This window comes from Oryctolagus cuniculus, chromosome 7 (genome assembly GCF_051225735.1).
Source record: "Oryctolagus cuniculus isolate XC-2025 breed Fujian yellow rabbit chromosome 7, ASM5122573v1, whole genome shotgun sequence".
NCBI lineage: Eukaryota > Metazoa > Chordata > Mammalia > Lagomorpha > Leporidae > Oryctolagus > Oryctolagus cuniculus.
The window spans coordinates 1,536,285-1,824,642 of record NC_142873.1 but is presented as its reverse complement, the minus strand read 5'-3'; the positions used below and the strand labels follow the sequence as shown (position 1 = coordinate 1,824,642).

General features: G+C 42.1%; 1 protein-coding gene, 2 long non-coding RNA genes and 2 pseudogenes across 16 annotated transcripts; 3 read left to right on the top strand and 2 right to left on the bottom strand.

The window, feature by feature from the left end:
* The first annotated feature begins 78,109 nt into the window (after positions 1-78,109).
* Positions 78,110-235,478, top strand: LOC138850456 (uncharacterized). Of its 7 annotated transcripts, XM_089336791.1 has the most exons (6): positions 192,018-192,788; positions 193,479-193,555; positions 195,136-195,203; positions 224,748-224,874; positions 225,119-225,211; positions 228,665-235,478. In XM_089336791.1, exons 4-6 carry the CDS (start codon positions 224,751-224,753, stop codon positions 231,094-231,096), a joined length of 2,649 nt encoding a protein of 882 aa, XP_089192917.1. In that variant the 5' UTR covers positions 192,018-192,788; positions 193,479-193,555; positions 195,136-195,203; positions 224,748-224,750; the 3' UTR covers positions 231,097-235,478. The 7 variants fall into 7 exon arrangements, with proteins under 7 accessions (XP_089192914.1, XP_089192912.1, XP_089192913.1 ...); XM_089336788.1 differs by lacking the exons at positions 192,018-192,788; positions 193,479-193,555; positions 195,136-195,203 and adding exons at positions 78,110-78,395; positions 173,197-173,356; XM_089336786.1 differs by lacking the exons at positions 192,018-192,788; positions 193,479-193,555; positions 195,136-195,203 and adding exons at positions 78,110-78,437; positions 173,197-173,356.
* LOC149125254 (uncharacterized) lies at positions 93,538-98,547 on the top strand. Its single transcript, XR_016236845.1, has 2 exons — positions 93,538-93,680; positions 96,967-98,547. It is a non-coding gene; the product is annotated as an uncharacterized LOC149125254 (long non-coding RNA).
* Positions 114,129-116,722, top strand: LOC149125253 (palmitoyltransferase ZDHHC5 pseudogene; annotated as a pseudogene).
* A 5,062-nt stretch (positions 235,479-240,540) lies between the features above and the next one.
* LOC100345825 (uncharacterized) lies at positions 240,541-273,109 on the bottom strand. 8 transcript variants are annotated; one of them, XR_016236837.1, is made up of 4 exons: positions 272,580-272,846; positions 272,171-272,398; positions 266,876-266,987; positions 259,833-261,343 (listed from the first exon to the last, which is right to left on the bottom strand). It is a non-coding gene; the product is annotated as an uncharacterized LOC100345825 (long non-coding RNA). The 8 variants fall into 8 exon arrangements; XR_016236839.1 differs by lacking the exons at positions 259,833-261,343; positions 266,876-266,987 and adding an exon at positions 240,541-240,631 and having other exon boundaries at positions 272,580-272,821; XR_016236840.1 differs by lacking the exons at positions 259,833-261,343; positions 266,876-266,987 and adding an exon at positions 241,380-241,457 and having other exon boundaries at positions 272,580-272,822.
* Positions 273,110-277,918: 4,809 nt separating this feature from the next.
* LOC103346915 (la-related protein 4B pseudogene) lies at positions 277,919-279,842 on the bottom strand (annotated as a pseudogene).
* Positions 279,843-288,358: the final 8,516 nt, after the last annotated feature.

Here is a 288,358-nt window from a genome sequence, read left to right as displayed (position 1 = left end):
TAGATAAAGCCCCGAAAACACAAACAAACACAGAGGCTGTAGCAAGATCTGGGATTGAGTTAGCCACAACACACCGGATATTTCTGGTTTCCTCCAGGCATATCCCGACAAACTGTTGTGGAATACGGAGAAAACTGAACCAACAAATCACCGTCAAAGTGGTTTTGGAGAAAAGCACAATCTTTCAGTTTGGCAAGTGGATCCAATGCCATCTTTACAAACAGATATAGCATGTTTTCTCGGGATTCTGAATTGTTCTGCCGAAAAAACTCGAATGTGTGGAGGATTTGACTCCATGTGGAACCAATTAGTGTTTCCCTGCAAAAAACAAAAAGGTACATGCTAAATGCATTCAAAACCATCAAGTCCGTAGATAAATGCGAGAAAACACAAACGCAGAGGCTGTAGCAAGATCTGGGATTGAGACAGCCACAACACACCGGATATTTCTGCTTTCCTCCAGGCATATCCGGACAATGTTTTGTGGAATTTGGGTGAAATTTAACCAGAAAGTCACCGTCAAATGGGTTTTGGAGAAAAGCACAATCTTTCTGTTCGGCAAGAGGATCCACTGTCATGTTTATAAACAGAAATAGCATGTTTTCTCCGGATTCGGAATTGTTCTGCTGAGAAAACTCGAATGTGTGGAGGAATTGACTCCATGTGGAACCAATTAGCGTTTGCCAGCAGAAAACAAAATGTTATATGCTAAAATGCATTCAAAACCATCAAGTACGTAGGTAAAGCCCAGAAAAAAAAAAAAAAAACACAGAGGCTGTATCAAGATCTGGGATTGAGATAGCCACAACTCACCGGATATTTCTGCTTTCTTCCATTCATGTCCGGACAAAGTGTTGTGGAATTTGGGTGAAATTGAACCAAAAAATCACCGTCAAAGTGGTTTTGGAGAAAACCACAATCTTTCTGTTTGGCAAGTGGATCCTATGCCTCTTTACAAACAGAAATAGCATGTTATCTCAGGATTCTGAATTGTTCTGCCAAGAAGACTCGAATGTGTGGAGGAATTGACTCCATGTGGAACCAATTAGCATTAGCCGGCAGAAAACTAAATGTTCCATGCTAAAATACATTCAAAACCGTCAAGTCCGTAGATAAATGCCAGAAAACACAAACACAGAGGCTGTAGCAAGATCTGGGATTGAGATAGCCACAACACACTGGATATTTCTGCTTTCCTCCAGGCATATCCGGACAAAGTGTTGTGGAATACGGTTGAAATTTCACCAAAAAATCACCGTCAAAGTGGTTTTGGAGAAACGCACAATCTTTCTGATCGTCAAATGGATCCAATGTCATGTTTATAAACAGAAATAGCATGTTTTCTTGGGATTCTGAATTGTTCTGCTGAGAAAACTCAAATGTGTGGAGTTATTGAATCCATGTGGAACCAATTAGCATTTGCCAGCTGAAAACAAAATGTTACATTTTAAAATGCATTCAAAACCGTCAAGTCCGTAGATAAAGCCCAAAAAAACCCAAACAATCATAGAGGCTGTAGCAAGATCAGGGATTGAGATAGCCAAAACACACCGGATATTTCTGCTTTCCTCGAGGCATATCCGGAAACAGTGCTGTGGAATTCGGGTGAAATTGAACCAAAAAATCACGGTCAAAGTGGTTTTGGAGAAAAGCACAATCTTTCTGTTCGGAAAGTGGATCCAATGTTATCTTTACAAACAGAAATTGCATGTTTTCTCCGGATTCTGAGTTGTTCTGCAGAGAAAACACAAATGTGTGCACGAATAGACTCCATGTGGAACCAATTAGCATTTGCTTGCAGAAAACAAAATGTTACATGCTAAAATGCATTCGAGTCCGTAGATAAAGCCCAGAAAAAACAAACAAACATAGAGGCTGTAGCAAGATCTGGGATTCAGATAGCCACAACACACCGGATATTTCTGCTTTCCTCCAGGCATATCCCGACAAAGTGTTGTGGAATTTGGGTGAAATTGAACCAACAAATCACCGTCAAAGTGGTTTTGGAGAAAAGCACAATCTTTCAGTTTGGCAAGTGGATCCAATGTCATATTTATAAACAGAAATAGCATGTTTTCTCCGGATTCTGAATTTTTCTGCTGACAATACTCGAATGTGTTCAGGAATTGACTCCATGTGGAACCAATTAGCGTTTGCCGGCAGAAAACAAAATGTTACATTTTAAAATGCATTCAAAAGTATCAACTCCATATATAAAGGACAGAAAACACAAACACAGAGACTGTAGCAAAATATGGGATTGAGATAGCCACAACACACCGGATATTTCTGCATTTGTATTTGCATATCCGGACAAAGTGTTATGGAATTCGGGTGAAATTTAACAAAAAATCACCGTCAAAGTGGTTTTGGAGAAAAGCACAATCTTTCTGTTTGGCAAGTAGATCTAATGCCATGTTTACAAACACAAATAACATGTTTTCTCGGGATTAAGAATTGTTCTGCCGATAAGACTGGAATGTGTGGAGGGTTTGACTCCATGTGGAAGCAATTAGCATTTGCCGGCAGAAAACAAAGTGTTACATGCTAAAATGCATTCAAAACCATCAACTCCGTATATAAAGGCCAGAAAACACAGACACAGAGGGTGTAGCAAGATCTGGAATTGAGATAGCCACAACACACCGGATATTTCTGCTTTCATTCAATCATATCCGGACAAAGTGTTGTGGAATTCGGATAAAATTGAACCAAAAGATCACCGTCAAAGTGGTTTTGGAGAAAAGTACAATCTTTCTGTTGGGCAAGTGGATCCAATGTCATGTTTATAAACAGAAATAGCATGTTTTCTCTGGATTCTAAATTGTTTTGCTGAGAAAACTCGAATGAGTGGAGGAATTGACTCCATGTGGAACCAATTCGTGTTTGCCAGCAGAAAACAAAAAGTTACATGCTAAAATGCCTTCAAAACTGTCAAGTCCGTAGATAAAGACCCAAAAACAGAAACAAACACAGAGGCTGTAGCAAGATCTGTGATTGAGATAGCCTCAACACACCAGATATTTCTGCTTTCCTCCAGGCATATCCGGACAAAGTCTTGTGGAATTCGGGTGAAATTGAACCAATAAATCACCGTCAAAATGGTTTTGGAGAAAAGCACAATCTTTCTGTTAGGAAAGTGGATGCAATATCATGTTTACAAACAGAAATAGCATGTTTTCTCAGGATTCTAGATTGTTCTGCTGAGAAAACTCAAATGTGTCTAGGAATTGACTCCCTGTAGAACCATTAAGCATTTCCCGGCAGAAAACAAAATGTTACATGCTAAAATGCATTCATCACCCTCAAGTCCGTAGATAAAGCCAAGAAAACACAAACACACACAGAGGCTGTAGCAAGATCTGGGATTGAGATAGCCACAACCACTGGATATTTCTGCTTTCCTCCAGGCATATCCGGACAAAGTGTTGTGGAATTCGGGTGAAATTGAACCAAAAAATCACCGTCAAAGTGGTTGTGGAGAAAAGCACAATCTTTCTGTTCGGGAAGTGCATCCAGTCCCATGGTAACAAATAGAAATAGCATGTTTTCAAAGGATTCTAATTGTTCTGCTGAGAAAACTCGAATTAGTGGACGAATTGACTCCATGTGGAAGCAGTTAGTGTTTGCCGGCAGAAAACAAAATGTTACATGCTAAAATGCATTCAAAACCAACAAGTCCATAGATAAAGCCCCGAAAACACAAACAAACACAGAGCTGTAGCAAGATCTGGGATTGAGATACCCACAACACACCGGATATTTCTGCTTTTGTATTTGCATATCCGGACAAAGTGTTGTGCAGTTCGGGTGAAATTGAACCAAAAAATCACCATCAAAGTGGTTTTGGAGAAAAAAAACACAATCTTTCTGTTCAGTAAGTTTATCCAATGGCATGTTTACAAAGAGTAATAGCATGTTTTCTCGGGTTTCTGAAGCTCTCTGCTAGAAAACTTGAATGTGTGGAGGAATTGAGTCCATGTGGAACCAATTAGCGTTTGCCGGCAGAAAACAAAAAGTTACATGCTAAAATGCATTCAAAACCGTCAAGTCCGTAGATAAAGACCCAAAAACAGAAACAAACACAGAGGCTGTAGCAAGATCTGGGATTGAGATAGCCAAAACACACCGGATATTTCTGCTTTCCTCCAGGCATATCCAGACAATGTTTTGTGGAATTCAGGTGAAATTTAACCAAAAAATCACCATCAAAGTGGTTTTGGAGAAAAAAAACTCAATCTTTCTGTTTGGCAAGTGGATCCAATATCATGTTTACAAACAGAAATAGCATGTTTTCTTGGGTTTCTGAATTTTTCTGTAGAAAAAACTGAATGTGTGGAGGATTTGACTCCATGTGGAACCAATTAGCGTTTACCAGCAGAAAACAAAATGTTGCATGCTAAAATGCATCAAAACCCTTAAGTCTGTAGATAAAGCCCAGACAACACAAACACAGAGGCTGTAGCAAGATCTGGGATTGAGATAGCAACAACCACCGATATTTCTGCTTTCCTCCAGACATATCCAGACATAGTGTTGTGGAATTCAGGTGAAATTTAACCAAAAAATCACCATCAACGTGGTTGTGGAGAAAAGCACAATCTTTCTGTTCGGGAAGTGGATCCAATGTCATGTTTATAAACATAAATAGCATGTTTTCTCCGGATTCTGAATTGTTCTGCTGAGAAAACTTGAATGTGTGGAGGAATTGACTCCATGTGGAACCAGTTTGTGTTTGCAACAGAAAACAAAAAGATACATGCTAAAATGCATTCAAAACCGTCAATCCGTAGATAAAGCCCAGAAAACACAAACAAACACAGAGGCTGTAGCAAGATCTGGGATTGAGATAGCCACAACACACCAGATATTTCTGCTTTCCTACAGGCATATCCGGACAAAGTGTTGTGGAATTCGGGTGAAATTGAACCAAAAAATCACCGTCAAAGTGGTTTTGGAGAAACGCACAATCTTTCTGTTCATGGAGTTGGGTCCTTGCCACCAACATGGGAGTTCTTGATTGAATTTCCTGCTCCTGATTTTGGTCTAGCCCAGCCTTAGATATTTGGGCATTGGATTTGTACTAGCAGTCGGAGAATTTCACCATCTCTTTCATTTTGGGGTGACTATTTTAAGCCTACTGTTTTATTTCCTTATTTAAAATTTTCTTGTTCATTTCATATAATACATGTATTCTTTTATCACATATGTATTTAGTGAATATCGTCTCCAAGTTTTGGACATCCTTTTCCCTTTACATTCTCTGTCAAAAGAGCTATTTTTCACTTTAAATGAAGTCCAGTTAACAATCATTTATTTCAGATCATGCCTTCAGTGGTGTATCAAAAGCTCAGCAGCATATATTCTCTTATACTATTCTCTGGTAGGTTAATAATTCTGCCTATTTAAGTTAATTTTTATGAAATATGTGATTTGTGTTACATCATGTTAGATGTCCAGTTGTTGTAGCACTATTTGTTGAAAGACCATCTTTGCTCCATTATAATGTCTATATTCTTTTGTCAATGATCTGCTATCCATACTCGGACTATTTCTGATTCTGTTGTGCATTTATCTGCCTACTTATTTCACCAATATGGCACTTTCTTGGGTAACTTTTTAGCATTTACTGAAGTTGTACATTTATGATCCTCCTAGTGGGTTCTACTCTTTCACTGTTCTGATGGCTGTTCTGGGACTTTAGATTTTCCACATTAAATTTAGAGTCAGATTTTGATTCAACTCACAAAATAAGTTGAATTATTTTGATTGGGATTGAGTTGAAAGTAAATGTCTAGTGAGGAAAGACTGATAATGTTACTGGGTCTTCTTACCCATTACCATGGACTGCATCTCCAACTACTTAATTCTTCTCTGGTACTTTTCTATAAAGGTTTATAATGTTCCTTGTACAAATGTTTTACATATTGTGTTATACTCTACTGACTTTTATATAACTTATAGAATTATACCAGTATATATTTTAGGGGCATATATGAAAGATAGCATGCTTTTATTTAAAATTGAGCCATTTATTGCTAGCATGTAGGAAAGTAATTGATCACAAGCGTGTGCAATCATGGTATGATTGACCATTGGTTCAAAGAGTAATTTTGTTACTCCTTCTGCATTTGCCAATATAAGTAATTATGCCCTTTCTGCATTAATACCATGTTCTTCCTCAGGGTATGTGCCTTTTATTTCAATTTATTATCTATGGCATTAGCTCAGACTTCTAGTAGGATGTTGAAAAGTGAGAAAGGACACGCTTGCCTGCTCCTGTACTCAGTGGTAAAATTGAAAGCTTCCTCCCATTATCTGATGTCAGATGAAATGTTGATGTGAATTCTTTTTATTGAGAAAGAAATCACTCCTCCATTCTAGTTGTTGACAGTTTTCATTTATTTATTCATCTATTTCATAATTAATGTGTTCCATTTTTTCAAGTATTTTTTTTTCTGTTGATATATTGGATTTATTTACTGATCTATTGAATTGACCAAATTATGTTTCTCTTTTGGTCTATTGATGTAATTGATGAATCAAATTACAAACTTCATTTTTTTGACATCTTGAATTTCATACCTTTTGGATTGAATTGAGAATATTATGTTAAGTATATCTGCATATATGTTCTTGAGAGACATTGATCTGTAATTCCTTTTGCTGTATTTTGGTGTATAGTTTCATGATAGTGGAATGCTAGCCTCAGACCATGTATTCTGACTCTTTTCTTGAAAAATATTTAAAAAGTTGGTACAGATTTTTCCTAACTATTTTATAGAATTTTGCTGCAACCCATCAGGAGCCTGATGCTTTCTATTTGGGAAGATTGTGTAATATTGGTCCAATTATTTTCTTAAAAATTATTTATTTGAAAGACAAAAATTGCATCTTATTATTCCCCAAATTATGACAGTAGCTGCAACTAGGCCAGGATAAGGCCATTCATCATAAACACACAATCAAACTATCCTTTGTGGGTGGCAGAGACCCAGTGATTTAAGCCATTGATTGCTGCCATTTTCAGGAAGCCAGAACTTGGAGTGGAACCAAAAACTGAAACTGAAACCCTCCAATATGGGATGCAAGCATCATAACCAGCATCCTAATCAATTCAGAAAATAACACCACTTGATTCAATTCCCTCTGTAGATACAGACCTATGGAGAATGTTTATTTCTTCTGGTGTGAATTGAGTCATACTGTGTCTAGGAATTTGTCCATCCCTTCTTGCAGGTTACAAATCCACTATTTTTAAAGGGCCATTTAAAAACCATTAATTCAGCATTTTATATGATTTCATAGGGAGACTGTTTGGTGCTAGTCTATTGTTACCAAAGGATGCAGGCAGTTTTCTTTGACTCCTGTGTGTATATTTGTTGAAATAGATAATCCCGATCTTGGGTTGTCACCTTGAACTTATTCAGTCTATAAATGTCTAATTATCAAACAGCATAGGTAACCATGAAGACTTCAAACCTCCAAATATTTTTTCTCACACATCTTACCAGGAATTAAAAAAAATTGTAGGAAGATTGAAGCTAAGCCTTACTGAAGTGCAGATTTCTTACTGCTAATATACAATCCTCTGATATCTTATTTAGGTAACTTTGATTTTAATGATATGCTAACAGTGTCTTTGTTGGATTAGCACTTGGATTATCTGCAAACTAAATAGCCTGTGATATATGCTTTCCACTCCATCCCGATAGCATATTCTCCCCACTTCACCTCACGTAGTTTCATGCTGGCCATCCCTTGCTCATGCAATTGTGGAGACTGTCCAGCTCTCAAGCTAATATCTTTTAAGTTTCCTAATCTTTATTTCCCTCTGTGGACAGGTTAGACCTAAATTAGCTGCACCCAAATGTGATTGCTTTTGCTGTTGATAAGCATAGGCCCTCCTTAAATCCAATCCATTGTGCAATAGGAAGCTAATTTTCCCAAGAAAAAAACAAAAACTTTAGTGCTAGCTTGTGAAATTTTCTTTACTCAGTTACCTGAATATTGCATTCCTTGCTGTCTTATTATTATGCCAGGAGATTTCAACTAAGTATTGAAAGGAAAATTATCTGATTTAATTTCTACACTGATTTTTTTTTATTTTTACATTTTATTTATTTATTTATTTTTAACTGTTATTTAATGAATATAGATTTCCAAAATACAGCTTATGGATTACATTGGCTTCCCCCCCTCCCCAATGACTTCCCTCCCACCTGCAACCCCCCCCTTTCCCGCTCTCTCTCCCCTTCCATTCACATGAAGATTCATTTTCAATTTTCTTTATATACAGAAGATCAGTTTAGTATACATTAAGTAAAGATTTCAACAGTTTGCACCCACATAGAAACACAAAGTGAAAAATACTGTTTGAGTACTTGTTATAGCATTAAATCTCAATGTATAGCACATTAAGGACAGAGATCCCACATGAGGAGTAAGTGCACAGTGACTCCTGTTGTTGACTTTACAAATTGGCACTCCTGTTTATGGCATCAGTAATCTCCCTATGCTCCAGTCATGAGTTTCCAAGGCTATGGAAGCCTTTTGAGTTCACTGACTCTTATCTTATTTAGACAAGGTCATAGTCAAAGTGGAAGTTCTCTCCTCCTGATATTTTTGAACCATTGAGAATATATCCTGTTGTAAATATGAGAAAACTTGCATTTAGCGACTATATTTTGATATAATCATAATGTTCTTAAATCTTCATAAGTCACTGGCACTGATAGTTATACATTCTCCTATGTGATTATTTGTCTGGTGTCTGTCTCTCTAGCAAGCCACTGACTCAACCCCAGGCCCAGGTTATAGCATGCTGCATGTGGATGTGCTTGGTTAGGGCAGCTGGAATGAACATAAATGACCATGAGTGGTGTACCCCTGATGCCGTGCCAGCCCAGGAAATTGCAGCACTGGATGGGCCACAGTGGCTCTCTGGGGGAGATCAGTGTTGAAGATGACAATGGATCAAGGCTTCAGGGGCCAGTTCTATGGTGCAGTGGGTTAAACCTCACCTGCAGTGTTGACATCCCAAATCAGAGTGCCAATTGGAGGCCCAGCTGCTTTGCTTCCAATCCAACATTATGCTAATAAGCTTTGACAGAAAAAGTTGAGAAAGATGACCAAATCATTTTGTCCCTGCTCCTATGTGTGAGACGTGGATGGAGTTTCAGACTCCTGGCTTTACTGGCCAGGCCTTGGCTGTTGCAAACACTTGGGAATAAATCAGTAGATAGAAGTCTCTCTCTCTCTCTCTCATCCTCTTTTTGCTCCCATCACTCTGTATTTCAAATAAATAGAATCTTAAAAGAAGCATTTAAAATAAGTAGAATCTTTAAAAAGAACAGCAGAGATGGAGAAGGGTAATGTAATCTCTACCAAAAGCCTTCACATGAGGGTGACTCTGGAGACTGTGGCAGCTAACACCATAGTCCAGGATGTCATTTTGGGTGCATTTGATGAGCAGAGTTCTTTGATGAAAATATAAGATATATTTCAAGAGTTAGGCCAGGAATGTTTTGGAATGGATGCAAAGAGACTGAATTTGGCTTGTGGGGCCTAGACTGGCCAGAGCTTTTCAGGCTTTCCAGATCATGGTCCTGAATAGCAAACTTTGTGAGCCTTAATGCATGAATATGGATATGTACATCTGCTATTTACTAATTCCATCTGCATATATTAAAATTAAGTTATTTCTTTTGTAAAATAAAAAAATTCATCTCAAATGGCAGCCTTTTGTACCCTCTGGGAGACCACTCATCTTGGCCACCTTGGGCTGAGGAGAAGAGGATCATGAAATCTACTTTAAAGAAAATGCCTACTTATGGTCTCTGAAGGCTAATAAGGGATAGAAAATGGGGGAGTGATTCAGGGGCTGCTGGCTGAGAAAGATGGACAGTAGGAATGAATGGTTCCACCTTACAGAGGGATCAAAACTGAGGTCCATGAGGACTACAGGGTCATACTTAAATCCACAAAGTACCACGCACTGGTTTGATGTGGCCCAAGCGTGTGTTCTCATCTGCTGCACAATGCAGAGGAAGTGGCCTTGTGAGAGCTCTTTGGTTGCAAAAGGCCTAACCCTGTGCAGAGACAGGACTTTCCCTGTGCAGCTGCCCCCATTCCAGGATCCTCTGAGGGGTCACAGAGGACTCACATGAACTTACAAGGACCAGCTGCAGTTGTTCAATCTGGAGAAGAATACCAGAACTGTGTTTTCAACGTGAAGCTCCTCGATGACTACTCTAGGAAGCCATCTTATGTATTTCCAAAGGCAGATCTATAATGCACAGGTCACAAGAGATAGTTTGAAAGAAGGGTTTCTAAGAGGATACAGAATCCATCATCAGAGGTGTATGCAGAGAGCCCATGTCTCTTTGGCATCCAAAATGATTTCCCCAAAGCATCCTGAGCCCACAGTGGATACTTGGATACCCTTGCCTACACTGAATGGGTCTGCCAGCATAGAGATTGCATTGGGGGGACCTAGACACTTCCTTTGTTCATGAGCTCATCAGCCCTACAGGCCTTATCTCTACCCTTACCCCCTCTTCTTCACAAAAGTCCTTAATTTGGAGGAACAGGCAGAGCCAGTGAGACAGGCTGGAGACCCTACAGGAAAAGAAAGTGGTACTTTCAGAGATGTTAGCAGATCATTAACACTAATAGTGGGCCAGTGTGCAGGGAAAGGGGGAGATCAGAGGCAGGGGGTGAGGCATTCTTGTCTCTGGCATTCCCAGCACTCAAACTAGTAGTCCCTAAGTGCCAGACACAAAAGAAAGAGGGCCCAGCAGATAAGCTGTTCCACCTGGGACTCTGTTTCCAAGTCAGCACGGGGTCACAGGTCCTTGGGAACCAGTGGATGTGTCACAGACAAGGTCCCATTGCTGGAAGAGGCAACCTCCATAGGCTTTTTGTTCCAAACAGACCAGCTGAATGGCCACAGAGGCAGGGAAGAAAAGCCAGGCATTTTAAAAATATAAGAAAGTACTAAAGTCCAGGACTCAGTATCACCTCATGGAATTCTATCCCCAAGAAGTAGACAACACAACCATATGAAGGAGGTGGAATGACAGGAATCTGTGTGGTTGGGGTGAATGCAGCTGATAGAAGAAGAAGCAGCTCTGAAAGGTTTAGGCAAACCACTTGGCTTAGTATTTCTGGAAAATGTTGGCTCTTGTGTAATTAAAATATTTTGGAAGGGCCAGGGAATCAGCCAAATATAGGGACTTGTGGAGAAGAAAAGTTAAGCCCCACACCTCTAGGATTCATCCTTTGAAATCAAAAAAGCTCCATCACTGGGCCTACACAAACATTGGGCAATAGAGAAATTGGGACAGCTAAAGTGAAGCATCAACAGTGACTGACACCCTAGAAGGAACAAGGCATGGCCCAGCATATTCTGCACTCAAAATCAAAAGGCAGAGAGCATTTCCATTTTAGGAAAGGCAAACTGAGGCATAGGGGAGGGAAACACAGCTTGTGGCCTATATTTTCTGAGCAGAACTCACAGAGAAGTCTCTCACCCTTTTCCCCTTTCTACAGAGCCATAGGAGAGGCAACTGCCAGCATGTAGGGGGAGGACTGACCCACACCACACATCCCCAGGCCAGGGCTTACTCCAGGACAGGGATATCTCTTTCCCATGTGCACCCATGTCTCCAGTGAAAGACACTGGTTTCCCAGATCCTCATTTAATTGACAGACCCCAGGGATACCCTAGAGATATGTTCCTATGCCCACAACACACCCAGCTCTGGGAATTGAGCCAAGCTCATTTTACACCAGATTACCTGACAGTTGTTGTCAATACTGAATGAACTAAATAGGTGAACACATATGACTTGGGATCCATGAGGCAGGACCACTATCATAAATGCACCAAGGCCACGCCAGGGAGGAGCCTGCACTCTTGTCCACACTATGCCATTGACTGCCAAGCACACACAGTGTCCTCTGGGTTGCGCACTGATCCTTAACCATTAGTTTTTGGTGCTTTACTGAATTCCACTTCCAATCCACCTGCATGGATTTAGAGGCTACAGAACAGAATGCAGTGACAGCTAGTGTGGGGGTGGTGTTGGAGTGATGTGACTAGACCACTTTTGCTTGCCTCTTCCTCTCTTCCACCACTCCTGTCTTTAAAATAAATGTTTTTTAAAAGATTTATTTATATTTTTGAAAGTCAGAGTTACACAGAGAGAGGAGAAGCAAAAAGAGAGAGAGAAAGAAAGAGAGAGAGAGAGGTCTTCCGTCTGATGGTTCACTCCCCAATTGGTTGCAAAGGCCGCAGTTGCACCAATCCGAAGCCAGGAGCCAGGAGCCAGGAGCCAGGAGCTTCTTCCAGGTCTCCCATGTGGCTGCAGGGGCCCAAGCACTTGGACCATATTCTGCTGCTTTCCCAGGCCATAGCAGAGAGCTGGACTGGAAGTGGAGCAGCCGGGTTTCGAACTGGCGCCCAAATGGGATGCCAGCGCTTCAGGCCAGGGTGTTAATCTGTGGTGCCATAGCGCCAGCTCCGAAAATAACTGGGTTTTTTTTTTTCAAGTTTTTAAAGATGTATTTGAGAGACAGAATTATAGATAGGAGAGACAGAGAGAGTGGTCTTCCATTCACTGATTCACACCTCAGCTGGGCTGATCAAAGCCAGGAGCCAGCAGTTGCTTTCATATCTATGTGGGTTCAGGGACCCAAGTTTGGGCCATCTTCCACTGCTTCCCCAGGTATGTTAGGATTGGATGTGGGGTACCAGGACAGAAAACAGTACCCACAGCACAGAGAGCTGGACCAGAAGAGGGGCAGCTGAAATTTGTAGCAGAACCCATATGAGATACTGGTATTTCAGGCACTCTAACCTACTACAGCTCCATCAAATTTTTTATTCTAAAGAAAGAGTGAAAATCCCTCATCCCCACACTCCAACTCTTCTTGTCAACTTTATTATGTGTGAGGGAATTAGGGCCACTGCTCCATGAAGCCCGGCCATTTAGGGCCTTCCCCCTTGATTTCCTTCTACACCTGAGCAATCCTGGGTGCCCCCACACTTACTGTCTATACCCGTGCACATGTACAAATTCCTTCTATATCCAGTCCTCCCCTATGCATCCCTTCTAGGCCCAGGAACCCAGACACATCCCTTCTACACCCAGATCAACTCCAATAACCCTCTACACCCAGATGCCCCTATGCATTCTATCAACACTGGGGTATTCCCACACATCTTTTCCATACCCAAGCACCCCAATGTACCCCTTCTATCCCCCAGGCACTCCAAGACTTCTTTTCTAAACCTGAATGCCCCCATTTAACAGTTCTACACCCAGGCCTCCACCACATATCCATTCTACTTCTGGGCTGCATGCATCCCTTCTTCTCCTCCATGCAGCCCATCTACACCTAGATCTTCCCCATGATAGGTGAGATCACTGCCACTGTGTGTCTGTCATCTCCAAGTTCCTCAGCACTTACAGCTCAGCAGCAAGGGACACCTGTAGACCTGCAATCAGAGCTTGTAGGAGCTGTTTCCCAGAAAAACAAACCAAATGATAGGTTATGGTCATGTTCTCATCAAGCATGAACTGGACCATCTGATTATGCTGAGTGATCAGCAGCTGTTCAGGCTCCCCCCAAATGAACTCATACCCTGGGTTGACCCCAGCAGAGTACTCCCACAGAATTGGAGAGAATGGCTCCACTTGTGTTCTGTAGGAAGCCTCTCCTGCTGGATATAGCATTGAAGACAGAATCAATGTGCACATGGGAAACAATATCTACTGTAGGGAGGAATTCTTGCTGGCAGAACAAGCCCTTCCAAAAATTGTGTGATGAATGTATCATGATAAGATATAGTCTATGGATGGATCATATTATAATGGATGGATTAATTGTAATTTTGCTTTGAGTGGGCTTCTCTTGGGGATGGATTATGGAATTTAAACAATGTCACAACTGTGAAGATCTAGCACAAGAATGTGGTAAAATTTTTTGATCCCAGGGTTTTAACAGTACCTTTCAATGATTTCATAGCTTGTGAGTCCTGGTAAATGATCACTTTATTTGCTAGGGAATGAAAATGATGGTTTCAGTTCCTCCCACACATTATACCTAAATTTTACATCATTGTCTTTAATGAAACTATATATTTCAAAGAATCTTTATCTGAAATAGAGAAATTAGCTCTACAAACACTTGAAAATTGTGATCATTAATATTTATGGCAGCTCAATAGGAAAGATTACTGTTTTAAAAATGCTTTACACAAAATTTTACTACATGACTTCTACCTTGCACTTAAATATGTATAATGTACATAAAGACAAACTTATAAACATGACCTGGGTAATAGCTCTTGTATGGTGATTTTTTGGCCTTAAACATAGCAGGTGACCAAAATCTGCCATGGAAACAAGCTTTTATGAAAACACCCTTGAAGAGACATTGTCTCAATTATGGTGGAGAACAAGACAGCCACAGTATTGACCAGTAGGAGGCTCTGTGTCTGCACTTATCCAACCGACCCTTAAAGGAGTGAAGAGGCTACTGAACACAGTGAACTTTGTCCTAGATTCACAGAATGCTGCATGGAACAATAGGGAAGTTGGCTATATGAGAAACCCACAGCATCCTTCTTTCTCAATATTGTGGATGATCTCATGTCTGCATTTGTTTCCTCTCCCACACCCTAAGTTCTTACTAATCTATGTTGCAGTTTTGTGGAAAACAAAGCCTCCTTGTAAAGCCTCATTACCAGGTTCTTCTATATAACTTGCTTGAAAAATAAAGTGTTTGATCTCAAGAAGACAGTCCCAGAGTTATCACTCTGCACCTTCCATCATTTCACTACACTCTCTGAGACGTGTTGGGGTCCTGCTTGAGAAAACACAGATCACTAGCCAGCTCTCTGTACATTTGCCATCTGGTAGTTCACTAAAATGGATAAGGCTGAGGTATGATATGTAACTTTCCTTGTACTTAATTGGGTAAAAGTGTTTTCCATAAGCAGTCTTGTATTTTGTGAACTTATTTGTTAAACTGTAAACTACTATAAATTTATGCAATTCTTTTATATTTATTGTGATAAAACTATGCAGATATCTTTACTCTGGATGAAATTTTTCCCTATATAATACATTATTGTATTGGCAATTAAAACTAAATTAATAACTAAGTATTTTTAAAAGTTCCAGGAAATATTACTCTGTGTAAGTGTTTTGGAGATTTCTTTCATTTTCTAAAGTAAAGTGGTACTTAATAAATATTCTTGGATATGTTAAAGATAAATATTGTAAGATTAGATTTGTCGCTCCCCCTCTTCGTGGAGGAGCGACACAGGACCCTGCGCTGTTCTTTCGTCTGCTCGGCCTTCCCCGGGTTTGCTGCTGGTTCTTCCCGGGTTGGCTACTATCCCTTCCACCTCCGTGGAAGGGCAGTTCCCCCTGGCCACATTCCCCACTTCCGCAGGGGAGCGGCACACCGCCGGCCGGCTTTCTCGGGGGCTGCACGGGTTCCCTTAGATGTTCCCCATAGATGTTCCCCGGTGCATGCCGTCTCTCTCCTCCTTTATAGTCCTCCTCCGCCAATCCCAACTCGGCTGCCCACACGCCGAGTACGCTGCTCTCCAATCAGGAGCAAGTCCTACAGTTAATTGGTTGAACTGGAGGCAGCTGTGCGGAAGCTGTTTACTTCTCTCCCAGCGCCATATTGTGGGAGAGCAGATGCATAGAATAAGTCTTAATTCCAGTAACTCAGTCCAGTCCGGATTGCTCCCCACAAGATTCTGCTTATTTTCTATTTGAGCTCTTACTAGAGTCTGTCATCTGAAAAACTGAATTATGAAAGTAAGCTGTCAATAGTCAGAGAATATATTATCCATATAACTAATTATTTATAGGAATGTGCATTAGATGATATGTTTACTTGATTTTCATAACACATGTACTTGCATGTATGTGTGTGTGCATGATTTCAAAGGTTGATAAGATTATCTTTTATCTTTATCCTATATGGCACATATGTGTTTAATATCAAATAATATGTAAACCATGCAGTATTTATATGTACATGTACATATTATAAATATGTTAATTTGTAATGCCATCTCTTTCATTGAAAATGAACCCTAACTGGAGAACTTGATGATAATGCACTAGGTTGGGAGTGATACTTTAAATTAATAACTTTAAATTAGGAATACTTGTGCAAATGTATGGGGTACAGTATATTACTTCACTACATGTATACAATGTGTACTGGTAAATCCAGAGTAATCAAAACTGCCCCTTTGCTGACATTTTTAAGATTCGAGTCTTTGAGCTACTTTCTTGTATTTACCCATAAAATATCTACTAGGCTATCATTACCCTGCTGTGCTATGTGATACTGGGAACTCAGACCTGATTTTTATCTGGCTCCCATTTTCCAACCTCCCACTACCTTTCCCTCCACCTCTCAACCTACAGTCTCCAGGGCTCATCAATCTGTGGTTTATATTAGCTTGCACATGTGAGAGAGAACATGTGTTGTTTGTCTTTCTGTGGCTGACATGTTTGATTTAACATCAAGTCCTCCAATTCCAACTTTTAGCTGTAAATAAAAGGGTTGCATTCTTATAACTGACCAATCTTCTATTGTATGTCCACATTTTCCTTATCCATTTATTTGATGAGGGACACCTTGGTTAATTACCCACCATGTTCTTGATGACAGATTCATTGCTGTTGAATTATTTTCCTCATACCTGTCATAAGCAATCAAATATTATCAGTAAAATGGATCCTGGAGTTGCTGGAGAGATTAAATAAGATAACCCATGTAAAACTTTTAGTTCATTGTTTGGTATGGAACACTAAATGCATGCATAATAAATTTTAGTCTCTCATAGAATGGCAGATGCCCTAAATAGCACTCTGGCCTCAGAATTAGCCCTGAAGGCATTCATATCTGGCTGAAGAGCCCATGAAGTATTTCAGACATGGAAAGTCAAGAGACTCCGGCAAAAAGAAAAAAAAAAAACACTAAATGAAAGCTCTCTGCGAGTGAGATCCCAGTAGAAAGAACAGGCCATCAAAGAAGGAGGTACCTTTCTCTGAAAGAAGGAGAGAACTTCCACTTTGACTATGACCTCATTTAAATAAGATCAGAGTTGGCAAACTCAAAATACTTCCATAGCCTTGGCAACTCATAACAAGAGCCTAGGGTGATTACTGATGCCATAAACAATAGTGTCAATTTGTTAAGTCAACAGGAGTCACTGTGCACTTACTCCTCATGTAGGATCTCTGTCTTTAATGTGGTATTCAATGTGAATTAATGCAATAACTAGTACTCAAACAGTATTTTTCACTTTGTGTTTCAGTGTGGGTGCAAACTGTTGAAATATTTACTTAATTTATACTAAATTGATCTTTTGTATATAAAAATAATTGAAAATGAATCTTGATGTGAATGGAATGGGAGAGGGAGTGAGAGATGGGAGGGTTGAGGGTGGGAGGGAAGTTATGGAGGGGAAAAAGCCATTGTAATCCATAAACTGTACTTTGGAAATTTATATTTATTAAATAAAAGTTAAAAAAAGAAAATCAAACAGTTGCCACTGAAAAAAATAAATAAATTTTAGTCTCTATAATTATTTGTCACGTTAAAATAAAAATCACTTGTCCTACCCAGGAACATGGGGCCTTGTTAAATTACTGTTTTCCAAAAGTTAAAGAAAAATTAAGATGAAATCTAGGGGCTGGCACCATGGCACAGTAGGTTAATCCTTGTCCTGTGATGCCAGCATCCCATATGGGTGCCAATTCAAGTCCCGGCTGCTCCTCTTCCAATCCAGCTCTCTGCTACAGCCTGGGAAAGCAGTATAGGATGACTCAAGTACTTATGCCCCTGCACCCACATTGGAGACCTGAAAGAAGATCCTGGCTCCTGGCTTTAGATTGCTGCAGCTCCAGCTGTTGTGGCCATTTGGGGAGTGAGCCAACTGAAAGAAGATCTTTCTCTCTGTCTCTTCCTCTCACTGTCTATAACTCTACCTCTCCAATAAATGAATAAATTCTTTAGAAAAAGAAGAAATCTATTTATAATCTTATATATTTCTCTCAAAGCAATCCTCTTTATAAAATAAATTCCTAATGTTGGCTTTTTAAAATATTCTATTTATTTGTTTGAAAGTCAGAGTTACACAGAGAGAGGAGAGGGAGAGAGAGAGGTCTTTCATCCACTGGTTCTCTCCCCACCTGGCCACAATGGCCTGCTTTTCCAGGCCACAACAGAGATCTGGATTGGAAGTGGAACAGCTGGGACTCGAACTGGCACCCACATGGGATGCTGGCACTGCAGGAAGCAGCTTAACCCACTATGCCACAGCACCAATCCCTGCTTATGTTTTTAATTTGAAATAATTAAACATGAATGTGGGGAGCAACTCGGACTAGACTAAGTTACTGGAATTAAGACTTATTCTATGCATCTGCTCTCCCACAATATGGTGCTGGGAGAGGAGTAAACAACTTCTACACAGCTGCCTCTCGCCAATTTGACTGAGCTGCAGGAGCTGATCTTGCTCCTGATTGGAGGAGAGCAGCATGCTCGGTGTGTGGGTAGCAGAGTTGGGATTGGTGGAAGAGGACTATAAAGGAGGAGAGAGACAACATGCACCAGGAACATTCGGATAACATCTGAGCAGCCCCCGAGAGAGCCGGCTGGCGGTGTGCCGCTCCCCCATGGAAGTGGGGAAAGTGGCAGGGGGAGCCGCCCCTCCATGGAGGTGGAGGGGTCAGCAGCCAACCCAGAAAGGACCAGCAGCAAACCCAGGAAGGGCCGAGCAGATAAAAGAAAAGCGCAGGGTCTAGTGTCGTTCCTCCATGAAGAGGGGGAGCGACCAATGAAGAGCCAATTTTCCATCACTCTGAAGGAGTGATGGGAGTGTGATGCAGGAATGTTACTCTTCAAGGTCTAGCTGAGGAATGGGTAGAGCTTCAGAGACTATCCATGAGAAGATTGCCAGGAAGATGGTCACAATCCTTCAGCCTGAAGGAGTCTTCAGATTTCACAGTATGATTGTAATAGATGCCCACATAGCACATGATTTAATGGGAGGATTGGGCACTTCTGATCTTGGATTACACCATCACTGAAGAGGCAAATTGTAGTCTGGGGTATGGGATTGGATTTCTGAACAAGAGAATAGGGAACACCTATATCAGATGGTAGCTGGTAGAGCTGTATCCTGCAAAATAAGATATATGAGGACTGGAAAAATTGGGAGTACATTTGATTTGGAGACAGGAACAGAATGAAACCCCAAAGATGTTTGTGGAATGTGCTATGGGAGAAAAGTATGAAGTTTTAATTTGAAATTTAAAACTGATGACAAGAATATGGGGTAGAAAATTGTCAGGGGTGGAGGGGGGGTCATAATGAAATACCAGATCTCCCGTAGTTGAAGAAAAAGTAATGTGGATTTGTTAAAAGAGATCCTTAAACATGCTATAGACTCATATAGCATAGGACAGGAAACATGACTGGGCTGCCCTTCTTGAGAGCCTCAGCTCAGAACTTCACTACTATCTCAGTTCAACTAAAGAGCAGGGAAGGCCGGCGCCGCAGCTCACTAGGCTAATCCTCCACCTTGTGGCGCCAGCACACTTGGTTCTAGTCCCGGTAGGGGTGCCGGATTCTGTCCCGGTTGCCCCTCTTCCAGGCCAGCTCTCTGCTATGGCCCGGGAAATGCAGGGGAGGATGGCCCAAGTGCTTGGGCCCTGCACCCCATGGAAGACCAGGAGAAGCACCTGGCTCCTGCCTTCGGATCAGCATGATGCACCGGCCACAGCACGCCAGCCGCAGCGGCCATTGGAGGGTGAACCAACGGCAAAAGGAAGACCTTTCTCTCTGTTTCTCTCTCTCACTGTCCACCACTCTGCCTGTCAAAAAAAAAAATGGCAAGGAAGAGGATCACAGAGGAGGGTGTGTGGTCTAAATGCCAAATGGCCATGGCACAACTGTGAGAGCGGAAAGAGAATTCAGTTACTACCTTTTAATATCTAAACCATATTCTTAATGTAAGGATCCTGTTAAATAAAGCAGACAAGCCACGCTTCCTGTCTTGTTAAAACACACTAGCATTTCTCTCAAGTAAATGGGCAATTTGGAGGATGGAAGTGAATCTCTGTTTTAAATGCTATAATCATGAGCTACTCTAGAGTTAAGGCAACATATCGTCCTGCTTCTCACCATGAATTTATTAGGTGCTCTTATATAAGTTTCTTGTTGCCTTTTAAAAGAAACTTCTGGTTTTGGTACTTACATACTTTATGTTGTCAGCTGTTGGAACAGACACTGATACATGTCTCTCCTCCAGTGCAAATTATTTAGCCATTAGATAATTACTTTCCTCGGGAGTGCAGTTGGAGGAGCCAGCCAGTGCTCTGTAGCTCTTTAATAAGTGGAGCAGACTTTTTAAAAGTGCTTATTTCTAATTATGAAATGTTTTAAATAGCAATAAAATGTTTTAGATTACAGAAATAATATACCATTGCCCCTCGATATACATGGAGTTGGTTCCAGGATCCTCCTAGATAATGCAGATTTACTGATGTGCAAGTTCTTTGTATAAAAAGGCATATCATTTGAATTTGGCCTGCATACATCTTGTGTATTCTATAATTCACCTCTAGATTACTTTTAACACTGACTACAATGCAAATACTATGGAAGTAGTTGTTCTACTTTGCTGTTTAGGGGTTAATGACAAGAAAAAGGCTTGTACATATCAGTACAAGCACAATTCTTTTTTCATATTTTATATCCTCAGTTGGTTGAATACACAGATGTGGATCCGTAGACATAAGGTGTTGACAATACAAACCACGCACAAACATATGGGATGCCCAGATATGAAAAATGCAAACATGTTTTCTTTTTCCTTTAGATTATTTCTTTATTTAAAAAGCAGAGTTAAAGAGAGAGATCTTCCATCTACTGGTCCAATCCCAAATGGCCAGAGCCTTGCCAATCCAAAGCCAAGAGCTAGGAGGTATTCCAAGTCTCCCATGTGAGTGCAGGTGCCCAGGTACTTGGGCCACCTTCCACTGCTTTCCCACACCCATTAGCAGTGAGCTGGATCAGAAGTGGAGCAGCTAGAACTTGAACTGGAGCCCATACATGATTCCAGTGCCACAGGTGGCAGCCTAACTCACTTTGCCACAGTGTTGGCTCCAACACACACACACACACACACACACACACATATATATATTCTATAAAACAATGTCTCAGGGGCCAATATTGTATAGCAGATAAATGCTTCCACCTGCTATTCTGGCATCCCATATGGATGCTGTTTTGAGTTTCAACTGCTCCACTTTCAATTCATCTCCCTGCTAATGGCCTGGGAAAAACAGAGAAAGATGGCCCAAATATTTGGGCACTTATCACCCATGCGAGAAAACTGCATGAAGTTTCTAGCTCATGCTTTCAGCCTGGCTCAGCCATGGCTATGGCAGTCATCTGGAAAGTGAAACAGCAGATAGAAAATTTCTCTCTCTCTCTCCCTCCCTCTCTCTCTCTCTCTCTCTCTCTCATGTGCGTGTGTGTTGTGTGAGTATAACTCTATCTGTAAGTTATTTAAAGGTTATTTATTCAAGGGGCAGAGATACAGAGAAAGGGAGAGACACGGTGGGGGGGAGAGGGAGAGAGATCTTCCATTCATTCACTAGCTCACTACTCAAATGGCTGCAACAGCTGGAGCTAGGCCTATCTGAAACCAGAATCCAGGAGCTCCTTCAGGTCTCCCTCTGGGTGCAGGGACCCAAACAGTTGGGCCATCTACTGCCTTCCCAGGCTACTGTTCAGAGAGCTTGATCAGAAGAGGGGCAGCTAGGATTTGAACTAGTGCCCATGCTGGTGCTGCAGCCAAAGGCTTAATCTACTACACCACAGCATAGGCCTCTCTCTGTATCTCTTTCTCATAAGTAAATTGATCTTTACAAAAAAAGAAAAATGAAACTTTCTCATGAAAATAAAAAACAACTAATGCCTTACCCTGGGCTGGCATTGTGGCACAGCATGTTAAACTTCTGCTTTCAATACAGCATCCTTATCAGAGTGCCAATTCAAATCCCAGATGCTCTGCTTTTGTTCCAGTTTCCTGTTGATGTATTTTGGAAAGTAGCAGAATATGGCTTTTATATTATAGTAATTGCCACCTATGTGGAAGACTTTGTTGAAATTCTGCTCCTGTCTTTAGGCTAGCCCAGCCCTAGCTATCTGTACTTTGGGGGATGAATCACTGTGGAAGCACTCTCTCTCTCTCTCTCTCTCTCTCTCTCTCTCTGAGTGTGTGTGTTTCTCCCTTTCAAATAAGTATTATTTGTAAAAAGCAAAAGACCACCCATCTGCTTCCCCAGAGTTACACTTCATCCTGAAATAGACATATGTCCTCATAATTACTGTGCATGTTTAATTTTACTGAATAGGTATAACTAACTTGTATTAGTTATTTATTGCTGTGTAACAGTCTTCCCCAAAACATAGCAGCTGTTTGCCACCCTGCACTGTTCCTGAGAGTCAGGGATGGATGAGTGGCTGGGATGGTTGAATGGATGACTCTAGCCCTGGGTCTACAGAGATCACTTCTATTTCCTAACTTATTGGCTGGAAGAAATGCTCCATTCCTCATCATGTGATCATCAGCACAACTGCCTGGAAATCTCCAAAACAGAGCACTTGATCATCCCTTAGCAAGTCATCTCAGAGACAGTGCAACTGAGCATCAAAGACAGAAACTATCATTTTACTATAATCAAATATTGGAAGTGACAGCCACCATATTTGCCATATTCTGCTGGCTGCACTGGGCAAACATTTTGCATGTGGGAAGGAACTAGAAAACCTAAACACCAGCAAGGAGGGTTCTTTGGGAGTCACTGTGTAGCTGTTGATTTTGTTATTAAAATTAGATTTTCTTAACATATGTTGCTATGAATCAAGATCATTTGTTTTCACTGCTGTGTCGTATCCCATTGTATGAATAGAACTAGATTAGGTATTCAGTCTGTATTGACTGATTCAAGGGTGGTTTCTATTATTTGCAGTTCTAAATAGTGTTGCAATGAACAGATTTGTGTTGTGAAAGGAATTTTCTTTTTTTTTAAGATTTTTATTCATTTATTTGACAGGTAGAGTTACAGGCAGTGAGAGAGAGAAAAGTCTTCCTTCCATTGGTTCACCCCACAACTGGCCACCATGGCTGGCTCTGTGCTGATCCAAAGCCAGGAGCCAGGTGCTTCCTCCTGGTCTTCCATGCGGGTGCAGGGACCCAAGCACTTGGGTCATTCTCCACTGCCCTCCCGGGCCACAACAGAGATCTGGACTGGAAGAAGAGTAACCAGGACTAGAACCCGGTGCCCATATGGGATGCAGGGACCACAGGTGGCGCCAAGTGAGCCATGGCGCCAGGCCCGAAAAGAATCTTCAGGAATTGAAAACTTTAAGTGATTTAGTATGTCAGTTTTCAGCATTACATATGTCAAATTTTACTTCAGAATAACTACATCACCAGAATTATATAGGAATTTCAGTTCCTTCAAACTATTACCATATTTGCTTTTTTTGCTATGCTTTGCCAATCTATGTGATAGAGTGTCCTGTTTCAGGTGGTATTTTCAAGATCACATATCTTGGGATATGTTTATGGGATGCTAAGATTATTCTCTGAAGATGAGGGTTTTTGTTAGTCTTATGTATGGTTTTCTACTTTTTTACTGGTATGTATGGGTTTCTTGAGATATTAATCTTTCCAGGTTGTATATTTTAATTACTCTGAGTTTTCTGTTTATCTGTTTTTGGTGTTTTTACTTGCATCTTTTTAAATTTAGTATACTCAACCCCATCTTTCTCTCATGACTTGTACTGTTTGCCTTAAGAAATTGTCTGAATCTGAGAAAATATATATATATTTTCTTTTAAAGATACAATATATTTTTCTTATTTTCTCCTAAAATGTGAAGTTTCTAAGAACACTTGATTCTCTCAGAAATATTTGTTGAGTTTATAATGTTCTCCCTTATTTTTCCAATATTTTATTATGAAGATTTAATATATAGAAACCAAATATCATACAGTGACATTCTGCATATCAGCCATAGATTTAGTAATTTCTAACATTTTGCTGTGCATCAGTTGGTGTGTGGGCACATTTTTTGGCTGAACTATTTGCAAATAAATTGGAGGCATCCTGACATGTATATCAGTATATCAGTATCCATATTAAAATATGGACAGTCTCTTAAATAAGCACAATATTATTTTTTGGACATAAAAGCATAACTTTATTTTTTTATGCTTTTCAAAAACTTTAATAAACACTGAAAATATTTTACATATTAATGAGGGAATACTACATGATGTTTCAACACATGTCTATACCATATAAAGTTCAAACAGGGTAACTTGCTTTTCTCCTTACAGAATACTACTTTTTCACTACTATACTTCAAATTCCCATCCCACTTTTTTTGTAGAGCTTTCATTATTTCACCCTTTGAATTTTTTAACTTTTATTTAATGAATATAAATTTCCAAAGTACAGCTTATGGATTACAATGGCTTCCCCCCCCATAACTTCCCTCCCACCCAAACCCTCCCCTTTCCCTCTCCCTCCCCCCTTCCATTCACATCAAGATTCATTTTCAATTTTCTCTTTTAATTTCTTCTATGACCCATTGTTCATTCAGGAGCATGTTGTTCAGTCTCCATGCGCTTGTGTATGCTCTAGGGATTCCTGAGTTGCTGATTTCCAACTTCATTCCTTTATGGTCTGAGAAGCTGCATGGTATGATTCTAATTCTTTTGAATTTGCTGAGACTTGCTTTATGGCCTAGTATGTGGTCAATCCTAGAGAAGGGTCCATGTACTGCTCAGAAGAATGTAAAATCTTTAGCTGTAGGATTGAAAGTTCTGTAGATATCTGTTAGATCCATTTGGGCTATAGTGTCATTTAAATCTACTGTCTCCTTGCTGATCTTCTGTCCTGTTGATCTGTCTATTTCTGAGAGTGGAGTATTGAAGTCCCCCAGTACTATTGTATTGGGGTCTAAGTCTCCCTTTAAGTCCCTTAACAAATCTTTTAAATAAATCGGTGCCCTGTAATTAGGTGCATATACATTGATAATCGTTATATGTTCCTGTCGAATTGATCCCTTAATCATTATATAGTGCCCCTCTTTGTCTTTCCTAACTGTTTTTGTGGTAAAGTTTATGTTGTCCGATATTAAGATGGCTACGCCCGCTCTTTTTTCATTTCTGTTGGCATGGTATATTTTTTCCAGCCTTTCACTTTCAGTCTGTATGCATCTTTGTTGGACAGATGTGTTTCTTGTAAGCATCAAATAGATGGGTTTTGTTCCTTAAGCCAATCAGCCAATCTGTGTCTTTTAACTGGACAGTTCAGGCCATTAATGTTCAATGTGATTATTGATTAGTAGTAGCTTTGCCCTGCCATTTGCCAAAGATGTTTTCTGATATATGTTTTGAACTTCCTGTGATCTTTTGGTGTGAGATTTCCTTCATTTACCTTCTTTCATATTAATGACCGTGTTTCTGTGTTTCTGTGTGTAACACATCTTTAAGCATCTTTTGCAGGGCTGGACGAGTGGCGACAAATTCTTTCAATTTCTGTTTGTTGTGAAAGGTCTTTATTTCACCTTCATTCACAAATGATAGCTTTGCAGGATATAATATTCTGGGCTGGCAGTTTTTCTCTCTTAGTACCTGGGCTATATCTCGCCATTCCCTCCTAGCCTGTAGGGTTTCTGATGAGAAGTCAGCTGTGAGTCTGATTGGAGATCCTCTGAGAGTAATCTGACATTTCTCTCTTGCACATTTTAGGATCTTTTCTTTATGTTTCACTGTGGGGAGTTTAATTACAACGTGTCATGGTGAGGATCTCTTTTGGTCATGTTTATTAGGGGTTCTATGAGCTTCCTGTACTAGGATGTCTCTGTCCTTCTCCAAACCTGGGAAATTTTCTGCTAATATCTCACTAAAAAGGCCTTCTAATCCTTTCTCCCTCTCCATGCCTTCAGGAACTCCTAGAACCCGAATGTTGGGTTTTTTAATAGTATCCTGAAGATTCCTGACAATATTTTTTAGATTTCTAATTTCCTCTTCTTTTCTTTGGTTTGATTGTATATTTTCCTGTGCTCTGTCTTCTAAGTCTGATATACTCTCTTCTGCTTCACCCATTCTGTTTTTAAGGCTCTCTAATGTGTTTGTCATTTAATCTATTGAATTCTTCACTTCATTATGATTTCTCATCACTATCAGAGTTTCATGTTCTACTAGTTGTTTCATTTCATTTTGATTCCTCCTTAATATTTCATTTTCATGAGAAAGATTTTCTATCTTGTTCATTAAGGATTTCTGTAGTTCGAGAATTTGTTTTTGAGACTTCTTAATGTTCTTATCAATTTTTTGAGATCTGCTTCTTGCATTTCTTCTATCTCATCATCTTCATAATCTTGATTGGGGTGTCTTTTTCATTTGGGGGCATCATAGTGTCTTCCTTGTTCTTGTTACCTTGGCTTTTGCATTTGTTTGTCGTATTGGAGATATTCTTTGGTTTTTTCTTGTTATACTGTGACTCTCGATTGAGGACTGTCTGCTTTTGATGGATCCTTAGAGGCCGTGATGGGTGTGGCCAGAGAGTTCTGGTTCTACTTAAGGGTGTGCCAAAGGTGATTCACCCTGATTGTTCTCTTGCTCACTTTTGTTCGCTCTCTCTCTCTCTCTTTTTTTTTTTTTTTGACTCAGTTGGGAAGTAATTCCACACAGCTGAGTGGAATTGAGAGTAGTTGATGTATGAAATCTGGCCCCTGTGGGTATTCGCTTGCTTACCAGAGTCAGGTTTTTCTGCTTGGCTAATGAGAGACACCCGCTTTACATATGCAAAATGGTGCGCACCACTTTACTTACATAAAATGGCACCTGCCCTGTGTCTTGCTTGGCTTTGTAAGGTGAATGGAGAGAGGGGCTAAATGTCCGTGCAGGTTCCCCTTATTTATTCGATTTTTTCTCTCCTCCAGCCAGCCTGGTGAACTTTCCCCAATGGGGTTTCAGGCCTCATTCCCTGCAGGCTTTTTCTGCCTTTCTGTGCCAATGTCTCAGGTTACCGACAGGTTTTTAGCTCACCTCCCCTTCCAGCGCTGGCGTGCAGACTCTGTAGCTCTTGTGGTTAAGCACAATATTATTAATACACCTGAAAAACTAGCAGTAATTTCTAAATAGATTTTCCCCATTGTCACAGAAATGCTGTTTAAGCTGTTTTGTAAGGGCCAAAATTGATACCTTTGTAGAATATATTGTATTCTGTTTTGTCTGAGTATTTCCTAATGGTATCAATTAACAATATGTTAACCTCATATTTCCTAAAAATTTGAAGTTATATCTAGAGGCTTAGTTTCAAGTAAAACATATTTTGGTGCAGTCCCCACTGAAATTTTAATAACCCTGTATGTACCTGGGCTCTTTCTGAGCATCCTATTCTGTTTCAGGAAAGAGTTCTATAACCCTGTAATACACCACATAGCCCTAATTTCTTCTTTTAAGATTTTTTATTTGAAAGTCAAAGTTACACACACACACACACACACACAGAGAGAGAGAGAGAGAGAGAGAGAGAGAAAGATGTCATCCATCTGATGGCTCACTCTCCAATTGGCCACAATGGCCGGAGTTTCACTGGTCCAAAGGCAAGATCCAGGAGCTTCTTCCAGGTCTCCCACGTGAGAACAAGGACTTGGGCCATCTTCTACTGCTTTCCCAGGCCATAGCAGAGAGCAGGATTGGAAGTGGTGCAGCCAGGACTCAAACCAGCACCCATATGGGATGCCAGTGCTTTATGCCAGGGCATTAACTTGCTGCACCACAGTGCCAAATCTGGCCCTAATTTCTGTAGTGTTACTAGAACAGGGTCTGTAAGATCTTGATATTTCTCATTATACTTATTGTCCTGCTTAGTTTTGCAGTTTTAATGAGCTTATCAACATGTTTCAGAAATCCTTGTGAGATTCTAATTAGAATTATATTAAATTTATTGAGTATAAATTAATTGCTGTATTATGTCTTTTACCCATAAATGTCCTAATTTTTTTATTTGTTTCTTTTTTTATGTCCTACTGAAATTATTTGTAATGATATTTTCCAAAAAAAATTTTCTCATCAATTCTTATGAGATACCTCATAGTTCTTATTGTTACTGCAAGTGGGTTTATATTAAATTTTATTTTCTAAAAAAAACCTAAATGAAAGATCTCCATGAGTGAGATCCCAGTGGAAAGAATGGGTCATCAAAGAAGGAGGTACCTTTCTCTGAAGGGAGGAGAGAACTTCCACTTTGACTACGAGCTTGTCTAAATAGGATCAGAGTTGGTGAACTCAAAAGGCTTCCATAGCCTTGGCAGCTCATGACAAGAGCCTAGGGTGATTACTGATACCATAAACAAGAGTGTCAATTTGTTAAGTCAACAACAGGAGTCACTGTGCACTTACTCCTCATGTAGGACCTCTGTCCTTAATGTGCTATACATTGTGATTTAATGCTCTAACTAGTACTCAAACAGTATTTTTCACTTTTTGTTTCTGTGTGGAAGCAAACTGTTGAAGTCTTGATGTATGCTAAACTGATCTTCTGTATATAAAGAGAATCAAAAATGAATCTTGATGTGAATGGAAGGGGAGAGGGAGTGGGAAAGGGGAGGGTTGCGGGTGGGAGGGACATTATGGGGGGGAAGCCATTGTAATCCATAAGCTGTACTTTGGAAATTTATATTCATTAAATAAAAGTTTTAAAAAATTTATTTTCTAGCTGATTGTTGTATAGGCATATAACTGTTTTGTATATTAACCTTATTTGTATATTGATCTATAAATAATATACTTTTTATAATTTATAATCTTTGTGTCATGTATTATTCTTTTTCTGAAGCATCTTGAGGCAATATTATATAGAAATTATGATAATGGTCACTTTTTTCTGTGTCTTTCCTATAAAGGGAAATGGGAGGCTTTCAAAAAGTTCACATAAAGTGCATGCTATGAAGATATTATGCATGGGTTTTAAGAAATGTTAGCACCAGATCAACTGATCTTTTAATTCTTTTTTCCCATAAAGTGCTTTGAAGTGCCTCATATTTCTCAGGCTTCATTACTGAGCATGGTCCCTAGGGTAGGTTGTTGTATTTCCCTTCTTAATCCTGAATGTAGAGATCCCCAGCTATTCTTAGTCTATTAGCATGAACAGAAAAACTCTTTGGCAGTTTCTAGTAACATTAAACATAGGCTTACTTCATGAGACTCTTAGGTGTATGCAGAGAAGTAGAGGTCTGAGTCTACTTAAAGACCTACCTGGAAGGTTCATAGCTTATTCATAATTGTAGAACTACTTAAAACTACCATTTTTTCAAAATAGATACAACCCAAAAGATCACCGAGGGAGAATAAACAAAGTATTAAGTCATTGGAACATGGCACAGCAATTTTCTTTGTCCTGAACAATGCAATTCAATGTTTATTTTGTATAAGTGTATGAAAGATAAATTTCATCTATAGAATCCTAATTTTCATGTGTGTAATTCTGGAATGTCCCGTACCCTTAACATGTGAACATGCCAGCTCATGGTCCTCTGGCTATAGTCCTTGATGTGGAAAGACCCCAAGTGGTGTCAGCTGATGTATATAAGGGTGATTTCCATCCTGTCTTTATTTACTGTTGACACCTCTTATATTTTAAGTTTTTGGTGTTCTGAGGTTTCACGACAATGTGCCTAGGTGTAGATTATCTTTGCATTGTACTTGAGCTAATTTGTGCTCTCTGAATGTGATAATCCTACATCCATCATCAATTCTAGATCATTCTCAACTGTCACCTCAGCCACTGATGCCTAGTATCTCCTTATGCATCTCCAATAAGATTAACTTTAGATTTCTTGTTATTTACTTCAGATCTCTGAACAATTTGTTTATATTTACTTCTCTTTATCTTTGGTGTATTCTATTATAATATCTTCAGATGCATCTTGTACTGGCCCAATTCTCTGTTCAGCTCTGTGCACTGCCCTATTTAATATATTCAGTAATTTTCTACTTAACTGACTATATGGAATCTCTAGAAATTTTGTTCCATTTCTTTCAAGTGTACAAGCTTGCTTTTCTATAGTATCATGTAATAATTTTATTATGGCTTGTACTTCCTTTATTTATGTAATTAAAATGCAATAAAATTTCTAAAAGTTATAATAAATGGTGCTCATGCCCTCAGAGTATCATTGCCTGAAGTGCTTCCTCATTTTTTTGAAACTCATGGTCTATTATTCAGATGTTTGTTTTTAACTAGCTGCTTAATCCAATTTTTATTTTTATAACAATACATGCTGTAATAGATACCATTGATGTATGCCCATTCACAGAGGTGAATTAAACCACCAGATTAAATTACTAGAACTAAAATTGCTGAGTTAAAGAGCATAGGCATTCATAATTCTGATGCATATTGTCATACATATGATGTATATCCATATTTTTGTCCATTTTTTCTGTTTGATTTTTAGATTTTTATATTGATTTGTGGCAGCTTCTTATGTAATGGAGTAATTCACCCATTATATAGAGGATTCATATCTTATAAATATTTAAGACATTCCTTATGGTTCATTTTGTGTTAAAATGTTTACTTTTGTGAATTTAAATAATTCAGTCTTTAACTCTGAGTCTGTTGGATTTACTATCAGATTTGAAGTGGCTTTACCTCACTGAAGCGTAGTATTTTGTGATTTATTCAAGCTGTGTATTATTTTACCCTGCCTCAAATGTGTGTTTTAAACACCTCCTCCCTCCAGGTGACTAGCACAGTTCCTTTAACATTTATTGCAGGCCATCTTAATTAATCTGAAATCCCACAATTATTGTACACCAAATTCTAGTAAGCATTTGGGAGATTTTTATTTATGTATGTATTTTTCTATTCTAATTCAGTGATACCTCTTATAGCATTATTTCCCATTTTTTCCCAAGAATCACTGCTGTGTACTCTTAATTGTCATTTTTTTTTATTTTTTTATTTTTTTTTTTATTTTTTGACAGGCAGAGTGGACAGTGAGAGAGAGAGACAGAGAGAAAGGTCTTCCTTTTGCCGTTGGTTCACCCTCCAATGGCCGCCGCGGCCGGCGCGCTGCGGCCGGCGCACCGCGCTGATCTGATGGCAGGAGCCAGGAGCCAGGTGCTTTTCCTGGTCTCCCATGGGGTGCAGGGCCCAAGCACCTGGGCCATCTTCCACTGCACTCCTGGGCCACAGCAGAGAGCTGGCCTGGAAGAGGGGCAACCGGGACAGAATCCGGCACCCCAACCGGGACTAGAACCCGGTGTGCCGGCGCCGCTAGGCGGAGGATTAGCCTAGTGAGCCGCGGCGCCGGCCTTAATTGTCATTTATTAACACTTACTTCAGCTTGTTTAGTTCCTTAAAATCTTATCATTATGTTAATAAGTGTGTAATAAGTCCATTCACTGCCATGGTGCGATCATTTGAAAAAATTTTATTAAAATAAAGAGAACAGACTTCATGTTTTTCAGGTACCAGACTGTTTTGATTGTAACTGTCCTGTAGAATGTCTTAAAATCTGGTATTGTGATGCTTCCAGCTTTGTTTTTGCTGTTTAAGATTGTGTTTGCTATTTGGTGCCTCTTTGCTTACATCTGAATTTTAGCATTACTTCTTTAGATATGAGAAAATGTCCGTGGTATTTTTATTGGAATCTCATTGAATCTGTAAACTTCTTTTTGTAGTATGGACATCTTGGTGACACTAATTCCAATTTTTTCTTCTTCTATTTCTTTCTTTAAAGTTTTTATAAATTTCGCATCCTTGGTTAAATTTATTTAAAGCTTTATAGATTTGAATTAACTACTCTGAATAGTAGTGATATATATGTTCTTTCTCAGCTGTGGCATTGTGTTTTCAAAGGCAATTGATTTTTTTTTTAATTTTTATTTATTTATTTATTTTGACAGGCAGAATGGACAGTGAGAGAGTGAGACAGAGAGAAAGGTCTTCCTTTCCGTTGGTTCATCCCCCATAATGGCCGCTATGACTGGTGCACTGTGGCTAGCACACTGCGCCAATCTGAAGCCAGGAGCCAGGTGCTTTCTCTTGGTCTCCCATGTGGGTGCAGGGCCCAAGCACTTGGGCCATCCTCCACTGCCTTCCCAGGCCACAGCAGAGAGTTGGACTGGAAGAGGAGCAACTGGGACAGAACCAGTGCCCCAGCTGGGACTGGAACCTGGGGTGCCAGCACCACAGGCAGAGGATTAGCCAAGTGAGCCACGATGCTGGCCGGCAATTGATTTTTGAGTGCTGATTTTATATCTTGCAACTTTACCTAGCTCTCTTATGAGTTCCAATAGTCTCTTAGTGTAATTTTTTTTGTTCCTCTCTATATAGAATCATGTTTCCTGTAATGAGGGAGAGTTTGACCTCTCCTTTCCAACTTGTGTCCCTATGATTTTTATTTCATGCCTAATGGCTCTGGCTAAAATCTCCAGAATTATATTAAATAGCAATTGTGAAAGTAGGCATCATTATCTGGTTTCAGATTTTAGTGGAAATGATTCAATATTTCTCAAAATCAATATAATATTGACTGTGGGTTTGTCATAGGTGGCCTTGATCCTCATGAGGTATGTTCCTTCTGTACCCAGTTTTCTTAAGGCTTTTATCATGAAAGGATGTTATATTTTATCAAATACTCACTTTGTATGTATTGAGATAATCATGTGATTTTTGTTCTCAACTTGTTAATGTGATGTATCCTATTCATTGACTTGCATATGTTTAATCATCCCATATGTTCCATATAAATGATGTGATTTATTGTTGGATTAGATTAGCTTGTATTATATTGAGAATTTTTACATATATTTTCATCAGGAACATGGAAGTATACTTCTCTTTCTCATAGTTTTTCCTTGTTTGGGAATTAAGGTGATGCTTCCTTTTTTCTTTTCACATCCCTGAACCAGTTTAAGTTAGTGTGGCTATACCTTTTTCAGCCATGTTGAATCCAATCAGGAGTATGGAATTCTTAAGTAGAAATTTGAACAAACAATATTTTTACAAATAAAATCCTTATGTTTTCTTTTCATGAAGCATCTTCATGTAAAAGCTCAGTTCCTCCTTGATATTTATCTATCTCCAAGAGTGTGACAGGCTATCACTGAACTAATTAAAAGCATAGTTTATAACTTTTACTGTAGAAGAAATATGGCGGCTAATCCTCCACCTTGCGGCGCCGGCACACTGGGTTCTAGTCCCAGTTGGGGTGCTGGATTCTGTCCCAGTTGCCCCTCTTCCAGGTCAGCTCTCTGCTTTGGCCTGGGAAGTGCAGTGGAGGATGGCCCAAGTGCTTGGGCCCTGCACCCCAAGCTTTTAATAGTGGCTGCTCACATTAGCTAGTGAAACAGCTACCTAGTGTTACCTTGTCTAGGGAGGGAAGATGTCCTAAGTTTTGCTTTTGTAAACTCCATTCACAAATCTGTCCTAATGAATCTGCCCCTGGTAACTCTTTTACAAACATACAAGACCCACCAACCATTGAAACTGTGGTCCTAAGTCAGGTACGCTGCAATTTAACCCTACCAATGTTGTAACAGGTAAAGCATGATGCTTATGAACCTATAAATATTGTAATAAACTTGGGATTGTTGCTCATTTTTCAGGAAATTATTCCAGCTGAGCCTACTGGCATTATAAACTGCTTGGATTCTCTACTGTCTCTGATGCTTGTTTGAATGAGGGATTTTCCCACCCCAGGTTTCTGTAACAGTACATATTACAATTTATAAGAGCTAGGCTTAGTAACCAGAATCATAAATCATCTCCTTCTGAAGATCCATATTTCTCTTGAAAAGAGGAAATGAAGTGGGTTGCCACTTTCTTTGAAAATGAAAAATAGTGACCAAAAAGAAATAGCATGAAGTCCTTAAATGATTTCCTGATAGAGTCAGTAAGACATATTTCTTCACTGAAAACAACTTTCAGAGGGTTTCTGATCAGAAGGAAATCCCAGGCTGCTGACTGCAGCAGGCTCAGACAGCAGCAGCTGCACTGACCCTCTGGTAGCACTGAGTGTCAGGCATCTGATTCGAATCACCTGATTCTGGCTTCCATATGAACAGTTCACTAACAGCTAAACACTCTCTGGAGAGGAATAAGTAATAACATGTGAAGTGACAAAAAGCACCTACTGGGTGAAATAGAACAAAATAACAAATCTGAGTCTTATGCTAGAAAGATTTTTGTATGTCATGGTTCTAAAATGAGAAAAAGTTAATAAAGTTATAGAAATCATAAATTATGTATTAATGGTAACAATGATTATAACAACTGATATTCTGAATATCAGAATAAATATAGTAGAAGGATTAATTTACATGAAGGTGAATTGAGTGATCTGATGAGATGTCAGTTTAAAAGAGTAAATTTAAAAAAAAATCCTCCAAAACTTAAACTTGCATCAAGAAAAAAAGTGAATGACTAGATGATGTTTCTAGAGCAAGGATCAAGGAACTCTGAAAATTCTGTGGCATAAAATGATTTGTTTCTATGTTGAAGGCATTCACATGATATCCTCAGTGTCTGGATAATTTGGGATGAATTAATTTTGCCCTTTACACACCCATCTGCTACCCAGTCTGGAACTTGGATTTGAACTGGAGCAGATGCAGCAAGGTCAGTTTTTTAATCCTCTGCTCACTACTTATCCTGAGTCCAGAGAGTTTTTGATGCTTGCTTACTGCTGCAGAAATGTTTCTACACACTCCCCCCATTCCTTTACTGTATCTGTGCTCAAGTGAGCAGTGATCTACCCCTCAGTATTACCTTAGCTTGTGGTCTTTTCTCATTATATGTATGCACCTGTATTTATCCCTTCCATTCATCTTCCATATTTATTTCATCGCCTTTCTGGAAAAAGAAAAACACCAAACAGTGATGCAATAAACTATTAGGACTTGATAGTGCCTGATCATGACACAAGACAATCTACTGTTACAAACTGAAGGCAATAAATAGAACTGTATGATTTATATGTCCAACAATTCAGAATATGTAAAATGCATAATTTTGGAAAATAAAAACTTTGGGAAAATTTTATCAACTATATCTGGAAATGAACCATGACATAAATATTACAGTTGTATAACTCTGATGATTCTGTTCCCAAATTTACCATGGGGATAATGAAAATTACACAGAAATAAAGAAATATAAAACACTGTAGTATACTGTCATAGTACACAGTATATTCCTAGGAAATACACTAAACTATATGAATTTACTGTTTGGTGGAGATCCTCAGTTTGATTATGGAGACAGAGGAGAGAGAGAGAGAGAGAGAGAGAGAGAGAGAGAGAGAATCTTGCATGTATAGATTCATTCCCCAGATGGCGGCAATGATTGGAGCTGGGCTAATCTGAAGCCAGGAGCCAGGAGCTTCTTCTGGGTCTTCCACATGGATGGTAGGGGGCTCAAGGACTTGGACCATCTTTTGCTGCTTTCCAAGGCACATTAGCAGGCAGTTGGACCAGAAATGGAGCACTCAGACTCAAAACAGCATCCACATGTGGTGCCCAAGTAACAAAGAGCAGCCTTATGCACTATACCACAACGCTGGCCCTAAGATCCTCATTTTTAACTTTTCTACAAAGCAAATTAACTTCAACAATTACTTGAGTGTTTAAATTAAAAAAATACACTTAAAAATGTAGCTTAATTTCTCTTAGACTTTTTAACAAGAATATCAATGAAAGTTTGAAGTTATTGATAACAGTTTAATGAAAACACCCTAACTTTTTTTAAAAAATCTGAATTGTAATGCATAAAATCTGCCCATGAATAATTTTATAGTTGTCCACTTACCATTTCATCTTATTTCTAAAAATATTATAAATATGTAAGTGCTTTGACGAACTTAAAGTTACCATGATAAAATTAAATGAGCATAAAATACAAGTCTGTACTTAAATTTTATAACATTTCTTAACATTAGTGCATCCTATAGTACAAGATTCATTGACATTTTATATTCATAAATGGGAATTGGCTCTCAGAATAAGTTTTGGCTTTTTAATGAATATAAATTTGTAGAGGGGCCGGCGCTGTGATGCAGCGGGTTAACGCCCTGGCCTGAAGCTTCAGAATCCCATATAGGTGCTGGTTCTAGTCCCGGCTGCTCCTCTTCCTGTCCAGCTCTCTGCTATGGCCTGGGAAAGCATAGAAGATGGCCCAAGTCCTTGGGCCCCTGCACCCATGTGAGAGACCCAGATGAAGCTCCTGGCTCCTGGCTTCAGATTGGCGCAGCTCTGGCTGTTGTGGCCATCTGGGAAGTGAACCATCAGATGGAAGACCTCTCTCTCTCTGCCTCTCCTCTTTTTGTGTAACCTGACTTTCAAATAAATCTTGAAGAAATAAATTTGTAGACTGGAAAGCACCATTTCAGGCTCCAGTGTTCAGAAGGCCTGGAAATTCTAAGCATGCTTACAGGGTCTGGTTTTCTAATTCTCTGTTATTAAGTTGATAATTATGCCATGTCAAAAATTGTCAATTGGTGACACTTTGTTGTTTTGACAAGGCTCAAAATTCTAGGAGTTTAGTAACTTCATGAAAATTATTTTTCCTCTAGATATATTGGAAATATGTAATCCTATGCATGTATTATCTGTTTGAAATGAGTCTCTGTCTCTCTGTCTCTCTCTCTCTCTCTTTTTAGTTTCCAAGATAACAGGGCAATGCATTGATTACTTTTGCTATTCTCTATTATCTGCACATTAAAGAAAGAGTGAAGAATGTCAGTATTACCATTATGACACTGTTTTATGCAATTTATTTGTCATCAGAGAAGTTAAAAAACCACTCTGGAGGTTTCCCACTATTTCAGATATGCAAAACACTTTATTAACTATTATATTTATGTTTTCTTTATCTAGCTTTTAGCTGATTTTAACTCAAGTGTGTGTCATTATACTTCTGATTTAAAGGAGAAACACTTCCTCTAATTGCTCTACTTTGGATAGTCTATAAAAGGGATACAAAAGTTTTACAGGATTATTTCAGAAGCAAGTGATAAATGAATATGTAAGGGAATGGTATGAAATTTTATCTTTTGTAAAACTGCTTGCTCTCCATCAGCTGACCTATCTTAGTTCCAGCAAAAGGGCAGTGGTCAGAGGCCAGGTTCTACTGCAGTGTGACACAGCTGTTAGCATGATTCCAACCTGTGTTGTTTCTGGAGTGTGAGACCCTCTCTCTGTTTATAAGAACATATGTCTTCTTCTGAGGATAACATAGCCAGCATATAGAAAAATGGGCTTTTTGCCTCATGTGCAAGCTCTCTGTATAAGAAATGCATTTGTAGTATCATTCTCCAGAGCATCTGGACAGGTAAAGATTTCACAGACGTGTCTTACACTTACACAATTGTTGAGTATAGGAGTTTAAAAATTAATGTACACTTTGAAATATATGGATGATTTAAAAACATGATATTTGTGCAGTATTAGATATACTTTTCACAAATTAGTTAATAATAATTAAATTTCAAAAAGCAGTTTAGTTTGAAAGAATATGAAAAGAATGGTGATATCTCAGAAGTTGAGAGAATTTGAGAGGTGAAAGTATTGCTGTTTTTGAGTAGAATGATATAGGTTTTATTCATGAAGTGAAACTTGATTGAGGACTGTGAAATCAGATTTATGGTCCCTAAACCAGTGACTTCTTAAAGTGATACTATCTTCAGTTGTACAAAAGAATGACAGGGAATATTATACTAAATGCAGATTTCTAGGCTCTGAGTCAGTCCCACTGAACCTAACATTCTATACAGGGAGATGTAAATTCTTAACTTTAAGGAATGTGCATTGTATAATTTTCTTTATATTGATTTGTTTGAGAGAGACAAAGATGGGAATATATCTCCCATCCACTAGTTCACTGTCCAAAATGGCTTCATCAGCAATCACTAGGCCAAGCTGAGGCCAGGAGGTGGAAACTCACTGTAGATCCCCATCGGGGTAGCAGGCACCTCAAGAAATTTATCTTTTTATTCAATTTCCATAAACTTTATGAAGTGCTCTAATATATTAACACACATTGGGAAATTTATCTTTACAAATATTTGCTGAAGAGGCTTTAGATAATTTTGATAAAATTTATGTTTAGATGTATGAATACCATTCAAAATGAGAAGTAAAATCTTCATCTTACTGCAAGACTTTACCTTGGATATACATTGCATTTTAGTTTTAAGACCCCAAGTCATGGGGCCATCACTATGGCACAGCAGGTTAAACCATCACCTGCAACTCCAGAATCCCATATGGGTGCCAGTTTGCCAGATTGGGTCTTGGCTGCTCCATTTCTAATCCAGATTGATGTTATAATATACTAAACCCTTGGTATTCATCACTCAAAGCACACAGAATAGTCTCTTTTACTCATTGTTTGCAATTTCAATTATGAATTTTCTCCTGAATAACCTCAAAAGTTAGTGCAATACAATTTTTTAAAGAATTTTGAGCAGGTGATTGACACAGCAGTTAAGATTCCACTTTGGATATGTGTGAGACATATTGGTGTACATGGTTTGAGTCCCAGCTCCATTGCTTTCTATCTCACTCCATGCTAATGTACACCCTTGGAAGCAGCAGGTGATGACTCAGGAGCCTGGATCTTTTTTAACCACATGGAAGACCAAATAGTTCTAAGTTCCTCACTTCAGTATCACTAATTCCTGGCTACTAAAGATATTTGTGGGAGTGAAACAGCTGATAGGAGATCTTGGTCTCTCTTCTCTCTCTGCCTTTCAGATAAAGTTAAAATAAACAAAAAATTAAGAATAAAATAAAAATTCCGCATGCTTTAATAAAATCTAAAGTATTTAAAAAAACAAGGGCCATAAATGATGAGGAAAAAAGTAAATGTGGAACTTGTAGTGATGTGTCCAACTAACATGGATGAAAAGGCAATAACAACTACTCAAAGGAGATCTGAAAATTCTGAATGTGGTGAGAACCCTAAGCAATAAATTAATGCAGCATCACACATGTAATATAATGAATGAATCTGCATAAAATGCTTTCTCTTAAAATAAGATACAAAGCATAGACAATTACATATAAAAAACCATTGTAGATTTTAGGTCTTGGTTTTCCCAAAGAAATCTTTTATTCAAGGAATACGAGTTTCATGCATTTTGTAAATATCACTTTAGGAATATAGTGATTCTTCCCACCATACCTGCCCTCCCACCCACACTCCCAACCCTCCTCCTCTGCACTTTTCCATTCCCAGTCCCATTCTCCACTAAGATTCATTTTCAATTTAATGTTTTTTTAGAGCTTTGTCCTCATGTATGCCTATTTTTGAGTGCGAATCACATACAGGACTAATCTAAAACTACTTTAAGCATACTGCCTGTTGCCTCACCCCATGTTTTATTTCCTTTTTAAAACTTATTAATATATCTAATGAAAATCTTGTGCATCACTTGATTTATATCCTGATTTATGGATTTTGACAATAAATTTTGATGTAATTTTGTTTTAGACCCAGAATGGAGAGTTTAGAACAATGTGAGAAGTTCAGAGTACTCTTCTGCTTTTCAGTTTTATCTTATTTGACTAAAAAAATAAAATACAAGCAAACATTTCTTCTAAAGTGTTTTTTAATGAGTATTAGAAATCATGATTCAAACTATTTGCTACTTAAATAATTTCATTTGCCCACCTTACAGAAATGAATGTGTATGTAATACTTCCATACAGGGTTGGTTAATAGACTTTGTAATGGCATTTAAAAAGCTTAATGACACCATTTGCCCTCATTTAAAAAATAAAATGTATAAAAACTAAAGATAATTGTGTAAGTGTGTGGATTATCCATGAAAACATCTGGAAAGTTTATTATCTGAAATCCAAATGAATGAGTTTTTCTCATTTGGAGTGCTTTGACATGTCTTTTTTCCCACTTACTATGACAAACCAGTGTATATCTTGTAGATTCCCGTCTTATGTTGTTAAATGAGGTTTGGGTTAGAATAGTACTTTTCTACATAGGATTCCAGATTCTAAGTGTATATGAGAGTGCTTATGAGGATTCATGTGCTTGGGTCAGAGTATGAAAGAACTTACTTAGAATAGGGCATGCAACTAAAATATTAACATCATTGACATTAGCAGTACTGGTAAATATATTTGAGTCTTTTTGTTTGGTGGAGGTTTATATATTGTTTATTTTACAATGAATTTCATATATGTGCACAGTGCTGGTATTTTTTTTCTTTTTCTTTTTCTTTTTTCTTTTTGACAGGCAGAGTGGACAGTGAGAGAGACAGAGAGAAAGGTCTTCCTTTTTCCGTTGGTTCACCCTCCAATGGCCGCCATGGCTGGCACACTGTGGCCAGCGCACCGCGCTGATCCGATGGCAGTAGCCAGGTACTTATCCTGGTCTCCCGCAGGTGCAGGGCCCAAGCACTTGGGCCATCCTCCACTGCATTCCTGGGCCACAGCAGAGAGCTGGCCTGGAAGAGGGGCAACTGGGACTGAATCCGGTGCCCCGACCGAGACTAGAACCCGGTGCGCACCTGCGGCACTGGTATTTCTTTTGCTTTATTTTTAAGTACAATCAAATTTCACAAGGAGGAAACATCTGTCAATGGATGCATCTCAGCATAGACAGCAATCCAAATAGTAAAGTTGGGAACTCTGGGTTTATGTGTAAACAGTGCCAGATATCTATGAGAGAATGATGATAAAAATCTTTTTTAAAAGATTTTGTTGATTTTATTTGAGAATTAGAGTTACAGACAGTGGGAAGGAGAGACAGAGAGAAAGGTCTCCCTTCCATTGGTTCACTCCACAAATGGCTGCAATGGCCAGAGCTGTGCATATCAGAAGCCAGGAGCCAGGCACTTCTGCCTGGTTTCCCATGTGGGTGCAGGGGACCAAGGACTTGGGCCATCTTCTACTGTTTCTCCAGGCTGTTGCAGAGAGTTGGACTGGAAGTGGGGCTGTCGGGACTAGAACCAGCACCTATATGGGATGCCACACCACAGGCGGAAGATTAACCTACTGCACCACGGCGCCGGCCCTGGACTGATCAAAACCTTTAATGTCCACTCAATTAAATTTCTGATTTCAATATTCCAAATTTTGGGTCGGCAATGTGGCATGATGGTAAATCTGCAACCTGTGGTACCAACATCCTATAGGTATACTAGTTTGAATCCCAACTGCTCCACTTTTGATACAGCTCTCTGCTAATTCACTGGGGAAAGCAGTGGAAGCTGGTCCAAATACTTGGACACCTGCATTCACATGGGAGACCCAAAAGAAGTTGTTGGATTCTGGTATCAGATTGGCCAGTCTCAGGCCATTATGGGGAATAAACCAGGGGATGGAAAATATTCTTTCTCTCTTTCTCTCTTCTCTCTCTCTCTCTCTCTCTCTCTCTCTCCATCTCTTAACTCTGCCTTTCAGATAAATAAATCTTTAAAAACAAAAATGTACACAATTTAACAACTGCAGGTGTGATGGTTTAATTCTTTTTAGTAATAATGTACAAGCTTAGAAAAAGTAAGTTAAGAATCACTTTGAATACTAGGTGATAAAAAGGCATCAGAAGATTGCATAACTTATATGCACAAGGGCACATTGAGACTATCCATATGGGATGCTAGTACTGCAGGTGCCCCACAAAGCATTATTATTATTAAATTGATCACATATGAAAATGCAATAGATTAATTACAAGCAAGATAAATAATTTTTAAAAATCAAGTTAAGTTTCCCAAACAATTAAGTGAAAAGGACAAAAAAACCCACATAATTTATGTGTTAAAAAGAACTTAATAAAACTCAGTATTTATTAATTATAACTATTATTTAATAAATATAAATTTCCAAAGTACAACTTAGGATTATAGCGGCATTTCTCCCCATTACCTCCCTCCCATCTGTAACTACCCCATATCCCACTCCCTCTCCCATCCCATTCTTTATAAAGATTAATTTTCAATTATCTTTATATACAGAAGATCAACTTAGTATATACTAAGTAAAGATTCAACAGACTGCACCCACACAGACACCAAAGTATAGAGTACTGTTTGAGTAGTAGTTTTACCATGAATTTGCATAGTACAACACATTAAGAAGAGAGAGTCTACATGGGGAGTAGGTGCACAGTGACTCCTGTTGTTGATTTAACAATTGACACTCTTATTTATGGTGTCAGTAATCATCCTAGGCTCTTGTCATGAGCTGCCAAGGCTATGGAAGCCTCTTGAGTTTACAAACTGCAATGTTATTTAGGCAAGGCCATAGTCAAAGTGGAAGTTCTCTCCTCCCTTCAGAGAAAGGTACCTCCTTCTTTGATAGCCCATTCTTTCCTCTGGGATCTCACTAACAAAGTTCTTATTTTAGATCATTTTTTGGGGGGGCACAGTGTCTTGGCTTTCCATGCCTGAAATACTCTCATGAGCTTTTCAGCCAGATCAAAATGCCTTAAGGGCTGATTCTAAGGCCAGAGTGCTGTTTAGGACATCTGCCATTCTATGAGTCTGCTGTGTATACTGCTTCCCATGTTGGATCGCTCTCTCCTTTTTAATTCTATCAGGTATTAATAGCTGGCACTAGTCTTGTTTATGTGACCCCTTTGATTCTTAATCCTATCATTATGATCAATTATGAAACGAAACATAACTTTGACTAGTGAGATGGCATTGGTACATGCCACCTTGATGGGATTGAATTAGAATCCCCAGGCACGTTTCTAAATCTACCATTAGGGGTAAGTCTGGGTGAGTATGTGCTGAACTGTATATCTCCTCCCTCTCTTATTCCCACTCTTATATTAAAAAGGGATGACTTCCTTTCAGTTAATTCTAAACACCTAAGAATAATTGTGTGTTAATTAGAGTTCAACCAATGGTATTAAGTAGAACAAAAAATTATTTAAAGGAATAAAATAGTAAGTTGTTCCTCGACAGTCAGTACAAGGGTTGATCAAGTCATTGTGTCTCATAGTGAACATTTCACTTCAAAAGGTTTCCTTTTATGTGCTCAGTTAGTTGTCACAAATCAGGGAGAACATATGATATTTGTGCCTTTGGGATGGGCTTATTTCACTCAGTATGATGTTTTCCAGAATCCTCCATTTTGTTGCAAAAAATGGATTTCATTTTTTACTGCTGTATAGTATTCTATAGAGTACATGTCCCATAATTTCTTTTTCCAGTCTTCTGTTGATTGGCATTTAGATTGATTCCAAGCCTTAGCTATTGTGAATTGAGCTGCAATAAACATTAATGTGCAGACAGCTTTTTATTTGCCTATTTAATTTCCTTTGGGTAAATTCCAAGGAGTGGAATGGCTGGGTTGAATGGTAGGGTTATATGCAGGTTTCTGAGGAATCTCCAAACTGTCATCCATAGTGGCTTTACCAGTTTGCATTCTCACCAACAGTGGATTAGTGAGCCTTTTTCCCCACATCCTCGCCAGCATCTGTTGTTAGTTGATTTCTGTATGTAAGCCAGTCTGACTGGGATGAGATGAAACCTCATTGTGATTTTGATTTGCATTTTCCTGATGGCTAGTGATCCTGACCATTTTTTCATGTGTCTGTTGGCTGTTTGGATTTCTTCTTTTGAAAAATGTCTATTTAGGTCCTTGGCCCATCTCTTAAATGGGTTGTTTGTTCTGTTGGGAATTTTCTTGATCTCTTTGTAGATTCTGGTTATTAATACTTTATCAATTGCATAATTTGCAAATATTTTCCCATTCTGTTGGTTGCCTCTTCACTTTCCTGTTTCCTTTGCAGTACAGAAAAATCTCAATTTGATGTGATCCTAATTGTTAATTTTAGCTCTGACTGCCTGTGCCTCTGGGGTCTTTTCCAAGGAGTCTTTGCTTGTGCCTATATCTTGCATGGTTTCTCCAATGTTCTCTAATAATTTGATGGTGTTGGATCATAGATTTAGATCTTTAATCCATGTTGAGGGGATTTTTGTGTGAGATGTACGGTAGAGGTCTTGCTTAATGCTTCTGCATGTGGTAATCCAGTTTTACCAACACCATTTGTTGAATAGACTGTCCTTGCTCCAGGAATTGGTTCAAGATCTTTGATCAAATATAAGTTGGCTATGGATGTATGGATTGATTTTGGGTGTTTCTATTCTGTTCCATTGGTCTATCCATCTGTTTCTGTACCAGCACCATGCTGTTTTGTTCATAACTGCCCTGTAATATGTCTTGAAATATTGTATTGCGTTGCCTCCAGCTTTCTTTTCATTGTACAAGATTGCTTTAGTATTCAAGTTCTCTTGTGCCTCCATATGAATTTCAGCATCATTTTTCCCATATCTTAGTAGAATGTCTTTGGTATTTTAATTGATATCTCATTGAATCTATAAATTTTTTGGGAGAATAGACATTTTGATGATATTGATTCTTCCAATCCATAAGCATAGAAGATTTTTCCATTTTTTGGTATCCTCTTCTACTTCTTTATTTAAGATTTTGTAATTTTCATTGTAGAAACCTTGGACATCCTTGGTTAAGTATTCCAAGGTATTTGATTATTTTTGTCACTACTGTGAATGGGCTTGAACTTAGGAGTTCTTTCTCAGCCATGGCATTGTGTGTGTATAAAAAAGCTATAGATTTTTATGCATTGATTTTATATCCTGCTACTTTGCCAAAATATTCTATGAGTTCCAATAGTCTCTTTGTGGAATTCTGTGGATCCCCTAAATAAAGAATCATATCTTCTGCAGAGAGGGGTAGTTTGACTTCTTCCTTCCAATTTGTATTCCTTTAATTTTTTTTGCTTGCCTGATAGCTCTGGCTACAACTTCCAGAACTATATTGAATAGCAATGGTGAGAGTGGGCATCCCTTTCTAGTACCAGATCTCAGTGGAAATGCTTCTGACTTTTCCCCATTCAATAGGATGCTGGCCATTGGTTTTAGATAAATTGCCTTAATTTTATTGAGGAATATTCCTTCTATACCCAATTTTCTTAGAGTTTTCATCATGAAAGGGTGTTGTATTTTATCAAATGCTTCCTCTGCATCTGTCCCGGTCACTCCTCTTCCAGGCCAGCTCTCTGCTGTGGCCCAGAAGTGCAGTGGAGGATGGCCCAAGTCCTTGGGCCCTGTACCCCATGGGAGACCAGGAGAAGCACCTGGCTCCTGCCTTCCAATTTTAGTATATGTGCTGCCGAAGTGAGCACAAGGCTCCTGCCTTCCAATCAGCGCAGTGCTCCAGCTGCAGTGTGCCAGCTGCAGTGGCCATTGGAGGGTGAACCAATGGCAAAGGAAGACCTTTCTCTCTGTCTCTCTCACTGTCCACTCTGCCTGTCAAAAAAATTAAAAAAAGAAAGGTAGAGTTACAGAGAGCCAGAGGCAGAAAGATAGAGGTCTTGCATCCACTGATTCACTCCCCAGATGGTCACAGTGGCCAGAACAGCACTGAACCAAAGCCAGGAACCAGGAGCTTCTTCTGAATCTCCCACATGCATGTAGGGACCCAAGGAGTTGGGCTATCTTGTACTGATTTCCCAGGCCATAGCAGAGAGTTGGGTCAGAAGTGGAGCAGCAAAGACTTGAACCAGTGTCCATATGGGTTGCCAGCACTGCAGGTAGTAGCTCTACCTGCTATGCCACAGGGCCAGCCCCTATTTCTTTTCAGCTTCCTACTGGAGGGGTAGGCAGGGAATTAAAACATCAAAAAAGAACTATAAGGTGTAATTTTCAGTACATATGATAGAATATACTGAGATAATACATAAAATCTACAAATAAATACAACTTTAAAAATATCATGCTGCAGTGGCCTGGGGTTTGCATGTCAGCCAGGCAGGGTTAGCTGCAGTATGTGAGGCCTCTGCAAAAGAGCTAGTGGCAGGCCAGGGTGACCAAGATGTGGAGGCTTTCTGGGCTGTGTTATGTCTTGGATATTCTCTACAAGAGTAAGGGAAAGTCACTAAAACTTTTGAACATCAATGGCAAATGTGCAGTCACCCCCCAACCAGTGAGTGTCAGTCTAGTGGTGCCCCCATTCCTCCAGATATCAGAGAGAGCTCCTTGGATATTGAGAAAAACCCACACCCCTGCCCAGGTGTTCAGTGTAGGGGTACAGCTAGCATGGGCAGCCTCACTTGCTCTGCCTTCCTGGGGCAGGGCCTAGAATTCACAGGGAATGTGTGTGTGCACCCAGTCAGCTATACCACCCCAGTGACTTCTGGCTCTGGGGTGTTTGGAGGAGGATAAGAATGGTGAAAGAAGCTGTAGGGCTGGGCAAGTACAGGAGCAAACTGGAGAGGAGAGTCTTCCTCAACAAGATAGATCTCAAAGTGAGGCAAAGTGTCCATTGTAATTCTTAACTGGCTAGTGTTGCACAGTATTGAAATGGTCCCCAGTGTCCTTACTCACAGGGTCCACAGTCAGGAATTCTTGGCCATCTGCCTGGTGCCCAGGTTCCCATGAGTATGGAGATCAGGGAGAGCCAGGGAGTCCAGAGGTTCAGTTGGACAAGCCAACAACATAATGAGCCTAAATTTCCTCACCTGTGAAGTGGGTCAGGTTAGCCAACAAAGTCCCTGTGAAATCAGTTTGCTTCTGATTCACCTGCCTACCCATCTCCCCTCTCCATCCCCTTCCAAGTGGGCACTGACCCTTCAAGCCCACAACTCACTTTCCAGCTCACTAATAGTTCAGACCCATTGGGGCCCAGCCACTCTCAAAGTTAGAAATTATTGAATGCAAGATCATAATTATTTTAAACACAAACACCAACCACAAACATAAGGCACCAGCAATACATATATATTTTACCCCACCTCCTAGGTCCTAAACATCTTCCTTACTGTTTCTAAAAGGCTCAGTTAAGATTCATGAGGAATTGAGAACCTGGTGTCCAGGCCTTCGTTCTCTGCTGTCTGCCATAATCTGGCCTAGTACAGCTTGGGAAACAGAAACACAGTGTCCTCTCTAACCATCTGTTTATAAGCCACTTACATCAGTCAGGGAGCAGTGTGTGTGTAACATTGCAACCCAGGTAGTACGTATATCACATTGTTCCATAGTGACATAGCTGGAAACAGACCTCACAGCACACTCATTTGTGCCATCATCTTGGATCTTTTCCCAGTTTCTCTTTGTTTTTAAATTTGAGAAATTCTATCACAATAAGTAAAAAATTCAGGTCCTGGAAAATAATGTTTTCCTTCATTTCAAAGCATTCTTTATTAGTAATAGATTTGAAAAAAGTGGCTTAATATTTTGAGTGACTGAAATAAGAAAATGCTTGCTTCAGTCTCTTTTTATGAAAAAAAGAATTAAAATTATTTTTGTGATATAAGCAGCAAAAGTAGGTTTCTTATTATGAAATTTGTTTTACTGTAAAGTGGTTCATCTGTTGAAAAAAAGAAAATTTTTTGAGATATAAGCAACAAAAAAAAGTTAGATTTATTATGCAGTTTCTTTTACTATAAAGTGGTTGGTCTGTTTTTTAATTTGAACAAATAAAAGAAGTTTGCCTACTTGCTGGATATGCTTCAGTATAACCAGCCATGAGTATTGGCTGCAAGGTTTTGGAAACCTGGATCTCAGAGTCACTTGGGGATTCTAAAGTGTTCCAAAATCCACTGCTTTCCAGGTACATTAGCAGAGGGCTGTATCATATAAGTGGATCAGCCAGTACTCAGACTGGCACTCCTATAACAGATGCCTGAGTCCCAAGTACTGTATCACAATGCCTACAATTTTATAAAAGAAACATGTAATAGGAATTCTAAAGTAATAATGAGTATTGCAGCCAAAATACCACTTCTTTTATTATTTGGAATTGCATTAAATCTTTGGTGGATTTTTCTAAGAGCCAAAGAAAATGTCATTGATTTTTTTAAATATTAGTCTTGGGATTAGTTTGTATGAGACACCTCACTGAAACAGTACATGGTGGCCATATCTGCTCTGAGGCAAGTACATCAACATTTCATAATCCTTCAAAGTAGAAAGATCCTGGCTCCTGATGGATTTGTAGGAAAATTCTATAAAATAGGGAAATGTGTACCAACTTTTTAATATTTTTCCAGAAAATTGTCAGAATACATGGTCTGAGGCTAGCCTTCCAGTACCATGAAACAATACAGCAAGAATACAGCAAAAGAAATTACAGACCAATATCTCCTTTGAGCATACAGGCAGATATACTTAACATAATATTCTTAATTGAATCCAAAATGAATGAAAATTGTGATACTTCATATACATCTGTATTGCAGATATTCAAGATGTGAAAAAATAAAAATTTTTAATTTGATCCATCAATTACATCGACAGACCAAAAGAGAAACATAATTTGGTCAATTTAATAGATCGGTAAATAAATCCATAGATCAACAGAAAAAAAGACTTCAAAAAATGTAACACACCACTGATCTTGAAGTAAATGAAAAAATATATGAAAATCGTCAGCAGCTAGAATAGGGGAGTAATTTTTCCCTCGATTGATAAAAATTTCTAAAATCAAAGGCTAATTTATATTCTATAAATTATATTAAAATGTAGATATGATGGCATTTGGTGAAAACATTAATTGCAACTAAATTGAAGTGAATGTAAAACTATAAAAAACAATGATGTATAAAAAGCAGCAATATATCTACTGGAATAGTTTTATGATAAAGTGTGAAGAATAGTACTGAAAATTTTTATTGATAACTTTGGAGTCATAAAAATCAAAGAAGGCAAAAGTTACCTTAGACAGACAGAAATTTACAAAAATTTGAATGGGCTGATGACATCACAATGAAAATGGAAACCAAGACTGCCACAGATTCACAATATCACTACTGTTTTACTAAGATGTTACTGATACACACAGGTTACAGGAGTAGACTGAAAAACAAAACAATAATAAAAAGGGATGCACATGTTATGGAATGGGAAACACTATGAATACTGTGAGAACCAAAAAGTGTTTTTTGAAAGGAACAATGGTGGTATTAAAAGCAGATATAGGGAACTTTGTTAGTAGTTACATTAATATTGGAAAATACAAAAACATCTCAGAAACTTAAACAAAACAAAACCATGCCAGATTTTACAACATATAAAGAATAAATTCAAATGTCTAGAGTTATACTATCGAAGCTTTAAAATCAAAGGCAAACTTACAGTTCCATAAATATCCAGAGTTACCTGAATATAGTGAACGAACACAGCAGACTAACATCTCCATGAAGCTCTGCAAATGGCAGTTTCTAGGAAACCTACAGGATTCTTAGTTGCTGACTTGACAATCAAAATGCTAGCAAAGCAATCCACAGTTTCATGGCTCTGGGTTGGCTTAGATTAAGATATTGCATATATGTGCTAGTTAAAGATATAATATCAACAAAATAAGGACATGCAGTTGTGAAAAACTATTGTTATTACTGAGAAAAAGTTAATAATTGGGAGGGGAGATAATGAAAAGAGTAGATATAGGCAAATTGGCTGAAAACCACACAATTACAATTACATTACAAATGAATATAACAGAAAAAAAATTCTAGAGTTTTAGTAATCAAAGATTATGCCATCTATTACAAAGTTGAAGATGCAAAATGGAAAGTTGATATAGTCACTGTCTGAGATTCCCTTTTCCCATATTGGAGCACCTGGCTTTAGTACCATCTGTTCAGAAATAATGATCCACCTTACTGCTAATATACCTTGGAGGCACTAAGTACTTAATTTCCTGCCTTCCATATGAGAGACCCATGTGGAGTTCTGTTTACTGGCTTTGGACTGTCTCAATACCAGTAGTTATGGAATTTAGGTGGGCATCAAGTGGATGGAATACATCTCTCTCTGTGTTCTAATCTCTCATTTGTACACTCTGCCCTTAAAATTCTTTTTCATATTTCATTATTTATAACAGCTCAGGGAAACCATTTTGAATTTGTCTTTTTTTTTTTGTATTTTCTTATTTCAATATTATAAGGGTTTCCACAGTTGCATCCATTTTTTTGCAAAAGAAAAGATGCCATTATTTTTATGGCTGAGCAATATTCCAACACACAAATATTAAGAGTGTACAAAATATAATGTATATGAGTAAAATTGATATTTTGAGAATTTATTCTTTTTTACAGCCTTTGTCTCTACTGTTGTGGAACAGGTTTTTTGTGTATTTTTTTTTTTTTGGTCTTACTATCTGTTGAATTCTTTACTTAATGGAGGGTTAATGTAACTAGTATAATATAAACTAAAAATATGTCATTGTAAAATTGAAGAATAAGAAATGAAGGAGGAAGGAGGGTGAGAATGTGAGCAGGAGGTAGGGTTAAGGTGGGAAGTATCACTATGCTCTTAAATAAAGACATTTGTCCACCTTATATAAATAAATAAAATAATAAGCTAAAATAAGATCCATAACATAGATATTAAAACAACTCATTTCCATTATCCAGAACTATCACACACTTTCAAAATTAAATGGTAAACAAGTCTTATAAAAATCAACAACAAAATCTGTAAAATATGTTATCTGGAAAGAGTGAATGATCAGGTATTACCTAAATTTTATCTGAACAATTGCATTTATAAAAGTTGCAAACATAGGGTTACATAATTGCAGGGAGGTTACAATATATTATAATAAAGCCAACATAGATGTTCTGCAGCCTCACAGTACCAGGATTAGCTTGAACTAGATATTATGATACACAAAAGTGGTTATCATTTCAATGGCAGAAACAAAATGGTAAGTGGATGAAAATGCTGATATACATATTGTGATGACTGTGAAAAAATAAGTGGTTTGTTAGAAGCAACAGTCGACTGACAAGCCAGTTTCAGATAAAGTGCTGAAAAATAGTCATTTATAACTATAATAGTGCTGGTCACAGTCTCTCTCAAGCGCTCACCATACACTGCTATACACTGCTTCAGAAGCAGGAGGCATGAAGCTGTAACAGTTTGAATATACACAGCATACTGAAATCTCTCAAGCATAAAAACTGCACCTAATTTGCCATAAAAGTTTCTTTCTTCAAGTATTTGGATCTGAACTCAAGCAAAGAAAATAATGAACACCAATGATTTTTAACAGTTGTAAAAATCTTGAAAAATATGGAGTTTATAAGAATGAGAAATGCATTTCATAAGAAAAGGCCATAGTGGATCTATTTCATTGGGGCTGTATTTGTTTTTTTAATTTAAGATCTCTGTCTCTTTTTCTTCCCCCTCCCTCTTTGTAACTCTGCCTTTCAATTAAGTAAGTAAACAAATCTTTAAAAAAGATGAACAGATGTGGCTGCACATACCCAAAGGAATAGATACACAAAGGGAGAATGTTGGATACATGTAGTCTCCAAGTGCAGGATTTGACTGGTACCGAACAATCAGTGGTAGGATGACAGCTGCACTGCAGTTATTTTCAGATCAGTGGCAACCCTCAATTCCACAATCCAACTTGAAAAAGTTAGAATTTAGAATTCTCTTTTCCCACTCAAGCATTACCTGAGCCACACATACTGAAACGGAACTAAGAGGGAGGGTCTCAAGCACATGTAGTCATCATTCAGTTTCAAACAAAGTCAGAGCTTTAAATGCTAGGGTTAGTCTGAAAGATATCAGGCCCTTTTAGCTTCTTAGGGAACACACACTATATCTTTATTTTTTGAGAAAGCTTTTATTTAATAAATGTAAATTTCATAGGTACAACTTTTAGAATATAGCAATTCTTCCCCCCGTACCCACCCTTCCAACCCCAGGTCATCCCACCTCCTACTGCCTCTCCCATCCCATTCATCAATAAGATTAATTTTGGCCGGCGCCACGGCTCACTAGGCTAATCCTCCGCCTAGCGGCGCCGGCACACTGGGTTCTAGTCCCGGTCGGGGCGCCGGATTCTGTCCCGGTTGCCCCTCTTCCAGGCCAGCTCTCTGCTGTGGCCAGGGAGTGCAGTGGAGGATGGCCCAGGTGCTTGGGTCCTGCACCCCATGGGAGACCAGGAAAAGCACCTGGCTCCTGGCTCCTGCCATCAGATCAGCGCAATGCGCCGGCCGCAGCGCGCCGGCCGTGGCGGCCATTGGAGGGTGAACCAACAGCAAAGGAAGACCTTTCTCTCTGTCTCTCTCTCTCACTGTCCACTCTGCCTGTCAAAAAATTAAAAAAAAGATTAATTTTTAATTATCTTTATATACAGAAGATCAACTTCATACTAAGTAAAGATTTTAACAGTTTGCACCCACACAGACACACAAAGTACAAAGTAATGTTTGAAGACAAGTTTTACCTTTAATTCTCATAGTAAAATTCATTAAGGACAGAAGTCCTATATGTAGAGCAAATGCACAGTGACCCCTATTGTTGATTGAACAATTGGCACTTTTATTTATGATGTCAGTGATCACCCGAGACTCTTGTCATGGGAAAGCAGTAGAAGATGGCCCCCGCACCCATTGGCAGACCAGAGGAAGCTCCTGGCTCCTGGCTTCAGATTGGCACAGCTCCAGCTGCAGTGGCCATCTAGGGAGTGAACCAGTGGACGGAAGACCTTTCTCTCTGTTTCTCCTTCTCACTGTCTGTAACTCTAACTCTCAAATAGATAAAATCTTTAAAAAAGAATTATAATTCTCTATACTCAGCTGCAAGTAAAGCCAGAACAAGCCTATGACAACATCTGAGAAAATTTGTACTATGAGGTTCCTGAGTTAAAGGGATTTAAGTAAATAGATGTGGTTGATTTCCAATGAATCTTTATTTACAAAAAGAGGTGAATCTTTTTTTTTTCAGAATATTTGCATGCATGTTATTACCCATTTTACAGATACCAATGTGTACCACACCACAAATTTTCAAGTGGAACTTCAAATAAAACTTTCAAATGTTTAATTACAAAATAAGATTTCTTTCTGCTTTTTTCTTTTATTTTTTGAGTAATTCAAAATTTAAATATGATTAAGAAATTTTATACTTGACTAGGGTAGAATTACCAAGTCTTTAATATTTTCAAACATTTTATGGTATCTACAAATCTAAGCAAGATGATAAATAGTGACCAGCATTATTCAGATTCAACAGTCGAAATACAAAACCTGGGGTTCAGCAGGTGCAGCTCTTTCACCTCTATCTCTGTCGTGCTCACTGTCACAAATAAGAAGCAGTTCCAGACAGGCTTGGATTCCTGAATTGCTGCAATATGATGGTCTTAGCCTGATTTCTTCTGTGGTGAGGACTCCCTTCTCTCCTCTTTGGAGTTTCCAATCATCAGTTATCATTTTCCTTGTATCTGTTACTATTATTATTTACTTATTTGAGAGGCAGAGTTTTAGACAGAGAGAAGAGAGAGGCAGCTCTTCCATAATCTGGTCCATTTCCCAAATGGCCACAATGGCCAGAGCTGGGCCAATCCCAAGCCAGGAGCCAGGATCTCCTCTGGGTCTCCCATGAGTGCAGGGGCCCATGCACCTGAGCCATCTCCACTGCTTTTATAGGCCATTATCAGGGAGCTTGATTAGAAGTGGAGAAACCAGGAGACCAACCAGTGCCCATATGAGTACCACAGGAGGAGGATTAGCTTCCTATACCATAGTGCCAGTCCCATCTCCTTGTCTCTTAATCCAGTCTATCTGCTAAATGGGAAACAGAATATTTCCAATTTAATGTCATCTCAACAGTCATTCAAAAAATTGTCATGTAACATTATTTTTTTATTGTTACATGCCTTTTAAATCTATAGCCAGGGGGCCAGCATTGTGGCATAGTGGGTAAAGAAACTGCCTGTGACACCAGCATCCCTTATGGGTGCTGGTTCAAGACCTAGCTGCTCCAATTCCAATTCATCTCCCTGCTAATATGCCCAGAAATGCAGTGGAGGATGGTCCATGTGCTTGGGCCCCTGTACCATGTGAGGGATCTGAAACTCCTGACTCCTGGTTCCAGCCAGAGCATTGTGGTCATTTGAGGCATGAAACAGTGGAAAGAAGATCTCTTGCTCTTTCTCTCTCTTTCTCTGTGTAACTCTGACTTTCAAATAAATAAATAATTCTTTTAAAAAATCTTAAATCCACAGATAAAAGTAAATAAAATACTCTTCATATATTATATGTATTTTAAAAATATGGATAAGAGGAGCTAGCAGGTCTAGTAGTTACATGCCTAAATCCTATATTACAGTGCATAAGTTTGATATCTTCATCCAGAACCATACTCCAGTTTCCTGTTACTGCAGGCCCTGGAAACCAATGGTGATGGTTCAACTAACTGGGTTCCTGTGACCCATTTGGGAAACCTATATAAAGTCCTTACCCCACCTTAAGTATTGGTACAATATTGACCATTGCAGATATTTGGGGAGTGGACCCGTGACAGGGAGCTTTAAGCCTAATAGTTGATTTTATTCTGCAGCCAATCTTTTCCAACTACCTTGATACACAGAAATCTTTTCAAAACCAGACCATCCCTGAAATCTTTAGTTTGCATGCTCACACGCTGATGCTTAGGTGTTCAAATATCTAATTTGGTCACAGTAGTCTGGATAACCAAGGTTACATGCTGGGGTGTGCAAATGAAAGGAACAACAGGACATGGGGTCTCTTCCTCCAGAAGGTGTGCACAGACTAACCAGGTGTGGTTTCTTTACTGATAAGGATTACAACAGCCTACTGTAGAGAATGTGCATGTGTTCATAGAACTAAGATTTCTGTGAAACACGTTTAGCAAGATATAGTAGATAAACATTGTGAGAGTCCTGAATCCACACTGGCCTGAGGTGTTTCCCCCACTCTTTCTTGGCATCAGGAAAGCAAAAACACAGAGGTGTTGTGCTTATGGAGAGCCTAATCATTGCCACAAATCAGGCCTGAGAGACTTTCTGTGCCTCACTATTCCCACAACTGCCCCCAGTTATAAATCAGGCAGACACCCTGTGCCTCCTGGTATCAGGTATCTTCTCCAGCTGCTCCAGCCCACATCCCACATCCTTTTGTTTGGCTGCTCCAATCCATCTCCCACCTCCCTTGGGAAAAGTTCCCTATAAAACCCCAACCCTACACCTGAGCCCAGAGTGCCTCTCCCTCTGAGGATACTCCTGGCAGTTCTTGGCCCTAATAAAACTTTTTCTTTGCTCAGCATGGTCTTGGTTGTAGTTCCCAGTCATGGTTGCAAACCCTAACAAGCATGTCTGAAAAAGCAGTTGCATGTTCTTGTGAAGCCTACGTTCTCACAAGGGTTCAATGCTCTTCTTGTTAGTAGGTCATAAGCTATCCTAATCAGTACCTGAGGTCACACTCTGTGTACTAGGAAGAAAATGTCTTCACTAAGAGTGCTCTGGCAGAAATCTTATTCTCCACAGTCACACTTTATCATCTTTACAAACCTGACTGGAAACAACCAGGTTGACCAGATCTGAGTCCACTGTGTGTGTGAATGAACGTGACTGTTTGCTTCATATCTAATGTTGTTCCTTTATTTTGGATTGCATATATGTTTGTGTGCTTATGCTTTGATTCATAGTAATTCCTCATGTTATGGGATTTATTTGCATTGAATACAAACTGCAAATAAAATAAATGAAATGTTGAAAAAGAAAGAATTTATCCAAATATTCCTATACATCCAATAATTTTTTTAAGTTTAAATTGGTGAACACAAATGAATAACTCCATCTTGCTCTTGTATCCAACCCTCTCATTTCTCCCTCACTCAATGTTGCTCAACCTCTCCCAGTACCTCTAACACTGATTGTGCTCCCTGCAGGAGTGTCTGTCTCCCCACTGCATTGTGAACTTCTGCCTTCACTCAGCTCTATCTCCTGTGGTCACCACTGACTTAAATTCACTTTGATCACTCCAATGGTTAATGAGGGAATTATTTCCTTAGCAATCCCATGACATAGAAGAGAAAAATCACAGTCTTTCATGTTTTTTTCTCTGTAGGAAAATTCTTCATGGAGAAAGAAATGTTAATGTAAATATTGGAAAGATATTATTGATCATCCTCTGGCCTGATACACTTGGACAAAGGTCCTACAAAAATGAAACTAGAACTATGTTTATTGGATGCATTTCCAAGTCTCAGGCCAAGATGAGAGGCTGCCCATGTTCTTACAAAGGAGGATCCAATCACAGACTGAACTGCATTTGCATCATCATAAACTCAGCAGAGACTGGTGTATCTTCCTGTATTCTCACCCAAAGAGAGTGTGATAACTAAGGAGACCAAACTGGAGAGAAAGGAGACATCATTGCAGTCTTCCCAACATTCCTAGATAACACCAGTCATGAATCTCTACTCTTTTGGGAATAGCCTGCCACCAGCCCTACTCACAAGCACCTGAAGAGTGACCAAAGACCAAGAGAGGGAGCCCTTTTCTTATCCAGGGTCAGGTAGAAGAGGGCTTGAGTACTGTATCTCACAAGGGCAGGTGTCATTCTAAGGTAAGTGACATATACATGTGTCTACACACACACACCAGATCTCTAGGATTTTTTTTTTTATCTAAAAATTCCATTTCTACTGAATAGCATATCCTTCTACCATCCATAACCACTCTTCTACTTTCTGTTTCTAGTATTCTGGCTATTTTATTTATTTTAAAGATTTATTTTATTTATTTGAAAGACAGAGTTAGAGAGTGGTAGAGCCAGAGACAGAGGTCTTTCATCCACTGGTTCACTCCCCAAAATGCTGAGATAACCAAAGCTGAGCCAATCTGAAGCCAGGAGCCAGGAGTTTCTTCCAGGCTTCCCACTTGGGTGCAGGGGCCCAAGGTCTTGGACCATCTTCTCCTGTTTTCCCAGGCCATAGCAGAGTTCTGGATCAGAAGTGGAGCAGCCAGGACTAGAACCAGCAACAATATGGGATGCTGGCACTGTAGGCAAGAGCTTAAACCCACTGCCCCACAGTGCAGGCCCCTCTGACTACTTTATTTATTTCACATGATTAGAATCTTGCAGTATTTTTCCTTTGGGGATGATATTTGTGGCTAATTTCATTTAGTAAAATATATTCAAGGTTCATCCATGTCACAGGATTTCCTTTTCTTCTGTGCCTGCATAACTTTTCACTGAGTACAGGACACACTAGAAATCTTGGCTACAGTGAATTATGCTGTGGTGAATAATATTTATACTTTGCTTATATTGAATTTTCAATACTTTTATATGTATACTCAGAAGTGAGAGTATCAGATCACATAAAATTTCCATTTTTAATTTAATTAAGAGACACTATTTTCTGTGGTGATTGTGTCATTTTACATTACCACAAACAATGCACATGTGGCTGAAAATCTTTGTATCTTCACCAACACAATTGAGTATTTCTTTTTTTTTTTTTTTTTTAAGAACAGGAGCAGGAGATCTTATTGGCCATTTCCAGGCCATGGTTATGAAGATCTCTTTGCATGTGCACTCAAAGTGATTCAGCATTGGGCTTCATTGTCAATGTGGTGCAATTGCTCCTCACCCAGGGAGAAGTATACGACTCTGTTAAGTACATTTTCAACTTTGTGCAATGATTCTGTTATTTAAAAAAAAGGTTTATTTATTTCTTTATTTGAAAGTCAATTACACAAAGAAAGGAGAAGCAGAGAGGGAGAGAGAGGTCTTCCATCTGATGGTTCACTCCCCAATTGGCCCCAATGGCTGGAGCTGCACTGATCCAAAGCCATGAGCCAGGAGCTTCTTCCAGGTCTCCCATGTGGGTGCAGGGGCCCAAGGACTTTGGCCATCTTCTACTGCTTTCCCAGGCCATAGCAGAGAGCTGGATGGGAAGTGGAGCAGCCAGGACTTAAGCCAGCATCCATATGGGATGCCAGCACCTGAGGCCAGGGCGTTAACCCACTGTGCCACAGCACTGGCCCCTGTGCAATGGTTCTAAAAGTAGGTCTGGTGGTATCATAACCCCATCTGGCTATCAATACTGTTTCTGTTCCAGGTAACTTTGTGTTAGCAAGGCCAAATAGATTTCTGCCTGAACATTTCTCTAGCTTAGGATTCACATAAAAGATGAGCACCATCATATCATTCTTCCCATTCTGTCTGCCATGACCTAGAGTGTAGACCTATCAGGCTGACCCATATTTTAACTCTTCCAATAAATCGTTCCTATATGGGACAGAACACCCTACATGAGGCTCCCAAAAAACAGACACAAAAGGGGAAGTAGTGTTGCAATGCCCAAGTGGGATCAGAGTGGTGACCTTGCCTAGAGTTTCCTTCTTTGGGACAACCCATGTCACCATGGGGTCCTTCCTGCCCAAATGTCCGAGGTATCAATAGTGAGAGCTGAGCCAATATCTGCAGGATTTCTTGAGTCTGGGCACCTGGAGAGTCAGGACAGAAGAGCAGAACAGATGGCTTTCTCCAGTGGGTCTTCAGCAAAGAAAGCTTGACAACCTGAGTTCCAGGTCCAATTATAGACTTCCATCAAAAAATTGATTTCAGTTTTTGAGATCCACTTTCATGGGATTCCTCAGCAGAAAAGACCTCTCCAAAGTCTCATCCTCCTTCTGCCTCATGCCATGTCCATAATCACACACATGTGTGCCACGTAGCCTAATCCAAAAACCTCAGGGAGTACCTGGGTACAATCAAGACCCAGCTTTGCAGAGACAGAACTGAGTTCCAACATGGTTCCCTCTATCCTCTCAGTTATATGACCCTGAAAAATCACTGTACCTCCTAAAGACTCTGTAGCCTGAGCAATGGCAAGTAGAGTGGCAGTTACTTGGAGTTAGGGATGGTGGAATTATAAGAAAATTTTAAGCCATGGCTCAATAGGATAATCCTCCGCCTTGCGGCACCAGCACACCAGGTTCTAATCCCAGTCGGGGCACTGGATTCTGTCCCGGTTGCTCCTCTTCCAGGCCAGCTCTCTGCTGTGGCCAGGGAGTGCAATGGAGGATGGCCCAAGTGCTTGGGCTCTGCACCCACATGGGAGACCAGGAGAAGCACCTGGCTCCTGCCATTGGATCAGCGCGGTGCGCCAGCCGCACCGGCCATTAGAGGGTGAACCAATGGCAAAGGAAGACCTTTCTCTCTGTCTCTCTCTCACTGTCCACTCTGCCTGTCAAAAAAAAATTTTATTCATTGGGTAGAGAATTTCAGTCTCATAAGGAAAAACAGTTCTGAATATTAGTCACACAGCAATGTGCTTATACTCAACACTACTCAACATACACTTAGAAATGCTTAAATGATAAAATTCATCAGCTGTATTTTGTTTTGTCAGTACCACACTAACAGTACATTTAAAAAGTGATCAAATAGGGGCTGGAGCTATGGCACAGCTCCAGCCTGTGATGCCTACATCTTATATGGCTGCTGGTTTGAGTCTTGGGTGCTCCACTTTCCATCCAACTCTTCACTAATGTGCCTGGGAAGACAGTGGAAAGTGTCTCAAGTGCTTTGGCCCAGCACCCACATGGGGTACCTGGAAGAAACTCCTGGCTCTTGGCTTCAGATTGGCCCAGCTCAGGGCATTGTGGCCATTTGGGGAGTAACCAGTGGATGGAAGATCTCTCTGTCTCTACCTCTCTACCTCTGTTTGAAATAAATAAGACAAATCTTTAAAACAAAAAAGAACTCTTGATGTGAAAAAAGTCAAATAGACATCTCATAAAAGTTAACATGTTATGCTTTCTCAGAAGTGCAGTTAATAGTGATTATTTTTGTACCATGTCTTATATTTGCCCATTTTCACAATAACATTTCTGATTCCATTTTGCTGAGCTGCTATGTTGATTTTTTTTAAATAGGAATCAGCAGATGCCTTCTTCTCTCACTAAAGACACTGATGACAGAGTGCAGAAGCCATGCTCAATGTGAGTGAGGCCTGGGTTCCCTCCCTTCTGGCTGTGTTTGAGGGAAACATAATTTGTTCACCGCTGGGCATCTTACACTTAGGCGGAAGCAGGTGTGCCTTGTTATGAAGATAGGGACCATTTGTTCACAGCCAGGGCTAAGTCATGGAACCTGTGCATTTCCTCAAAAGATGTGCACACTTGAGCCCCAATTCCTCATGTACCAAAAATTCCACAGCAGGAAGAACAAGCATGACCCTTGCCCCTGCAGCAGGAGCTAGTTCTATCCTCACTTCACACTTGCACTGATGGGATGGATCACTCCCTGAAGAAGTCCTGGGACAATGTTCTCAGTAGAAGACATGGTTTTATGCCAGGAAAATGCATCAGAGCTTGAGGATCATACAAGCCCAACCCCATTTCTGCATAACAAAATAATTCTTCTGTTGTATTTCCTTGGAGTAGAAGTTTTTATTTTTTTTTCTTTTTATTCACCATTTTCTACATCTTGAAAATTGATTGATTCTTCTTCATGGTTCTATGTATATTTTAAATTCCTCATTTTGTTCCCATATTATTCTTGATATTCTTGAGTTGTTCACCTGAACAAGATGTATATTCAACCTCAGAACACTACAATATATAAAGCAAATGTTGACAGCTCTGAAGGGATAAACAGCAATGGAACAAACAAAAGAGGTCAATACTGCACTTTCAAAACAAAGGAGAATATCTAGGTAGGAAATCAATAGAGAGTGGTAGATTTATTTGAACAACACTGTAAATCAACTTTTCCTAACAGTTACACAGAGAGCATTCTACCCAACAGCAGCAGAACATGTGTTCTTCTCAATAGCTGTCAAAAATTCTCCAGGTGGGATCATCTGTTAATTCAGAAAATATGGGTCATCAATTTTCAGAAAATTGAAGTCTTACCATTGTCTTTCATATCTCCATTAGAATAAAAATAAAAATCTATTCTAGAAAACTGGAAAAGTCACACATACGTGGATCTCAATCCATACTGTCAAATAGCCATTGGCTTGAAGAAGAAATGAAAAAGAAAATCAAAAATATTTCAGTGGGTTCATTTTGAAGTTTTTTTCAAAGATTTATTTATTTATTTGAAAGGCAGAGTTACACAGAGAAAGAAGGAGAGGCAGAGAGGCAGGTCTTCCATCTGCTGGATCATTTCCCAGATGGCCACAATGGCCGGAGCTGAGCCAATCCGGAACCAGGAGCCAGGAGCTTCTTCTGGATTTCCCACATGGGTACAGGGGCCCGAGAACCTGTGCCATCTTTTGCTGCTTTCTCAGGCCACAGTAGAGAGCTAGATCAGAAGTGGAGCAGCCGGGACTCGAACTGGTACCCATATGGGAAGCCAGCAGTATAGTTGGTGGCTTTACCCACTACACCACAGTGCCAGCCCCCATTTTGAGTTTTGAGCTGGGATCTATATCAACAAACACAATCCTTAAGTCAAGACTTAGATACAGAGAAACCAGGTGGACATGGAAGGTTACCAGTAGAAAAGATCTTTGAATACGGAGAACCATGGGGACCTTTAAGCAGAGCAGACAGAAATCTTCTTACTGCCCACAACAAATTTAGGAGACCAGGATGCTGATGCTTATGACCAAGTTCAAAGGCAGACTGCAAAGTCATATATATTTTATATAAAATATAAACGTTCCATAGTCTGCTGAGCTTTATTTTATAAATGGATTGATTATACGTGAGCTCCCTCATAACATTTAGTAAATAACTCAGTTTGCTCATTCAGCAAATGTTCTTTACATGTCAGGCACTAGACACTATTCTAAGTATATGGGATGGAGCAGAAAAAAGACACACAATCAGGAAGGCTGCTTTTTAATAGGTCACAGAGCAGATACAAGAAAATGAATGAAAACACACTGATGGCATAATAAGTGCTATAAAAACGTAAGTGTGGGATATAAAAAAGCTGCTTTGAGCACTCTGAACAAATCAATCCATTTCCTGCTAAAGTGTCATATCCCCAAATGCTTGATCATGATGGGAGATTTTATTTTGCTGAAAGAGTGACAGGGAAGGAGATTCACATACATGAAGGAGGAGCAAAGAGAGAGAGAGAGAGAGATTTCCATTCACTGGTTCCCTCCCCTAAATGGCTGCAACAGTTGGGCCTGGGCCAGACTGAAGCTAGCAGTCAGGAACCCCATCTGAGTATTTCATGTGGGTGGCAAGGAGTCAAGTAATCAGGCCATTATCTGCTAATTCCTAGGCACAGGTTTAGAGGATTGGATCAGAAAGAACACAGCTAGGATTCAAGTTGGCACTCTGATAGGGAGTGCAAGCATCATAAGTGATAGTTTAATGTGCTGTACCACAATGCCAGTCACAGCAACTGAGTTTTATGTTTATATTCTTGATGATTATTTCTTATTCCATTTTTGCATTGGAACCTGTGAACTAAACTGCAGTAGAAGGCAGAGAAAAGTTTATGTTCCTGAGAACAAATGTAGGTTTCACTCAGACTTGTTCCTGGAGGCCATTTAACACATCTCAGGTTGTTTCTTTGGTTGACTTTTCTTCTAGATGTTCCAGTGTCTCAGGGTCTTTCACATATTAGTCTCCTTGTGCTCCATCGTGACCAATAGAAATCAGTGAAAATCATGGCCAGCACTATGGTGCAAATATTAGGCCTCAACCTGCAATGCCAGCATCTTGTATGAGCATTATTTGAGTCCTTACTGCTCCTCTTCCAATCCAACACCCTATAAATACATGTTGGAAAGCAGTGGAGTCATCACCCAAGTACTTGGGCCCCTACACCCACATGGGAGACCTGAATGGAGTTCCAGGCTCCTGGATTTGTTCTGGTTCAGCCTCAGCTATTGTGACCATTTGGAGAGTAGACTAATAGATGGAAGATCTCTCTGTCTCTCTTTCAACTATCTATCTTTCTCCTTCTCTGTCACTCAGCCTTCTATATTTTAAAGATTCATTTGTTTCTTTTGAAAGTCAGAGTTGTACAGAGAGAGGAAGAGACAGAGACAGAGGGAGAAATCTTCCATCTGCTTGTTCACTCCCTCCAGAGGGCTACAATGGCTGGTGTTAGTTCAGGCTAAAGCCATGAGTCAGGAGATTCTTCCAGTCTCCATGCAAGTGGCTGGAGCTCAAACACTTGTGCCATCCTCTGTTGCTTTTCCCAGGCCATTAGCAGGGAGCTGGACTGGAAATGGAGCAGCCAGAACATAAACATATAAGATGGCAGCATCACAGGTGCTAACTTTACCCATTACCCCTCAAAGCCAGCCCTTCTGCCTTTCAAATAAATAAATAAATCTAGTTTTAAAAAATAAATCTTTGAGTATCTTCCTGGTTGTGTCTGAAATCATCTAGCCAATGAATGCAATGGTGTGATAACATCACTACAATGAACAGGGACCCAGACACTGGGAATTGATCCTGTGCCCAGCATGTAGAATGTTTGGTAGGTTGTTTTCTAAGTCTTTTTAAAAATCTATTTATTTGAAATAGAGCTACAGAGAGAAGACACACACACACACACACACACAGAGAGAGAGAGAGAGAGAGAGAGAGACCTTCCTCCCACTGGTTCATTCCACAAATGCCTGCAATATCCAGAGATGGGCTGAGCTGAAGCCAGAAGCCAGGAGCTTCATCCATGCCTCCTACATGGCAGGCAGGGGCCCAAGTCCTTGGGCCAGCTTCTTTTTTTAAGATTTATTTTGCTTATTTGGAAGTCAGGGTTACACAGAGAGAAAAGGAGAGGCAGAGAGAGAGAGAGAAAGGTCTTCCATCCACTGGTTCACTCCCCAGTTGGCCACAATGGCTGGAGCTGCACCCATCTGAAGCCAGGAGCCAGGAGCTTCCTGCAGGTCTTCCCATGTGGGTGCAGGAGCCCAAGGACTTGGGTCATTTTCCACTGCTTTTCCAGGCCATAGCAGAGAGCTGGATCAGAAGTGGAGCTTCTAGGACTCAAACTGGTGCCTATATGGGATGCCAGCACTGCAGGCTGTGGCTTCACCTGCTATGCCACAGCACTGGCCCCTGGGCCATCTTCTGATGCTTTCCAAGGTACACTAGTATTGAACTGGATCAGAAATGGAGCAGTCAAGTCTCAAACTGGTACCCACATGGGATGCTAGAATCACTGGAAGTGGCTTAAGCCACTATGCCACAACAGTGCCCCCCCCCCAACGTTTTGAGAGTGCTCCTGGGATGGCAAGTATTTGTCAAGGGGTTTGTATGTGTCAGACTCTACAGTACCTCAACATGTTATGAGTGTCCCTCATATTCAGAAACCGAGTCACCACTCCTCCAAACCTGTTTCCTCTGAGACTAAGTTTCTGAACAGGACACTGCTGCCACAAGAGTCCATCCATCCTCCAGGTCACAAGGGATGCTGAGATGACAGCAGCTGTCAGCTAGCAAGGGGTCATAGAACACTTCAGCACTGGCTGGGGGTGCAAAAGAACATTTCAATTTTGCAGGGACCTGAAATCTGGGGCCTGACCCTGGAGGAGAGAAGCAGCCTCTGTGCTACTGGGAGGAAACATCACAAGATTTCCCTGCTGGGACCCCAAGTTACAGAAAGATGCTGCTGCTCCCTTTTCTGAACCTCCAAATGACAGTTTGTCAGCTGCAGTCTTTGAAGCCTTCCTGTGGCTCCCTTAACCCACATGAGTAGGCACAAGACCCAACAGACAGGTGCCAACCAATCACTGGATTTGGAGTTCTACTGCACGTCACTATTGCTCCCTAGAGAGTCCAGTTGACACATTTCAGTAATTTCTCACTGTGGAACACTCGAAGCAAGTTTACTCATCAGTGCAGTGTATAAGCCCTCTGAGAGTGGTTCTGAATTGGAGTGCTGAGGAGCCATTGATGTTTAGCTCTACCCAAAAGGTAAGGATGAACCCTGGGATGTATGTCATTTACCTGTGTGTTTACCTATTCAAATATCCCCAAGATATCAAGCATTACAGTTATTAAAAATATATCTTGGGTCCACTGTCTGCAATGATGACACCCTATATAGGCACTGCTTCATGTACTAACTGCTACACTTCTTTCCTTTTTTTAAATATTTATTTACTTATTCGAAAGGCAGAGCTACAGAGAGGCAGAAACAGAGAAAAAGAGGTCTTCCATCCAGTGATTCACTCTCCAGATGGCTGTAATGGATGGAGCTGAGCTGATCCAAAGCCAGGAGCTAGGAACTCTCTCTCTGGATCTCCCACTCAAGGGTAGCTGCTTGATGACTTGGGCCATCTTCTACTGTTTTTCCAGTCAGAGAGCAGGATCAGAAGTGGAGCACCCAGGACTCAAACTGGCATCCACATGGGATGCTGGCACTGTAGGTGGTGGCTTTACCTGCTACACCACAGTGCCAGCCCCTTCTGCACTTCTGATCTAGTTCCCTGCTAATAGGCCTGAGAATGCAGTGAAAGATGACCCAAGGCTTTAGGCCTCTGCACCCTTGTGGAAGACCCAGATGGAGTTCAAGCCTCCTGCTTCAATCTGTCACAGACCTAGCCATCACTGATAGATTCTGTGTGTGTGTGTGTGTATGTTTGTAACTCTGCCTTTCAAATATATATAGGTATCTATGTATGTATATATATAGAGTACACCAAGCTACTGCCTAAAAAAAAAAAAAAAAAAACACTCAAAATCAATGGCTACCCTTGTGGCACAGTGGGTTAACCCACCAGCTGTGATGCTGGAGTCCCATATCAGAGTGCTAGATTAAATTCTGAATGATTGACATTTTGCCCAGTTCCCTGCTGTTCCACCTGGGAAAGCAGCAGAAAATGGCCCAAATACTTGAGTCTCTGACACTCATGTGTGAGATCCAGTTAGTATTCCTGTCTGATGGCTTCAGCTAAGTCCATCTTGGTTGTTGTCATCATGTGAGATGTGAACCAATGGATGAAAGTTCTCTATCAATATGCCTTTCAAATAAATCATTAAAAATAAAAGGATAAAATGCATAAATATTTAAGCTTAATGCTAGAAAGCATTTGATTAAATTCAGCATCTAAGCTTTAAAGAAACTGTTAGAAGAGAAGTAAAATACCAGAATTTTTTATTATAATTAAAATTTTATTATAATTAAAATTGTCTCTGAGGAGCCTATAACAACCAGTATCATTAAGATAAGACAATGAAAGCTCTTTTACTGGGAGTTTACCCTGACAAAGCTACCTCCTCCCATTCTATTTCTGGAACATTGTACTAGAAGTATAGTAAGGAAAATGAAACAACAAAATAGAAGCATCAGATAAATGGATCAAATTTTAAGCAACAAAATTTTATTTTGTTTTTAGAAAACTTTTATTTAATAAATACAAATTTTGAAAATACAACTTTTGGATTATAGCAGTTTTTCTCCCCAAAATCACCCTCCCACCTGCAAAACATCCCATCTCCTACTCCTTCTTCCATCCCATTCTTCATTAAGATTCATTTTTAATTATCTTTATATACAGTATATACTTAGTATATACTAAGGAAAGATTTCAACAGAGTGCACCTGCACAGACACACAAACTGTAAAGTATTGTTTGAATACTAGTTTTACCATTAATTCACATAGTACAAAACATTAAGGACACAGATCTTACATGGGAAGTAAGTGCAGGGTGACTCCTGTTGTTGATTTAACAATTGGCACTCTTATTTATGATGTCAGTTATCACCCGAGCATTTGTTTAATTCAGCATCTAAGCTGTCATGAGCTGCCAAGGCTATGGAAATCTCTTGAGTTCACAAACTCTGACCTTATTTAGACAAGGCCATAATCAAAGTGGAAGTTTCCTCCTCCCTTCAGAGAATGGTACCTCCTTTTTTGATGGTCTCTTCTTTCCACAGGAATCTCACTCACAAAGATTGTTCATTTAGGTCATTTTTTTGCCACAGTGTCTTGGCTTTCCATGCCTGAGAAACTCTCATGGGCTTTTTAGCCAGATCTGAATGCCTTAAGGGCTGATTCTGAGGCCAGAGTGCTGTTTAGGGCATTTGTGATTCTGAGTCTGCTGTGTATCCTGCTTCCCATGTTAGATCATTCTCTCCTTTTTAATTTTTTCAATTATTTTTAGCAGGCACTTATCTCATTTATGTGATCCCTTTGACAATTAATCCCATCTTTATGATCAATTATGAACTTAAACTGATCACTTTGACTAGTAAGATGGCATTGGTACATGCCAACTTAATGGGATTTGGAGCCCCATGGCATGTTTCTAGCTCTATCATTAGGGGTAAGTCCAAGTGAGCGTCTGCCAAAATGTACCTTTCTTATTCCCACTCTTATTTTTGACAAGGATCAATTTTCAGTTGAATTTAAACACCTAAGAATAATTGTATGTTAATTAAAGTGTTCAATCAATGGCATTAAGTAGAAAAAGGAAATACTAAAAAGAATAAAATAGTATGCTACTCCTCAACAGTCAGGACAAGGGCTGATCAAGTCATTGTTTCTCTTCATGACAGTTTCACTTCTACAGGCTTCCTTTTAGGTGCTCAGTTAGTTGTCACAGATCAGGGAGAACATATGATATTTGTCCCTTTGGGACTGGCTTATTTTACTCAGCATGATGTTTTCCAGATTCCTCCATTTTGTTGCAAATGACCGGATTTTTAAAAAATTGCTGTGCAGTATTCTATAGAGTGCATATCCCATAATTTATTTATCCAGTCTTCTGCTGATGGGCATTTAGGTTGATTCCATGTCTTAGCTATTGTGAATTGAGCTGCAATAAACACTGAGGTACAGATAGCTCTTTTATTTACCAATTTAATTTCCCTTAGGTAAATTCCAAGGAGTGGGATGGCTGGGTCGTGTGGTAGGGCTATATTCAGATTTCTGAGGAATCTCCAAACTGTCTTACGTAATGGCTTTACCAGTTCACCTTCCCACCAACCATAGATTAGTGTGCTTTTTTTCCCACATCCTCACCAGCATCTGTTGTTCGTTGATGTCTGTATGAAAGCCTTTCTGACTGGGGCAAGGTGAAACCTCATTGTGGTTTTGATTTGCATTTCCCTGATGGCTAGTGATCCTGAACATTTTTTCATGTGTTTGTTGGCCATTTGGATTTCCTCTTTTGAAAAATGTCTGCTTAGGTCCTTGGCCCATCTCTTAAGTGGGTTGTTTGTTTTGTTTTTGTGGAGTTTTTTGATCTCTTTATAGATTCTGGTTATTAATCCTTTATCAGTTGCATAATTTGCAAACATTTTTTCCCATTCTGTTGGTTGCCTCTTTAATTTTCTGACTGTTTCTTTTGCAGTACAGAAACTTCTCAATTTGCTGTAATCCCAATTGTTAATTTTAGCATTGATTGCCTGTGCCTCTAGGGTTTTCCCAAGAAGTCTGCCTGTGCCTATATCTTGCAGGGTTTCTCCCATGTTCTCTAATAATTTGATGGTGTCGGGTAGTAAGCTTACATCTTTAATCTAAGTTGAGTGGATTTTTGTGTAAGGTGTAAGGTGTGGTTTTGCTTCATACTTCTGCATGTGGAAATCCAGTTTTCCTAGCACAATTTGTTGAACAAACTGTCCTTGCTCCAGGAGTTGGTTTTAGCTCCTTGATCAAATATAAGTTGGCTATACATGTTTGGATTGATTTCTGGTGTTTCTATTCTGTTCCACTGGTCTATCCATGTGTTTCTGTACCAGTACCATGCTGTTTTGATTACAACTGCCCTGTAGTATGTCATGAAATCTGGTATTGTGATGCCTCCAGCTCTGTTTTTGTGTACAAGATTGCTTTGGATATTTTAGGTCTCCTGTGCCTCCATATGAATTTCAGCATCATTTTTTTCCAGATCTGAGAACAATGTCTTTGGTATTTTGATTGGCATCATATTGAATGCATAAATCGCTTTTGGGAGAATGGACATTTTGAAGATATTGATTCTTCTAATCCATGAACATGGAAGATTTTTTTCATCTTTTGGTATCCTCTTCTATTTCTTTCTTTAAAGTTTTGTAATTCTCATCATAGAGATCTTTGACATCCATGGTTAAGTTTATTTCAAGGTATTTGATTGTTTTTGTGGCTATTGTGAGTAGTATTGATCTTAGAAGTTCTTTCACAGCCATGGCATTGCCTGTGTATACAAAGGCTGTTGATTTTTGTGCACTGATTTTATATCCTGCTACTTTGCCAAACTCTTCTATGAGTTCCAAATAGTCTCTTAGTGGAGTTCTTTGAATCCCCTAAATAAAGAATCATATTGTCTGCAAAGAGGGATAGTTTGAGTTCTTCCTTCCCAATTTGTATCCCTGTAATTTCTTTTTCTTGCCAAATGGCTCTGGCAAAAACTTCCAGTACTATATTGAATAGCAGTGATGAGAGTGGGCATTGCTGTCTGGTATCAGATCTCAGTGTGTTGTGTTCCAGATTGCCCAGATAGAAAGAACCAGTCAGACTCACCATAATGCAAAGAATGAAGGGACTTTATTTGTAGATCCAGCATGCTGGGGCCCCAGCCGCCCATGCAATGCAGTGCTGGGAGACCAAGACCCCCTCCTCTTTGTTCTCAGGGTTTTTATAGTTCCCAGGCAAACAAGTATTACATCTGCATTCCTTCCTTCCCCTGGGCCTGCAGGAGCAAGGACGGCCCACCTTATTGGTTGCCTCCACCTGGTCCTGAGGACAGGACCAAGGACTGCCCAGTGTCAGGTTTCATCTTCTCATACCAGGGGCATCCTGGGCCTAGTCAGTTTTTTTGTCTTGTGAGAAGCCTGTCATGGCATGGCTCTGGCCTCTCACAAGTGGAAATGCTTCCAACCTTTCCCCATTCGCTATGATGCTGCCTGTGGGTTTTTCATCAATTGCCTTGATTGTATTGAGGAATGTCCCTTCTACACCCAATTAAACAACAAAATTTTCAATATATGTGGTTGACTTTACAATCTACAGAGGTAATCCAAAACAAAGTATAAACTGACAAGAGAATTAAGTGATATTAGTGAGTATAAGATCAATATATATCAAGTGGCTTTCCATGTAGCAGCAGGAAAAAATAGAAAGCCATTTTAAAGGACAAAATACAGGCTAGAAAACTTCTATAGAGTATCTTTAAATATTTTTCAAATCATTAAAAAAGCAAAATGACCTAAAACAAAAATAAGTCAAAAAAATGAAGAAAATGAAAAGCTCAGAATTCATTAAATTTTGAGTAAATTTCATCTCTTGTAAAGGAGTTTATTGGAAGCTCCAGGTCATAAGATCCCAGCAGAATCACAGATATTGGAGGGTGGGAAAGATCCCCACTCTCATGTGGTTCAGTCATCAGGAAGGTGACAGCAGCCCCTGCTCTTAGGAGAGTGAGGCCCCAGGAGGGTGAGCACCTCCAGACCTGAGCCCAAGACTCAACCCTCACTACCCCTACCAGCCACAACCTGGATGAATGGCACCCCTTCTCCCCAACTGTCACAGAAGTCTAGTAGGTGTGACTCTGATTGATTGCATCTTCTCTGACATGATGCCTGCACACTGGCTCGACAAACTGTTCAATTAAACACACTGGATCAACAATGAAGAGCAACATGAGGTCTTTTTCTTTATGCTGCTAAATACAGCTTCTCCAGTCTGCTGCTTATAGGGGTTCCATGAGGCTCATTCTTTGTCATCTGTGAAGTTCTCTCACTACAAGAACCATCAGAAGGATGACTGGAATCTGGAATCTGGTGAGTTTGTGGGGTTAGTTGCCTCCTGCTTGCAGGATGGTATCTGGCATGGGACACTGGCTATCTTCTCATTCCTGAATGTGGTGACTGGCTCAGCCCTGGAGCTCTGTATTTTTCCAAATTGTGTGGTTAGGATGCATAGGTTCTCAGGGAGAATCCAGATTTCATGCATGAAATTTGGGGGAGAACCCATGATTTGTGGGTTCTGGCCCTTGTTTTTCCTCCTGGATAGGAGGAAACAGTTTCCTCAGTTAGGAAACAGGTCACTAAATCCACAACCCAATCCTCTTGGCACAGCTCTTCCTAGGGGAGTGAGGCTCTCATATTGTGGTTGCTGGATATGAGCTGACCCTGGGGCAGAGAGCTGGATTAGAAGTGGAGCAGCCAGGTCTCAAACCGGTGCTCATATGGGATGCCGGCATTTCAGGCCAGGGCATTAACCTGCTGTGCCACAGCACCGGCCCCTGTACTGTTTGCTTTTTAAAAATTGTAAAAGACAATGGACTTTTTTGTTTACATAAATCATTGATATAAGACAAACCATTTTAGACTACTTTAGAATAATTTGAAATTCTACATGTTCTTTTATTAAAATACTTTGCTCTTAGTTTAGAGGATTTTTAGGATTATTTCAAAATGCAAATTAAGGAACAAATAGATAGGGAAGAGAAAAATGAGGATGAGAATGTGTCTTGGCACCCAAGATGTGTTCCAAATAACAAAGTGGTAGCTTTGGGATCCACAAGAGAGAAGTCCCACACTTCCAGGAACAAAAAGTCCTTGCCAAGGTCCCACGTGCACCTAAAGGTCAACCAATGAGGATCAGAGGCACCTCAACCTTTAACCCCCATGCCCTGTATCTATAAAAGGAGCCCTCCCAACCTCTGAAGCCTGACTTGCCTGGCCCCCACTCTGTTGGAACTGGTGAACCTTGCCCAGGAGGGGAATCCCAATAAATACCTGTAAACTGATTCATTTGGCTGGGAAGATTTGTTACACACTGGACACCTTGCACAAAAAATGCAAGTGATCTTTGTCCTAACATGACATAAAACTGGTGTTTGGCAAGGAGAGAGAGGAACAAAGCAGAACAAATAACTTAAGGAATATAACGGAATATAAGAATATTACAGATTTGTAGCAGATAACTTTGTGTGAGGTTGCTTTGGCTGAGATTAGAAGGAAATTATTCCTATGAGTTTCTCATGTTATATAAGTGCCAAGACAGAACTATGGATTTGGGCAACATGCTAAAGCAATAAAGTTATTTAGTTACAGGTATATATATGTGTGTGTATATATATATATCTGTAATAAGATACATATATGTGTATATGTATGTATATATCTGTAATAAGTCATATATTTACTTTATATACATATATGTATATATATATACATATAAGTCTTAATGTTTCATTTTGAAATCTATTTTTAATGCAGTTTCCCTTTTAGTAATTTCTACTTAATTGATGATTTTCTTTGTCAAATTTCTAGGCATCTCCTGTAAGTTATTTCTTCCTCCTTGGTTCTGACTGTTGTGACCTGACATTAAAACTGTTTTATTTAGAAACCTAAGGTTATGCCTACTTCACTAGGATAACTTGATTCTTCTGTCTTTTTGTTAGGTAAGAAGTCAGAAATTAACCTATGTGTGTGACAAGGGCCTAAGGAAAGGGACATCTACAGCAGTCCAGCATTCGCATTTCAAAGTCACCCAATAACATTGCAGGTGCTGTCCAGTATCTGCACTTCAAAGTCCTGCCCTCAGACCCTGATAACTTTCCAGGGGGCCCTGCCTCTTCTACCTGGCCTGATAAGCATCCTTCCTCTAAGGCAGGCACCCTAGAGAGAAACCCCTTAGCTAAGCTAGCCAGGCTTTCCCTGTCTGACTTCAGTGGGAAACTCAGACAGGAATTTTTTGTATTTACACCCAAGAAGTCCTTTGTTCTGGAGAAGAAGGAGACAGCAAAAAGGTGGAAAGGTAAGACCCAGCCCCTTAAAAGCCCCAGCCTAAATGTGAACTAGGCACTCTCTCTGGTTTGTCTGGAGAGGTGCCCATCTGTTCTTACGGACATCCCAACCCTAATAAACTTGCTACTTTGCTTTCCACTGTTCTCTGTCTCACACCTGAGTTCTTTCTTGCACAAATACAAGGACCTTAGCTTCTTCTTCAGTGGCATTTCCTTTATGTGTTTAATTTTTCCCATGTAATCAGACAATTCCTTCAGCTTTTGTTTCTAAGGGTATTCTTCTATCGAAGGCTTTCATGTTCTTCAATAATGTTTTTAGATAGGAAGATAGAAGTTAGCCTATGTGTGTGAAAGCAGCCATGGGAAACAAAACACGTGCCCCGCAGAAGTTATGCAGTAGTCTTAGAAGCATGTGCAGGCCAGCAGCACCAGTCAAACAGAACCTGAAGGGGGCAGTGGGAATGAAAAGAGGGACAAGGGTCAGAGAATGGAGCCAAGACAAGGCTCATTTATTCCAGTGTCTCAGCGATATTTATACATAACCAACTATAGCTCAAGGCAACACAGAGGATAACACCATACACAAGCAACTTATCGGGCTTTCTGCAACACAGTCATAACAGTTAATTTTAGCAGAATGTTCTTCTTTAATCATTCCCCTTCAACATGGGAGTATGTGACTTTTTTATCTCAGGAATTCCACAAGCTGAGATGGACCTTGACTTGTCTATGACTTCTTTATGGGCTGTCTACAGACGCAGGCCTTGGGAAACAGCCCAGTATTTTATGCTACAAAGTCCTGCCTTATCCCAATAACTTCATAGGTGGTTCTAGTGTTCCCCTCCAATAAACACACACCCAGAAAACACTGTTTGCTTGGTGCAAAGAAGGCTACTGAGTCTGATAACATTACCTAATTTTGTACCTGGGAAATCTTTTGTCCAGGAGAGGAGTGTGTGTGTGTGTGTGTGTGTGTAGAAACAGTGAGAAGTAGACACCCAGCTCTTAGAAATCCCATTATTGACCAGTGCCGTGGCTCACTAGGCTAATCCTCTGCCTGCAGCACCAGCACCCCGGGTTCTAGTCCCAGTCGGGGCACTGGATTCTGTCCCAGTTGCTCCTCTTCCAGTCCAGCTCTCTGCTGTGGCCTGGGAAGGCAGTGGAGAATGGCCCAAGTGTTTGGGTCCTGCACCCACATGGGAGACTGTTAGGTAGAAAGTCAGTTATGAGCTTATGTGTGTGTGACATAAAGGCCTAAAGAGAAAACATCTATGTCCAGCATATGCATCTGCATCTCAGTCATCCTGACAATGTTTCACTGGCAGCCTGGCCTTTGCATCCTGCCCTGCCCCCTTCTACCTGATAACCTGCCAGGTGGGGGTCCCCGCCCCTTCTGCCTGACAAATCTTCCACAATCTCCCAGATGCAGCCCAGTATCTGCATTTCAAACACCCTGCTCCCGGATCCCCATTCTCTTTGGGGTCTTGCTCACCCTCCCTCTAAACTCAAGTTGGGGCCAGCTAGGCTTCCTCCTGTTCGATACCTTCAGGGGAAAACTCAGATAGAAGTTTTTCCATTTACATCCAAAAAGCCCTTTGTTCCAAGAGGAGTAGAGGTGGGGAAGCAAGACCTATCTCCTTAAAAACCCCCAGCCTCAACCGGACTGCGTGCTCAGCCTTCTGCCTCTCTGCTGAGCCGCCCGCCTAGTCTGGCCAGTTGTAATCTCTCCTCTCAACACATAACCTCGCTCCCTCCCACCCCAGTCCGAGTGACTGGGCACTCTCTCAGGTCCTGTCCGGAGAGGTGCCCATCCGTCCTTACAGATGTCCCCCCTTCCCTAATAAACCTTGCTATTTTACCTCCCACTACTCTGTCTCACGCCTGAATTCTTTTCTTGCGCAAAGACAAGAACCCTGCAATTTCTCTGGTAACATTTTTGGCAACCATGAAGGGATTTTGAGAAGACATCGGAGGTCAGTATTCCTTCCCTCAAGCGGTACCAGATCTGTGGAAGTGACCGTTGAGTGTCTGGCACCCCAAAGCTCTCCAAGAACACGGAGTCCCTCCGGCCACTGCCTAGCTACGGCCAAAACTCCAGAGGGATTGTAAGGAATGAGAGGGAAATTAGGAAGGGCAGTTGGCTGAGAGCCTGGAGACCCCCTGAGCTCACTTTGGCTTCCCGGTGGCTGGACTGTGACCAGAGGATCAGGTCTATCTCTTGGAGGGATGCCTGGTCACACTGCCTACTGCTACGCAAGCAGGGCTTAGCTTCGGTCGAGGCTAATATTGGCCCTCCAGGTAAACTCAGACAACTAGGTAGTGGGCAGTCTTGAGCGATAGGAGATTTCGAACCCCACTCAGCCCCAGACATGAGGGCCTTTCCCTATGCTGTCCTCCAGCTGAGATTCGTAGGGAAAGGTGAGGGCAGTCGCTCACATCTTGTCCTCTGTGGCTTTCTGCCTTCCTCCTCCTCCCGGGGGTCCCTCCCCGACTCTTTTGCTCTCCTCATCTCCATTCCTATGCCACTGGCCAGGAGAAAGGGAGAGGGAAATTCCACAGGCCTCTCCACCTAGGGAAAAGCTGTTACCTGTTACCTGTTAACCCTTTCCAACTTGGTAGAAAGTTTTCCATCTTTGCAGCTTATGGTAGCTCTGGTGCATCTTAAAGTTTTTTGTGAACTATTACTGTTGCTAAGCTTTGATTGCCTGAGAACTAAATCTGGAAAGGAGCTAAAGTTAACTATCTGTTGTAATTGACTGAGTGTTTGCATCTGGCTTTGGTTGAATTATAGGAGGTTCCCAGCACTCTTGGTGAAACGGCGCACCTACCCAACCCCACAGCTAGTCCTGCCAGGCCCTGGTGTCTGTGAAGTCTTCCCTGTAAATGGGGGACCACAGCCTTTCTCTGCACTCTATTCCAGTCCTTGTGACCTGCCATACCCAGGCAGGCATAGCCAGCTATCTCTAGGGAGAGCGCCCCCACCCCAGGGCTGCTTTTTTTTCCTCTCCAGGAGGAATCTCCAATTCAATACTACTGCTGGCCTTACCTAAGGGAGCCAGAACCTTAAGCCATTAACCCTTAACAACCTGATGGGTTTTTCTCTTTGCAGTTAATGGAAACCTAAGCAATGGGTTCGTATGCTGATAATCAGCTCTTTTCTGTGCTGCTGTTCCTGACTTATCTGAGAGCGTTCACCTGTCTTGAAGGTTTCGCCTTTTTCTATTGCCATTAGAGTTTTGATTGGGAAAATTGCAATGCGAAGTTGTTTACGTTGTTTATCTGTTTTTAATGTTTGAGTGATTACCCAACTGATCAGAAACGTACTAATTTTGGGTAAATGGTTTGACTCTGACAGCTTAAATTCTAAACTGAGTCTTCCAACTTTAGGCTTCCAGTCAGATCCCTGGAATTCTCAAAGGGACTCTAAAATTTGTTAAAGCAACAGCTGTTTGAGTCAATTCAGATTATGTGACCTATGCTGCATTCATGTTTTTGCTTTCCAGCTAGAATGGTCTTATGAAAATGAGAGTAAATTCTCTGCATACAAGCCTTTATGTTGTTAACTAAAGTAAGCCAATACAGTGTGGTTCAGAGAATTGAGTTAATGCAAATGCCCTTAGGTTTGCTCAGTGGCTCACTTGCTCAGTTTTACATGTCTTTGATATGCTTTAAACTTGTTTCTCTTAACGATGAAGATCTTTTCAAAGTTGTAAACATGAACTAGTGTTTGCTGTCCAGGAGGTGCTATCCTTATGTTACTTAAAAGCATGGGAATGTAATTTTGACTTCTAATTCAGATAATGGTGTGGTATTCATTAATAACTCAGTGTCTTAAGTTATCTAGGCATCAGTGCTAAGTAAAACTTGGGGAAAATGTATTATGTGTACTTTTCACATCTTAAATTCGATAAGAGAGACTGTTTGAGTTCGTTAGCATGTATTCTCGTAGGTTGTCCATACATGACAATTCAAGACTATGTAAAAGTAACTATGGGTGTAAAGTTTCAGAAGGTGTGAGCAAGTCATGAAAAGTTTTAAAAGGTTTACAATTTTGAAATTGTTTACAGAGTTTTAAGTTGAGTGCTAATGTCAAAATTACACTGACCTAAAGTTGAAGTACAACAATGGGGATCCGGGAGCAGGGTGTTTGAAATGCAGATACTGGGCTGCATCTGGGAGATTGTGGAAGATTTGTCAGGCAGAAGGGGCGGGGACCCCCACCTGGCAGGTTACCAGGTAGAAGGGGGCAGGGCAAGATGCAAAGGCCAGGCTGCCAGTGAAACATTGTCAGGATGACTGAAATGCAGATGCATATGCTGGACATAGATGTTTTCTCTTTAAGCCTTTATGTCACACACACATAAGCTCATAATTGACTTTCTACCCAACAAGACCAGGAGGAAACATCTGGCTCCTGGCTTAGGAATGGCACAGTGCACTGGCCACAACATGCTAGCCGGAGCGGCCACTTGGGGGGTGAACCAACAGAAAAGGGAAGACTTTTCCCTCAGTCTCTCTAACTAACTCTGCCTGTCAAAAAAAAAAAAAAAAAAAAAAAGAAGAAGAAATCCTATTGTTAACTTTTGCTCCTCACAACCAACTTCATAGGGGCATCTGTGGAAATTTACAGTAGGTTTTTAAGAGAGCAGGGGAGCCCCAGGTCTCTGTTCTACCATTAGGCTGAGGCAGAGTTGAAGGTCTCAGGTGCTGACCACCAGGAGGAATCAGAGAACTTAAGCCTTGTCCTCGACCTAGCGACAGGCCATGACATCTGAAACCAGAGACTGTCAACTCTTTCATGACTTCACACACCAAAGTAATGGGGGAAAGTGGTGATGAAGGAAGGTGCCTGGGGTGTGTGTCTCACAAGGAATTTCCCTGTGGACACGCAGTGAGCAAAGCAAGATTTATTTACATGAGAAACCTCTTGCCACAGCAGCCACTAGGGGGTCTCCAAGAGAGGGAGACCTGAAAAATGGAGTGGAGTCTTTTAACTGCAATTTGGATGAGCAGAATAATCACAGCTAACAATTAGTCAGAGGCTGGGGACAAAACCCATCAATAATCCTGTCTAGCTAGCTCTTGTTAAAACAAAAATCCAGCTGAATAGTAGGATAGGCAAATTCTTTCTATTCTCCTAATAAAACTAGAAGCTCAGAAGGGTGGATCATTGCTTCCTTGCTATTCTCATGATAAAGCTAGAAACTGGGGGAGTGGGATCACCACTTCTGTCTCGCTAATAGACAGGTTCTGGGGAGAAGCAAGCCTGTTGTCCACTCTTACAAGGACTCCCCATTAGGTCATCTAGTCCTCACACCAGCACCCCCTGCATTACAACCTCTTTATAAACCCTGATCACCCTCCTCCAACAGCATGGTAGTCCTAATGAAGGCATCCTACCTTCCCCTAATCTTGTGAGTAATATTTGCAGAAGAGTTTTGGAAGCCTACTGAAAAAAAGGAGATGATTTGGAAGGGCAGGCTTTTGACCCAGCTGACAGAGAACCCTCCCCCAACTGAGGTAGAAAGCACCTCCCACCTGACACCCCGGACTCCCCTGACTGGTGGGACTTCCCTCAGAACAAAGCCTGAAAATCTGCATAATTATCAATTGAATAGACTCATTGTTTTATTTCAAGCCTGGTGCTCCAATTACCCCTGTCCCTCTAAACATCCTCTGTGCTGCGCGGTTGGGTAGAAAAAGGCTTCTTTGGATTGGGAGGACTTTCTTTTCCCAAGACTGCAGCTGCCTTCTGGAAATACACCCTTTCCTCTGGCCAGCACTCAGCTGTGGCGAATTGAAGCGGTGAGCATCCAGAGCCGGATTATGTGTCTGGAAACAACACTGGTGAGCTAGCCCAGAAGTCTGCGATGTATTTTTGTTGTTGTTGTTATTTAAAGATTTTATTTATTTATTGGAAAGTCAGAGTTACACAGAGAGGAGAGGCAGAGAGAGAGAGGGAGAGGCCTTCCATCCGATGATTCACTCCTCAATTGGCCATAATAGCTGGAGCTGCACCGATCTGAAGCCAGGAGCCAGGAGCTTCTTCTGGGTTCTCCCACACAGGTTAGGGGCCCAAGGACTTGGGCCATCTTCTGCTTTCCCAGGCCATTGCACAGAGCTGGATGGGAAGAGGAGCAGCCGGGACGAGAACTGGTGGCCATATGGGATGCTGGCACTTCAGGCCAGGGCATTAACCCACTGAGCCACAGCGCTGGCCCCTGGAATGTATTTTTCAAGTGGCTTAACCCTTTCACATTAGTAAGGACAGCAATGGTCACTTGTACCTCCACTCCAGAGCTGCTTTTGAGCTAACATTTTGGCTGGGACTCTGGGGACATCCCCGCAGCTTCTGAGAGCACTTTCTCTCCGGGACTTTCCTTTCTGTTCCCGCTGTGACATCAGCTACCTTGCGGGGAGTCAATGGCTCCCCTTTGTGTCCGGAGTCAACAGCTCTGAGACTGGGTAAGTTGAACCAGGGGCATACCTGCAATTTCTATCTCTGCTCTTTGGGCTCATGGCATTTGGACCTGGTTTGGGTCATTTTTTGTGGTACTGGTGTGTAGGAGATGGATTCTAAGATTTTTACTTCAGCCTCCCTGTGAGGAAACTTGGATATTTTTTGGAAGAGTACTCATTTGGTTGTTTGTATGAGGACTTCTTCCTCTTGGCTGAAATATGAGTGGTTCAATTTAATTTCCATCCAAAATCACCTTGAGTTGCATCATGGCTGATTGGGCAGGATATAGTTACGATCTTATGACTAAGAAAAACATGGTGTTCTATTGTAATATTGCATGGCCTGCATATGTGTTAAATTTAAGAGAAGGTGGTTGTTGAGTGGGATTTTTAAATGTTTATTTTATTTGAAAAACAGAGTTAGAGAGGCAGAGGCGGGGGGGGGTGTCCTGTTAGGAAAAGAGGCACAGAATAGAGAGGAGGTAGTGTATGAATTTATAGCCGGACCAAATTTATTCAGGGAAAATAAATCCGTAGAGATGGGTAACCAACTGCAACTGTCCACGTACCCATGATGGAACACCTGACAGAAGGCCCTGACCCCCAGGGAAGGCTGGGGATGGGGGTGAGGTGGGGGCAGCAGGCAGAGGGGAATTCCTGGAACTGGTCTTTCAGGTGGCTGTAAGGGGTGGAGTATGAAGACAACAGAGTGTGAGACCCAATTGAGGTGTTTTTTTTTTTTTTTAAGATTAATCAGAGAGAGGAGAGGCAGAGAGGGAGAGAGAAGGCTTCCATCCTCTGGTTCACTCCCCAGATGGTCACAATGGCCAGAGAAGGTACATCGATCTGAAGCCAGGAGCCAGGAGCTTCTTCTGGGTCTCTCCCATGGGTGCAGGGCCCCAAGGACTTGGGCTGTCTTCCACTGCTTTCCCAGGCATAGCAGAGAGCTGGATTAGAAATGGAGCCGTCAGGACTCAAACCGGCACCCATGAGAGATTCCTGCACTGCAGACAGCAGCTTTACCTGCTAAGCCACAGCGCAGGCCCTCCAATTGTGTTTCTAGGTCAAAGAGTACATTCCAATGTTTATCTCTTTTGTTCAATGCAGGAGAATGGCTGAGGCTTATGTCCTTCTTCCTTGTTCCATCAGGTCCTTCATCTACTGGTTTACTTCTCAGATGGCTGCAATGGCCAGAGCTGGGCTGATTTGAATCCAGGAGCCAGGAGCTTTCTCTGGGATCCCACCTACACCCAGTGCAAGGACCCAAGGGCCTGAGCCATCCTCCACTGCTCCCCCAGGCCACAGCAGAGACCTGGATCACAATTGGAGCACCCAGGACCAGCCCCTATGGGTACCCACATGGGATGCTGGCACTCACTGCAGGTGGCTGCTTTACCCAATATGCCACAGCATCAGTGGATTTCTAACAGTAGAGGTTTTGTGAGAGTTCTGGTAAATGGGACTGAGTAAGCATTTAAATCCCTTAAACCTTCCAGCAACTGTGTCTGTGGCTGTTGATGTCCAAGGAGACAGGTTAGGAGTCCTTGTCAATTTAGAAAATGCAGGAGCTTCAGCTCTGCCTCAGCCCAGTGGTAGAGCAGAGACCCTGGGGCTCCCTGGTCTCTTAAAAAATCTATCATAGGGGCCAGTGCCATGGCTCACTTGGTTAATCCTCCACCTGCAGCACTGGCATCCCATATGGGTGCGAGTTCTAGTCCCAGTTGCTCCTCTTCCAGTACAACTCTGCTGTGGCCCAGGAAGGCAGTGGAGGATGGCCCAAGTGCTTGGGCCCTGCACCCACATGGGAGACAAGAAGCACCTGGTTCCTGGCTTCAGATTGGCACAGTGCTTGCTGTAGTGGCCATTTTGGGGGTGAACCAATGGAAGGAAGACCTTTCTTTCTGTCTCTCTCACTGACTAGCTGTCAAATAAATTAAAAAAAAATTTTTAAAATCTATTGTAAATTTCCACAAAGGCCTCTGATAAAATTGACTGTGAGGAACAAGAGTTAAAGCAATAAAAGATGTTTTTCCAACAGAGTGCCTACTGAATCTGAAATGAGGATATAATTATCTTTATGTATGTTGGTGTCCAGTACCATCACTGGGACTGAAGTTGCTTTCTGAGTTAAATGCTCAAGTAAATTTTTCAGGTTTCCCCTGAGGAACAATAGGGTTAACTGAGGTTACTAACAGCAGGAAGTAATTATATTCAGTTGATTGGAGCTTTTAAAAAGGAGTTGTAACCATACTAAAGCCATCCTCCTTCCCTTTTCCTTTTCACATTTTATATAGCAAAAACCAATTACTGATATTGTATATTGCCTGAATTACTCTGGTGAATAGTAGCATTTGTATAATGGTGGACTTTTGCCCCAGCTGACAAAGAAGCCTCCACCCAACTGATGCTGAGCCCCCTGGTTAAGAGGCCTCATCAGAAAAAAGCTTGGGCATTTACATATTGTCAATTAAGGTGACTCATTGTTTTATTTACCTCCCCCTGAAGCTAACCTTGCCCTTGTCCTTTTTTTTTTTTTTTTTTGACAGGCAGAGTGGACAGTGACAGAGAGAAAGGTCTTCCTTTTGCCATTGGTTCACCATCCAATGGCCGCCGCGGCCAGCGCACTGCGCTGATCTGATGGCAGGAGCCAGGTACTTATCCTGGTCTCACATGGGGTGCAGGGCCCAAGCACTTGGGCCATCCTCCACTGCACTCCCTGGCCACAGCAGAGAGCTGGCCTGGAAAAGGGGCAACTGGGACAGAATCCAGCACCCTGACCAGGACTAGAACCCGGTGTGCAGGTGCCGCAAGGTGGAGGATTAGTCTAGTGAGCCGCTGCACCGGCTGCTACCCTTGTCCTTTAAGAAACCCTTTTAGCAGTTATGGTCTGGGATAGCAGTAGAAGATGACCCAAGTCCTTGGGCTCCTGCACCCAAGTGGGAGACCCAGAATGATCTCAGGCTCCTGGCCTCGGATTGACACAGCCCTGGCCGTCACAGCCAATTGGGGAATGAACCTTTGGATGAAAGACCTCTCTCTCTCTCTCTCTACCTCTCTCTCTCTCTACCTCTCTCTCTCTCTACCTCTCCTCCTCTCTCTATGTAACTCTGACTTCCAAATAAATAAATAAATCTTTTAAATAATTAACCCTTTAACAGAGATAGAACATTTTATATCAAGAGCTCTCTTTTGGGGCTGTGCTGTGGCATATAGAGCTGGACCTCCACCTGTAGTGCCGACATCCCATGTGGTCACTGTTTCATGTCCCTGTTGATCCTCTCCTGATCTGGCTCTCTGCTTTGTGGCCTGGGAATGCGCTGGGAGATGCCCGGGGGGCTTGGGACCCAGTACCCATGTGGGAGATATGGGGAAGGCCCTGGCTCCTGGCTTTGGATCAGCCCAGCCTCAGCCATTGTGGCCATTTTGGGGGTGGTCCAGCTGGTGGAGGACCTTTCTTTCTGGCTCTCCCACTCTCTGTTGCTCTGTCTCTCAAATGAATAAATAAAATCTTAAAAAAAGAGAGAAATTTCTTTCCCCAAGATGCCAGCTTCTAGAAATAAGCTCTTTCTTCTTACCAACATTCATCCCTGTGCAATTGGCTACCCACATGGTGAGCCATAGGGCCTGATTAAAAGATTTAAAAAGAGTTGCAGAGATTTCTATATTTTTCTGTGTCATAATGTATGCTATGCATTATATGTGTGTACTGTTATATGTGTAAAAGTTGGTTGTGCTTATTTGTGTTATTTAAAATCCAAATGTAATTTTCACCTAAACACAAACAATAGATGAAAAGATGATGCAGTGTTCATTGCTTCCTATGAAGTCCAATTTAAAGTTGTTCTGTGGCAAGATCATGACTTAAGAGAATAACCATACTTATCTAATATGGTAGTTTCTCAGGCAATGTAAGTGTAATTGCTGAAAAATGAATTGGTGGTCTTTGCTGTGGCACCTTGTGCATCATCAGGTCCCTGCAACCTAAGGGATGTCTCCCTCTCCTCACCTTCCTGAGAAATAGACTCAAGTATGCACTGACTGGAGAGGGGGTAGAGAAGATAATGTAGCAGTGCTGGGTCAGAATCCACAGCAAGGTTCAAGCTGATGCTGCAAGCCTTGCTGGATTTGTGGATATGTGTGAGATGGAGCAAACATCAGCATCAAGCCAACAGGTGAGTATTTCTGCCTGATCTTTGACACCACAGGGCCATCTTGCTGTTCACTACATCACAGCAGAAGCCACATGGTGGCAGACATGAGCTGGAGGTGGTATACAAACTGAACACACACTGAAGAGAATGCCCAGTACAAGCTGTGCAAGGTGAGGAGGATGACTGGGTAGAAAGGGAATCCCACCCCTGATGGCTCATGATGCTTGTGCCATGCGCAACCCAGATCCTCTCCTCAAGGTGATCACAGATGGATTACTGATTTGGGGACCCTATGCAATTAGACCTCAGGTTTTCCTGCCCAGGGATAAGAGCATCTCTGACTTACAGTGGCTGCAGAGAGATAAAACAGTGTAGTAGCTAGAGAGACTAAGGACTACTCTGCAGTAGGATGAATTTTTTGAATTGCTAAATGTAAAAGATAGATTTTTCTAAATACATGTACTCTTGGCTTCTTAAAATATATAGAAAGCATTGGGCCTTTTGGTAAATGCTTTCATAAGTTGTTAACATAAAACCATTCAAAATTACCTGCTAAGTTTTCACTAAACAGTAAGTTACCAAGGATAAGAAATAATTTTTTAAGATTTATTTACTTAAATATTTGCAAAGCAGAATAACAGAGAGAGGGAGAGGAAGAAGGAGAGAGAGAGAGAGGTCCTCTGTCGCTCCCCCTCTTCGTGGAGGAACGACACAGGACCCTGCGCTGTTCTTTCGTCTGCTCGGCCCTCCCCGGGTTTGCTGCTGGTTCTTCCCGGGTTGGCTACTATCCCTTCCACCTCCGTGGAAGGGCGGTTCCCCCTGGCCGCATTCCCCACTTCCGCAGGGGAGCGGCACACCGCCGGCCGGTTCTCTCGGGGGCTGCACGGGTTCCCTTTAGATGTTCCCCATAGATGTTCCCCATAGATGTTCCTGGTGCATGCCGTCTCTCTCCTCCTTTATAGTCCTCCTCCGCCAATCCCAACTCGGCTGAGTACGCTGCTCTCCAATCAGGAGCAAGTCCTACAGTTAATTGGTTGAACTGGAGGCAGCTGTGCGGAAGCTGTTTACTTCTCTCCCAGCGCCATATTGTGGGAGAGCAGATGCATAGAATAAGTCCTAATTCGAGTAACTTAGTCTAGTCCGGATTGCTCCCCACAGATCCCCCTTTCTTTTTATTTTTTAGCGTTGATACGCGCCTGTCTTCGGTGTCCCGCGGAACACACTCTGCTCTACTTGCTAGAGTTGCCACAGGCTCTTACAAGTCCTATCAATCAGGAAAACCGAATCCGGGTCCTCTCTTCGCCATTGTGAGGAGGTTTTTAGGCGCTGATGCATGCCTGTGTTCGGTGCCCTGCAGCGCATGCTCTGCTCTGCCCGCAGGGGCTTACAAAACCTATCAGGCAAACCGAATCCAAGCCTTCTCATTGCCTTATTGTGGGGGAGACTTATTAGTGTTGGTTCGTGCCTATCTTCGGTGACCTGCAGCTCATACTCTGGTCGAGCTTTGCTGGCGCTTACCGCCTTAAATCAGGCAGACCGAATCCAAGCCTTCTAATTGGCATGTTGAGGGGAGGCCTTATTTTTCTCTATTTCTCTATCTCCGGGCATTCCTACCTCTCCCATTTCACTTCTATCTTCCAGCATTCCCATTTCTCTTTTACTTCACTTCCAAACTTCTGTTTCTCTTATCCCTGCGGCTTTCCGGCACCTCGCCCCGCCGGCGGGTTCCCGGCTCTGCGCCGCTTCAGCCCGCGCGCCTCTCTGCGCGGCTTCCCGGCTTTGCGCGGTCCGCGGTCTCCACGCTTAACCCTTTCGCGTCTGAACCACGGCCTACGCCAGCGTTCCCTATCTATTCACGCCCCGTGCTCTCTCTGCACGCGGCGGCTTCCGCGAGTAACACAGCGTAGCTTGCGTCTCCGCCACTAGGATTCAATCTAAGTTCCCCGGGCTAGCCTGGCGAATTCAACCCAGCGTACGTCTCCGCCCCACGATCTGGCTTCCCGTCCTTTGCTCCCCGGGCTAATCAGACGGATCCCAATCTGGCTTACGTCTCAGCTTCTGGTTTCAACTTTTCGCCCCCCATTCCCGGGCTAACTTGAGAATCCCAAAGTGGCTTTCGTTTCCGCCTTGGCCTGCCCCCCGCGGCTTCAATTTCCCTAACATTTTTCTCTACCCGGTATGTTTCCCCAAGCTTTCCTCCAACGATATTCCTCCCTCATTTCTCCTGGCCTCTCCCCACAGTCCGCGTCCGAGTCTGTTTGTTCTAGCTTTCACTTTCGCTTTCGACCTTAGAGATTTCTCCCAGCTTCCCCCCGTAGTCCGTATCCGAGTCTATGCCTAGGCTTTCAACAGCTTCCTCCGGCACCTCTTTCGTCCGGCTTTTCCCTAGGCTATTTGCTAGTCTCTCTCTCCGGTATTTTCCCAGTTCTTCCCGTTTCTTCCCTCCTAAGTTTTTTATCCGTCCTAGGTTTCCTATCCGAGTCACGTTTCTTCCCTCCTAAGTTTTCTATCCGTCCTAGGTTTCCTATCCGAGCTAGGTTTCCTATCCGAGTCACGGCACCATTCTGTCGCTCCCCCTCTTCGTGGAGGAACGACACAGGACCCTGCGCTGTTCTTTCGTCTGCTCGGCCCTCCCCGGGTTTGCTGCTGGTTCTTCCCGGGTTGGCTACTATCCCTTCCACCTCCGTGGAAGGGCGGTTCCCCCTGGCCGCATTCCCCACTTCCGCAGGGGAGCGGCACACCGCCGGCCGGTTCTCTCGGGGGCTGCACGGGTTCCCTTTAGATGTTCCCCATAGATGTTCCCCATAGATGTTCCTGGTGCATGCCGTCTCTCTCCTCCTTTATAGTCCTCCTCCGCCAATCCCAACTCGGCTGAGTACGCTGCTCTCCAATCAGGAGCAAGTCCTACAGTTAATTGGTTGAACTGGAGGCAGCTGTGCGGAAGCTGTTTACTTCTCTCCCAGCGCCATATTGTGGGAGAGCAGATGCATAGAATAAGTCCTAATTCGAGTAACTTAGTCTAGTCCGGATTGCTCCCCACAGTCCTCCATCCACTGGTTCACTCCCCAGAGGACTGCAATGGCTGGATCTTGCAGATATCAAGGCAGAAGCCAGGAGCCTCCTCCCACTCTCCCACATGGGTGCAGGGGCTAAAGGACTTTGGGCCACCTTCCACTGCTTTCCTAGGTCATTAGCAGGGAGCTGGATTGGAGTGGAGTAACCAGGACTTGAACCAGTGTCCTTATGGGATGCCAGCACTCCAGCACTGTGGGTGGAGGCTTAACCTACTATGCCACAGCACCAGCCCCAATAAGAAATAATTCTAAGTCAATATCCCAAAGTTTAGAATTTTTGAAAGATTTATTTATGTATTTGAAATGCTGAGTGAGAGAGACAGAGACAGACTTCTTCCATTTATTGGTTCATCCCCAGATGTCTGTAATAATCAAGCACTGGGCCAGACTGAAGGCAGGAGCCTGGAGCTCCCTTCAGGTCTCCTACATCAATAGCAGGGGCCTAAACAGTTGTGCCATTTTCCTCTGATTTTCCAGGCCATTAGCAGGGAGCTTGATCTGAGGTAGAGCAGCTGTGATATGAACCAGTGCCCATATGGGATGCCAGCATCACAGGTGGTGGCCTTACCCATACATCACAACACTGGCCCTGACATTAAAAATTTTCAAAGTGGGAGCAGCATAATAGGTAAAGTGCAGTCTATCATACCTACATCCCATAAGAGTGCTTCTTTGAGTCCAAGCTGCTCCACTTCTAATCCAGCACCCTGCGAATGTGCCTGGGATAGCAGAAGATGGCCCAAGTGCTGTGACCCCTGCCACACATGTGGGAGAACCACATGGATTTTCCTGGCTCCCGGCTTCAATCTGTCCCAGCTCTGGCTGTTGTAGATGGATGGGGAGTGAACCAGATAGACAATCTCTTTCTCATTGGCTTTATTTTTCTGTAACTCTGTCTTTCAAATAAATAAAACTAGGATTTAGTCCCCTATGTTAAATCAGTAAAGTTTTTTTATGAAATATAAATATTAATGATAAATATTTGCTAGAGGTTTTTAATATTTTATTTTAAAGTCTGCTAACTTTCTAAAAAAGATTTATTTATCTGAAAGGCAGAGATACAAAGTGAGAAAGAGAAAAAGAAAGAGCTCTTCCATCCAATGACTCACTACCCAAATGGCCTCAATGGGTGGGGGTTGGGTCAGGCAGGAGCCAGTAAGCAGGAGCTAGGAGCACCTGCTGAGTCTCCCACACAGGTGCAGGGACTCAAGTACTTAGGCCACCTTCCTCTGCTTTTCCCAGGTGCATTAGCAGAGAGCTGGATCAGAAGTAGAGCAGCTGGGACTCAACTGAGCCAGAGTCCACATGAGATGCTGGCACTGAGGAGGAGGCTTAACCTTCTATACCACAGTGCCTAAAATTTTGAGAGAGAGAGAGAGAGGGAGAGGCAGAGTGAAAGGTCTTCCATCCATGGGTTCACTCCCCAAATGGCTGCAATGGCTGGAGCTGAGCCAATCCAAGAGGAGCCAGGGGCTTCTTGTGGGTCCCCCATTCTCAAGCACATCTTGCACTGCTTTCCTAGGATTAGCCTACTATGCTCCAGTGCCTGGCCCCTCTAATAACATTTTCAACCATCTTCTCAACTGCAGCTTCTTACAGTTTCCATTTGGTTGACTCCTTTCCAACAACTAGCCATCTCTTATAAGCTATTTTCTCCTCCTTTATTGTTTAGTTATGGCCTGTCATGAGAAATGCTTGTCTTTACAGCTGATATTGTGGCACAGCGGGTTAAGACACTGCCTGTGATGGCAGCAACCCATATGGGCACTGGTTTGATTCCTCGTGGCCCACTTCTGATTCATCTCCTAGCTAATGCACCTGGGAAAGCAGGAGAGGATGGCCCAAGTCCTTGGGACCCTGCACCCATGTGGGAAACCTGGATGAGTCTCCTGGCAGTGGCTTCTACCTGGCTCAGTTCTAGTTGTAGTGGCCATTTGGCTAATGAGCTAGCCAATGGAAGATCTCTCTCTCTCTCTCTGTAACTCTGCCTTGGAAATAAATTAATCTTGAAAGAGTAATATTTATCTTAGGAGACTAGGGATAATAAGAGTACTTGATCTTTACACCTAATTTTTTAAAAAGCTTTATTTATTTGAAAGTCAGAGTTACACAGAGAGAGAAGAGGCAGAGAGAGAGAGAGACAGGTCTTCCATCTGCTGGTTAACTCCCCAGATGGCTGCAACAGCCAGAGCTGTGCTGATGTGAAGCCAGGAGCCAGGAGCTTCTTCCAGGTCTCCCAAGTGCATGCAGTGTCACAGGTGGTGGCTTTTACACTCCACGCCACAACACTGGCCCCTACACCTGACTTTTCTAGATGTATTTAAATTGGTCTATGGGATTTTTTTTCTGCCTTTGTTTTCTAAGGTGTATTATTTTCTTTAATTTTGATGTATTTATTTGAAATGCAGAGTTACAGAGAGACAGAGAGAGAGAGAGGTCTTCCATCTGATAATTCACTCCCCAGATGACCACAATGGCTAAAGCTGCACTGAGCTACAGCCAGGAGCTTCTTTTGGGTCTCCCACAGGGATACAGGGGCCTAAGGACTTGGGCCATCTTCTGCTGCTTTCCCAGGCCATAGCAGAGAGCTGGTTCAGAAGTGGAGCAGCCAGGACGTGAACTGATACCCATATGGGATCACAGCATTGCAGGCGGTGGCTTTACATGCTAAGCCACAGTACTGGCAACAGGTGTAATCTTTTCTAAGCTTTTTCTTTCTTTTATAATGTTGAATGCTCACAGCCTCCAGTGTCTAAGGTTGGGTACCTTTCCATTGGGTTTAACTTCTAAGTAATCTGGAGGAGCTTCCCATTAGAAGAAACAGCACAAAAGAATTTTCTTTACCTTTTGGTTATTACAGAAGGGAAAGAAATTTTGTGTTTTGTCAAGATTATCTCATGTATTCTCTGACTTTGGGTTTAGAAAACTGAGTTTTAAGAGTTGAGATTTTTAATATATTTTAAATGTCTATGTCTATTAATTAAATATTCAATATACTTAATATATTTATACGTAATTTGACTTAATATTATGTAAGTGATTATTATAATGATCAGGGATCCTACGTGGTATCCCATCCACTGGTTCACTCCCCAAATGACTGCAATGGCCAGATCTGAGCTGATCAGGAGCCAGGGGCCTCTTCTGGGTCTCCCACATGGGTTCAGGGGCCCAAGGACTTGGGCCATCTTCTACTGCTTTCCCAGGCCACAGAAGAGAGCTGGGTCAGTAAAGGAGCATCTCATATGGGATGCTGGTGCCACAGGCTGTGTCTTTACCCTGCTGTGCCACAGCACCAGCCCAGAATAGCAGACTTTGACCCAGCTAAGAAAGGAGCTTCAGCCCCATCAAAACATCTTCACCTGGTTGATGCCTTGGATATCCCCAGATGAGCACTTATTAGCGCAAAGCCTGAACAGCTGCCAAATTGTCAACTAAATAGAATCCCTTTGATTTCTAACCTCCATCTGAAGCTACCCATTTTTTTAAAAAAGATTTATTTATTTTATTCGAAAGGAAGAGATAGAGAGAGAGAGAGGAAGAGATGGAGATTTTCCATCAGCTAGTTCATTCCCCACATGGCTGCAATCACCTGAGCTGGGCCAGACCAAATCCAGGAGTCAGAAGCATCTCCCAGGTCTCCCAAAGGGGTGGCAGGGGCCCAAGCAAATGGGTGAACCTTCCACTGATTTCCCAGCTGCATTCACAGTGAGTTGGATCAGAAGCAGAGCAGCTGGTGCCCATATGTGACAGTGGTACTGCTGGCTATGCATTTACCCCATATACCACAGTGTTTGCCCCTCGAATATGTTCTTAGAAACAGCTCTTGCTGGCTTGTTGGGTGGAAAGAGCACATTTTAGATGAAGAGATCTCTTTCTCCCCAAGATGCCGGCTTCTTGAAATAAATGCTTTCCTCTCTGGTGAATCCAGTTGTCAAGAAGCAAGGGCCTCGTTATTGTTTAGTAGCACTTATTTTCTGCTGACTTTACATAAAAATATAAACACCCACAGAATGCTTACCCAAGTGAATGAATGGGCATTTGTCAGTTCAGGTGTCTTCCTGATTTCTTCACCCGCTGTCCTTAGAAGTGACCAGGTCTAATTCTTTGTGGTTCTTTTGTAGTTTACGATCTGCTTCTTCCAAAGAAGAATTTTGCTTGTGTTTGTCTCTTGGCTTCTCAACTTTTCAGAATGCTGATACTGACTATTGATATTTTACACTAAAAAGATGTCTTCCTTTTTTGCCTTGAGTGTTTTTTCCCCAGATGTTTCTTTTTTTTCTTTTTTTTTTTTATTTTTTGACAGGCACAGTGGATAGTGAGAGAGAGAGACAGAGAGAAAAGTCTTCTTTTGCCATTGGTTCACCCTCCAATGGCCGCCGCGGCTGGCGCACTGCAGCCGGCGCACCACACTGATCCGAAGGCAGGAGCAGGTGCTTCTTCTGGTCTCCCATGTGGGTGCAGGGCCAAAGGACTTGGGCCATCCTCCACTGCACTCCCGGGCCACAGCAGAGAGCTGGCCTGGAAGTGGGGCAACTGAGACAGAATCTGGTGCCCCGACTGGGACTAAAACCTGGTGTGCCAGCACCACAAGGTGGAGGATTAGCCTATTGAGCCATGGCACTGGCCTCCCCAGATGTTTCTATTCTAGGTTGTCGTTCAGGCAGTTCACATCAATGGTTCCAGGAGTTATGGAATGTTGCTTTCTTCTAGATTATTATTCGATGTCTGTGACTGTTACTTTTTTTAATTCCCCACCAGTGCTAATGCATGGCAAATATTTAAATAACTGAGAAAAATATTGTTAGGCTGCAGGTTGTGGATAAATTCATATTTAATATGAAGTATTCATAGAGTGGAGGGATTAACTAAATTTTCATTGATGTGTATTTTGTGACTTGTCAACACTGGGATGACCTTATTTCCTTATTCCATCTAGTGGTAACTGGCATCTCTGATTATTCATTACTAAATACCAGTTTCCAGTGACTTGGTATTTCCACTTTTATATTTATTTGTACTGATTACCACTGATGTATCTGTAATGCCCATTCAGTTGTATGGATTTTACATTGCACAGATTGATGCTAAGGAAACAGTGTACTATCCTTTTGGAAAACTGCCTTCAGTTTCATTGTGTAACACTTAAAATTTTTCTGACCTAAATCCTAATCAGAACTGAAGCTATCTTTGTGTTTATCCTACTCTTAATGTACTTATACATTTTCACTTGAAAAAAATGGAATAATTTAACACATTAGTGGTGATAAATATGTGTGTAGAAGTGAAATAAACCTCACCACCATATGCATTCTATCATGTAGTTGTTTTTGATGATGGTGGAGTCACCATGTTGTAATGCAGATCTTTCACATTTCATATGCAAGTGAAATTTATTCTTAAATATTTATTTATTTGAATGGGAGAGTAACAGAGAAAGAGATCTTCCATCTTCTGGTTCACTCTCCAAATGGCTGCAATGGGTTGGATTGGGCTGGGCTGGGCCTAAGCCAGGATCCTAACTCTTCATTTAGAGGATACCTGAGCTACATTTGGGTTTCCCACATGGGTGGCAGGAGCCAGGTACTAGGACAATCATCACTGCTTTCTTAGACATTAGAAGGGAGCTCAATTGAAAATCGAGCAGCTGATATTTGATACTCTGCTGGATGCCAGCATCATAAGTAGGAAGTTAATCTTGATACAGCACTATAATGTTGGCATCCAATTTTTTCTTTAATTAACCCAGAATCAGATCATCTTTTTGTTTCTTGATATATATAAACATATATATATATATGTTTTCTTACATATCACACATAGGTTGGTCTTGGTTTTATTTTGGCTGTTTCAATCTCTTTTAATTGGTATATTTAGATGATCCACATTGAACACGATAATTTATATAGTAGAATTCATTAAAATAGGATATTTTAAGCCGGTGCCTGGCTCACTAGGCTAATCCTCCGCCTTGCGGCACCAGCACACTGGGTTCTAGTCCTGGTCAGGGCACCAGATTCTGTCCCGGTCATCCCTCTTCCAGGCCAGCTCTCTGCTGTGGCCAGGGCGTGCAGTGGAGGATGGATGGCCCAAGTCCTTGGGCCCTGCACCCCATGGGAGACCAGGATAAATACATGGCTCCTGCCATCGGATCAGCACGGTGCACCGGCCACAGCGTGCTGGCCACAGTGGCCATTGGAGGGTGAACCAATGGCAAAAAGGAAGATCTTTCTCTCTCTCTCTCTCACTGTCCACTCTGCCTGTCAAAAAAAAAAAAGGATATTTTAATTGTTCTCTTTTGCTGTCATTTTTCTTAAATGTCTTATTTATTTTCATTTATTTGAAAGGCAGAGACAGAAAGACCTTCTCATCTGCTGGCTCACTGCCCAGGGGCCTGCAGCAGCTGTGGCTAGGACAGGCTAAATCCAGCATCCAAAAACTGCATTTGCAGCTACCATGTTTCTGGGGGGGGACTCAAGTACTTGAATCATCATCTCAGGATGAACATTAGCAGGAAGATGGATCAGGTAGGACAAGCAGGCTCCAGCAAGGCACTCCAGTATGCAATGACGTTATCACAAGTGGCATTTCTTACCCTCAAACCTCCATGCAATGTCCACAGTAAGCAAATCTATTTTAATGGAGCACATTTGCAGTTGCTTGTGTTGCAAAGTTTAGAAATAGGGAAAAGAGCAGAAGGCAGCCAATTTTTTTTTTTTACATTTTTAAGCTTTTATTTAGTGAAAGAAATGCATAGGAGAGTGAGAACCCTATCTACAGGAGAGAAGCAAATCTGAATTCATGCTGAGTACTAGGAACCAGCCACATGGAGGAACATCTAGGCCAGGAAGCATGGGGTGGGTGGCCCAAAGGCCATGAGCCCTGGAGGTGCAGGGCTGCAGCAAGCCCCATACTGGCAAAAGGCCAAGGAAAGGGGAGAGAAGGACACCATGTTCCACACTTTTAATCCATTTCCAAAAGGGAGAGGTTAATTAACCTGATTGGCCGGTGGGTACACAGGTGTGGCCAGGTAGGGGTATGAGGTCATGCAGGGGAATGGTGAAAGTGTGGTCTTTTAGCTCACACACCTAATCAATTTTATTCTATATGCCTGCCTACAACATTCTCCCCTCAGAGACACCATTCTCTTAATCCTAAAGGACGTTGAGGAGCATAGAGTCAACATCTCTTCTGTAGCTGCATCCTGCTTATAAGGGGCATAGTATATTTCTTTAATTTATCCTTTTATTTCTTTTAGGCAGAGACACAGATACAGTGCTTTTATGTGCTGATTCCTCCAAAGCTCACAACTGAGTCTGGGCTAAATCAAAACCAGGAGCTGTGGGGCAGGGATTGTGCTGCATCAGTTTAAGCTGCTGATTGGGAGGCTCACATCAAATACCAGGGTGTGTGTCTTGTCTACTATGATTTTTTTTTAAATTATTGTTTTCCAATTAATGTGAAATGTAGTTTGTCATATTTGATATCTAGAGCTATGGTGAAGTGCATTGACAAATATCAAATGATTTGTAGATGTCACAAACTCTGGTTTATTTATTTTTGAGTAGGGTTATTTAATTTACCACATTTATTTTAAAAGTTGTATTTTGAGACCCATTTCAGAAACCACAGTTGATTTGGAACACACACTGTTTTGGAAGACTTTTCCTTGTTTATGGTTACACTTTTTCCCTAATAATCTCTATGGATTGTGTATCCAAATGTGGGCATTATACAAGTTTTTCACACTTAGTATCAGCTACTTATATGCTACAAAATTTAGTGTGAATCTATTTTCCATTACTTAACATGTGAATAATTCATGCTTTTACTGCTTGCTGGTTTGTAAAATACAAATAAATCACAGTACAGTGCTCAAATAGATGTATAAGATTAAAACAGTTTTGCAGCCTGTGTTGAGGCATAGCAGGTGAAGCCACTGCCTGTGACCCTGGCATCCTATATGGCACCAGTTAATGTCCTGGCTGCCCAAATTTTGATCCATTCCCCTGCTAATATTCTGAGAAAAAACAGGAAGATGGTCCAAGATTCTGGGCTCTTGCACTCAAAATGGAGAAAAATTGTGCAGGTATAAAATTCAACCATTTCATTTGTAATTCTTTTTTTTTTTTTTTTTTTTATTTTTTGACAGGCAGAGTGGACAGTGAGAGAGAGAGAGACAGAGAGAAAGGTCTTCCTTTGCCGTTGGTTCACCCTCCAATGGCCGCCGCGGCCAGCGCGATGTGGCCGGCGCACCGCGCTGATCCGATGGCAGGAGCCAGGAGCCAGGTGCTTTTCCTGGTCTCCCATGGGGTGCAGGGCCCAAGCACCTGGGCCATCCTCCACTGCACTCCCGGGCCACAGCAGAGGGCTGGCCTGGAAGAGGGGCAACCGGGACAGAATCCGGCGCCCCGACCGGGACTAGAACCCGGTGTGCCGGCGCCGCTAGGCGGAGGATTAGCCTAGTGAGCCGCGGCGCCGGCCATTTGTAATTCTTAGTAAGCATTTTGGGGTGGCCTCTGCTAGGCCATCCATATGCTGCTGGCACCTGGAATCACAAATCACCTGTTTTAGCTGTCTACTGCTTTAATTGAGGCTGCTGCCTTCAAGATTGCTTAACTCACACCAATATATGTTTTAAAATTTTTTTATTTATTTGTTCATTTGAAAGGCAGATTCATAGAGAGACAGGGAGAGACAGATCTATCTTTCTATCTAATACCTTCTGCTGGTTCACTCTTCAAGTGGCTTCAGTGGCTAGGACTGGACCAGGCCAAAGCCAGAAAACAGGAACTCTATCCAGGTTTCCCAGGTGGATAGAAATGGTCCAAGTAGTTGGACTGTCTTCAGGTATTTTCCCAGATGCATTAGTAGGGAACTGGATTGGAAGTGGAGCAACTCTGGCTTTAACCAGTGGTGGTAGAGACCCATTGTTCCATATCACATACCGATAATTTTTTACAGATTTGTTTATTTGAAAGGCAAAGAAAAAGTCCTCCATCTGCTGGATCACTCTACAAAAGCCCACAATAGCGAGCGTTATATCTATGAAAGCCAGGAGGTAGGAACTCTATGTGGGTTTCCCATTCAGATGGCAGGAAACCAAGTTTTTGAGCCATGATCTGTTGCCTCAAGAGAACACTTTTGAGCTGGTGCTGTGCTGTAATAGGAAAGTCATGACCTGCAGTGCCAGCATCCCATGGGCACTGGTTCCAGTCCTGGCTGCCTACTTCCAATCCAGCTCTCTGCTATGGCCTGAGAAAGCAGTAGAAGATAGCTCAAGTCCTTGGGCCCCTGCACCCTCATGGGAGACCTGGAAGAAGCTCCTGGCTCCTGATTTTGGATCTGTTTAGCTCTGGCCATTATGGCCATTTGGGGAGTGAACCAGCAGGTGGAAGGCCTCTCGTTCTCTGCCTCTGCCTCTCTGTAGCTCTGCCTTTCAAACAAACAAATAAATATTTTTTAAAACAAACAAACAAACAAACAAAAAACACTTGCAGGAAGCTGAGTTGGAGGTGTGGAATAGTGAGGACACAAACCAGGCACTCTGTGATGTGGTATGTCCAGAGAAGTAGGTAAAACCTACTGCATCATAATGCCTACCCTTCCAATGCCTGACTTGCACAGCCTTGACCTAGGCCCCAGGTGTCCATCAGGTAAGTCTCAGGATTCTCCACATGAATACTGTACAAGAAGGCACACTCCCAACTGTAAAATACTTTACAAACTATGTTGTTATCATATTTGTGGTCATCTCATGGGCTAGAACAAGTGAACAGGAAAATGTCAGGGGTCTGTGTGGTGGAGAATTATGTTAAGATTTGGGTACAGGGAGGAGTGTCACATGGAAGTTACAGAAAGCTGTGCTAGTAGATTCTGTCAATTTTTCCTATACATATAGTTGTGGCCAAAAACTAATTTTCAAGCTGGATACTTTTAAGGAATTTGAGATACATAAAAAAAGCAAGAGATGTTTTAAGGACTGCCTGAGTAATTTTCTGTGTATATCGATTCTAGTGAAATCATAATTTTTCTGGTGTACTGCTACTTATTTGAGCAATTGTGATGAGCATTATACATTATTTCTATACGATTTATTTATTTGAAAGGCTGAGTTACAGAGACAGGAAGAGAGAGAGGCCTTCCAGCTGCTGGTTCACTCCCACATGTCCTCAATGGCTGGACTGGGCTGATCTGAAGCCAGTAGCCTGGAGCTTCTTAGAGGTCTGCCATGTGAGTGCACGGGGCCCAAGGACTTAGGTGTTCATCCACTGCTTTCCCAGTCCATAGCAGAGAGCTAGACCAGAAGTAGAGTAGCTGGGACTCAAATTGGTGCCCACATGGATGCCCACACTGTAGGAGATGGCTTTACCCACCATTCCACAGTGAGAGCCCTGACAATGATTTTTTTTTACAGAATTGGTAATAAATTAATATTTTGGTTATCTAACAATAGTTTATGTTTAATCAAAGTGATTGGTAGACTTGTGTGTGCTCTTTTGGCATCTTTTCTGTTTTTCCCATGTGTAAAGATTATATTCCCCCACAGGGAGGCTACTTCATTTTTGTCACTGAGCCAATATGCCCATTTTTCTATATACATTTCCTTCATGCTCTTGATTAGCACAGTAGAATCTAGGAAGAATCTAGACTTTTTGTCTGACCCCTCCTTCTAAGCAATTTCTCTTGCAGGTAAGATTCTAGAGACATCTACATGTGGCCAAGACCGACAAAAATAAATATATTGCTGGTAGGTTATTTACTCCTCAGCTTCTTTCACATTGTATGTTAAGAGTTTTATGAGATTTTTTAAATAAATTGGGAAAGCATAAAGAAATATAATTCAGAATCTGGATTCATATAAGATAAAGTAAGAATGGTTTCAAGATTTAAAGCCATCTGAGCTGAATTCACATTGGTCTCAATTTTTTTTTTAATTGCCATAGCCACAAGACTTTTTACATGGTTTAAATTCAAACTTTGGCAAGAATTTGCTACATCAGAAAAAATTAAAAAGATAATATTTTGAATTATTAAAGTAGAGTGTCTTTAAAAGCTTTTTCAGGCTGAACTTGCTTCATGGATTAGATCAGAAAATGTGTAGAGGATAGAATCTATTGCAGGTCCTTAAATAACTCTCCGTAGTTTTATCACAGTGAGTCTACAAATGCAGGATTACTTCACTCCACAAAGTTATGTTTCAGGCAAATTATTCCATTTATCAATGGCATAAACTATAGTCAGAGCCCAAGACAATTCTCTAGTCTTTGACTTGAATCTTTTGCCATCTTTTTTTTTTCTTTGACAGGCAGAGTGGGCAGTGAGAGAGAGACAGAGAGAAAGGTCTTCCTTTACCATTGGTTCACCCTCCAATGGCCACTGCGGCTGGCATGCTACAGCCGGCACACCGTGCTGATCTGAAGGCAGGAGCAGGTGCTTCTCCTGGTCTCCCATGCAGGTGCAGGGCCCAAGGACTTGGGCCATCCTCCACTGCACTCCCAGGCCACAGCAGAGAGCTGGACTGGAAGAGGAGCAACTGGGACAGAATCTGGTGCTCTGACCAGGACTAGAACCCGGTGTGCCAGTGCTGCAGGCAGAGGATTAGCCTAGTGAGCCATGGTGCCGGCCAATCTTTTGCCATCTTAAAGTATTTATATACTTGAGAGAGAATGAGAAGTAGATGGAAATATATAGAGACTTTTTTAAAAAAAAGATTTTATTTATTTATTTGGTGGGCATAGTTACAGGGAGAGGAGAGACATACAAATTTTTTATCCACTGGTTCAGTCTCCAAATGGTGAAAATAGTTGGAGATGGGCTGATCCAAAGCTAAGAGCCAGGAGCTTCCTCTGGGTCTCTCAGGTGGGTTTAGGGGCCCAAGGACTTGGGCTATCTTCCACTGCTTTCCCAGGACAAAATCAGAGAGCTGGATCCAAAGAAGAGCATCTGGGGCCCTTGCTGTGGCATAGTTGGTTAAGCCTCTGCCTGTGGTGTTGGCATCCCATATAGGCACTGATTTGAGTCCCAGTTGGTCCACTTCCAATCCAGCCCTTTGCTATGGCTTGGGAAAGTAGTTGAGGATGGCCCAACTCCTTGGGCCCCTGCACCCAAGTGGGAGACCTGGAGGATGCTCCTGGCTTCTGGCTTTGTATCTGCCCAGCTCCAGCTATTGCAGCCATTTTGGGAGTGAACCAACAGATGGAAGACCTTTCTCTCTGTCTCTGGCTCTCTCTCTGCAACTCTACTTTCAAATAAATATTTAAAAAAGAAGAAGAGCATCTGGAACACAAATTGGTGCCCATATGGGATGCTGGCACCATGGGTGGAGGCTTAGCCTACTCTGTGTTATGGAATGAGAGAGAAAGGGAGAGAGAGAGAGACAGAGACAGACACCTTCAATCCATTGATTCACACCCACAACAACCAGGACTGAGACAGGATCATAACAGAGAGCCAGGAATATAGTCCTAGTCTCTCACTTAAGTTGCAGAAGCTTAATTTCTTGAGTTGTCAACATTCATTTCTAGTGTCTAAATTTACAAAAATTGTGACATTGCAGTATATTGGGTTAAACAGCTGCCTGGGATTCGAGTATCCCTATGGGTTCTGGTTTGTTTCTTGGTTGCTCCACTTCCAATCCAGCTCCCTGCTTAGGGCACCTGTGAAAGCAGCAGAAGGTGGTCCAAGTGCTTGGGCACCTGCCACCCATGTGTGAGACCCAGATGAAGCTTCTGGCTCCTGGTTTCAGTCTGGCCCAGCTCTGGCTGTTACAGCCACTTGGGGAGTAGAGCAACAGATGGAAGATCTTCCACTGCCTTCTGCTCTCTCTCCAAAACTATGTCTTTTAAAACAAAAAAGTAAACAAAAATAAATAAGATGAAAAACACATCATTCATTCTGTGCTTTTAAATATTGCTACCAAGTAGCCTTGATGAAATCATCAAAATGAAATTTTTTCTGGAATATTCCTTTCATATCTTTTTTTCCTTAGAAACCTTTTACTTAAGGAAGACAAACTTCATGCATTTCATAATTACAACTTTAAGAACATAGTGAGTCTTCCCACCATAGCCACCCTCCCACCTACACTCTTCTTCCTCTCCTATTCTCATTCCTATTTTTTACTAAGATCTATTTTCAATTAACTTTATACACATATGAGTAACTCTATACTAAGTAAAGAGTTCAACAGATAATGTGAAAAAATTGTTCCTCAATAGTCAAGACAAGGGCTGTTCAAAGTCATTGCTTCTGAAAGTGTCAATTTCATTTCTATAGGTTACCTTTAGGTGTGCTATTAGTTATCACAGATCAGGGAGAATATATGGTTTTTGTCCTTTTTAGACTGGCTTATTCACTAAGTACGATGTTTTGAGGTATCTTCATACTGTCTTCCACGGTGTCTTTACCAGTTTACATTCCCACAAACTGTGGATCAGGGTTAAGTTTTCCACACATCTTTGCCAGCATTTGTTTGCCATTCTAATGGGGGTGAGGTAAAACTACCTTGTGGTTTTGATTTACATTTCTCTGTTGAATGGTGATCCTGAGCATTTTCTCATGTATCTGCTGGCTATTTGGATTTCTTTTTAAAAATACCTATTTAACTCCTTTGCCCATTTCTGCACTGGGTTTTTCGTTCTGCTGTTGTGGAATTTCTTGAGCCTTTATATATTCTGGTTATTAATTCTTTATCAGTTGCATAGTTTGCAAATCATTTCTCCCAGTTTGTCAGTTGGCTCTTCATTTTGCTAACTTTTTTTTTTTTTTTTGCAGTACAGAAGCTTCTCAATTTGATGTGATCCCATTTGTCAATTTTGGCTTCGATTGCTTGTGCCTCTGCAGTCTTTTCCAAGTAGTCTTTTTCTATGCCAATGTCTTGCAGGGTTACCCCAACTTTCTCTAATAATTTGGTATCAGGTTGTTATTTGAATCTTTAGTCCATTTTAATCCATTTTGAGTGTATTTTTGTAAGGTGTAAAGTAGGAGTATTGCTTCATACTTCTGCATGAGGAAATCCAGTTTTCCCAGCACTATGTGTTTAAGAGACTATCCTTCTCCAGGATTGATTTCTGCATTTATATTCTGTTCCATTGGTCTATCCATCTGTTTTTGTACAAGTACTAGGCTCTTCTGATTACTGCACTATAGTATATCTTGAAACCTGGGAGTGGTGCTGTGATACAGTGGGTGATTCTCCACCTGCATTGCTGGAATCCCATGTGGGCACCAGTTGAAGTCCTGGCTGCTCCTCTTCCAATGCAGCTCTCTGCTATAGCCTGGGAGTGCAGTAGAGGATGGCCCAAGTGCTTGAGCTCCTTCCTGTGTTCACATAGGAGACTTAGAAGAACCTCCAGGCTCCTGACTTTGGATTGGCCCAGCTCAGGCCATTGTGAACAATTGGGTAGTGAAGCAGTGGATGGAAGACCTCTCTCCCTCCCTCTCACTATCTGCAACTCTACCTCTCAAATAAGCCTCCAGCTTTGTTTTTGTTGTATAAGATTGCTTTAGCTATTCAGGGACTCTTGTGTTTCCATATGAATTTCAGCATCCTTTTCTATATCTGAGAAGAATGTCCTTGGTATATTGAATCAGTATATTGAATCTTGGTGTATTGAATCTTTAAATTGTTTTCAGTAGTTTGGAGTTTGATATTGATTCTAACTCCATGAACATGAACAATTTTTCATTTTTTGTCTCATTTCTTTCTTTAATATTTTGTATTTCTCATCACAGAGATCTTTGACATTGCTTAAATTTACTCCAAGGTAGTTGATTGTTCTTGTATCTATTGTGAATGGGGTTGATGTTAGAAGTTCTATGTCAGCTGTGGTATTGTCTGTGTATACAGAGGCTATTGATGTCTGAGTGTTATCTTATATCCTGACCTAATCCAATCTGATATATAAAAGATTATTTATTTATTTATTTGAGAGGTAGAGTTATAGACAGTGAGAGGGAGAGACAGAGAAAGATCTTCCTTCCATTGGTTCACTTCCCAAATGGCCACAATGGCTGAAGCTGTGCCGATCTGAAGCCAGGAACCAGGAGCTTTTTCCCAGCCTCCCATGTGGGTTCAGGAGCCCAAGCATTTTGGCCATCTTCTACTGCTTTCCCAGGCCATAGCAGAGAGCTGGATTGGAAGAGGAGCACCTGGGACTCGAACCGGCATCCATATGGGATGCCAGCACCGCAGGCATGGAGGATTAACCTACTGTGCCATGGCGCTGGCCCCTCCAATCTGATTTTGAAAGAGAGTCCCTAGAGATGGGAGAAGAAACAGACTAGATCCCAAAGTTTATGTTGGAAATTTGATGATCTTGAAACAAGAGAATGTCCTCAGAAGAAATCAAAACTTCAGGCAGCATAGTGTCAAACTATGAGAAACTAAATTTCTGTTATTTTATTCATCTAGTGTTTAGTACAATGTTATGGAATTTTCTCACTCAAAATTATAAATCATATACCTCATGTACTTGTCAAGTTTTTGTACATTTGATGTGATATTTGGATTCCATTTTAGCTTTTTTCTGTATTTTTTAAGATTTATTTATTTCTGTGTCTTGATCCAAAACTTTATTATTTATTTATTTTACTTATTTGAAAGACAGTTACAGACAGAAGAGAGGCAGAGAGAGGTCTTCCATCCGATGGTTCACTCCCCAGATGGCTGCAATGGCTAGAGCTGTACCATTCCGAAGCTGGGAGCCAGGAGCTTCTTCTGGGTATCCCACGTGGCTGCAGGGGCCCAAGGACTCGGGCCATCCTCTACTGCTTTCCCAGGCCATAGCAGAGAGCTGGATCAGAAGAGGAGAATTCAGGATTAGAAACTGCACCCATATGGGATGCTGGCACTTCAGGCCAAGGCATTAACCTGCTGTGCCACACGCCAGTCCCTTTTCTCTGTATTTGTGTTAAGCACTATTTATTAAAAATTCCAGAGATATAACCCATGGACTTGCAGTGCCATCTATTTATGAGTGCCATCTACTACAGCTAATGGCCTTTTAATGGCTTTCTCAGGTAACCAATGACTCAGTTAATTCAAGTCTTCCACATTTAAGCTGTGCATCAGCTGTCATTTTGACCTCAGGCTGATAGAATGGTGTCTACTGATGGTCATTGTGGCTGGATGATAAAGAACAGTGATTTTCTGTGATTTTCTCAAATGTGACAAAATTTTCTTCCACTGTATCTGGAAAGAGTCATGTGGCCTTGTCTGCATTTTTAAGTATGGGAATGGGGGTGTAAAATCCTCTCACCGGAAACAACACTGAAGATGAGTGGTCCCTGGTCATCACATGCTGGAATGTCTCTTCTCCCACAGGTATCTTTTTTTTATAAAATTTATTTGACAGAGTTATATACAGTGAGAGGGAGAGTCACAGAGAAAGGTCTTCCTTCTGTTGGTTCACCTCCCAAAATGCTGGCATGGCCGCAGTACGCTGATCTGAAGCCACGGGCCAGGTGCTTCTTCCTGGTCTCCCATGCAGGTGCAGGTGCCCAAGCACTTGCGCCATCCTCCACTGCCTTCCCAGGCCACAGCAGAGAGCTGGACTGGAAGAGGAGCAACCAGGAGTAGAACCCGGTGCCCATATGGGATGCCAGCACTGCAGGCAGAGGATTAACCAAGTGAGCCGCAACGCAGGCCATCCCACAGGTATCAACTTTTTCTCAACCAGAGACCACAATATCCCATGTTTCCATCATTTTACCTAAAATCCAGAATCTAGAATAATGCCAGGCACCCGTGTTATCTCCAGATGTAGCCTCCCTTGATACATAGACCTGTTAACAGAGGAAACAAGTTATGTGCCTTCTGTGTACCCCATGTAGAGGGTGAAAGCATGAGTAAGATAACCAGAGTAACTCTTCAGGTTTTCAGATTCCTTTATGATCTGAAAAAAGCAGGAAGTCACAAAGGGGGGGGGGTCATCATAGCAATTTGTCTATCATGGAGGCAGAAATAGGGAGTGACCTAAGTGCACATGGCACACACTCTACTGAGGCCTTGATTATGCATCCTCACTGCACATGTCCCTGCCCTCTGCAGTATCCTTCCTCTGCAATCCACATTGTAGCTTTTGGCAAAGACTCTCGGGGCTAGATTGTTTAGGTGTTGTATTTCCTACCACCCATGGCCTCTATGGGTTAAACCCTCAGTACTTTTTCTCAGTTGGATTGCTTCTGACAATAAAAAGTGGACTTAGATATGTTTTCATAGTTTTAGATGGAGTCAACCTTTTTTTTTTTTTGACAGGCAGACTGGACAGTGAGAGGGAAAGACAGGGAGAAAGGTCTCCCTTTTTCTGTTGATTCACCCTCCAATAGCCACTGCGGCCAGTGTGCTGTGGCTGGTGCATCACACTGATCTGAAGCCAGGAACCAGGAGCCAGGTGCTTCTCTTGGTCTCCCATGCGGGTGCAGGGCCCAAGGACTTGGGCCATCCTCCACTGCACTCCCAGACCACAGCAGAGAGCTGGACTGGAAGAGGAGCAACCGGGACAGAATCCAGCGCTCTGACCGGGACTAGAGCCCCGTGTGCCGGCGCCACAGGCGGAGGATTAGCCTAGTGAGCCATGGCGCCAGCCTGGAGTCAACTTTTTGAGATGACGTTTTAATCTTTCATTTTATGATTTTTTAAACATGTTTTATATATGCTTCATTCTCCTTTCCTTTGGCAAATTTTGAGCATTTGAAAACATTTGAGGTCTATTTAACTGTTCACCTATTTAACAGTGTTGTCATGGCCATAACCTTCAGGTATCAGTTACTTTGGAGATGACAGATTGCTATCATTTCCCAAGGGATTGCTTGTACTTTTTAGAAGAACTGGAGGAGGCAACGTTAAACAATAATATATAAAATAAGAATACTCTCTGACTCCCACTATTGTCCAGCAGTGGTCATGTTTCATCTTTTTTTTTTTTAATGCTTTATTTATTAATGTGAAAGGAAGAGTTACAGAGGAGAGAGAGAGAGGTTCTGTCTGCTGATTCGTTACACAAATGGCTGCATTGACTGCTGCTATGACAGTCTGAAGCCAGGATCCTGGAGCTTCTTCCATATCCTACGTGGGTGGAAGAGACCACACCCTTGGGTTATCTTCTGCTTTCTGATACCTTAGCAGTGAGCTGGGTGGGAAGTGGTACAGAGAGGTTTTGTATTGGTACCTATATGGGATTCCAATGTTGCCAGCAGGGAATTAACCTGCTACACCACAATGTTGGCTCCAGTATTCTTTTTTTATTGAACCAACCAAATAGGTGTTCTCAGGAGATTCTTTGAGTCTTGCAGGTATAAATTGTGTGCAAATAATCTTTTTTTCAAGACTTAAAAGTTAAGCTATAGCCTGTAGTGCCAGCATCCCATATGGGTACAAGTCTCACTTCTTTGCATCATATTCTTGTTGATTTTTTTCCCAATTTCAACTTCCTGTGCCAGTGTCCACACAGTCTTTCATGTACACATCATGGAATTGAACTCCACTTTCAACCCTCTGCGTAACCAATTAGTACCGAATTGTGTTCATGCTTCCTGTCTTTTTCTTCAGTATTCTGACTACTCTATGTCTAATGGTTGGTCATCATGCCTTCTCCAATTCTTCCTCTCTATTTCTTCATTCTCCTTCCAGACGTTGACTCTCAAATTCAAATCTTCTGGGGGCCGGTGATGTTGCACCAGCATCCAATATGGGTACCCATTTGTGTCCCGACTGCTCATCTTCTGATCCAGCTCTCTGCTTGTGGCCTGGGAACATAGTGTAAGATGGCCCAAGTGCTTGGACTCTGGCACCCATGTGGGAGACTTTGAAGGAGATCCTGGCTCCTGGCTTCTGAGTGACTCAACTCTGGCCATTGAGGCCATTTGGGGAGTGAACCAGCAGATGGAAGAAATATTTTCTATCCCTCCCTCTCTGTGTCTGTAGTTGTACCTCTCAAATAAATCAATAAAATCTTGTCCCTTTGATCTGTTATTTTTAAATATTTATTTTTATTTATTTGAAAGATAGAGTTACAGATAGAGGTAGAGCTAGAGAGAGAGAAGTCTTCCTTCCACTGGTTCACTCCCCAAATGTCTGCAACAGCCAGAGGTGAGCTGAACCAAAGCCAGGAGTCAAGAGTTTCTTTTGGGTCTTCCACATGGGTACAGGGGCCCGTGTACTTGGGCCATCTTCCACTGTTTTCCTAGGCCACAGCAGAAGCTGGGTTGGCAATAAAGCAGCCAGGACTCGAACTGTTGCCTGTATGGGATGATGTCGCTGCAGGCTGGGGCTTTAACCCACTGTACCACAGTGCCAGCTCCAATAAAATCTTTAAAAAAATGCAAATCTTCTAAGATAACTTTCCAAGTTTATGTGCCCTGTTTGAGGACATACGCAATATCTTTCATGTAAACAATAGCAATTACATTGATTTTTGGAAGAAATGTGAAAAAGCTTATAAGTATACTTTTGTTTATAAATAATTTTCAAAAACAGTGATTCATTCAGTTAACACTTCTTTGAACATGTTTACTGTTTTTTTCTCCTCACAGTCCAGGACCACTCACCTAGATATGGTGCATTTGTAGTTCCCATCACTTGGTCTAGTTTTTTCTCTGCCTTTTGCCAGTGTGTTTTGCAATTTTATATTCATGAGGACACATTGATGAAGAGATATGTCTTTTCTGTGAAGTGTAACCTGATGATCCAAAAAAGTTTTATTTACTACTTATTTATATATTTGAAAGAGAGTTACAGAGAGAAAGAGATAGATCTCCCATCTGCTGGTTGTCCCAAAATTGCTACAATGGTTGGGGTTGGGCCAATACCTGCCCAGAACTTCTTCCAAGTTTCCCAGGTGGATGGCAGAAGTCTAAGTACTTCAGCCATCTTCCACTGGTTTTCCACATTTATTCACAGGGAGTGGATAAGAAATGGAGTAGGTGTGGCTCATATTGGTGCTCATGTGGGATGCTGTGGGTTCAGATGGTAGCTTAATCTGCTGTGGCACTATACCATCCCCTAAAATTTATTGTTTAATAGATTTATTTAGAAAGAGAGAGAGACCTTCCATCATTAGTTCACTCCCCAGATGGTGGCAACAGCTGGAACTGGAACAGATGGGAGCCAGGAACTTCTCTCAGGTCTCCCAGGTGGCTGCAGGGGCCCAAGGACATGGGCCATCTTATGCTTTCCCAGGTGCGTTAGCAGAATGCTGGAAAGGAAGTTAGCAACTGGGTCTTAAACAGGTTCCCTGTGGTTTTACACACTGTGCCACAAGGCCATTCTTCCAAAGTTTTTTAAAACATTGTTAGCCTGATCTACTTTGAATGGACGTCTCACTTGATCTAACACTCTTCAGTTATACATTACACTTATGTCTACAGATTACACTGTGATCTTTTACTGAATAAGGGAAACTCTATCATAGTAAATTTCATAATTGAAAGTTAATATGAAATTGATATGTTTTGATTATCATTTTCCTTTCTGTTGGCCTATAACATACAAAAATTAGCTTCATCTTATATAAGAGGCAAGATAGACATAAAGAGAAGAATGAACTCCCTGTCACCCTTCTTTGTGATCCAGAGCTGATACCATTCGGAGAAATGCACTGTTACAGGTGTGGACTGTGGACTTCACCCTGGAGGAGCAGCAGGACCTGGACACTTTAAAAATTTTAATATTATCTGTACCGCTTGTGTAGCCCCTGCATTTCCAGGCAAAAGAAGGAAATCATTTTGCTGATGGAGCAACTGTGTTCAGCATTAAGCAGCACAATCCTTTGTCTCTGACCCAGGTGAAAATACAAAATCCCCAGGATATTCAAACATGCCGCCTTCTTACAATTGGTATGTAGTAAACCCTGCAGGGTTTTCACCCTGCCAGCCAACAGACAAGAGCATGTGGGTGGTAAATCTGAACTGGCTCTTCCTGGGCTTGGCTTACATGCACAGCAGGGGTTGTATGACTGTCCCAGAGGCATCAGCAGAGTCCAAAGAGGATCCATATGTGAGTATGGTGGTTGAGAGCAAGGTTCAGAGATTGTAGGGTCTTGGTGGGGAGGCATCCGTGCCACATGCTAGCATCACAGCACTGCTTCTTTCCTACATGAAGATGGGGAGAATTACCCCTTCCTGTCTCTACCTTCTCCATTTTACTGTTTATTTCTTCTGCTTTCTTGTTTTGGCTTGAGTTTTCTCTGAAAAAATTTTTTAGCTTCAAATGTTAGAATTATAGCTATGCCAAAGTGCTGGCCCCTCAAGTTTTATCCTGCTATGGAATGCATGAAACATTTCTCTGTATTAATACAAAATAAGTTTTAAAAAAAGTTTTAATCCTATACAGATTATATTGTTCCTTATTCTTTTTTTAGTGTAACCTGATACTATTTGCCTTTATAAATATTCAACTGAAAAATAGTTGTAGATACTTTAGGGTATGATGTGATCATTTGATGAATGTTAATTCTGGGATTTTCAAATGAGAATTATTCACAGTCTCTCTCTCTCTCTCTTTTTTTTTTTTTTTTGACAGGCAGAGTGGACAGTGAGAGAGAGACAGAGAGAAAGGTCTTCTTTTGCTGTTGGTTCACCCTCCAATGGTCGCCGCAGGCAGCAAGCTGCAGCTGGTGCACCATGCTGATCCGAAGGCAGGAGCCAGGTACTTATCCTGGTCTCCCATGGGGTGCAGGGCCCAAGCACCTGGACCATCCTCCACTGCACTCCCGGGCCACAGCAGAGAGCTGGCCTGGAAGAGGGGCAACTGGGACAGAATCCAGAGCCCTGACTGGGACTAGAACCTGCTGTGCCAGTGCCGCAAGATGGAGGATTAGCCTATTGAGCCACGGCACTGGCCCAGAATTATTCACATTCTTCACCTCATATATTATGGTGAGAACATTTAAAAACCTCTACAAGAAATTTGAAATATGAAATGCAACATTATAATTTCATTCACGGTGTCTAGGGGAAACTTTGTGCATATTTACCAATGTGTCCCCTTTATCCCTACTCCACCATTCTTCTCTCTAACATGCATTCCAGATTTTTAGTGAGATAATATTTGTCCTTTTGTGTCCTTCTGGGTTTGTCACTTCACATGATAATCTCTATATTCACATAAATTGTCAAAAGTGACAGAATTTCACTATGGAAGGCTCAGTGGAACCCCATTGTGTTTATGTGGCACATTTCAAGTCTATTCATGTGTAGGCAGATATGTCCACTGTTTTTACATCTAACATTCTGAGTAATGTGTAATACACATGAGAATATAGGCAGCTCTTCATTATACTGGTTCTATGTCTTTCATTTATATACCTTAGTAGAGGATTGTTAAAACTAATGGTATTTCTGTTTAAGTTTATGCTATTTGCCAAGCTGTCTGTTTTAATACACAATTGCATATGGTACAATGAGTCTCTTAGTGGTGAAACATAATTTAGTAGGCTATTTGTAAGCTGAGGAGGGACTAACAATGACCTAATTTCATTCAAAATATCACCTCATGTCAGCTTCAGCAATTCACTCCCCAAATGTCTGAAACAGCTGTGTAGGGCCAGGCCAAAGCCAGGAGACTGGGACTCCATCCACGTCTCTACTTGGGTGGCAGAGATCCAAGAACTTGGGCCATCTTCCACTGCTTTTTTAGGAGCAGTGGCAGGGAGTAGCACCAGAAGTGGAGTAGCCAGGACCTTACCATATGGGATGCTGGGATCACCGAAGCATCACTGCAATTTTACTCTATCTTGCCTCCAGCTGGGGAATGTTTCCCTCACCACAACCTTGATGGTCAACTGGTCAATGCCTGTATTGGGCTACTATAGACCCACAAGGGGATAATTGAGATGTGACAGAGCTTAGCACAAGACATTGCCTTGCATCACACAAAGAAATAGATGTGGTGTAATAAACAGACTGGGTATAGAAAACTACACATCAGCATGATCCAGGCCATAGCTAGATCACTGCTCACGGTATTCAGTTGTCTCCTCTAATATCAAGGAGATAAGGATCCCTGCCCTCATCATTTCTTTTGCTTGTAGCAGTGGAACTTCAGACTAGAGCTATTAGGCAAGAAAGAGAGGAAACTGATAAAAATAAGAACGTAGTGGAATTAGTTGTCTGTTACATGGCATGTGTATCATTAACAGAGACAGCAGGGGGTTGATGCTTCAAGTCGTCCCTTTCCCTCTCATGAGAAACTTAGATTGCTTTGACTTAACTCATCCCCAGCTACTGTGATCATTCGGGGCATGAACCAACATGTGGCTGCTCTCTGTCCATCCATCCCTCCCCTCTTTTGGAATTTCAAATGTCAAAAAACCCTAATGAGTCCATTACAAATGTTAGAACTCAGAAAAATTACAGAAGATAAAATCAAACCAATGCACTTGCAATGAAAATTTCAATGTTATTCTTCAGGGAGGGATGTTTTTAAGATTTATTTGAAAGCAGAGTCACAGAGAGACAAAAAGGGAGAAGTAGAGTTGCCAGCTAGTATTAGGGCACATATATTTGCCATTTTCAGTAATGGAAAGAAGTTTGCAAAGTAGCTTGCAATATATTGGAAAGGATATAGGAAATATGAACATCATGAAAAAACTTGACAGTATAGTTGGACAAGAGAATACACTTGCTGTTCAAGTGCACATGTAATACCCTGCAGAAGAACTTTTGCTAGGTCACAAAAGAGCCTAAATAAACTGAAAAGATACAAATAAAACAATGAATGTTCTATGACCACAGGGATTTATCTTGAGTGTCAATAACAGAAGGACCTTTGAGAAGTGCACATATATATGGAAAATAGCAACATATTCCTAAATAGAGAGCTATAGAAAATAGATAACAAGTGAAAGTAAAAAATACAAGATGATAGGAAATGAAAATGAAACATAAAAATAGGATGCAGTTAAAACAGGTTACGAATATGATCCCTCTCAATTTCTATAGCTTTTTAAGTGCTAAAATGGAAAACTGGGATCACTTCAACTCTGCTATTCTTCATTGTGTAGGGTGGTCTGTAAGCAGTTTGTCAGTGTCTAACAAAAAATGTATTAGTTGCATCAGAAGTCCAGCAGAGGGCAGCAAGAAGCCGCTGAACAATGAGTTTGATCCTGAACTCACCCAAGAGACCTCATATGGTGCGCATTCTTAATCCACCAGGTGGTGTAGGTGCTGTGCCTACAGCAAATACAAGAACATTTTTCCTTCAAGACTGTGCTAAGGAAGCACCACTGCAGCTTCTGGAAGACTTGGGGCCATTTCCACATGGAGGAAATGATCCTGCACATGAGCCTTGTTGCAGTCTAGGATGTTTCTCATTTTTAAAAAATTTTTATTTGAAAAGCAAAGAGAGACAGACACATACACATAAACAAAGAGAGAAAGAGGGAGAGATAGTGATTTTGCATGGGCTGGAACTGGCCAGGCCAAAGTCAGAAGCTGGTCACTCATCTGATCTCCCATATTGGTGGCAGAGAGACAACTATTGAGCTTGCTGCTTCCGTGGTTGTGCATGTGCAGGGAGCTGGAACAGAATCAGTACTGGGACTTGAGACAGACAGCACAGTATGGAATGTGGGTCTTCAACTACCAGGCCAAGTGCTTATTCCCTGGGAGTTTCTCTTAACTAGCAACAGAGAAGCAATCATTTTCTAAGATGTTCCTGGGTGGCATATTTATTTTTTTCATATAAAGTCAATTATCCATCACTGAGTGTTTTAATCAGATGAAGCTACGCTGGGCTATGTTGTTTTTATATGTATCCCGGAGTGTTTGGGAGAAGGAATCCCAACACAGATTCAGAGATTGGCAGATAATGAAAGTGTGATAACAAATTTATCAGGATTTTGCAGTACAGACTTGGGGTCCACTCACTGCTGGTTTAGTCTGAGGCAAGAGGAAAAGATGTGAGCTCCTATACTAATGCCTTCATTAATTCTCTATCACTGACTTTTTAAATCTGGGGAGGGAGTATTGAGTAGTGGCCCCCAAAGCCACACTGTATTTTTTTTCTATTTATTTTATTGGAAATAGGTACAGAAAGAGGTAGGGAGAGTGATAGCTAGAAAGATAGCTGTGTCTTTTATGCACTGGCTCACTCACAAAATGACAATTGCCAGAGTTGAGCTAATCCAAAGTCAAGAGTTTGTCCTGGATCTCCTACATCAGTGTGGAGGCACAAGGACTTGGCCGTCCCCTGCTACTTTCCAAGGTGCATTGCCAGGGAGCTGGATTGGAAGTGGAGCAGCCAGGATCCCATATGGGATGCAGATGCTACAGGCTGGTGCACCACAGCACAAGCCCAAATCAGCAATTTGCAGCTTCAAATTATTTCTAAATATTTTCAAAAGCAGAGGTGTGCAATATAAGCATGGCTGATGCTGTGGTATAGTGGGTAAGCCACAACCTGGAGCACTGGTGTCCCATATAGGAGCTGTTCCACTTTCAATTCTGCTCCCTGTTAATGCACCTGGAAAAGCAACAGAAGATGGCCCAACTGCCATCCATGAGAGACACCTAGAATGAGTTCTTGGCACCTCACTTTGGCCTCTAAGCCCCAACTATTGTGGACATTTAGGGACTGAACCAGCAGATGGGTGATCTCTGCTGTGTCCTTCAGTCTATCTGGAATTCAAAGAAAAAATTAGTTTAAAAATGTAAGGGAATGGGATTTGGCATAATGATTGGAGCACTCCTTGAGAAGCCTATCTTTTATGTCAGCATGCCTGGGTTCAAGTCCCATCTCTGCCCCTATTGAAGGGTATACCTCCAATCTGGTTGGTGGTGTTGCTGTAGAACCCCTAACCTGTATATACTTGCCCAAGACACAGTAAGCCAATCACTGGCTTTGGTATGGTGGAGTAAAGAAGCATTTATATTAAAGACCGGATCAAGGAACTTAACTCCAGGGCTCCCCAGGAAGTTAGAGGCAAAGATTCTTATAGATTGAAATTAGAGGTGACAGATGCATGTTCAGCTTGTGTCCAGGTTCCTGATCGGTTCATGATGCTTTTGACCTTCATCTTCCTAGTTGAAGATGCTATATTCTTTAGGGAAGTGTAATGGTGTTCAAGTGCGCGTCAGTGAATCTGGGAGTTTACATACAATTGGTAGTTATTTGCTGCCCCAGACTGGGATGTTTCCTTACCTAGATGTGGAACTCCCCTAAATAAACCCATCCAGACAATATTGGCCAGCAGGCTTCTATCTGTTGCAGAAAAGTGACTTCTTGTGTGCAGGCCAGCTGTATCACTCCCTCAATTCAGTGAATTATTTTTGGTACAATATGGATAAGGACGCCTTGGTCTAAGGGAGACAGAGGAGATGCTTGGTCCTGCTTTTGTTTTATAGGGGTTTCATTTTAGATGTTTTTATTTTTTGTTACTTCTCCATCCTTAGGAAAAGGGACAGTGATTGGTTAGACTGCTTCATGAAATTTATGGGGTAATGTGGGGGTATTTTTAGGATGAAAGGAGAAGAGGTTGGAGGCATTTCTTTTACTTACTCATTTGCTTACTTAATAGTTAACACAGAGAGAGAGAGAGATATCTTCCATCTGCTGGTTCACTTCCCCAGGTGGCTGCATCAGCCAGGGGCACAAGTACTGAGTCATCTTCTGCCTTTACAAGACCATTAGCAAGGTGTTGGATTGGAAGTGGAGCAGCCAAGACTGAAAGCAGTACTCATATGGGATGCTGGGGTCATAGTTGGCAATTTTACTTGGTACACCACAACATCAGCCACCTTAGGCATTTCTTTAAGAAAAAAACTTGCTAGTTCTGGGTTTTGCTGTAGCAATCTTATATATAAATAGAAGGGTTACACAGCCAGTTTCTGCATAGCTTTACCTTGCAGGTATATAACCATTCTACAGCAGTAATAAAAGCAACATGCTAGTATTTCTGTACCTCAAATGAAACCAGAGAAATTAGTGATTTTTCTGCCAGAAAACTTCCAGTTTAAAACCAGGGATAGTCACTGATTAAGATTTGTGTGCATGTGGCTGGCACTTTGGTGTAGAGGGTAAAGCCACTGCTTGCCTTGCCAGTATCCTATATGGGCATGGGTTTGAGTCCCAGCTGCTCCACTTCTGATCCTTCTTGCTGCTAATGCACCCAGGAAATGAGCAGAGGATGGCCCAAGTACTGGGACTCTGGAACCACTTGGGGGACCTGGAAGAAGCTCCTGGCTTTTGACATTGGATGGGTCCAGCTCTGGCTGTTGCAGCCATTTGAGGACTGAACCAGCCACTGGAAGATCTCTCTGTCTCTTTCTCTCTTTGTAACTCTGTCTTTCAAATAAATGAATATTTAAAAAACAATAAAAAAGAGACTTAGAGTAAGACTAGACATTGCATTTTAAGACATGTTGAGTTGGAAAGCAGTTCATACAGCAGACTCATGGAATGACAATCATTTTATATAGCATAGTGACCTCAGAATGAGCCCTTAAAGCATTCTTGTATGATTGAAAAGCCCATGAAAACATTTCAGACATTGAATTCTAAGACACTGTGGCAAAAGTAAAAAAAAGTCCTACATGAAGGATTGCCATGAATGATACCCCAGCGGAAAGAAGGAGCCATCCAAGAAGAATGTAGTTTTCTTTGAAGGGAGGACAGAACTTCCATTTTGCCTTTGGCTTTGCCTAAATACTGACAAAGACTGTGGTCTCAAAAGGCTTCCTTAGCCTGGGCAACTCATGGCAAGAGTCTTGGGTGATCACTGACATCATACATAAGAGATTCAATTGTTAAATTAGAGCAGGAGTTGTTGTACACTTACTCTGCATGCAAGACCTCGGTCCTAAATGAGTCATTGTATATTTATTTGAAAGTTACACAGAGGAGAGGCAGAGAGAGAGAGAGAAGTCTTCCATCTGCTGGTTCACTCCCCAATTGGCTGCAATGGCTGGAGCTGTGCCAATCCGAAGCCAGGAGCCAGGAGCTTCTTCCAGGTCTCCCATGTGGGTGCAGGGTCCCAAGGACTTGGGCCATCTTCTACTGCTTTCCCAGGCCATAGCAGAGAGTTGGATCAGAAGTGGAGCAGCCAGGGCTCGAGCTGGTGTCCATATAGGAGGCCGGCACTGCAAGCAGCGGCTTTACTTGCTACACCACGGCTCCAGCCCCCAAGCTGTGTTTCTTAACCTCCTCTTCTACTTTGTTCTGGGGAAGTGGTTATTTATCACTTGCAATCACCTTTCCCCCTCCCATATGCTTTCCTTCGTTTGAGATATTTTGACCTTCAGTTTTGTTTGTGGATGTGGAAGGATGATAATTCTAAATTTTTGGTTTCCCTGAAATTTTTTTGTTTGTTTTTTTGTTTGTTTGTTTGTTTGTTTTTCTGTACTCTTCTCTGTTGGTTCCCTTATCCCATTGTCTTATCCATTCTGCCTCTGTGTGGGCCTGGGCTATGCAGTAGGTTAGATGTCCCTTCAGAGCTCCAACATGCCCGCAGAGTCTGGATAGACATTCAGACCCAGAAACACATCCTGACCTCAGCAGCGGCTATCTTCTTAGTGGGAGCTACAACACTCTTCTTTGCTTGTACGTGTCCAGAACTAAGCCTGAATATGTCGCCTGCAGTGCCCATCTACAATGCATTTATGTTTCTCTTTGTTCTGGCCAATTTCAGTAGGGCCACCTTCATGGACCCAGGCATTTTCCCTCGAGCTGAGGAAGATGAGGACAAGGAAGATTTTCGAGCTCCCTTGACAAAACAGTGGAGATCAATAGCATCCAGGTGTGCATGAAAGGATGTGCCACCCGCCGCTGCTACTGTCCTCCTCGGCGTTCCCACACAGTGTCTGTGATAATTGTGTGGAGGAATTTGATCATCCCTGCCCCTGGGTGAACACCTGTATTGGCCGCCAGAACGAGCATTGTTTCTTCCTCTTCCTCCTTTCCTTGACAGCCCACTCTGGGTATATTTGGCTTTGGCCTCCTTTATGTCCTCTGCCACATAGAGGAGCTCTCAGGGGTCTGCACACTGTCACAATGGCAGTGAAGTGTGTTGCTGGCTTATTCTTCATTCCTGTAGCTGGCCTCACAGGGTTTCATGTGGTGCTGGTGGCCTGGGGACGCACAGCCAATGAACAGGTTATGGGTAAATTCCGGGGAGGCATGAGCCCCTTCACCAATGGCTGCTGTAACAATGCACTTTGCAATTCCCCAGCACCCAGATATTTGGGAAGACCAAAGAAAGAGAAGACAATTGTAATCAGACCTCCCTTCCTTCAGCCAGAAGTGTCAGATTACTGTGAAGATCATGGATAATGGCATCCAGGGAGAGCTTAGGGGAACTAAGTCTAAGGGAAGCTTGGAAACAACAGAGAGCCAGTCCGCAAATGCCAAACCCCGGCCTCCTCCTATGCCAGACCTGAGCAGCTGCATGGGACTGCAAACACACCTTTGCCTGGCTACTAATGGAGATAGCGGCTTTTGGGGCAAGGACAGCCCCCCACACCAACCATGTACAAGTGTTGGCCGGGTTATAGTAGCAGCAGTGCATCAGCTGCCCTGCCTCATTCCTCCAGCACCAAGTTAGTCATGGGGACAGTTTGAGGAAGCCAACCTCAACTGCAGAGAGCAGCCGTCATCCCAGTTACCACTCAGAGCCCAGCTTGGAACCCGAGAGCTTCTGTTCTCCCACCTTTGGCAAAAGCTTTCATTTTGACCCACTTTCCAGTGGCTCTCGTTCCTCCAGCCTCAAGTCGGCGCAGAGAACAGGTTTTGTACTGGACGAGTTGCAGTCCATGCGTTCAGAAGGCACCACTTCCACCTCCTGTAAGAGCCTGGCCAATCAGACATGCAATGGAAGCCTGAACAAGACCCAGCTTTCAGCTACACCTCTCCCTTCCTGTCAGTATTCCTGGCCCAGCAACAGGAAGCCGAGAGGCATACACATTTGGTGCCAACAGGTCCAACACGAGAGCCCTCACCAATGCGTTATGACAATCTGTGGCCTCCCTCCAGGGATGAGAGAAGCTGCTGCACCAGTCTCCCAGCTCCTAGTCCATGAGGAGGAGCCAGGCTTGGGAGACTCAGGCATTCAGTCAACACCTGGCTCAGGCATGCCCTCATAGGGCTTCCTCCTTAGCTGATCTGAAGAGATCACCACCGAGCAAGACTCCACTTGGACGCCCAGCTGTCCCCCGTTTGGGGAAGGCAGAAAGCCTAAGGGGCCAGGGACTAGGGTCCCCTGAACCAGGTCCAACCACCCCATATCTGGGCCGTTAAACATCTTACAGCAGCCAAAAATCCCCACCTGGTGTCTCTGAGATAGAGGAAGTGGCCTTGCAGCCACTGCTGATGCCTGAAGATGAAGTACAGCTCAATACTGCCCACAGCAAATCCAACAGCAACCCGAGCATCAGCTCAGCCTCCCCTGGCCGCACAAGGGGAGGAGTCAAGAAACTGTCATGAGTGGGTGGTACCACCTGAGATATGGTGTGAGCCATCAGCACCTCCCCTTCCCCACACCACTGTGTCTAGACCAAAGGGCCCCAGGTGACCACCTTCCTTCCCTCAAGGGGCTCCCTTCCCCTGCATGGACATGTTTTAAAACCCCGATTCCCAGAGGATGAGTGTTTTATAAAATGCAACCGAGTTGGGGAGTTGGAGAGTTGGGGCCCTGAGGCTGGGGTAGTAGCTCCCCCCTTTTACCTTTTAAGACCTTCCTTCCCTAATCCCTGGACCAGACTCAGTGGACATTTGTGCAATTGCTTGCCCTGGAGGGAACCAGATCATTTTTAAACCAGAAATAATTTTTTATTATTGTTACAGATCCTATTTTTTAATCTTCTGTGTTACCAGGTGTGTGTATAAATATCAAAGAAATTATATATCTATCTTGGGATGGGAAAATGAGGGCGGGATATGTAGAAGAAGGAGGATCTTACTGTTCCTGGTCCTCAGTGCAGCAGGAAAAGAGGGGAGACACCAGAGTCTTCCTTTCCCCCCATGGTCCCTCTCTTGTCTGTTACCAACTAAGGAAGTAGTAGAACCCCCTGTTGGTGCTAAGTGATCATGAAAGAAACCTGGAGAGAGAGGATTCTGAGCTCTTGGTTAGAAGAGGAAAGGACTTGTGGAAAGTTAGTTTTCTAGGCTTATTGGCATTTAGTTTCCCAGGAAAGGGGTCAGAGCTCCATGACATTGGTGGTGGTGGTAGGAGGGGGATCAGGAAAAGCATCTGGCCTAATTCAAAACACTATTAGAAAATCCCCCCTTTCTTGGGAGAGAGAGGTTGGGTGGCTTTCTTAAGTGAGCCCCTCAGAGCTTCCCCTAGGCTACAGTTAAGGTGATTTTAAAGTGCAAGGACAGAAGAGAAAAATCCAAAATGCAATATTTTTCATCACATGCCAAAAACAGGACAGAGGAAAGGAGTGGCAGGCCTAGGCCCCTCCAGATGTCCCCTGGGGGTTACCCCTCAGCCCACCTTAGAATGGTGCTGGGTAGAGGAGATACCTGGGTTCTAATCTCTAAATGGGGGAGACTCCAGCCTCTTCACAGAGTCCTTTTCATTTTTTATTCTGATTAGCCATTTTCAACTGACAAATGAGAGAAATCCTGATCTATCAGCAAACAAAAAAAGTACTTCAGTTTATATTTAGAAACATTTATGTCATTTGCTTTACCCAGTTTATGCTTAACAGCAATACCTAGATGTCTTAAGGAACTGAGATAGTATATAACTAAAGTTATAATTGCTTTTCACTACCCCGGAGCCAGTGGATGACTTGCTATGTCTCAGGCAAACAAACCCATTTGAAGTTGCTGTAGCAGTTCCTCCAGGCAGTTCGGGGAATGTTCAGCAGCAACATTTTTTTAAAAGATTTATTTATTTTTTTGAAAGGAAGAGTTATAAAGAGGCAGAGGCAAAGAGAGAGAGAGGTCTTCAATTGGCTGGTTCACCTCCCCGAAATGGTCGCAACTGCTGGAACAGGGCCAATCCAAAGCCAGGAGACAGGAGCTTCTTCGGGGTCTCCACATGGGTGCAGGGGCCCAAGGACTTGGGCCCCCTTCTACTAACTTCCCAGGCCACAGCAGACAGCTGGGTTAGAAGTGCAGCAGTCACTCAAACCAGTGCCCATATGAGATAATGGCACAGCAGGCAGTGGTTTTACCAGCTATGACTCAGTGCCAGCTCCTTAAAGCTACGATTTTGAAAATTTTTCCTATGAAAGAATACTCAAAAGGCTGATTCTGATTCATTGTACTTAATACACAGAACATACTTTTAACCTTAGTTAAAATTTTCATATTTTGGCTGACACTCACTGGCTGCTGGTGTTTTGAATGACCTATGAATAATGGTGTTTGCATGGGAGTTTCAGGAGCCCACTGAAAGGCAATGACAGAAGGCAGACCTCACTGACAGCTCATGAGGAAACATGTATCCATTGACTGTGAACAACTGACTTCTATTTCCAAGAAGCCTCCACCCAGACCATCTGTAGAGTTATAGAGGAAAGGAGAGACAGAGAGAAAGGTCTTCCATGTGGTTCACTCCTCAAATGACCACAATGGCCATTGCTGGGCCAATCCTAAGTCAGGAACAAGAGTTCCTTCTGGGTATCCCACATGGGTGCAGAGGCCCAAGCACTTGGCAAATCTCTACTGCTTTTCCAGGTCGCAGCATAGAGCTGGATGAGAAGAGGAGCAGCCAGGACTAGAAATCATGCCCAGATGGGATGCAGGCACCTGCGGTGGTAGCTTAGCCCACTACGTCACAGCCCCAGCCCCATTCAGAGATCTTTTAAGTGGCCATTTCTTATTCAGTCTTAAGGAGGTCAAGCAGCATTATAGTAAAACAGCTTTTTCTTTTGTAGTTTCCAAATACAATTTATTTATTTTAGAAAATAAGTGCTAAGGGGCAATAAGAATAGAGGTCTGGTCACAATTGCTGTTTAGTCCAGACCTGTAAAAGAACCAAGTTAGAAAACAATTTCTTAGGCTGGCACTGTGGCACAGTGGGTTAACACCCTCTCCTGAATTGCTGGCATTCCATATGGGTGCTGGTTCTAGTCCTGGCTGCTCCTCTTCCAATCCAGCTCTCTGCTATGGCCTGGGATAACAATAGAAAATTGCCCAAGTCCATGGGCCCCTGAACCCATGTGGGAGACCCAGAAGAATCTTGTGGCTCCTGACTTTGGATTGGAGCAGCTCTGGCTGTTGCGGCCATCTGGAGAGTGAACCAGCAGGTGGAAGACTTCTCTCTCTGTCTCTAGCTCTCTGTGTAACTCTATCTTTCAATTAAATAAAATAAATCTTTAAAAAAAATAAGAAAGCAATTTCTTAGGGAAGAGATATCTGACTACAAAAGGGAGAGCTCTCTTTCTTTCTATTTTATTTAATATTTTGCACATCAGAGTTACACACAGAGAGAAGGAGAGGCAGAGGGAGAGAGACAGGTCTTCCATCCACTGGTGCACTCCCCAATTGGCCATAACAGCCAGAGCTGTGGTGATCTGAAGCCAGGATCCAGGAGCCTCTTCCAGGTCTTCCACACAGGTGCAGGGGCCCAAGGACTTGGCTGATCTTCTACTGGCTTTCCTAGGCCAGAGCAGAGACATGGATTGGAAGTAGAGCAGCCAGGACTCAAACTGGCACCACACCACAGCACTGGCCCCAGGGAGAGCTCTCTTAAATGCAATGTTCAGGGGTCAGCATTGTAGCATAATGGGTAAAGTCACCTCCTATGTTGTCAGCTACTCCACTTCCAATCCAGCTCCATGCTATTGTGCTTGGGAAAGCAGCAGAAAATGATCCAGGAATTTGGGCCCCTGAACTCATGTGGGAGACTTGGAAAAAGAAGCTCCTGATACCTGGTTTTGGACCAACCCAATCCTGGTCATTATGGCCAATTGGGGAGTGACCCATGGATGGAAATTCTTTCTGTCTCCCTCTCTCTCTGTACCTCTGTCATTCAAATCAATTCAATCTTTTGAAAACAAAACAAAACAAAAAAAAAACAATGTCCACTAACAGCTGAACAAAACATTAAAAGAGATATTACCTGGTAGCACCATGTACAAGTTTGATACTTACCAAATACATTTCCCTAGATTTCAGTTGGAATTTTAATCTGGTTTGTGCCAGTCTGAAACTCCTTAGGCCAATGACACCAGGTCAACAACTAGTTGCTCAGGTTATTTCTGGTTCAAAGAAATATTCAGGAAGCAGCAAGACAGCTCACAGGGGTGATTTGTACCAGGGGCTGCTTTGCCTACTCTGGACTGTGCTCCCTTCATGATTGCTGTATCTGTCTTTCAAAATGAAATAAAATAAAATAAATCTTTAAGATAAATTGAAAAAGCCAGAATCATGGAGTAAATGAACCTTAAGCACCAGAACAGTGGTGCTTTTAATACAAAAGTATTAGAGGTTAAAGCATGAAATCTGGATATGCCATGTAAGGTAATTATAAAAGAGATGTATGTACTTGCTGACCATTCCAATAAGAGAAGAAACTCTAAAATAAAGGTACTACAGATAAATGACATTTTAGAGTAATAAAAGGGTCAATCAACCTGGATAAGATTAATTCTAGATATGCATGTATCTAACAAATAAGCCCAACATTAAATGAAAGAAAATGACAAAAATCGTAGAGAAAAGACTGGTCAAGACTAGTATTAGGAAGGGGCACTGTGGCATAGGGAGTAAAGCCACCAATTGTGGCACTCATTCGAGTTCTGGCAGTTCTAGTGATCCAGCTCCTGGCTAGCTCACCTTTTCAAAAGATTTATTTATGTGAAAGAGTTACAGAGAGTCAAACAGAGAGAGAGAGGTCATCCATCCACTGGTTCACTCCCCAGATTGCCGAAATGGCTGGAGTTGGGTGCAGGGGCCCAAGGACTTGGGCCATCTTCCACTGTTTTCCCAAGCCATAGCAGAGAACTGGATCAGAATTGAAACAGCCAGGACTCAAACAAGGACCCATATGGGATGCTGGCACTGCAGGCAGTGGTTTTGCCTACTGCGCCACAACACTGGCCATCTTTGTAGCAATTTTGAAAGAAAATCAGCAGAGGAATGCCTCTCTCTCTCTCTCTCTCTAGTCCAGCATTAGATATAATAATTCTTAAAAAATTAATGTTAGGAGACAGAAATATGTCACTTAATAATGGACAGAACAGGTTTGCAATATATTGGAAATGATAAAGCAACTTGACCATGTACTTGAACAAAAGAATACACATTCTGTTCAAGTACTCACAGAACATGGTCTGCAGAAGACCTTTTGCTAGGTCACAAAAGAACCTAAATAAAATTAAAAGAATAAAAATAAAAAAGGACATCCTATGACCACAATAGCTTCACCTGGAATATCAGTAACAGAAGAACATTTGAGAAGTGCACAATATGTGGAAAATAAGAACACACTCCTAGGAGCTACAGAAACAAATCACAAAGGACAATAGCAAACATTGTGAAATGATTGGAAATGAAATGCATATAAAAAAGGTAATGGGATACAGTTGGAGCTGAGATTAGAGGAGGCTCAGTCTCTCCATTCCTATAGCTTTATAAAATGGGAAGTTGTGACCATTTTAACTTTGCAATTCATCATTATGTAGGGTCTTGAAAGTTTGTAAACAATTTGTCAGTATCTGCCAAACACTTTATTAGTTCCACCAGAGGGCCAGCAGGGGGCAGCAAGCCACCGCTAAACAGTGAGCTTTGCACCAAAACTCACCCTGGAGGAGTCAAGCACAGGCTTGCTACTACCAGTGATGTACACACAGCACCTACAGGAAAGCAAGAGCATTTTTCCCTCAAGACTGAGCTAAGATATGATTGCAGCTTCTGGAAGACTTGGGCAGTTTCCACATGTAGGTAAAGATGCTGAACATGACCCTGATGGCTTAAGAAAAAATATTTTTCTTGTCCACGATGTTTCTCATTTTTAGAAAACATTTCATGGGGCAGCACTGTGGCATAGTGTTACCGGTAAAGCCACCACTTGCAGTGCCGGCATCCAGTATAGGCATCGGTTTGTGTTCTGGCTGCTCAAGTTTTGATTCAGCTTTCTGCTATGGCCTGGGAAGGCAGTAGAACATGGCCCAAGTCCTTAGGTACCTGCAACTGTGTGGGAGACCTGGAATAGGTTCTGGCTTCTGGCTTCAGATTGGTGTGGCTCCAGCTGTTGCAGTCATCTGGGAAGCGAACCAGTGGATGGAAGACCTCTCTCTCTCAAACTCTCTCTGCCTCCTCTCTGTAACTCTCGCTTTCAAATAAACAAATCTTTAAAAAAATTTGATTTGAAAACAGATACTGATTAAGAGACAGAGGGACACACACACTCACACAGAGAGAGAGAGAGAGACAGAGGGAGAGAGATTGTCTTTGCACCTGCTGGGACCGGCCAGGGTAGTCAGAAGCCAGAATCTTATTCTGAATCCACCACACTGGCAACAGAGAGATAACGATTGAGCTTGCTGCTCACCTGCTTGTGTATGAACAGGAAGCTGGATCAGAATCAGTACTGGGACTTGAACCCAGGTACCATAACATGGAATGTGGGTCTTTTCACTACCATGCCAAATGCTTTTTCCCTGAATGTTTATCTCATTTTCTGAAATGCTTCCAGTTATTCTGTGTTTCTTCATATAAAGTTTAAGGAAGAGTCATGTATCCATTATTGAGTGTTTTAATGGGATGGAGCTATATCATGCTGTGATATTTCTACAGATTCAAGAAGGCTTGGGGAAGAAATCCCAACATAGATTCAGAGAGTGGCAGACAAAAACAGTGTGAAAATATACATAGTGTATCCGAACATTGCAATACGGACTTGGTGGTCCTGCATTGAAGCCTGAGGGGAAAAGAAGAATCTGACCTCCTGCATTCCTGCTTTCATTAATTCTATATCATTCTCTTCTACACAACTTCAATGTAGTTGTAAATGTCTCTAAAGCAGAGGTGTTAAAACTCATGTTATGCTCAGTTTAGATATATTATTTGTACCCAAACCACAATCTATTAATTTCTTACTTTCCTGAATTTATTAAAAGCAAACTTTCAAATAATATATTTAATATAATTCTGAGTGTATCTCATTTGCGTTTGTGAGAATCTCCCTCTTTAATTGACAATTTTTTCAAAGAAAAATCAGTTTTCCCTCTTCTAAGTAGAGAAAGAGACTTGTGAGGGAAAATACCTCAACAAAGTTAGCTGGGCTGGAATTTGGCACAACAATTAAGCTGTCACTTGGGACACCCACATTTCACTACAAGAATGCCTAGGACAGAGTCCTGGCTCTTCTAATCCCATCATCTTGCTAATGTTTGCCCTTGGAGGCTAAGCCACTCAGATCCATGCCAGCCATGAGGGAGACCTGGAATGAGTTCTTGGATCCTGGCTTTGGCCTCACTCAGCCCCAGACATTCTGGGCATTTGGGGAGTGAAACATCAGATGGATCATCTCCTCTGTCTTCTCAGTCTCTCTGGCATTCAAGTAGAAAGTTAATTTAACAAACTAAGGGAATGGGATTTAGCATAGTGATTGGAGCACTGCTTGAGATGCCTACATTCTATGTCAGCATGCCTGGGTTTCAAGCACCATCTCTGCTCCTATGCAGAATAATCCCCCCAAACTCATTGGCATTGTTGTTATAGAACCCCCTAACCAGGACCTGCCCCATGGCATAGCGGATAAAAATCACTGCCTGCAGTGCTGGCATACTATATGGGCACCACTTTGAGTCCCAGCTACTCCACTTCTGATCCAGCTCTTTGCTTTGGCCTGGGAAAGCAGTGGAAAATGCCCTAGGTCTTTGGGCCCCTGCACCCACATGGGAGACCCAGAAGAAGCTCCTGGTTTCAGATCAGTGCAGCTTCAGCCATTGCAGCCAATTAGAGAGTGAACCAGCAGATGGAAGACCTCTCTTTCTCTCTCTTACTCTCTCCCTCTCTGCCTCTCCTTCTCTCTCTGTGTAATTCTGAGTCTCAAATAAATAAATAAATCTTTAAAACAGAAACAAAAAATAAAACAAAAAGAACTCCCTAACCTATATGTGCTTGCACAACACACAGTAAGCCAATCACTGACACTGAGTGATGGTAGTTTGAGGTGTTTATGGCAAAGTCCAAAGTAAGGAGATGAGAACTTTTCACTTAATTTCAGGGCTCCCCAAGAAGTTAGAGGTAAATGTTTTTATAGATTAAAATGGGGGCTGACAGGTGCATGTTGAGCTTTGTCCAAGTTCCCGATTGTTCAGTGGTGCTTGTAATCTTCCTTTTATTGGTGGCGATGATATGTTCTTTAGGGAATTTTTATGATGTACAGGTGAGCTTAATTTGTCTGGGGTTTATGTGTAAATGGTAGTTATTTACTTCCCAGACTTGGATTTTTCTTACCTGATCTGAAACTCCCCTAAATAAACCTTTCCAGACAATTTTGGCTGGCAGGGTTTTATCTATTGCAGAAACAAATGACTTCTTTTGTCCAGTGATTACTAGCTTGTCAGGCCAGCTGTATCACTCCCTTTTTTTAAAAAAAGATTTATTTATTTACTTCAGAGGCAGAGTTTACAGACAGGGAGGGAGAGAGATAGAGATAGAGATAGAGAGAGAGAGAGAGAGAGAGAGTCTTCCATCAGTTGGTTCATTCCCCAAATGGCCACAATGGACAGAGCTGAGCTGATCTGAAGCCAGGTGCCAGGAAATTCTTTCCACATGGATGTAGAAGCCTAAAGACATGGGCCATCTTCTGCTGCTTTCCAAAGCCATTAGCAGGGAGCTGGATCAAAAGTGGAGCAGCTGGGACTAGAACCATCCATATGCAATGCTGGCACTGCAGGTAGAGGCTTAGCCTACCATTCCACAACATTGGTCCCAAATTTTTTCGATACCATACAGGCAAGAAAGCTTTGGGCTAAGAGACACAGACAAGAGGCTGAGCCTTGATTTTGTATTATGGAAGTTTTGGTTTAATTGCCCCAATTTCTTGTTATTCCTCAAACCTCAGAGAAAAGGAACAATGACTGTCTGACTGGGGTATTGTAAGAATGAAAGGAGACAAAGTTTTAGGTATTTCTTTTATTAGTTATTTATTTACATAATAGTGAAGTTAACAGAGAAAGAAAGAGAGACAGAGTTTTTTCATTGCAGGTTCACTTCTCAGATGGTTGCATAATCCAGGGATTGATCATGACGAAGCTAGGAGCTTCTTCAGTGTGTTCCACATGAGTGGTAGGGGAACAAGTACTTGAGTCACCTTCTGCTGCTTTTGCAAGGCCATTAGCAGGGAGCTGGATCAGAAGTGGAGCAGCTGTGACTCTAACCAGCATCCATATGGGATACTGAGTAGAAGTTGGCAGTTTTACCTGGTACACTACAACACCAGCCCCTGTAGGCATTGCTTCAGATAAAGTTTCTAGTCTCGGGTTTAGCTCTAGAGAGCCTCTGCATTATGAGAAGGATTGCACAGCCAGTTTCTGTGCAGCTTTTTTTTTTTTAGATTTATTTATTTATTTGAAAGGCAGAGTTACAGAGAGGCAGAGGCAGAGAGAAGTCTTCCATCTGCTGGTTATCTGCCCAGATGGCTTCAATGGCAGAAGCTGAGCTGGTTCAAAGCCAGGAGCCTTGGAGCTTCTTCCAGGTCTCTCACACAGGTGTATGAGCCCATGTACTTGGGCCATCTTCCACTCTCCTCGCAGGCCATAGCAGAGAGTGGATTAGAAGTGGAGCAGCTAGGACTTGAACCAGTGCCCATATGGGATGCTGGCACTGTGGCATAGCAGGTAAAGCCATTGTCTACAGTGCCAGCATCCCATATGGGCACTGGTTCAAGCTCCAACTGCTCCACTTCCAATTCAGCTCTCTACTATGGCCTGGGAAAGAAGTGGAAGATGGCCCAAGTCCTGGGGCCCTGTACCTGCTCAGGATACCCAGAAGAAGTTCTTGGCTCCTGATTCGGATTGGCCCAGCTCCAGCCATTGTGGCCATTAGGGGAGTGAAACAATGGATGGAAGATCTCTCTCTCTCTCTCCCTCTCTCTCTCTCTCCTTTTCAAATAAATAAGTAAATAAATAAATCTTTTTTAAAAAAGATTTAGCCTGCTACAGGTTTATTGAATTTCAAGTCCCATTTGCAGTTGCCTTAGCAAGGTCAGACCCATGGGCTTTCTATGACATGGAATGGGTGTTCCCCCCCTCTGCTAAAGGGACATTGGTCAGATCTAGCTGTTCAATATCATATAATTATTCACATATATATGTCCCAGAGCGGTCTCGTGGCAAGGTGACTGGATTAAACATTATAGCTTCAAAATAACATTTTGGTTATCAAATACTATGGCTTAATATCTCCCAGAGAGCCCAAAATGAGTCAGTAACCTTTGCTCCAGGAGTGGAAGCACACACAGTGAGTTGTATGTATTGTGCTGGGTTGGCCAAAAGTGAGCTACTCTGCGTCGTGCAGTACACAAGTGACTGTTATTCTGAGACATATCAGCCAGCCTCACGTGGCAATGCCCAGATCAATCTTACAGCATCGGTAATTTTATTTTTCCAAAGTTTATTTTTCCAAAGTGCTCTGCATCCTAATCCCAGCTTCTCAGGAACAACAATGTCAAAGAACTTCCTCAGAAGTTCACTGTGGGTGCTGTACAAAATTTCTAGCATTAGGTATGAGAACGCTAAGTATCACATCAAGGTAGCATCTCCCCTTCAAAATGGAAGCCCTCTCCAGAGGATATAGTTCTGACAGAATGTTCTGTTATAGTTACTATCAAACAATAATTCATTAAAAATCCCTTCCTTTATAACCATCCTGGTTCATCGAACCTGATTTAGGATTGACACTAATGACTCATTGCATCTTGATTTTTGTTTCCTCTTTGTGACCAAAATCCATTTCTGAAAATGCAGCTGATCATGTTCCAATTTTTCCAGGTTTTATTTGACCTGGTTTTTGATCCAGACCCATGTCAAGAGAGAAACATTTGATGAGAAGGGGTCAGTGTGAGCACATTTTTAGCCAACTTTGAGCAACAATGAGGGTTTAGAAGGAGTGGTCTTCAGGCTAGTTTTACTTGCAGTCCATTAATAAACTTAGCTATATTTGTTATGTAGCCAGAATTCACTATCTCAAAGTGCCAGGCCAGGAGTATTATGCTGGGAATTATACTTCTGAAAAATTCTGCCAGGCAAGAGGTATAAAGCTCAAAAGAGAAATATATAACAATGCTGGCCCTGTGGAGTAGTGGGTAAAGGTGCTGCCTGCAATGCTGGTATCTCATAGACACTGGTTCATGTCCTGGCTGCTTCACTTCTGATCCAGTTCTTTGCTATGGCCTGGGAAGATGCAGAAGATGGCCCACGTCCTTGGGACCCTGCACCCACGTGGGAGACCTGGAAGAATCTCCTGGTTCCTGGCTTTGGATTGGCACAGCTCCAGCCATTACAGCCAACTGGGGAGTGAACCAGTGGATGGAAGACCTTGCTCGCTCTCTCTGCCTCTCCTTCTCTCTCTATGTAACTCAGACATACCAAGAAATAAATATTTTAAAAAAGAAAAACATGTAACAAAACCAAAGAAGATAACAAATTGTGTTGTCATCCTAAACAATGAACAGAGTTAAAAGTTAATAGCAGAATATTATACTATAATTGACATTATATAAGGAAACTAGAAATGTTGATTAATCATACATTAATAAGCCCCATAAAACATTTTTTAAAAAAGGATTTATTTATTTATTTATTTGAAAAGCAGAGTGACATAGAGGCAAAGGCAGAGAGAAAGTCTTCCATCCACTAGTTCATTCCCCAAATAATCGTAACAGCCAGAGATGGGCCAATCCAAAGCCAGGACCTTGGAGCTTCTTCCAGTTCTCCCCTGTGGGTGCAGGGACCCAAGCACAGGGGCCATCTTCCACTGCTTTCCCAGGCCATAGCAGAGCTGGATCAAAAGTAGAGCTGCTGAGACTTGAACCAGTGCCTGAATGGGATGCTAGCACTGTAGGCAATGGGCTTGGAGATGTGAGCTAATGCTGGGCTGATGAGAAAGAGGGAGAGTTTGGGCTAGATTTCAGGGTCCTTTGAGATAACAGTGTGAGCTGGGAGAGGTTCAGGCTGAGACTGGACTCTGAGGCTGAGCAGCTGAGATATGGGGAGATAGCTTGAGAGGAGGAGTGAGAGAGATCTCGGGCTGACAGCAGGAGTCTTCTGATAGTAATGTGTCCAAAAGTCAAGGCAGGACAGGCCTGGTTAAAGTAGGGTGGCGCTGTATTGGCAAGGCCAAAAAACAGGGGCCTGCTTGTTGCTATGTAAGAGGTCATCATGGATCCAAGGCTTTTGTCCTTGCTCCATCACTGTGTATGATAAAGTCAGAACAAAGCATGCTTTGATGAAGGTGATTTCTGGTAGAAATTCTACAATAAAAATCTATCCAATCACAATCTGCTGCAGTTCAGACAGATTTCGCTCTTTAGCTAAAGGCATTCATGTTTGGTGCCTTTCAGCTGGGAATGTGAAGAAATGTCCAACCAGGGTAAATGCCATAAGAGTGGCCGTGGACTCTAGTAGAGACAACAGTGTGCACCACCAGTGACAAAATCCAGCTCTAATTACAGAACTCCAAATCCCCAGTGAGGGGCCACACAGTCAGCATCTTTCAAGTTCACAAGGTGTACTTATATTTTGCAAGAACTCTCAGTCAGGCCTCAAGCTATGTGTATGTTTTAAGTAGATATCACTTGCTGTACCTTTTACAGGAAAGACACTTCAACCCTAATTGTGACAGTCTCCAAATAGATTTCTATTTCCTTGTCTCCTCTACTAGGCAGTTCTTGGGGGTCACAACTCTTATTTGCTTGTTTCCATATCCTCATTTATTCACTGAACTAAGAGACTTAGTCTGTCCAGATGCTGAGTTAATTTCAAGGCAAACATGTTTCTTGTCCCCATGACATTTTCAATTTGGCAAGAAAGAGCAGTCTACCCAAAGAATATTGCCTGACAGTAAATAGTGCGAAAGCAATGGATAAGTATTTAAGCATTCCTAATCCAGCAACAACTCTAATCCCATGAACTAGAATTGACAGAAGCAATCATAAACATAGACCTCCATGTCATCAAGTTATCCATTTGCATTTCTACTTAAACATTTTAAAAATCATGTGTATACCTAAGATTGCATAATATATATGCTATCTTGATATTAAACATAAGAAAAAATGAAAATGACAATGGAATAATAGCAATTTTGAATTGTCTTCCTTTTTAGACAAGTTAGAATCCTATGTTCTCTACAGTGTAGATTATTGTTGTAGGTACTCTTGCTCTCTCTCACTTTTTTTTTTTTTAAAAGATTTATTTATTTATTTGAAAGTCAGAGCTACACAGAGAGAAGGAGAGAGAGAGAGATCTTTTATCTGCTGGTTCACTCCCCAACTGGCTGTAATGACTGGAGCTGTGCCCATCTGAAGTCAGGAGCCAGGAGTTTCTTCCAGGTCTCCCACATGGGTGCAGGGAGCCAAGGACTTGGGCCATCTTCTACTGCTTTCTCATATCATAGCAGAGAGCTGGGTCCAAAATGGAGCAGCTGGGACTTTTGTCCCACATGGGATGCCAGCACTGTAGGAGGCAGCTTTGCTTGCTTCACCACGGTACCAGCCTCCCTCTCTCTCACTTTTTTCCCCAGATGACAAATCTGGGGTTTTAGAAACTGAGCCCCAAGACAAAAGAATTTCTTAAACCAGTATTATATTTTAGCTAGTCTTTAACCTAGACATTTTAATGATATTCCCATGGGCATGTTCTAAACTCTTTGCACCTCAGTTTCCCCTTTGTGAACTCCTGATTATACTGTCTCCAGAATTAATCCAAGGTATAAATGCTATGAGGTAAGGCATGCAGTCCCTTAATCTTGCTCCTAGAAGATACGTAGCAATGTTAGTTCATTATCCAGTTCCCTTCTTTGTTTCTATGCTTGAGGAATTAAAAGATGGTGTAAAATGATTTGAGAAGAACTATAAACATCAATAAGACACAAATAAAATTGTATTATCAAATCTGCATGTTAAACTCTACCCTCTACACCTCTGCTAAAAGGTATATTGCTTTCATAATCATTTATTATGTGAGAGAAGTTTCCAGGAACAATGCAACCCATAAGATATTTCTGGAAGAAGACAGAGGTTATGAAGGAGCCAGGATTTGGGATCAGTTACAAAAGAGAGTGCCATGCTTTAAGATTTGATTCAGGAAAGAACACCAACTCCAACTGATCCTTGAGATTTTGGGGTGGGAAGGAAAAGAGGGGATGTGAACAGAGCGGGTGCCCCCTTCTGGCAGTATTTCTCCATCCACTGCACACTGAAGCCCTTGGGGATCGCCCGCTGGTCTCTAGAAATGCTTGGCCTGGACTCCATTTCCCAGAGTCACCAGGTGCCCTGACGTATTCTGTGTTCCGAATGCCTGTGCGTGTGGACGTGGGAGTACCTGCGCCTGCGTACGTGCATGTCGGTGCCTGCTCTCTGGCGCAGAGTTGAGAACAGAGCAAGTTCATTCATGGGGAGTCAGCCTGAGAGGCCACGCTGCTCCTTCTCCCACATTCACTGTGGCTCTTGCCCTGCACGTACAATCCCAGGAAGTCTGCGGAGACACCCTGAGCCGCCACCCGCTGCTTCTGTGCCTCTTCAGCTGCCGCCTGTGGGTCCCACATGCCAGGGACTTTTTCTGTCCCACACTCTCTGCTTTGCTCCCTGAGTGTCCTGAAGCAGGGGGATGGGCTCCCGGGACTTTCAGGCAAGTATGGAGAACAGAAGGGGACACAGATGTGTGTGTGGGAGAGGGATGGGTGAGAGGGCGGGTGGTGGCTCCGCCACGTGGCTCACTTCTCAGTGATTCTGGTGGGTTCCCGGGGCAGGGTCAGGGCTGGGACCTTGGCTCTCCTGTCTCCCACCGCCACTGCGCAGCCTTCCAGTGCCCGGCCGGCCCGCGTGTTACCTTGCTCAAATTTTCCTCAATGTGCTTTATGTGGTGGTTACGAAACAGAGAACACCGGTCAGGACAACTGCACAAGCAGGGCAGGTGAAAGGGTGGGGAAGGAAGGCCGTGAGGCTGCCAGTTTGCTCTATTTAAATAAGCCCGGCTCCCACTTCGGGTGGGTCACAGAATGCCTTCTGGCTGCTGCTTCTGCAGGGTGGGGCTCAGTGGCCTTCAGAGGAGTGCGGGAGGCTGCAGGGGTGGGAAGGAGGGTCAGAATAGGAGCTGCTCCATGGCCCCCATTCTGCACCTCATCGGGCGTTGGATTCCCCATGGACACACCTGGCAGCGGTGGCCCTGCTGCTGAGCTTTTCGCCAGAGGGAGCAGCGTGAAGGGTGAGCAGTAACTTTGCGGGTTGATCCTTCTTCCGTGTTTAGTTAACAGACTTTTCAACCTGGAGTTTGAGGCCACAGAATCTTAGCTGATGACTTAATTGCTGCTTTTCAATTTCTGTCATCAGCCCTTCTTCCTTTTCCTGTTAGGAAAGATGTCAACTACTATTGCCTGCCGCTGACTCCTTTTCAAAGTGAGAGCGAACTGTGCAGTCAACAGCTGGAGCTATTTTAGTCTGGATTTGCATGAAGTGGAGAACTATAAACACAAATACAGAAAAGTAGCACTTTCTCTGCCCAGTTCTGCAGTCACCCAGTGCTCCACCAGGCTGATTATCTTACAGTCCATACTTTTTTTAAAAAAGATTTATTTATTTATCTGAAAGTCAGAGATACAGAGGGGCAGAGGCAGAGAGAGAGGGAGAGGTCTTCCATCTGCTGGTTCATTCCCCAAATGCCTGCAATGGTCAGAGCTGGGTTGACCTGAAGCCAGGAGCCAGGAGCCAGGAGCTTCTTCTGGGTCTCCCACTGGGTCCAGGGCCCAAGGACCTAGGCCATCATCTACTGCTTTCCCAGGCCATAGCAGAGAGCTAGATTGAAGTGGAGTAGCTGGGACTTAGAAAAAATTCCCCCCTCCCTTTGAGAACAATCCACCTGGCATGGCCCATATGGGATGCGGGCACTGAAGGGGGCAGCTTTACTCACTCTGCCACAGCCCTGGACCCCACACTGCATTAACTAAGAAGTCCAGATACTTGTCTTATTTTGGGTTCTGTGTTTAACCCATGACATTTTTTGGCATAGGACGATATTAGTTCTACATTTTCATAAAGACTGTGGTCTGTGGAAGCATCTGTAGAAGTTGTTAATGGGAGGAGGGGTCAAAAAGAAGAGGGGAAAGAAAAAAGTTCACCTCTCCCCCCACAGAGATGTAGAGTAGATGTGACCTTGAAAACTATTGCTGAGTGAGTTTCAGTGTAATGCAGTTTTCACATGAAGAACTGAGTGATTCCAGTGTCCTGACAGAATGTCATTGTCACCAGATTACCAGTTTATGAAACTCATTAGCATAATGAGGCCATCTAGGAAGTGAACACAGAAAGTGATTTCTGGATAGAGGGTGTTAGGGTGATAGCATTTCTCCTCTCAGCCCCAGTGTGTTGTTTTTGACCTTTTCTCCAGTGCCCTCCCTATCACAGTGCTTGTGAATGGACCAGCATTTTTGTGCTTCCGGTGGGAAGCAGTTTTTTTTTTTTTTTCCATTTGATATTTGTTTATTGAAATAGCATTGTCACATTTTATAGGATGCACTACAGAGACTTTCATAGGTAAAAGGTTTCCCACAAAGATCACAAAACTGCAGGCAAGGGAAATCTTGACCCAATTTTACTGAGAACTTTCCCTGAACCTTTCTGGAAAAAAAAGAGACCATTTTATTTTTGACTTGTATCAAAATAAAGCTACTTCCCAATGACAAAATATCCTTGGATCAGAAAAATCAACTTCATTTGCCAACAGTTCTGATAAACACAAAACATAATTACAAAATGACAACATCTACTCTTTGGGCCCCACTGACTGAACTATGTGACTCCTAGTGTGGCTTCCACTGATGTGAGAGGCCACTCCCATGCCCCCTTATTTCACAATTCTCTTGTCATAAACTCACAGTGGTATTTAGACAAAAAAAGGATTTCTGTGCACTAAGGTATGAAATTGAAGGTAACTATGTATTACTAAAAGTTGCAGATTTAGTTGACACATTCAAAGGAAATGCTGTGCCTATTATTGATGGAAGTTGTTATGCAATATCATAACTTTGCCCCATATAAAAAGTTTCAATATAAATTTTTGCTGTTAAAGACTAGTTTGAGGTTATTTTCATACATGCTATTGTGAAACGATAATATGTGCAAATCCACTGCTGTGACACCACTGATAAGCAGGTTACTTCCTATGAATTGTCAGCAGCACATGTACACACAGGGATGCATTCAATTAAGTATGTATTGAGGTTATGTCCTAAGAAAATTGCTAATGGATCTCAACTGGTTGAAGTTGAAGTTTAAGAAATGAAATTATATCATCCACATGCAGACTAATAAAGAAATAGATGTAGTGAAGTTGCAAAAATTTACCTACAGTGATACACTTGCAGATAGCCTCACTTCCCAGTGATAATATCTCAATTAAGTTTAGGATATGTTCTATTTGGTACTTTGTGGATGAACTAGAAAAGAAGATGCAGATGAGGCTGACAAACCTAAGAGGAGGGAAAAGATTCACCAACAGCCTTGGAGCCATTAAAGGGGGCATCATGATGTTTAATGAGATCCTACAATAGGCAGGAATTACTCTCTCATTGTAGCTGGCAAATCTGCAATATATGAACCAGTTGGGCTAACTTGGATGTCATGAATCAGTGAATTCAATGATCATACCAAACCTAAAGGCAGAGCTGATTTAAAACCCAATTTGAATACTGTATGAAAGGTAATAAAAATGTTGATATTTATAAGTAAAACATAAGAGTATAGAAATAATGTTAGATGACCAGTTTTGTGAGTGAAAATGTCATTTCAAACCGATTTATTTTCTTGCTTGATGAGAAAGAGCATTCTAAAAGCAGTGCGGCCAGCATACAATCACAATGCTAAAGAACAATGAACTAGCAGAAGCACAGGGACGGTGAACTGCAGAAACTAGGAAATAGAGTCCAACAAGGGAGGAATAGAGTGGAGTTCCCATAGTGGGGATGTCAGCTGAGGCAGTCCATTCATGATGTTAATTACAACAATGGAATGGAAATGTTTTAGTTGAGACTTAGTATTTTCAGCTTCTCACTGTACCAAGCTTCACAAGTCCCAGTAGTCCCATAAACCAACATTGGTGTTTAACCATTAGATTGTTAAGAAACTGATTTAAACTTGGAAGCAAAATGATTTGCATGACTGCAGATATAGCATCATGGATTGTTTTGAAGGTCATTTGTTATGTCTTTGAAAAATATTTGCAAAAGTATCCTTTAGGATGTTAATTCTTTAAGCTTACTACATCATAGGTAGGGATTCAAATTCAATGAAGTGTAGACTGGAAGAATGGATGACGGATAAAATGTCCTAAGACGTTATCCATTAAATCTGGTGAGGAAATAATTTCTAGTGGGAACTAAGGCCTAAAGTCTAACATACAGTATCACAAGGGTGTATTCCAGATAGCCTAAAACTAGGAAATATCTTATTGGAGCAGCGGAAGCAATAAACAATCACTTATTTTATATACTTATATGTATAAGAAACCTTAGGCTCAAAAAAGAAAATACATGTTTTAAAACGGAAATCTAAGGCACACAAAGTACTAAAACAAGTCAATGAATTACCCTATTTTACATATTCAAGAAGCAGATATCTACTTGTACAAGATGATGGTCTATCAATGGACAAGTTGTTATTTACAATCCCTTCGTATTCCTTTACTTGAATTAGTCAAAAGCTTTAAACTGATACTTTGCACCATATATTATTTTAATAAGTTAGAATGAGTTTTGGGAAGCAGCTCTTATAACAACTGCAAGACCACTTTCTGAGCAACTGTGTTGTTTACCTGTTAATACGACTTGGAAAAAGCTGAGAACAGGATGCTTAGACTCATCAGGATAACTGGCTGTCCTTGGCACATCCTTCCCCTCATGGCTATAGCTTTCTGGCAAGTTTTATAAAATGTGTAAGAGAGAAATATTTTTTTTTTGACAGGCAGAGTGCACAGTGAGAGAGAGAGACAGAGAGAAATGTCTTCCTTTGCCGTTGGTTCACCCTCCAATGGCTGCCGTGGCCAGTGTGCTGCAGCCAGCACACTGCGCTGATCCGATGGAAGGAGCCCGGTACTTATCCTGGTCTCCCATGGGGTGCAGGGCCCAAGCACTTGGGCCATCCTCCACTGCACTCCCTGGCCTCAGCAGAGAGCTGGCCTGGAAGAGGGGCAACCGGGACAGAATCCGGCGCCCTGACCGGGACTAGAACCCGGTGTGCCGGCGCCGCAAGGCAGAGGATTAGCCTGTTGAGCCGCAGCGCCAGCCTAAGAGAGAAATATTTTGTATGAGATACATAAGCTGGTAACGAAGTAACACCTGGACAGTAGGGACTCCATTTTGGAGTACCTGAGACTCCCATCTTGAGAAAGCACCCATTCCCCAACCATGAGATTCTGGTCTGAAACTATGATCTAAAGCACCATGCATTTGTGTCCCTTCCTCTTTCTTTCCTTCAATGCTGGAGCAGCCTTAACAGAGTTAAACTGGGTAGCACTGGTCATTTTGGCTTTGGGTGCTTGGAAAGCAAGAGGAATTGTTTTTTCTGCAGAAAGGGATTGAGGAGGCACTAGACAAAGTCAGCAGTAGCTTTCTTGGCTCCATCGTATGTCAAATTGAGTCAGAATATTTGTGGTCAGTTTTCTCTAAACAGAAAGGCAGAATGAGAGAGGGGCTTTTTTTTTATTTGTTCTCCTTAATTTTAATCTATTTTCTATTTTTTAAAAAAAGTTTTTTTGTTTATTTGAGAGGTAGAGTTATCAGCAGAGAGAGAGAGATAGAGAGAAAGGTCTTCCATCTGCTGGTTCACTCCCCAGTTGGCTGCAATGTTCGGAGCTTTGCTGATCTGAAGCCAGGGGCCAGGAGCTTCTCCTGGATCTCCCACATGGGTGCATGGGCCCAAGGACTTGGGCTATCTTCTACTACTTTCCCAGGCCACAGCTGAGAGCTGGATTGGAAGAGGAGCAACTGGGACTAGAACCAGCACCCATATGTGATGCCAGCGCAGAAGGTGGAGGATTAACCTACTGCGCCACAGTGCTGACCCCTCTTTTTTTTATTCTAAGAGAGAGATCTTCATCTTCTGGTTCACTCCCCAAATAGCCACAACAGCCTCTGCTGTGCTAGACTGAGGCCAGGAGCCAGGAGTCAGATCTCCAACTTGGGTATAGGGGCCCAAGTACTTGATCCCAGACCATTGGCAGGGAGCTGGATGTGAAATGGAGCCACCAGGACTGGTACCTATATGGGATGCCAGTATTACAAGGGATGTTTTCAACTAGCTGCACCATAGTGTGGACCCTTTTCTAAAACTTTTTAAAAGAAATTTATTTATTTGTGGCTGGCGCCGTGGCTCAACAGGCTAATCCTCCACCTAGCGGAGCCAGCACACTGGGTTCTAGTCCTGGTTGGGGTGCCGGATTCTGTCCCTGTTGCCCCTCTTCCAGGCCAGCTCTCTGCTGTGGCCAGGGAGTGCAGTGGAGGATGGTCCAGGTGCTTGGGCCCTGCACCTCATGGGAGACCAGGAGAAGCACCTGGCTTCTGCCTTCGGATCAGTGTGGTGCACCGACAGCAGCACGCTGGCCACAGCAGCCATTGGAGGGTGAACCAATGGCAAAAGGAAGACCCTTCTCTCTGTCTCTCTCTCTCTCTCACTGTCCACTCTGTCAAAAAAAAAAAAAAAGAAATTTATTTATTTGATAGGCAGAGTTAGAGGAAAAGATAAACACACACACACACACACACACACACATACAGATATCAATCTTCCATCTACTGGTTCACATCCTCAGTGGCTACAACAGCCAGCGTTGGACTGGATCAAAGCAGGAGCCAGGAGATTCATCCACGTCTCCCATGAAGAAGCAGTGACGCAAGCACTTGGGCTATCCTCTGATACTTTCTCAGGTACCTTACCAGGGAGCTGGATGAGAAGTAGAGTAGCTGCGACATGAACCACAGCCCATGTGTCAGTGTCACAGGCAGTGGCTTTACATATTATGCCTCAATACTGGCCCCATGTATGCTGGAAACATATTTAAGGGTTATTAGAAGGCCAGTTGATTGCCATCAGATGCCATTCAGGCCTGTCCTACAGAACCATTTTGAAATAAGTAACATTTCTCACATGATTGAATGTCAGTCTACAAGACTGCTTCCAAAGGGAGAGAGCTTCAGGGGCAAAGGGGGCAGTGGTATAGAAAGGGAGTAGGAGTGAAGGAGGAGGGAGGAGGTGGAGGTCAGTAGAGAGGTTGGGAAGTACTCAAAAGCAAAAAGTAATAGGACACAGGTCATTAGTGCAGATTGCCAAAATTAACCATGTATATTATAGCTTTTTAAAATTCAGAGTTAATTTCTGACATAATTTCTGATATAGTTAACTCTCATTTCTGTTTTTTCATACGATAATGTTTATAAGCAGTAGAGAATGGGCGTAATGAAATGCAAAACCTTACTCCTGTATAAGAAATTTGTATTAGATGCCAGCACCACAGGCAGTGTTATTTCCTATGAAATTATTCCCATGTTTCCTGATTAACATTCTCTGTTGGTTGAAGAGGATGGCAGGGTGGGAGACCAGGGAAAGAGCGAGCACCTGTTTTCTGTTCAGTTGTGCCGAGCAGCAGGGAAACTATCAGGGAAGTTTGTGAGCAGGAAAAGTGAGGTTGGAGGGTGAGAGAAGGCAGTGTAGAAGGTAAGTAGAGAGGAAATAATTGCAGAACATATTCACAGATTAGATTGGCAAAAGCCAAGTGTGATCAGAGACCTAAAAAGAGGGAAAGAAAAGTTGAAGACAGAGAGCAGAAGAAATGGGAAATTGGAAGCATCGGAAGGGATTTGGACTCTGATCACACACACTTTTGGAAGGTGTGGGGAAACAGGCCCTTGCACTCATATTGGCAGGAGAATAACACAGTACTCTCTTTGGAGGATAATTTAGCAGATCAAAGTTCTTTAAATGTAAATGTCCTTTGCTAGGATTCAACTGCAAATTTATCTAACATATATTTGGTCAAATACATAAAGACCAAGTCAGGTCTTTGTAGTATTGTTGAAGATGGGAATAAATCAGAAGCAACCTAAATGTATATTGACAGAGAAGTGGTAAAATGCATTATGCTATATCTGTACAGTCAAATACTAAATATGTAATAGGTCTGAAAAATGATGTAGGAACAGAGTACTTATGTAAAACAAGGTACAGAAAAAATGCCCCTTTGTAAAAAAAAGGACACATGCATATGTATCTCTTTATAAAGTGCTATTTACTCATTGTCATTTCATTCAGAAGGCAGAGAGACAGGCAAGGAGAGCTGTTCCATCTCTCCCTGTGAATCTGCTGATTAGCTCCCCAAGTGGCTGCAATGGCTGGGGCTGAGCCAGGCCAAATCCAAGAGCCAGGAGCCAGGGGCCAGGGGCCAGGAGCCAAGAGCCAAGAGCTTCCACCAGGTCATCTTTCACTGTTTTCCCAGGCACATAAACAGGGATTTGGATCAGAAGTGGAGCAGCTGGGACACAAACTAGTGCCCATAAGTGATGCCAGCATTAAAGGTGGTGGTTTAACCCATTTATGCCACAATGCCAGCCCTCTGCACAAATATCTTTATGAAGGCACTTCAAAAAGTTCATGAGAAATAGAATTAAAGATGACATTATTTTGGTGCAAAACTTGTAATTCATTCACCTCTTTTCATAATACACACTACACAAATGGTTTTGAAACCTTCTTGTATGCATGGACTTTGGAATTAGTTACAAGGGCCGACATTGTGGTGCAGCAGGTAAAGCTGTCACCTGCTGTGCCCATTGGGCACTTGTTTAAGTCCCAGCTGCTCCACTTCTGATCCAGCTCTCTGCTATGACCCAGGAAAGCAGTGGAAGACAGCCCAAGTCCTTGGACCCCTGTGCCCATATGGGAGACCTGAAGAAGCTCCTGACTTTGGATCTGCTCAGCTCCAGCCATTGTGGCCATCTGGGGAGTGAACCAACAGATGGAAGACCTCGCTTTCACTCTCACTCTCTCTGTCTCTGCCTCTCTGTAACTCTGCTTTTCAAATAAATAAAAATAAAAATTTAAAAAGAAATTAATTACAGCAAATTAGACTTAATCATTTGATTACATTTTCATGATACTTTAAAGTACTCTTGTATATATGCATATAGAAATCTCAGAAGATAATGTAGGAAATAGTTAAGAGTAGTTTGTTCTGGGAAATATGACTAGTATAGAATGCAGGGAGTCATGCTTTCATTTTATACTCTTCTGCAGTCTTTAATAGCTAATATGTGTGTTGTTATGAAGATGTACTTTTAAAGGTAGAGAGAGAGAGGGAGAAGTTGAGGGAGTGAAGGAGAGAGAGAGCTTCCATCTACTGTTTTCTTCCAGAAATGGCTTCAATACCTAGGCTGGGCTAGGATAAAGCCAGAGACCAGGAATCCCATGTGGGTCTGCCACATAGGTGATAGGGATCAATGTGGTGGAACGAGAAAATGAGAAGGTCATGCCAAGATGGTCACTGGCAACAGAAACTGCCTGGCAACAGGCCATGATTGGATGGCTTCAGAAACCACATGACAACAGAGCCTGGCTGGCAACAGGCTGTGATTGGATGGTTTCAGAAACTGCCTGGCAACAGAGCCTGGCTGGCAACAGGCTGTGATAGGATGGCTTCGGAAACCACATGACAACAGAGCCTGGCTGGCAACAGGCTGTGATAGGATGGCTTTGGAAACTGCCTGGCAACAGGCTGTGATTGGTTAGGGCATAGACCGCCCCTTGACTGGATTGGCTGCCTTACTATATAAGCAGCTGTAGCAACTGCTTGCCTCAGGCCTGCTTTCACTGACTCCCAGGGTCTGTGTGGTGACTCTGCACCTCTTTCCCCCACCACGCTCTTCCTCTCAGAAACGAATCCACAGCAACAGGGATCTAGGCACTTGGGTCACTGTCTGTCCTTCCAGGTGCATTACCAGGAAACTGGATTATCAGGGAGCTGGAACAGAAGAGCAGGCAGGACTCATATCAGGCTTTCTGTTATGGGATACTGGTATTCTAAGCAACAGCTCAACCTGCAGAATCACAATGCAACCCCATGTATTATTTTTATAATTAAAATGTCTAGACTTTGATTTTAAAATGATAATTTGTGGTTACTAAGACAGAAAAAGTATATTATGCAATAACTGAGGAATTGAAAATGAAAAAGACTTTAGTTAATGATATGTCAATATCAGGGCCAGTGTTGTGGCACTATGGGTTAACCACCTCTACATGCAAGCAATCCCACCTGCATGTTGGTTGCAGTCTCAGCTGCTCCACTTCCAATCCAGCTCCCTGCTCATGAAGTGGAAAAACTAAGGTAGATAGATAGTTCATGAGCTGAAAGCCATACCTCCTCCACCCCCAGGTAATCCTATCACCCACATGTCAAGCAGACTATGTAACCACTGCCCTTTTGGAAGCTCATAAGAAGCTTGGTGAAGGGTAATGCATGCTTGCTCTCTCTCCCCTCGTGGACACAGAAGAGGCTGGTATGGAAGTCTCTCTTTCCCCTTCCTGCCATACTCTGCTTTAATAAAGACTATTTATTCCTATGTATTCTCACTATAAATAAGCCTCATTGTGCTGCATGTTGTATTTGTGCCTGAACTTAGAATTCTTCTTTAAGTAAAAGGCAAGAGCATGAAATTGACGTTTGAGCCTAAGCTAACCCACAACACTAATGCACCTGGGAAAGCAGCCCAAGTGCTTGTGTCTCTGCCATCCGTGTGGGAACTCAGATGGAGTTCCAGGCTCTTGGCTTTGGCTTATGATGGGACAAGAACATAAGCGTCAGTCATTTTAGCTTCTTGTTACCAACGCCTTCTTTCAAGAGACCAGTTCAGTCTCACATCCTATATTGTTCCCACCTCACCCCATACATTCTTCTCCAGGTTTGGAAGCCCTTGAAAAACTTGGAAAACCTATATGGAGAAGCTCATCTCCACCTACTATTCCCCACCTCTACCCTAACCCACCTAAGATATAATAAGGCCCAGGTTGCTGGTGTCTGGGGCTTCAGCCACATGTTTGGTCTTTGTGCACACTGGCAGCTGGTCAACTTCTGCAAGTTCGTTTTCTTTGAATAAATTCAGTCTGGCTGTGAGTTCGTATCATCTCCTTACGTGTGGTGTGCCATGTGAGGGGGGAGTGAGGGAATGGCAACTGGCCTCAATCAGCCACTCCCGTATCTGTTGGTAAGAGCTGTGCATGTTAACTTTTCTCCAGACTTTCTTCTCCTTTCTGAACTCTTTTCCCTTTTTACTGTCTCTGCCCCCCCACCTTCTCTTTCCCACCATGTCCTTTTCCCTTCTGACTCAGATGGCCCTGAGAGATGCTCTCCAGATCACTTTCTCATCTGCTTGCACTTTCTCATTTCTCAATGCATTCACAGAGCTTTTGCCAGATCTCATCACTGCAGGCCACAGCGAACCTAATTCTCAACCCACTGGCTTGGTAAGAGAGGTCTCTGCCACCTCAAGCATATTGGGATGATGCTCATGAGGCTTCTTCCTCCCTTTAGGGCCTGGGTATTTGGTTGGGCCAGTTCATGCCCCTCTTAGGGCCTGGCATGTTTAGTCAGTTTCCTGCTCTTGGGGGAAATGCTTATCTGTAACAGCTTCAAACGGACACCGGTCCGAGCTTGGAGATTCTCGTGGTCTCCTCTTAGAGAACTCAGAACTTAGGTTCTCAATTGGGGTGACTCTTTCCTGTGAAAGGACCTTCTTCCCTCAGGCCATATTTTGCTTAATTCATGGGTTCTAAATCTCAATTCCCCTCTAGCCTGCCTCTTTTTTTTTTCAAGATTTTATTTATTGGCCAGTGCCATGGCTCACTTGGCTAATCCTCTGCCTACAGCGCTGGCACCTCGGGTTTCTAGTCCCTGATGGGGCATCCATTCTGTCCCAGTTGCTCTTCTTCCAGTCCAGCTCTCTGCTGTGGCCCAGGAAGGCAGTGGAGGATGGCCCAAGTGCTTGGGCCCTGCAACTGCATGGGAGTCCAGGAGGAAGCACCTGGCTCCTGGCTTCAGATCAGCAGAGTGCACCAGCTGTAGTGGCCATTTAGGGGGGTGAACCAACGGAAGGAAGACCTTTCTCTGTCTCTCTCTCTCTCTCTCACTAACTCTGCCTCTCAAAAAAGAAAAAAAAAGATTTTACTTATTTTATTTGAGAGTATTGGGCATTGCCTAAAATCTCCATCCCAATATGGTGCCTGGTGGATGTTTGATGGGTGTGTCTGTGGCTGCTGCCATTAAGCTACGTATGATCATCAGACCACCGGCAGGGATAGGTCTGCTTTAGTTCCAGACACATGGACAGTTCATGATCTCTATACTTTGCTTAAGGTGCCCCTGTGTGTGGTCCACCTATGCCTGCATGACCTTTTCACTGATTGGCTCCCCTACTGTGCATGTCTTTCATAAGCTTTATACCTGCACACTTCCTCAATAAAGTGGTTCCTGCTTCGACAGAACTCATGGGTGCTTGTGGTGTGTTCACCTGTCAACCTTACCCTTCCCGTTCACCTTTTTGGGGAGGGCTTGTGCTGCCCCTGCTGGTCAGGGGCTAGCATCGGGCTTGAGACCCCAACATGAGAGTTATAATTACAGAGAGAGGGAGAGACAGAGAAAGGTCTTCCTTCCATTGGTTCACTCCCCAAATGGCCGCAATGGCCGGAGCTCTGCTGATCAGAAGCCAGAAGCCAGGAACCTCTTCCTGGTCTCCCACATGGATTCAGGGACCCAAGGACTTGGGCCATCTTCTGCTCCTTTCCCAGGCCATAGCAGACAGCTGGATTGGAAGTGGAGCAGCCAGGACACGAACCAGTACCCACATGGGATGCTGGCACTGCAGGTGGAGGCTTTATTCCCTATGCCACAGCAGTGGCCCATAAAGACCTTTAACTAGCTACTTCCTATCCTTCTATGAGTCCTAAAATCCTAAAACCTAACATAATGCAGCCACATCTCGCACTGCTACTCTATATCACATCTAGATTCTCTCTCACATGAAGACAAACATCTCTGTTCCAGCCATCTCCAGTAATATATTTGGCAGTGCTGGCAAAGAAATCTCAAGAACTGTGGCAAGTCCTGAGCAACTTCACTTGAAAGAATGCCCCATGCCTAGCCTTCTTCTATCTTTTCCCCTGCCTTGTCTAGCGGCAGCCAAAATCTCTTCGCTAATACTTCATGGAGACAAAGTCTTGCCTGTTATTTTAACCTGGCCACCTTGGAATTTCTCATGACCTCCACCAAGTGGGCCACCAAGTCCTTTGTAAAGTCCTGGTAGGATTTCAGGAATTCCACACCCATGAAGCCCTCTATCCAGCAATGTTCCACACAAGGGGTGGAAAGGAAATAAAGGGCCCCTCCCATGGAAACATTACCCTGGGAGATAGCTCTCCTAACCTATGTGGAATAATGCTCGAACCAACTGGCTCACTGGGTTCATTACTATTTCCAGGCATAACTCTCTCTCCACACTAGCACTTCATTCTGTCACCTATTACATTGTCCTCATTGGGAATCTCTTCAACAAGAAGGTGCCCATCTGCTCTGATGGATGTCCTCCTTCATGAAATTGAATGTGATGTTGAACAACCACTAGTGAGTAACTCGTCTGTGGCACCCTGGCCACTGGGCACAGTCAACCTTGGGGTCGTGAAGCTGCCTGAAGATGCAGTTGTTTCAGACAGTTCCAAGTAGCTGATGGTTGACCAGACATTATTAGCCCAAGGTGTTTTCTGGATGAAAAACTAGGCTCAAATTCAGTTTAAAATCCAAAAAGATGTCTTTGGTCAATAATGATCTCATGCATGAAATTTTGGTTCAGTTGTAAAATTCAACTGGATATTGGGTTGAAGGAATTTCTGTCTTGAATCTAGGAAGATTATTTAAAGAATTATTTATTTGAAAGAGTTACAGAGAGAGGTACAGCCAGAGAGAGAGATTGCCCATTCCACTGGTTTACTCCCCAAATGACCGCAATGGCCATAGCTGATCTGATCTGATCCCAAGCCAGGAACCAGGAGCTTTTTACAGGTCTCCATGGGTGCAGAGGCCTAGGGACATGGGCCATCTTCCACTGCTTTCCCAGGCCATAACAGAGAGCTAGATCAGAAGTGGAGCAGCCGGGACTTGAACCATCACCCATGTGGGATGCTGGTGCCACAGGCTGGGACTTTAACCCACTGCACCACAGTGCTGGCCCCTATTTTGTAATCTCTGATTTACAGTCTATAAAATAATTTACATTTGTTAACAAATATATTTTTACAAATGTTCATATATGAAAAATTATTCAAGACCGCTTGAGATTAAGGTTGAAATTTACTATATTCTTTTATTTAGAAAATCTCTTAATTTGGAGATTTTTTAAAGGACAAATTCAAAATGTAACTCAAGGAAATCAGCAGAACTATTTGGTGATAGTCTTAATTGCTAATCCTGAAATAGATTAAAAGCATCTCCTTTTAATAGTTTTTTGTTTAATTGGTGAGTCTGTCAGTTTTCTACCAACTCCAGTAAGCTCTCTTTTCTTCTCTATTTCTCTGTTAAAATTGCTTCAAATTATGAGATGATTCTGTGTGCTAACTCATTTAAGGTTTTACTTATCCATTATAGAGAAAGACCAAAGAGATCAATTGTTTAAAAACACCTGAGTCTTTATTAATAAGAGTTGTGGTTTGATTATATGCTCATTTGAAAGCATTTGAGGGATCACTTTTGAACAATGATCAAGTCTGGCCTATATTGCATTAAGATGTTAAGGGATCCTATTTCTACCAGACATTTTAAGCCTTCTTGGATTAAAATCTTTGCAGGCATTCAAAAAATAAAGTTCCAAATTCTTTGGACTTTGATATTTCCAGTTGGGCCCTGGAAATGTCAAAGGATATTTCTTTCATCTTGTAGAGACATCAACTAATTAGGCTAATTGGGTTATATTAAAGGTAGTGTCAAGATGTGAAATGGTACTAAATGTTATGATGATGTGCAAAATGCTATCAATACAAATGTCCAAATGCTACAAAAGTCCTATCATCTTGTTGTGTTGCTATCAGTCATGATGGTTATCTTCATGAAAAGGTCCTAGAGGCCTAAAAGAGATAAATGTTTTATAAAATCTTGCAGATGCTTTCGAAAATACTGTCTGGAGTAGGCAATCACCTCTTCTTTTTATTTAATGAGTTTTATAAATTTAACCATTTACAATTTTACCTATTTAAAGTCTTTCATCATTCACATTTTGTACTAAAAATCAGATTTACTGCTCATGGAAATTGAAACATTGTGGGCTCTATGTTTAAAATGTGTCCTCTTCAAGGTTCTGAAAGACTTTTTGTACAGCAAACATTTGAAACCTTCCTTTTCAAACCAAACTAAGGGAGAGAGGGTCTTAATAATTACTTCAAAATGCATGACAATTTAGATAAGATGGTCTTAATGTTTGATCTTACCTAGAGGGACATACCTTTCCTTATGGGCATAATCTTATCTTTCTTTTTTTATTTTTATTTATTCTAAAGGTTTATTTTTATTTTATTTATCTGAAAGAATTACAAAGAGAGAGAGAAGTCTCCCATCTTCTGGTTCACTCTGCAAACGGCCACATGAGCAGAACTATTCCAAAGTCAGGAGCCAGGAGCTTCTTCCTAGTTCTCCCGCATGGATTCAGGGGCCCAAGGAATTGTGCCATCCTCTGCTGCTTTCCCAGGTGCATTAGCAGGGAGCTGGATCAAAAGTGAAGCATCTGGGACTTGAACTGGCATCTGTATGGTGAGCCAGCACTGCATGCTGGGGCTTTTAACCTGCTGTGCCACAGTACCAGCCCTGAAAAACACTGTGATAACATGCCTGTGACTATAGATTTGTAGCTCTGGCCACCAAGGATTAGGGATGGGATTGAGCACCACCTTGGCTGACCTTCCCAAAGGCTGCCTCCGTAGTCCACTTTAACAGAGACTAGGAGGAATAGGAGTTATTTAGGCAGCCAATGTACAGGAGCAATGTAAGGATAGATGGCAGGCCAATTAATGGCTGCCTTACATAGGAGTCTTCCACCAAGGAGACCCAACAAAGCTGGTCTACCTCAAATGGCACTGATTGGCAATATGAGCAATCTGGGCATTGGGCAAGCAGCAGTCATGCTAGAAGATGGCTCCTGAAGGGGCATGACAACTCTACGAAGAGTGACACTACTGGAAATGGAACTGCCCTGGAGGTTGAAGGACTCCTGGGTCAGAGCTGCAGACCCTGTTGGCCCTCCCTAAACTGAAAAAGCCCTTCACTCTTCCCAACTTCCAAAGTAACCAACATGGTTGAAGGGATGACCTAGGGTCAGTAACATTGCAGGCAGAGCTCTAAATTTCTTTTAGAGATGTCACCTATTAAAACTAATCTATTCAGGCCAGCTCTCCTCCCAGGCCAGCTAGGAAATGAGGGGCCCCAGGACCAGAAGCAGGCCAGACTAACTACCCCACAGCTCCTTGACTGCACGTACACACTAAACAAAACAGGAGCACTCAGGTGTACATCTGTCTTCACATTAACTGGCAGGACTCTTTTGCTCTCCTATATCCCTCTTTGTTCTCCTCATTTTGGCCATCTTTCCCACCATGGGCAATGTTTCTAATTTCTCCTTTTATCCTCATAGTCATAATGCTTCCATTATTACCATGTACAGTTAACATATTTCAAAAGTCTTTACAGGAGCATATGACTACTAAATCCCCAGCAATTATGCAGGAAAAACCCAAGACTGCTCTTCAATCAATCCAATCCAGAGTACAGATACTCACTCCATGTCAATGGAGTTCGTATCAGCAAGAAGTAGCCAGAAAGAAACTGGCACCCCATGTCCTTATCTATACTCAGAGTTGGGACTGATGGAACAAGGACATAAGCCTCAGTCATTTCAGATTCTTGTTACCCCCTCTGTTTTCTTTCTTTCCTTTTCTGTCTTCCTTCCTTCCTTCCTCCCTCCCTCCCTTCCTTTCATTTATTCATTCATTTCAGATTCTTCTGTTTCCTCCCTTCCTTCCTTCCCTCCTTCTTTCCTTCCTTTGTCCCTTTCAAGATTTAATTTGAAAGAGTTACACAGAGAAAGAGAGGCAGAGAGAGAGAGAAAGAGGTCTTCCATTTGCTGCTTCACTCCTCAAATGTCTGCCATGGCCAGAGCTGGGCTGATCTGAAGCCAGGAGCCAGGATTTTCCTCTGGGTTTCCCCATGGGTACAGGGGCCCAAGGACCTGGGCCATCTTCTACTGCTTTCCCAGGCCATAGCAGAGAACTGGATCAGAAGTGGAGCAGCCAAGTCTCAAACCAGTGCCCATATGGGGTGCTGGCACTGCAGGCGGTGGCTGTACTCGCTATGCCACAGTGCCAGCCCCTATATTTTATAAGAAGGTATTTCAAAAGGTTCATGGACAATACACATCATCATTTCATTTTATAACCATGAAATTTTGAGTGCTTTTATATAAAGCATTGCTAAAGAACTAAAAATCATTAGGATGATAGAATGTATGTAAATTCCACAGAAGAGAAAAATCTACCCAACCTGGACCTCCGTATCTGTTCAAGCTGATGTACTAAGACTTTTAAATTGGTATAATGATTGAAAATGTTAGAGATTCCCAAAACAAATGTACCTATTTTTAGTCTATTTGATTGTAAGTAAAATATGCAACTGATTTTTTTATAATTCTTAAAATAAAATTGAGGCCCAGCACTGTGAAAATAGTGGGTAAAGCCAGCGACTATGGTGCTGGCATCCCATATGGCCACCAATTCAAGTCTCAGATGGTCGAAGTATTTGGGGTCCTGCACCTATGTGGGTAGCCCAGAAGGAGCTCCTGGCTTCTGGATTTGGATCAGCGCAGCCCTGGCCATTGTGGCCATTTGGGATGTGAACCAACAAATGGAACCAACATCTCTCTCTTTCTCTCTCTATCTCTCTCTCCCTCTCTTTCTCTATATTTCTCTATATCTCTATCTCTATAGCTATCTCTATAATTCTTTCAAATAAATTTTAAAAATCTCTATCAAAATGGGTTTAAATATTTTCAGCTATTTCCTACAATACAGAAGAATACAGGACCTTTGAAGAAACATTAAAGAATTCATTTTAACATTGGATAAAATCACCTATTTTATAAAAGACTTATTTGTTTATTCGAAAGTCAAAGTTACGGAGAAGAGAGAAAGACAGATCTTCCATCATCTGGTTCATTCCCCAAATGGCTACAAAGACAGGGGTTGGGTTAGGTCAAAGCCAGGAACTTCGTCCATGCCTGCCACATGGTGAAGGAGCCCAAGCACTTGGCCAATTCTTTAATGTTTCCTCAGGCCATCATCAAGGAGCTGTAGCAGAAGTGTAGCAGCCAGAACTTGAACTGGCACCCATATAGGATTTCATTCTCACAAATGGTGGCTTAAATGCTAGTCCCTCCTTATATTCTTTATAAAATTACTTTTGAAAGTCTCCTTCTAAATAAACAAAAGATATCTCTATTATTTACCAAGGTTATTGTGCAATTTATTAATTGTCTCTATTTACAAGTCAAGCTAACACCAGAATTTGTTAGAAGACCCAAATGGGGGCAGTGCTATGGTGCAGTGGGTTAAAGTCCTAGCCTGCAGCACCAGCATCCTTTATGGGCACCAGTTCAAGTCTTGCCTGCTCCTTTTCTGATCCAGCTCTCTGCTATGGCCTGGGAAAGCAGTGGAAGATGGCCCAAGTGCTTGGGCCCCTAACCTACATGGGACACCTGGAAGAAGCTCCTGGCTCCTGGCTTGGATCAGTTCAGCTCTGGCCATTGCAGTCATTGGGGAGAGAACCAGTGGAATGGAAGACATCTCTCTCTCTCGCTCTCGCTCTTGCTCTGGCTCTGGCTCTCTCTGTAACTCTGTCTTTCAAGTAAATAAAACATATCTTTAAAAAAAGAAACTTAAATGAGTCCTACCCCTTGGGCATAAACTCAGCTAAATCTACAGTGTCTGTCATCTGTCCATAGTAAAACTCAAGTCTGGTACATATCTCTCTTCAGCTAGACATTACTGTGTCCTTCCTTTAAGAATCAAGGACAGGGGCCAGCATTTGGTGCAGATTAAGCAGCTGCTCACAATGCTGGCATCCCAGATGAACTCAGGTTCCAGTCCCAGTTCTGATCCAGTTCACTACTAATGTGTGTAGGAAAGCAGCAGAACATTGCTGAAATACTTTGGCACTTCCCACTTTTATGGAAGAACCATTGGAGTTCCATGCTCCTGGTTTTTGCATGGCTCAGTCCCAGCAATGGTAGTCATTTGGGGAGTGAACCAGCAGGTGGAAGATCTCTCTCTCTCTCATAAATAAATATTTTAATAGAGTCCAAAACAGACTATAATTGTGCTACGACTCTACATTTGTCACTATGATGTGCTGAATAAAAAATAATTAATGTGTATTATCATGTACTTATTTGGATGATTGATTACTGGTAACTAGTATTTAGTTTTAAAGAAAAAATTTCAAGGGACAGTATTCATCAATAGGAAAAAGTTGAAACAAAGCGCTCTCTATTTTTTTTTTCCTACAGGCAGAGTGGACAGTGAGAGAGAGACAGAGAGAGAAAGGTCTTCCTTTTCCATTGGTTCAACCCCCAATGGCCACTGCACCTGCAATCGGGACAGAATCTGGCACTCCATCCAGCACTACAACCTGGTGTGCCAGCGCCGCAGGTGGAGGATTAGCCTATTGAGCCACGGTGCCAGCCAAAGCACTTTCTTAATCTCACAAAGTCATGTGGCTAGGGGAAGGCATATCTGATTTTTTCTAATCAGCCTTCCTAAAATTTACAAATTTTTTTCTGGCAACAGTGAATTTGGCTCATCATAGAAAGTTCTTTGAAGGCTCTTATTAAACTTCTTCCTCTTTGAAAAAGTCAATTTTACTGCATGCTACTGCAAGAGGTAAATTTTTGATTTATAGGAAATTTGAAAACCAATTATGCTTAGTCTCTAATTTCTGATTTACTTATAGGACAGAAATTACACAGATAAATGTTACTTTGTCTAATTTTTAAAAATATTTACTTATTTATTTGACAAGCAGTCATAGATAGACAAGGGGAAAGACCAAGAGAGAGGTCTTCCATTTGCTAGTTCACTCCCCAAATGGACACAATGGCCAGAGCTGGACCAACTCAAAGCCAGGAACCATGAGTTTCTTCACACATGGGTACAGTGGTCCAAGCACTTGGGCCACCATCCACTGCTTTCCCAGGTCATTAGCACAGAGCTGGATTGGAAGTGGCGCAGCTGAGACATGAACCAGCACCTGTATGGGATACCAGTGCCACAGGCAGAGGCTTAATGATTATGGCACAGCACCAGCCCCCACTTTATCTAAATTTATGGTAAACCCATGAGTTGCACCACAATGCTATTTTCTTTTCCTTCCTTCCTTTCTCTCTTCCTTCCTTTCTTTCTCCCTTCCTTCCTTCCTTCCTTCCTTCCTTCCTTCCTTCCTTCCTTCCTTCTTTTTTTATTTCTCTCTTCCTTCCTTCTTTTCTTTCTTCCTTCCTTTCTCCCTTCCTTCCTTCCTTCCTTCCTTTCTTCCTTCATTCCTTATTTTTCTGTGTCATGAAGCTTGCACATTGCATCCAAGGACATGGACCAGGGAGAGAGGCTTATGATTACTCTGTGCAAGAACTCTCCTCTTGGGGGTCAAAGCATCTGACAAGGAAGCTCTCCTAGATTAAGTCCTCAAGCGCCTCTCTCAATAACAAGCCAGAGAAGGTGTGCTAACTGGAGAGTATCTTTGGTTTAATTAACTCTGGGAGGCCTGAGTGTTGCTGGGGTCCTCATTGGGCTATAATAATGGGTCATGAATCATTGGAATGTGACTATTCACCACTAGAGGGCTCTGTAGGGTCAATTACATTTTCCCAATCATTGACACCTGATTCCCCACTGTTGTCTCCAGCTGCTCTGCTGGGGAAGAAAATCTGCTTCACTTACAGGATACTTAAGTCCAGCACTGGAAGAAGGATAATTGAAAGAGCCCACAGCTGAGATAAAGGCATAAAGACCCTTGCTTCCATGTGAGAATGACTAAGAATACTGTCTTGGTTGGGTTGGGTAAAAGTCATCATGAAGAGGATCAGGGACCTCTGCATCTCCAAGTGTATTTCTACCTCCCAGCTGTGAACCCAGAATAGGGTATCCATTAAACAATGATTCCATACTTCCATGTGGTGCTTCTCTGCTTAACATTGCCTGCTGAATTCTTGTTCCCATATATTTTTACCCAGCATGATTAATTTTCTCACTTCTGCCTGACATTACTCAACAATTTACACACTGTGCTCTATATTTGCACACACTGCCAGCACTTTCACTTGATGTGCATTATAAACCTGATAAATTGCTCTAATGATTTTTATTATTCCATCATTGTAAAAAATCCCAGTATCATGTTCTTTAATAAGTTTGGCATAATACTGAAAGTTGGATGTTTGCCATTGAAGACACTGTATTTTTGCTCACTGGTATTACCTAGATTAGGAGTAGTGATATCCTCTGGTTATACCTTCATTTTGAACTAAATTCTAAAACATAAATAAAATTGCTGATAATGGAGATGAAGTTAAAGAGGTAGAAGACAAAATTGGGCACTCTGATGGTGTGAGTGAGCTGTTTATGGTGATCTGTTTCTTATATAAAACCTGCTGCTGTGGGTTTGCCAAGTTATGTACCACTCAATAACCTTCATGTATCTTTAAGAATTCTGTCCCAAATCTCGTCCCTTAATTTCACTTTCACAGTTACAGAAAATGAAATTTTGAACAAAGCTGCTGATTATGGATTTCAATTATTTGCAGAAAATCTGTCTTGCTAATGTGTGAGTTGGTGATGCTAAAAGATTCCTCTTATCTCTCCCAACAAGAATCTCTCATTGCCCACACTGCTGCTTGTGCTGTAGAAACTTAGAGCATTGAAGGTGTATCCAAAATGGAGGCTGTCATGATGAAATTCTTTTAATATGCATTTTAAATGATCACCATATTTTTGTGTTGCTATTGACTAACTCACAGTATCATGTTATCCTTTGTTCAGCTGAGCTATACTGCAATCTTCTTTATGGACATGATCATCACTTTTTATCCAGAGATTAGCATTCATTAGATTAGCATTCATTACATATCTCATCTGAGTTAGGCCACTCTCAAGGAATGAGGTTGTGTTGGTAAATAATTTAGTTATACTGTGTGTCCTGTGGAATGTAAAATTTAAAAGAGATAATTTATCATAACCACCTCAAAGGTCCTTTGGTACATCTTTCTGAATCACTTAGAGATGAGAACTCCTTTGAAAGAAGAAATGAAGTAGCTGACACATGGAGCCACTGCCTGTAATGCCAGCATCTCATGTGAGCACTGGTTTGAGTCCCAGCTGCTCCATTATGAGCCATCTCCCTGTTACTGCATCTATTTGGGGAATGAACCAGCAGATGAAGATCTCTGTCTCCACTGCAACCTTCTCTCTCTGTATCTCTTCCTTTCAAATACTGTAAATCTTATTTTAAAAGAGTTTAGGGTCCAGCACTGTGGTGTAGTGGGCTAAGCCTCTGCCTGTGGTGCCAGTTTGAGTTCCAGCTGTTCTTCCAATCCAGCTCTCTGCTTTGGCCTGGAAATGCAGTCGAAGATGGCCCAAATGCTTGGGCTCCTGCACCCATGTGGGAGAGAAGAGTGAAGCTCCAGGCTTCTGGCCCCTGGCTTCAGATCAACCCAACTCAGTCTGTTGTGTCTACTGGGAAGTAAACCAGTGGATAGAATTTTCTCTCTGTCTCTCCCTTTGTCTGTAACTCTACCTCTCAAATAAAACAATAAATTTTTTAAATTAAAAACAGAGTTTAGCCTCACCTTTGGAACTTCTAGTAATTTTGATGGGTTGAGAGGAAATTTGTAAAGTCTATGATACAACTGAGAGCCTTCCGAGTCCTAGCATGTAAGAAAAGAATAGCGAGCAGACAGCTGGTAGACAAGACCTAACAGGGTACAACCCATACATAGCATTGTCTTTCTGAAGACCACAGTAAGTCCTATGGTCCCTGTTCAAAGGTCATGGGAAGCCATCCACACAGTTGAAAGAGGAGTGTGACTTGATGAGATTTTGGTTTGTAAAATGACCTTAGTATTAAAGAACATCTCCAGAGCAAACATAGAAGAGTACTGCTGAATGGTAAATATTCATTAATAGTAACAAGACTTGATGAAAGAAATGGCACCTTTAAGGGAAATGTAATTCAGGGAAGGGAGATAAGAATTAGTGAATCTTTTCTCCTAAGATGGTACTTACACCAACTGTAGATATTGGGGCCCTAATTTGGTGTGTTGAAGAGGATTCCTCTAGGATCTGGAATAACTTGAGCATCAGAACACATAATTTCAGACTATAATACCTTTAACAAGATAAGAATCTATGAACTCATAATGATATAGTACATAATGACACACTAACTAGAACAGAAGAGTGAGCCCTTAGCTTTGATGCTAGATCAAAATATAAATGGAGAAACAATATTGGGGATTAAAACACCAGCATTTCATGTAGTATTGATGATTAAAAATACTATTAAAGGTAGTGGATGAAAATTTGATAGGAAGTAGGATACTGGCATAATATTGGAATAATTTTTAATAAAAGTCCACACATTCCAAAAAGGAATAAAAATGTGTATATAGCACAGCATATACGAATGCTGTGGTGCAGCAAGTTTTGCCACTGCCTGCCACACCAGCATTCCACATCAGAGTTCTGTGGTGCTGCCGCAAGCACCAGCTTCCCTGCTTTTGATCAAGCACAATGTGAATGCACCTGGGAAGCTTCAGAACATGGCCCAAGTCCTTGGGCCCTGCCACCCATGTGGAAGACCGGGAAATAGTCATTCATCCTAGCTTCAGCTTGACAAAGAACTTAACATTGCAACTCTTTGGAAATGAACCAGCAGAGAGAGAGAGAGAGAGAGAGAGAGATCCAGCTTTCTGCTATGGCCTGGGAAAGCAGTAGAAGATGGCCCAAGTGCTTGCACCTGCATGGGAGACCCAGAAGAAGCTCTTGGCTCCTGGCTTTGGATTGATGCAGCTCTGGCTGTTGCGGCCAATTGGGGAGTTAACCAGGAGATGGGAGACCTGTCTCTCTCTCACTGCCTCTCTTTCTCTCAAATAAATAAATAAATCCTTTTAAAAAATATAGATGTAGACATAGATATAGATCACTCATTGTAATTCTGCACTCAAAATGGATAAATAAATACTTAAAAGGTGCATGTGAATCAATCTGGAAGAAATTCACTAAGTACCAAGTTGATAGCATCCATCATAGCACAGATGGGAGACTGAGCAGAGCCCAGCATCGAACCATGGTGCTTCTGATGAGAATACAGGGCCCACATTTTCTCAGAAAGGAACACTGGAGGGACCCAGCTTGAGTCATCTCTGCTCTTGATATCTATTAAGGGTTTTCATATTAGAATTTCATATTAGAATTCCAGAAAAATAACATGGAATCACAGTGGGAGAAATGATATTTTAACATGGTTGGAAAAAGATGTGATAGTTCTGTGGATTGGGTTGTGTTGGATTAATGTTGGTTTCTTAAATTGGGGTTCATATGCTATTTATCAGGGGACCACCCTATAGTTAGCAGAAACATCTTGGGTCAGGGGCAAAAGTGCTAAAAGGATACTAACTGGGCATTCTCAATGAATGGGACTCACTCATGGTATTTCTCTAAGTTTGAAATAATTTCAAAATTAACTACTCTTAAAATGACCAAATTGTAAGATGACAATATCCACATCCTGTTAGTAAAACAGGGACAGCATCAAATACTATAAAGGCTAAACCTTACCCAATTCCCATTAGGCCAACGTTATAAAACTGGACCCCCTCTAAGCATCTACATGCCTGTATGGAGACTGCAGAAATAATACAATAATATTCACAATGTGTTTCCTGTTCTGAACACATTTGTGATAGTTTTGAAACAGCTTGATCTTTTTATTTTAAAGCTTTTGAGAAGTCTTTTGACCTTTAGCAATAATTATTTTATTTTTGTACTGAAAAGAAAATATGTGGATATGTCTCAAATCTGTTGGTTCACTCCCCAACATTATGCCAGAGCTGGGGCAGGACCAAGCCCAAACCAGCAACCTGAAACACAATCTGGGTCTCTACAAGGGTGGCACGGACTCAACTCCTTTAACCCTCATCACCGTCTCTCAGAATGCACACCAACATGAAGCTGGAGTCAGAAGCAGAGCTGGGACTTTGCCCAGGCTCTCTGACATGGGATGCAGGCATCCCAAGCAGTGGTCACACCACTATGTCAAATGGCCACTCCTTCATTTTTAAATTAATTTTTTTATTTGAAAGAGACTGAGAAAGACAAGCAGCAGAAATCACTCATCTGTTGGCTTACTGCACAATGCCCACCACATCAGGACTGAATTAGATGAAAGACAGGAGCCAGGAGCTTCATCCAGGTCTTCCATATGGTTGACAGAAATGGTTGGGCCATTATTCACTGCCTTCTCCACAGACTAGCAAAAATCTAGAATGGAAGAGGAGTTGCCAGGACTCAAAGCTGCACTCCAGTATGAGATGCCAATGTCAGAAGAGCAGCTTGACCTATTGAATCACATGCTAGTCCCTGCATCAATTCAAACCAGTGCACTCACCCTACCCTGTATGTATTCAAAGAATGCAAAGCTGGACATCCTCTCCCTTTCCTTATTATTATATTAGTTCCTCAGCAGAACCATTGTTCAGTTTAAACTGAGAGAACAGAGCAGCTCTGATTAGTACAGTGATATGCATTTTGCGTTTTGGACACTTTTTTTAAGATTTATTTATTTTTGAAAGTCAGAGTTACACAGAGAGAGGAGAGATGAGAGGGAAAGAGTTCTTCCATCCACTGGTTGACTCCTCAAATGGCTGCAATGGCCAGCACTGTACCAATCTGAAGCCAGGATCCAGGAGCTTCTTCCTTGTCTCCCACACAGGTGCAGGGGCCCAAGGACTTGGGCCATCTTCTTACTGCCATAGCAGGCCATAGTAGAGAGCTGATTTCTATGCCACTGGTCCAGACCCTGGACACTTTTTTGAAGGTTGAGTAACTGATTTTGGCAATGACAGAAAGTTTCTTTTACAATGACTTTGATGGGGCTGGTGCTGTAGCATAACAGTTAAAGCTGCTGCCTGGAGTGCTAGCATCCCATAAGGGTGCTGGTTCAAGTGTCAGCTGCCCCACTTCCAATCCAGCTCTCTGCTATGGCCTGGGAAAGCAGTAGAGGATGGCCCAAGTCCTTGGGCCCCTGCACCCACTTGGGAGACTCACAAGAAGCTCCTGGCTCCTGGATTTGGATCAGCACAGTTGCAGCCATTGCAGCCATCTAGGGAGTGAACCAGCCAATGGAAGCCCTCTCCCCCTCTCTCTCTGCTGCTGCCTCTCTAACTCTGCCTTTCAAGTAAATAACTAAATCTTTTTTAAAAAGTGAAAGAAAAAGAAATAATAAAATGACCTTGCTTTCCACAGCTAAAGAATTTTATGTTATCAGGATGTTTAAGGGCAGCAGCCAGTAAATTAGTTTTGTAAGTCTCAGTCTGTACTGTTTGAAGGAATTTAATCATTTCTGCCATCATAGTTTCAGGTTTTGGAGACAACAGCTTTTAAAACATTTTTTAGGCCGGCGCCACAGCTCACTAGGCTAATCCTCCGCCTAGCGGCGCCGGCACACCGGGTTCTAGTCCCAGTTGGGGCGCCAGATTCTGTCCCGGTTGCCCCTCTTCCTGGCCAGTTCTCTGTTGTGGCCAGAGAGTGCGGTGGAGGATGGCCCAGGTGCTTGGGCCCTGCACCCCATGGGAGACCAGCAAAAGCACCTGGCTCCTGGCTCCTGCCATCGGATCAGCGCGGTGCGCCGGCCGCATTGCGCCAGCCGTGGCGGCCATTGGAGGGTGAACCAACGGCAAAGGAAGACCTTTCTCTCTGTCTCTCTCTCTCTCACTGTCCACTCTGCCTGTCAAAAAAAAAAAAAATAAAAATAAAAATAAAAAAAATAAAAAAACATTTTTAATCCTGATTTGCATTTTCATAAGCCATTTGTTTTAGTAATATTTTGCCACTTCCTGATTATCTACCTGATGTCCAATAGCTTTTTCTAGCCTATCCACAAAGGACATATTGCCCTCAGTCAGCCCATGATGGACTGTAGAAAAGGAAGTGGACAGGTCTTTAACATCAAGAATCTTTTTCCATACTTTTAATGAATGTTAGAAATTTTTACATAAGCCTTCGTCCAAGGATAAGCAACTTGTCGACCAAGATCTGAATACACTCCCTCTCTCAGCAACTGCTCAAAAGTGGTAGGGACATTGTTATTTAGTTAATCTGTGGCTTGTACAGAAGCCCAGTCTCTATTCCTGAGCCCAAACAGTGTACTGGTCTGGAGTAACCAAGATTTTAATTAAAGTTTTCCAGTTCCATGGCACCATCTCACACCCTTCTCCAATTCCCTCCAGTATGCCCACTGTACCAGAACTCTGTATCTTGTACTCCGTTAAGCCCCTTTTTAGCCCTCTGTAAACATTATAAGGAAGATGTTCATGCCAGGGAGCTGCATTTTCGGGTCAAGCTACAGGACAAAGAGTTAACACTGGTGATTCCCCTTGCTCCTTGGCTTGCAGAAGCGTACCTAGCACTGCTGACACACCTGAAGGGGACTCAGATATCACCACCACAACAGCAGATGCTGAGAGTGCAGAGGTCTCTGTGAGGCAGTGGGGACAAGCCCATTGACCGACCTTCCTGGCCGGGGACAGAGGCCAAGGGAATTGTAACCTTACTAATGGCATCCCAGCAGAGATATCACATGTGCAAAAACAGAATAGGAGCTCAAGGCTCCTGATGTTATTTTTGACCAACTTTCTCTCAATCAGTTACTGTTTTTTTAGATTTATTTATTTATTTCAAAGTTAGAGTTACACAGAGAGAGGAGAGGTGAGAAAGAGAAAAAGGTCTTCCATCCACTGGTTGACTCCTCAAATGGCTGCAATGGCCAGTGCTGTACCAATCTGAAGCCAGGAGCTAGGAACTTCTTCCTTGTCTCCCACATGGGTGCAGGGGCCCAAGGACTTGGGCCATCTTCTTACTGCCATAGCAGGCCATAGCAGAGCGCTGGATCAGAAGTGGAGCAACCAGGACTTTAACCAGTGCCCACCACTGCAGGTGGTGGGTTTTACCCATTAGACCACAGTGCTGACCCAACAATCAGTTATTTTTAAAGTGCCTTCATCAGGATTCCAAGGATAGCAACTATTAATTTTTACAGCAAGCATCCAATTACTTTTTGGTAAAGAGTGTCCCTCTTCGGGCCAGCACCGTGGCTCACTTGGCTACTCCTCTGCCTGCAGCAGCGGCATCGAATATGAGCACCAGGAGCTAGTCCCAGTTGCCTCTCTTCCAGTCCAGCTCTCTGCTGTGGCCAGGGAAGGCAGTGGAGGATGGGCCAAGTGCTTGGGCCCCTGCACCCACATGGGAGACCAGGAGGAAGTACCTGGCTCTTGGCTATGGATCGGTGCAGTGCCAGCCGTAGTGGCCATCTGGGGAGTGAACCAATGGATGGAAGACATTTCTGTCTCTCTCTCTCACTGTCTATAACTCTACCTGTGAAATTAAAAAAAAGAAAGTGTCCCTCTTTCTAAAGGAGATAAAGCAGCCCAACTTTATGTTTCCATTACACCAGGTATGGGATTCCCCATCTTTATGACTCACCAGGATCTTGAAGAGATGAGTGTGCAAGTGAAAGGAGAGACAGGAGAGACAGGACATGGAAACAGTTCCTCTGCAAAGTGCTGCCAAACTAACCCGGGGTGTTTTCTTTATTGATAACGATTACAACAGCGTATTGTACAGCTCATGCATGTGCTCATCTAACTCCAAGGTTTCTCTGGAACATGTTTAGCAAGACATATTAGATAAACAAGTCTAGGGCAGCTGCTGCATGTCTTTGGGAAGCCAACATTCCCACAAGGCTCAGTGCTCTTCTTCTTAGTGGATCATAAACTATACTTAGTCCTTGCAGCTACACGCTGTGTACTAGGAAGAAAATGTCTTTGCTTTGGCAGAAATCTTATTCTCCACAGTCACATTTGACCATCTTTACAAACCTTCCTATGAGCAACCAGGTTGACCAGATCTGAGTCCACTCTGTGTGTGAATGAACATGACTTTGCTTTATATCTAAATACTGTTCTTCTATTTTGGATTATATATGTGTTTTTTTTTAACTTTTATTTAATGAATATAAATTTCCAAAGTACAGTTTATGGATTACAATGGCTTCCCCCCCATAACATCCCTCCCACCCGCAACCCTCCCCTTTCCCACTCCCTCTCCCCTTCCATTCACATGAGGATTCATTTTCAATTCTCTTTATATACAGAAGATCAGTTTAGCATACATTAAGTAAAGATTTCAACAGTTTGCTCCCACATAGAAACATAAAGTGAAAAAAATAAAAGATGATTTTTTAAATGATGATGAAATCAGATCAGACCTATTGTCATGTTTAATCCCAGTGAGAGTCAAGTTGGGAATTGATAATTTCTTTCTTTTTTCTTTTTTTTACAGAAGATCAGTTTAGTATACATTAAGTAAAGATTTCAACAGTTTGCACCCCCGTAGAAACACAAAGTGAAATATACTGTTTGAGTACTCGTTATAGCATTAAGTCTCAATGTACAGCACATTAAGGACAGAGATCCTACATGAGGAGTAAGTGCACAGTGACTCCTGTTGTTGACTTTACAAATTGACACTCCTGTTTATGGCATCAGTAATCTCCCTATGCACCAGTCATGAGTTTCCAAGGCTATGGAAGCCCCTTGAGTTCTCCGACTCTTATCTTGTTTAGACAAGGTCATAGTCAAAGTGGAGGTTCTCTCCTCCCTTCAGAGAAAGGTACCTCCTTCTTTGAAGACCTGTTCTTTCCACTGGGATTTCACTCACAGAGATCTTTCATTTAAGTTTTTTTTTTTTTTTTTTTTTTGCCAGAGTGTCTTGGCTTTCCATGCCTGAAATACTCTCATGGGCTTTTCAGCCAGATCGGAATGCCTTTAGGGCTGATTCTGAGGCCAGAGTGCTGTTTAGGACATCCACCATTCTATGAGTCTGCTGAGTATCTCGCTTCCCATGTTGGATCACTCTCCCCTTTATTTATTCTATCGGTTAGTATTAGCAGGTACTAGACTTGTTTATGTGCTCCCTTTGACTCTTAGTCCTTTCAATATGATCAATTGTGAACTGAAATTGATCACTTGGACTAGTGAGATGGCATTGGTACATGCCACCTTGATGGGATTAAATTGGAGTCCCCTGGTATGTTTCTAACTCTACCATTTGGGGCAAGTCAGCTTGAGCATGTCCCAAATTGTACATCTCTTCCCTCTCTTATTCCCACTCTTATGTTTAACAGGGATCACATTTCAGTTAAATTTCAACACTTAAGAATAACTGTGTATTAATTACAGAATTAAACCAGTAGTATTAAGTAGAACAGACAAAAAAATTCTAAGAGGGATAATGTATTAAGTTGTTCATTAACAGTCAGGGCTATGCTGATCAAGTCACCGTTTCCCATAGTGTCCATTTCACTTCAACAGGTTTCCTTTTTGGTGTTTAGTCAGTTGTCACCGATCAGGGTGAACATATGGTATTTGTCCCTTTGGGACTGGCTTATTTCACTCAGCATGATGTGTTCCAGATTCCTCCATTTTGTTGCAAATGACTGGATTTCATTGTTTCTTACTGCGGTATAGTATTCTAAAGAGTACATATCCCATAATTTCTTTATCCAGTCTACCATTGATGGGCATTTAGGTTGGTTCCAGCAGAAGAGACCTTGAATAGCTAAAGCAATCTTGTACAACAAAAACAAAGCTGGAGGCATCACAATACCAGATTTCAGGACATACTACAGGGCAGTTGCAATCAAAACAGCATGGTACTGGTACAGAAACAGATGCATAGACCAATGGAACAGAATTGAAACACCAGAAATCAACCCAAACATCTACAGCCAACTTACATTTGATCAAGGATACAAAACCAATTCCTGGAGCAAGGACAGTCTATTCAAGAAATGGTGCTGGGAAAATTGGATTTCCACGTGCAGAAGCATGAAGCAAGACCCCTACCTTACACCTTACACAAAAATCCACTCAACATTGATTAAAGACCTAAATCTACAACCTGACACCATGAAGTTATTAGAGAGCATTGGAGAAACCCTTCAAGATATTGGCATGGGCAAAGAGTTTCTGGAAAAGACCTGGGAGGCACAGGCAGTCAAAGCCAAAATCAACTATTGGGATTGCATCAAATTGAGAAGTTTCTGTATTGCTAAAGAAACAGTCAGGAGAGTGAAGAGACAACCGACAGAATGGGAAAAAATATTTGCAAACTATGCAACAGATAAAGGGTTAATAACCAGAATCTACAAAGAGATCAAGAAACTCCACAAAAAAACAAAACAAACAACGCACTTAAGAGATGGGCCAAGGACCTCAATAGACATTTTTCAAAAGAGGAAATCCAAATGGCCAACAGGCACATGAAAAAATGTTCAAGGTCACTAGCAATCAGGGAAATGCAAATCAAAACCACAATGAGGTTTCACCTCACCCCGGTTAGAATGGCTCACATACAGAAATCTACCAACAACAGATGCTGGTGAGGATGTGGGGAAAAAGGGACACTAACCCACTGTTGGTGGGAATGCAAACTGGTCAAGCCACTATGGAAGTCAGTCTGGAGATTCCTCAGAAACCTGAAGATAACCCTACCGTTCAACCCAGCCATCCCACTCCTTGGGATTTACCGAAAGGAATTTAAATTGGCAAACAAAAAAGCGGTCTGCACCCTAATGTTTATTGCAGCACAATTCACAATAACGAAGACCTGGAACCAACCTATTATTTATTTATTTTTTGCCAGACAGAGTTAGACAGAGAGAGTTATAGACAGTGAGAGAGAGAGAGACAGATAGAAAGGTCTTCTTTCCATTGGTTCACCCCCCAAAATGGACGCTATGGCCAGCACACTGCAGTGATCTGAAGCCAGGAGCCAGGTGCTTCCTCCTGGTCTCCCATGCAGGTTCAGAGCCCAAGCACTTGGGCCATCTTCAACTGCCTTCCTGGGCTACAGCAGAGAGCTGGACTGGAAGAGGAGCAATTGAGACAGAATCCGGTGCCCCAAATGGGACTAGAACCCGGAGTACTAGCACCACAGGTGGAGGATTAACCTAGTGAGCCACAGCGCTGGCAGGAAAGACATTATTGATTATTCTCTGGCCTGATATACCTGGACAAGTGTCCTACCAAAATAAAACTGGAGGGACCTGCACTGTGGCACAGGGGGTTAATGCCCTGGCCTGAAACACCGACATTCCATATGGGTGCCAGTTCAAGACCTGGCTGCTCCACTTCTGATTCAGTTCTCTGCTATGGCCTGGGAAAGCAGTAGAAGATGGCCCAAGTCCTTGTGCCCCTGTGCCCATGTGGGAGACCCAGAGAAAGCTCCTGGCTCCTGGCTTTGGATCAGCACAATTCTGGCCATTGCAGCCAATTGGGTGTGAACCATCAGATGGAAGACCTCTCTCTTTCTCTCTCTCTCTCTCTCTCTCTGCCTCTCCTTTCTCTGTGTAACTTTGACTTTCAAATAATTCAATAAATCTTTAAAAAATAAAATAAAATAAATAAACCTGGAAATAATATTGTTGGATGCATTTAGAAGTCTCAGGCCAAGATGAGAGGCTGCCCATTTTCTTATAAAGGAAGATCCATTCATAGGATTCAATTGCAATTGCATTGTCATAAATTCAGCAGAGACTGGTGTATCTTCCTGCATTGTCACCCAAATACAGTGTGGTAACTAAGGAGACCAAGCTGGGGAGAGAAAAGAGATATGGCATTGCAGTCTTTCCCAACATTCCTAGATGACACCAGTCATGACTCTCTACTCACTTGGGAATAGCCTGCCACCAGCCCTACTCAACAAACACCTGAAGAGTGACCAAAGACCAACAGAGGGAGCCCTTTTCTTATACAAGGTCAGGTAGAAGAGGGCTTGAGTACTGTATCTCACAAGGGCAGTTGTCACTGTAAGGTAAGTGATGTATACATGCGTGTACACACACACACACACAGACACACACACCAGATTTCTAGGATTGTTTTCATCTAAAAATTCTATTTCTACTGAATAGCATACCTTTTCTACCATCCATAACTACCCTTCTAATTTATGCTTCTCATATTCTATTTTTTTTTAAAGATTTATTTATTTTATTTGAAAGTCAGAGTTACGCAGAGAGAGGAGAGGAAAAGAGAAAGAGAGGTCTTCTATCTGATGGTTCGCCCCCCAGTTGGCTGCAATGGCCAGAACTGCATCAGCCCAAAGCCAAAAGCCAGGAGCTTACTCTGTATCTCCCACATGGGTACAGGGGCACAAGGGCTTGAGTCATCTTCTACTGCTTTTCCAGGCCATAGCAGAGAGTTGTATCAAAAGGGGAGCAGCCGGGACTAGAGCTGATGCCCATATGGGATGCCGACGCTTCAGGCCAGGGTGTTAACCTGCTGAGCCACAGTGCTGGACCCTCGTATTCTATTTTTTAAAATAGATTTATTTAATTGAAAGAGTTACAGAGATAGGTAGAGCCAGAGAAAGATCTTCCATCCACCGGTTCACTCCCCAAATGACCACAACGGCCAGAGCTGAGCCAATCTGAAGCCAGGAGCCACGAGCTTCTTCCAGATCTCCCACAGAGGTGCAGGAGCCTAAAGACTTGGGCCATCTTCTACTGCTTTTCCAGGCCATAACAGAGAGCTGGGTCAGAAGTGGAGTAGCCAGGAATTGAAGAGGCACCCATATGGATTGCCGACACGGCAGGTGGGGCTTTAAACCACTGCACTACAGCGCTGACCCCTCTGACTACTTTAAATACTTAATATGTTGGAATCTTACATTATTTGTCTTTGGGGACTGATACTTGTGGTTAATTTCACTTAGGAAAATAACCTTACTGTTCATCCATGGCACAGGATTTTCTTTTCTCTGTGCCTGCATAACTTTGCACTGTGAGTGCAGGCCACACTAAAAGTCTTGGCTACAGTGAATTATGCTGTGGCAAACAGTGCTAATACTTTATTTATATTGAACTTTCAATGCTTTTAGATATTTAATAAGAACTGAGATTATCAGATCATATAAAAATTTTGTTTTCAATGTAATGAAGAACACTCATACTGTTTTCTGTGGTGGTTGCATCATTTTACATTACCACTGACACTGTACATGTAGCTGAAAATATATATCTTCATCAAATTATGCACCTGGGTTTTTTGTTTGTTTGTTTTTAAAGAACAGGAGCAGGAGGTCACGTTGGCCATTACTGGCCATGGTTATGAAGATCCCTCTGCACAGTTATGAAGATCCCTCTGTACTTGCATTCAAGGTGAATCAGCATTGGGCTTCATTGTCAGTGTGGTGAAATTGCCCATCACCCAGGGAGAAGTGTATGACTGTTAAGTACATTTTCAACTTCCTGCAGTGGTTCTAAAGCCAGTTCTATAGGTATCATAATGCCATCTGGCTTTCAATACTGTTTCTGTTCCAGGTAACTTTCTGTTAGCAAGGTCAAGCACAGATTTCCATCTGAACATTTCTCTAGCTTGGGATTCACATAAAAGATGAGTGCCAGCACAACATTCCTCTACCCATTCTGCCTGCCATGACCTAGAGATAGACCTAACAGGCTAACCCAGATTTTAACTTTTCCAATAAATTGTTCCTACATGGGACAGGACAGCCTACATGAAGCTCCCAAAAATACCCACAAAAGGGGAAGTAGTGTTGCAATACCCAAGTAGGATCAGTGTGGTGACCTTGCCTAGAGTTTCCTTCTTTGGGACAACCCATGTCACCATGGAGTCCTTCCTGCCCAAATGCCTGAGGTATCAATAGCAAGAGCTGAGTCAATATCTGAAAAGTTATAAAGTATTCACATCCTAGATTTCTTGAGTCTGGGCCCCTAGAAAGTCAGGACAGAAGAGAACAGATGGCTTTCTCCAATGGGGCTTCAGCAAAGAAAGCTTAGACACCCTGAGTTCCAGGTTCTATTGTAGACTTTCATCAAGAAATTGATTTCATTTCTTGGGATTCTCTTTCATGGGATTCCTCAGCAGAAAAGACCTCTCCAAAGACTCATCCTCCATCTGCCTCATGCCATGTCAATAATCACACACATTTATGACACATAGCTCAATCTGAAAACCCCAGGGAGTGCCTGGGTACAATCAGGACCCAGCTTTGCAAACAAACTGAGTTCCAAGAGGGTTCCCTCTACCCTCTCAGTTATGTGACCCTGAAATATCACTATCTCCTAAAGACTCCATAGTCTGGGCAATGGCAAGTAGAATGGCAGTTACTGGGAGTTGGTGGTGGTGGAATTGTAAAAACTTTCCTTCAATGGGTAGAGAGTTTCAGTCTCATAAGGAAAAACAGTTCCGAATATTCGTCCCACAACAATGTGCATATCCTCAACACTTCTCAACTATACACTTCGAAATGCTTAAGATGATAAAATTCATCAGCTATATTTTGTTTTCTCAGAACCACAATAATAGTACATTTTAAAAGCAGTCAAATAGGAGCTAGACCTGTGGCACAGCAGGTTAAAACCCTGGCCTGTAATGTCAGCATCCAACAAGGGTGCTGGTTCAAGTCCTGGGTGCTCCACTTCCCATCCAACTTTCTGCAAATGTGCCTGGAAAAGCAATAGAAGGTGGCCCAAATACTTGGATATCTGCACCCACATTGGGGACCTGAAAGAAACTCCTGGCTCCTGAATTCAGATTGGCCCGGCTTGGCCCATTGTGGACATTTGGGGAGTGAACCAACCAATGGAAATTTCTCTCTGTCTCGACCTGTCTTTCTCTAACTCTGCCTTTCAAATAAATAACACAGATCTTAAAAAAAAAAAAAAAAGTTGATATGAAAAAAGTGGCCAAATACACAGCTCATAAAAATTAACATGTTTTCTCAGAAGTGCAGTTAATACTTACTAATTTTGTACAATCTCTTATATTTGCCCATTTTCACAATAACTTTCCTGATTCCATTTTGTTGAGCTTTATATCATCAATTTTTTTTTGAAATAGGAATCCGATGCCATCCTCTCTCACTAAAGACACTGATGACAGAGTGCAGAAGCCGTGTTCAGTGTGGGTGTGGCCTGGGTTCCCTCCCTTCTGGCTGTGTTTGGGGGAGACATAATTTGGTCATCCCTGGGCATCTTACACTAGGTGGAAGCAGGTGTACCTTGTGCTGAACAGAGAGATGTTGTGTCCACAGCCAGGGCTAAATCCTGGGGCCTGTGCATTCCCTCAAAATGTGCACACCTGAGCCCCAACTCCTCATGCACCAACACTGCCACAGCAGGAAGAACAAGCATGACCCTTGCCCCTGCAGCAGGAGCTAGTTTTATGGTCACTTAATGTGGGGAGCAACTGAGACTAGACTAAATTACTGGAATTAAGACTTATTCTATGCATCTGCTCTCCCACAATATGGCGCTGAGGGAGCAAACAACTACGCAGCTGCCTCATCAGTCTGATAAGCTGCAGGAGCTGATCCTGCTCCTGATTGGAGGAGAGCAGCATTCTCGGCGTGTGGGTAGCAGAGTTGGGATTGGTGGAAGAGGACTATAAAGGAGGAGAGAGACAACATGCACCAGGAACATCTGAAGGAACACCTGAGCAGCCCCCGAGAGAGCCGGCCGGTGGTGTGCTGCTCCTCCGCGGAAGCGGGGAAAGTGGCAGAGGGAGCCGCCCCTCCACGGAGGTGGAGGAGTCAGCAGCCAACCTGGGAAGGACCAGCAGCAAACCCGGGAAGGGCCGAGCAGACAAAAAACAGCGCAGGGTCTAGTGTCATTGCTCCGCGAATGGGGGAGCAACAACTTAACACTTGCACTGACAGGTGGGATGGATCACTCTGAAGAAATCATTGGATGATGCTCTCAGTAGAAGACATGGACTTGTGCCAGGGAAAAGCATCAGAGTTTGAGGATCATGCAAGTCCAATCCCATTTCTCCATAACAAAATGTTTTTTCTATTGTGTGTTTCTTTGGAGTAGAAGTTTTCTATTTATTTTGATTTCTTTTTATTCACCATTTTCTACATCTTGAAAATTGATTGATTCTTCTTCATTGTTCTATGTGTTTTTTGAATTCCTCATTTTGTTCCTATATTATTATTGATATTCTTGAGTGTTCCTCTGTGTACTTTTTGAGGTTGAACAACATGCATTTGCAACCGCAGAACACCAGAATATATAAGCAAATGTTGACAGCTCTGAAGGGATAAAGAGCAATGGAACAAACAGAATGTATTACTACTCCACTTTCAAGAGTGGTAGATTTGAACAATATTATAAATCAACTTTTCCTAACAGTTATACAGAGAGCATTCTACCTGACAGCAGCAGAACATGTGTTCTTCTCAACAGCTGTCAACAATTCTCCAGGTGGGATCATCTGTTATTTCAGAAAATATGTGTCAACAGTTTTTAGAAAATTGGAGTCATATCATTGCTTTCATGACTCCAATGGAATTAAAATAGAAATCAATTCCAGAAAAATGGGAAAAGTCGCACGTATGTGGATGTCAATCCACACTGTGTCAAACAGCCATTGGCTTGAAGAGGAAATCAGAAAATATTTCAGTGGGTACATTTTGAGTTTTGAGCTGGGATCCATAGCCACAATCACAATCTTCAAGTCCAGGCTTGGTACAGAGAAACCAGGTGGACATGGAAGGTCACCAGCAGAAAAGCTCTATGAACACTGAGAACCATGGGGATCTTTAAACAGAGCAGACAGAAGTCTTCTTACTGCCCACAACAGTTAAGGAGACAAGGATACTGATGCTTATGACCGAGTTCAAAGGCAGATTGCAAATTCATATATATTTTATATACAATATAAACATTTCATAGTCAGCTGAGCTTTATTTTATAAATGGACTGTTTGAACATAAGCTCCTTCATTAACATTTAGTAAATAGTTCAGTTTGTTCATTCAACAAATGATCTTTGCATGTCAGGCACTAGACACTATTCTAAGTATTTGGGATGGAGAAGCAAAAGACATACAATCAGGAAGGTTGCTTTGTAATAGGTCACACACTACATATGAGAAAATGAATGAAAACTCACACTGATGCTGTCATAAGTGCTATAAAAACGTAAGTGTGGAGAGAGAAAGAACTGAGATATATACAGAAGCTGCTTTGAGTACTCTGAACAAATCAATCCATTTCCTCCTAAAGTGTAGTATCCCCCAGATGCTTGATCCTGAAGGGAGATTTTTTAGAGATTTATTTATTTTGCTGAAAGGCAGAGTGAGAGGGAAGGAGATACACACACATAGGGGAGGAATAAAGAGAGAGAGAGAGATTTCCATTCACTGGTTCCTCCCCTAAATGGCTGCAACAGTTGGGCCTGGGCCAGACTGAAGCCAGGAGTCAGGAACCTCATCTGAGTATTTCATGTGGGTGGCAAGGAGTCAAGTAATCAGGCCATTATCTGCTAATTCCTAGGCACAGGTTAGATTGGATCAGAAAGAACACAGCTAGGATTCAAGTTGGCACTCTGATAGGAGATGCAGGCATCATAAGTGATAGTTTAATGTGCTGTACCACAATGCCAGTCCCAGCAAGTGAGTTTTATGTTCATGTTCTTGATGATTATTTCCTATTCCATATTTGCACTGGAACCTGTGAACTAAACTGCAGTAGGAGGTGAAGCAAAGTCTATTTTCCTGAGAACAAATGTAGGTTTCACTCAGATTTGTTCCTGGAGGATATTTAACACATATCAGGTTGTTTCTTTGCTCTGGAACCTGTGAACTAAACTGCAGTGGAAGGTGAAGAGAAGTTGGAGAGGTCCCCTGCTCAGAGGCCTGGTCTGCCTCTGTGGTCTACTCTGGCAGTAGGCTGATAGGGACTCCAGACAAGGTGGTGAGGCGGCATCTTGGCTGGAGCATCTTGTAGTCTCCTTGTGTCACTTAGCAAGGGGGCTAGGGAGCTGGTGCTTCAGCTCCACATGTGAGGAGATCCAGAGGTTTGCACACACTGGGCCCATGCACACACACACACACACATACACACAGACAGTGGGGTTACAGCTCAGGGACAGCTCTGAAGGTTGGCTTGTGCCACTACCTGCTCCATGCAGAGTAGTGAGCTGCCTCTTCAGCTCCGGATGTGAGGAGATCCAGAGGTTCACACACACCAATTTGGAAGAGTATTCATTTGGTGAAATATGAGTGGTTCAATTTAATTTCCATCCAAAAGCACCTTGAGTTGCATTGTGGCTGATTGAGCAGCTTATAGTTACAATCCTATTACTAAGAAGAAAGTGGTGTTCTATTGTAATACTGCATGTCCTGTATGTGTGTTAAATTTAAGAGAAGTTGGCTGTTAAGTGGATTTTTTTAAATGTTTATTTTATTTGAAAGGCAGAGTTACAGAGAAGCAGAGGCAGAGAGAGAGAGAGAGAGAGAGAGAGAGAGAGAGAGAGGTCCTCCATCCACTGGTTCACTTCCCAGGTAGCTGCAATGGCCAGAGCTGGGCTGATCTGAATCTAGGAGTCAGGAGATTCCTCCCAGACCCCCTCCACCCTGGATGCATGCCCAAGCACCTGAGCCATCCTCCACTGTTCTCCCAGGCCACAGCAGAGAGCTGGATCACAACTGAAGCAGCAGGGGGTGGCCCTAACTGGCACCCAAATGTGATGCTGGCACTGTGGGTGGCTGCTTTACCCAATATGCCACAGCATCAGCCCCTGTTAAGTGGGTTTCCTATAGTAGAGGTTTTGTGAGAGATCTGGTAAATGCGATGGAGTAAACATTTAAATCCCTTAAACTATCCAGCAACTGTGTCTGTGGCTGTTGATGCCCAAGGAGACAGTTAGGAGTCCTTGTCAATTTAGAAAATGCAGGAGCTTTAGGGATATTTGTCCCATTCTTGGCTCTTTTTTTTCCTTCCCTCCCCTCCCCTCCCCTCCCCTCCCCTCCCCTCCCCTCCCATTCCCTTCCTTTCCCTTCCGTTCCTTCTCCTTCCCTTCCCCTTCCCCTCCCCTTCCCTTCCCCTTCCCCTCCCCTTCCCCTCCCCTTCCCCTCCCCTTCCCCTCCCCTTCCCCTCCTCCTCTCCTCTCCTCTCCTCTCCTCTCCTCTCCTCTCCTCTCCTCTCCTTTCCATTCCTTTCCTTTCCTTTCCTTTTATAAAGCATTTACTTAATGAATACAAATTTCATGGATACAGTTTTAGGAATACAGCAGTTCTTCCCCCCATACCCACCCTCCCACCCCCACTTCTCCCTGTCCCACCTTCTACTCCCTCTCCTATCCCATTCTTCATAAAGATTCATTTTTAATTATCTTTATATACCAAAGACCAACTCTACACTAAGTAAAGATTTCAACAGTTTGCTCATACACAGACACACAATGTATAAAGTACTTTTGAAGATGACAAGTTTTACCATTAATTCTCATAGTACAACTCATTAAGGACAGAGGTCCTACATGGTAAGCAAGTGCACAGTGACTCCTGTTGTTGATTTAACAATTGACACTCTTAATTATGAAGTCAGTGATCACCTGAGGCTCTTCTCATGTGCTGCCAAGGCTATGGAAGCTTTTTGAGTCCACAAACTCTGTCGGTATTCAGACAGGGCCATAAGCAAAGTTCTCTTCTCCCTTCAGAGAAAGGTACCTCCTTTGATGGCCCCTTCTTTCCACTGAGGTCTAACTCACAGAGATTCTTCATGTAGATTTTTTTTTTTTTTTTTTTTTTTGCCACGGTGTCTTAGCTTTTCTTGCCTGAAATGATGTCATGGGCTTTTCAGCTAGATCCAAAGGTCTTATGGGCTGATTCCTTTGTCAATATGCTGCTTAGGATATTTGTCATCAGCTCCCCATCAAATTTCTCTCAGCTGCGGCCCAGACAAGCTATGCAGGGTGGGTACGGATCATGGATGGGTGAGGGTGTATAGTGCAGGAAGATGAATAGGGTTAGGACTCATGGGAAGCCAGCCTTTATCATGTTGCTGTTTTTCCTTTTAATAAATTTTGGGGAATTATTAAAATCCCTTAAATGTCTCACCACCCTGGTAGGTAGATTTGCAACCTCTACAGACTGCCACTATTTCTAAGGTATACTAACTAAATACAATGTTTGGAGTTCTCTCATCTTACACTCTCACATTATGCTAGAATCTATATACAGCATCCATACTGGGGTTTTCAGATCTGAGATAGATCTTGGAATTCCTGGTAATCAAGAAGCAAGAAATAGGACTCAGAATACTGACTCAAATTTAAAAATTTAAATATTTAAAAATCTGGACATTGCTAGCCAAGACTGCCTAATGCATGTAAGAATAACAGCCACTGATGATGTACTATGGAGAGGCAGAGCAGTTCACTCTTGGACAGCCCATCTCACTATTGCAACCTCATAAACAACAGGGAGGTTCCCAGCTCACAGTCACATGACCTGCTCATTAATCTAAAAATGATGAGTGTCAGCCACCTTTCTTCTAAAGCCTTCCAAGGAACATGTGCATGGATGCTTGGAACACTGTAGTCCAGCAAGCCTGTATGTGATTGACATCCCCTTTAGAAATTCGGATCTGGAACTCATTTTTTTTTAAAGATTGATTTTCTTTATTTAAACAGCAGGGTTATAGAGAGAGAAAGCGGTAGGAAACTATGCTTTTTCTTATTATGCAGGTGCCTATTGGATGGTGAAGGAGAGATAGAACTGAGCTTAAATTTCCCTACTGAGGAAGGCAATCCCCCAAAGCCAAATGGCTTGAAACACCCTCATGGCCATCCAAAGAAGAAATTTGTGCCTCCATCAAAACAAGATATTGTGTATAAAATCCCAATAGCTCTGGGATCATTTTCCTAGCTAACATGCCCATCCAGTTTAATACTATGTCTGACCTACAAACTGAGCCCTAGTCAATGGCTTTACTTACTTGAGGTTAAAAATTCTTAGTGAAAGCTGCCAACAGTTTTATGATTTGCTGTTTAGGTAGAGTAATGTTAATATGTTGTTGCTTTTATTATTACTGTGAAATGATAAGGCACCTGCAAGGTAAAACATGTGGAAACTACCTGTGTGGCTCCCCTTTCCCAAGGAGGTAGAGACTGGCTTTCAAATTCATTTCCTGGATACCATCTGGAACCAGGTCTATTTTAGGAGGAATTTTAAATGAGGACTAACATTCTAATAATGTTATTGGGAATTTACTTAGGGTTTAAAGTCACTATGTTACAGAAACTTTACAAATGAACCTATGAGCCAGAAGCTAAACAAATGTTCTTGCCTTTATCTCTCTTCAAAGGGAGAAAGCAAGGGTCAAAACAATGTCAATTTTCCATTCCAAAAATTCCCCTACATTACTTTCATTCAGCAGAAAGTAGCCAGAATGGAGTCAATTCCCCTATTCCATACATATGGATCAGAAAACTTGACAGTGAGGAATTATTAGCCATAATAAAGGCACCTTCCCTTCCCACATTTTACCTTCATGAAGGCATCTACTCTAACCCTAGTCTTGTGAATATTGTTTTCATAAGAATTTTAGGAGTCCACTGAAAGGGGATGATTTGGAATGGCAGACTTTTGACCCAGCTACAGAAAGTCTCCTCCCAACTGATGTTGAGCTCTCCCAACTGATTTTGAGCTCTGTATCAAGAACTGCCAGCTGAGGGATCCATGCTACACTCCTCTGCCAAGGTAGGACCCTCATCAGAACAAAGCATGAAAATCTGCATAATTGTTAATCAAATAGACTCATTGTTCTATTTCCAACCTCACTCTGCAACTGTCCTGTTGGCTTGTTGGGAAAGAGCTCACTTCGGATTGGGGGATCTCTTTCCCCCAAGAGTACTGGATTTTTTAAATTAACCCTTCCCTTTTACCAACACTCTGATGAATTGACCATCTGAGCAGCAAGCAGCAAGGGCCTGATTATTTGGTAACTATCATTGAGATTTGATAGACTTCTGTGTCCTCGTTTGCAAAGGATTAACTGCTCTGTTTTATTCTCCCCAAAACCATGTCCTCATTATTTTAATTGGCACTTGCTGTGGGGAGATGGGCCCTGCTCCCCACAGGGCCCTGCTCCCCACAGCTCCCCCTTCTTTTTATTCTTTGTGGTGTTCATACACGCCTGTCTTCGGTGCCCCTTGGCACATACTCTGCTCTGCTAGAGTTGCCCACAGGTGCTTATCACCCTAGGCAGTCCGAATCCAAGCCCTCTCATTGCCATGTTGTGGAGAGACTTTCTTATTTTTTTTTTCTATTTCCCGACTCGCTTATCCCCCCCACAGCTTTTTTCCCCTCAGCTTTCTTTCTCTCCCTGCGGTTTTCTTCCTGCGGCTTTTTCTTATTTTCCTTTCTCCAGCTTTCTTATTTCTCTCTATTTTTCCCCCGTGGCTTTTTGTCTCTCGCTCCCCGTGGCTTTTTGTCCCCATCTGTATCTGAGTCACGGAACCACTTGTCGCTCCCCCACGGGCTCACAGGGGGAGCTACACCAGACTGGACGCTGTTGTTTAAGCGAATGACTCTGCGTTGTGTGCTCAAGTTTGCTCCTGTGCTAACTGCATTCTAACCGCATTCCACTTGGTGTGTGTCCGCATTCTTGTTATTCTTTTGGTGCATTTTGTGAGATGTCTGTGGTGCATAAGCGAATCCCTCCATGCTGCTTCTATCTTGCCTTTATAGTCCTCTTCCACCAATCCGTGCTCTGCTGCCCACGCGCTGAGCATGCTGTTCTCCTCCAATCAGAGGTTGGATCAGGAATCAGCTAATTGATGAAGCAGCTGTGTAAGATTTGTTTACTTCCTCAGAGAGCCATATGGTGGGAGATCAGGCGCATAGAGTTAGTCTCAATAGTCTCAGTAGTCTAGTCTAGTCTTGGTAGTCTCAGTACTTATTTCACCATGTTGCAGGAGATGGGCCCTGCTCCCCACAGGGACCCGCTCCCCACACTTGGGACAGAGTCCAAGCCTTTGGAAAGAACATTATTCTAATTTCTAATTAAATTTTAGTACTTTATCATCAGGTTTGATTTCCAAGTTATCTGGTTGAGCAGCTTGTTAAAATAAACAGACTACAAGAGAATATTTTACATTTCTGATTATTAAATGAGGAAAAGACATTTTATGTTTTGTCAAAATCTCATTCTCTACTTTTTTTGCTTTTGAACATTTATTTATTTATTTATTTGAAAGTCAGAGTTACACACAGAGAGAGAAGGAGAGGCAGAGAGAGAGAGATCTTCCATCCACTGGTTCACTCTCCAATTGGCTGCAATGGCCGGAGCTGTGCCAATCCAAAACCAGGAGCCAAGAGCTTCTTCCAGGTCTCCCATGTGGGAGCAGGGGCCCAAGGACTTGGGTCATTTTCTACTGATTTCCCAGGCCACAGCAGAGAGCTGGATCAAAAGTGGAGCAGCTGGCACTCAAAGTGGTGCTCATAAGGGATACTGGCACTGCAGGTGGAAGCCCTACCTGCTCCATCACAGTGCTGGCCCCCAATATGTATTGTTTTTATAAGCAGATCATATAGGGGCCAGTGCTGTGGCACAGAAGTTTAATCTCCACCTGTGGCACCGACATCCCATATGGGCATCAGTTCTAGTCCTGGCTGCTCCTCTTCCAATCCAGCTCTCTGCTGATGGCCTGGGAAAGCAGTAGAAGATGGCCCAAGTCCTTGGGCCCCTGCACCCATGTGGGAGACTTGGAGGAAGCTCCTGACTCATGGCTTTGGATCAGCCCAGCTCCAGCTGTTGCCACCATTTGGGGAGTCAACCAGCAGATGGAAGATCTTTCTCTCTGTCTCTGCTTCTTACTGTCTGTAACTCTACCTGTCAAAAAAATAAAATATTAAAAAAAGAAAGCCATATGAAGACACACAGAAAGGAGATGTCATGACAACAGGGGCAGAAATTAGAGAGATACAGCTTCCAGCCACTGAATATCAATGATTGAAGGCAATCATCAAAAGCTAGGTAAAGGCAAGGAGGCATTCTTCTCTAGAGCCATTAGAAGGAACATGGCCCTGCTAACACCCTGATATCAGATTTCCGGCCTCAAGAACAGAAAAAGAATATATATTTATTCCACATTTTTATATGCCTATCCCATTTTAGTTGTTTTAAGTCACGTATTTTGTCATGATTTTATGGCAGCCTAGGAAACAATACACGTTCACAATGCTGACATCTTTTACTCTGTGACATCAGATTCCGCATTTATTCATTAGCAAGGCATTAATTTTTTTTATAGGCAAAGTGGACAGTGAGAGAGAGAGACAGAGAGAAAGGTCTTCCTTCTACCATTGGTTCACCCTCCAATGGCCACTGCAGCTGGTGCACTGTGGCCGGTGCACCGCGCTGATCCAATGGTAGGAGCCAGGTGCTTCTCCTGGTCTCCCATGGGGTGCAGGGCCCAAGCACTTGGGCCATCCTCCACTGCACTCCCAGGCCACAGCAGAGAGCTGGACTGGAAGAGGGGCAACTGGGACAGAATCCGGTGCCCTGACCAGGACTAGAACCTGGTGTACTGGTGCCGCAGGTGGAGGATTAGCCTATTGAGCTGCGGCGCCGGTTGGCATTAATCTTTCAGTCTGTCCTTCTCCAAGATAAATCTACATTGCTTCAAACATTTTTGATGTAGCACAATTACTACAACCTGGTTGATTCTGTATCCTGCAATGTTATGGAATGCATTTTTGGATTTAATAGTTTTTTTTTTTAATTTTCCTTTTTAAAGATGTATCTATTTTAGTCCAGCAACCACCTGCCATTCCGCTATACCACGTGTGCACTGATTAGAGTCCTGGCTCTTCTACTTCCTATCCAGCTTCTTGCTAATGCACTGGAAAATCAGGGAAAGATGGTTCAGGTGCTTGGGCCTCTGCAACCTATGCTTCTGGCTCCCCAGCCATGCCACTGTAGACATGTGGGCAGTGAACCAAGATCAAAGATCTCTCTATCTCCCTGTAACTCTGCCTTTCAAATAAATGAAAGAAATCTTGAAAAATATTTATTTGCTATGTTTGCTTGCTATAATATTTATTTACTTGAAAGGCAGTTACAGAGAGAGAAAGAGAGAGAGGATCAGTTTTTCCATCTGCTGGTTCACTTCTGCAATAACCAGGGCTGGGACAGGCCAAAGCCAGGAGCCAGGAGCTTCTTTCCAGGTCTCCCATGTGGTTGCAGGGGCCCAGGCACTTGGACCTTGGACCCAGGTGTATTACCTGAGAACTGGAATGGAAGTTGAGCAGATGGAACCCACACTGGTATCCATATGAGATGCTGTTATTACACGAGGCCACTTAACCTCCTCTGCCACAGTGCTGGTCCCTATTTGTCATAAAAGCAGGAGACTCTGAGATAGGCAGAGACAGATGGGGAGAGAGAGTAAGAATGACAGTTTATTTCTTGAATGGCTACAACAGGCAGATCTTTGGCAGGCTGAAGCCAGCAGCCATCATTGTCTCTTACATTGGGTAACAGGCACATAAGGCTTGGACCATCCTCTGCTGCTTTCCCAGGCATATTAGCAAGAAACTGGATCAGAAGCAAAGTAGCTGGGATTAGAGCTGGTGCTCTGATAGGGAATGCTGGCAGCACAAACAATGGCTTGACATGCTGCATAATTCAGGATAATGAATAGCCTCTCATGGAATCATTAGGGTTTTCTAAATAGCTAAGGTCCAGTTTTGTTTCTTTTTCTCACTAATTGCTCCCACTAGATGTTTCAGTCCTATACACAATTGAGGTGATAAGAGTAGACATCCTTGTATTCTTTGTTGTTATAGGAAATGTTTTTCTTTTCTTTTTTTAAGATTTATTTATTTATTTCAAAGTTAGAGTTACACAGAAAGAGGAAAGGCAGAGAGAGATAGAGGGGTCTTCCATCTGCTGGTTCACTCCCCAGATGGCTGTAACAGCTAGAGCTATGCCATCAGAGGCCAGGAGCCAGGAGCTTCCTCCAGGTCTCCCACATGGGTGCAGGGGCCCAAAGACTTGGGCCGTCTTCTACTGCATTCTCAGGCCACAGCAGAGAGTTGGATCAGAAGAGAAACAGCTGGACTAGAACCAGTACCCATATGGGATTCTGACACTTCAGGCCAGGGCTTAATCCACTGCACCAAGCGCTGGCCCTGGAAATGTTTATATTTTCAAGGAGTCAGGAGAGACAGAGAGAAATCTTCCATGCTCTGGTTCATTCCTGACGGCTGCAATGGCCAGCCTTGGGCCAGCCGAAAGACAGGGGCTTCTTTTGGGGCTCACATGGGTTACAAGGGCCCAAGCATTTGGAGAATCTTCTTTTGACATTTCCTGGTCATTAAAAGGGAGCTTCATCAGAAGTGGAGTATCTGGGACACAAACAATGCCATATGAGAGGTTGGCATTAGATGGTGACTTTACCCAGTATTCCACGATGTCTGCCTAAGAGGAAAAGTTTTCAAATTTTCACTGTTGACTGTGGTGTTAGCTGTGAGCTTGTCATTTATGGCCTTTATTTTATTGAGATGCATTTCTTTTTTTAAAAGATTTATTTAGTATTTCAAAGTTACAAAGTACAAATACAAAGTATTTCAGAGTTACAAAGAGAGAGCAGAGGCAGAGATCTTCCATTCACTAGTTCAACTCCCCAAATGAATGCCCAACTGATGGCAGGGCTGGGCCAGGTCAAAGCCAGGAGCCAGGAGCTTCATCCAAGTCTCCAACATAGGTGCAAGCAGTTGGGCCATCCACTGCTGCTTTTCCTGGCACAGTAGCAGAGACCTGGATCAGAAGTGGAGCAGCTGGGACTTGAATCAGTGACCATGTGGGATGCTGATGCTGTAGACAGTGGCCTAACCATCTGTACTGCAACACTGGCCCTGTCTCTCTCTCTTTTTTAAAGATTTATTTATTTAATAGAGTTACACAGAGAGAAGAGAGGCAGAGAGAGAGAGAGAGAGAAAGAGGGAGAGAGAGAGAGAGAAAGAGAGAAAGAGAGAAAGAGGTCTTCCATCCAGTGGTTCACTCCCCAGATTGTGAGAGAGAGAAAGAGAGAGAGAGAGAGAGAGAGAGAGAGAGAGGTCTTCCATCCAATGGTTCACTCCCCAGATGACCACAACAGTTGGAGCTTCACTGATCCAAAGCCAGGAGCCAGGAGCTTCTTCCAGGTCCTCACTTGGGTGCAGGGGCCCAAGGACTTGGGCCATCTTCTACTGCTTTCCCAGGCCATCAACAGAGAGCTGGATTGGAATAGGAGCAGCTGGTTCTAGAACTGGCACCCATATGGGATGCTGGCGCTTTAGGCCAGGGCGATAGTCTGCTGCACCACAGCATCAGCCCCTGGCCCTCTCTCTTGAAATTTTTAAATAATGAATCTGGGTTTGTTTTGCCAGATGCTTTTTTCTTTGCAGCTGTTATAGAATACAAAATTAAGAGAATTTATATAACCTAAGAACCAATTTTTTGAAAAACAAATTCTAGCAGAAAAAATAAATATATAGGAATGAATTTAATCTAGGAAGATAATTACCTGAATGCTGAATATTTTATAATGTTGATGAAGAAATTGAATACAACAGAAATAATTGAAACATTACTCAAGTTCATAAGTTAGAATAGTATTAGGATATTCTTACTATCCAAATCAATATACAGACTCAGTGCAATTGCGAAGTTTCAATGCTATACTTTAACAAAACTTTTTAAAAGATTTATTTATGTGAAAGAATTGCGGAGAGACAGAGACAGAGAATCAATTGTTCCATCCACTGGTTCACTCCACAGATGGCCACAAAGGCTGTGGCAGGGTGCTGATCCAAAGCCAAGAAACAGGATTTCTTCCAGGTCTCCAAGGACTTGGGCCATCTTCCATTGCTATCCTAGACCACAGCAGAGAGCTGAATCATAAGTGGAGTAGTCGGTACTTGAACTGGCACGCTTATGGGATGCTGGTACTGCAGGTGGTGGTTTTACCCACTAAACCACAGTGCCAACCAGCCCCTCTTTAACAAAATATTTTAAAGTCCCCAGAATTGTACAGAACTGTGAAGGATAATGAATAGTCAAGTCAATATTGAAGTAAAAGAAGAAAGCTGGAATGGTCACAATACTTTATTTTACAAAGCTATAGTAATCAAAATAGCATATCACTAGCACTAAAGCAGATACATTAAGCAATGGGGCAGAATAGAGAACAAGTCATTAACCTATAGTCAAATGACTTTTTTTTTTTTTTTTGGACAGGCAGAGTGGACAGAGAGAAAGGTCTTCCTTCTATTGGTTCACACTCGAATGGCCGCTGCGGCCAGCGCACCACGTTGATCTGAAGCCAGGTGCTTCTCCTGGTCTCCCATGTGGATGCAGGGCCCAAGCACTTGGGCCATCCTTCACTGCCTTCCCGGGACACAGCAGAGAGCTGGACTGGAAGAGGAGCAACCGGGACAGAATCCAGCACCCCGACTGGGACTAGAACCCGGTGTGCTGGTGCCGCAGGCAGAGCATTAGTCTATTGAGCTGTGGAGGTGGCCAGTCAATTGACTTTTAAGGTGTCTAGAACAGATGAAGAAAAATAAGTAGTCTCTTCAATACAAAGTGTTTGGAAAAGTCAACCAATTCTTTTTGCATTTGAAGAGAAATTATCCAGATAACATTGAGAGCCTGGAGTGCTTCATGAAATTTATGGGGTCATGTGAGGGTATTTTAAGGATGAAAAGAGAGGAGGTTGTAGGCATTTCTTTAATTTCTTTATTTGCTTACTTATTAATTAACAGGGAGAGAGAGAGGGAGAGATCTTCCACCTGCTGTTTCACTTCCCCAGATGGTGGCATCAGCCAGGGCTTAATCATGCCAAATCCAGGAGTCAGGAGCTTCTTCATGGTCTCCTGCCTGGGCAGCTGGGGCACAAGTACTTGGGACATCTTCCACTGCTTTTGAAAGGCCATTAGCAAAGTGCTGGATTGGAAGTGCAGCAGCCAAGACTAAAATCAGTATGCTGGAGTCATAGTTGGCAATTTTACCTGTTACACCACAACAGCAGCTGCTGTAGGTGTTTCTTTAAGAAAAAACTCCCAAGTTCTGGGTTTAGCTGTAGTGATCTTCTGCATAAATAGAAGGTTTACACAGCCAGTTTCTGCATAGCTTTATCTTGCAGGTGCATCACCATTCTACAGCAGTAATAAAAGCAACATGCTAGTATTTCTGTACCTCAAATGAAACCAGAGAAATTAGTGATTTTTCTGCCTGAAAACTTTCAGTTTAAAACCAGGAAGAGTCATTGATTAAGACTTTGTGTGCATGGGGCTTCCACTTTAGTGTAGAGGATAAAGCCACTGCCTGTCTTGGCAGCATAATATGGACATGGGTTTGAGTCCCAGATGCTCCACTTCTGATCCATCTTTGATAATGCACCTGGGAAATGAGCAGAGGATGGCCCAAGTCCTCAGTTCCTACAACCACTTGGGAGACCTGGAGAAGCTCTTGGCTCTTGACTTGGGTGGGCCCGTCTCTGGCTGTTGCAGCAATTTGGGGAGTGAACCAGCAGATGGAAGATCTCTCTGTCTCTCCCTCTCTCTCTTTGTAAGGCTATCTTTCAAATAAATAAATAAATATTTAGCAAAAATAAAAAAGACTTAGAATGAGGCCAGACATTGCATTTTAAGACATGTTGAGTTCGGAAGCAGTCCACACAGCAGACTCATAGAATGACAATCATTTTAAATAGCATATAGATGTAGCATTAGGTGTGAGAATATTAAGTATCATATCTAGTTCTCCTCTCTTTTTCAAAATGGGAGGGCACTCTAGAGATTGTAGTTCTAGCAGAGTCTTTTTGTGCCAGTTACTATCCATCATTCATTAAAAATCTTTATAACTTCTTTGCTTTATCTAATTTGCTTTAGAGTTCACACCAGTGACTCACTACATCTTGACTTTTGTTTCTTCCATGTGATCAAGATCTAGTTCTGAAATCACAGCTGATCAATCATGTTCCATCTGTCTCTTGTTGCAAAGTTGTATTTGACCTGGTTTTTCATGCAGACCCATGTCAAGATAGAAACATTTGATGAGAAGAAGTCAGTGTAAATATGTTTTTAGTCACATTTGATTAACAAGGAAGATTTAGGAGTGGTCATCAGGCTAACTTTATCTGTAGTCCATTGCTAAACTTAGATCTATCTGTTCTGTATACAGAAGACGTTGCCCTGAAGTACCTAGCCAGGATTATTTTGCTGGGAATTGTACTTCTGCAGAAGTATGCCATTCAATAGGCCCAAAGTTCAAAATAAAAGTGTTTAACAAAACCAACAAGATGATAACAAATTGAGTTACATCTATGCATATAAGCTATACAGAAGTTATATGTTAAAACAATGAACAAGGTTACAAGCGAATACCAGAATACCATAATTAACATCATATAAGTACACAGGAAATGCTTATTAACCTCAGTGAAAGTTTTCAGGCCCATGAACATGGGCTGGTATTGTGGCCCAGTGGTTCAGCTGCCATCTTTGATGCCTACATCCCATACGAGTGCCAATTTGAGTCACTTCTTATTTGGCTCCATGCTAATGGACCTGGGAAAGCAGTAGAAGATGACATAAGTGCTTGGACCCCTGTCACCCATGGGGAAGACTCAGATGAAGTTCCTGATTCCTGGCTTCAGCCTTGCCCCATTCCATATATTGCAACCACTTGTGGAGTATACCATGGATGGAAGACCTCTCTTTCTCTGTCTCTCCCTCTTTGTCTGTAATTCTGCCTTTCAAATAAATGAAAAACTAAATCTATGAAATAAAACAAAAACAATGAACAGAGTTGTGATCTGAAAGAAGGAGTATTACAGTGTGCTAACTACTTACATTAAATATGTATAATGTCTGATCCAAAACTTCTGAAAGTTAAAAATTGAATCCAAGACAGGCTTATATTTTCTTTTTTAACAGCAATATCTGGTATTTTCAAGTTTTGGGGTTCACTAAGAAGTGAAAACTCTATTCACTAATTGCAAGGGTAGGAGTTCATGATGCCAGATATTCTGTGCATAATTTTTGTATATGCTAACGTTTTCAAGGATATTGTGGTATGATGATAATAGATTCTTCTTTTTTAAAATTTATTCATTTTTACTTGAAAGCCAGAATTACAAAGAGGCAGAGGCAAGAGGGAGAGAAAGATGTCCTCCATCTGCTTGTTCACTCTTCCAAATGGCCACAATGGCCAGAGCTGAGCTGATCTGAAGCCAGGAGCTTCTTCTGGTTCTCCCACACTGGTGCAGGGGCCCAAGGGCTTGAGCCATCTTCCATTGCTTTCCCAGGCCATAGCAGAGAGCCAGATCAGAAGTGGAGCAGTCGGGACCTGAATCATTGCCCATATGGGATGCCAGCACTGCAGGTAGCGACTTTGCTTGCTATGCCACAGTGCCGGCCCTGGTAATGGATTCTTACTGGGCTCATACAATAACGTTGCCACAAGAAATCAAAAAAGTTTTGCATTTTAGAGGAATTAAGTAGGTAGAAAGGTAAACATTTCCACCTATTTATAAAACTATACTAAAGTATAGTAACCAATAGAAATTGTAGAAATCTTCCTGAATCTAGATGAAACACTGAAATGCAGAACCAAAAACATTTAAATAAAAGCATAGAAATCCATAAATATGATTAATTCAATCTCATGTAACTAATTCTATGTATTTGAAAGACAGTTACAGAGAGAGACAGAGACACACAGAGAGAGAGAGAGCACTTGCATTTGCTGGTTCACTCCCCAAGTGGCTGAAACAGTTGGAGCTGAGCTAATCTGAAGCTAGGATCCAGGAGCTTCTTCTGGGTCTCCCATGTGGATGTAGAGGCCCGAGGACCTGAGCCATCCTCTGTTGCTTTCTCAGGAACATGAATAGGGAGCTGGATCAACAGTGGAGCTCCCAGGACTCAAACTGGTGCCCATACGGAATGCTGGAGTGTCAAGCCAGGGCTTTAACCCACTGTGCCACAGCACTGGCCCCTCTACTAGCAGTTTAATGGGATTTTTAGTTTTTTTCTTTGCCGCAGCATTCTGGAAATTAGTGTCTAAAGTAGCCTAAGATCTGTATTTAAGAATATTTTCTGCTAAACTGATTTCAAATGTTTTTAGAAAATACAAAATTATCCTTTGACATATCCAAGGGTCCAGCTAGAAATCTCAAGGTCAAAATGCTTAGAACCTTGATCCTGAGAAATCCTATCAAGAATGCAAAAAGGGCTTCACATGTTTGGTCAAAACTTCTCTTGTCATGAGCTGTACCAAATCCTCTCTGGATTTGGGGGACCAAAAATTGGGAATTTCTTACATCCAGGGGGCTGAAGCTCATGGCTCCAAGGCAGTTACCATGCTGAAAAATGACTATTTGACTCCTCAGGTACCCTAGTCTCTACTGTGGACCACATATTGATTGTCAGAGTGCTTTGCTTGCACACTAGAGTTTCTCACCTGATTTCACTCAGATTTAAAAGCTGTAGGAAATCATGGGAGTATCCATTAGGAGTTTAGGTCTCCAGACATCACCAGTCACTGGGTTCCACATTCCCCTTCCTTCCCACAACTAAGTTCAGCTAAGTCAAAGGAAAAGGGTAGCTCTTTGTATTTCCTTTCTGAAAACATCAATGCTGAAAACATTTAAGTGAAGTCTTCTCTAGAAATTTCAAGTTGGATGGGCCAGGGCCGTGGCTCACTTGGTTAATCCTCTGTCTGCAGTGCTGGCATCCCCTATGGGCACCAGGTTCTAGTCCCAGCTGCTCCCCTTCCAGTCCAGCTCTGCTGTGGCCCAGGAGGGCAGTGGAGGATGACCTAAGTGGTTGGGCCCCTGAACCTGCATGGGAGACCAGGAAGAAGCACCTGGCTCCTGGCTGCAGATTGGTGCAGCTCTGGCCATTGCAGCCATTTGGGGAGTGAACCAACAGAAGGAACACCTTTCTCTCTGTCTCTCTCTCTCTCACACTGTCTATAACTCTACCTGTCAAATTAAAAAGAAAAGAAAAGAAATTTCAAGTTGGAGAGAACATTTATCCAAGGTCTATGATCTAGATTGCTGATTATTTTTAGCATCTTTGAGCAAGAATTGTTAATGAGCTTTTCATCTTAGATCACCAAAGTGTTCCAAGTTTCAGTGAAGCACCACAGAATTCAAAGGAAATCTCATCAATCTCTTCCTAGCAGTTTATTTCCTGACAGTCACCTCCCAATAAAAGCAGCCAAAAGAACTTCGAAGATCACAGACACACATTAATGGAGCAATATGCCAAGTCCATGTTTATAAATTAGCTTTCAAATGGTCGGGGATTGGGGTAGTAATCTTAAATCTCCATGCACAAGTCCACAAAACAAGACAAGCTGTGTGCCAAGAAAGAGGAGACAGAGCATGGAGCCACAGGCAGACCAGGTTTATTCAGAATGTTGATTCCCTCCAAGGTGAATGCATGGCAGAGAGTTCCCAGCAAACACAGCAAAGAGAGAACCCTCTGTCTTACAGACTGGTGCTTTATATAGCACAAAGTGGTGGGAAGGAGCTTGGAGGTCTGAGCTAAAGCAGGGCTGCTGAGATAGAGAAGAGCTTGGGCTAGATTTAAAGGTCCTTTGAGGTCACAGTGTGAGCTGGGAGGGGTTTGGGCTGAGGCTGGGCTCTGAGGCTGAGCACTGAGATAGAGGGAGACAGCTTGGGAGGAGTGGGGGAGATCTCAGGCTGATAGCAGAGTTTTCACATAGTGTTGTGTCTAAAAGTTGAGGCAGGGCATGGCTGGTCAAGGCGGGGTGGGGGGGAGAGGCTGTATTAGCAAGTCAGAGAAACAGGGGACTGCTTGTTGTGTAGGTGAGAGATCAACATGGACATAAGGATTTTTGTCCTTTCTCCATCACTGTGTATGACAAAGTCAGAATAAAGCAGACTTTGGTGGGAAATTTCTGATATAAATTCTATAATAAAATTTAGCCAATCACAATCTTTTGCAGTTCAGATAGATTTCTATGGGTGATCCCATGGGACTGCCTGCCCTGCCCATGCAGGAGGTTGAGAGGGCATGGTGTGCTATGCCTCCCAGGAGGGACCCCACAGCCTGGCTGCTGGCAAGTGGCAGGAGCTCCAGGCCCATTTCCTCCATCCCCTCTTCCTGTTGGAAGCCTTGTGGCTATGCTTTTGTGGTTCATAAACAGAGAGCTGATAAGCAACTCCCAGACATGGGCTGGTTGCACAAAGGAGCCCAGGGGCCTATGTGTGCTAAGTGACCTAGAAGTCAATTAGTTGGAGGCCTTTTGGCATGTTGCCCCTTCTGCTCTATAGACTTGCTGTTGCCACCCAAGGTTTTTTCTTCCCCTCTTCCCCTATAAATTCTGAGCCTGATTGCTAAAAAACAGACAGGCTCATCAGGCCTGTCTCCAGTGTTTCTTGTGGAGAGATGCTGTTGCTCTTCCAGCCGGACAGCTGAGGGTCTCACGCAGAGACCACAGATGTCAGTCTTTAGATAATGGGATTCATGTTTGGCTGCCTTTCAGCTGGGAACCTGAGGAAATGTCTAGCAAGGGTGAATGCCATAGGAGTTGTCAGAGACCTAGTTGAGAAAATGATGTGCACCACCAATGGCAAAATCCAGCTCTAATGACAGAACTCCCAATCCCAATATGGAGCCACACATTTAGCATCTTTCAAGTCAGCAAGGAGTACTTACATTTTGCAAGAACTCTCAGTCAAGTCTCAAGCTATGTGCATGCCTATATTTGTTTTAAGCAAATATCATTTGTTGGGCCATGTGTAGGAAAGATAAGCAGAATATTAGCCACATTAGGCCCTTTATTCACAAGTTCCAACATCATTACTGGCACCAATTCAGATTTAAGAGGAAGGCAATTACTAACCTTGGGTGTGCATCTTGGGGAAGGGGCAAAGGAGATGCTGTGTTTCCTGTCTCTTTGCTCATTTTCTAGCCTGCAAACCTTTCTTCTTCTCTAGTAGCCCCAGGCAAGAAATCAGCCTGCTTCACTTGCTCATAAGTTCTTCTTGAAAATCCCATGGCACGGCCAGCGCTGCGGGTCACTAGGCTAATCCTCCACCTTGTGGCACTGGCACACCGGATTCTAGTCCTGGTCCGGGCACCGGATTCTGTCACGGTTGCTCCTCTTCCAGGCCGGCTCTCTGCTGTGGCCAGGGTTTGCAGTGGAATATGGCCCAAGTGCTTGGGTCCTGCACCCCATGGGAGACCAGGAGCAGCACCTGGCTCCTGCCATCGGATCAGCGTGGTGTGCCGGCTGCAGCACGCTGGCCACGGCAGCCATTGCGGGGTGAATCAACAGCAAAAGGAAGACCTTTCTCTTTGTCTCTCTCTCACTGTCCACTTTGCCTGTCAAAAAAAAAAAAAAAAAAAAAAAGAAAAAAAAAGAAAAAGAAAAGAAAATCCCATTGCCCACTCTCCCTCTGTCTGACCCTCATTCATATCAGGCATGTGAGTGAACACATGAGACAGCACCCAACATTGCACATTAAGTTGTCATTATGACCCACAGCCTGCATACATTAACCAGAATCTCATCTGGTGGTCTCTCAACATCACCCACCCAGCTTGTTGTACTCAATTGAGGCTCATCTAAGTTCAGAGGAGCATAAGGGGATGGGCATGTAGTCAGGAGTCCACCCTGCCTTGCAGGGCTACCCCTGCCACATCACCTTCTGAAAATATTGTTGCTATGGCAACTTTCCAACCTTGAGGCCAGTGCTTCATACTTCCTCTGACTGTAGGTCTACACATATCCCTTGGCCTCATCAGGCACTCCAGGAGCAGACTTGCTCCATGCATACTGCAATGCTGGCCAGACAGAGGCAGGATTAGCTCAAACCACTGCCACCAGTCATCCCTGATGTGTCAACAGCTGCAGCCAGTACCACGAGGCCACAGCTCACAGCACATCTGTGACCATCCTACTCTGTGGGCAGATGTGTGATGTGGCAAGCCTCTGAGTCTTCTGCTGGATCCTTTAATCAATGGGTTCTAGAGGGGCAGGGCCTTTCCTCCCCAAATGTTTTCTACACTGTCAAGAGAGTGCCTGCCCAACTCTGGTCTTAGGGGATTTGTCATTGTTCCAGGAGCATGTACTCAGGGGTGGTTGGCTGGGCACTTCTGAAGTGTGAACAGGATTTTCTGTGTTTTTTTTTTTTTTTTTTTTTTTTTTTGCTTTGTAAGGAGGACTCTATGGTTGAACATGACCAAAGTCCCCTGCCTCAGTTTTCTCACCTCCAAGTACACCCATAAGGTGAGAATAGATTCATGAGTCTTCCATTTACATGATACCTCAAGATTCTCTTCATTCAGCCATTCACATTCACATGTGCCCGGTGATGTGGGGCTATGGGAGGTCTGGTGGCTTGAAAGGTTTATGCTAAGAAGACAAGGTCAGGAATGAGCCTTCCTATGAAAGAGGAAATCTCAGGGTTAAAAAGATTCTGGCTTCAAATGTGGGGAGCTCCCACAGTCCCCTCAGCCAAGGCCAGAGATGATTTTCTCTTTCTTGGTTATGCCTCTCTGCCAAGACATGGGCACTAGGATACAAGTTGGGAGATCCCAGCCTAGTCCAAGTTGATGATTGGTTTGACAGCCTGCCAGTCAAGATCCATGTGCTGATCCCAGCTTTAGTTACCAAGCTTCTACCTACATCTGCCTATTTTCATTTCATACAATGGTGTCATTTCTGGGCTCTGCTACCTCTGAGATCTGACTCTTTTTTAAAAAAAGATTTATTTATTTATTTGAAAGTCAGAGTTACACAGAGATAGAAGGAGAGGCAGAGAGAGGAGGTCTTCCATACACTGGTTCACTTCACAGTTGGTGGCTGCAATAGCTGGAGCTGCACTGCTCAGAACCCAGGAGCCAGGAGATTCCTCCAGGTCTTCCCATGAGGGTGCAGGGGCCCAAGGGCTTGTGCCATCTGCTTTCCCAGTCCACCTCAGAGTTCTGGATCAGAAGTGGAGCAGCTGGGAATTGAACCAGTGCCCATATGGGATGCTGGCACTGATGGGGGTAGCTTTACCCTCTACACCACAATGCCAGCCCTGAGATCTGACCTTAACCTGGTGGTTCCTGCCTGATGGGCATGGCATCCACAAATGATGTAGGTGATTGTATTCTGCACCCACAACTTTTGTCACATTGTTTTTAATTATCTATGTCCTTGTCATTTGCCCACCAGGACTGAAATCACCTTTAGGGTAATCATGATATTCACATTATTCGTATTGCATCAATCATACCCAGGAGAGTACCAGGCATAATGCAGACAAGTCACCCCTGTCTCCCTTCCTCCTCTGCTCCTCATTCCCACAGTGCTAGGGGCTCTTGCTCTTCTCCTCCTCCACCCCTCCCTCTGCACAGCTACCACCACCATGAGACCCACACACCATGCTCCTCTACTCCCTCTGACCCCATACACTCTCCAGTTCCAGTGGATCCTAACAGGAGGACATATCAAGTGTGGAGGTTTAGTTGTACTCATGAAGCGAAGCTACAGAGCTCCACTATCACTAAGTGAATTGTGGATGTTGGACTTGAAAGCTCTGATTCTTGTGCTCAGTTCCATGGTCCTATGACAACTGAGAGCATGGCAGAAATTAAGGAGATGCCTGCCTGCATATCCCATTCAGTTAGGAGCCACAGAGCTCTGCAGCATTGTTGTTGGAGCCCTTTCCATTTATTCACTGCTCAAACCTATTGCTTTCTTTTCTGCTTTGTGTCCATCCACTCATATCAGAGTAGCCAGGACAGTGAGTTTTTGTGAGTCATGATGGTGAGCCAGCGGCTAGACACCTTACTTAGACTTTATAATGTGCATTTTGGCTATTCCAGGAAATTGTTTTTTAAAGATTTACTTATTTATTTGAAATAGTTACACAGAGAGAGAAGGAGAGGAAGAAAGAGAGGGAAAGGTCCTCCATCCGTTGGTTCATTCCCAGTTGGCTGCAATGGTCAGAGCTGTGTCAATCTGAAGCCAGGAGCCAGGAGCCTCTTCAGGTCTCCCACATGGGTGCAGGGGCCCAAGGCCTTGGGCCATCTTCTACTGCTTTCCCAGGCCATAGCAGAGAGCTGGATCAGAAGTGGAGCAGCCAGGACTTGAACTGATGCCCATATGGGATGCCACACTGCAGGTGGCAGCTTTACCCACTATGCCATAGTGCTGCCCCCTCCCCAAGGAATTTTTTTTTACTTCTTTCCTGCTTAATTGTGCTTTAGTTACCTAAGGTTGATGAATCTATAAATTGTGAATTAGCGAGGTATTCCAAATTTAGCTTTGAAATATATGATTTTGTGGGTTTTTTAACTTAACTTTTTTTATATAATTTTTTTTTTTTGACAAGCAGAGTGGACAGTGAGAGAGAGAGACAGAGAGAAAGGTCTTCCTTTTACCATTGGTTAAACCCTCCCATGGCCTCTGTGGCCGGCGCACTGCAGCCATTGCACCACGCTGATCTGAAGGCAGGAGCCAGGTGCTTCTCCTGGTCTCCCATGGGTGCAGGGTCCAAGGACTTGGGCCATTCTCCACTGCACTCCCTGGCCACAGCAGAGAGCTGGCCTGGAAGAGGGGCAACCAGGACAGAATCTGGCACTCCGACCGGGACTAGAACCCGGTGTGCCAGTGCCACAAGGTGGAGGATTAGCCTATTGAGCCACGGCGTCAGCCTTTTTATAAATATTGACCATTACTACTCTTTTTAAAAAATATTTATTTACTTACTTATTTGAAAATCAGAGTTACACAGAGAGAGGGGAGGCAGAGAGAGAGAGAGAGAGGTCTTCTATCTGATGGTTCACTCTCCAATTGGCCACAATGGCCAGAAGTGTGCTGATTCAAAGCCATCAGCCAGGAGCTTCCTCCAGGTCTCCCATGTGGGTGTAGGGGACCAAGTATCCTCTACTACTTTCCCAGGCCATAGCAGAGAGCTGGATTGAAAGTGGAGCATCCAGGTCTTGAACAGGGGCCCATATGTGATGCCGGCACTTCAGGCCTGGGTGTTAACCTGCTGTGCCACAGCGCCAGCCCCTGAATTTTACTTTTTTATTTAGAGAAATGGATTATGTCTTCTAGTTTCTAAGTAACTGCATCATAATGAGGACCATTGTAGATTGTAGCAGTTAAAAATATTTGGCTTGATGATCAACATAAGGCTTATAGATAGTAGCTACCCATGAGATTGTGTCTTGGATTTAGGGGAAGTTTATGTCAGTTGGAGGTAGCCTTTTATTACTGATGAACATGAATGTACTGAGAACTCCTTGTCCTTTAAATAATAAAATCCAAATTGAAGATTTACACATGAGTTCCCTCCTGCCTTCATCTACCATTGAAATCATGCTGTTTCTGCCTTTTGGATCTCCCTGTAATCTGTTGCCTCTTCTTCATTCCCACTACCACCATACCTTGGTTCAGGTCCTACTAAATTACCTTTGATATACTTTTTAATTGACCTCTCTGCTTTTTGTTTTTCTTACCTTTGTGTAAAGCCTCTTATTTCATCCATTTTTCTGATTGCTCAGGTTCTCTTATTCCAATAACTAGGAAAATCATGTGGCTGGTAGTTCTTTCAACACACTGTGTTTCTCTACAATGAAGATTAGGATTGTAGATACTCTTCCTCTCCCTCACTTTTTATTTTAGAGATGAGAAATCTGGGGTTTTAGAAACTGAGCCTGCAGATAAAAGAAATATTTCTTTTTTTAAAGAAGATTGTTTTATTTGAAAGGCAGAGTTACAGAAAGGCAGAGGCAGAGAAAGAGAGAGAAAGAGAGAGAGAGAGATAGAAGTCTTCCATGCACTGGTTCACTCCCCAAATGGCTGCAATACCCATAGTTAAGCTAATCCAAAGCCAGGAGCCAGGAAATTCTGGGTCTCTGATGTGGATGCAGGGTCCCAGGCATTTGGGCCATCTTCTACTGCTTTCCCAGGCTAGAGTAGAAAGCTGTATTGGAAGCAGAGCAGCAGGGACTTGAACTAGCCCCCGTATAGAATGTCGGTGCTGAAGGCGGAGGCTTAGCCCACTATGCCACAGTGTTGGTCCCGAAAGACTTCTTAAACCAATATTTCATGTTGGTTGGCCTTTAACCTAGACTTTTTTTTTTTTTTTTACCATACTTCCATGGGCAAATTCAATTCTAATCTCTTTCCACCTCAGCTTTCTCTTTGTAAATTGAAAATATGGTCTCCAGAATTAACCCAAGGTATAATTGATACAAAGTAAGGCATTTACTCTGTTAATCTGGACCCTAGAAGATACTTGGCAATGTTAGTCCTGTATCCAGTTGTCTTTTTTTTTTTTTTTTTTTTGTACTTGGTGAATTAGAGGGTGGTGTAAAATGCTTTGAAAAGAACCACAAATAAAAGACACAAGTAAAAATTGTATTCTCAAATCTAGATGTTAAACTGTGCCGTGTACACCTGTGCTGAGAGTTACATTGAAATCCTTGTCATGGGTTACTTGAGAGAAGCTGTCCAGGAATAAAGCAGCAGGGGATTTTCCTGAGGGAAACAGCGTGTGTGAGGGAACCGGGATTTGGGACTCAGCAGCAGTGGCTGTCACTTCTTAAGATTTTGTTCAAGAAAGGAAGAACAGCAGCTGACCCTTGAGATCTGGGGTGGGAAGGAAGGGAAGGAGGGATGGAAACAAAAGCAAACGCTCTCTGGTTCCCAGCCTGTCTCCACCCACCCCGCACTGAAGCCCTAGGAGAGGGCCAGTAAGTCTATCTAGGAATGCCCTGGCCTGGACTCCATTTCCCAGAGTCACCTGGTGCTCCAACGTTTTCCGTGCTCTGAACGCCTGTGCGTGTGCATGTGGGAGAACGTGCGCATGCGTGCCTTTCCCTGTGGCTCAGGGCTGGGAACAGAAGTTCATTTACTATCAGAGAGGTCCCTGAGAGGCCGCGCTGCTCCTTCTCCCACATTCACTGGGGAGACTTGCTGTGCAAGTGCAATTGCAGGCGGTTCGGGAGCACACACCCCAGACCTGCCGCCCGCTGCTTCTGTGCCTCTGCATCTGCCACCGTGGGCCCCAAGTTCCAGCGACTTCTCCTGTCCCACACTCTCCGCTTTGCTCCCTGTGTGTCCTGAAGGAAGGGGATGTGCTCCCGAGATTTTCCACAGCAAGTATGGAGAACAGGAGGGGCACAGATGTGTGTGTGGGAGAGGGGAGGGTGCGATGGCGGGTGGCGGCTCCCAGACCTCGATCACTTGCTTCTCAGTGATGCTGGGAGCTTCTCTGGCAGAGTCAAGTCTGGGAACCAGGTGTTGTGTCTCCCACCGCCACTTCCCAGTCTCCTGATGCTCGGCCAGTCCCACGGGCTGCCTTACTCAAATTCTCCTTAAAGTACACTGGGTGAGGAACAGCACCAGCAGGGCAGTTGAGAGCACGCTGAAGGAAGGAGTCCCATTCCCTAAATTTAAATAAGCCCAGTTCTCACTTTGGGTGGATCAGAGAATGCCTTGTGGCTGGCCTCCGGCTATATCCCCTGGTAGTTCCCGCTGGGCGGGGCTCGGTGGCCCTCAGCCAGAGCCTGAGGCAGTGGAGAGGTGGAGATGGAAGATCAGAGTAGGCTCTGGCTCCTGGCCCCCATGCTGGACCCCGCGGACACATTTTCAGCTGGGGCGCTGTGTGTTTGGCTGACTTTCCCAGCAGCACGTGAAGCTTGTGCAGTAGCTTTGTGGATTGATCGCTGCTCCGTGTTTAATTAACAGACTCTTTTTCAATCTGGAGCTTGAGGCCATGGAAACCTAGCTGATTTATTTTCCTGCGTTTCGATTTCTGTCTTCAACCCTTCTTTCTTCTCATGTTATTAGGGATGTCAACTTTTATTACCTGCTGCTAATCCCTTTGCAAAGTGAGAAGTGAGCTGAAATTAATGCAAGTCTACCGTGTGAGTTAATAATGAGCTACTTCAATCTGCATTTTCATAGTGGAGAGCTACAAAAACATAAATACAGAAAAGTATCAATTTTTCTTCTCTAGTTCTTTACAGTCACTCAATGCTCCACCAAGCTGATTATCTTACAGTCCATACGGTTTTAATTAAGGGGGCCAGTTACATTTTTTTTTTTAATTTGACACGCAGAGTTAGAGAGGAAGGTCTTCCTTCTGGTGGTTCACCCCTAAATGGCCACTATGGCTGGCGCGCTGTGCTGATCTGAAGCGGGAGCCAGGTGCTTCCTCCTGGTCTTCCACGTAGGTGCAGGGGCCCAAGCACTTGGGCCACAGTAGAGAACTGGACTGGAAGAGGAGCAAATGGGACAGAATCCGGTGTGCATATGGGATACCGGCGCTGCAGGCAGAGGATTAAGCAAGTGAGCCACGGTGCCGGCCAGTTACTTTTTAAAAAAAAATTATTTATTTATTTATTTGAAAGGCAGAGTTACAGAGAGGCAAAGACACACACACACACAGAGAGAGAGAGAGAGAGAGAGCTCCCATCTGCTGGTTCACTCCCCAGATGGTCACAATGGCGAGAACTGCATGGATCTGAAGCCAAAAGCCAGGACCTTCTTCCAGGTCTCCCACACAGGTACAGGGGACCAAGCACTTGGGCCATCTTCTACTGCTTTCCCAGGCCATAGCAGAGAGCTGGATCAGAAGTGGAGCAGCCAGGTCTGGAACCAGCACCCATATGGTTTTACCCGCTCAGCCACAACACCAGCTTCAAGTTACTTTTCTTATTCTGGGTTCTGTGTTTAACACCATGATATTTTCAACATGGGAGGATATTAGTGATAGATTTGCAAAATGACTGGTCTGTGGAAGACTTTGTACAAGGTGTTGATGTGAAGACGGGTAAGGAAGAAAAGAGAAAATGTGCCCCTCTCCCCCACAGAGATGCCCACACAGTACGGTAAAAGATGTGGCTTTGGGCTGGCACTGTGACTTAGTAGTTTAATCCTCTGCCTGTGGTGCCAGCATCCCATATGGGCACCAGTTCGAGACCCAGCTGCTCCTCTGATCCAGCTCTCTGCTATGGCCTGGGAAGGCAGTAGAAGATGGCCCAAGTGCTTGGGCCTCTGCACCCATGTGGGAGACCCAGAAGAAGCTCCTGGCTCCTGGCTTTAGATCAGTGCAGCTCTTCTGGCCATTTTGACCAACTGGGGAGTGAACCAGCAGAAGGAAGACCTTTCTGTCTGTCTATCCATCTCACTATCTGTAATTCTACCTCTCAAATAAATAAATAAACATCTTTTAAAAAACGAGAAATGTGGCCCTGAAAACTATTGCTATAGACTAACTTTCAGTGTAATGAAGTTTTCACTTGATTAACTGAGTGATTCATAGATTCTGTTAGAGTCCTGTTGTCACCAGATTACTAATCTGTGAAACTCACTTAGCATAGTAAGGTTACCTAGGAAGTAAGAATAGAAAGGGAATCCTGGATAGAGGTTGCTAGGGTGACAGCATTCTTCCTCTCAAACCCAGTGTGTTTTGACCTTTTCTCCCATGTACTCCCTATCACAGTGCTTGCGAGTGGACAAGCAGTGATGTGTTTCTGCTGAGAAGAGCTGCTTCACACCCAGGAAACAACTGTAAGACACTTTCTCAGCAACTATGTTGTGTGTACATTAATACGAACTTGAAAACAGCCAAGAACAGGATTGCTGGACTACTCAGGCTAACTCACTGTCCTTGGCACATCATTCCCTGCTCTGCAATAAGTTTCTGGCAAGTTCTTTAAAATTTTTAGGAGAGACATATTTCACATGAGAGACATAATCTGGTAATGCAGCAGTGATGTCTTTAAGAAAAGGTGCCATGTGAGGAAGCAGTCTGATGTGTCCATTCATCTTCCCATTAATAACTCTCATTGATGTCTAGCATAGGGTGACAGAAGCAATCCTCCTTCTGAATTGCATCAAGCCAGGAGGATTCCTCTACAATTTATCTGAGCTTTCCTTGTATGAGGGAATCACCAAATACTACATTGTATAGGGTTTTTTTTAATGCATTTTATTTACTTGAAAGGCAGATTTACAGAGAGAAGGAGAGACACAGAGAGGTCTTCCATCCATTGGTTCACTCCTCAAATGGCCACAATGACTTGGGCTGGGCTAGGTGAACCCAGGAGCTAGGAGCTTCTTCTGGTTCTCACACTTGATTTCAGGGGCCCAAACACTTGGGCCATCATCCTCTGCTTTCCCAGGTGAATTACTAGGGTGCTATATTGGAAATGAAGCAGCCAGGTCTTGAACCAGTGCCCATGTGGGGTGCTGGCACTGCCAGGGTCTGCTTAACCTACTACACCAGTCCCATGTGCATGTTTCAAAGAGGGGGAGGGGTTACATTTTTTCTAATATAACTCTCAAAATAAAGATTATAATGTGTAGTAGATGATGATTTTGGTTATATTTTGAGTTTCATTAAATTTCAATATTTTTTAAGTTAATGAGTACTAGTAGTTATCTTATTTTTTTTAAAGATTTATTTATTTTACTTGAAAGTCAGAGTTACAGAGAGGAGAGGCAGAGAGAGAGAAGTCTTCATCTGCTGGCTGACTCCCCAATTGGCTACAGTGGTCGGAACTGTGCCGATCCAAAGCCAGGAGCCAGGAGCTTCTTCTGTGTAGTAGTTATCTTATGCTATCCTTGCTTTGGATAAACAAACTCTCCCATCCCTCAGTTAAAATGTTTTTTAAAACAGGTTTATTTTGAGGGCTGGCACTGTGGCATGGCAGGTGAGACTGCCACCTACAGTGCTGGCATCCCATATGGATGCTTGTTTGAGATCCAGCTTCCTGCCGTGGCCTGGGAAAGCAGTGGAAGATGGCCCAAGTTCTTGGGTTCTGCACCGCATGGGAGACCTGACAGAAGCTTCTGGCTCCTGGCTTCAGATAGATCCAGCTCTGGCCATTGCAGCCATTTGGGGAGTGAATCAGTGCATGAAAGACTTCTCTCTGTGCCCTGCCTCTCTGTAACTCTGCCTTTTAAGTAAATAAATAAATTTTTACATGCTACACCACTGTGCTGGCCCCAAGACCTAACAGGTTTTCTGGGTGTACTAAGCACAGTTATTCTGTGTGACTGCATATTTCATGTTCCTTCTTATGGAAAAGTTTTTCTCATGATCTGAGTGATTGGCTACATCTGCCCGTAGTGGAAACTAAAACTTAATTTGGCATTTGAACGCCCAGAGTGCTGAGTCCTGTAATCTTTTGAATTTAATCAAAAAATGTGTTTTGAAACATTTGGTCTGTGGGTAGGCAGGGCAGTTTTCCTGGATCCCTGTGAGAACTGATGAGCTGATGGTGTGTTTCTACCCCACATTATATTCTGAAATTTACTTCCTTTTATTTTCTGAAAATAACTATATTTGAAATTTGCTCCTCCCTTCTCAAATGTTTGTGCTTCTGTCCTCCTTATAACCATGGACATGAGTAGCCCTTTTCCTTCTCTTTATGATACTACAAGAGCAATGGGACATTGCAGCTCTCTCCCCTGGCAGCACATCTTCCTCATTATGTCTCTTTGAATTAGACCCTGGGTTAACTTGGCTGCACAAAAGGCATATAGCTAAACCCAGTGTACCTAATGAATGAAAGTCATCATAAAGTCAATATGCCTTGTAAACCTCTCATCTCTTGTTTTGGAATGTGTTGTGAATGTGTCTTTTATGTCAGTGTCTGTAAGCTGGAGACTTCCCACTTAAGGCAGAAGGCTGCTGAGGGACAGCACAACTATAGCTTTGCTCTGTTACTTTAATGTGGCTACTCTCTCACCCTCTCTATTTTATTAAGATTTAAAAATTTTATTTTAAAGCAGAGTTACAGAGGAAGAGGCAGAGACAGAAGGATGGGGATCTTGCATCTGCTGGTTCACTCAAGAGACTGCAATGAATAATGCTGGCCCAGCCTGGAAGTCCAACCCAGTGTCCCACATTGGTGCAAGGACCCAAGTACTTGTGCCATCTGTTTCTGCTTCCCTAGTTGCATTACAGGGAGCTGGATCAGAAGTGGAACAGCTGTGACTCAAACTGGCACTCATGGGGCTGGCATTGTGGCACAATGGGGAAAGCCACGATCTGCAATGCCAGCTTCCCAGATGAACAGCCGTTCATGTCCCAGTTGCTCCACTTCTAACCTAGCTCCCTGCTGATGGTTTGAGAAAAGCAGCAGCAGATGACTCAAGTGTTGGGGCCATTGTAACCCATGTGGGAGACCCAGATGAAGTGCCTGGCTCCTGCTTTCTGTGTGCTTCAGCCCTGGCCATAGCAGCCATCTCAGATGGAAGATCTCTCTCTTTTTTAGCATTTATTTATTTATTTACAAGGCAGAGATAGAGAAAGGGAGAGAATGAGAAAGAGATTTTCCATCTGCTGGTCTACTTCCTGGATGGCTGCAATGGCGAAGACTGGGCCAGGCCCAAGCCAGGCACCAAGAGCTTCATCCAGGTCTCCCACTTGGGTGTCAAGGACCCAGGTATTGGGCTATCTTCTACTTTTCCAGGGCCATTAGAAGAGAGCTGGATCAGAAGTGGAGCAGCCAGGACATGAACTGGTGCCTATACCAGATGCCAGCACTGCAGGCAGCAGCTTTACCTGGTAGTCCACAATGCCATCCCATCTGACTCTCCCTCCTCTCCATAACTCTGACATTTTTTTTTAAGATTTATTTTATTTATTTGACAGAGTTACTGATAGAGATAGAGACAGATAGAGAGGTCTTCAGTCTGCTGGTTCACTCCCCAAATGGCCACAGTGGCCAGATCTGAGCTGATCTGAAACCAGGAGCCAGTAGCTTCTTCTGGATCTCCCACGTAGATATAGGGGACCAAGGACTTGGGCCATACTGTGCCACTTTCCCAAGCACATTAGCAGGCAGCTGGATTGGAAGTGGAGCAGCCAAGACCTGAACCAGGGACCATATGGGATGCAGGCTAGTGTCTCAACCAGCTGTGCCACAGCACTGGCCCCCAAAACTCTGACTTTCAAATAAATAAATCTTTTTTAAAGGATGGACACACATATTGGATCCCAGCATTTTATTTGGTGGTGGTTTAATCCACTGTGCCACAAAGCCAGCCCCACCCTTTATCCTTCTGATGATCGTGTGTCAAGATCTGGGTAATATCTGCTGAACAACTGTTGGTATTATGGTAGACTCTTCTGTTTTATTTTGGTTCTCATTTGTTGAGTTTATTTTGGCTGCCACTTTTGGGTAGCAAGCTGTGATGTCATCAGTGGCTAAAGCTGCTGGGTGTTAGGCTGGCACTGATTCTACCTTTCCATTTCTTCAAGTAGAAGTGGAAAATGAAATCCTCTCAAAAGTAACAAGCTACAAGTAACAACTGGAAATCAAGCTTCCTTTCTTCTCACCTAACAGACCCAGCTGGTCTCTGTGTTTCTCATTTTAGCCCAAACCGACATCAGATTCCTAGAGCAGAAGGAAGCTTATTTTTTAATGCAGAATTCATAGATGTGGTTGTCCATTCACCTCTGAGAATTAAAGCCATCACTCTGCTTTTTGACTGGTTTTCAATTTGTGGTGGTGCCCTCTCTCACAGGAGGACAGATTCCTCACAGAAGAATACACCTAGGTGGAGAAAACTTTATGGAGTGGGTTTTCCAAAGTGAAATGGAATTCTGGCCTGGACATCCTTGAGATCATGATCAGCAGAGTGGGGAAATTCTTGGCTATGTCCATTCACATCCTTTCCTTTTTGTTCATTGTATTCCTCCCTTACATAGTGCTCTGTGCTCTCCTTCTGTTGCACACACACAAGGCGTGTCTGTGATTGAGGCTGTTTGTGTACCACTGCAGCATCTGGAGTTGCCTTTGTCTCCATCTCTAACCAGAAACTCAGATGCAGAGTGAGAAGGGGACTGCCAGCCTGCCACACAGGGTTTGGACCCCTTGCTCCTTTACATTTTTTTTTAACCCGGTGTGCCAGCTCCACAAGGAAGAGGATTATCCTAGTGAGCCATGGTGGCAGCCGCCAGGTGTTTTTAAGTTGCTAAATATTCTCCTAATTTGTATTTATTTAAAGACTATTAACTCAGTATGACAATTCTTGTTATAATAATTTGATTGCCAATAAGGAATTTACAAATTCATACCTTGACTAGAAGTTTTACTTTGTAATAATCACAGACTAGCAGAAGTCATTAACCATTAACCCTCATTTTTCTAAAATAAGAGGTTGTAATTAATATGAATATTTAAAGAATATATTTTTTAAGATTTTATTTATTTATTTGAGAGGTAGAATTACAGACAGAGGGAGAGTGAGAGACAGAGAGAAAGGTCCTCCTTCCATTGGTTCACTCCCCAGATGGCTGCAATGGCCAGAGCTGCATCAATCTGCAGCCAGGAGCCAGCTGCTTCTTCCTGGTCTCCCATGCAGGTGCAGGGGCCCAAGCACTTGGGCCATCTTCCACTGCTTTCCCAGGCCATAGCAGAGAACTGAACTGGAAGAGGGGCAGCCAGGACTAGAACCGGTACTCATACTAGATGCTGGCACCACAGGCAGAGGATTAACCTCTGCACTGCATCACCAGCCCCAAGTACATGAAGAATTTAGAACAGAAAATCTACCAACCTCATGGAGTTTATCTCCCTTTCAAAACTTTTAATAGCCTTTGGGATGGAGAATGCTAATTTAAGGTACTGTAATTAAGTTCACACAAACAAAAGATGTTTTAGGATGTTTTCCTTCATTATTTAAGTTAGATACTGTTAGGAAATTCTAGATTATTTGGGGATAAATTGTAATTTCTTTTCACAAGTGTATTTGAGTAGAAACACAAGCTTTCATAATAAATTATTTATGTTTAAAACATATGCTTATGTATGTTTTGTATTAAAATAACAGCATTTTATGAAGTTTAGATACATCTTGTTCAATACAAGCCTATACTTTTTTTAAGTTTTCTTTAAAAAGAATCTTTGTATTCATTTTTTTTAACACAGCAAACTCAGGTGACACAGTAAGTCCATAATTTCCCACAAAATTCATAAACTTAACAACTGAGTATCTTAAGTCTTATAAATCTTCTGAATCATTCATAGTTATGCACTCGATGGAACGTACTCCTCAGCAGCTGAGAAGAATCTTAACTTAAAAGCACCAACTCTTCAGGCACCTCTACAGACCTCTACTTTTCATTCCCTAAGACATGCAGTCAGACTGCTGATGCGCAAATACCAATTCACCTTAAGCTGAATGGATAAGAAAAAGCACTTGGGAAACCAACATTCTTAATATTAAGTCTGAAAGCATTTCTACCTCTTTACTGAATGACTTTCCCTTCTGTCAATGTTAAACTCTAATGAATAAAAATTGTGTTTTGAACATAATTTTTTCAGGTTAATCTAGCACTTTAGGACATTTGTATTTGTTTTATAAGCCTTAAGGAAAACAAAAAGATAATCTCTAATCTAGACAATTCTGGACTCTTTCATTAGATTTAGAATTTTACAGCAAAGTAATATGATGTGTCCAAATAGAATGCCTTTTAAAAACTTCTCTTCATGTATGTAAATTAATAAAGCTTATTTCCAATATATATTTTCTGTATTTTCATTTGCTGAAGCAGGGTTCAAAGGGTGTTTTTAGGATCTTGCCAACATCAGCCCTATGTACCCATAAATTATTGGAGCCATTAAATGGACAATAAAAACTGGTTGAGGCTACTGATGAATGCTTCAAAAGGAATCTGAATCTTTTCCAGGTGTCTTTTTAGGCCATTACGGCGATTGATAACATCCCAAAACCCTGTAGTTTGGAACATACACCCTAGCAGTTTGGACCCTACACTTTAGCCAATCATTTTAAAAAGCATCACCCCCAAAGCCATCTAACCACCTTTACTAGGTCTATTCCCACCACTGGATTTACTAATCAATTTTAAGAGATGTTCTTTAAATTCCTGCAGAATGAGATGATTTGCTGAATGGTGCTATAATATGTAGAATGTCTCTGAAAACTCTATATAAACCCCACAAAGTATATGGGATGGGTCCTCATCAGATGACCACTGTGATGATTGGAGGAGTGGACCCTAGATCAAGCTAGAACAATGAACCTCTTTGCTTTTGCATCATTGAAGTCTCTCATTGGGATAATTGAGTTCCATCCAAGTTCGGTCTAACAGAAAGAGAGTTGGCCTCTGCCATGCGCTAGTTCACTCCCCAAATGGCCACAATGGCCAGAGCCTTGCTGATCTGAAGCCAGGAGCCAGGAAATTCTTCCAGGTCTCCCACATGTGTGCAGGGGCCTAAGGACTTGGGCCATCTTTCTACTTCTTTCCCAGGTCAGAACAGGGAGCTGAGTCAGAAGTGGAGCAGCTGGGACTTGAACTGGAGCACATATGGTGTGTCAGCACTGTAGGCCAGGGCTTTAACCTGCTGCACCACAGTGCCAGCCCCCCAACTATTTATTAAGAGCTCCTAACTGACCTGTTAATTTTGATAAAAATTTTATGACACTCATGAGTTTTATTATGAATCTTCATTCTAGTTTGCATGGCATATAAATGACCCCCTTGGTGAAATACATAATGATCAAACAATGGCTGACAAGAAACACCCCTCAGATCAATTCTTGAGCAACTGTTCAGTAATAGGCCACCACAGGGCCCTACTTGTCATGCTCCTGAACCATCAGGTGATGTTGTATGTTCTTTTATTTTTTAAATTTTTTATTTTATTTTTTTTATTTTGACAGAGTTATAGACAGAGAGAGACAGAGAGAAAGGTCTTCCTTCTGAATGTTGTTGGTTTTTTGATTGAGATCATGTTGAATCTGTAAATTGCTTTTGAGGGGCTAGCACTGTGGAATAATAGTTTGAGCCTCTGTCTGTGGCATTGGCATCTCATATGGATGCCAGTTTGGGTCCCAGCTGGTCCTCTGATCCAGTTCTCTGCTCATGGCTTAGGAAGGCAGTGGAAGATGGCCCAAGTGCTTGGGCTCCTGTATCCACATAGGAGATGAGGAGGAAGCTCCTAGCTCCTGGGTTCAGATCAGCCCAGCACCAGCCATTACAGCTATTTGGAGAATTAACCAACAGTTAGAAGGCATCGCTTTTTGTCTCTCCGTCTCTCTGTCTATAACTTCTTCTTGAATAAATAAATGATTGTAAAAGTAAAGTTAAAAATAATTTCTATTGGTAGAATGGGAATTTTGATGATATTTGTTCTTCCAATTTATGAACATCAAAGATTTTTCCTTTTTTTGTGTTTTCTTTTTTTTCTTTAATGTTTTGTAATTTTTCTTATAGAGATCTTTCACACCCTTGACTAAATTTATTCCAAGGTAATAAAAAATTTTATGGTTTTCGAGAATGGCACTGATCTGATAAGTTATTTTTCAGCCATGGCATTTTTGTGTATATAATGGTTATTGATTTTTGTGTGTTGATTTCATATTTTACAACTTTGCCAAACTTTCTTGTGAGTTTCAATAATCTCTTGGTGGAGTCTTTTGGTTTCCCAATATTTAGGATCATGTCATCTGCAAACAAATTATTGGACTTTCTCCTTTCTAATTTGTTTTCCTTTGATTTCTTTTTCTTGCATTATTGCCATGGCTAAAACTGTCAGTAGTGTATTGAACAGCAGTAGTGAGGGAGAGCAACTTTGGTTTCAGATCTTAGTGGAAATGCTTCCACGATTTCCCATTCAATATGATGTTGGTTGAAGATTTGTCATATATTGCCTTGATTGTGATAAGGAATGTTCCTTCTATTCCCAACTTGCTTAAGGTTTTTATAATGAAAGGCTGTTTTTGATCAAATACTTTCTCTTCATCTATTGATCATCATGTGGTTTTTATTCTTTAGTTTGCTAGTGTCACATATCACATTTATTGATTTGCATATGTTGAACTATCCCTGCATACCATAGGTACATTCCACTTGGTCCAGGTAAATTATCTTTATGATCTGTTGTTGGATTTTATTAGCTAGTATTTTGTTGAGAATTTTGGGATCTGTGGGTATCAGAGATATTGTTCTTTAATTCTCTTTATTGTATCATTTTCTGGTTTAGAAAATAAGGTGACACTGGCCAAGCAGAAGGAGTTTGGGAATACTCTTCTCTTTCAATTGCTTTGAATAGCTTAAGAAGAATTGGAATTAGTCTTTTTTTTTTTTTTGGACAGGTAGCCTGGACAGTGAGAGAGAGACAGACAGAAAGGTCTTCCTTTGCCATTGGTTCACCCTCAAATGGCCGCCGTGGCTGGCACGCTGAAGCCAGCGCATTGTGCTGATCCAAAGCCAGGAGCCAGGTGCCTCTTCTGGTTTCCCATGGGGTGCAGGGCCCAAGCACATGGGCCATCCTCCACTACACTCCTGGGCCATAGAAGAGAGCTGGCCTGGAAGAGGGGCACCTGGGACAGAATCCGGCGCCCCAACTGGGACTAGAACCCAGTGTGCCAGTGCCACAAGGCAGAGGATTAGCCTATTGAGCCACGGCGCTGGCCAATTAGTTCTATTTTTAAAAGTCTGGTAGAATTTAGCAGTGAAGCTTTCTGGTCTTGGGCTTTTCTTTGGAGGGTTTTTGTTACTGATTCAATATCTGTTTTGGTTTTTGGTTTGTTTAGGTTTTCTATATGTCTTCATGGCTCAATTTTTTTACCTAGCATGTGTCTTGATTTCTTCCAGGTTTTCTAATTTGTTGGTCATTGCATGTGATGCCTACATTCTATATTGCAGTGCTAATCTATGTTTTCAGTGTTTCACTTCCAAACTAGTTTCCTGCTTAATATCTCTGAGAAGCATGGGGTAATGGCTCAAATTCTTCAGTTCCTTTCACCTAAGTGCAAGATCTACTACTTAGGGGACCTGATAGGCTGGTCCAGCCATAGCTGTTGCAGACATTTAGAGAGTGAACCAACATATGCAAGACCTCTCTTCCTCTCTCTCTTCACCCACTTTCTGTGTGTTTCTCTGCCCTTTCTAAAATCATTTTAAAAGTTATTTACTTCTTTATTTGAAAGTCACAGTTACAGAGAGAGAGAGAGAGACATAGAGAGATCTTCTATCATCTGTTTCACACTCCTGATTTCTCCAATGGCAGGTGAAGGGCCAGGTTGAAACCAGGAGTGTCTTTTGAGTCACCCATGGGGGTGGCAGGAGCCCAAGTACTTGGGCCATCTTCCACTCTATCAGGCCATTAGCATGAAGCTAAATCAGAAGTGGAACAAGTGTGACTTGAACTGGTGCCTATATAGGATGCCAGTATAACAGATGGCAGCTTTGCATACTGCAGCACACTGTCCTCCTCTCTGCCTTTCAAATAAACAAATCTTTAAAAAAGAAATGAAAATGTCCTTAAGATAGTAAAAGTCATCATGATTGAGCACTGAGGAATAGATTGAAATGATTACATTTTAAAAGATTTATTTATATATTTGAAAGGCAGTGTTAGAGTGAGAAAGGGAGAGACTGATTTTCCTTCTGGTTTGTTCTCCTCCAAAATGGCTGCAATGACTGGGGCTAGACCAGGCTGATCTTGTAAGATAGGAGCTTCTTCCAGATATCACATGGGTTCAGGGGCCCAAGCATCTGGGCAAGCCTTTGCTGCTTTCCCAGACACATTAGCAGGGAGCTGGATAAGTTTGGAGCATCAATATCTATGACATCTTCCTTGCAGTACAAGGATATAGAGCCCATCTGGCACAATTAACGTCCTATATATGGGTGGGCCAAGTATAACAGCTTCCAACTCTCAAGGTTTGGACTAGATGGGTTCTGAGGAATTGTGTTATAGCAGATATTAATCCATAATTCTTGGTTTAAGCTTTTGTTAGCAGATAATGCTGTGACTACTTTGGGTCTCTGGATTGTCACCAGTGAAGGCATCCAGATTAATAGTAATGAAATCAACAGTCGGCAGAATGGTGTCCAGCTGAACTTAAATGGTTTTTCTTTATTATTGTTAGAATAGTGACCTCCTGCTGTACCCTGGCATCTGGACATAGACAGCAGACATTGGAAGCCATCCCCTTTGCCAAATGGAGTATGCCAAGTTTGGGTCCATCATCTATTAAGGAGGCCTTAGTAACCATTCTCATGTTTTACTGTTCTATATCCATGGCCAAAGTCCTACTAGATAACAAGGTTTGGAGAATCACAGGCTCAAGGTGTGTAGGTGACTGCTTTTCCAGTCTAGCACAATTAATAGAAATCTAATTTAATTTTACTGGCACATAGCAAGGTTCCAAGAGAGGTTATTCCTTGCATCACAGCCCTTGAGAAGCAGTGGATATCACAAATGATCCAGAGAATTTAGAAGGCATATGATCTCCACGAGTGAAGAAGTCACTGAGAGCACTAAGGATAGTGCCTACAGAATTCAATTTGACTTTTCATTGGAAGGGGGGGCCATATAAGCTGGACTGATTTGTAGCATCCATGACAATTAATTTTTTAAATGAGGCATGCATTGCACCAAAACCCAGGAAGGACTAAAAGGTATTAGCATTGTATGTTCTTCACAAGTGTCACAAGTGTGTCAAATAGTCTCATGAAGGGAGGAAGTCATCAATGTGATGTATTCTTGTGCTCCTGATAAAAGCTGGTACAGTTAAATTCTTTGCAAAAATTATGTTTGATGGCCAAGTCAATGAGATGCTCATGTATACCCTAGAAAAAGTGTCTTTCCAAAGTGAAGGCAAACTAGACTGAGGAGCTGTTGGAAAAACTTTGAGCAAAAACACATTTGCCACTTTTGTAATAGTTAAGATAGGTCATTTATCTACTAAGAGGCATGAGATATGTTAATATTAGATATAAAGTATGGTGAACATAATCGATGGCCTATAGCATTAAGATTTTAGTAATCTACCATGAGATGGATGCCATTTACTTTTTTCCAGATTCAACAGGTAAAATTGGGCTGCCAAGTGGGAAACAGCTGGAATAATCACCTTTTTGTTTATTAAGTTTAATGTAATACATTTTAATGCATGAAGACACTGAGTTTCCTTTTATTATGTCATCTTAATTATTTTAGTTTGGGACCTGTGGAGTGTTATTTTCCCTGGTTAAGTTGTAGCTTAAAATTTTTATTTTAATAATTACTTGCTATGTTAGGCCATCTCTCCCACCTGTGGGAATTTTTGAGTACATCTGACTATTGGAAATTTAGGTAATACTATAGTTAAAATGAGATGTACCAAATAAATAATTTTTTTCTTCTGATACATATTTTGGAACTTTTCTAAAATGGTATTGAGCACCCTGTTTAAATTTAGGGGGATTCCCTGGGTAAGACTGTTATTTGAGACACATTACTGATTACTTCTATGAAACTCTGTGAATAAGTGCATCTAGAACCTGGAAAAGTTGATGTCTTATGCTGAAGAGACATAAGAATCAATGTCTTTTTATCTTTTTTTTAATTATATAATTTACAAATAAGTTTTAGATGACTAAAAGGATGAAATTATGTACTTTTCAGAAATTTATACCTATATACAACTATAATTGATATATTATACATTTTCTTTCTTTAGGTTTTTAAGACTTCTTAGGGCTGGCACTGTGGTGTGGGCAGAGGCCCACACACTTGGGCCATCTTTTGCTGCTATTTTCCCAGGTTCAATAGCAGGGAGCTGGATCAGGAGTGGAGAGACTGGGACACAAACTGGCACAAATATGGGATACCATTCCCATCTAGTAAAACTTGATCAGATAACACTGGTTGCTTCTATTAGTGATAAGTAGCTCAAGCTTGACCTCAAATTTAGTCCTTGTAGGATCCTGAATTAGTTTCAGTCTGTGATCCTCACTCTCTATATCTTAGGGACTATATTTTTCATTATTGATTCAGTAAAATCAAGTGTTAGAGCTCCTATTTCTAAGTGCTTGAAATTATAAATGCTGGTCAGAGGTGTATTTAGGGTTTGGCGCCATGGCTCACTTGGTTAATCCTCCACCTGTGGCACTGGCATCCCATATGGGCACCGGGTTCTAGTCCTGGTTACTCCTCTTCCAGTCCAGCTCTGTGCTGTGGCCAGGGAAGGCAGTGGAGGATGGCCCAAGTGCATGGGCCCCTGCACCCCCATGAGAGATCAGGAAGATGCACCTGGCTCCTGGCTTTGGATCAATGCAGTACTGGCGACAGCGGCCATTTGGGAAGTGAACCAGCACAAGGAAGACCTTTCTGTCTGTCTCTTACTGTCTATAACTCTACCTGTCAAATAAAAACAAAGGTGTATTTAAAATCAGTGAGAGAAAATGAATTGTAAAAGATCAATCAACAACAATTGAGTGTTGCATGCTGCCTTCCCACTTTCTTCTCAGGAATCCCCACAGAATTTTCCAGCATAATTCTAAAATCAGCAACTCCTGCTGTCAGAAGTGTGTGGCTACCACTATGGGGAGCAATAATTTTTAGAAAGGACAAGGGAATTCACTATTTCATGATACTATTCTTGTTTGATGCCTACAACTTCATTTTCTGTTTGCATTGTATGATGCTGGGAACTAAGTAATAATTTTATTCTGGGTCTGAGGTGAAGTTATGTAAGATTGAAGTTCAAGACTGAGGTCCTTCAATTTGCAGAATGAAGTCACTGAAAGGCAATTACCAGATAAGTGCTGATACAGGCATTTGCATGGCACAATTCATACACTATACATAGAAAAAATGACCAGTAGCTGTGGGCCAACAGTCAATGGCCCATGAGACCATCACTCAAATCCTCAAGAGTTTGTCTATAATTTCATGGCAATTCTCATTAGACTAGTTTCATACAAGATGGCCGTGGGAGGAGTAAAAGCAGGAGCTCCGTGACACCCTAATATTTGTCTCTTGCCTAATTTGTGTCAGAAACTACTACTTAAGTGCAGTTTTATTAAAAATATAGCTTTGTTAAAAATATACAGATAACTGGATGTGATGGATAGATGAATTTCAGGATGTTTTGGGTAAAGAATTTCTAGATAGTGCAGTTTTAAATATCCACAAAGATTTTACAAGGCATTCACCCTGTTTTCCAGCCATATTAATGCACCAAATTATTACTATTTTACTGTAAAATATGATCCATTGATGGTCCACAAATTATTTTAATAGGTAAGATCAAGCATCATTTTAAAGGATTAAAAATGATTTATTCAGGATATTATTTTCTTCTTTAAACACCAAAGTTAAAGAGAGTCCTTGGTGGTTTATTCTAAGTATCTGTAGAAGTATTTGAGGTTTTAGAACCACAATTTAATTATGAGAATTTAAAAAATATTAATATATATAATGAAAATTTCCAAAAATTCTTTCCACATTTTAATTTCTCGACTTACAGTATGTTTCTTTTCTTTTCTTTTCTTTTCTTTTTTTTTTTTTTTTTGACAGACAGAGTTAGACAGTGAGAGAGTGGGAGAAAGAGAGAGACAGAGAGAAGGGTCTTCCTTTTTCTGTTGGTTCAAACCCCAAGTGGCTGCCATGGCTGGCACGCTGTGCTGATCCAAAGCCAGGAGCCAGGTACTTCCTCCTGGTCTCCCATGCAGGTGCAGGGCCCAAGGACCTGGGCCATCCTCCACTGCACTCCTGGGCAACAGCAGGGAGCTGGACTGGAAGAGGAGCAACCGGGACAGAATCCAGCACCCCGACTGGGACTAGAACCCGGGGTGCTGGCGCCGCAGGTGGGGGATTAGCCATGTGAGCCATGGTGCCGGCCAAGTTATAGTATGTTTCTTTCAAATGTATTTGCCAAGCCAGGAATTAATGAGGAATTGGAATATTATGCGAGCACTTCATGTGGTTAGACAAGTTTTATGTATCCTCACTGTATCCTAAGAGGTTGATTTTCCAGCAAATTTCTTTCTAATGGAGCTGCGCACTGTTTTACAGGGAAAGTAGCTTCATCAGCCCATGATGTCAACAGGGAAAGATCATGGAAAGTCTCCTTTGTTTTCCTTCTCAGCATATGCCATTGCAACCACTCCCACCATCTTTAGAGAATTTCTGCTCCTGAAGCTGTCCTCATATTGCTCAAGGACTGTGTGATTGGTTTCTAAGTCTGTGAATGTTAGTGTGGGGGTAAAGGGAACTTTGGAGAGCAGGGCAGGTTCCTGTCTCTTGATGGCATAGGTGCAGTTGTAGATTGGAGGCATTATAATCTCTCTTTCAGATACACCCTATAGACCTTGGCTGGTTCAGGAAGGGATACCAGTGGTAGATCCTCAGTTCCAAAGTCATAGAAGGAATGAATAATGTTGGATTTTCAAGGATTTTTTTTTTTTTTGTCAGAAGATGAGGGGCTAGCACTGTGGCTCAGTGGGTTAGCGTCCTGGGCTGAAGTGCCAGCATCCCATATGGGTGCCGGTTCTAATCCCGGCTGCTCCTCTTCTGATCCAGCTCTCTGCTGTGGCCTGGGAAAACAGTAGAAGATAGCCCAAGTCCTTGGGCCCCTGCACCCATGTGGGAGACCCAGAAAAACTCCTGGCTCCTGGCTTCGGATTGGCACAGCCATCTGGGGAGTGAACCAGCGGATGGAAGACCTCTCTCTCTGTCTCTACACCTTTCTGTAACTCTGCCTGTCAAATAAATAAAAATAAATCTTTTTAAAAAAGAGAAGATGATGTGTCTGACAGAAGACCAGTGGGTCTCCAGGTACACAGAAAGGGGTTCTAAAATTTCTGTAGACAACTAGTCTCATACAAGATGGCCGTGGGATGGAGATGGGTATTCAGACCATTTGAGCTGAATTGTATATGAGCTGAATGTAGGTTGCACCTCTGTCACTGTTTACTCATCTTTAAGATGAGTATAGCAACAATACTAGTGAAATGTCTTCACTGTGAAATGTGTGCACTCTGACTTACACTGTGTTGCAATTGCATTTATGGGGTTTCTGGTGTATCTTCTTTAAATGAAGTTTCTCATTTCCTGCACTGTATAGCCTTCCCAGTGCTACTCATTCAAGGTTACAGAACTTATACAATAAACAGTTTCTGGGAACATGGAAGTTTGGGTACTGGGGGACAGTCCCATTTCCTTTGGAAGTGAGAAGTTTTTATGGCATTTGAAGAAGGGAGCTCAATAAATAGGAATCTTTTCTAACAGAATACAACTTAAAGCTCTCTGAGATAACACCTTAAGGCTCAGAGCAGAGACAAGAGTCATTAAAAAGTAAAGATCCTAGTTGCATGGTTCAAGCAGTTATGGGTCATACTGACCAGAGTGAACAAGATGTGCTTGATATCACGTTACCTCACCCATTAGTTTTCAAAACTTGGTGGTAATAGAAGTCCTGGACCAGCATTCAAAAGAGAGTTGTGAGTGGATTAGAAAGACAAGGGTCTTAAGGGTACAGCCTGGAGTGGAGGGATAACCTCTCCAATCTGAGAGTCACTATTTGCATTGCTTCCTGCCACATGCCCATTACATCACTCCACTATCAGCATCTCTAGAAATGGAGGTCTGTAAAATCTAATCTGTTATATACTTGGTACCTGGGCTATGCTTCTGCCCACTGTATTCTTTTCCTCTTTAACTTTTATTTAATAAATATAAATTTCCAAAGTACAGCTTTTGGATTACAATGGCTTCCCCCCACCACCTGCAACCCTCCCATCTCTGGCTCCTTCTCCCATTCCATTCACATCAAGATTCATTTTCAATTATCTTTATATACAGAAGATCAATTTAGCATATATTAAGTAAAGATTTCAACAGTTTGCACCCACACAGAAACACAAAGTGTAAAGTACTGTTTGAGTACTAGTTATAGCATTAATTCACATTGAACAACATATTAAGTACAGAAATCCTACATGGTGAGTAATTGCACAGTGACTCCTGTTGTTGATTCAACTATTGACAGTCTTGTTTATGGCATCAGTAATCACCCTAGGCTCTTGTCATGTGTTGCCAAGGCTGTGGAAGCCTTTTGAGTTCACCGACTCCAATCTTATTTAGACAAGGTCATAGTCAAAGTGGAAGTTCTCTCCTGCCTTCAGAGAAAGGTAGCTCCTTCTTTGAAGGCCTGTTCTATCCATTGAGATATCACTCACAGGGATCTTTTATTTAGGCTTTTATTTTTTATTTATTTATTTTTTCCAGTGTGTCTTAGCTTTCCACACCTGAAATACTCTCATGGGCTCTTCAGCCATATCCAAATGCCTTAAGGGCTGATTCTGAGGCTAGAGTGCTGTTTAGGACATCTGCCATTCTATGAGTCTGCTGTGTATCCCGCTTCTAATGTTGGATCATTTTCTCCTTTTTAATTCTATCAGTTAATATTAGCAGATACTAGTCTTGCTTATGTGATCCCTTTGACTCTTAATCCTATCATTATGATCAATTCTGAACTGAAATTGATCACTTTGACTAGTGACATGGCATTGGTACATGCCACCTTGATGGGATTGAATTGGAATCCCCTGGCACGTTTCTAACTCTACCATTTGGCGCAAGTTTGATTGAGCATGTCCCAAATTGTACATCTCCTCCCTTTCTTATTCGCACTCTTATATTTAACAAGGACCACTTTTCAGTTAAACACCTAAGAATAATTGTGTGTTAATTAAAGAGTTCAACCAAAGTATTAAGTAGAACAAAAAAGTACTAAGGGGTGATAAAGTCACTGTTTCTCAAAGTGTCCATTTCACTTCAACAGGCTTCCTTTTAGGTGCTTGGTTAGTTGTTTTCAGGGAGAACATATGATATTTGTCCCTTTGGGACTAGCTTAATTCACTCAGCATGATGTTTTCCAGATTCCTCCATTTTGTTGCAAATGAGCAGATTTCATTGTTTTTGACTGCTGTGTAGTATTCTATAGAGTACATGTCCCATAATTTCTTTATCCAGTCTACTGTTGATGGGCATTTGTGTTGATTCCAGGTCTTAGCTATTGTGAAGTGATCTGCAATAAACATTATGGTGCAGACATCTTTATTATTTGCCAATTTAATTTCCTTTGAGTAAATTCCAAGGAGTGGGATGGCTGGGTTGTATGGTAGGGTTATATTCAGGATTCTGAGGAATCTCCAGACTGATTTCCATAGTGGCTTTACCAGTTTGCATTCCCACCAACAGTGGGTTAGTTCCCTGTTTCCCCACATCCTTGCCAGCATCTGTTGTTCGTAGATTTCTGAATGTGAACCATTCTAACCAGGGTGAGGTGAAACCTCATTGTGGTTTTGATTTGCATTTCCCTGATGGTTAGTGATCCTGAACATTTTTTCATTTGCCTGTTGGCCATTTGGATTTCCTCTTTTGAAAAAATGTCTATTGAGGTCCTTGGCCCATCTCTTGAGTGGGTTGTTGGTTTTCTTTTGGAGATTCTTGATCTCTTTGTAGATTCTGGTTATCAACCCTTTATCTGTAGCATAGTTTGCAAATATTTTTTCCCATTCTGTCAGTTGCCTCTTCACTTTCCTGACTATTTCTTTTGCAGTACAGAAACTTCTCAATTTGATGCAATCCCAAGTGTTAATTTTGGCTTTGACTGCCTGTGCCTCTGGGGTATTTTCCAAGAAGTCTTTGCCGGTGCCAATGTCTTGCAGGGTTTCTCCAATGCTCTCTAATAATTTGCTGGTGTTGGGTTGTAGATTTAGATCTTTAATCCATGTTGAGTGAATTTTTGTGTAAGGTGTAAAGTAGGTGCCTTCCTTCAAGCTTCTGCATTTGGAAATCCAATTTTCCCAGCACCATTTATTGAATAGACTGTCTTTACTCCAGGGATTGGTTTTGGATCCTTGATCAAATATAAGTTGGCTATAGATGTTTAGATTTCTGGTGTTTCAATTCTGTTCCATTGGTCTATCCATCTGTTTCTGTACCAGTACCATGCTGTTTTGATTACCACTGCCCTGTAGTATGTCCTGAAATCTGGTATTGTGATGCCTCCGGCTTTGTTTTTGTTACACAAAATTGCTTTAGCTATTCGAGGTCTCCTGTGCCTCCATATGAATTTCAGCATCATTTTTTCCAGATCTGAGAAGAATGTCTTCGGTATTTTGATTGTTATCGCATTGAATGTATAAAGTGCTTTTGGGAGAATGGACATTTTGATGCTATTGATTCTTCCAATCCATGAGCATGGAAGATTTTTCCATTTCTTGCTATCCTCTTCTATTTCTTTCTTTAAGATTTTGTAATTCTCATCGTAGAGATCTTTAACATCCTTGGTTAAGTTTATTCCAAGGTATTTGATTGTTATTGTAGTTGTTGTGAATGGGATTGATCTTAGCAGTTCTTTCTCAGCCATGGCATTGTCTGTGTATACAAAGGCTGTTGATTTTTGTGCATTGATTTTATATCCTGCTACTTTGCAAACTCTTCTATGAGTTCCAATAGTCTCTTAGTGGGTTCTTTGGATCCCCTAGATAAAGAATCATATCATCTGCAAAGAGGGATAGTTTGAGTTCTTCCTTCCCAATTTGTATCCCTTTAATTTCTTTTTCTTGCCTGATGGCTCTGGCTAAAACTTCCAGAACTATGTTGACTAGCAGTGGTGAGAGTGGGCATCCCTGTCTGGTACAAGATCTCAGTGCAAATGCTTCCAACATTTCCCCATTCAATAGGATGCTGGCCATGGGTTTTTCATAAATTGCTTTGATTGTATTGAGGAATGTTCCTTTTATACCCAATTTGCTTAGAGTTTTCATCATGAAATGGTGTTGTATTTTATCGAATGCTTTCTCTGCATCTATTGAGATAATCATATGGTTTTTCTTCTGCAGTTTGTTAATGTGGTTTATCACATTGATTGATTTGTGAACATTGTACCATCCCTGCATACCAGGGATAAATCCCACTTGGTCTGGGTGGATGATCTTTCTGATGCGTTGTTGCATTCAGTTAGCCAGAATTTTATTGAGGTTTTTTTCATCTATGTTCATCAGGGATATTGGTCTGAATGTTCTTTCAGTGCTGCATCTTTTTCCAGCTTAGGAATTAAAGTGATGCTGGCTTCATAGAAAGAATTTGGAAGGATTCCCTCTTCAATTGTTCTGAATAGTTTGAGAAAAATTGGAGTCAGTTCTTCTTTAAATGTCTGGTAGAATTCAGCAGCGAATCCATTCAGTCCTGGGCTTTTCTTTCTTGGGAGGGCCTTTATTTCTATCTCAGTTATGGGTCTGTATGTTTTCTATGTCTTCCTGGTTCAATTTAGGTAGGTTCCATGTGTCCAGGAATCTATCCATTTCTGACAGTTTTCCCTGTTTGCTGGCATACAAGTCCTTGTAGTAGTTTCCGATGACTCTTTTTATTTCTTTGGTGTCTGTTGTTATGTTTCCTTTTTCATCTCTGATTTTATTGATTTGGGTCTTTTCTTTTTTTAGTTAGTTGGGCCAATGGGGTGTCAATTTTATTTATTTTTCAAAAAAACCAGCTCTGTTTGGCTGATCTTTTGTTATTTTTTTTTTGGATTCAATCCTGTTGATTTCTTCTCTGATTTTAATTATTTCTCTTCTACTAGATTTGGGTCTGGTTTTTTACAGTTTTTCTAGATCCTTGAGATGAATTGAAAGCTCATTTATTTGGTGTTTTTCCAATTTCTTGATGTAGGCACCTATTGCTATAACCTTTCCTCTTAACACTGCTTTTGCTGTATCCCATAAGTTTGATATGTTTTGTTGTTATCCTCATTTACTTCCAGAAAGTTTTTGATTTCTCTTTTGATTTCTTCTATGACCCAGTGTTCATTCAGGAGCATGTTGTTCAGTCTCCATGTGTTTGCATATGCTCTAGGGATTCCTGAGTTGCTTCATTCCACTTTGGTTTGAGAAGCTGCATTGTATGATTCTAATTCTTTTAAATTTGCAGAGACTTGCTTTATGGGCTAGTATGTGGTCAGTCCTAGGGTAGGTTCCATGCACTGTTGAGAAGAATTTAAATTCTTTAAGTGTAGGATTGAAAGTTCTGTAGATATCTGTTAGATCCATTTGGGCTGTAGTGTCAATTGAATCTGCTGTTTCCTTGTTGATCTTCTGTTGGGTTGATCTATTTCTGAGAGTGGAGTATTGAAGTCCCTCAATACTATTGTATTGGAGTCCATGTCTCCCTTTTAAGTCCCTTAACATATCTTTTAAATAAACCGGTGCCCTGTAATTAGGTGCATATACATTTATAACAGTTACGTCTTCCTGTTGAATTGTTCCCTTAATCAGTATATAGTGCCCCTCTTTGTCTCTCTTAACAGTTTTTGTGTTAAAGTTTATTTTGTCTGATATTAATATGGCTACACCTGCTATTTTTTTGGTTACTGTTGGCATGGAATACATTTTTCCAACCTTTTACTTTCAGTCTGTATGCATCTTTGTTGGAAAGATGTGTTTCTTGTAGGCTGGAAATAGATGGGTTTTTTTCCTTAATCCATTTGGCCAGTCTGTGTCTTTTAACTGGAGATTTGAGTCCATTAACATTCAATGTGACTATTGATAAGTAGTAACTTTGCCCTGCCATTTTCCCAAAGATATTTCTAATACATGCTTTGAAATTCCTGTGATCTTTTACTGGGATATTTTCTTCCTTTACCTTTTTTCATATTTATGGCCGTGTTTCTGTGTTTCTGTGTGTAACACATCTTTAAGCATCTTTTGCAGGGCTGGATGAGTGGTGACAAATTCTTTTAATGTCTGTTTGCTATGAAAGGTGTTTATTTCACCTTCATTCACAAATGAGAGCTTAGCAGGATATAATATTCTGGGCTGGCAATTTTTCTCTCTTAGTACCTGGGCTATATCTTGCCATTCCCTCCTAACCTGTAGGGTTTCTGATGAGAAGTCAGCTGTGAGTCTAATTGGAGATCCTCTGAGAGTAATCTGATGTTTCTCTCTTGCACATTTTAGAATCTTTTGTTTATGTTTCACTGTAGTGAGTTTGATTACAACGGGTCATGTCGAGAATCTCTTTTGGTCATGTTTACTAGGGGTTCTATGAGCTTCCTGTACTAGGATGTTTCTGTCCTTCTCCAAATTCAGGAAGTTTTCTGCTAGTATCTCACTAAAAAGGCCTTTCTCTCTCTCCATGCCTTCAGGAACTCCTAGAACCTGAATGTTGGCTTTTTTAATAGTATCCTGTAGATTCCCAACAATATTTTTTAGATTTCTAATTTCCTCTTCTTTTCTTTGGTTTGACTGTATGCTTTCCTGTGCTCTGTCTTCTAAGTCTGATAGTCTCTCTTTTTAAGGCTCTCAAATGCATTTGTCATTTGATCTATTGAATTCTTCATTTCATTTTGATTTCTCTTCACTATCACAATTTCATGTTCTACTAAATGCTTCATTTAATTTTGATTTTTCCTTAAGATTTCATTTTCATGAGAGAGATTTTCTACCCTGTCCAGTAAGGATTTCTGTAGTTCAAGAATTTGTTTATGAGAACTTCTAAGTGTTCTTTTCATATATTTTTGGAAATCCATATGTTGCATTTCTTCTATCTCATCACGTTTATAATCTTGGCTTGGGGTGTCTTGTTCACTTGGGGGCATTATAATGTCTTCCTTGTTCTTGTTTCCTCAGTTTCTGCATTTCTTGCTTGGCATTATGGAGATATTCTTTGGTTTTCTTTTTCTTTTTTCTTTTTTTTTTTTTTTTTGCTGTTGTGGTTTTTCTTGTTATACTATGACTCGATTAAGTGGACTGTCTGCTTTTGATGGATCCTTAGAGGCTTGTGATGGGTGTGGCAAGAGAGCTCTGTTTGATTCTTCAGGGTTAAGGGTGACACACCCAGGTTAGGCATATTAAATTTTTTCTCCTTCTCTCTGGTTTTTTATTTTTATTTTTTATTAAGAAGGTAAGTAATTCCACACAGCTAGTGGAATTGAAGGCAGGCAGTGTCTGAGCTCTGGCCCCTGTGGGTATAATATTCATCTGCTCTGTCCTAAGGACCACACAAAGGATCTGTGCAGTCCTCAGTGTAAGCTCAGATTCGCCTGCAGTCTTCCACCAGGTTGCCAAGTTACCAAGTTTGCAGCGTCTTCCAAGAGTACTCACATCTCAGGTGCTCCATGAGTTCTCTCACACACCCTCAGTTTTTTTTTTTTTTTTCACAGTCACAGTTCATAAGCTCCCACACATCACTAGGTCCTAACCTCCTTTTATTTCTCGCACCAGAATCAGGTTTTTCTGCTTGGCTGAGGGCGGGCATAGCCCTGAGGTAGTACAGCTTTTACATATGTCCAAAATGGTGCCTGCTCTTTGTCTTGCTCACCTTTGTAAGGTGAGTGGAGAGAGAGAATCATGTCCATACTGGTCCCTTTTATTTTATTTTATTTTATTTTATTTTATTTATTTTATTTATCTCTTTTAGTTAGCCTAGTGGACTTTCCCCCATAGGGCCTTAAGGCTCATTCCCTCTAGGCTCTTCCTGCAACTTCCCTGCCAGTGTCTTCGGCTACTGAAGTTTTGTCTCACCTCCCTTTCCAGCACTGGCGTGTAGACTCGGCAGCTGGGGTCCCGAGCCATGGGCACCCGTGCCCTCCACATAGGTCCACCATGTCCCACTAGTTCTGGAAGAGTTTCTTCTGCAGTTTTTTCCCCCTAACTCTTCCCTGAAACTACAGTATCTCCACTTTTACTTTTTTTTTTTTTTTATTTTTTTTTTGACAGGCAGAGTGGACAATGAGAGACAGAGACAGAGAGAAAGGTCTTCCTTTGCCGTTGGTTCCCCCTCCAATGGCCGCTGCGGCCGGCGCGCTGCGGCCGGCACACAGCGCTGATCCGATGGCAGGAGCCAGGAGCCAGGTGCTTTTCCTGGTCTCCCATGGGGTGCAGGGCCCAAGCACCTGGGCCATCCTCCACTGCACTCCCTGGCCACAGCAGAGGGCTGGCCTGGAAGAGGGGCAACCGGGACATAATCCGGTGCCCCGACCGGGACTAGAACCCGGTGTGCCGGCGCCGCTAGGCGGAGGATTAGCCTAGTGAGCCGCGGCGCCGGCCTCCACTTTTATTAAACTATCTTTTCCTGGACTATCAGTCTGCTCCCTTCCTATTCCACCATCTTGGAGGACTCCTGCCTCCTGTATTCTAATAGTCCTTCTTGGTAGCTCAAGGAAGTTTTGCCAGGATCTCGGTAAAAAGGATGAAATAAATTGTATTTCAGGAGAAAAGTGCTTTGTGTAGTGTCACATGATTTGTAAATAGCCAGCACCTTAACTTCTGCCTAATGTTCTCTATCTTGCCACACTTAATTAAAAAACATTTATTTTTCAGATCCATTTCAGAAATTGTCACCAGTTCAAATAGTACTGCTTTAGAAAACTTTCATGAGCATGTCTTCCCTTTTGCTACTAAAGCTATGTTTGGAGTGTATGACTTCAAAAAGCATATCATGAGGCTGGTGCTGTGGCACAGCAGGTTAATGCTCTGGCCTGAAGTGCCCACATCTCATATTGGCACGGGTTCAAGACTCGGCGGCTCCACTTCTGATCCAGCTCTCTGCTATGGCCTGGGAAAGCAGTAGAAGATGGCTCAAGTCCTTGGGTCCCTGCACCCATGTGGGAGACCTGGAAGAAGCTCCTGGGTCCTGGCTTTGGTTGGTGCAGCTCCGGCCATTGCAGCCATTTGCAGAGTGAGCCATCAGATGGAAGATCTCTCTCTCTCTCTCTCTGCGTAAATTTGACTTTCACATAAATACATCTCTAAAAAAAAAAAAAACAAAAAGCATATCATAAAAATTTTCCCCCTTTCAGTAATTTCTTCCTGAAGAACATGCAGTATACATGCAGCTACAGAAAATTGCTGTGAACCTTTATCCTGCCTTCTGAGATAGCAAAATTATATTAAATTAGATTTCATATGATAAGAAGCTTCTTAAAATATAAACCAAATGAACACAATGACCATATATAAGCCGAAATGTGAAGAACAACCTTATGGTCTCCAGATAATTTATTTTTATGAATCCCAGGACTTTTTTTTTTTTTTTTTTTTTTTTGAGTAGCAGCTTTTCTAAGGTCTAATTGATAGGCAAAGATTGTGTTTATAGGAGCTTTTTTCTAAGTTTTTTAAAAAAAATATTTGAAAATATTGTATATAGAGGAGAGACCCAGAAAGATCTCCCTTCTGCTTGTTCACATCACAGATGGCTGCATTGAGCAGTGCCAGGAAAGAATGAGGTCAGGAACCAAGATCTTCACCTGGATCTCCCACATTGGTAGCATTTGCCCAAGTATTTGGATCATCTTCCATTGCTTTTCTCAGGCCATCAGCAGGAAGCTGGATCAAAAGCAGAAGAGCCAGAACATGAACCAGTGCTCATATGGGGTGCTTGTATTGCAGACGGCAGGTTTACTTGCTATGTGACAATGCTGGCCCTGTTTTATGGGAACTTCCAAATGAAATTTTGAAGTTGTATGCATTGTAGTTTGCATGTAATTCAATTTTCTGCCATACTTACTGATATATATCAGCATTTGATGTAGGACAAATCAGAAAACACAATGGCTTAACAAATAGCCAGCTGATTTGCAGTTCTGACTCTGTGTTTTGGGCTGTACTCAGCTGGGCAGTTCCTATGATCAGTCCAGGAGCAGAAATGAGAGTTCAGCCATTTGGGGAACTGATTGAGGGTTCACTTAAGTGTCTGGGGTTTGTGGTGAATCTTGGCTATGTATTATCTCTTTTTTTCTTTTTTTGACAGGCAGAGTTAGTGAGAGAGAGAGAGACAGAGAGAAATGTCTTCCTTCCATTGGTTCACGCCCCAATGGTCAGCATGCTGTGCTGATCCAAAGCTAGGAGACAGGCACTTCCTCCTGGTCTCCCATGTGGGTGCAGGGCCCAAGCACTTGGGCCATCCTCCACTGCCTTCCCAGGCCATGGCCGAGAGCTGGACTGGAATAGGAGCAACTGGGTCAGAACCAGCACCCCAACTGAGACTGTCACCTGGAATACCAGTGCCACGGGCGGAGGATTAACCTAGTGAGCCACGGCGCCAGCCTACATACTATCTCTTCAACAGGCAGGCCCCAGGGTTTTTCAGAAGATAACTGTCAGAAAAAGAAAATCTGAGAAGGCAAATACTTTACAAATTGTCTATTTCTGGGGCTGGTTCTGTGACATAGCAAGTAAAGACACCGCCTGCAGTGCCAGCATCTCATATGGGTGTCAGTTCATGACTCGGCTGCTCCACTTCTGACCCAGCTCTTTGCTACAGCCTGGGAAAACAGTAGAAGATGGCCCAAGTCCTTTGGCCCCTGCTCCCTTGTGGGAGACCTGAAAGAAGCTCCTGGTTCATATCTTTGGATCTACACAGCTGCAGCCATTGCAGCCATCTGGGGAGTGAACCTGCAGTTCAAAGGCCTCTCTTTATTCCTCCTTCTCTCTCTCTCTCTCCCTCTCTCTCTCTCTCTCTCTTCTCTGCCTCTCCTTCTCTCTTTGTGTAACTCTTTCATATAAATAAATATTTTAACAAATTGTCTATTTCTATCACATTTACTGGTATCTCATGGGGTAAATCAATTGAAATGGTGAAATTCATGGTCTTTTTCATAAAGATTTATTTATTTATTAGAAAGAGTTATACACAGAGAGAGGGAGAGGCAGAGAGAGAGAGATAGAGAGCTCTTCCATCTGCTGGTTCACTCCCCAGTTGGCTGCAATGGCCAGAGTTGTGCCAATCCAAAGCCACGATCCAGGAGATTCTTCTGGGTCTTCCACATGGGTACAGGGGCCCAAGGACTTGGGCCATCTTCTACTGCTTTCCCAGGCCATAGCAGAAAGCTGGATCAGAAGTGGGGCAGCTGGGAATCAATCCAGTGCCTATATGGGATGCCAGTCTGCAGGTGGCAGTTTTACCACTAGGCCACAGTGCCAGCCCCAATCCAGGGTTTTGTGAAGGGATGAATACAGGGAAAGGTGCTACTTGGAATCATTACTGGTAAAGTGCACTGCATTAAATATACATTATGTGTATTTGTTAACTTTCTTTAGTATAAACTTTAATAACAACATAAGGTTTATCTCTGATAACATTATTCATTTGAATACTCAACTTTTCTTTTTCCTTTTACATTATTATTTTACAAAATTTGTAGATAATGCTTTTGTTAAACCAATGCTAACTTCTGTTTAATCTTTGCCACTTAATACAGGTGGGTGCATTTTCCTATGTATTTCTATTTTTAGAGGTTTATTCCTCCACAGTGAAGCTGATGTTTTCTTGGTTAATGTATTTATTATTCTTAATTCATTCTATTATATCCTTTTTTTCCCCAATGTTCAGTGCAGAAGGAAACCAGAGGGTTTTTTTTTTTTAAGATTTCATTTATTTATTGAAAGAATTGCAGGGAGAGAAAGTCTTCTATCTGCTGGCTCACCCTCCAAATTACTGCAAAGGCCAGAGCTCAGCCAATCCAAAGCCAAGACCCAAGAGCTTCTGGGTCTCCCATGCAGGTGCAGTGGCCCAGGGACTTGGACCATGTTCCACTGCTTTCTCAGGACATAGCAGAAAGCTAGATTGTATGTTGAGCAGGCAGGACTTGAACCAGACCCCATATGGAATGCTGGCACTGAAGGCAGCAGCTTTACCCATTATGCCACAGCGTTGGCCTCCCGAGTTTTCTTTGAACTCCTGCCATTCACCTTCTCTCCCTGGTATGATTCTGGGTCCTCCACATGTTTCTAAGAGGAAAGAAAATTAATATATCACCTGTAAGTGGTTTTTTTTTTTTAAATTATTCCCCAGCTTGTCAGTACTCATTTTAGGTGTTTAATGCTAGTTTGTTTATTTAATTTTTTTAGATTTTTTTTATTTATTTGAAAGAGTTACAGAGAGGCAGAGGGGGAGAGAGAGAGAGTCTTCCATCTGCTGGTGCACTCCCTAGTTTGCCACATGGCCAGAGTTGCACTGATCCAAAGCTAGAAGTGAAGAGCTGCTTCTGGGTCTCCCACATGGGTTCAGGGGCCCAAGGACTTAGGCCATCTCCTACTGAATCCCCAGGCCATAGCAGAGAGCTGGATTGGAAGTGAAGCCACTGGGACTTGAACTGGCACCAATATGGGATGCCAGCACTGAAGGCAGTGGCTTTACCTGCTAGCCACAGTGCCAGTCCCAGTATACTAGTTAATTAAATTGGAAAATATGGGGCTGGCTCTGTGGCTAAGTGAGTTAATGCCCTGGTCTAAAACATCGACATCCCATATGTGCACCAGTTTGAGACCCAGCTGCTCCACTTCTGCTCCAGCTCTCTACTATAGCCTGGGAAAGCAGTGGAAGATGGCCCAGGTCCTTGGGTCCCTGAACCCATGTGGGAAACCCAGAAGAAGCTTCTGGTTCCTGGCTTCAGATTGGTGCAGTTCCAGCCATTGCAGCCAACTGGGGACGGAACCAGCAGATGGAAGACTTCTCTCTCTCTCTCTGCCTTTCCTCTCTCTGTGTAACTCTGACTTTCAAATAAATAAATAAATCTTTACAAAATTTTAAAATAGAAAAATAAACATAAAATTTGTTCTCACAGAATATACAGAAATGAATTATGAATTTGGCATGATTATGAAACATTACTGTCATCTATAATAATGCAGTTTGGTCTCTTGTCTTTCTGTTGCTATAGCAAAATATATATTTGTTACATGAATTGAGTTGAAACTAAGCACAGTGTGCTACATTTTTGGGGTCATGTCTGAAACATTCTACACATAGAAGATGTACTGAACAGTGTTTTAGTGCTACCTATGAAGTAAACACTTAGCATTCTGCAAGAGGAAGAGTTACCTAGTGCTGGAACACAAATCAGTTAAGTTTGTTTTCGAATTGTTAGAGTAATGGAGTCCTTAATACCTTTGAGAAGCTGAATTGGATTCTGGAATAGGATAAGGAATGTGTGGAGAAAAGAGTCTACTGGAGGCTCATTTATTTTTTTAAGATTATTTATTTGAAAGGTGGACTTGCAGAGATTGGGAGAGACAGGGAGACAAAAGGATATATCTTCTTTCTAGTGTTCATTCCCCAAATACCCACAATGGCTGGGACTGGGCCAGGCCAAAGCCAGGAGCCTGGGACTCCATGGGTCTCCCACATTGGTGGAAGGGTCCAAATACTCAGGCCATTTTCACTGCTCTTTCAATCACATTAGTAGGGAACTAGATTGGAATTGGAGCAGCAAGGACTCAAGTCTTCTGTTTACATGGGATGCCAGCATTGATGGTGGAGGCTTAGCCTGCTGGATCACAATTCTGGTGACTATTGCAGGTTCTGAAATGAATCTCTAAGCATTTTTCTCAGTGAGTCACAAATGCAGATTGTACTGCAGACATTCCCAGGTTCTCTTTTTGGGCAAATAATTCCATTGCTTTCATTTAATTATGTATAATGTCATTTCAAATGTTTATCATTTGAATGCTTTGGGAAAGTATTTCCATTGCTTTCACTTTAATTAGGTATAATGTTATTTCAATTGTTTATCACTAGAATAATCATAGACAAGGGCAAAAGCTAATTTGTATTCTTTGTCTTACCTGTATTTTCTCTTTTACTTAAAAAAATATTTATTAGCTTGATAGAGAAAAAAGTTGATGGACTGAGAGATAGAGAGCTTTGATACTTTAATTCACTTCCTAGATAACCATACCAAACAGGTGGGGCAGGACTGAAGCCAGGATTGGGGAATGGAATCTAGGCCTCCTTCATTGGTGACATCACCATTGCTTCCCCAGGTTTGCATTATCTGGGAGCTAGAAACTAGAGCTGGCATTGGAAATCATAGACACTCTGAGGTGGCATCATAAACAACACTAAGCTAAATGTCTGCCCTGTCTTTTAATATATTTTTTCTCTGACATATTGGAAATGATATGCATGGTGTTTTCCTGGAAATTGTTTTCTGTTCATTCCCATCGTAGTTTCACTGATGGTTTCTTGCCTTTTTTCTCAATGCTTCTACATACTTCTCCTTAACATTGCCCAGTCAAGAGTCAGTATTGCCCCTCTTCTAGCCTGCTGTGCAATTCCCCTTGACAGATGTGGCCTTTGTGATTTGAACCTCCTGTTTCCCTCCAGCTTGGGCATGTCTCACAGCCTGTAGATCATGGGTTTGACTCTGTTGAATGCTCCGTGTAGCTTTCTAAACACTCAACAAGTCTAATGTGAAACCATATCCTTCCTTTTTTCCTTCATATCCATACACAACTGTCAGTGTTTGTTTTGTGACAGAGTTAACATGTTGACTGGAAGTGTATTATTATAGGTGATGACAGCATTTGAAGACCTGGCTGTGTACTTTACGTGGGAAGAATGGCAGAAAATGAACAATGCTCAGAAAATCCTGTACAGAGATGTGATGCTGGAGACCTACAGCAGCCTGTTCTCCTTGGGTGAGTGACACCCATCACATGCCCAGTGATAACATTTTCTTGCTATTTGACAAATAAGGAAACACTTTATAATGTTTAATATTGGGCAGGATTAGAATTTGAGTCCATGAATAATCCGAATATCTACCATCTAACAAAAGATTCAAATTGGAACATTTGTTGCATAGCTCCTGAACCAAGCTGTAGTCCTTTAAATAACCCAAGATAGTGATTTTACAAAGTCTTACTTTGTTTCCATTAATAGGGCACTGCATTACCAAACCTGACTTGATCTTCAAATTGGAGCGAGGAGAAGAGCCATGGATCGTGGATGAATGCTTGAATCTGAGCCTTTCAGGTCAGTCTGCACATAAGAGACAGGGAGGCCAAGGCAGAAAGTGTGCAGATGTTGACTGGTGTTCTTTCCATGAATTTTTCTCAAGCCTTACTCCTGATGACAGCTGGTTTTGTGCATCAGACACAGGCATTTAGAGATACCAATATCTTTCTAATTTTTGTTCTTAGTGAAGATGTCCTTTGATTAAAAAAAAAAATCCAGTCATTTTCTGATGTTACTAAGGCTTTTATCTAGGTTTGATACATTCCCCCAATTCTAACTTGTCCTTCTCCACACTTTCATACCTTTTCCTTCATGCACTTATTAGTTCCTTCAGTGCTTGTTAATTAGGCAACATACAGAAACTTATTTTTTTTTTAGGATTAATTTTTCTGTTTGTTTTTGGTTTTTTTTTTTTTTTTTTTTTTTTGACAGGCAGAGTGGACAGTGAGAGAGAGAGACAGAGAGAAAGGTCTTCCTTTTGCCGTTGGTTCACCCTCCAATGGCCACTATGGCCAGTGTGCTGTGGCTGGCACACCATGCTGATCCAAAGCCAGGAGCCAGGTGCTTCTCCTGGTCTCCCATGTGGGTGCAGGGCCAAAGGACCTGGGCCATCCTCCACTGCACTCCTGGGCCACAGCAGAGAGCTGGCCTGGAAGAGGGGCCACTGGGACAAAATCCAGCACCCCGACTGGGACTAGAACCTGGTGTGCCAGTGCCGCAGGCAGAGGATTAGCCTATTGAGCCACCACAGCCTGTTTCTGTTTTTTTTTTTTAAAAGATTTATTTATTTATTTGAAAGTCAGAGAGAGAGAGAGAAGAAGGAGAGGCAGAGAGAGAAAGAGAGGTCTTCCATCCACTGGTTCACTTCCCAATTGGCTGTCGTGGCTGGGGCTGTACTGATCTGAAGCTAGGAGCCAGGAGCTTCTTCCAGGTCTCCCATATGGGTACAGGGGTCCAAGTACTTGGGCCATCTTCTACTGCTTTCCCAGGCCATAGCAGAGTGCTGGATCAGAAGTGGAGCACCTAGGACTTAAACTGGTACCCATAAGTGATGTTGGCACTGCAGGTCATGGCTTTACCTGCTATGCCACAATGCCAGCCCCCAGAAACTTATTTCTAACTCATTGCTCAGATTGCGTTCCCACTCATGATTTTGCCCAGGCATAGAACTTGCTCAGGACTGAATCAATAAATGTGAACTCTCTCTTTCTTAGTCTCTTTCTTTTTTTTCCTCTGTTCCTCTCAAATAAATAAGAAAATTATAGTCTGTTGGAAACATTTGAGGAGTGAGCCTACAGTTGGCAAACCTCTTTTTCAGTCTGTCTTTATCTCTCATTCTGTCTCTCTGACTCTCAAGTAAGCAAATAAGTAAATGCTAAAAGATGGTCATGTGGCTGGCGCTGTGGCACAGTGAATTAACACCCTAGCATGAAGCACCAGCATCCCATATGGGCACCAGTTTGGGTCCCAGTTGCTCCACTTCCAATCCAGCTCTCGGCTATGGCCTGGGAAAGCAGTAGAAGATGGTCCAAGTCCTTGGTCCTCTGCACCAGAGGGAGACCCAGAAGCAGCTCCTGGCTCCTGGCTTCAGATCAGCACAGTTCTGGCCATTGTGGCCAACTGGGGAGTGAACCATTGGTTGGAAGACCTTACTCTCTCTTTGCCTCTCCTCTCTCTGTGTAACTCTGACTTTCAAATAAATAAATAAATCTTTAAAAATAAAACATGGTCATGAGTAAGCCTCTGTGCTGTGACATCAGAAATTATGAAGCTAGGAATGACACTGTGGTACAGTGTGTTAAAACTCCAGCCTGCAACAGTAGCTTTGCATATTGGTGCCAGTTCAAGTCCCAGCTAGTCCTCTTCTAATCCAGCTCTCTGCTAATGCACCTGAGAAAAGAGCAGAGGTTGCCCAAGTCTTTGGCCCCCTGTACCCATGTGGGAGACAAGAAAGACACTCCTGGCTCCTAACTTCATTTTGGCCCAGCATTGGTTATTGTGCCCATATGGGGAGTGAACCAGCAGATGGAAGACTTCTCTCTGTCTCTCTATAATTCTAGCTTTCAAATAAATAAAGTAAATCTTTGAAAAAAAGGAAATCATAAACTAAGCATGAACTTACATAAAACATGAAAATAAGTGATCCTAGACTCACCAAGAAAATAATGAGATTTTGAGACCCAAGGTCAAGTAGCCTCATGGGGTTATGTTGAGTGACTCAGATTTCTTTAAGGGTGGAGTTTGAAGTATGATTTCTCTCTTATTTTTCAGTATCATTGAAAATAAGCAAATAAAAAGATAAGAAAAGCATAGGAAATGAAGCTTTCAGGGAAATAGGAGGCAACTTATCAAAAGTCTCCTGAAATTCAAATTATCACACAGGAATGTTTCTAGAAAGAATTTAGAGGAGGTAACCAGCACTGATGATTTCAGAATGAGTTATAAAACACTTTTCAAAGAAGATGAGCACATCCCGATTTGCAGAAACAAATTCTTCAAACTGATTGGGAGTGTTTAACTAAAGTGGTATATTGGGAATTTTCTGTACCTGTTGTACTTCTGAGAAGCTGAAGGTGTTGGGTGTCCTTAGGAATTTGGGGAAGCTGTCATAGAGTAGAGACAAAGTCATTTTTCATTTGAAAAATCCCACAAATGATGTTTACCTAGGAAGACTGAGCATGAGACACTCATAGATTCAAATCCTACTCCTTAAATGTTGTCCTGCTTAAAGTACAGGCACATTTCACTCTTCTCCACCTGCAAGTAAATGATCAGTGAAACTTTTTCATGTTTATGGTTGAGATATCAGAGAAGCAAAAAGCACACAATTTTTATAAAAATAAACTGGAGAAAAAGCACAGGGGAAAAAATGGTTGCTAGGTAGTGGGTAAATATTTTTATTAAATATTTGCCCATTCTTTAAAATATTTTATAGTTATTTCATCTTTGTGAAAGGCAGAGTGATAGTGAGAGAAGAGAGAGAGAGAGAAAGAGGTCCTCTATTAGCTCACTTCCCAGATGCCTGCAACACTTAGGTCTAACTAGTCTGAAGCCAAAACTCTAGAATCCCTCTAGTCTTCCCTGGTTTCTCACAGGTTCCCAGGCACATGAACCATTATCTGCTTCCTTCCAGTTTACATAGGCAGAGAGCTGTACTGAAAGCAGAGTAGCCGGGGCTCAAACCGACACTGTTTTGAGATGCAGGCATCCCACACATCAGCACAAAAGTCATTCTACCATCCTTAACAAATTCCCATAGTAAAAAGGATCATGTTTGAACATTGGGAAACCTCATGGTATATTAATGTATTAAGGAGAAAAACATAATGGTCACAAATAAGTACCTCATACTGATTTTGTGAAAATCTTATGCCACTTGGATAACAAGTAACTTCATTCCCTTTACATGAGTATGCCAGGAGAAACAGTTACATGTGATTCAGTGACATGATTGCTTTTTTCTCATTTCAGTGGTCATGAAAAGGGATGACCTGATTAGGATCAACCAGGAAAGTCAGGACAAAAATCTGAATCAGGATTTTATGAAAAATAACAAGACATCAGCTCTCAAGAGAATTGAATTAAGAAAAACACTTAGTTTAAATTCAAGCCATGTTCCAACACTGATTATTAAAAAGGGAATCTATTCAGGATTAAAGCCTGAGGAATGCAATAAATGTCACACTGTGTATCCCCCCAGTGGGCCTGATCAACTACAGGCTGGAGAGAAATTTGATAACACTAAGATACCTGGAAAATCTCTCCAGTTCTGTGAGCCTCTTAATCAGCTTGATAATATTCACATCATGAAGCAGCCATTTGGGCCCACTGGACAAGCAAAACTCTTCACAAGAAAGATGTTCTGTAAATCTGAGAGGGTTCATATGGCAGAAAACTGTAATAAGTCAACTGTCACTTTTGGAAAAGCAAAGCAAATAGAAAAAGCTATCCATGAAAATTCTAGCCTCAATATGCATCAACAAACTCACACAAGAAAGAAATTTTATAAGTACATTATGTATGTTGAACCTGTCATTCACCAGTCACATCTTGCAATAAACCAGAGACTAAATACAAAGGAAAAACTTTACACATGTAAACCTTGTGGAAAATCACTCAGTTTTAATTCACCTTCTGAATGTAATGACTTTGAAAAAGCCTTTGGACAAAATTCAGTCCTCAGGAAACATCAGCAAATTCACACAGGGGAGAAACCTCATAAATGCAATGACTGTGGAAACGCCTTTGGACACAAGTCAAACCTCATGATACATCAGCGAATTCATACAGGGGAGAAACCTCATAAATGTAATGACTGTGGAAAAGCCTTTGGACACAAGTCAAGCCTCATCATACACCAGCGAATTCACACAGGAGAGAAACCTCATAAATGTAATGACTGTGGAAAAGCCTTTGGACACAAGTCAGCCCTCCTCATACATCAGCGAATTCACACAGGGGAGAAACCTCATAAATGTAATGACTGTGGAAAAGCCTTTAGACAAAAGTCAAACCTCATCATACACCAGCAAATTCACACAGGAGAGAAACCTCATAAATGTAATGACTGTGGAAAAGCCTTTGGACAAAAGTCAGAGCTACTCATACACCAGCGTATTCACACAGGGGAGAAACCTCATAAATGTAATGACTGTGGAAAAGCCTTCGGACACAAGTCAGTTCTCAGGAAACATCAGCGAATTCACACAGGGGAGAAACCTCATAAATGTAATGACTGTGGAAAAGCCTTTGGACGAAAGTCAAACCTCATTGTACACCAGCGAATTCACACAGGGGAGAAACCTCATAAATGTAATGACTGTGGAAAAGCCTTTGGACAAAAGTCACAACTCATAATACATCAGCGAATTCACACAGGGGAGAAACCTCATAAATGTAATGACTGTGGAAAAGCCTTTGGACAAAAGTCACAACTCATAATACATCAGCAAATTCACACAGGGGAGAAACCTCATAAATGTAATGACTGTGGAAAAGCCTTTGGACAAAAGTCACAACTCATCATACATCAGAAAATTCACACAGGGGAGAAACCTCATAAATGTAATGACTGTGGAAAAGCCTTTGGACACAAGGCAGGCCTCAGGAAACATCAGCGAATTCACACTGGGGAGAAACCTCATAAATGTAATGACTGTGGAAAAGCCTTTGGACACAAGTCAGCCCTCCTCATACACCAGCGAATTCACACAGGGGAGAAACCTCATAAATGTAATGACTGTGGAAAAGCCTTCGGACACAAGTCAGTTCTCAGGAAACATCAGCGAATTCACACAGGGGAGAAACCTCATAAATGTAATGACTGTGGAAAAGCCTTTGGACGAAAGTCAGACCTCATTGTACACCAGCGAATTCACACAGGGGAGAAACCTCATAAATGTAATGACTGTGGAAAAGCCTTTGGACACAAGTCAGCCCTCCTCATACACCAGCGAATTCACACAGGAGAGAAACCTCATAAATGTAATGACTGTGGAAAAGCCTTTGGACACAAGTCAAACCTCATGATACATCAGCGAATTCATACAGGGGAGAAACCTCATAAATGTAATGACTGTGGAAAAGCCTTTGGACACAAGTCAGCCCTCCTCATACACCAGCGAATTCACACAGGGGAGAAACCTCATAAATGTAATGACTGTGGAAAAGCCTTTGGACAAAAGTCAGTTCTCAGGAAACATCAGCGAATTCACACAGGAGAGAAACCTCATAAATGTAATGACTGTGGAAAAGCCTTTGGACAAAAGTCACAACTCATCATACACCAGCGTATTCACATAGGGGAGAAACCTCATAAATGTAATGACCATGGAAAAGCCTTTTTCTATAAATTATACTCACATCAAAACAATTCACACAGGGCAGAAACCTTATTAATCTAATAAGTGTGGAAAAGCCTTTATAAATCATATGTTATAAATCATAGCTCATATCACACCACAGAATTCACATCAGGGAGAAACTTCATGAATGCAATGACCATAGGAGTCACTGTGCATTAACTTCCCATGCAGGACCTTAAGATTATGCTTAAAAAACAGAGGGGAGAGTATGGTACCCCCACTATGAGTGTGTTAACTTTGCTCCTTTCACCGTAAAGTTCTTACAGGTCTCACCCCCTGGAGAGCCACCAGCAGTGAGACACTGGAGACCTTTCACAGGTGCAACCCAATTGCCTCTGGTTTGATGGAGGGACCCAACCACCCAACAATGGAAGGGGCCTGATCCCCTCATAATGATGGGCAAAGGTTTTGCTTGTGCTTTCCAGAGATCACTCTGCAGCCTGTGTGGATAGCAACCTGAAATGCCAAACCCTGGACCCAGTCTCTGAAAGCTGACCCTCTACAAACCAACTTCAGCACCTTTCCCTGAACAAGCCATTCATAGAAAGATCCTCTTCAGATGGGCTGCAGCTTAAATGGAAGGGACCTTACCAGGTGCTACTGAACATGACTACCTCAGTAAAATTAGGATTAATGTCTACCTCTCAAGTCCTCACAGGTGTACTCAAAAGACATGCCTGATTATTCCTGTAAGCCAGAGATCTTAAGCAAAAAGGAAAGTAAAGCCTTTGCTTTCCTCACATCAAGAGTGCTGCACCTGAAGGCAAGCATGGTGTACCTGCCTCTTTGATTCTCTCTGTTATTAACAATAAAACTCCTATTGTGTTCTTCTAATATAATTCTCTATACTCAAGTTAAATGGGTTTATAATGTATCACCATCCACTATCTGGGAGTCTGTAGGATGTGGTCTTTTCATCTTAAAGGGGTACTCCACTTACAATTGGTCATGTTCCAGTTTTGCTCATATGAATTTACAAACTTATATGTTCCAGAACTCAACAACTTCTGGGAGTCACTGACCATGCAGGGGACACAGACATTGGTGGTGACCAAGATTGCTCCAGCTCACAAAGAGAATTTGTTAGATGAGATAGGCAAAGACTTCCAGACTGAGGACAGGCAGGCCCTGAACTACATCCCTCATAAACAGGAAGCAGCTATACAAGATGTGGTGATTCTACACCCTTCAACATCCCTAGGATTAAGGGAATGGAGTCTCTGAAGGGGGATGATGCAGGAAGTCATATATCATTAGACTTGAGAACTGGAAGGCTACGCCTTCATCACACTGTCCCTAGCCCCTGTGTGATCTCATGCCCCTGCTTTCCCATACCTGTGCATCGCCTGCCAATTACAAAGGCCTGAAACATGGTGGGCCTGGCCTTTTTCCCTTTGCCCTTCTTTTCCTCCCTGCCCTTAATCCCTGTGCTAGGCATTATTCAATTTAATTTAAAGCTTATTGTGGGCTGCGGCTTGTTGCCCTGCCACACTAAGCAGAGTCACACTTGCCCTAAAACAAAGGGGGGAGATGTGGGTGATCCTGTGAGACTTTCTGCCTAGCCCATGTGGCTAGCCTGACTGATGGTGGGAGGTGGGAGCCTCAGGCACATTTTCTCCCACCCCCACCTTCTGCCAATTAGGTAAACTGTTGCTGGGGGTGCTTCAGGCCCACCTGGAAAGCTACCCTAACTATGAGACCTTCAAGCTAATTGGAGATGCATATTGGTGCCAGTGTTGGTTCTATCCTATAGAGTTAGGGTTGCCCTGAATTAGTTATGCCCCTTCTGCCTGCCCTTTGAAAGTGTACATGGTCATTAATAAAGGTGGACATGTTCACTGAAGCCTGTCCCTGGTGCTTCCTGTGGAAGAACACCATTGCCTCACCCTCCCCGATGGTGTGGGCCTCACAGGACAAGTCCACAGCTCTTGGCCTGCTCCCTGCTTGGTATGGCCCCTACTTAATTTCCAAACTTTCTCCTTTAGATAGAGCCCTCACTCTCCTATGTGTTTCTCTCACTGAATAAAAGCTTAAAAACTCAGCTTATCATCTGGTCTATTTGAGCCAGTATTCAGAATTTGTCTCTGAATTCATGGCAAGAACCCACACAGATTATTAATTTCAGAAATATTAATAAGTGCTGAAGTCTCAGGGCCTAATTATGGAGTCTTTTATTTCTAAAAGCCAGTGGCTGCACAGGGGCGTGTGCTCTCCAAATCATACTGCCCTGAAGGAGCTCAAAGTTAAGCTTCTAAAGGCCAAAACCATATCTTGTTGAAGTTAATTACAAAGCCAAGCATTTGTTACAGGAGCTAGAGCAAGCAACATTATGCTTATCTTGGGGATATTAACAAGTTTCCCAGTACTTAATGTAAATAAACTTACAAAAAACCTCTCAGAAGATTAGTTTTGAGTAGCTAGCAGTTGTGGGACTGGTTAGAAAAAAAATAGAGGACAATCAGGGACAAAATGGAGTGATTCTGGTCAGGCCATAGATCATTTGCACTTGAAAATCAGTAAAACTTAGCCTGAGGATCTGCAGCACCTTCTGTATGGACCCACAGGCCCCTCTGACTTTGACCACCTTGACTTCAGCATGACCCTGGCATGGCTCCCCATTCTCTGTTACAGGAAACTGGGTTGCCAGCATCACTGCAGAGAACAAGGACAGACCCACAGTGACAGGTGGAGCCTGGAGCTGGAGTCTCTACAAGGGGCAAGGACCCATGGCAGTGTGGCCAGGAGTTCCCCATGTCTCACAGAGGACAGTGAGTGTGCCTCTGGTGGACTTCCTGTTGCAGGCAGAGGATTGCTCACTTCAGGACTGGTTACTACGTGAATCATGCTGGCTGTGAGGCCTTAGCTCCTTGCAAATTTTGGCTCATGCGTTGGCTGCCTAAAATTAATCTCAGATATGGTGAAGCAGGCCCCACAGCACTGCTCAGTTTACGGCATGGCCTCTGTCAGCAAGGATAGTGTCAACATAAAGAAGCCACACCACTGCCCCTGAGCCAAGCTCCCCAAAGCACTTGTCTGTCCTGATGTCTGAACACCAGCCTGTTTTCATAATCAATTTCATTGTGACAGGATGAAGACGTCAATAAAACTGGAGAAAAAGTGGGAAAAACTAATGTAATTCTACACACTTTTCAAAAGACAAAGAGGAAGAATACATCCGGACTAATCCAAAATGCAAACATTATCCAACTGCAATGATTGAAGAAATCAAATTTCCACATGAGCAGTAATATAAAAATCAAATTTTGAAACATCAAATAAATTTTGAAACAGGATATTCTTCAATAGGTGAATGTATGAGTAAACTGTGTTGTATCTCTGAGAGACCTGAGCCTGGATCAAGGCACAGCTATTTTAGAATAGGCCTCCATCTTGTAACTCGGGCCTGACCGAGCCCTGAACCCTGAAGCTCATGAAAGAAAAAATAAATGAACTCCCCTTGCAATAAGCCCCACCTAGCAACAGCCAATCATCAGATAGCAGGGAGATACCTAAAGTTTCAGGTGTCTTTTCAGGCACTTAAGGTAACTGATTATATCCTGAGATCCTGCAGTTTGGCACATATACCCTAGTGGCTCAGACCCTATACTTTAGCCAATCATTTTAAAAGGCATCAACCCCGAAGCCATCCCACCACTTTTAATAGGTCCATTCCTGCTGCTGGATGCACTAATCAATTTTAAGAGATGTTCTTTGAATTTCCCATGGAAGAGATGATTTGCTGAATGGTGCTAGAATGCATAGATTGTCTCTGAAAACCCTATAAAAACCCCATTCACTGAAGTTGGGGCTTTCAACCAGACCCGTGGCATCAATGACAGTTGATCGCCCAAGCCCAGACCTGCAATAAAACTCATGTGTTTTACAACAGTATAGGCTCCTTGGTGGTCTTTGGGGACAATCTAAGTGGGCATAACATATCATATGAAAAATTTTATTGCTAAAGGAAATGAGCTCACAAATCATGTGGTCCATTAGCATTTTATACCACATCCTGTTTCAACAGCCTGAACATGCAGATGAATATCTGTGAGATGGGATAACTTCAGTCAGAGTAAAGTTAAGTTTCAAGATAAAGTCTGGGACCTGGCACTGTGGTGTAGTGGCCTAAGCCTCTGCCTACAGTGCCATAATTCCATGTGGGCACCAGTTTGAGTCCCTGCTGCTGCACTTTTCATCCAGCTCTCTCCTTTGGCCTGGGAAAGCAGTAGAAGATGGCCCAAGTCCTTGGGCCCCTGCACCCAGGTGGGAGACTCGGAATGAAGCTCCTGGCTTTGGATTGGCCCAGTTCTGGCCATTTGGGGAGTGACCAGCAGATGGAAGATCTTTCTCTCTGTCTCTCTTTTTCTCTGTAACTCTACCTGTCAAATAAATAAATAAAATCTTTAAAAAAAAAACAAAAAGATAAAGTCTGCCTGATTTTTTTTTGGGGGGGGGGACAGGCAGAGTTAGACAGTGAGAGAGAGAGAGACAGAGAAAGGACTTCTTTCCATTGGTTCACCCCCTAAATGACCATTACAGCCAGTCCACTGCTGCAATCCAAAGCCAGGAGCCATGTACTTCCTCCTGGTCTCCCATGTGGGTGCAGGGCCCAAGCACTTGGGCATCCTCCACTGCCTTCCTGGGCCACAGCAGAGACCTGGACTGGAAGAGGAGCAACTGGGACAGCACCGGCACCCCAACTGGGACTAGAACCCAGTGTGCTGGTGCCACAGGCAGAGGATCAGCCCAGTGAGCCATGGCGCCAGCCTGAGTAGTAGTTTTACCATTAATTCACATAGTACAACACATTGAGGACAGAGATCCTACATGGGAAGCAGGTGCACAGTGATTCCCATTGTTGATTTAACAATTGACAGTCTTATTTATGATGTCAGTAATCACCCAAGGCTCTTATCTCCAGCTGCCAAGGCTATGGAAGCCTCTTGAGTTCACAAATTCTGATCTTATTTAGATAAGGCCATAATCATAGTGGAAGTTCTCTCCTCCCTTCAGAGAATGGTATCTCCTTTGATGGCCCATTCTTTCTGCTGGGATCTCACTCACAGAGATCTTTCATTTAGCAACCTGGTTATTTTTAAAGTAACAAGCTGATATAAGTGCATATGAAAATGCAAAGAATCTAGGATAGCCAAAATAACTCTGAAAAAATAATAAAATCAAAGGGATGATTTTTAAGTGTTATAAATTTATACTAACCTAAAGTGTGCTGTTGTCATACAGAAAGCCAGATGACTGGAACACAAAAGAGGTTCCAGAGAAGATCCAAACACAGTGAACAGGTTTTCTACATAGGCACTATTGCAGTGCAGGGGAGAAAGTATAGCATTTTCAACACTTGGTGTTAGCACAATGAGATACTAATTTCCAATAAAATAGCTTCTATTTACAAAATTGAAAATATGCCACAGATCTAACTGTAGTACTGGAAACTACAATACTTCCAGGAAAAAAAATCATAGAAGAAATTTTTTTTTTACTTTAAGTTAGGCAAAGATTTCCTAGATACAAGAAAAAATTAAAATCTATAATTGAGTACAGGGATAATTTACACTTAATCAAAGTCTAAAACTTCTTTTCTTCAAGACTTATTTATTTATTTGAAAGGCAGAATTACAGAGTGGCAGATGCAGAGAGAGAGATCATCCATCTGCTGGTTCACTCCCCAGATGGCCACAATGACCAGAGCTGGGCTGATCTGAAGTCAGGAGCCAATAGATTCTTCTGAATTTCCCATGTGGGTGCAGGAATCCAAGCACTTGGGCCATCTTCTACTGCTTTCCCTGGCTATAGCAGTGAGCTTGATCAGAAGTGGAGCAGCCAGGACTCAAAGTCATACCCATATGGAATGCCGGCACTGCAGGCAGCAGCTTTACCCACTATGCCACAGCATGACCCCAAAAAATTCTTTTCAAAATGCTGTTTAACAGCACTCTGGCCTCAGAATCAGCCCTTAAGGCATGTGGATCCGGCTGAAAAGCCCGTGAGAGTATTTCAGGCATGGAAAGCCAAGACACTCTGGCAAAAAAAAAAAAAAAAAAAAAAAAAAACTAAATGAAAGATCTCTGTGAGTGAGATCCCAGTGGAAAAAAAAGGTCTTCAAAGAAGGAGGTACCTTTCTCTGAAGGGAGGAGAGAACCTCCACTTTGACTATGACTGTCTAAATAAGATAAGAGTCGGAGAACTCAAAAGGCTTCCATAGCCTTGGAAACTCATGACTGGAGCATAGGGAGATTACTGATGCCATAAACAGGAGTGCAAATTTGTAAAGTCAACAACAGGAGTCACTGTGAACTTACTCCTCATGTAGGATCTCTGTCCTTAATGTGCTGTACATTGAGATTTAATGCTATAATGAGTACTCAAACAGTATATTTCACTTTGTGTTTCTATGTGGGTGCAAACTGTTGAAATCTTTACTTAATGTATACTAAACTGATCTTCTGTATATATAGAAAATTGAAAATGAATCTTGATATGAATGGGAAAGAGAGTGGGAAAGGGGAGGGTTGCGGGTGGGAGGGAAGTCATCGGGGGTGGGGGTGGGGGAAGCAAATGTAGTCCATAAGCTGTACTTTGGAAATCGATATTCATTAAATAAAAGTTAAAAAAAAATGCTGTTTAAAGAATGAAAGTCAAAGCAAAAAAAAATCCTTGAAAAATATACTATGAGACCAGCTCTGTGGCATAGTGGGTAAAGCTTCTGTCTAGAGTACCAGCATCACATATATGCACCAGTTTGAGTAGCAGTTACTCAACTTCTGATTCAGCTCTCTGCTACAGCCTGGGAAAACAATAGTAGATGGCCCAAATCCTTGGGCCCCTGCACCCTCATTGGAGATCTGGAGGAAATGCTTGGCTCCTGGCTTTGGATAGGCACAGTTCTGGCCATTGCAGCCAACTGGGCAGTGAATTAGCAGTTGAAAGATCTATCTCTCTCTGCCTCTCCTTCTGGCTCTGTGTAACTCTGACTTTCAAGTAAATAAATAAATCTTTTTTAAAAAAAGAAAAAGGAAAAATGTACCTGATAAATTAAATTTTATAGTGCAATACATAAGATGCCAACAAAACAACACTTAATTCTAAAATAGTAAGCATGTTAGAAATAGTTCACCACAGAAGACAGGAGAGGGAGCTGTTGTTTAATAATGGGTTAGAGCCATCTCCTACAATACTGGGATTCTATATGAGTGCTGATTTGAATTCTGGCTGCTATACTTCCAAACCAGTTATAGTAATGCTCCTGGGAAAGCAGCAGTGGACTCCACACATATTCTGACCCCTGGCACATATGTGGGAGACTGATATGCAGTGATCCTCACCAGAAAATCAGCGAGCCCTGAGTACATGCAACTTCCCACAGTGACTGCCCAAAGTCCCAGCCACACCCTGAGCCCTCCCACACAGCATCAGTGTTCTCACAGTCCCAGCACACAAGCCTCCCACAGTCATGAGCACCCAGCCCCCCATCAGTTCTCCCCACCAAATTCAAGTTTCTCTGCTCTGCTGTTTGCTGGGTGTGCAGACACTGGTGCATCTATTACATATGTCCAAAATGATGCCTGCTCTCTATCAGCTTGTTACAGAATGCCAGTTTCAGGGTGGTCAGGGAGAGAGAAACATGGCAGGTACACTGTCCTACCTAGGGCTCCTAGCTGGATTCCCACCAGGATCTTTCTGCAACTTTATCACCAGTGGCTTGGGTTGCTCCAGTCTGGTCTCACTTCCTGAGATGCTGCTGAGGTTCTTGGCTGCTGGGTTTCTGAGTTGTGCATGTCCACACCCTGCACATGGTCCACAGTGTCCCTCTAATTTGTGTGGAGTTTCCTCTGCCATTTTTTCCCTAACTCTTCCTTGAGACTGTACTCTCTCCACTTTTTTCATACTATCTTCTACAACAGTAAGCTCCCTCTATTCCTCCATCTTAATCCAATCCTTGATTTATTTTTTCTCAAGAAATTCATCAATAGGCTTTTACTCATCTGTTCAATTGCTTATTATTGGGTTCAACAAACACTTATTGAACAACCAATGCATGTCCATAATAGTCACGGTGGAAAGAAACATGGCTTTTAAATTTTAAAATTTTATAATAAAAATGGTAATCTGTGATAGATTGCCAATATTTTATTTTCTAAAGTACATATACCAAGTCTTCTCATTTTCCCTAGAGCATAAACAACTATTATACAGCACCCTGAAAAATCATAGCCGTTTATGATAACAGGGTCAATGACACTGTCATATATATAATGCTAAGGAATGGCTAAATTTTATCTCTCAAATTGCTTTTATTGGATGCATGCTTGTGAGAACACTATTAGAAAGGCTTGCTTGTGAGAACACTATTAGAAAGGCTTCACCCTAAGCTCATTTTCCCAACAGCACCTCCCTCCCTACAAACTGCCCTCTCTAACTTGGATTCTGTATCATCTTCACTCTCTGAAAAAGAATGCACCTGCCAACTAATGTGAAGAGCAAATCACTTCATCTCCTGTTTAGATGCTGTTTTTCGGACACTTGTGTGCTTCTACCTCCAAAAACAGCCACTCTGTCATTCAACAGTCACTGTTACGTCCTTCAACAAACAGGCACTAAAAAAAAAAAAAAAAAAAAAAAAGACAAGAGCAATCCCACACTTCATGAGTTTTGTGTCTTCCCAGAGCCTGTAGATTAAAATTCTCATGGCTAAGGTCACCAAGGAGTTGGATCAAGACAGACAGCATAGAGTTCCCTATTAAAAAAAAAAAAGGTCAGGTTTTCCTCTAACACATTTGTGTTAGCCAATTAAAATTTGTTAGATTATTAGATCAGCTACTTACTACATTAGGACAAAGAGATAACATAGCATCATGGAATGAATAAGAAAATGAACTTAGGATGCTGCTATTTTTTCCTTTTTTCATGGAGGCAGCTGGCAGTTTGAGGAAGAAAAGAGTTTGGACAAGAGTGCAAGCTCTGAACCAGCAAAAGCCAACCCTAGCTGAAAGAGTGATGGTCCACACCAAAAGTTCTTGCTTTTCAAAATTCAGAAGCAAGCTTCCCAGAAACTGAGATGCCCCAGGAAGAAAAGACAGCTAAAGAATCCAGTTAGGCTGACTCCAATGAGACAAGAAGAGAAACACATTTTTCAACATGATGCTTGAAGTATGTTCTCCACCTCATGAAGCATCTGTCCAGGGTCTGGTGCCTTATTGGTAATGTCAGCCATCAAACAGATGCCATACTTCCCCCCTAGCTGAACTGTAGCCATCATCATTCATCAGCTGGCATGTACCCTGTTCAGCAGCACTGAAGCCTATACCCCATCCCCAAGCCCTACTTCAACATCCCCAGCTTCTATAGCTGGATGGACCAGAGAGACTGGTAAGCCAAACTCGAGTGAAGACAAGGCACAATAAAAAGAAATATGGAGAAGTGTGTAATTCAGGTTTGAGTAGTAGAGACAACATTTGCTTAACTCACCAGTCTTGGTTCCAATCCAGGTCCTACAACATGTTAGTCTGTAACAAGACTTTGAGCCAATTATCTTGCTCCTCAGCATCTGTCTCCTCATCTGCAGAGATAAAACACCGACTTTGCAGAGCTACTATGAAATTTAAATACATGTGAAATTGGCCTTCAGAAAACAGTAATTAAAATTCTTATTTCTTTATTAAAAGACAATCCCAAATGCACATGAGGCAAGAATTATATTTTACTAGACACAAATCCTACAATATAACTAAGAATATAAAAAAATCAAATCTGAATAACATATAGCAGCCACTTTGATGCAGCAAAATATACATGCACATGCAACAGTTGTACAAATTCCCAGCTTAGGAAATCAGAATTATCTAAACAAAACTGATGTTAATAACCAAAATGTATGCTGAGTTCTGTTCATTTCTTCACCACAAATAAAGACCTTCCAGGATGTAATCAATGTCCTCATTTGTTTTCTCTAAGTTTGGGGGTGGTTAGGATCACTTCATTGGCCTCCTGGGGTTTTCAAGGAAACTGTTAGGGTAATTCTCAAAAGGAAAAGAACACCAAGTCTGTGGCAACCTCTCTAGTGACTCTCATACAGTAATACCACAGTATTACTAGAAATGCAGTGCTCTCAACAGCAGCTATCTCCTTTGGATTATTTACTACATTGAAAGCTCTAAGTAAGTAAACTTACACTTCTGCATAAAAAGGAATAATTATTACAAGAAACCATCAGAACTCTAAATGGAAAATAAAATTAATTTCATGAAAGTGAATTACAAAACCTAAAGCCCAAATTTGCAGCATAACCCAGTATTATCTTTCCAATAAAAAAAAAAAGTTAATTTTCAAGTGTCTACACTGAAGAGACTCCCACAGTTGCCTCATGTCATCCTTTTCCAGGAGTCCTAGGGAGGGAAACAAATGGCTAAATTATATTCAGAATGTCCTTAGTGTTTCTGTTTATTATCACATAAATTTATGATAGGTCAACTTTCAGTTCAGCATTTCAGTGTTCAGTTGTGCTAGAATATTTCATTTGTGGAGCAGGTATGTAACCTAGCAGTTAAGATGCCTGCATCCCATGTCAGAGGTCAGAGTACCTAGGTTTCATTTCTGGCTCTAGAACCTGGCTCAAGCTTCCTGATAATCCAGACCCTGGGAGACAGATAACTGCTCTTGCTACCCACCTAGGAGACCTTGATTGAGTGCCTTTTCTGCTGACCTAACCCCAAGTGTTTAGGCACTCATGGAGTGGACATGAAGAGTTTAGCTTTTTCATTACATTCCTATCTCTTTGTCTCTATGCCTTCCAAATTTAAAAAATGACAGTAATTCTATTTCTGAGCCATTTAATAAAGAATCACATCTAACCATGAACTATAAAGAAATTGAAGTTCTAAACAGAATTCTTTTTTTAATTTTTTATTTACATAAGGTGAACAAATCCCATGCATTTCATATGTACAGATTTAGGAGCATAGTAATACTTCCCACCAACTCTCACTCTTGCCCTAGCTCCCTTCTTCCCTCTTTCTTCTCTTCTTAATTTTTCTTTTAATTTTTACAATAACATACTTTTAAAACTCCACTAAGTAAAGAATTCAATAGATATCAAGTAAGAAAACCAATGTTCTTCAAGAGTATAGACAAGGGCAGTAAACAATATGCACATTTTAAAGTCTCAATTTTGCTAACATACGTATATTTTGTCACAGTAAATTTATAAAATATGTTTCAAGATTTGTACTGCCTACACATGCAAACAAAAGTATATAGAATAAACACAGCCTTCTCTACCAGATCACTTAAAGCACTGTAAAAACATATTGTAATTGATTAATTTTTAAAAGAAAACTTCTTAGAATTCCACATTCCTCAATTATCACCAACTTTTCTATTGCCTTTCTTAGTAAAAATGTTTTAAGTTCTCTGAACTTAACCATATCAGTAAAAATTCTATAGCAACTATCTATTGAAATGGTTCCTTAACAAATTCAATTATCAGCTACCTGTAAAGCATTCAAGGTCATTGATATAGTGAAATATTTTCTTGCTATGACCCAGGGAAGATACAATCTTGTTTTATTTCCAGAAAAGTTGTCACTGCTAACATTTTTGCAAAAGAAAATGACGGATTTAGTTTACCTTTTTTTATCCTGATCACATAAACAGTTTTCATCATTCACTTGTAGCAGACTCCTGTATTAAAATCAATTAACTGAGTATTTCATATAAAAAAACAATGAAGAAAAGCAATTAGCCTACTAATATAGACTGCATCTGTTGGTGTACTAAAGGTAGATATTTCTCATCTCTGGAAACATTTTTGAGGTAAACTTGATAGGATTTGTTTACAGACAAGAGAGGAGTTGTGAAAGAGATTAATCAAGAATTGCACTGTGGGCCAGTGCTGTGGCTCACTAGGCTAATCCTCCTCCTGCAGCGCTAGCAGCCCAGGTTCTAGTCCCAGTTGGGGTGCCGGATTCTGTCCCGGTTGCTCCTTTTCCAGTTCAGCTCTTCGCTGTGGCCCAGGAGTGCAGTGGAGGATGGCCCAAGTGCTTGGGCCCTGCAGCCACATGGGAGACCAGGAGGAAGCACCTGGCTCCTGGCTTCGGATCAGTGCTGCACGCCAGCTGTAGTGGCCGTTTGGAGGATGAACCAATGGAAGGAAGACCTTTCTCTCTGTCTCTCTCACACTGTCTATAACTCTCTCTCTCTGTCTCTCTCTCACTGTCTACTCTGCCTGGCAAATAAATATATAAATAAATAATTGCACTGTGGATCTCAGCACAGCAACTGCAGAAGCTGCCATTAACTCACATCAGGAAAACTACCTAAGGGACAGGTATGAGAAAGAATAACATTAATAATATTTTGGACCTGTTGGTATTTAAATACACAATAGATAATCAAAGAGAGGTCTCAGGCAGGCAGTGTGATATACCGATCTGAAATTAAGGAGGGGTTCCTGGGCTGGAGATACAAATTTGGAAACCATTAGTACAAACAAGGATGTAAAAGTCATTAGAAAGAATATCAAAGATTGAGCTCTACAGCACTTCTGTTTAAAAAGGAGTTGAGAAAAAAATCAAAAGAAACAGGCTATTATGGATACACCAGAAAAGCAATAGGAAAACCAGGTAAGTGATAGTTTTAATGCTTATTTCAGAATGTTTATGAGTGATAATGACCAGCATTTTCCATTTTTGATTTTTGAATGACAGCTGTTCTAACTGGGGTGAGGGGACTCACACTGTAATTTGTATTTGCATTTCCCTGATGGCAGTGATCCTGGAGTTTTTTCATCTGTCTGTTGGCCTTTTTTTTTTTTTTTAAGATTTATTTATTTATTTCAAAGTCAGGGTTACACACAGAGAGAAGGGGGGGGAGGCTTCCACCCACTGGTTCACTCCCCAAATGGCTGCAATGGCCAGAGCTGAACCAGTCTGGAGCCAGGAGCCAGGAGCTTCTTCTGGGTCTCCCATGTGGGTGCAGGGGCCCAAGGACTTGGGCCATCTTCTACTGCTTTCCTGGGCCATAGCAGAGAGCCAGATCAGAAGTGGAGCAGCCAGGACTTGAACCAGCACCCATATGGAATACAGGTATTGCAGGCGGTGGCTTTACCTGCTATGCCACAGTACTGGCCCTATGTTGGCCCTTTTTATTTCATCCTTTGAAAATGCTGGTTCCTGCCTTGGCACATTTTTAACTGGATTATTTTGTTGTTGTTGAGTTTCTGGAACTCCTTATATATTCTTGGTATTAATCCTTTATTGGATGCATAGTTTTCAAATATTTTCTCTCATTTTTTTGATTACCTCTTCACTTTGTTAATTATTTTCTTTTTTGTGAAACAATTTCTTAGATTGATGTAATCATGTTAGTCTATTGGTGTTTGTTTTATTACTTGTGCTTCTGCTATCTTATTCAAGAATTCATTGCTTAGGCCAATAGCCTTTCCCCTATGTTGTTCATTAGTAATGTGATGGTTTCAGGTATTGGGTTTAGATCCTTGATCCATTGTGATTCTTGTATAGGGAGTAAGATATAGGTTTGCTTTTGAACTACAGCAGTGGAAATCCAACTTTCCAAACATCATTTATAGAAGAGACAGAATTCATTTCTAAAATATTTATTTATTTAAAAGACAGAGATACGGGGTGGGGGAGAGAGAGAGAGACAGAGAAAGAGATTTTCAGTCTGCTGGTTCTCTCCCCAAATGGCTGCAATGGTCAGGGCTGGGCCAGGTAAAATCCAGAAGCACAGAGGTCCTTCTGGGTCTCTCACATGGGCTCAGGGACCCAAGGTGCATTAGAACAAAGGTGGATTGGAAATGGAGCAGCTGAGGCTTGAACCAGCACCCAGATGGGATGCAGAAACTGCAGGTGGAAGCTTGACATTCTATGCCCCAGAGCCAGCCCAGAAGCAGCTGAATTTTATCAAACTTTGAAGGAAGAACTGATCCCCATTCTTAAATTATTCAAAACAATTGAAAGGGATAAAATCAGTCAAAATCTATTCTTTGAGACAAGAATTAGCTCAATTACAAAAGCACAGAGATGCAATAAATAAGAACTACATACCAATATCCATAATGGATATAGATTCAAAATCCTCAACAAAATGGTATGAAATACATCAATAAAACCATCAATAATACATCAATAAGACCCCAAGTAGAATTTATTCAAAGGATTTAGGGGTAGTTCAACATATGCAAATGAATAAATATGTTATTTAAAATCAATAAAATGAAAAAGTCATTTGATTTTCTCGATAGATGCAGAGAACCATTTGATAAAATGACATCCTTTCATAATAAAAACTCTTAAAATTTGGGATAGAGGAAGCATACATTGACACAAGCAATATATGACTAAACCACAGGCAGCATCATATTGAATGAGGAAAAGCTGTGAGGAAGTTCACTAAGTCTGGAACCAAAGATGACCATTTTCATTATTATTTTTTCAGTAGACTTCTGAAAGTTTTAGTCAGGCATCAAGCAAAAAAAAAAAACAAAAACAAAAAAAAACAAAGTGATACAAGTTGGAAAGGAAGAATTCCAATTATCCCTGTTTGCAGATAATATAATCCTTTATATACAGGAACCAAAAGACTCCACTAAGAGACTATTAGAACTCATAATAGAATTAAGAAAATTTTCAGGATGTAAGATCAACACACAAAAAACCAGTGTCATTCTTATACACGAACAAGTCTCTGCCTGAGAAAGAACTGTAAGATTAGGCCCATTCACAGTAGAAAAAAAAAAAGACCCTTGGGATAAATTTAATCAAGAATGTGAAAGATCTCTACAATGAAAATTATAAAACCTTAATTAAAGAAACAAAAGACATAAAAATGGGAAAAATCTCTCATGTTCATAGAACAGAAAAAGTAATATCATCAAAATGTCCATACTACCCCAAGTAATTGATTGAGTCAAAGCAATCCTAATCAAAATACCAAGGACATTCTTCACGATTATGGAAAAAACTGATTTTAAAGTTCACATGGAAAAAAAGAAGACCCAATTACTCAATTTTAAGCAGAAACAAAGCTGGAGGCATCAGAATACCAGATTCCAAGACATAATCGAGGTCTGCTGTAATCAAACCAGCCTAGCACTGGAACAAAAATAGACATGTAAACAAATGGGACAGAATAGAAACCCCAGAAATGAACACACACATTGACAACCAACTAACATTTGACAAATGAGCTAAAATCACTCCCTAGATGCAAATATTTTGGAAGACAAATGAGGAAGCTATTTTGGAGAAGAGTTTTCTGTTGAGAACAATACTACTGACAGGTTATATTAAATGACATTGAAGAAATGACCTCTAATTTTATAAAAATAACTGTCAACCTGGAGAGAACAAATTTTGAATGGTCAAGGGAGTGGAAATTACTGGAATGAGTTAAGGACTAAAGGAAAAGGATATTTGAGACAATGCGTAAAGACAGTCCTTTCACAGTCATCATTGCTGAGTGACGTAATCATACACAATCTAATTTTACTTTATCTGAGTTTTCTAATCCTTAAATAACAGTTACAAATTATATTGGCAATACTTCAAAGCTTTTAAACTATGAAATGAATATATAGCAGTAACAGGCAGGTCAAGGTACTAAATGATACACATCTAAAGCTAAAGAATAAAACGACTTCTTCAAAAGTCTCAAATATGTATTATGTATACTATTTATCATCTTGCTTAGATTTGTAGATACCATAAAATGTTTGAAAATCTTAAAGACTTGGTAATTCTACCCTAGTCAAATATAAAATTTCTTAATCATATTTAAATTTTGAATTACTTAAAAAATAAAAGAAAAAAAGCAGAAAGAAACCTTATTTTGTAATTAAAGATTTGAAAGTTTTATTTGAAGTTTCACTTGAAAAATGTGGTGTGGCACACATCAGTATCCGTAAAATGGGTAATAACATGCATGCAAGATATTCTGAAAAAAACAAGATTCACCTCTTTTTGTAAATAAAGATTCATTGGAAATCAACCACATCTATTTACTTAAATCCCTTTAACTCAGGAACCTCATAGTACAAATGTTCTCAGATGTTGTCACAGGCTTGTTCTAGCTTTACTTGCAGCTTTGTATAGAGAATTATAATTCTTTTTTTTTAAGATTTTATTTATTTATTTGAGAGTTAGAGTTACAGACAGTGAGAAGGAGAAACAGAGAAGAAAGGTCTTCCATCCACTGGTTCACCCCCTAGATGGCCACTGCAGCTGGAGCTGTGCCAATCTGAAGCCAGGAGCCAGGAGCTTCTTCTGGTCTGCCAATGGGTGCGGGGACCCAAGGACTTGGGCCATCTTCTACTGCTTTCCCAGGCCACAGCAGAGAGCTGGATAGGAAGTGAAGCAGCCAAGACCTGAATCAGCACCCATATGGCATGCCAGTGCTTCAGGCCAGGGCATTAACCCACAGTATCACAGCGCTGGCCCAAGAATTATAATTCTTAAAAACATAGAGCTGCTGAAAACCCAATGAGAGCATTTCAGGCATGGAAAGCAAAGACACTGTGGCAAAAAAAAAAATGATCTACATGAAGAATCTCTGTGAGTGAGATCCCAGTAGAAAGAAGGGGCCATCGAAGAAGGATGTACTTTTCTCTTAAGGGAGGAGAGAACTTCCACTTTGCTTATGGCCTTGTCTAAATACTGACGGAGTTTGTGGACTCAAAATGCTTCCGTAGCCTTGGCAGCGCATGACAAGAGCCTCAGGTGATCACTGACATCATAAATAAGAGTGTCAATTGTTCAATCAACAACAGGAGTCACTGTGCACTTGCTCCACATGTAGAACCTCTGTCCTTAATGAATTGTACTATGAGAATTAATAGTAAAACTTGTCTTCAAACATTACTTTGTACTTTGTGCGTCTGTGTGGGTGCAAACTGTTAAAATCTTTACTTAGTATGAAGTTGATCTTCTGTATATAAAGATAATTAAAAATTAATCTTAATGATGAATGGGATGGGAGAGGCAGTAGGAGGTGGGATGACCTAGGGTTGGGAGGGTGGGTATGGGGGGAAGAATTGCTATATTCCAAAAGTTGTACCTATGAAATTTATATTTCTTAAATAAAAGCTTTCTTAAAAAATAAAGATATAGTGTGTGTTCCCTAAGAAGCTAAAAGGGCCTGATATCTTTCAGACTAACCTTAGCATTTAAAGCTCTGACTTTGAAATTGAATGATGACTACATGTGCTTGAAGATCCTCCCTTTTAGTTCCTTTTCAGTACATGTGGCTCAGGTAATCCTTGAGTGGGAAAAGAGAATTCTAAATTCTAACTTTTTCAAGTTGGATTGTGGAATTGAGGGTTGCCACTGATCTGAAAATAACTGCAGTGCAGCTGTCATCCTACCACTGATTGTTCAGTATCAGTCAAATCCTGCACTTGGAGACTACATGTATCCAACATTCTCCCTTTGTGTATCTATTCCTTTGGGTATGTGCAGCCATATCTGTCCACCTTTTTTTAAAGATTTGTTTACTTACTTAATTGAAAGGCAGAGTTACAAAGAGGGAGGGGGAAGAAAAAGAGACAGAGATCTTAAATTAAAAAAAAAAATACAGCCCCAATGAAATAGATCCACTATGGCCTTTTTTATGAAATGCATTTCTCATTCTCATAAGCTCCATATTTCTCAAGATTTTTACAACTGTTTGTGGGGAGCAACTCGGACTATACTGTTACTGGAATTAAGACTTATTCTATACATCTGCTCTCCCACAATATGGCGCTGGGAGAGGAGCAAACAGCTTCTACCCAGCTGCCTCTCACCAACTTGACAAGCTGCAGGAGCTGCTCCTGATTGGAGGAGAGCAGCGCGCTCAGCGTGTGGGTAGCAGAGCACGGATTGGTGGAGAGGACTATATAGGAGGAGAGAGACGGCATGGTGGTGTGGGTTGGTTGGAGAGTGCGTTGGAGAGTTCACGGGGAAGTTCGTTACTTCGTTCTTTCTCATTTCTCTCTACTCATTCTTGCTTTGGGAGTTTGCTGTTTACTTATTCTTACTTTACTATAGAAAGGACTTGTAAAAGAGGGAACAACAAGCGTCCGGTCCGGTGCAGCTCCTCCGCGTGTGGAGGAGCAGCAAATGGTGCCGTGACTCGGATAGGAAACCTAGGAGGGAAGAAACGGGAAGAAGTGGGAAATTACCGGAGAGAGAGACTAGCAAAAGAGCCTAGGGGAAAGCCGGATGGAAAGAGTGCCGGTGAAAAGCTAGTTAGAACCTAGGAAAAAAGCCGCGGGGGAAGAAAAATAGAAGCTAGGAAAGAGGTATTTACTGGGAATGTCTGGGAGACTCAGTCTTCCATTACGCCCACCGCTCCAACATGTCACAGACGGTACAGACAATGGAGTTCTTTGGCTACTCTTTGCCCACTGGCTACGTCTTCTTCCTGCTAGGCACCATCCTCTATTTCTCCCAAAAGATCATCCATTATGGGCTGAATGTGGTTTCTCTCTCTCTCTCTTCCTACTCCCCACCTCCTCACAGCTTTTCTTCTAAGTGAGGGAAATGAGGGGGGAGGAAAATTCATGCATTCATAAGAGCAGTCGTAGAGACATCCCCCTGGTTTCTACAGCAGTGGAGGCAGGTGGGATGGCAATTACGTGAGGCTGGGGAATCGATAGAAGTGCTGAAGCTGTGGCAACTCGTTGATCAGGTGCTTCAGGACCCCACGGAAGGGATCGAGTTGTTGCTTAATGAGGGGAGTGAATTGCAGGAAGAATTATGGCAGGGCAGCCAGGCGAGCAGCTATTGTAACGAACAGGTGAGAAGAAAATCAAAGAAGGATTTAGAGAGCCAGGAAGCTTACGGGGGGAGAAGGAAGCTGAAGAGGGAACCTCGCCCCCAAGAGAGATGCCAAGAATATATCCTGGCCCTACAAGGCTGGCAAATTCAACCATAAAGGATGAATCACCACCCTGGTATTGCCCATTGGTACTACCAAAGTTTCCTCCTGTAAAGAAAAGCCCCTTTTTTCCACATGAGATTGAAGAGGAGTGGGAGGAGGAAGAAGGAGTGATGGAGGGAGTAGGTATGCAGGAGGAGATAGAAAGGCCAAGAACCGAAAGGAAGCAAAGGGGAGCTGTTTATAGAAAACCTGCTTGGGAGCAGTACCAGGAACCAGGCCAGGTGTTTCCTGTAATTCAGGATCAACAGGGAAACAGGGGTTGGACGCCTCTTGACCATAAATTACTTTAAGAATTGCAACAATCAGTGCAATTGTATGGCCCCCATGCAAGTTTCACTCAGGCAATCCTTGATAACATTGGGCAGCAAGGCCTAATACCTGAGGATTGGAGAAACTTAGTAAAGGCGGTGTTGGGTGGGGGTGACTTCCTCTTATGGTTAGCTGCTTATAAAGAATTCACGCGAGAATATTCAAAGCAGAACTATCGAGCAGGGAATCAAGCATGGGATGAGGAAATGTTAAATGGAGAAGGGCGATTTGCCAATCCCGATGAGCAGGCCCGATTACCAACAGCTGTCCTCTTACAAGTGAGAGAGATAGCAAGAAGAGCCTGGAAGGTGATACCCAGAAAAGGAGAGATAAGACACAGCTTGACTAAGATAGTGCAGGGCTCTACTGAACCTTACGCTGACTTCGTGAACAGATTAATGGAAGCAGCGGGAAATATTTTTGAAACTGTGGAAGAAGCAATGCCCTTAGTCAGAAGATTGGCGTACGAACAGGCCAATAAAACATGTCGTGAAGCTCTTAGACCATGGCAGCATAAAGACATCCCGACCTTTTTGAAAATCTGTAGGGATGTCATGGATGATGTAGCTTCTGGATCACATGCTGCAGTAGCAGTGACCCGACAATTTAGACAGAACATGAGGGGACGAAAATGCTTTAGATGTGGTCGAGAAGGGCATCTAGTGAGGGAATGTAGGGCAAAATTTCCAGCCCGAGATCAGCAGGGCATAGAGAACTTGAGAAGACCAGGCCTTTGCCCACGCTGTAGAAGAGGGAATCATTGGGTCAGTGAATGTTACTTTAAAATGTATAGCACAGGCAATCCCCTGAGGATGCCAAATGAGCCGGGCTCCATAAAAAGATCAGGTGTATATGGACAACAACAAAAAAATGGAATGTGGGCCCCTGCACCCCGGGGCCAAAACAATCGGTGGGTGCTACGGTCCCAACAATACAAAAACCAAATATTTACTGTGCAGAGTTACGAGCCACCGGGTATTCGGTACTAACACCTCAAATGGGGCCACAAGCCATAGAGGTGAGGGCAGAAACAATTTCAGTGGAGCATAAGGGACTTGGAATAATCATAGGAAAAGAAACAAATGCTTTAAGAGGCCTAATGGTCATTACCGGAGTCATCCAATTACCTTTTGATAAGTTAAAGGTGCTAATACAATCTACAAAGGGTATTATACAAATCAAGCCAGAAGAACCTGTGGCTCAAATGCTGATTATGACTGGAGCGCAGGATGTTCATGGACCCCAAGGGGAGAAATTTGCAGCCTGGTCCCTGTCTTTAGCAGATCAACCTCTGTGGACCTTAACCATTAGAGGAAAGTCAATTCAGGGCCTGCTAGATACAGGTGCAGATGTAAGTATAATTTCGGAAAATGATTGGCCGAAGTCATGGCCCCTTCAGCCAGGAGATAATACTTTAGTAGGCCTAGGTGCGGCCATGACACCATCAAGAAGTGCTCAGGTGCTTCATTGGCAGGATCAAGAAGGGAACAAGGGAAATGTGCAACCTTATGTTAGTGCACTCCCCATCACATTATGGGGAAGAGACATTTTAGAACAATTGGGACTGACATTAACCAATGAGGACGAATTGGAGAGTTCTACAGGACGGCGTATTATGTATAAAAAGGGATATCTGGAGAGAGGATTAGGCTCCAGAGAAGGCAGAAGGGACCTAGCCCAGCCCAAAGGCGATTTTAAAAGACAGGACACAGGTTTTTCGTGGGGGCCACTGAGATGCAGCCGCTGCCATTGTCATGGCTGGACAACAAGCCAAAGTGGATACCACAGTGGCCCCTTACCCAGGAAAAGTTGGCTGCGGTAAATGATATAGTGTTACAACAATTAGAGGCAGGCCATTTGCAACCATCAACCTCCCCATGGAATATGCCAATATTCGTGATAAAGAAAAAATCGGGGAAATACCAGTTGTTGCATGATTTACGGGCTGTTAATCAGCAGATGCAACCCATGGGGGCATTACAACCCGGACTCCCGGTTCCTACTATGATCCCAAAGCATTGGCCATTAATAGTACTCGATCTGAAGGACTGCTTTTTTAGCATACCTCTACATGAACAAGACATTCAGAGGTTTGCTTTCACCGTACCTTCCATTAATCATCAAGGTCCCAACAAAAGATATGAATGGAAAGTGCTTCCCCAAGGAATGACTAACAGTCCTGCCATATGCCAGCTATATGTTGACCAGGCAGTAGAGCCAGTTCAACAACAGTGCCCAAAAGTACAAATTTTACACTACATGGATGACTTGTTAATAACGGCTGAAAGTGAAAGTCACCTTATGGAAGCATATAAGCTGCTGCTATTATATTTGGAAAAAGTTGGGTTACAAGTAGCGCCAGAGAAGATACAAAAAGGGGAAGTAGTACAGTACTTAGGGCTTAAAGTAACTTCTGAAAAGGTGACCCCATTAGAATTTGAAATTGCAATAGATGGGTTGCAGACCCTTAATGACTTCCAAAAATTATGTGGCAATTTAAATTGGTTGAGGCCCTATTGTAAATTAACCACCGAAGATATGATGCCATTATTCAATATTTTAGAAGGAGATGCCCAGCTTGATTCCCCTCGTAGATTGACAAAAGATGCCCGCTTGGCGTTACAGAAAATCAAAAAACAAATTAAAGCAATGCAGATGGAAAGATGTGATCCACAACAAGCCCTAGAAATGTTAATTTTTATGGAACAGCTGTATCCCTTCGCAGTCATTTGGCAAGGAGGACCCTTGTTGTTTGTATACCCACATTCACATGCACCGCGTGTACTATACACCCAAGGCATTGCGGTGGCTGATTTGATATTAACAGCAATAAAAAAGGCGACAGAAATGGCGGGGAAGACTCCAAAGCGATGTGTAGTTCCCTTTGCTCAAGAGGCAGTAGAAGCTTTTACAAGGGAATGCTGGCAATGGGCATACATAGTTCTCATTCTACAAATAGAGATTGACAATCACTACCCTCGCCATCCATTTGTTAACTTCTGCACACAGGTTTCAATAAAACGGGTGCAGAAGGTGCGAAGGTATCCAATCCAAGGGGCAGTTACCGTATTTACGGATGGAGCTAAAGGCGGAACAGGAGCAGCTATATTTAACAATCAACGATATTTTGTTTTAACAGCATCCCCTTCTCCACAACATGCAGAATTAGCTATTATCGCAACAGTATTACGCAGAGAGAGCGCACCCATGAATATTTTGTCTGATAGTGCATATGTGGTGAATGCAGTTCAGATGCTTGCTACACAGTGCCTTATTCTTAAATCCTCCTCAGTCTATTCTTATTTAAGTGAAATTCAGGGGTTATTAAATCAAAGAGAGCACACTATTTACATAGGCCACATAAGAGCTCATTCTAATTTACCCGGCCCACTTACTCGAGGAAACATGATGGCCGATCATTATTCAAGATTCTTGCTTGCATGCACCGCTTTGGAACAAGCTAAAGAATATCACTCTAAATGGCATGTTAACACCCACACTTTAAGTTTTAAAGTTAATATTCCCCGCAAGCAAGCAGAAGATATTATTAGATCCTGTGAAAAGTGCGTTGTTACCATAGTTCCAAAGATTCCTGCGGGAGCCAATCCCCGTGGCCTTAAACCAGGACATATTTGGCAGATGGACGTTACACATATCCCCTCTTTTGGGCGACAAAGCTGTGTTCACGTCACTGTAGATACATATTCAGGTGTAGTTATGGCCACAGCCATGAATAAAGGAGTACAACAAATAATCCAACACTGCTTGCAGGCTTTTGCAGCCTGGGGAGTTCCTCATGTGATCAAAATGGATAACGGCCCAGCGTATACATCAGCTCGTTTTGCTGCATTTTTGAAAGAATTCGGAATCTCCCATATTACCGGTATTCCATACAATCCACAAGGGCAAGCTGTGGTAGAACGCACTCACTTATATTTAAAAAATTTAATAATTAAACAAAAAGGGGGAATAGGGGAAATGGCCGCATCCAATAAGGATGCCTTGGCCTTAGCTCTTTATACAATTAATTTTCTGAACAAGAAAAAGAACGGTAAAACACCTGCAGAAATGCATGCTCAATCAGCGGATAAGGAATCAATACAGTGGGTAATGTGGAAGGATTTACAGGACAACCAATGGAAAGGCCCGTTCCCCTTACTCAGAAGAGTACGAGGCGCCATTTGTTTTTTTCCGCAGGGTGCGGCACAACCAATATGGACCCCTGAGAGAAGAATTCGGTTGGTAAACCTACCAGCAGAAGAGCTGGAAGAAAAAAACTCTATTTGAGGAAGAAAACAATAAATAACCAACCCCTGGGATCTTTGGAATATGGGACATATTTCAACGAACTCTGAAGTAGCACGACAAACAAGACAGTCAATAGCATGAAGATCACGCTGAATTTTACACAGGCGCGTATCAACGCCAAAAAAATAAAAAGAAAGGGGGATCTGTGGGGAGCAACTCGGACTATACTGTTACTGGAATTAAGACTTATTCTATACATCTGCTCTCCCACAATATGGCGCTGGGAGAGGAGCAAACAGCTTCTACCCAGCTGCCTCTCACCAACTTGACAAGCTGCAGGAGCTGCTCCTGATTGGAGGAGAGCAGCGCGCTCAGCGTGTGGGTAGCAGAGCACGGATTGGTGGAGAGGACTATATAGGAGGAGAGAGACGGCATGGTGGTGTGGGTTGGTTGGAGAGTGCGTTGGAGAGTTCGCGGGGAAGTTCGTTACTTCGTTCTTTCTCATTTCTCTCTACTCATTCTTGCTTTGGGAGTTTGCTGTTTACTTATTCTTACTTTACTATAGAAAGGACTTGTAAAAGAGGGAACAACAAGCGTCCGGTCCGGTGCGGCTCCTCCGCGTGTGGAGGAGCAGCAACTGTTAACCTGTTTATATTTTCATAGTATGAAAATCATTGGTGTTCATTATTTTCTTTGCTTGAGTTCAGATCCAAATACTTGAAGAAAGAAACTATTATGGCAGATTAGGTGCAGTTTTTATGCTTGAGAGATTTCAGTATGCTGTGTATATTCAAACTGTTACAGCTTCATGCCACCTGCTTCTGAAGCAGTGTATGGTGAGTGCTTGAGAGACTGGTATGCATTTGCATGTGTATTTTAATATAAATATGTAACTTCCTTTACACTCTATGTTGCTAAGTCATGATTCACATGTGTTATTAATAATGGGCCTTGAAATCTTTGAACCATTTGCAAATAATAAATATGTACTGCTGCACATTAGTAATATTTACTTTTCTTATGTTTACTTCTCTTTTGTAAAGACTATTTTACATTCTTATGTAATATTTGATGCATACAAAAGAAAATAATTGATATGCTGAGATATAAAACACAATAAACTAGCACTCCAAATCACTTAAGATTAGCACTGTATTTTTTTGGCAAGTGCTGGTTCTTTTATTATATATATAATAAAATAAATATTACATAACATAATATGATAATGAATATAATTTAATATATACTTATATAAATATAATAAAATACATTATATATATAAAACCTTGTACATTTGGGAAAAAATTCCTTAAATGACATCTGATTTCCTGTTTATTCTACTTTACTGAGCTGGCATTGAAAGGGATCTCAGCATTTATTCAATCCTCCCACTACTGGCACTTGTGAAGAGCATTGTGGTTGTAAAATGAAGCAGCATTCCCACCTGAAAACATAAAATGTTGCAAAAAAGGGATCTTTTCTGTAATGGAAACAAGTCTGGGAGACATCTGCTGGAAAGGAATGAAAAGCACAAGCGAACTCCTCCTCTTACTGAACTGGGCAGGTTTTGCTATTGAGTTCCTCGGTTTTCATGAACTTAGTGTCAGCAGTAAATGATAACATCAGTCACAACACCCATTTTATATTATATGAATTCATGGTTGAAAGAACTCTCTACAAATAGTTTTGTCAAAATATTGTGGTTGCTACCAAAATTAAGCATCTAAAAATGAAACCATCTAAACCTTGAATTATGTATTTAAAATGAATACTCAGGTGAATTTTTACAAACAGCATTTCAGTTACTCTGGGTAAATACAGTAAATCTCTATAACTCCATAGCATCTGGTTTCAGAGTCAACACAAAGTCAGAAAATTAAGCTGCCATGTTCACAATATTGAATCCATTCAAGAAACCAGGGCTGCTTGCTATGAGGCAAGTGGTGGGAGCAAGCCAGGAGTGGGGGCAGGGACGCATCAGCACCCTGTCCTGCAGCACAGACTTTGGCACCTGGGGAAATCTGGCAGAGCCTGGCAAGATGAGGCACCCCCAGCCTCCAGGACCTGCTTGGAAGCTGATATACCTCGGCCAGCCCCAGAGTTCTCAGGTCTAATCTCAGAGCTGGACCCCATTGCTGATCTTGATGCCTTCAGTTCCAGCATCTAAGGCAGCCCACAAGGTGGCCAATGGTCCAGGTGACTTCCTGTGTCCCCATGCCAACCCACTTCCCAAAGCCAATGCACCACAAGAAGATAAAAAGATAAAGTTATTTTAAAATGGGCAGTTTTGAGAACAGGTGCAAAGTCACAGCACCATTAAATCACAAATAGATTTAGGTTTGCTCATTGTTTCTCAGTCCTCCCTTTCCTCTCTGCTCCCATGACTGCATATTTTGCTGCTATTCTGATGGGGAAAAATGCAAAATGCCTGTTTTCTCTTTTGTGGTTTCAAGAGTTATTTAGGGCCGGCGCTGTGGCTCACTAGGCTAATCCTCCACCTTGCTGCGCCCGCACACCAGATTCTAGTCCCGGACGGGGCGCCGGATTCTGTCCCGGTTGCCCCTCTTCCAGGCCAGCTCTCTGCTGTGGCCCGGGAGTGCAGTGGAGGATGGCCCAAGTGCTTGGGCCCTGCACCCCATGGGAGACCAGGAGAAGCACCTGGCTCCTGCCATTGGATCAGCGTGGTGCGCCGGCCGCAGCGCGCCAGCCACGGTGGCTATTGGAGGGTGAACCAACGGCAAAAGGAAGACCTTTCTCTCTCTCTCTCTCTCTCTCTCTCTCTCACTATCCACTCTGCCTGTCAAAAAAAAAAAAGTTATTTAGAGCTCGACTTGGGGTCAAATCCAAGGTTTTCTTTTTCTGTGGAGTGTTGTAGCCATTACATCTACGTGCCTGACTGTGAGCATCACTTTTCCCGGCTTCCCTGAGAGGGTGCAGTTTATTTTCACAAGTACTACTCAGATATTATCTTTCATCATAGAGCACAGCCACTGTTGGCATTCAGCTCATTTTTTTTACCTGTAGACAATAAAATTCATTTGACCTGCCTTCTATATTTGATTTTTCTACTTAATATGTTTCAAATGATACATTTTCAGCATTTTGTTTGCTTTCCTCCTGTTACAAATTTTACACTAAGACTGGAGGGCCAATCCATGGCAGTTACTCATAAAGCCTCTATTAGACTTCAATAACTGACTGATGTTTTCTGAATTTTTTTGCCAAGTTGCAGTTTTTCCTCATCCTAAGCCACAAGCCTTCCCATAGGTATCACCACAGTGACACCTAGAAGTTTAACAACAATTTGCTTGAAAATTGGGTGTTTTCAGAATTGGTGACTAAGGATGGCACATTCAAACACAAAAGGGCTTGGGCTCTCTTTCTTTTTCTCTGACCATTTCAGTTACTCAAGTGTATATAAACCCTGACAGTTCATGTGAATGCAAATTCTGCCATTTAGGGTTAGAAGTAAGTGTAGGGCTAGATACAGGATGAGTGTTAGGGTTAGTATTAGGACTAGGATGAGAGCTAGGATTGGTGTTAAGGTTTAGAATGAGTGCTATTATTAAGGCTATTGTTAGGGTTGGGGTTAGGGTAAGATTTAGAGCTAGGTTTATGTTTAGTGTCGGTGTTAGTATTAGGCTTATGGCAAGAGTCGGGGCTAGTTTTAGGATTAGGGTTCTGTTAAGTTTAGGCTTAGGTCTAGGTTAGATTAAAAGCCATGGTTAGGGTTATGGTTAAGGCTAGGCTTAGGGTTAGGGCTACACATAGAGTTATGTTTAGCTTTAGGGTTAGAATAAGGATTAGGTCTAGGACTAGTGTTATATTTAGGATTAAATTTGTGATTAGAGTTATAGATAGGGTTAAGACTATTGTTAGGCCTAGGGATAGAGCTAGGATTAGGGATAAATTTAGGTGTAGGGCTAGGGATAGAGTTAGAGCTGTGGTTTTATATACATTATATATATATATAATATATATTTTTATATATGGTTATAAATATATATGGTTATAAATGGTTATATATCTATATATAATATAGAGAGAGCTGTGGTTATATATAATATAGTTATAGTTGAAGTTAGGGTTATCATCACTAGGATGAAGCTTAGTCTTTGGTTAGCACGATGGTTAGTTTAAGGCTAGTGTTAGATATAGCATTAAAATTAGCTTCAGGACTATGTTCAGGTCCACACTGAATGCTAGTTTGTTTTAGGGTTAGGCCAAAGCAGAAGGATAGGATTAGTGTTGGGGAGAGGTTTAAAATTAGTTTAAGATTAGGGTTATTTTAGTTCTATGGTAAATTTTAGAGTTAGAGCCAGAGTCAGGAATATGGTTAGAGCTCGTGTGATAGTTAAAGTTAGGACTATGGATAGGTTTTAGGCCAGGGTTAGGGTTAGGGTTAGGGTTAAGGCAGGGTTAGGTTTAAGTTTTGGTATTCGTGTTAGGGTTAGAGTTGGGGCTCATATTAGGATTAAGGTTAATACTTGAGTTATTAAGGCTAAAGTTAGGGATAGGATTAGAGTTTAGATCGGGTTAAAGCACCATGTTGGGATACAATTAGGATTTTGGCTAACTATAGAGTGAAGGTAAGGTTATGGTTAAGATGAGGGCCAAATTTAGGGTTAATGCTTTGTCTAGGGATAGACCTAGTATTAGGCTTCAGAATCGGTTTAGATCTAGGATTAGGTTTAGGGTTAGGGTTAGGACTAAGGCTAGGGCTAGGGCCAGGGTAAGGATTAGGGCTTGGACTAATGTTATTAATTTGGTTTATTTTTATAAAATGAAAAGCAATAAAGACATAGTAATATGAATAGCAATCATATTTTTAAAAATTCCTCTTAATAAATCTCATGTTGATTCTAAAACTGAGGTGAAAGACTGGAATTTAGGTGGATCTACAGAACTGGACACAGAGACAGACCATATCATCCCAAACTGGCTACTGCCTAAAGATTGGTGTTCAATTCCAAGTTTTAAAGGACATTTTAAAACTAACCTATGGCAGAGACATCTAGGTTAACATATCCCAACTATAATTAAACTAAGGAGAGAATTACTTGGTTACTTCCCAAGAATCTTTAGTAAACTGATTTTAGTTGATCTTTCTTAATATTTGCTCTTCATTATGGTAGTTCAGTTATTTCCTTATGAACTAGAAAACATTTGTTGAACCAGATAAACTAGAAAAGATAATATAAGGGCAGTTCAAAAGGTTTGCAGAAAAAGGACTTAAAAGTTGTTTATGTTGTGAATTTTTTAATCTATGCAGTTTTCTCAAAATAAACATTTCCATGAACTTTTCGAAGCATCCTCATACATCTTAAGATACTCTTCCAGAATGATACATCAACTCCACTGACTCATGTTACACATCCACATGAGTGGAGATGCAATCTGTAGGTTGTATCATCTTGATGTTTCTGTATGCCTCATACCACACAAAGAAGATCCCTGTCTGTCTCTGACAAGATAATATTAATCTTATTCTCCAAGTGGGCACCCAGAATATCACAAAGGTCAGAAAGAAAGCCTCATTCAGTGTTACTGTGTTCACAGAGGATGGCATTTATTCCTTAGGAAGTAGCATCCAGACCATCATAATGGGACATCCCACCCATGAGGTACAGGTCTGCTTCCACATCCTGCAGGATGCTGCTCCCAGAACCAGCACACAGGGCCACAGCTTTGACTCACGATGCTAAGGTCCTTCCTACCCCAAGAGCTAATATGAGTTAGTTTGAGGTGTCTTTTGATTTGCTCAATCATGGTTGCCAGGGCAACAGATTCATCCAGGGTGCATGATCGACCTATTCCAGTATGTAGAGCAAAGGCTTCTGCAGTGACACAATTTCAGTTCTGTGGTAAAGTTATCTGTTTTGAGAGAGCTGAGCCACCACCTGCATCAAAGACTTCTCAGTACAATTCAGGCTGATCCTTGTTTTTCTCCTCATCAATCCTAGCAGAAAAAGAAGTGACAGGAGCACCTTCAACTTCTCTCACTGCAGACACAACTTTGTCCATATCTTGGGTATGCTTAATGTTGAATTGTACTCAGTGGTTCCCTCTATAGGATAGCCATGAGCTTTGGAAGGATATGTATGCCTGGATGTGTAGGCTCCAAGCCCTTTGGAAAACCAGTTTTTCAATCCCTGGGGTGCAGCATCATAGGCTGTGTGAAGAGAGTAGATGCCAACTCTGTTTTCCAAAGCCCAGAACACCGAGTGCTCCTTTCAGGAAATCCAGGTAATATGCTTTATGTGTAGGAAGATAGGTGGAAGGCAGGAAAAGATGAGATCTGCCTTCTTTGCAGAGCCTCCTCCATCACCTGCTCAGTCAAGTCATTGGTCAGGAAGAGTGTATTTATAGTTTGTGGTGGGCTTGGTTCCACCAGCAATCCAACATTGTCCCAATTCTCAGCAGAAGACAGGGATGCAAAGTCATTCAAGGAGGAAATGAGAGTCTTCAGACCCATGAAGGAACAGGAAGAATTGCAGTTCAGAGATTACATAAACCAGACTGTCATGGGGACCAGGCGTAAGCAAGATGACAACATACAGCAATTTTTGGAGAAAACTCAATTTGAGTCCAGGTACATCTCCATAGCCTTTAATCTGTCTTTTTACATTGGCTTTTGTTTTCTAAACATCATTTTTCAAGTTGTTGTATATTTGGATTGCAGAACAGTTTGTAAGACAAATTTTTAACGTGCATTGCTAAAAATGTTCTGAGTGAAGCTAATTGTCAACTTTATTAAGGAGGATTGCTTTCTGTCCACCTAGTGTAAAAATGAAATCAAGTAATGAATAAAATGAGTTTACAAATTTAAAGGCAAAGAAACAGAAAGATCTGAAATTAGACCTGATAGAAAATGAGGAGTCCAACAAAAATCCCATTATGTTGATTTAAGACATGGCTGGCCTGTACTAATACCATATACAAATAAAAAAGAATGAATGCTGCAGGATTCATTTGAGATTCATCAAATGTGAGGTATTATTTGAACAGCTACAAAGAAGCATTCAAGATGGAGAAGGAACTATAGTCTAAAGGTCGTGGAAGATGTTCATACTGGAAAGAGAAGTGTCTGATTACAGATGGGAAAATCAGTCAGGCAGAATCAGAGATTGGGATGAATGGGAGATTAGAGGGAATACCTAGATGGGTAATGTTAAGGAGAATGCAGATGGCTTCAGGAGGGAAATACAAGAAACCATCAGTAGAGTTATGATAGAAACAGAGAGGAATTACCAGGGGAAAATCATATATAGTACTTTCAAATATGACAAAGAAAAACATTTAAATGGGCATTATGCATTTAGTGTAGTGGTTATGATGCTTTTTTTTTTTTTGACAGATAAAGTTAGACAGTGAGAGAGAGACAGAAAGGTCTTCCTCCCATTGGTTCATCCCCAAATGCCCACTACGGCTGTCGCACTGTGCCAATCCAAAGCCAGGAACTAGGTGCTTCCTCCTGGTCTCCCATGTGGGTACAGGGGCCCAAGCACTTGAGCCATCATCCACTGCCTTCCCAGGCCACAGCAGAGAGCTGCACTGGAAGAGGAGCAACTGGGACAGAACCGGCACCCCAACCAGGACTAAAACCTAGAGTACTGGTGCCGCAGGCTGAGGATTAGCCTAGTGAGTCACAGCACCAGCCTATGATGCCTATTAAGATACCCTAGTTCTACTTTAGAGTGCCTGGATATGACTTCCAGAATCAATTAACTAGGCTTCTATCACACCTCTGAGAGACTGGGACTACATTTCTGGCTCTTGTATTCAGTCTTGGCCCAGGTCTGGCTGCTGTGGGTGTTGAGGAATGAATTAATGCAAAAAAGTGTTCTCTCTACCTATATGTCTCATTCTTCCTAGCTCCCTTTCTCTTGAAGATAAAAATATTTTTTAGACATGACAAAAGGTTCAATCAATGCAATGATTAGAGAATAGCCTTTGGCTCTGACTATAATTTATGTTACTGGTAAGGGTTTCAGGGCTTCAATTAAGACTAATTTGAGTAGGTTAAAATTCAAATGTATAATAGAATGATTTGTCTGAAAATATAACATTAAAAAGTATCTGTGAAACCTACATTAATAGACTGAGAGAAATGAATGGAGAATTATTTAAGGCCACACAATAGATTCTGTCCTCCACACATTCCTGGTCTTATCTATATATAAGTACAGGCTCCAAAAAGCTCTCAAAGATCATACCATTTTAGCAATTCCAAAATAACCTAAATAACCAGTTTATGCTTTTTTTTTTTAATTTGACAGGTAGAGTTAGACAGTGAGAGAGAGGTCTTCCTTCTGTTTGTTGGTTAAGCCCCCAAATGGCAGCTATGGATGGCACTGTGCTGATCTGAAGCCAGGAGCCAGCTGATTCCTCCTGGTCTCCCATGCAGGTGCAGGGGCCCAAGCATTTGGGCCACCCTCCACTGCTTTCCTGGGCCACAGCAGAAAGCTGGACTGGAAGAGGAGAAATCAGGACTAAAACCCATATGGGTTCTAGTGCCCATATGAGATACTGGCACCACAGGTGGAGGATTAACTGACTAAGCCATGGCACTGACCCCTGTTTATGTTTTAACACTAGATAATTCTTGGCTCTGCAGCATATTGAGTGTTTATTTCCAGGCTTGAACTAAAACACTATGCACAACATCATCTTTATGACTCATAAAGGTTCTGTTTCAGAATACATCTCATAGGTATTTAGCAAATTTCCTCTTAATTTTTAATTTGAAATGTAACAAATATGTCTTTTTGCTATAGCATCAGAAAGACAAGAGACTGTCTAAAGCCATACAACCCTGAACCTCCCACCCCCAATCTCATCTGATCTTGGAAACTAAGATGGGTCAGGCCTGGTTAGTACATGGATGGGAGAAAGACAAGATAATAATTTGCTCTCAGCTTACATGGCTCTATTGTCTTAGAACCATGCCAACTTTATCTTGTTGATGTGCATTCTCTAATGATGAATGTTGTGTTTGCCTTTCCATTTTAATTAACAAATTTTCATAAAGGTCCTAAAGCACAATGTAAAATGAGCTGAGGAATGATGAAGTAAGCAAGTTACTGAGATATATTAATTTCTCTGGTCTTAGAAATATGTAGACATGTGGAAGTCAATAGATCTATGCCTGGAAGAGAAAATGAAAGAAGGTGGTAGTGAGAGAACTGGTCAGGATTGTACCTACATTCTACTGTGCAAAACAAGATTATGATAGAAATGTATACAGAAAAACAGATATATAAGCTGAAGAACAAAAACAATAAACCCCCCTCTGCAAAAATAGTGTTTCACCCATGATTACAGGCTGGAAAGACATTCTTGAAAGGACACTCACAATTTATTAATTGGTGTGATTAAACACAACTTAGTTTCATGAAGACATTCATTTGCTACTGATTTTTTAAAAAATTTAAGTTAGTAAAGATAATATACTTTTAAGAATTATTACCCAAATTAATTACAGAATTCCAAAGAAAGATCACATGTCACTAACAACTGAACAATGGAAAAATAAATCAATGATATTAACTATGTTCATCTTAATACAGGGATACACTTGGGATGCCATGTTAGCATGTTTCAATAGAGTATCTCCAGATTTTATATACCTAAAATTCCATAAAAAGCATGCATGTTGGAGGATTCCAAGATGGTGGAATAGGGAAGCGCATATACTAGTGGTAACTAGTTTCAAAAAATGTTGGAAGTACATTACTGGGGAAGAGTTAGAGAAAACTGTGGTGGAAATTCTACAGGAGAGAAATGCCATGGATCTGTGTGGAAGATGCAGACATGCAGCATGAACACAGACACAACATGATGCCAGCAGCCAAGAGGAGGAGAAAGCACCAGCTTTGGAGAGTGAGGTGAGATCAGACTGCAGCAACCCATACCACTGGTGATATAGACAGAGGGAGACTTTGATGTGAGCCTGGCCTGGAGCTCTGAGGGGAAAGTGTACCCACTGACCCAGTAAAAAAACAAGGGGGGCATGTTTCTCTCACTACATTCACTAAGCAATGGTGCCCAATATCAGTTGAGAGAAGGTGGGCACCATTTTGGACAGAAACAGAAGATGCAGAAGCTCTTGTGTACCTGCCCAGCACCTGGCTGAGACAAGATGCCATCTACTACCAGTACCAGTGGCAGCAGCTTGAATGCACGCACCTTACTACTGATGGGGAGAAGGAAGCATTTGGTTGGTGGCTATTGTGCATGTGTGAGATCCAGAGATTCTAACAGAAGGAAAACTCCATGTTTCCCACTGACTTTGAGTCTGGCTGGGCAAATTCACTAGAGTCTGTGCACCCACATATTACTGAGGTCCCCCCAATCTCTCAACATGTCACAGGCTCCAGTGCTCAAACTGTCGAGGCTCTGGGAATGTCTGCGTCTCTGTGAATGAGACAGTCTAGCAAGGTGGAGCAAATCCTCTGCAACCCTTGACAGTGGGAGCCCTGTGTGCTGAGACTGTGGAAACTCTGTGACTGCATAAGAAGGCACAGAATATAGCTGGTTCTCTGGGCAACCAATGTGAGCTGCTCTACAGGCACTTATCAAAAGAGGGAATTTTAAAAACCACAGGCGAGTGAAAAATGCTCACTATCACTAGTCACCAGGGAAATGCAAATCACAATCACAATGAGGTTTGACCTCACCCCTGTCAGAGTGGCTCTCAAACAGAAATCAACAATCAACAAATGCTGGCCAGAATGTGGGGAAAAGGCATCTTAATCCACTATTGGTGGGAAAATAAACTAGCACAGCTATTGTGGAAGACGTATGGAGACACCTCAAACTTGAACGTAGATATACCATATGACTCAGCAATCTTAATCCTGGGAATTAATCTAAGTGAAATGAAATAGGCACATGAGGGGCCAGCACTGTGGTGCAGTAGGTTAATGCCCTGGCCTGAAACGCTGGCATCCCATATGAGCACCAGTTCTAGTCTTGCCTGCTCCTCTTCTGATCCAGCTCTCTGCTGTAGCCTGGGATAGCAGTGGAAGATGGCCCAAGTTCTTGGGCCCCTGCACCACATGGGAGACCTGAAGGAAGCTCCTGGCTTCTGGCTTCAGATCAGTACAGCTCTGGCCATTGCAATCATCTGGGGGAATGAACCAGTGGGTAGAAGACCTCTCTCTCTGTCTCTACCTCTCTCTGTAACTCTGTATTTCAAATAAATTAAATCTTAAAAAAAGAAATAGGCATATGAAAGAGCTATCTGTATCCTCATGTTCATTGCAGCTCAATTAGCAATAGCCAAGATATGGATTCAACCTAGATGTCCATCAACTGATGACTGGATAAAAAAATGTGATACATATATACATATGTACATATATATATGTATATATAATATACAACTACTCAGCTATAAAATATAATGAAATCCTTTGTTTTGCAACACAATGAATACAATCGAAAACCATTAAATTTAGTGAAATAAGCCAATCCCAAAAAGACAAATTCCTATGTTCTCTTTGATCTGTGGTAACTAATAGAGCAGCAAAAAATGGAATGTATAGGAGTGAAATTGATATTTTGAGAGTTTATGATTGTTTACAGCCCTTGTCTCTACTGCTGAACAACAGTGCTGTACTCTTTACTTAGTATAGGGTGAATCTTAAGAGTAAAAAGTCCACTGAAAGTAGATCAGTGTAGAAAGTAAGAAAAGTAGGGCTGACACTGTGGTGAGGTGGGGAGAACTGTGCCCAGTTTCAGTCCCAGAGGCTCCACTTCCAATCCAGCTCCCTGCTAATGTGCCTGGAAAAGATCAGATCACGCAGGGGCTTGGGCCCCTGCAACCACGTGGGAAACTGGGAAGAAGCTCCTGGCTCCTGGCTTTGGACCAGCCCATCTCCAGCCATCGCAGCCATGTGGGGAGTAAAGCAGTGGATGGAAGATCTCTCTCTGTCTCTTCCTTCCTTTGTCTTTGTAACTTTGCCTTTCAAATGAAAAATGAATAGATCTTTAGGGAAAAATAAGACAGGGAATTAGAGAGAAAGGATGAGAGGGGATGTGTGGGTGGGAGAGAGGATAAGGTGGGAAGTATCACTATGTTCCTAAATCCGTATATATGAAGTACATGAAATCTGTTTACCTTAAATTAAAAAAATTAAAAACTGACATTTAATTTCAATAGCTGTGAAATAGAATAACTACAATAAAAAACTCTACTTGTAGGCCAAATAAATTGGAATAGTAATAAAAATGCAATATAATTTTAAAAATGGTCTGACTTTAACATGTATCATCCCAGATGATGTATGGAAAACCTAATTAATACCTGGAACTGGTGCTGTGGCACTGTGGGCTGAGCCTCTGTCTGTGGTGCTAGCATCCCATATGTTACCAGTTCATGTCCTGGCTGATCCTCTTCCAATCTAGCTCTCTGCCACCTGAGAAAGCAGTGGAGAATGACCCAAGTGCTTTGACCCCTACCTTGATATAGGAGACCTGGAGGAAGCTCCTAGCCCCTAGGTTCAGACTGGCCAAGCTCCAGCCATTGTCGCCATTTGAGGAGTGAACCATCAGATGGAAGACCTTTCTCTCTGTCTCTCCCTCTGTCTGTAGCTCTACCTCTCAAAGAAACAAAATCTTAAAAAAAATCCCCAAGACAATAGTTTCAACCCTCAGGAATAGATTGACACCAATTTTGAAAGGACCTTGAGGTGATAAGTTTTATCTCTTACACTCTCTCTCACCATGTAATGACTTCTGCCAAGTTAAGTTACAGGAATATGGCCCTCTCCTGATGGGGCCTCTTGGTCATGGACTTCTCATATGACTGTAAGATACACTTTTTCTTTATAAATTACACATTGTACACTGGTTTTGTAACAACACAAAATAGACTAAGACTGAAAATAGATCAATACATATTTTCTCCTCTTTAGGAAAGAGAGAAGGTAGCCGGCGCCGTGGCTCAATAGGCTAATCCTCCACCTTGCGGCGCCGGCACACCGGGTTCTAGTCCCGGTTGGGGCGCCGGATTCTGTCCCGGTTGCCCCTCTTCCAGGCCAGCTCTCTGCTATGGCCAGGGAGTGCAGTGGAGGATGGCCCAGGTGCTTGGGCCCTGCACCCCATGGGAGACCAGGAAAAGCACCTGGATCCTGGCTCCTGCCAGGATCAGCGCGGTGCGCCGGCTGCAGCGGCGGCCATTGGAGGGTGAACCAACGGCAAAGGAAGACCTTTCTCTCTCTGTCTCTCTCTCTCACTGTCCACTCTGCCTGTCAAAAAAAAAAAAAAAAAAAAAAAAAAAAAAAAGGAAAGAGAGAAGGAAAATGGAGAGCCAGCGTGTGGCTTAGCAGGTTAAACTGCTGCCTGGAGTGCTGGCATCCTATTTGGGCACTGATTCTAGTCCTGGCTTGCTTTACTTCTGATAACTCCTTATTAATATGCCTGGAAAAGCAACAAAAGATGCCCTAAGTCCTTGAGAGTGTGCACTCATGTGGAGAATTGGATGAAGATCCTGACTTCTGGCTTCAGCTTGACCCAGCCCTGGACATAGCAGCCATTGGTGAGTGAACCAATGGATGGAATATTCTCTCTCTCTCTCTCTCTCTCTCACTCTCTCTCTCCCTCTCTCTCTATTCCCCCCCTCCTTGTCTCTTCCCCTCTCTCTGTAATACTGCCATTAAATAAATAAATCTTTAAAACAAAACAGAACACTAGCTTCTGGAGGATATCATGTTAATTTAAAAAAAGAGAAGGAAAATACACAGAACTTTAGAAAGCCATGAGACTATTGAGTTTTTATTTTTAAAATTTTTTATAAAGATTTATTTATTTATATGAAAGTCAGAGTTACACAGAGAAAGAAGGAGTGGCAGAGAGAGAGGGGTCTTCTACAGGCTAGTTCACTCCCCATCTGGCTGCAACAGCTGGAGCTGCACTGATTTGAAGCCAGGAGCCAGGAGCTTCTTCCAGGTTTCCCAAGCAGGTGCAGGAGCTCAAGGTCTTGGGCCATCATCTATTGCTTTCCTAGGCCATAGAGAGAGCTGAATTGGAAGTGGAGCAGCTGGGACTTGAACCAGTGCCCATATGGATGCCAGCACTGCCAGCAACAGGCTTACCGGTTGTGCCACAGTACCGGCCCCATTTTTTTTCAATTTAGTTCATGTCTGTTCTCTAATGAGAATAGGGAAGGATTTTTTTAATATTTATTTTTTTATTTGAAAGGCAGATTTACAGAGAAGCAGAAGGAGAGGGAGGGAGGGAGAGGGGGAGAGAGAGAGAGAGAAGTCTTCATCCACTTGTTCACTGCCCAAATGGCTATGAACAGCCAGAGCTGAGAAAATCTGAAACCAGGATCCAGAGCTTCTCCTGGGCCTCCCACGTGATTGCAGGGTCTCAAGGACTAGGGCCATCTTCCACTGCTTTCCAAGGCCATAGCAGAAAGCTGAGTGGGAAGTGAAGCAGGCAGGACTTGAACCAGCATCTATATGGGATTCCAGCACTGCAGGCAGTGGCTTTACCCACTATGCCACAGTGCCAGGCTCATATTATTTAGCAACCAACATAAGAAGCATACTTCAAAAAGTTTGCAGAAAGTTGAATTAAAAATAAGAGAACTGAAAATAAGCTGAAGAATAATTAAGTAATCACCTTACTGGAGAAAAATTAATTTTCTTTGATCTTGGAAATATATAGATGTCCTTCCTTATGATCATAACTGGAAGAGAAGATGAATGGAGAGAGTGGTGGTTGGGTTCACCCTTCGATTCCAATGTGCAAAATGAAATTATTATTGAAATGAATTGGAAGTGGAGTAGCCAGGACTTGAACTGGTTCCCATATGGGATGCTGGCACTGCAGGCAGTGGGTTTACCCACTATGTCACAGTGCCAGCCCCTATGTATAAATCTTATGACATCAGTAGAGACATTATGTCATATTATCCATTCCACATGAACAGGGAATGCTGATGTGAATATGTGAAAATATTCAATCTATGCATGATGATATGAAGTATTCATGGACAAAAAATTGTGTAACTTTTAGATATAGACAGATACACATATTAAGTGATTTTGTAAAGATGAGTTTAATTGGACCAATATAAATACACTAGTCATATGCTCTGTCAGATGCAGCCACAGGATCTGCAAATGTTTGGAGTTACCAAGTTTACATCCTTAACCAGAAGACATGGTGAATGAGAATTTAGAGTCTTTTTCAATGTATGATTAAATGAATAACTACAGTGAACTGGAAAATATGAATAAGAGGTTGGTGTTATTGGAAGTGGGTCCAATAGAGGGGGGATCCCCTTGCAGTACTACAAATGAGTCATATAGAACAATAGTATGAATAAGCTAGAAGGTGATATTCCAGATAAAATTTGCATCTGGGTGCCAGCATAGCTCAATAGGCTAATCCTCCACCTGTGGCGCGGGCATACCGGGTTCTAGTCCCAGTTGGGGCACCAGATTCTGTCCTGGTTGCTCCTCTTCCTGTCCAGCTCTCTGCTGTGGCCCGGGAGTGCAATGGAGGATGGCCCAAGTGCTTGGGCCCTGCACCCCATGGGAGACCAGGAGAAGCACCTAGCTCCTGGCTTCGGATCAGTGTGGTGCACCAGCCATAGCACGCCAGCTGCAGTGGCCATTAGGGGGTGAACCAATGGAAAAGGAAGACCTTTCTCTCTGTCTCTCTCACTGTCCACTCTAACTGTAAAAAAAAAATTTTTTTTGCATCTGATATGTACCCCTAAAGATGTACATGTTTAGGATTCTGAGCTTTGAAAAGAAGTACACATGAATGCAAATTCTTGCCATGTTATATTTTGCAAGGCAATTTTGTTATATTACTAAAACTTTGACCTACATTTCTCCTCACATGCAATTAAGAATTCAATCCATAAGTAGAGGTGTACTTCAAAGATTAAATAAGAAAAAATATACAAGACCCCATGGATATGCTCTTAATTAAACAGCATTTGAAAAACTTGTTCTCTTGCCATAGGTCATGGGACTCCAAATCCTATTAAGTTGACATTTACCAATGCCATCTTACTAGTTAAAGTGATCAGTTTAAGTTCATAATTGATCATAAATATAGGATTGTCAAAGGGATTATATAAAAAGATCAGTGCCTGCTAATAATAATTGATAGAATAAAAAGGAGAGAATGATCCTACATGGGAAGCAGGATACACAGCAGACTTATAGAATGGCAAAAACCCTAAGCATCACTCTAGTCTAGGAATCAGCCCTTAAGTCATTCTGATCTGACTAAAAATCCCATGAGAGTTTCTCAGGCATGGAAAGCCAAGACACTGTGGCAAAAAATGACCTAAATGAAAAATCTCTGAGTGAGATCCCGGTAGAAAGAACAGGCCATCAAAGAAGGAGGTACCTTTCTCTGAAGGGAAGAGAGAACTTCCACTTTGATTATGGCCTTGTCTAAATAAGGTCAGAGTTTGTGAACTCAAGAGACTTCCATAGCCTTGGCAGCTCATAACAAGAGCCTCAGGTGATTACTGACATTATAAATAAGAATGTCAATTGTTAAATCAACAACAGGAGTCATTGTGCACTTGCTCCCCATGTAGGACCTCTGTCCTTAATGTGTTGTACTATGAGAATTAACTGTAAAAGTAATCTTCAAACAGTACTTTATACTCTCCCTGAATCCCTCTCCTTCTCCCTCTCTCTCTTCTGAAAAGTCTGACTTTCAGATAAGTAAATCAATAATTAAAAAAAAAACTAAGAAAGCAGAACAGATTCAAGAAAAAAATAAATATTTTAATAAGGACTCCAGAACAGACTATAAATGTGGTACTTCTGCAGTTTTGTCACTATGATGTACTAAAAGAAAAATAATGTGTATTATCATGTACTAATTTGAATGATTGATTATTGGTAATTAGAATTTAGTTTTAAATAAACAATTCAAGTGGCAATATTCATCAGCCTAGTAGAAAAAGTTTGATACAGGCCAGCGCCACAGCTCACTAAGCTAATCCTCCACCTGTGGCACTGGCACTCTGGGTTCTAGTCCTGGTTGGGGTGTTGGTTCTGTCCCAATTGCTCCTCTTCCAGTCCAGCTTTCTGCTGTGGCCCAGGAAGGCAGTGGAGGATGGCCCAAGTGCTTGGGCCCTGCACCTGCATGGGAGACCAGGAGGAAGCACCTGGCTCCTGGTTTGGATCCGTGCAATGCCGGCTGTAGTAGCCATTTGGGGGTGAACCAATGGAAGTAAGAACTTTCTCTCTGTCTCTCTCTCTCTAACTCTGCCTGTCAAAAAAAAAAAAAAGGTTGAAACAAAGCACTCTCAATCTCACAAAGTCATGTGAATAGAAGGCATATCTGATTTATTCTAATAGGCCTTCCTAAAATTTACTAATTTTTTTCTGACAATAGTGAATTTGGCTCATCATAGAAAATTCTTTGAAGACTCTTGTTAAAATTGTCCCTCTTTGAAAAAGTAAATTTTACTGCATGAATCTACAAGAGGTAAATTTTTGTTTTATAGAACATTGGAAAACCAATTATGCTTAGTCTCTAATTTCTGATTTACTTTATAGAACAGAACTTATATAGAAAAATTTCACTTTATCTATTTTTTTAAATATTTACTTACTTGTTTGACAGAAAGGAGAGAGACAGAGAGGTCTTCCCTTTGCTGGTTCACTCCCCAATGGCCACAATGGTCAGAGCTGGACCAATCCAAAGCCAGGAGCCAGGAGATTTTTCTGGGTCTCTCACATGGGTGCAGGGGTCCAAGCACTTGGGCCACCATCCACTGCTTTTCCAGGTCATTAGCACAGAGCTGGATTGGAAATGGAGCAGCCAAGACATGAACTGGCACCTGTATGGGATAGCAGAGCCACAGGCAGAGGCTTAATGACTGTGGCACGCACCGGCCCCCACTTTATCTAAATTTATGGTAAACCCATGAGTTGCACCACAACACAATTTTTTCTTCCTGCCCTCCTGCCCTCCTGCCCTCCTGCCCACCTGCCCTCCTGCCCTCCTGCCTGCCTGCCTACCTGCCTTCCTGCCTTCCTGCCTTCCCTGCCTGCCTGTGGGGAAATTAGGCACAGGAGGCAATTCAAAGATGGTGGCTGAAGGGAAATTAGGCACATGTGGCAATTCAAAGATGGCGCCCAAAGGAAGTAAGGTGGGTGGTGCCCAAAGTGGTTTACCACCAAAGCTGATTGGCCATGCAGCATCAGGGGAGGTGACAACTGATGATGTGTACACATATATGGCTGGTCCTGTAAAAAGTTGCCCTGTAGAATGACCTTTTAAGTAATTGGTTGGCCCTTATGCCCTGCCCCAGTAATCATGTGGTCTTGTGCTTTAAAAGGCTTTGCCATGTGCCAATAAATGGAGTTCTTGCTTGCTTGACTTGACTCACCGCTGTGTCTGACTGTCTCCGGGATCAGGAGGCTGGGGAACGGGCGAGCGGCGCACTTACCTTTCTTTGGACCCAGTCCATCCTCCTTTGGGTGGACTAAGACCCAGCACCTGCCTGCCTTCCTGCCTGCCACCATGCCTTCCTTCCTGTCTGCCTTCCTACCTGCCTGCCTTCCTGCCTGTCTTTTTCTCCCTTTTTCTTTCTTTCATTCTTCCTTCCTTTCTTTCTCTTTTTTCTCCTTTCTTTTTTCTTCCAATTTATTTCTTTTTGTTTTCTTCATTCTTTTTCTTTTTATTCTTTTTCTTTCTGTTAATTTTTCTGTGTCATGATTCTTGCACATTGCATCCAAGGACATGGACCAGGGAGAGAGGCTTATGATTACTGTGTGCAAGAACTCTCCTCTTGAGGGTCAAAGCATCTGACAAGGAAGCTCTCCTAGATTAAGTCCTCAAGCGCCTCTCTCAATAACATGCCAGAGAAGGTGTGCTAACTGGAGAGCATCTTTGGTTTAATTAACTCTGGGAGGTCTGAGTGTTGCTGGGGTCCTCATTGGGATATAATAATTGGTCATGAATCATGTGAATGTGACTATTCACCACTAGAGGGCTCTGTAGGGTCAATTACATTTTCCCAATCATTGACATCTGATTCCCCACTGTTGTCTCCAGCTGCTCTGCTGGGGAAGAAAATCTGCTTCACTTGCAGGATACTTAAGTCCAGCACTGGCGGAAGCATGATTGAAAGAGCCCACAGCTGAGATAAAGGCAAAAAGACACTTGCTTCCATGTGAGAATGACTAAGTATACTGTCTTGATTGGGTAAAAGTCATCATGAAGAGGATAAGGCACCTCTGCATCTCCAAGTGTATTTCTACCTCCCAGCTGTGAACCCAGACTAGGGCATCCATTGAATAAACAATGATTCCATATTTCTATGTGGTGCTTCTCTGCTTAACACTGCCTGCTGAAATCTTGTTCCCATATACTTTTACCCAGCATGATTTGTCTTAATTTTTTCACTTCTCCCTGACAATATTCAACAATTTGCACACTGTGCTCTACACTTAACAGACTGACAACACTTAATTTTTGTGTGTACTATAAGCCTGATAAATTGCTCTAATGATTTTTATTATTCCATCATTGTAAAAATTCCTGTATCATGTTCTTTAATAAGTTTGGCATAATACTGAACGGTGTTTGACACTGAAGGCACTGTGTTTTTGCTTGCTAGTATTACCTAGATTGGGAGTAGTGATATCTATCCTCTGATTATACCTTCAAATTGAACTAAAGAGAGACTAAATTCTAAAGCAGGAATAAAATTGCTGATAGTGGAGGTGAAGCTGATGAGAAGGAAGACAAGATTGGGCACTCTGATGGTGTGAGTGAGCTGTTTATGGGTGATCTGTTCCTTATATAAAACCTGCTGCTGTGGGTTTGCCAATTTTTATGTACCACTCAGTAACCTTCTTTCACGTATCTTTAAGAATTCTGTCTCAACTCTCTCCCTTAATTTCACTTTCACAGTTATGGAAAACAAGGTTTTGAACAAGCTGATGGTTATGGATTTAAATTATTTGCAGAAATTCTGTCTTGCTATTGCATGGATCACTGATGCTGAAAGTTCCCTCTTATCTCTCCCAGCAAGAATCCTTAATGGCCCACACTGCTGCTGGTGCTGTAGAAACTTACAGTGCTGAAGGGGTAGTCCGAAATGGAGGCTGTCATGATGAAATTCTCTGAGTGCACTATTTTAATATCAGGCAGTGGGTTAACACCCTGGCCTGAGGTGCCAGCATCACTTATGTGCACCACTTCAAGACCTGGCTGCTCCATTTGTGATTCAGCTCTCTGCTATGGCCTGGGAAAGCAGTAGAAGATGGCGCAAGTCCTTGGACCCCTGCACCCACAAGTGAGACACAGAAGAAGCTCCTGGCTCTTGGCTTCCGACTGGCACAGCTCCAGCCATTACAGCCAATTGGGGAGTGAACCATCAGATGGAAGACCTCTCTCTCTCTGCCTCTCCTCTCTCTGTGTTAGTTTGACTTTTGAATAAATAAATCTTTTTTTAAAAAAGTTATTTGGCATATAACCTTTACTATAAAAATCACATCTGAGCAAGGTTTTGGCTCTGGATGCAACAGATGGTCACTGGCTAGGCGGTAATTACAGTGCACTGACCTTGTCCAGATGGCAGCAGAACCCACCAGCACAGCCCCTTTTCTGTGCTGACACCACTCCACGTGCCCACTGCCCTCCTGCATGCTGCTCTTCAGCTCTAGCCTTTTAGTTTGCAACCAACCAACCACAGTTGGCTCTAATCACACACACATCATGCTGCAAATATCACATGTTTGAGAAAGGACTTACTATTACAAGCCCGCTGGTGTGTGGGTCGGGGATGGCTGAGCACACCCTGGCACCTGCTCCTAAGAAGTGACACAAAGGGCCCCAGGTCTCAGAGCTTGCCCTTCGAGTGTTTACAGCATCTCTTGGTTTGGTTTGAAGAGGTCAATTATTTCTGGGTTTTCGGTCCAGCGATCTGACAGCTACCAAGAAATTAATTCTCTCATTCCTTAATCAGGCATTTGAAACTTATTAGCAATATGTGTATTTCTACATCTTTGAATAATGACTACTTCTCTGAAGGAAACAGTGAGAGACACCAGGCAGGTTTTCTCTGGCAGGGTAAATCACACTTAGTCATATATGATTTGAATTAGTAGATCATTTTCCATTTTGACTTAAAGATCCTCCCAGTTTCTGCTTACTACATTGTACTTCAGAACTCTTTCACATTAAATATGACTAATATGCATTTCCATATTTTGAAAGAGTATAAAAACATCTCACAGCTTTTAATAAAACTTTCCATTTCCCTTTTGCAGCAAAGATACAAAATCAGTTCAACACACCAGTATGAAAGGGGGAAAAAAACTCAACAAATTAAAATAATATTCAAATCACAGCATTAAGTATATCTACATCCAGCTCAACATCAACATTTATAATATATCAGTAATTCTATCAGATTTTCTCTGTAGGGAACCTTTATTAATATGTTCTGATTATTTACAACTGTACAAGCAAAGCACACTCCCAAAGTGCACATATTTAATACAGTATCAACTATTTGCATTTACAGGATTTTTAAACAATCAGAAAAAAGATCAACTGTTTAAGATCCTTAAGGTATATTACAAAAACTACTGCTAGTTCTTGTACTGTGGTATGCTTACTCAGTAAAACTAGCAACAAAATATCCACACAGTAACTGAGTAATTCTGATCCACTCATGCCAACCCGGGGTGTCTCCATGAACTCTAAGCTGTCTTATACAAAAGTTAAGGCAAAGTCATTTTCAAGTTTAAATGCAATTCAAGCCTTTAAATATTGGATGGAAATAATTTTTTAAAAAAACCTCAATCTTGTTAAATAACATTTCATGGAATAAACTGTATGGTTACTTGTAGCAGGAAATATTTTAATGTCTGTTGCTTAGAATAATTAAAGAAAAATGTTGGGGGCCAGCGCTGTGGCTCACTTGGTTAATCCTCCACCTGCAGCAATGGCACCCCATATGGGCACTGGGTTCTAGTCCCGGTTGCTCCTCTTCCAGTCCTGCTCTCTGCTGTGGCCCAGGAAGGCAGTGAAGGATGGCCTAGGTGCTTGGGCCCCTGCACCTGCATGGGAGACTAGGAGGAAGCACCTGGCTCCTGGCTTCAGATCGGCATAGCTCTGGTCATGGCGGCCATTTGGTGGGTGAACCAATGGAAGGAAGATGTTTCTCTCTGTCTCTCTCTCTCTCACTGTATACCTCTATCTGTCAAATAAATAAAAGAGAATACTTTTAGGCATTTTAAAACAAAATAATTTATATTGTTCTTCAGAAGTGCAACACTTCTAGAAGTGAATCAATGAGGCCCTCATCTTGGAGGTAAAAAGAGCAAAAATTTTTGTCCTCCACCAGCCAAAGAGGGGAATAAAACCACAAACACCATTCTCTCACCATTACATAACTTTTAAATCCATGTGCTGATGCAGAGGTTCAGGAAGACATCCCCATGGAGTTAAGATGAGGACTCTTCTGAGAGAGTGCCTGGGGGCAGGGGAACATGGACAGAAATGTGCATGGAACAGGTGCACTAGGCCAAGAGCCAAAGCAGCCAGCTCACAGGGATCAAAACCATTTCATGATACAACATACTGGCAACATGTCAGTGGCCAAAAAAGTATATTTTCATTTAGGTTCTATTCACATGTTTTGAATTGATTTTAGTTAATACCCACTTGCAATTGAGGGGAGGAGCTGGGTACTTGCTGGCAGAATGTCAAAGCTCAAAGCTTTCAGGTTTCTCTAGGGTGCGCTCTGCAGGTTCTTTCTGCCCACTGGATCCAAAAAGGCCTATATGTACATTTATATGTATTTTTAAATGCTGGACTCACTTGTTAACAGTTTAGATGAAAGCACAGCTCCCATGCCAGTGTGTCAGTGACCTGACACTGCCAACCCCCTTCCAGCTTGAGGCCAAGGTTGCCATCTGCTGGAGCATCTGAGATATGCACTTGTAGATCAATGTTATTTTAAAAAATAAAGCAGCATAGTTCCCTTAATTTAGAAAAATTTACTATATATAGCTTGCATTCAGAACCACACAGAGGCTTAATAAAAACATGAATCTGTTGGGATAAATGCATTTTCTATCCTGAAAAAAATCAGACTTACACATCATCTCCTGTTAAGCACCAACCAAAAATAAGGTTTATATTAATTAAATCCTGAAAAACAGTTTTTCTTTTAAGAGGGGGAGAATCTGACTCAGAGAAGAAAAAATAACTTGCAGGCATTCCGTGGGGCTCACAGACACTGCAAGTGCCTAACCAGTGGCTCATTCTCATACTGAGTGGGAAGTGTTTCACTTGTGGCTAATACAGCTCTATGCAACCACTCCCAGACATAGGATTTTCACTGAGGAGACTTGGGGGGAGTGTCCTGTCCTCTGTGAAGACACTTTCCAACAGCTGGGGGTGAGAGCCGATGCCCAGGCTGCCTTCCCTTGTCTTTGGAGACTCTGGGAGTGAACTAGAGGGCAGGGGCTCCCTCTGTTTCTCCACAGGTGCAGCGAGCTTCTTCTCCTCCTTCCTACAACTGCGGGGGTTTGACTTTTGCTCTTTTGGGGGTTGCAGTGGGGAAGAAGGTGGCTCTTTACACGTTCTCTGACAAATCTCCACGTAACTGGGCTTTCACAATTCTTTGGCAGCTCCATGCACCTGCACCGATTTACACGCAGTTGTAGTAAGGACAGGGGGAGTCTGTCCACACTGTGGGTTTCCTTCTGCTTTTCTACCACCTTGGGATCCTCAGGTAAATGGGCTGAGGGGAGGATCATTCATATGTTGCTGATACAGCACAAGAAGCCAGCAGTGAGGGCTCTCTGGGGACCACTACAGGAATAGCGTTCCTACTTGCATCTGCATGGAGGCTCCTTTCCTTTGAGAATCCTATTACCGAGCTAGATGGCCTGTTTTTGAACAAGTCCTGTTATCAAATTGCCTGCAGCTCCAGGTAATGAGGGGAAGTTGGACAGCCCCAGTTCAAAGTTTGTGATGGAGGCTTTGGTCGTGTTGGAGACTGAGTTTGGCTGCTTGTATTTTCTTCCTATAGCCAAAGGAATTTTTCCTGCTTCTGGGAGGATACTGTCTGAGTGAAGTCAGAGGAGAGGCTGCAGGCTTGAAGGTTGGAGATGTGAACCCATGTATAAATCCAGTATTTGGAAATAGAGTTACCAAGGGTGGATCAAAATAGCTACGCATTGTTGACAATGTCTGGGGGCAGTCAGGCTGTGCAGAGGAAACTGTTGTTGGGGACTGTATACTGGAGGTAAATAAATGATGTGTAACACTGCTGTGTATAAAGGTTCATGTTGAGAGACCTAAATCCATTCTTTGGCAAAAATGGGTTTATAGCTATTGCCTTCCTTTTAGCTGCACCTTAATTGGTTTTCCTTGAAAAGTTTTGACTTTTCACAGGTACTTGTAAGCCTGTTGTGCATCAGCTTCTGCTTCAAATGTAATAAATCAATTATCATTATGGGCAAATTCACAGTTAATAAATTTCAGTAAATTATTTCCTTTGAATAGTGCTTCTACTTCTTCCCCAGGGGTAGATTCAGATATTTCTCACAATATGACTATGCAACGATTTTGATTTGGCCTTACTTTTTCTCCCTTCTCACCCACCGGGACTAAAGGTAAAGATCTTAGCACTTCAACAATCGAATCCACACTAGTACTGAGTTTCTTGATATAGTCAAGGGTAGCTACCATTGTAATTAGAGCATACTGCTCACTGTCCATCTGTGAGGTAAGATACACGGCACTAGCAAGAGTCTCCCTAGATAAACAGAATTCCAATTTTTTAAGTACTTCTTGAGAGTCTTCCTGGCTTTCTGGTTGAGATTCATTCCCTCCTGTTTCACTATTTTCAGGTAGAGATTCGTATTCTGCATGATCCAGAGCCAAAGCGTTCATGTCTGATTTGACTCAGGTAAATCTGGTAATGCTGCATTCTCACGACTTTTGTCACCATCACCATTGACATCCAATCCCTGCGGGCTGCAGTCTGCACCATGGCCAGCTGTCTCCTCCCATGTAGCACTCAAACCGACAGCTGCACTACTTGCTTCCAAATGTAACGTGAGTCCCCCACACTTTCGCATTAGGGTTTAGCTCTGAAACCTTAGTTGTTGGTACCTGACTCAAAGCTGGGATGGAATTTGAGAAGTGGTTTGAGATACAGAACCATTCATCAGATGAGAGCTGTCCTTGCCCTCTTGGCCTCGCTGTGCCTGCAGTTCAGCCACAACTTTAGCGTCCTCATCAGAAGTCATGGGTTCCACTCAGAGAAGTTTAATGTAAACTTCAGGATGTTGCCCGCGCCACCTGCCCCACCCGACCGGCCTCCGGCAGGCTCCTTGCCACAGCCCAGGTGCCTGGTGACCCCGCAACATGCAGGGAGAGCCGAGGAGGGAGACTAGGAAGAGGCGGCGCTGCGGGGCCAGGCTGGATGTAGGGAGGAAGGGCCGGCATGGGCCGGTGCAGCGGCAAAAGTGGCTTCTTCCTCTTTGGGACCGAAAATGTCTCAACCTCGAGACTCTGGATCCCCAACACTCCTTCCCTTCACATGAGAACACACCTAAATAAATCCTTAAAAGGTTGAGTGTGAATCAATCGGGCAGAAATTCACTAAGTACCAAGTTGATCGCATCCATCATAGAGCGGATGGGAGACTGAACAGAGCCCAGCATCGAACCATAGTGCTTCTGATGAGAATACAGGGCCCACATTTTCTCAGAAAGGAACACTGGAGGGGCCCAGCTTGAGGTGGGTCAGAGGCAAAAGTGCTAAAAGTATAATAACTGGGCATTCTCAATGAATGGGACTCACTCATGGTATTTCTGTAAGTTTGAAATAATTTCAAAATTAACTACTCTTAAAATGACCAAATTATAAGATGACAATATCCATATCATGTTAGTAAAGCAGGGACAGCATCAAATACTATAAAGGCTAAACCTTACCCAATTCCTATTAGGCCGAAGTTGTAAAACTTGTCCCCTTCTAAGCATCTACATGTGTGGAGACTGCACAAAAAATAGAATACTATTCACAATACATTTTTTGTGAATATATTTGTGATAATTTGTAAACAGCTTGATCTTTCTATTTTAAAGGTTTTGAAAACCCTGTTGCTCTTTAAAAATAATTATTTTATTTTTGTACTTGAAAAGTAGAGATGGGGTGTATCTCAAATCTGTTGGTTCATTCCCCAACTTTATGCCACAACTGGGGCAGGACCAAGCCCAAACCAGCAACCTGAAACACAATCTGGGTCTCTACAAGGGTGGCACGGACTCAACTCCTTTAACCTTCATCACTGTCTCTCTGAATGCACACCAACATGAAGCTGGAGTCAGAAGCAGAGCTGGGACTTTGCCCAGGCTCTCTGACATGGGATGCAGGCATCCCAAGCAGTGGTCACACCACTATGTCAAATGGCCACTCCTTCATTTTTAATTTAGTTTTTATTTGGGAATCAGAGAGACTGAGAAAGACAAGCAGCAGAAATCACTCATCTGTTGGCTTACTACACAATGCCCACCACAATCAGGACTGAATTAGATGAAAGACAGGAGCCAGGAGCTTCATCCAGGTCTTCCATATGGTTGACAGAAATGCTTGGGCCATTATCCACTGCTATCTCAGACAAACTAGCAAGAATCTAGATTGGAAGAGGAGTTGCCAGGACTCAAAGCTGCACTCCATATGAGATGCCAATGTCAGAAGAGCAGCTTGACCTATTGAATCACATGCTAGTCCCTGCATCAATTCAAACCAGTGCACTCACCCTACCCTGTATATATTCAAAGAATGCAAAGCTGGACATCCCCTCCCTTTCCTTATTATAAAAGCCTCAGTCCTGCTCCACCTCAGAAGAACCGTGGTTCACTTTAAACTGAATCTGTCTCCCAATTTGCAATCCTATTCTGCATCTGAAAAACATCTCTCTGATTTTATTTTAATCTCATTTATGACCTTTTGCTTTATATAATCCAGGACTCTCTGGTCTTATCTCCTTGCCTACTGGCAGATTTGGGAAAATGTTTTATATTATGTATTTTCACTACCTCAGGTGAATACCTGAGGGTTAAAATGTTAGATAAGTGAATGCTACATTTTTTCCTAAAAAGTCTTTGTTGAATTAGAATCCATATGTCTTAGTACTCATGAAGCAGATGTTCTTCAGAATCACATCCTCTACAGCTTTCCCTCAGATGTCTCAAGCAGGGCCTGAACTTCATTGGTACATCCATAATCATATCCTTGAATGTGACTCCTAAAATATGGACATCCTTGCTCAGCCAAGGCCATCTGTACCAACGTCTAGGAGAGAAGGTCATAACTGTACCAAGGGGGTGGCTCTATGGATAGAAAATTTAAACCATGGTTGGGATTACCCTCAAGTATTTCCCTGTGCTGGCCTTCCACATGTCTTTCCCACACAATTACTGGGATATGTACACAATCTGAACAGTCAGTGATTTCAATATATGGGAGTGTCACAGCTATGCTGTGAAATAACCTGTAGATGTCTGAGTAAAGTGGGAAATTATACATGATTATAAATTTTTGAACTTAAGAATACAAAACTATTTCCTTATCAGTTTCAAATGCATCTCCTAACTCATTATGTGGCAGCTAAACATGAATTGATTCTGACATATCAACTATGACCATGAGTGAACTATTCTCTTATATGAATCTTCGGTTACTCCACAAAATGACTGAACATTGGAAGAGCTAAAGTATATGGTGTTGCTTATGTAGCAAATAATAAATGGGATTTATGTCTGTTTGTGTTAAGGTGGAGAGGATGATGAAACAGTGACCAGCACTATTCAGATTGAACAGTCGAAACACAAAACCTGGGGTTCAGCAGGTGCAGCTCTTTCACCTCTATCTCCGTCGTGTTCACTGTCACAAATAAGAAGCAGTTCCGGACAGGCTCGGATTCCTGAATTGCTGCAATATGATGGTCTTAGCCTGATTTCTTTTGTGGTGAGGACTCACTTCTCTCTTCTCTGGGGTTTCCAATCATCAGTTATCATTTTCCTTCTATCTGTTACTATTATTATTTACTTATTTGAGAGGCAGAGTTTTATTTTTATTTTTTTATTTTTATTTTATTTTATTTTTTTTTATTTTTATTTATTTTTTTTTTATTTTTTGACAGGCAGAGTGGACAGTGAGAGAGAGAGACAGAGAGAAAGGTCTTCCTTTTGCCGTTGGTTCACCCTCCAATGGCCACCGCGTCCGGCGCGCTGCGGCCGGCGCACCGCGCTGATCCGATGGCAGGAGCCAGGAGCCAGGTGCTTTTCCTGGTCTCCCATGGGGTGCAGGGCCCAAGCACCTGGGCCATCCTCCACTGCACTTCGTGGCCACAGCAGAGAGCTGGCCTGGAAGAGGGGCAACCGGGACAGAATCCGGAGCCCCAACCGGGACTAGAACCCGGTGTGCCGGCGCCGCTAGGCAGAGGATTAGCCTAGTGAGCCGCGGCGCCGGCCCGAGAGGCAGAGTTTTAGACAGGGAGAAGGGGGGGCTCTTCCATAATCTGGTCCATTACCCAAATGGCCACAATGGCCAGAGCTGGGCCAATCCCAAGCCAGGAGCCAGGATCTCTTCTGGGTTTCCCATGTGAGTGCAGGGGCCCATGCACCTGAGCCATCTCCCACTGCTTTTACAGGCCATTATCATGGAGCTGGATTAGAAGTGGAGCAACCAGGAGACCAACCAGTGCCCATATGAGTACCACAGGAGGAGGATTAGCTCCTATATCATAGTGCCTGTCCCATCTCCTTGTCCCTTAATCCAGTCTATCTGCTAAATGGGAAACAGAATATTTCCAATTTAATGTCATCTCAACAGTCATTAGAAAAATTGTCATTTAACATTATTTTTTATTGTTACATGCATTTTAAATCTACAGCTAGGGGGCCAGCATTGTAGCATAGTGGGTAAAGAAACTGCCTGTGACACCATCATCCCTTATGGGTGCTGGTTCAAGACCTAGCTGCTCCAATTCCAATTCATCTCCCTGCTAATATGCCCAGAAATGCAGTGGAGGATGGTCCACGTGCTTGGGCCCCTGTACCCATGTGAGGGATCTGAAAGAAACTCCTGACTCCTGGTTCCAGCCAGAGCATTGTGGCCATTTGAGGCATGAAACAGTGGAAAGAAGATCTCTTGCTCTTTCTCTCTCTCTTTCTCTCTCTTTTTTTCCTCTGTGTAACTCTTTCAAATAAATAAATAATTATTTTAAAAAATCTTAAATCCACAGCTAAAAGTAAATAAAATTACTCTTCATATATTATATGTATTTTAAAAATATGGATAAGAGAAGCAGGCAGGTCTAGTAGTTAGATGCCTGAATCCTACATTACACTGCATAAGTTTGATATCTTCATCCAGAACCATACTCCAGTTTCCTGTTACTGCAGACCCTGGAAAGCAATGGTGATGGTTCAACTAACTGGGTTCCTGTCACCCATTTGGGAAACCTATATAGAGTTCTTGACACCACCTTAAGTATTGGCACAATCTTGACCAATGTAGATATTTGGGGAGTGAACCAGTGACAGGGAGCTTTAAGCCTAATAGTCAATTTTATTCTGCAGCCAATCTTTTACAACTACTTTGATACACAGAAATCTTTTCAAAACCAGACCATCCCTGAAATCTTGAGTTTGCATGCTCACATGCTGATGCTTAGATGTTCCAATATCTAATTTGGTCACAGTAGTCTGGATAACCAAGGTTATATGTTGGGGTGTGCAAATGAAAGGAAAAACAGGACATGGGGTCTCTTCCTCCAGAAAGTGTGCACAGACTAACCAGGTGTGGTTTCTTTACTGATAAGGATTACAACAGCCTATTGTAGAGCACATGCATGTGTTCATAGAACTAAGGATTCTCTGAAACACGTTTAGCAAGATATAGTAGATAAACATTGTGAGAGTCCTGAATCCACACTGGCCTGAGGCATCTCCCCCACTCTTTCTTGGCATCAGAAAGCAAAAGCACAGAGGTGCTGTGCTTATGGAGAGCCTCATCTTTCCCACAAATCAGGCCTGAGAGACTTTCTGTGCCTCACTGTTCCCACAACTGCCCCTAGTTATAAATCAGGCAGACATACTGTACCTCCTGGTATCAGGTATCTTCTCCAGCTGCTCCAGCCCACATCCCACATCCATTTGTTTGGCTGCTCCAATCCATCTCCCACCTATCTCCCACCTCCCTTGGTACAAGTTCCCTATGAAACCCCAGCCCTACACCTGAGCCCAGAGCGCCTCTCCCTCTGAGGATACTCCTGGCAGTTCTTCACCCTAAAACTTTTTCTTTGCTCAGCATGGTCTTGGTTGTAGTTCCCAGTCATGGTTGCAAACCCTAACAAGCATGTCTGAAAAAGCAGTTGCATGTTCTTGTGAAGCCTACGTTCTCACAAGGGCTCAATGCTCTTCTTGTTAGTAGGTCATAAGCTATCCTAATCAGTACCTGAGGTCACACTCTGTGTACTAGGAAGAAAATGTCTTTACTAAGAGTGCTCTGGCAGAAATCTTATTCTCCACAGTCACACTTTATCATCTTTACAAACCTGCCTGGAAACAACCAGGTTGACCAGATCTGAGTCCACTGTGTGTGTGAATGAACGTGACTTTTTGCTTCATATCTAATGCTGTTCCTCTATTTTGGATTGCATATATGTTTGTGGGCTTATGCTTTGATTCATAGTAATTCCCCATGTTATGGAATTGATTTTCACTGAATACAAACTGCAAACAAAATAACTGAAATGTTGAAAGAGAAAAAAGGAATTTATCCAAATGTTCCTATACATCCAATAAATTTTTTAAGTTTAAATTGGTGAACACAAATGAATAACTCCATCTTGCTCTTCTATCCAACCCTCTCATTTCTCCCTCACTCAATGTTGTTCAACCTCTCCCAGTCCCTCTAACACTGATTGTGCTCCCTGCAGGAGTGTCTGCCTCCCCACTGCACTATGAGCTTCTGCCTTCACTCAGCTCTATCTCCTGTGTGCACCGCTCACTTAGATTCACTTCGATCACTCCAATGGTTAATGAGGGAATTATTTCTTTAGCAATTCCATGACATAGAAGAGAAAAATCACAGTCTTTCATGTTTTTTCTCTGTAGGAAAATTCTTCATGGAGAAAGAAATGCTAATGTAAATGTTGGAAAGATATTATTGATCATCCTCTGGCCTGATAAACTTGGACAAAGGTCCTACAAAAATAAAACTAGAACTATATTTATTGGATGCATTTCCAAGTCTCAGGCCAAGATGAGAGGCTGCCCATTTTCTTACAAAGGAGGATCCAATCACAGACTGAACTGCATTTGCATCATCATAAACTCAGCAGAGACTGGTGTATCTTCCTGTATTCTCACCCAAAGAGAGTGTGATAACTAAGGGGAGCAAACTGGAGAGAGAAAGGAGACATCATTGCAGTCTTCCCAACATTCCTAGATAGCACCAGTCATGAATCTCCACTCTTTTGGGAATAGCCTGCCACCAGCCCTACTCACAAGCACCTGAAGAGTGACATATGACCAACACAGATACAGGGTCAGGTAGAAGAGGGCTTGAGTACTGTATCTCACAAGGGCAGGTGTCATTCTAAGGTAAGCGACATATACATGTGTCTACACAAACACACCAGATCTCTAGGATTTTTTTTAATCTAAAAATTCCATTTCCACTGAATAGCATACCCTTCCTACCATTTATAACCACTCTTCTACTTTCTGTTTCTAGTATTCTATTTTACTTATTTTAAAGGTTTATATTATTTATTTGAAAGGCAGAGTTCCAGAGAGTGGTAGAGCCAGAGACAGAGGTCTTTCATCCACTGGTTCACTCCCCAAAACACCGAGATAACCAGAGCTGAGCCAATCTGAAGCCAGGAGCCAGGAGTTTCTTCCAGGCTTCCCACTCAGATGCAGGGGCCCAAGGACTTGGGCCATCTTCTCCTGCTTTCCCAGGCCATGTCAGAGTTCTGGATCAGAAGTGGAGCAGCCAGGACTAGAACCAGCACCCATATGGGATGCTGGCACTGTAGGCAGGAGCTTAAACCCACTGCCCCACAGTGCCAGTCCCTCTGACTACCTTATTTATTTCATATGATTAGAATATTGCAGTATTTTTCCTTTGGGGACTGATACTTGTGGCTAATTTCATTTAGTAAAATATATTCAAGGTTCATCCATGTCACAGGATTTCCTTTTCTTCTGTGCCTGCATAACTTTTCACTGTGAGTACAGGCCACACTAGAAATCTTGGCTACAGTGAATTATGCTGTGGTGAATAATATTTATATGTTGCTTATATTGAACTTTCAATACTTTTAGATGTATACTCAGAAGTGAGAGTATTAGATCACATAAAAATTCTATTTTTAATGTAATTAAGAGACACTGTTTTCTGTGGTGGTTGTGCCATTTTATGTTACCACAAACAACACACATGTGGCTGAAAATCTTTGTATCTTCACCAACACAATTGGGTATTTCTTTTTTTTTTTTTTTTTTTTTTTAAAGAAGAGGAGCAGGAGATCTTATTGGCCATTTCCAGGCCATGGTTATGAAGATCTCTTTGCATGTGCACTCAAAGTGATTCAGCATTGGGCTTCATTGTCAATGTGGTGCAATTGCTCCTCACCCAGGGAGAAGTATACGACTCTGTTAAGTACATTTTCAACTTCGTGCAATGGTTCTCTTTTTTTTTAAAAAAAAATATTTATTTATTTGAAAGTCAGAGTTAGACAGAGAAAGGAGAAGCAGAGAGGGAGAGAGAGGTCTTCCATCCAATGGTTCACTCCTCAATTGGCCCCAATGGCTGGAGCTGCACCGATCCAAAGCCATGAGCCAGGAGCTTCTTCCAGGTCTCCCATGTGGGTGCAGGGGCCCAAGGACTTTGGCCATCTTCTACTGCTTTCCCAGGCCATAGCAGAGAGCTGGATGGGAAGTGGAGCAGCCAGGACTTGAGCCAGCATCCATATGGGATGCCAGCACTTCAGGCCAGGGTGTTAACCCACTGTACCACAGCGCTGGCCCCTGTGCAATAGTTCTAATGGTAGGTCTGGTGGTATCATAACCCCATCTGGCTATCAATACTGTTTCTGTTCCAGGCAACTTTCTGTTAGTAAGGCCAAACACAGATTTCTGCCTGAACATTTCTCTAGCTTAGGATTCACATAAAAGATGAGCACCATCACATCATTCTTCTTCCCATTCTGTCTGCCATGACCTAGAGTGTAGACCTATCAGGCTGACCCATATTTTAACTCTTCCAATAAATTGTTCCTATATGGGACAGAGCACCCTACATGAGGCTCCCAAAAAACAGACACAAAAGGGGAAGTAGTGTTGCAATGCCCAAGTGGGATCAGAGTGGTGACCTTGCCTAGAGTTTCCTTCTTTGGGACAACCCATGTCACCATGGGGTCCTTCCTGCCCAAATGTCTGAGGTATCAATAGTGAGAGCTGAGCCAATATCTGCAGGATTTCTTGAGTCTGGGCACCTGGAAAGTCAGGACAGAGCAGAACAGATGGCTTTCTCCAGTGGGTCTTCAGCAAAGAAAGCTTGACACAATGAGTTCCAGGTTCTATTGTTGACTTTCATCAAGAAATTGATTTCATTTCTTGGGATCCACTTTCATAGGATTCCTCAGCAGAAAAGACCTCTCCAAAGTCTTATCCTCCTTCTGGCTCATGCCGTGTCCATAATCACATAGCTGAATCCCAAAACCCCAGGGAGTGCTGGGTAC

What these genes read in the sequence shown, in the direction of transcription:
- LOC138850456 (XM_070077112.2), top strand. Translation starts at nt 192,762, where the DNA reads ATGTGCTCCCGAGATTTTCCACAGCAA. An exon ending in CAGCAGCCTGTTCTCCTTGG is followed by an intron (nt 224,875 to 225,118) that starts GTGAGTGACACC and finishes TTCCATTAATAG; the next exon opens with GGCACTGCATTACCAAACCT. An exon ending in CTTGAATCTGAGCCTTTCAG is followed by an intron (nt 225,212 to 228,664) that starts GTCAGTCTGCAC and finishes TTCTCATTTCAG; the next exon opens with TGGTCATGAAAAGGGATGAC.